Genomic DNA, 288,358 nt, shown 5'->3' on the forward strand with positions numbered 1-288,358 from the left:
GCCTAAGAAACGGTAGTTACACAGAACAATCACAAAGCTAAAATTCTCTGCCAAATTGGTGATGCTAATTTGTTAGATATGGGATGCAGTGCTCAATATTTACTCTGGTACAATTAAAGAGATATCACCAATTTATTTTAATGTCTGCCTTATTTATGAGGAAGCATATAACTTACTATTTGGAAAGGGAAATACCAAGTTCCTGATGTAATACACATTTTAAGTACTTGGCTCTAGTTGATAGCTCCATAATGAGGTTGGAATGCATTTATCTGTAAGTATTGTGAAAAGTCTAGGTGTAGCTATGAGGGTACTGGGATTTGCCTTAGAAAGCAGACTCCTGGACCATGTTAGACCAGGCTGAATGCTGAGTCATTTCTGCCTTCTCTCCGACTGGCTGTGAGGAACTCAGTAGGGCAGCCAGGTGACCTCCTTTCTAACGAACAGCTGGATCTGCACTGCAGGAAAACATCTTTAGTGTTGAGTTAGTGGAAATAAGCCATGAGGCCTGTACATGTCCTTATAGGAAAGATTTCCTAACATGATTATGCAAATTCAGACACCCCAGGTATGTTCTGAGTTAGGATGCACATATAGGTTTCAGACATGAGCTGTAACAAAGGATATTGGGGGAAGGAGTTTGGGTACTGAGCATATCAGAAGAGTGGTTTTGAAACGGAAGCCAATTTCCATAGTATCTCCGTGGGGGCGGGCTCTAAGAAGACACGACAAGCTTTTCGGTTTCAAGAAGTAGTAGACAAGCTGTAATTCCTGTAGTTTTCCCAGAACTGTACATATTTTTTAAAAAAAATATTATTTTTTTGGCTGAGTTGGGTCTTTCTTGCTGCTTGCGGGCTCTCTCTAGCTGCGGCGAGTGGGGACTACTCTTCGTTGCGGTGTGTGGGCATCTCACTGCAGTGGCTTCTCTTGTTGCGGAGCACAGGCTCTAGGTGTGTGGGCTTCAGTAGTTGTGGCACGTGGGCTCAGTTGTTGTGGCGCACGGGCTTAGTTCCTCCTTGGCATGTGGGATTTTCCCGGACCAGGGCTCGAACCCATGTCCCCTGCATTGGCAGGCGGATTCTTAACCACTGCACCACCAGGGAAGTCCAGAACTGTACATATTTTAACCAAAAAAATAAACACCCTACATATGCGTGCATGTCAGTGAGTTGAGGGAGATACCCTTTATTACATTTTCTGTGTAAATACAACTCGAGAGTTCTGAGGGGCGGGGTCTCTGTGTGTTAGAGGTGTGCTCTAAGGCGCATCCAGCATTCAGGGGAAATTTGCTTCTGATACAACCATAAAAGCGAAGCTTTGGGAATTGCGGTGTCTGTCTCATGTACTGGGTCTTGGGAGAGGTCTTTGGGCTCTTATTCACAGCTCACAAATGCTGCTGAATTCCAGAGCTGGGATCTAGGTCAAGTCCTTTTTCTGACCTCCAAATTTGTCTTCACTTCTAGTTCTCTAGTGTTTTTATGGTATAGACTGATGGGTAGTAAATCCAGAATTCTTAGCATTGAAAAGGAGAGGAAATTGGAGATATAAAATGATAGGGTCAGGAACTTGAGGTGATACGATAGAGTAATTTAGGGGGGGAGGAGGGGCCTGAAAATTAGACACATCAGGAAAAGATGGGGCTGCAGAGGAAGGTGACAGGCAATCAGGTGGCATCTAAGCAAGGTGACAGGATTTAGGAGATGCACCTGGGGTGGGAGTAGGTGTCAGAGCAAGAAGGGACCTGAGAAGAGGCTGCAGGTGGAGATTCAGGCAGACATCTGGCATCACAGAGGCTGGTTTTGGAACAGCAGATTTATGACCATGGTTGACCGCTCCAAAATCAGACGGCAACTGTGGGGATGACAAGAGCAAGGTAGGGGCTGGGAAAGCCCGTCTTGCCCATTTGCCATCTAGGCTGAGACGTGGCTTTATCTGAAGAGTCTCCGTTCAGTATGAATTTTTATTCTTGTTCATTCACAGCCCCTAATTGCTTTCAAGTGTCCCTGTCTTGTCTTGTATGGATATCTCAGGCAGGTCTACTTGCTTCCCCAACTAATTTTAGTTGGTAAAAGTCCAGTCCTGCCTGTTTAGAACTTGACTTTTCCTTTAGTAGAGGGTAGGGCTTAGGAACATAGACTCCTGGGGCAGAGCTAGAAACTGTTTTTGTTCTTTGCCAGTAGCTGTGTGTAGACTAAACTCTCTGCCCTCAATTTCGTGTTCTTTACATAAGAGCACTTGCATCTACCTCATAGTCGTTGAGGATGAAAGTAAGACACGTAAGGTATTTCAGACAGTACCTGGAATATAATTGCTCTGTGTGCTTGCGAAGGTTCCTGTTGTACCTGATTTCAATCTCGTTTCCTCTGCTGCCCTCACCTGGTGGGGGACCTCGAGTGGGGTGGCAACACGATCTGTTGCATTTCTCCTCCAATTTTGGCATCTTGCGGTTGGGAGGTGGGTATTGCCTGGTTAGAGACATATTTTGCTTCTAGTTAAATGTCCTGTGTGTGTGGGGGGGTGGATGTGGATGTGAAATTGGGAGACAGAGACCATCTCGTGTAACTGGTCGCCGGCACTGCCTTTCTGGGTAACTTGCTAGCCATGGAGGGCCTCTGTGAGGTTGCTGTCCAACTGAGGGGTGTCTGTGAATTCCTCTGAAGGTCGTATAAGCCTCCCAACTGCATGCTCCACTCACATGGGAGACCTCTTCCATCTCCCCAGATTTGGCCCCAAATACCCGCATCCCCTTGCTGCTTATGACCGATGGTCTTTCTTCTTAAGCATCTTTCCTGCCTCATTCCCATCAACTAACAGTCTTAGTGTTTGGAATCTTAAAAATACAACCTTCAGAAAGTCTGTCTGCACAAAAGTCTGAGAGTTCTGTTTTGGAATATGAAGACCACACTAATTGGAAATACGCAGATCCGCTCCTCTGCGATGCCACTCTTACATGGTGAAGATGTTGGCCTAGGGCCATTTTGAAAAGGATGCTGTCTGAGAGGACTGTCTCTGAGGGGTAAGTGATGTCACCTTGCCCCACGTGAGCACCTGGCCAGAGGGACGTAACTTGTATTAATGGAAAAGCTGGTGTGAGAATCCTTGTGATGAGAAGGTCTCCAAAGAATTGACAGTATGTTCTAAGAGAGAATGTCAGATTTAGGTACCATCTAAGCCCAGAAGCTGCTTCCAGATCATGATGGTACCAGGCAGGAACTACGCTGTGCCCCCAACTCACCCCTCTCCCTCCTGTATGCTAACCTTAGAGGGTCAGAAGCCACAGTTGGCTCTAAATTGTGAAGGAGAAGAAGCCCAAGCCCTGGAATTGAAGACACTACCTTGCCCGTCCCTTTGCCATCATTGGCTTCTGGCTCAAAGTGGACAGAGCCAGGCAGGTTTGGGATGAAATTTATTTTTATTTTTTATTAAAAAATTTTTAATTTTATTTATGTATTTGAGCCATATTAATGATTTCCTATCCAACAATTAAGAATTTAAAAATTCAATATATAGCAAGAAATATATTTTTAAATGAAGTTTGCTGTTACATGAGCCTAGAAAATGTAAATACTGAGCTGGGAATGTCCTTGGGATTAGATGTAACTTCTTGTTATTCAGGAGTAACCCAGACAGTTTTGGGTTTCGCTTGAGATTTCACTCAGCCTCAGGGAGAAAGGAATAGTTGTGGGAAAGGGTACAGTTGCTAGGCGATGACACCCTTCCGTGTTTACTTGCTCACTGTAATGGTTATGTGCCCCTAGTTTTTTAAGAATGATGAATGTGTCACTGATATTTTTTTTTTTTTTTTTTTGCTGTACGCGGGCCTCTCACTGTTGTGGCCTCTCCCGTTGCGGAGCACAGGCTCCGGATGCACAGGCTCAGCGGCCATGGCTCACGGGCCCAGCTGCTCCGCGGCATATGGGATCCTCCCAGTCCGGGGCACGAACCCGTATCCCCTGCATCGGCAGGCGGACTCTCAACCACTGCGCCACCAGGGAGGCCCGTGTCACTGATATTTTTATTGTTATTGCTGATATTTGTGATGAATCTTAAACATGAATTTGAGTTGGATGATTAAGTGACCCATAATTTAAAAGATGTAGGTACGCTAATTTATCATCATTTGATAACACTATTTTGTTTGATTTTTAAGAGACAGTAAGAAGAAAACGTCTTTAGACCTGTGATGTTTTTCTGGGTAGTTGACCTAATTCTTCTGGGCTCTCCTTAAGCAGTTCTGCGCCATTTTTGCTCCTTTCTATGCTAGCCCTTGTATTTCAGAAAACTGTATCCGGGTAGTCTTGCCAGCAGGGTTCTGTTTTGGTTCTGCCAGTGAGAGAATTCTTCTCAAGAGATCTGGTGGATGGGATGGAAGAAGAATCCATCATGCTGGCAGTGACAGCTGGTGTGTGCGTTGGCAAATGTTTAAATGTAGGGTTGCTTCAGACTCACAGACCTACAAAACAAGCATACAGTTACCAAAGAGGAAAGGGGATGGTGGTGGGATAAATTAGGAGTTTGGGATTGGCAGATACAAATTACTGTATAAAATAGATAAACAACAAGGTCCTGCTGTAGAGCACAGGGAACTGTATTCAATATCCTGCAATAAACCATCATGGAAAAGACTATGAAAAAGAATATATATGTGAATAACTGAATCACTTTGCTGTACACCAGAAAATGACACGATATTGTATATCAACTATACTTCAATAAAAAGAAATGTAGCGTTTCTCATGGTAAGCCGTCTTGCTGGTGTGACTCCAGGTTTTGGCAAGCTTACACCATTTTGGGAATCTTCTTTAAGAACACAAATGTATTTTTTCAGTGCTACTTGTAAAATGGGGTGCTTATTTAGAATAGGCAAAAGAAATCACAGCAAATACGGCTAGGTATAAAATTCTTGATTCATACCTCCATGCTTCAGGAATTTGTGTGAACAGTCCCAGTGTCTTCCAAGGTTGAATATATCTGGAGAGGATGGAGGCCAGCCTGATTTTATTATCCTCTTAGAACTTGACCTTTTCTTCTTGGCTGCACACGTGATTCATTATCTTTAAAGTACACAAACTTTCGTAGACTATTTCTGATGTTTGCTCTTCTGGGTTAGTTTGTCTTGGGACATGATGTACCCTTTCAGTATACCTTCATGTTTTTCATTCAGGAATTAAAATAAAATTTATTTTATATTGGAGCATAGTTGATTAACTATGTTGTTTGTTTCAGGTGCCCAGAACAGTGATTCAGTTATACATATACACGTATATTCTTTTTCAAATTCTTTTCTGATTTAGGTCATTACAGAGTATTGAGCAGAGTTCCCTGTGCTGTGCAGTAGGTCCTTGTTATCTATTTTAAATACAGCAGTGTGTACATGTCAATCCCAAACTCCCAATCTATCCTCCCTCCCCCCCCCATCCTTTCCCCTGGTTACCATAAGTTCATGCTCTAGGTCTGTGAGTCTGTTTCTGTTTTGTAAATAAGTTCATTTCTGTCATTTTATTTTTTTAGATTCCGCATATAAGTGATAGCACATGATTTTGTCTTTGTCTGCCTTACTTCACTTAGTATGGTAATCTCTAGGTCCATCCATGTTGCTGCAAATGGCATTATTTCATTCTTTTTTATGGCTGAGTAGTATTCCATGGTATATATATACCACATGTTCGTACCACATCTTTGTTATCCATTCACCTGTTGATGCACATTCTTAAGTTATGGCTCTAAGTGCTCAGCTCTACCTTGTACTTCCCCGCTTTGAGTAGCAAGTTATGCTTGTGCCATCCCATAGTAACTGTTGTTTTATTTCTAATTCTTTTAAAACATTTACTTGCATTTCATTTTTTTTAGTTTCTCATTTCTACTCTTTATATCTTTCTGTATTTTCAACTGTGTCCATTCTCCTTATGATTCTTCCAATCTTGCTTCAGCTTCTCTCATGGTGCTAATACCACCCCAGACCCTCTCCTCTCATTCTCTAACTCTGCTAGTCATGTTTCCTCTCCCCCTAATATTTCCTCCATCTCTACATGAGTCTTTCATCTCTGCACTGTGCCCTTGTTTCTTAGAGGCAGTTGCTTTTCTAAGATTTAAAAATTCATGGCAAAAGTTTTGCTGGCAATTTTCATCTGCTTCATGGCCAAAGGTTTCTAGTGAGAGCTGTTTCTTGTTTTTCTTGTTCCTTTTTTCTTACGACACCTTTCAGTAGATCCTGATTTGCTTTCTAATTATTCTATTTGAAAGAGGTGACCGTTTTCTGGAACGGAGGTTGCAGGATGATTAAACTGGGGAGAGGTCAAGGCCCTGTTAAGATTAGATGGCATTTTTTTCATCCAGCATTTTTGTGTGTGTATGTGTGTGTTTGCTTAAACTTTACTGTTTGCCAGTCAGCATAAATAGGTGGTTAGTGAACCTCCTTCCCTTTTCAAAGTTTCTCTTTCCCTCCTGGCAGCCAGTACTGCTTGCAGATCTCGCTCATCTAAGGGGCTCTATCCTCTTTCGTCTTAGAGCCATATCCAGTCCCGTAAACTCCTGGCACTTACCTTTACATCCTGCTCTTCCTTTTCAAAAAAAGGGACTTAGATGGGAATTTCCTGGCGGTCCAGTGGTTAAGACTGCGCTTCCGCTGCAGGTAGCCTGGGTTCCATCCTTGGCTGGGAAACTAAGATCCCACATGCCCTGCGGTGCGGCCAAAAACAAACAAAACAAAAACAAAAGAAAGGGACTTAGATTTTGCACCTCAGTACGTGTCCCTCAGCTTTCGGAAGTAGACTGCGATGGCGCTCTCTGAGCTGTGCCCCTGCTCTCCACTTCGCTTCCTCAGACTTAGTGCTTTGATTTTCACTGCTGGCGGCAGCTCTTCCATATGTGTGCCAAATCTGGGGTTTTATCTGGTTTTCTAGTTTCTGAGAGTCGAGTTTGTGGTTTTTTTTTTCCTTTTTCTCCTTTATTGAAGTGTTTCTCAAAGTACAGTTTTCAGACCCTGTGCGTTGTAATTACTTGCAGTGCTTATTAAAAATTCAGATTCCCAGGGTCCTTTCCAAGGCTTTCTAAGTCACAGCCTCTGAGGCTGGCTTCCTAGATTCAAAATCTTTAATAACCACCCATTGCCATTATGATTTTTATGTACATAGAAGTTGACAGCCACTCTTTCAGTGATGAACGAATGATTACAGTTTGAGTGTTCCCTTTCTCCATCATATTGTTTGCAAAATTTTTCCCTAACACATTTCATGGGATTTCTACACCATTGTTTTTATATTCCTCTCTACTGTATATAACTAAGGTCCATGGGATTATTTTCTTATATATTTTCCAGGTCTACAAAAATCCACAGGGGCTTCAATTTACTCTGGGGCTATCAGTCCGTATAACATGCAAACTCTTTATCCTACCCACTGTCTGCAGTTCAAAAAGTCTTGTCTTATCTTGATTTTTCTCAATCCCTGGTGAGTGATGACTTCAGATATAAATATTGGCAGCTGTTAGGGCTAAATAACATATCCAGGTTTCTCGAGCATCCCTTAAAGAACTTGTAAGATTTACTCACTGCATATAGCAGGTCTTAATTCTCCTGAGCGAAACCTCGGTTGGCCGGCTTACTGGGGCTGTGAAAATGGAGAGCCTTTCTTGAGAGTGGAAGGGGAGTTTGTAAGTGTCCTTCATCTCCTTCCGCTTCCCATTCTACTTATGACAGTAAGAACTGGGAATTTCAAAAGTCAAGAAGGTGGCATTTTGTGTTTCAGATGCCTTGATTTTTGTCATGCTCAGTTTTCTGTGAGCTGATCACTTTCATGCTGTCTGGAGGTTGACATAAAAAGGGCAACTAATTAAAAGCAGAAAATTTGATATAGTTTGAACATGAGTACTTCTTCAGGGATGAGAGTGGAAGATGTCCTAGATTTATTTTAAAGTAATTTACTTTTAACTTTTTGGCCAAATTGAGCATCCTATGGGTTGCTAGTAAATAAAGCTCACAGATATTTTTCTATAAGGCTATATATTTTCTTTTTGGATCTGTCAATCAAAGAGTCTTCATCCTCAGGGTGTTTTCCCATGGAGGAATATTGGTCTAAATATTAACTCATAAAACATCTAGAGGTCTCTGGAAGGGTATGTACAGGTTAAAATCTTAGATACCAAAACTCAATGCTACATAAGCTATAGCATAATAAAAAGCCTCTAATTAAAAAAAAAAGTTTTCCTCCAAATGATTGTCAGCTCTTTTTTTCCGTCTGTCAAGGCTATCTTGACTCTCAGTGAATAAAGCCAGTATGCAGCAGAGTTTATCTGACTTAGCCAAAGTGTCTGCTAATGGGGAAGGGTGCAAGGCAGGATGCAAACACTGCAGATGGAGCAGTTTCTCCTAAAGCAGCTGTTTAAGTGACATTGTGTTGAAGGTAAATTCTGCTGCCCACTGCCAGCCACTCTTGAGAACAGCAGTACAATCCTGACTTACGTATCACATTTAAGTTAAAACATAGAATTTTATATGGAAAGATTCACGGCAACCATGCCTTGGGCCAAGAAAAGCAATATATCAGGCAATATAGATGGTTCTTTTTCGCTAACGGCAGTGAGGGTTAGCCTTCAAAGAAAGTTATATTTGGAAATTTTCTCTATGCACAAATCATAAAAGGTGGGTGAGAGAAGGGTGCTCCCATTTAGAATCCAGCTGTGTCCCAGGCACCAAATTAGGAGCTTTTCATCAATTGCCCTTTTTGTTATCGCTGTCACATTTCAGTTGTGTCAAAACTGAGACTCAGGAGTTAAGTTGCCAAAGGTCACTTAGGTTGTAAGTGGCAGAGCTGGAGCTTGAATCCAGGTAGGACTGGTGACCGGACACCACACAGTACTACACTGTCCATTTGGACAAATTTGAAAATGGGTCAAAATCCACTGAACTTTATGCAGCCTTCTGCCAGTGGGTCATCTTGGTTTATTTCTTTGGCAAGAATCATATTGGAATCTACATAATCAGTACATGTACATTTGTAGGAAATAAAGTTTGGCATATTTCTTAGGCTGTGGGTAGTGGAATGACTCTGGTTTTCGTATTCAAAGAGACCTGGGAAGTGTGCCCTTGGGCAAGTTACTTTCCGAATCTGTTTTCTTGTCTGTAAAGTGGTGATAATAAGAGCAACCTTTTGAGATTGTAGGATGAGTCAGAAATAATATATGTGAGTGCCCACTACAGTGCCTGGCATGCAGTAGGAGTTAAAAGTTGGGAGCAGGTATTACCACTGACATGCATGAGAGCACATTTGTTGAACAGTAAGCTTTTATGCTCATTATGGACAATGGTTGTTGAACTTCTGAAGGTCTGTATCCACTCCTGTGGTCACACTGTTAAATATTCTCAGATCAGCACATCAATTGAATACGGTAATGGCCATTCACGTCTTCTTTACTTGTATGGTATGTTGGTCAGAATTTCAGTAAAACAACCTAGGTGGCTCTATATGTTATTGAAGAGTTCAGATAATTTCATAATATTGGTGAATTCTCAGTTTTGTGAAGAAATTGATTTCATTAAACTCGTTTGAACATTTCAAACAAACATAACTTTAGTATAGAGAACAACACCTAGCTATCAGCCAGATCTGTCTGATCATCGAGACTTTGCCACATTTATCTACCTTTTTGTTTTTATTTTCCTTTTTTTAAAATCTTTTAAGTATGTTAAAGAAAAATCTCAGACATCATGTTATTCATACCTATGTCTTTAAAAATGAATCAAAGGACATTTTCTTTTTTCTTTCTTTCTTTCTTTTTTTTTGGCCTGTGTCGTGTGGCTTGTGGAATCTCAGTTCCCCAACCAGGGATTGAACCCGGGTCGCTGGGCCATGGCAGTGAAAGTCTGGAATCCTAACCACTAGGCCACCAAGGAACTCCCAGGACATTTTCTTTTCTTTTTTTTTTTTTTTTTTTTTTTTGGCGGTATGCGGGCCTCTCACTGTTGTGGCCTCTCCCGTTGTGGAGCACAGGCTCCGGACACGCAGGCTCAGCGGCCATGGCTCACGGGCCCAGCCGCTCTGCGGCATGTGGGATCTTCCCAGACCGGGGCACGAACCCGTGTCTCCTGCATCGGCAGGTGGACTCTCAACCACTGTGCCACCAGGAAAGCCCCCAGGACATTTTCTTACATGCCATGTTATATAGTATGTAGTATACATAACAAAACTGGCAGTAACTCCTTGGTATTATCTAATACCCAGTCCATAATCAAATTATTCCAGTGGTCCCAAAGCCTGGGGAAATAGTGTCTCAATATAAATTCTGCAGGTTGCATTTAGTTAAATCCCTTAAGCCTTTCTGTTTTTTTTAAAAATCTATAGCAGACCCTTCTCCTCCTCAAGCCCCTTCTTTCTCAGCCATCGATTTGTGCAGAAATCGGGTTACTTGCCTTACAGAATGTTCCACACTCTGGATTTGTCTTTTTGCTTTCTTGTTTCATTTAACTTGTTCCTCCATTTCTCGTTCGTAAAAGTGGAAGTTAGCTCTAGACTATTTAGGTTCAAATTTTTGGCCAAGAATATTCCAAGGTGTTCCTGGGTGTTTCACAAAGAGGTCAGTGTCCTACCTTGAGTGACGCTGAGATGGAGTCGTCCCAGGTGCTGACAGCCTTCCACTGATGATGATGGCCTGATGTCATTTCATTTAGGGTTAGAAAATGGTACGTTTCTATCCACCATTCCTTTTCTTTTAAATCACTTTATTGAGGTATAATTGACATGCAATAAATTGCACACATTTAAAGTGTACAATTTGGGAAGTTTTTTTTTTTTTTTTTTTTTTTGCGGTATGCGGGCCTCTCACTGTTGTGGCCTCTCCCGTTGCGGAGCACAGGCTCCGGATGCGCAGGCTCAGCGGCCATGGCTCACGGGCCCAGCCGCTCCGCGGCATGTGGGATCCTCCCGGACCGGGGCACGAACCCGTGTCCCCTGCATCGGCAGGCGGACTCTCAACCACTGCGCCACCAGGGAAGCCCCTGGGAAGTTTTAATGTAGGTACATCCGGGAAAGCATTATCACAGCCAAGAAAATGAACATGTCCATCACTCTGGAGTTTCCTTGTGCCACACTGTAATCCTTCCCCCTGCCTCTCTGTCCTGCCCCCATTCCCAGACAGCTACTGATCTACTTTCTGTTGGAATAGATTAATTTGTACCTCACCTGGTTTTCTATAATACTCATCCTCATGCAATGAAAGATTAATTGTTTACAAACAGGAATAATCCTAGAAAAGTTGTTTGTCAATCAGCATAATTCTAAAAGTTAGATTTTCTACTCAGTCACATGTGAAAAACACATTGAGCCTTCTGTTAACTGGGCAAAGTGTGATTGACACAGCAAGCATCGGAGGAATTAAATGGCTCCAGAACTGCCCAGCACTTCTGGGGCATTAACATTTCCTTCTAAAGTTATTTGACGAACATTCCTCTTCCCCCAGACAACTTTTACAGATCCGTAGGATCTGAAAGATGATAACAGGACGGGGATTTATTCGTTTCCCTTTATTGCCTTAACTACCCAGGCTTGGCTGCCGGCATTACCGTAAAATATACAGGTTAATTGCTGGCATCTACACAAAGCATTTCTCCTCTTTATGGAAACTATAACCAGAGTAAACTGTTCTTGCCCTTGTAGTTCTTGGATTTCACTTCCTTTTTAGCTGACTACCTTCTGAAGAGCAGAGCTCGATGTGTCCTTACTTGGCAAGCGCGTGAACTGCGGAGTAAAGACAGCACATTGAATAGGACCAGTGACTTCTCAGGGCGTCCCCGTCACGCCTCAGCCCAGGGAGTACATTCTAATCACGGGTACAGCTCGTGTAGATTGGGATGCTACCTTTGTGTGCTACAAGACAGACACTTGGTGAAGGGCAAATAACATGCTACAAACTATTGGGAAAGATGATTTGACAGTGAGGTAGGAAACCAGTAATTTCAAAATGAATATAATTTCAACATGAAGATGATGACAACTTAATTTTAAAACTTTCCCCACACTCCTCTTACAAACCAAAGTGACTAATAAAGACGAGAAATGAAAAACCCCATGGCTGTATTAACAAATTGGTAAGGGATTCCTCCCAAACCTCAGAGTACGTGTATGGCTAAACTGCCGACCTCAGTGGGACAAGATGGATAGCTTTGCTGTGGTGAGAAGGCAGAAGTGGCAACACGCTCCTATAGTTTTCATAATTATATGGCGCCTGTCTAGCCCTGGTAGTGTTTTTTGTCCTAAAATCTATTTTGTCTGATACTAGTATCACCTAACAACTTTCTTTTCTTTGATGTTTATCAAGTGCCTCTTCTTCCACTTCTCAGTTCTCAACACTTACGTGTCTGTATGTTTTAGATGTGACTTATGAAAAGAGCATCTAGCTGGACTCAGGGCTCTCTGGTCAGTATGATCCCAGTGGGCATACTGGTTATGACTGGCATAGTTCTCATTGGTTGGCAGATCTATTCTGATTGGTCAATACCTATAATAATTGTTTTTATTTTTTTGGTTATTTAAGTATAGTTGATATACAACATCATACAAGTTACAGGTGTACAATACAGTGATTCACAATTTTTAAAGGTTATATTCCATTTATAGTTATTATAAAATATTCACTGTATTCTCCATGTTGTACAATATATCCTTGTAGCTTATTTTACACCTAATAGTTTGTACTTCTTAATTCCCCCACCCCTATATTGCCCCTCCCTCCTTCCCTCTCCCCACTGGTAACCACTAGTTTGTTCTCTATATCTGTGAGTCTGCTTTTTTTTTTTTTTGTTATATTTACTAGTTTGTTTGTTGTGTTTTTTAGATTCCACATATAAGTGATACCACACAGTGTCTGTCTTTGTCTGTCTGGCTTACTTCACTTAGTATGATAATCTCTAGGTCCATCCATGTTGCTGCAAATTGCATTATGCCATTTTTTATGGCTGAGTAATATTCCATTGTGTGTGTGTGTGTGTGTATGTGTGTGTATATATATATATATACACACACACACACCACATCTTCTTTATCCATTCATGTGTTGATGGACACTTAGGTTGCTTCCATATCTTGGCAATTGCAAATTGAATGCAATCCCTAATAAAATACCAATGGTATTTTTCACAGAACTAGAACAAAAAATTTTTAAATTTGTGTGGAAGCAGAAAAGACCCCGAATAGCCAAAGCAATCTTGAGAAAGAAACACGAAACTGGAGGAATCAGGCACCCTGACTTCAGACTGTACTACAAAGCTATGGTAATCAAAACAGTATGGTACTGGCACAGAAACAGTCACATAAGTCAGTGGAACAGGATAGAAATAAACCCATGCACTATGGTCAGAAATAAACCCATGCACTATGGTCAATTAATCTGTGATTAAGGAGGCAAGACTACAGTGGAGGAAAGAAAGTCTCTTCAATAAGTGGTGTTGGGAAAACTGGATAGCCACATGTAAATGAAATTAGAATATCCTCTATCACCATATACAAAAATAAAATGGGTTAAAGACTTAAATGTAAAACCAGGTACTATAATAAAACTCCTGGAGAAAAACATTGGCAGAACACTCTTTGACATAAATTGTGTAATATTTTTTTGGAACCGTCTCCTAAAGCAAAGGAAATAAAAGCAAAAATAAACAAATGGAACCTAATTAAATTAAAAGCTTTGCATGGTGAAGGAAACCATCAAAATGCAAAGAAAACCTACTGAATGGAAGGAAATATTTGCAAATGATATGACCAATAAGAGATTAATATCCAATAGATATAAGCAGCTCATACAACTCAACATGAAGAAAACAAACAACCTGATTAAAAATGGGCAGAAGAACTGAATAGACATTTTTTCAAAGAGGAAACGCGGGCCTCCCTGGTGGCGCAGTGGTTGAGAGTCCGCCTGCCGATGCAGGGGATGCGGGTTCGTGCCCCGGTCTGGGAGGATCCCATGTGCCGCGGAGCGGCTGGGCCTGTGGGCCATGGCCGCTGGGCCTGCGCGTCCGGAGCCTGTGCTCCGCAACGGGAGAGGCCACAACAGTGAGAGGCCCGCATATCGCAAAAAGAAAAAAAAAAAAAAAAAAAAAAAAAAAAAAAAAGAGGAAACGCAGGTGGCCAACACAAAAAAATGCTCAACATGGCTAATCATCAGGGAAATGCAAGTCAAAACCACAATGAGATATCACCTCATGTGTCAATGAAATATCATCAAAAAGAACACAAAGAACAAATGTTGGTGAGGATCTGGAGAAAAGAGAACCCTAATACACTGTTGATGAGAATGTAAATTGATGTAACCACTGTGGGAAACAGTATTGAGGTTTCTCAGAAAACTGAAAATAGAGTTACCATATGACCCAGCAATTGCACTCTTGGGTTATATATGCAAAAAAATAAAAACACTAGTTCAAAAAGATACATGCACCCTAATGTTCATAGCAGCATTCCTCCTTATACTTAAACTGTTCTATCTGGTCTCATATTGCTTCTTCATGAAGTATATCCTTTAGGAGTTCTTTCAGTAAGGATCCATTGGTGATAAATAGTTTTTATTTATCGATATCTGAAAATGTCTTTATTTTGGCTATTATTTTTGAAGATTAGTTTCATTGCTTATGGAATTTTAGGTTGACACTGATCTTAGCACATTAAGATAAAATCTTACAGCTCTCTGACTTATTTTGGAGAAATCAAGCCATCAGTCAAATGGCCATTATTTGGAAGATGGTCTTTTTTTTTTTTCTCTCTCTGACTGCTTTTTAGATCTTTTCTTTTTCTGTAATGCTCTTCAGTTCACTGTTGTGTATCTAGGTATAGATTTATTTTTAATTCTTTTGGTATTATTATATTTTAAAATTATTTATTTGGCTGCACCGGGTCTTAGTTGCGGCATGTGGGATCGTTTAGTTGCAGCATGCGGGATCGTTTAGTTGCGGCATGTGGGATCTTTTAGTTGTGGCATGCGGGATCTTTTAGTTGCAGCATGCGGGATCTAGTTCCCTGACCAGGGATCAAACCTGGGCCCCCCTGCATTGGGGGCACAGAGTCTTAACTACTGGACCACCAGGGAAGTCCCTTGGCATTTATTATTAACATGAGGATTTATTTCTATCACAAGACCTAGGAAATTCTCAGCCAACATCTTTGTGTATTCTTTTTTCTATTCTATTTACTCTTAAATTCCAGCTAAATGAATTTTAGAACTTCCTAGTTTGTTCATCCTGTCTCTTAATCACTTTTGTACTTTTTTTTTTTTTTTTTTTTTTTTGTTGCGTATGCAGGCCTCTCACTGTAGTGGCCTCTCCCGTTGCGGAGCACAGGCTCCAGACGCGCAGGCTCAGCGGCCATGGCTCACGGGCCCAGCCGTTCCGTGGCATGTGGGATCTTCCCGGACCGGGGCACAAACCCGTGTCCCCTGCATCGGCAGGCGGACTCTCGACCACTGCGCCACCAGGGAAGCCCCACTTTTGTACTTTTTGTGTCTTGTCTTTGAGCTGCCTTCTGTGTAATATTTTCAGATTTCTAGTTCACTGTTTTTTTCAATTATGTCTAATTTGCTGTTTAATCCATCCTCTGAGTTTTAAATTTTAATTGTATTTTTTATTTCTAAAGTTCTTCAAGGATCTGCTTGAGTATTCTTCATGGTTCTTTATTCCTTTTTCATAATTATATGATTTTTTTGTATTTTTAACAAATTAAATATTTAACATACTAAATGTGGTTTTATATTTTGAGATTTTTCTGGTCTGATTTTTGCTAGATGTTGTTTCTGTAGACTTTTTCTGACTCTTCATTTCCTTTATATTGTGACTTGTCTGTGAGCTGCTCAGATGTTTGCCAGACTAATGCTTTTGAGGCATGGGGTGAGGTTCCGTGCTCCAGAGAGGATGTGCATTTGCTAATTCCAGTCAGTTGTAGCCACTACCTACCTGTGACCACTTTCAAATAACCTCTCTGAAATATTTTGGACTACATCAATAGCATAAATTCAAGCCGCATGCCATTGAGAAGAAGAATAAACCTCAAAGGAGATTTATTTTCCTTTAACTCAAACAATGACAAACTTCCCCTTGGATACCTTGTGGTAGGCTAGATAATACCCCCCAAATGTCCATGTCTTCATCCCAGGGAATTATGAATGTTACCTTATATGGCAGAAGAGGCTTTGCAGATGTGATCTTGTTAAGGATATTGGGATGGGAGATTATCCTGGATTATTATGGTGGTATGATAAAACAAGAGTCTTTATAAGAGAGACACAGGTGGAGTCAGCTAGAAAGTAGGAGATGTGGAGTTGGAAGCAGGAGGTCAGAGTGAAGGAGCTAAGAAATATAGTTGGTCCCTAGAAGTTGGAAAAGGCAAGGAAACAAGTTCTCTCTTGAAAACTTCAGTTGGAATTCATCCCTGGCAATACCTTGCTTTTAGATTTCTGACCTCCAGATTTCTAAAATAGTAATTTTGTGTTGGAAGCAACTAAGCTTGTGGTAGCTTTTTAGAGTAGCAATAGGAAACTAGTATTACACCTCTTTTTATATTTTTTTTGTGACCTTACAATGAGGGATGAGTGAGCCTTGAGATGGCACCTTCTCCAGAGGAACGAGGTAGCCTTCCGTGAAGTCACCCATCTTGGAAGAGTCCCGGGCTTGAGTGTCCCTCGTGGAGCCCTGTGCCACCGCTGGGAAGCGCTAGGTCCCCAGCTGGGCGGAGACTTGGTGGTGGAGAGTTGCTTTAACTCTCACTCACCACTGAGTTACATTTTATTGTTGGCACTTCAAGAGTCTCTCCCTTTCTGCCAGTTCAGCAACACTTGTTACAAAGCATGTTTTAAATGTTTTATCCAGTGTTTTAGCTCTTTCAATCAGGTGGGTTTTTCAGGGTATGCAGTCTGTCATAATGCTGGACATGGAAATCGAGGGAGCCTTTCACAGTTACTTGGAAAGAATATCTCCCCCCCGGCCCCCACCCTCGAAGGCAGGGTGCACAGGATTCATCACTTCAGATCTTCTCCACTGGCCCTCTGGAGCCTGCGAGTTCTAATGTCAGAATTTCTCAGGCAGCCTCTTATCTAGGAAGAGGGAGACCCTAAATACTCATGACTTACATCATGGGCTTGTTAGAGACAGGTTTTCCAAACAATTCATTCTTTGCTATTCATAAAGTATTTCCTGGAAGGGAAGAATTTGGCAGCCACGTTGCACTTGAGTGAATGGCTGTTGAAATGGACCCTGTTTACACACTTGTATCATGATTATCTGGTGGATAGGTCTAAAAGCTTCTAGCAGTCTTCTTCCTTTTATCTTCCAAATGCAGGAGAGTCTGGAGTAGAGTTGTACCTGCTGCCGTAATATCTCAGCCTTTCTGTTCTCTTTTTTAACGTGTGGATTCTTAGCTCATTTATGACTTCTCTGTGTCTAAATCTGTCAGAAAAAACCCGGGTCGTCATTGAGGGAAATGATGAGGGGCAACAGGTAAATTAGCTAGATGGTGGTTTTTCTGATGCTACCTTAAATTATCCCCGTTAATAAGGCTAACTTGGTTTCTTTTAGCATACCTTAAAGCCAAGCACAGTATTGCTAAGGGTTGCATTTTAAACACTTTATCTTTTTGCCCATAATAGTATTGGTTTGGTAATGGCTTTAATAAGGAAGTCAGTGGGGTTGAGTCACAGATAATACATTTTTTCAGAGTGCATTTTCTATAAGCATGTCAAGACAAGCCACTAAAATGCTTGAGAAATAGAAAGAAGCTAAAATCTATTAAAACTTGAGTGGAGTCAGAATGTTCCCATTTTTAATACAAGTGGCAAAAGCCAAATAAATAATGTGTGGCTTACTAGATTTGCAGAAAGAGTTGAGTGACATAAACTGGGAACACGAAGACAATGTAAATGAATATACTTACATTATTTTGGTGAACTCTAAGGGAATTTGCCTGGGAATCAAGGTAATTAGAACGTATGCTGTGGTTAAAATGTGTATATGTCCGTGAAAACTGGGAGACACCAAATTGGGGTTACAGGTTAGTCACTTTTCTGATGATCATGAAGCATAGATTCTCCATTGTATATTGGTGAAGCATTTTGAAAACTTGTTGCTGTAGCAACTGTAGGTCTTTAAAAACACTGTGTGGTATAACAACTGGCTTTTAATCGTGTTCGACAGTGAATATAAAATACTACTTGTATAAAAATTTTTGTTTTTAAAGACTATTTTACAATTTTAAGTCCACTGAGAGAGGACCCTTATTAACTGGGAGAAATTTTCTGGATTTTTTCTTGCACCATTTACTATTTTCTATGAGTCTACCTTGTCTCTTTAGATGGATTTTTATTTCTCAACTGTTTTTACTTCTCAACTAAGTAGCCTATTATTTCTAGTATTTTATAATGCTGAGCCCAAAAATAACACATCAGTTTTACTACCTGTCTGGAAAAAGGTTTTGTCATGTCCTTTATGATTTGAGGTTATCAAAGCTGAAGGCACTATTCGGGAAAATAGATGATTTCAGTATAATGTTTTTTACTGTTGTTCCATTCTTAATACAATTGAAATTTCATTTATCCTTAAAATGCTTTTGCACCCTGTGCAAATGTCTTTGCCTGGAGCTGGTACGGCTAATTCAGGACCATAAGTTGAATTATAGTTAAATTGTTCCTTCCAAAGTACATTATTATATATTTCTAGTTGGTGAATTTCAGATAGAACTTCATGAAGATAGGGCTGATTTCCAGTCTCATCATCTCAGTGAACTGGAATAATTGTGTTACAACGGGAGCACCTTAACCAAACTTTGCTTACCTGGTCCTCTGGCCTTCCCAGGGTCTCCGTCGTTCAGTAGGACATGGTTTGATGCCTTCAGGTGATAAACCCCAATGGCTACAGAAGTGTATACCAGTATATGCCCTTCTACTCTCACCCATGTGTTTATACTTAACAAAAGAGTCCATTTGTTCTAAGTAAAATTTCTGAATTCTAAGAAAAAGATTACAATCCTTTCAAGAGAAAACAGTCAGTAGATACATTCACAGGTAAACAAGATAAAAGCAGATAATATAGCATAATTATATAGCAATTGAGAAGCGGGAGTAGATTCCTTAGAATGGGTGATCAGGGAATGCCTCTTTAAAGGCAGTGACTTCTAAACTGAGACTTGAATGATAAGGAAAGTTGAAGACGCTGAGAAAAGGATGATCCTCACTTGGTTCGGATGCCCTTATCTGCCAACCATAAACCTCGTACCTATGTGAAGCCGGATGGCAGCTGTGACCTGTGGGCAGCTGGGTTCAGGTGTGAGTTGCACTCTCAGAGAATACTTGTGCCGAGTTTTCCTTTGGGAGGATTAGGCTTATTCCTGGAGTTGGAAAACCATGGTGCACGGAGAATTCTGTAATTCCATGGTTTCCCTGACCATTAAGAGGCCAAGGAGGATTATGGATGGGCTGAGACTTTCCTGCCTCTGAGACTTGAGAATAGGGGATCAGGGAGCATGAAAGATTCTTCAGCAGAGGTCTTGAGCCTGCTTTTATACTGTGGGTTCCGGGGCTGGAGGTGCGGGAGAGATTCTTTCACCCTCTTCTGCTTGCAGCTTTCCTGCTTTTTAGGATACTTCAAAAAAAAGGAAAAAATTGTCAGTGTGCCATTGAAGAAATGTAATATGTAATGCATCTAAGGGAGGTTCAGAAACGAGAGGAAAAAAGCGGAACAAGCACATGGCCAGTGTAATAGAGCTACTGGAGGAGATGATTAACACTTGAGTTAATAACACTTAAGGAGATTTAAATGCAGTGGAGACAAAAACTTATTGGATCTAAAGCTGTAGTTTTTTCATCTATATAATTAGAAGACTGGTATGTAGAGATTCCAATTAATGACCTGGAAGATAAATTTCAAGGAACACATCAAAGCACAGTGCAGAAATACGGAGTGAGGACCATGAGGGAAGGGATAAATGACATAGGAAAGAAATGTAGGAGCCCTAACATGGATTAAGCATTCTAGAAGATAAAAATAGAACAAATAGAGAAGAGGCAATAATTAAAACAACTGAAAACAAAACGTTCTCAGACATACAGAACAGATATATTACCAAGAACCAGACTGAGACCAAACTTCTATGTTTAATCACAGAAGTCACAAAAGAATGGAATAACATTTACAAATGACAAAGTAAAGGATTGTATCAACAAACTTATACCCAGCCTAGGAATCATTCTCCTGTTAAGGAAAAGGAGAACTACTGGAGGCTATGAAAGATTTCAGAGTAATATGACAATCAGGACAATTGGGCTATGCTGTATTAAAAATCTCCAGATCTTCCTAGCTTAACACAAAGAAAGCTTATTTCATATTCTTGCTATACATTTCACATGGGTTAGTGTGAGCCTGTGCTCAGGAACCCTGGTTAATGGAAGATATATTTTAATGCTTTCATGACCACTGTACTAGTGGGAAGGGAATGAGCCTAGAAGTAACACATCACCACCATTTGCATTTCATTGGCCAAAGCAAGTCATGTGGCCATGACTCAGTTTAAAGGGAGCAGGGTGGTATAACTCTGTGATGTGTCTGGGAGGAAGAGAACCTGAATATTTATGAAAGAGCCTTAATGGCTACCATATTACCCATGTATAGGGTCTAAGGAAAATAACTGACAAGATTTTAATCAATCAGGAGATGTACCCATAGACCTCAAGTTGAGGAAGTGAGCAGTACATTCTGTTTTGTGTGTGTCTCCGTGCATGTGTGTCCACTTGTGTTAATAAATTAAATATAAATGAATGAAGAAAAGTAAGTGTTCAGGAATAATACTGAAAGTAGAAAGATACTCTAAGGGAAATTTTAATAAGTATAAATGATCTCTGCAAAACCTACTGTGTGAATGAAATAAAAGAATTTCAAAATGCTTAGGAGAAGGGAAAGATAAGAGAGAGAGCCTTTACTTTATTAAAGTGGGGAAGGAAGGAGAGGAAAAGTAGACATTTGTGGGACACAGTTTAGGATACATTGCATCATGGTGGAGAAGAGAGTTGGTATCTTATTTCAAGGAATTTTGGAGTTACATGTATTTGATTACGCATGCAGGCAGTCAACAATTAGTAAAATCAAGTTTGTCAGGATTTCCAGAGAAAGAGGAAAGGATTGAATGATGAACAGTTTGACCAAACCAGGAAAAAAATGAAGGGAAGGAAAAAGATGAAATTATAACTTTAAAAATCAGTATAAAAATAGAACATAAATATTTCATATGTGGCAATACATGTGAATAGACTAAATTTTCCAGTGTGAGCATTTAAATTGCAGGACATAACTCAAATCTACGGTGTTTACAAAAAACACAGAATTATTAGAGTGTAACAATAAAGGAAAAGAATGCCAGGCATTTTCAAACCAAAAGAAATCAGGATTCATAACGTTAATAGTAGCGTAAATTTTATGGTTAAAAGTATTGAACAGAATGACATAGAATATAAAAGGCAAAATATAGAAAGAAGTTTTATGTATTTATATACACAACACTGGTAGAAAAGTAAGAAATTCTGAAAGGCCATAAATTGCGAGAAAGCAAGAACTGGGGGCGGGGGGGGGAGCTGCATTGTTCCAAGGATATCTGCTGATTCTTGATAGTTTAGAAATTACATTTTAATATGTTAAATATAGGAGACAGGAAGCAAATGTGGGGTTTGTACAAGTTTGAAGTCCATTAAGATAAAGGTGGAATCTGCAAAAGGTGACATTTTCTGTTAGCTAGGAATAAAAATATCTGACCCACAGAGGGAGAGACAGTAAAGGAATTTTTTTCTCAGCTCTGGTTCTGGGTGGAAAAAAAAAAAAAAACTCTTCTGCAGATTCCTAACCATAAACTAACCCTTACAAGAGTGTGGAGTCAAAGTTCACCCTATTTCTGTTATTCAAAAAACCCTAAACCTTGAAGTTTAGCTTAAAGTGGTCCTGGGCTATATTAAGTTTGAAATTGTGAAGGGTCTGAGATTCTACCTTACTTGCAAGTAGGTAAGTTAGACTGCCATAGAATTTTATAGATATTCTGATAGGAAACGTGAGGATTCTGGACCAGTGAATAGATTATTATTCACGAAGCATCTTACCACTGGTTTCCTAAGGCAAGATCCCCATAGGGTGACACATGGGGTGAGTTTGCATCACTGGAGGGGAGCCCCAAAATGATGAGACTTGGAGCTTGTGTGGGATGTCTGGCATGTTGGCCCATCCTCGCCTGTGGGTGGGAGGGGGACCTTTACTCTGAAATGTCAACAGATGGCTGTGGAGAAGACAAGTCTTCAGATCTCTCTGGAGCAATATACTATCTGTAGCTTCTCAAGAATTCACTATTCTATTATCCTTTAATAGGGCTTACCAGTGTTCTTATTTCAAAAAGCCTGACTGTGCAGGAATGTGAGAACATTCATGGAGAATTGTCTCCCAGATACCTAGAGAAAACTACAGCCAAACACTTCTTGAGGAATACACGTTAAACCCAGACCTCAAAAATATTCAGTGATAACTTTCCAAATAAAATGAGCTTATAATCAATTACAAAACTAAGGAAGAGAGACACACTGTCAAGACTGGGTGAAAACAGCAAACTATGAATGAGGATAACAAAGTTTGAAAAGAATAGAATTCATATTCATACAGTATAAACATGAATGTCTAATATGTTTAAAGGACAAAGGTATATCTAAGATTACAGAATAGGAGCTATTAAAAAATGACCAATCAGACAATAAAAGAGCCATATAAACTTGATGCAGGAAAAACTCCAATAATAGAAATGAAAAATTTACTGGATAGTTAAAACAGAAGTATAGACATAGCTGAAGAAAGAATTAATCACAAATAGAGTTAATGACAATGAGAAATATAATTTTTTAAAAAGGTTAATAGATGTTTATTAATAGAATTTCAGAAGGAAAGAATAAGGAGAATGGGAGAAACAAAAGATAGGTTAATGGCTGGGAATTTTCTAGAATTGTTGGAAGATATCTTTTCTCAGATTCAGGAAATCTACCCTGAGAAGAAATAAATAAGTAGCCATGTAAACCTAGCCATTATGTAGAAAAACTACAGAGTAGCCAAAGGGAGAAACCAAAGATGATGCACTGGTTATAGACTTTGTAAAAGCAATAGAAATCACAGCAGAATACAAAAATACCTTCAAAGGGCTAAGAGAAGGGGAAAAAGAGGGGGATATACCAGGAAGTGAAATTACTTTTCAAGAATAAGGGCAAGATATATTTTTTAGAGACATAAAATTGGATGTGTATACCAACTTTAAGCATATCTAAAACTTGTCCTTCAGTAAGAAATATTATTACAGAAACAAGCATCAGAAATGCAAGCCAGGAATGGCTAGGAAAGAAATTTATAAATAAATGGTAATTATAAACAAACACTGATTATATAAAGTAAAAATAATGCCTGGTCTGTGTGTTTTAAAAACAGAATAGAACCAGAATATGGACAGAAGTATATTGGGAAGGAGGTAGATGAGAACTAAATGTTAAAGCATTTACAGGTTGTCATACCATGTAGGAGAGGATAAAAATATTGATTCTAAATTTATAAGAGTTATATATGCTTATTGAACTAGGACAGCTCTGAGAGAATAGGGATAGAATAAAAATTCATAGAAAAAAAAGGAAGGGTAGACCTCAAACTAAAAGATGACACATGAGAAAAATACAGCGTACAAGCAGAGCAAATAAAAAGCATAATGTTAGAAATGAACGTGTACATTAGTAATAACCCTAAGTATACATATTCTCCATTTAAGGGACAAAAATTATTAGACTAGGTTGTTTAAAAAAAAAACAAAAACCCCACCCAGAATAGCTCTTGTTTACAAAAGACACAAAACATTGGGACACAGCTATTCCAATATAACAAAATGCAATCTTTAAAACAAACAGAAATGTTAGGGGATCACTCTGTACTGATGAAGGATTCAAATTCCTAGAAGATAGAACAAGTCTAAACTTACACACACCTAATAGTAGCTTCAAAAATGGAAAGCAAAAATAGAAGCACAAAGACGACGATGACTCTCACTATGATAGTGTGAGACTCTAATACAACTGTCTCTGTAATTGTTAAATCAAGCAGACAGTATGTCAAAATATAAAAGATATGAACAGTAAAGTTAGCAATATGGATCTAGTAGACACACATGGAACACTGTGCACAACAGTTGAACACATAACGCTTCTCAAACACGGCAAACATTTACATAAACGGGCCGTTTAGGAGGCCGTGTGCCATCAATATTTCAAGTGATTGAGATTTTACAGACCACACTCTTATCACAATGTAATTAAATTAAAATGGCTAACATAAAGATAACAAAACTCAGAGGCAGAGAATGCTAATTACCCCCTGTATCCATTCCCCCTTCTTCCTTTAGGACTGGAACTCTCTAAGGTTTAGCTAGGAACATGGTGGTTCTGCTGCCCTTGCACCTGGGTCTGGAGATTGTTTTGGGGTGGACGTACTTGGTAAAACTTCCTGGTGACTTGGCTTTTTAAACAAACTATTTATTTGGCTGCATCGGGTCTTAAGTTGTGGCATGAGGGATCTTCAGTTGCAGTGTGTGGGCTCTTCGTTGCAGCACATGGGCTTCTCTCTAGTGGCGTGCGGGCTCAGTAGTTGTGGCATGTGGGCTTAGTTGCACTGTGGCGTGTGGGATCTTAGTTACCTGACCAGCGATTGAACCTGTGTTCCCTGCATTGGAAGGCGGACTCTTAGCCACTGGACCACCAGGGAAGTCCCTGAAATGGCTTTTAATACATTTTTCTCTCTGCCCTGCCTGTGGGCTGGGAGGCAGATGAAGTGTTGGTGAGGCAGCTTCCCCTTCAAAGGAGGGCAACACCCTAGGGGTTGGGAGAGCAGCAAAATGGACACACACTGGTGGATGAGAGCAGTCCCTGCATCTGGCTTGCCCTCCTCCCTCTGAAAGGGAAATAAACTTCATCCTTTTATTTGAGCCACTTTATTTTTAGGTGGTTATGTTTTAGCAGCTTAGCCTGTGTCATAATTAATTCAGGTTTCCACATACAGAAAAATTAAAAGCACACATTTCTAAATAATTCACAAGAATCATAATGGAAACTAGACTACAAATAGAACCAAAAAATCAGGAAAAATATATACCTTTGTGTGTGTGTGTGTGTGTGTGTGTATATATATATATATATATATACATATATTGTGTGATGCCAATGAAGCAGTATTTAGATGGGAATTTATAGTCTCAGGTGCTTGTCTAAAAGAAAAGAAGAAAGGCTGAAATTTAATCTCCTACTCAGATCACCTCTTCACTCTGCTCAGTGTCTGACACCTTGTGCTGGCATCTCGGCTTTGTGGATGCCCTTGTCACCCCACTGGGACTCTGACATCCTGCTTTGAGCTGCCATGGGGTGCTTTCCTTGCTCTAGCCCACCTAATGGCCCCACCTAAGCTGAATTGTTGAGACCAGTAAGGGGGAGGAAAAGGAAGGAATGGGAAAAGGAAGAGGAGTAAACCCAACTCCTCCTCGTAGCTCAGTAAGATCTTAGCAAAATCTGACAAATATATTAGAAAACAGGAAAACTACAGGCCAGTCCCTCATAAACATAGATGCAAAAATCCTAGGTGAAATATTAGAACTTGAATCAAAATGCTTTTTTAATAGGACATGTAAGTCGAGCATGACCAAGTTGGATTTATTTCAGGTGACATTAGAAATGGAATCAATATGATGCATCATGTTCAAGGAACAAATGAGAAAAATCATGTAATCTCAATAGATAAAGCAGTAGCATTTGTCATAGTTCAGTATCCGTTCAGAGTCGAAAGTTTGCAAACTTAGTAATAGAAGTGAACTTAATCTGATAAAAGAGTACCTCAAAAATCCTACAGAAGACACGATAGGTGGAAGTATGATGTTGAATACGTTTTCTCAGAAATCAAGAGTGAGACCAGAAGGCTTGCTCTCACCACCTGGATGCATCGTTGTATGCATTGTATGCGTCAGTGACATGAACAAGAAAAGTCAAAACGGTAGGCAGGGGCCAGAACATATTTTCTAAGGACCTGCTATTTTAAAATGTTTAAAATATTTCTGTCAGTTTTTTAAAAAAATGTAGGTTATCTCCAGTCCTTTAGAGGAACAAGGTAGGTGTGGGAAATTAAAGATGGCTACAGATTCTTTGATTTTACTCCAAGTTGAATTCCTCTCTCCATGAATCTGTGCTGGGCTTAGTGAATACTGCGGTAGTGATGCGCTGGTACTTCCGAGGTTAGATGGTTAAAAAAACAAAAACAAAAACAAAAAACCCTTAAGAGTTTTCCTTGGACCTCTTGGAACACTGTCTCTGGGAGCCCTGAGCTATAACGTAAGAAGGCCCCTGAGACCTTCTGTATTGGACAGATGTGTAGGTGCTCAGGTTAACCGTCCAAACTGAGCCCAGTCTTGTATCTGTATCAAGGTGCCAGACATGTGAGCAAGGCCAGCTCACCTGGTCAGTCCCAACACCTAGCTGAATCCCACTGAGAGCCTCTGTCAATTCCTCATGGAACAGAGAATTGCTGGATTGAGCTCTGCAGGAATTCTTGACCCACAGGACAGTGAGATAAAAGATGAAGTCGCTAAGTTTTGTAATAATTTATTTCACAACAAAAAATAACCAGCATATAGGTGTAACCAGTAGTTAAGTGAAAAAAATGTATCTTCTAAATAGATACATGGATACTTTCTCTTTAAATTTTATTATGCCTGTTCTCTCTTCTTAGTTACCTCTTTGTGGATTCCTATACTATTTTTTTTTTAAATTCAAGTTTACTCAGCTGGACTAAATTTTATTGTATCACTGTGGCAGGCTTAAAATAATTCATCCAGAATGACAGAGTGTGTGTTTCTATTCAAATATTTTCCCTGAAAAAAGGCTTCAACCTAGAATTTTAATAAGTGTTCCTTGATTAAACTCACTAACTGTTCATTTCCTGAAATGCAGGGTTAGACTGAGCAGAAAGAAGACATAAGCCTGATAATGATTTCTCATGTTAAAAATGATTTAAATTAGTTCACCTGTAGGATCCAGTAAGGCTGGGCTTGTTGAGATAAATGTATTTCTAAATTACATGTTTAGAGTCCTAGGTGGGGTGTTTTGACCTCTCTGTCAAGACGATTTAGCTGAGTACATTATTCAGACATTTCCTTTCAAATATGGAGTGCCCAAGTCAAGAAGTAATGCATGAAGGACTTTGAAGCTTGGGGAAATAAACAGTATTTATTTAATTCTTTAAAATCTTCAGCTAAAATAGAATAGCTGAAACATAAACAAACAAAAACAAAAAAACTTCCTATGACAATTCTGAGCCTTATAATCAGATGGAAATACTCAGACAGTTGTTGCTGGAATCAGGTCTGGTTTAATTATTACAGCTATAGATGGCTTTGGGGGAAAGCTCCTTAGAGGTTTTGTATGCACAATCTGACACAGCAAAAATTGTCTGAGTCTGAAGGTCCAGGTGCAGCTTGGGCTTTAGTCCTTTACCCATATTAGTTGGCTTTAGGAAAATCCTTTCCCCATCTGAGCTTCTGTTTGCTCATCAAGTGAGGAGGTTGGGTTACCATTAGGGGAAAAAGAAACAAAGGGGCCTGGAAGGAAGCCGAGAAGCGATCTACTTGAACTTCTTCATTGTACACATGAGAAAATACCCACTCACTATACATAGGGTAACTGTATAATTACTAACCAAACTGAGATACTTTGAGAGTGAAATGGGGCCCTAAAGTAGTTAAAATCATGTAATTTAAATATTTAATTTATTGATTAAAAATTGTATTGGTGGACCTAAAATACAGTTCTATTCAGAAACCATTTTTAAAAGTAAGATTCTTTCTAAAAAGTATATTTGTGTACATCAAAACAAAAGACCCGGGCTTCCCTGGTGGTGCAGTGGTTAAGAATCTGCCTGCCAATGCAGGGGACACGGGTTCGAGCTCTGGTCTGGGAAGATCGCACATGCCGTGGAACAACTAAGCCCGTGCGTCACAACTACTGAGCCTGCACTCTAGAGCCCTCGAGCCACAACTACTGAGCACGTGTGCCACAGCTACTGAAGCCTGCATGCCTAGAGTCCGTGCTCTGCAACAAGGGAAGCCACCGCAATGAGAAGCCCGTGCACTGCAACAAAGAGCAGCCCCCGCTCACCTCAACTAGAGAAAAGCCTGTGCGCAGCAACAAAGACCCAACACAGCCAAAAAAAAAAAGACCCTTCAAAGACATAATCGAAATATTAAACGAACATAAGCAGGATAATTATTCTCGGTTTATGTATGTTTAATCAGTTTCTTTGAATCTGTCTCTACTGTATCAATGGTACAATTTCTAAAAAATGTATTTTTTTCCTCAAGTTGTCTTATTTTTAATTTTCTCATAAAATTGAGTTGCATTTTAAGGTTAATACATTTTAGATTGTTGACACCTTCAGTTGTCCCTTCTCAGTAGATCTTTTCAATTGTCCCTGCTTAGTAGATCTTATTTTCAATTGAGTAAGTTCTCTCTCTATAGGTGTTGGGTAACCTCAGAATAAATTCTGCTAAATGATGACATTCTCAGTTAGCCTTTTTTTTTTTTTTTTTTTTTTGCGGTACATGGGCCTCTCACTGTTGTGGCCTCTCCCGTTGTGGAGCACAGGCTTTGGAGGCGTAGGCTCAGTGGCCGTGGCGCACGGGCCCAGCCGCTCCACAGCATGTGGGATCTTACTGGACCGGGGCACGAACCCGTGTCCCCTGCATCGACAGGCAGACTCTCAACCACTGCACCACCAGGGAAGCCCTCAGTTAGCCTTTTATATTAAAATGTATAATTATTTTAGCCAAAATATTTTTACTGGTAATGTCTTTTGGCTCTGAAATATTTATATATTTCCTTGCAAATATTTTAATTTTATTTATTTTTATTGGAATATAGTTGATGTACAATATTATATAAGTTCTGGGCATACAGTATAGTGATTCACAATCACAATTTTAAAGATTATACTTTAGTTATTATGAAATATTGACTATATTCCCCATGTTCTACAGTGTATGCTTGTAGCTTATTTTACACATAATAGTTTGTACCCATTAAATAATCCTCTACCCCTGTAATGCCCCTCCCCCTCCCTCTCCCAGCTGGGAACCAGTAGTTCTCTATATCTGTGAGTCTACTTGTTTTTTGTTATATTCACTAGTTTGTTATATTTTCTAGATTCCTCATATAAGTGATATCATACAGTATTTGTCTTTGTCTGACTTACTTCACTTAGCATTACACCTTCCAAGTCCATCCATGTTGCCACAAATGGCAAAATTTTATTCTTTTTTATGGCTGAGTAGTATTCCATTGTGTATATGTGAGTATATATATCTATATATCATATGTTATTTATCCATTCATCTGTTGATGGACACCTAGGTTGTTTCCATATCTTAGAAATTATGAATAATGCTGCCATGAACATTGGGGTGCATATATCCTTTTGAATTATCATTTTTAAAGATGTATACCCAGGAGAGGAATTGCAGGTCATATGGTAGTTCAATTTTTAGTTTTTTGAGGAAACTCCATACTGTTTTCCCCAGTGGCTGCACCAATTTATATTCCCACCACCAGTGTAGGAGGGTTCCCTTTTCTCCACAACCTCACCAACATTTGTTTGTGATCTTTTTGATGATAGCCATTCTGACAGGTGTCAGGTAATATCTCATAGTGGTTTTGATTTGCATTTCCCTGATGCTTAGCAATGTTGAACATCTTTTCATGTGCCTATTGGCCATCTGCATTTCCTCTTTGGAAAAATGTCTATTCAGTTCTTCCCATTTTTTTTTTTTTTTGACATTGTATGAGCTGTTTATAAATGTTGGATATTAACACCTTATTGGTCACATCATTCGCAAGTACTTTCTTCCATTAAGTAGGTTGTCTTTTCATTTTGTTGATGGTTTCCTTTGCTGTGCAAAAGCTTTTAAGTTTAATTAGATTCCATTTGTTTATTTTTGCCTTTATTTCCTTTGCTTTAGGAGACGGAGCCAAAAAAAATTGTTACGGGGCCTCCCTGGTGGCGCAGTGGTTGGGAGTCCGCCTGCCGATGCAGGGGATACGGGTTCGTGCCCCGGTCTGGGAGGATCCCATATGCCGCAGAGCGGCTGGGCCCGTGAGCCGTGGCCGCTGAGCCTGTGCGTCCGGAGCCTGTGCTCCGCGGCGGAAGAGGCCGCAGCAGTGAAAGGCCCGCGTACAGCAAAAAAAAAAAAAAAAAAAAAAAAAAATTGTTACGATTTATGTCGGAGTGTTCTGCCTGTGTTTTCCTCTAGGAGTTTTATGGTTTCTGGTCTTGTATTTAGGTCTTTAATCCTCTTTGCAAATATTTTTAAAAGACAGATCTCATTTAAAAAGTTATCTCTATGATTAAACAAGTTTTTTCCCCAAATTTAGATAAATGTTTGAAATTTTAAGTCTAATATCTTTCTGAAGGTTTGGAAATAAAAATTTTAAAATTAAAAGTAGGATGTCTCTCAAAAGAGTCCTCCTGCAGTGTGAGATAACCTTAAAGCACTATTTTTAAATTTCTAAATTAAATCTTGCCCACTCTGAGTTCTTCTCATTCAATTTTTTTTCAGTCCTTGATTGCCTAGGGCCAATTTAAATCCTTACTGTCTGTAAGATTTGTTTTCAATAATTACAATTAACTAAAAACTTCAAAAGCTGAGATTTCTTGAAGCTCCATTTTGACTAAAGATTTCCAACTGATTTTAAAGAAGATGTAACTAGCATTTAAATGAGTAATTTTTTTTTTTTTTTTGGCTGTATGCGGGCCTCTCACTGCTGTGGCCTCTCCCACTGCGGAGCACAGGCTCCGGATGAGCAGGCTCAGCGGCCGTGGCTCATGGGCCCAGCCGCTCCGTGGCATGTGGGATCTTCCCCGACCGGGGCACGAACCCGTGTCCCCTGTATCAGCAGGTGGACTCTCAACCACTGCGCCACCAGGGAAGCCCTAAATGAGTAATTTTTTTTTTTTAACTTATTATGCACCCTGCTTCCCCCACCCTCAGAGCCCCAGGCAAAGCATGACTTCATGCTTCTGGCTGGCCTGGAGACTCTGTGCTGTCACTTTGCACCCCCTCAGGCCCCTGTGCACTAGATGACTGATTTATATTAAAAAGTCACTGTTGGACATCTAATTTGATACACAAATTAGTTTTCCAAGGGTACAATTATTACTAAAATCCGGTTGATGATGGTCAGCAAAAAGAGAAAGCATGTACTACCCCCTGAAAACTATTTTTGTATTCAACATCAGCTTTATTGAAAGTATGTTGTGCGTTTCAGTTATTCTCCCTTAGGAGTCAGCAGACTTGTTTTTTTTTGTTTGTAAAGAGCCAAATAGTAAGTATTTTAGACTTAGTGGGCCATATAGTCTCTGTTGCAACTACTCATCTTTGTCACTGTAGCATGAAAGCAGCCATGGACAACAGTAATCAAGTGGGAGAGGTTGCATGTATAAGTTCCCTCGGGCTGCTGTAACAAAGTAGTACCACGAACTGGCTGGCTTAAAACAGCAGAAATTTATTCTCTTACATGTTTGGAGGCTGGGCATCCTAAATCAAGATGTTGGCAAGGTTGGTTCCTTCCAGGGATTCTGAGGGAGAATCTGTTCCATGAGTCTTTCCCAGCTTCTGGTGGTTGTTGGCAATATTTGACGTTTCTTGATTTGTGGCAGCACAATTACTCCAGTCTCTGCCTATGTTGTCATATGGTGTTTTCCCTGTGTGTCTGTCTCTGCATCTCTGGGTCTGTGTCTGGGTAGAAGAATACCAGTCATTAGATTAGAGCCCACCCTAATCCAAAATGACCTCATCTTAGCTTGATTATATCTGCAATGATCTCATTTGCAAATAAGGTCACATTCATAGATACTTGGGGTTATAACTTGACCATATATTTTTGGGGGACACAATTCTATCTGCTACACTGTGTTCCAGTAAAAATTTAATTACAGTTAGTGTGGAGAGCAGTTTTGGCTGGTGTGTTGTAGTTTGCCCTGCTCTAACAACTCTGGAGGTATTAAAATATTTGTAAATTTTTACCACTACAGATTTTGTCTTGATTGGTAGAATATTTTAGCCTATTAGGTGCAGTTATAAATTACATAAGCTGTATAACCAATGCCAAGTACATGTCTGCTCGTAAATTTCTTAATTTAGTAAGAATGTTGTTTTACCATAATGCTATGTCCACTAAAATTTATATTCGAGTCATTATGACAAATACTTTGTATTAACTTTTAACTGAATTTCAGTAGCACTTATGATAATTTCAAAAGTTGTTTTATCTTTTATAGAATTAATCTCTGAAAGCTTTACCTTGATTTCTTGAATTGGATGAAGACCTTGAACCATGATTAGAATTAACCGATTTAAAAAAAAAAATATTTATTTATTTATTTATTTAGGGCTGCATTGGGTCTTTGCTGCGCCCGGGCTTTCTCTAGTTGTGGCGAGCGGGAGCCCCTCCTCATTGCAGTGCGCGGACCTCTCATTGCGGTGGCCTCTCTTGTTGCGGAGCATGGGCTCTAGGCGCGCTGGTTTCAGCAGCTGTGGCTCGGGGCCTCTAGAGCGCAGGCTCAGTAGCTCTGGCGGACGGGCTTAGTTGCTCCGTAGCATGTGGGATCCTCCCTGATCAGAGATTGAACCCGTGTCCCCTGCATTGGCAGGCGGATTCCTAATCACTGTGCCACCAGGGAAGTCCGAATTAACTGATTTTTAAAATAATCTTTTGTATTACAAATCTTACAACTGATGTACAAGTATTGGTACATTGTTAACTAAAGTATAGTTGACATTAAGGTTCACTCTGTGAGTTGTCCTGTTTTATGCATTTTTACAAATTCATGATGAGATGTTCCCACCACTACAATTTCATACAGCATAGTTTCACCTCACTAAAAATCTCTTCTTCACCTAGTTTCCCCTCCCTCCCCTTGTTAAATGATTTTAAAAACCATCTAATGGGGCTTCCCTGGTGGCGCAGTGGTTGAGAGTCCGCCTGCCGATGCAGGGGACACGGGTTCGTGCCCCGATCCCGGAAGATCCCACATGCCGCGGAGCGGCTGGGCCCGCGAGCCATGGCCGCGGAGCCTGTGTGTCCGGAGCCTGTGCTCCGCAACGGGAGAGGCCACAGCAGTGAGAGGCCCGCGTACAGCAAAAAAAAAAAAAAAAAAAAAAACCATCTAATGATACAGATATAATAAGATGGGCATGATTCAGTTATTTACAACGTTATTCTTTTACTCATGGAACTAACATATTAATAGCTATTGCTTCAGTTTTCTTTTTGAACAAGAAAACTTGGAATTGAAAAGAAGCAAAAACTTAGAATCATTTGATCTAAATGAAAAGTCATGCTTCCCAGAGTGATCCATAAACTCATCTGTGCCACTGAATGTGTTAAATCGTTAATACCGGGCACAAATTTATGTAATAGTTAATGTCTTTTGAAGCTGATGTTGTTTCTTCTGCAGAATTATGTCTTCCGATTTTCCTATGGTTGATGATAATATCACTGTAGATCCTTGTGGTGGGTGGTAAATGCTGATATTTTGTGAAAGGTATACTTTATCATTTAATCTCCTTGCCAAATAGAAATCTGAGTAAATTTTAATTAATAATGTGCTTTTAAAAAATGATTGATGCTGAAGAGATTTATTAAAAAAGCTACAAACCAAAAAATTAAAGTCACAAATTTACACCATACAGTAAGTGATAAAATCGCGTAGCAAGAGCATTCAGATTGCATTTTCTTTTTTTCTTAAACATCTTTATTGGAGTATAACTGCTTTACATTGTTGTGTTAGTTTCTGCTGTATAACAAAGTGAATCAGCTATATGTATACATATATCCCCATATCTCCTCCCTCTTGCGTCTCCCTCCCACCCTCCCTATCCCACCCCAGATTGCATTTTCTGCACTCTGTAGTAGGACTGCTTAGCCGCTCTTTCTCACACACTTTCTATGCGTTTCTGGCCTGTGATATTTTCCCACTGACCTTATCAGTGGACAGCAGCCTGGTTTCCTGCCTCCTGTACACATGGACTGTGGTGTGAAGCACCTCTCACCAGGTGCAGGCGGCTGACGGGCAGCAGCACCAAACCCTCTCCCTTCAACCACCATGACCAGAGGAAGGTAGCTGAGTTCCTAGCCTCTCCTGTCTGATCACATTTGGTTTAATTAGCAAGTGCCCTACATGCAGTCCTGGAATTGGAAAGGTTATGATGCATCTGAAAAGGGCCAAGAAGAGAGATGGGTTACCTGTTTCTTTCAGATTTTATAAAACTGTATTGAAGTGCAAGCACCATTCACAATATGTGCATCTTACACCCTGTCAGATGAGATCGTGGCAGAAGCTGTGTGTACAAAGCAGAATTGTACCAAACTGGAAGTAATACTACTTCACTTGAAAATCCTAAAGGAATGCTAAGTGTCCAGTACACAGGACAACAGGTGTCAACTGTGTCTGTCTGGGTAACTGGGATGATTATCCTTAGTATAATGTCCTGTAGGAAAGAATTTTAGAATCTTGAGCCTAACAGGTGACTTATTTTCATAAAAGTGTACTTTGGGCTTCACTTCTGCATGTTATCTCCTGTGATATTTAATTTTTCCTACATTAATTTTACCTAAAAAAATTCCCTAAAGTAATTTTTTCCTCCCTCAGAATATATTTGGCTTGAAGAGGGCTAAAGAAAACAGCTCTCGTCTGGAGAACACTGCATACTTAGTCCCTAGAGAAATGGAGAAGATCTTTTCTTGACCTAGTGGCTCTTAAGCCCTAGTTTGTATAAGACTCACCTAGTGTGCTTATTAAAACTGTAAATTCCTGGGCTTCTCTGGTGACAGAAATTAAAAGTTCAATTACATTTGGGACATTTTAAAGGCTATTGACTTGCTGACTACTTATCCCCTTTTTACTTTCAAAATGTGTTTCTTTTCCTTTCCTCCATGTAACAAATACTTAGTGAGTTTTATTTTGTATCAAGCTGTATCTGGGCATTCCTGATAAATAAGTAAGTTCCTAGCTCAAAAAGGCAGGGGTCTCAGATTAAAAATAGGCAATGGTGAATGTTAAGTGTATCACCAAGAAGAAATCTAGATATTATAAAGGCACAATTGTAGGAAAACTTAGCCTACCTTGAATTGTCTTGTAACCTGGAGGAAGTGATGTATTTTTTTAATTTTAAAATTTGTTTCAAGCACCTGGATGTGATTAAGGCAAGGACTTGAGGACACTGTCATGGAAATAATAATAGGCAGAGAGAATAGTTTAGATGTGTTAAAATGTCCAGGGCTGGGCTTCCCTGGTGGCGCAGTGGTTGGGAGTCCGCCTGCCGATGCAGGGGACACGGGTTCATGCCCCGGTCTGGGAGGATCCCACGTGCCGCGGAGCGGCTGGGCCTGTGAGCCATGGCCGCTGAGCCTGCGCGTCCGGAGCCTGTGCTCTGCAAGGGGAGAGGCCACAACAGTGAGAGGCCCACATACCGCAAAAAAAAAAAAAAAAAATGTCTAGGGCTAACCTTTCTGATCTTTAAGTGTATATTTCAAAATATCAGGAATTTATTTTTTTCAGAGCTCACTTTTTCCTAACAGTATGTTGATTTTCTTAAAATGATATTTTTTTTATTCTTTAGAAGATTTAATTACACCTTTCATAGCAATTACACACTGACAGCAAACCTAGCTAGTAACATATGATTCAGTAAACTTGAAAAATAAACTTTTCAAGTAACTGAGGATACTCTATTGATAAAAAGTTGATGAAAATAAATGATTTTTTTTTGTCAGTGAAGATTTGACTAAAATGGATGTCAGTTTACTTCCAGTAAAATGTAATGGAAATGTACCTATGCCATTATTTAATATGCACTGTAAATCTATACAGTGATCCACCTTAGTACCACTTCTAGCTGCATTTATTTTTTGAAAAATGAAAACCCCTTTTTGTTGCAATTCTCTTTTCCATAGAAGTTAGTCTGATGGCACAGCTCATCACCATGAGTTAGTTAACTGTACGCTGCTAATGAAGCAAAGACCAGTGTTAGGCAGTTTGTGACTGCAGTTTACTTGTGACTGCTAACCTAGACAGTGGCCTGGCACTCATCACAGGAGTAACATCTGTTTGAAAGTGTGGAGGGAGCAGTTCAAATTCATGCTCACTCCTGAAAATAGCCTGAGTTTTATGTCTTTCTGTTGATAAGTCAGCATTTTTTTTTATCACTGGTAGAATAAAGGGAGAATAATTTCATTCTAGGGATTTGATTTGTATTTTGAATTCTTACTCTCTTAAAAAATATGAGTGGGACTTGAGAATTATTTAGACACCAGGTTGAAAGCTGCAAGGAAAAGAGATGAGAGCAGGAAATGCCAACAGTTGAAAGATCTCAACCCAATGGTCTACTGGATGCAGCAAGGGTTTGCTGATATATTAACCAAATACCCACATTCGGTGGCCCAGCCGAGCCTGGTTGGGAGGTCAGTTTTGGAAGAGTGATAAAGCATACTCTCTACATGTGACTCCCTGTGCCAGCTGGTGTACTTGGTAGAGGCGGATCTACATGGGAGGTGGGGAACTGTCCGTGGTTGGGGAGGTCTTGAGTGGCGAGAATGGAAGTGACACAAAGGGTAAGTAGGAATTGCATTCTTCCCGTCAGGGCACCAACTCAGGCCCTTTGGGAGACAGTCGGCCCTGGTCTCATGTCCGCCAGTGCAGCTGGCCACAGGGGAAGCACACTTAGCAGTGCACAGCATTCCTTTTGCACCAGAGGTGTGACACGATGTTATCCCCCCTTGGTTCCTTCTCGTCATCCCATGACACTTCCTTCACTAGGACGACTTGACAGTAAGCGCTTCACTGTGTCAGAGAAAGAGTTCTACTCTGGAAAGCAGAGAGGAGGCTCCATGGCCTCCAGTCTAGATTCTAGGGACACTTATAGCCAAGGACAGAAAATGACCCAGAGGGGCTTCCCTGGTGGTGCAGTGGTTAAGAATCCACCTGCCAGTGCAGGAGACATGGGTTCGAGCCCTGGTCCGGGAAGATCCCACATGCCGCGGAGCAACTAAGCGTGTGCGCCACAACTACTGAGCCTGTGCTCTAGAGCCCGTGCTCCACAACTGCTGAGCCCACGTGCCACAACTACTGAAGCCCGTGTGCCTAGTGTCCGTGCTCTGCAAGAAGAGAAGCCACCGCAGTGAGAGGCCCCCACAATGAGAAGCCCGCGCGCAGCAACGAAGACCCAACATGGCCAAAAAAAAACCAAGAGCAAGGACTTCATGCCTCTGAGACCAAGTAAATATTTTCCTGTTTGGGGTCTGGAGAAGCGAATAGGAGGTGATGTGAGGAGACCTTAAACTCTGGCAGTTCTCTGGAAAGGGTCTTGATGATAATTCTGTGGCTTGGTAAGAGGAGATGATGGAAGCCTGGAAGAGCACTGGGGACTTAGGCTCCTGTTCCCCCAGGGAGAGCTCAAGGAGGCATAAAGAACCAAGGCCATTTGCTCAGCATGAGTTGGGGACAGAAGAAGGACCTCCCGTGACTGAGCTTGGAGTGGAGGGAGCAGTGAGAGTCCCCACACAGACTGAGAGGGCTCTTGGGAGCAGACACCAAAGACAAAGCCAGAACAGGAATGTCTCTGGGAACGTAGCAAGGACAGATGACGCTTAACGACAGAATTCCCACGCCCCTCACCAGGGACTTGGAATTAGATGTAACTTCAGGGAAAACTTTGTACTTGTGGGAAAGCCATGAATTGACAGAGATTAAATAAGGGGCTCAGTGTAGAAATACAAGTGAGCCATTGGTCACCTGAGATTGTGGATTGTTTGTTTCTGCTACAGATATTTAATTTCTTGATAGCAGAAACCCTTTCCCGTCTTCCTGCCACGCAGTACGTTTGTGCCTGCTAAGTGCTGAGGAAATCAGAGTTAGCTCTTGCCCTCCAGGAAACTCCCTGTTTGACAGCACAATGTATGAGACATACACATGGGCAAGTAATTGCAATATGGTGTGATAAGTGCCACAGTAGAAATGTGCTCAAGGAGTAGTGGTGGCACAAAAGAGGTGGTGATTTACTCTCTGAGTGGAAGAGAAGGCAGGGAGTACTTCAGAGGGGACAGCCTTTAAGCATCTTCTAAGGGTGAACAGGAGCTTGTCAAATAGTCCAGCAGAGAAAAGGTTTTTCAGGAACGGGAAACTTTGATAAAGGCACATGGTCAGAATAGAGCTGGTTTTTGTTTGTTTGTTTTTGTTTTGTAAAGAGAACGGAAGCAAAATTTACTTTTTTTTTTCCTTTGCGGTACGCGGGCCTCTCACTGTTGTGGCCTCTCCCACTGCGGAGCACAGGCTCCGGACGCGCAGGCTCAGCGGCCATGGCTCACAGGCCCAGCTGCTCCGCGGCACGTGGGATGTGGGATCTTCCCGGACCGGGGCACGAGCCCGTGTCCCCTGCATCGGCAGGTGGGCTCTCAGCCACTGTGCCACCAGGGAAGCCCCCAAAATTACTATTTTTTTGAGCGTAGATTACAGTACTTCCTATTTGACCTGAAAGTGTGGGATAGGGGTGCGACTCAAAATAATGTTTGAAAAACTTTTCAGAAACCACACAAATATAAGGTTGTGGTATTACTATTTAATAAAACACTTCCTAAATAAAGATTAGTAATCTGACTTGTCCATTACATCTTTGTGCTTTGTTATTCCCCCTCCCCCGACTTACATCTTTATTTAAAACAAAAAAAAAGCTCCTTTGGAGTCTTAAATTTTCCTACTTGTTCTGCCCCTGAAATGAAAATTTCTTGTCATTGGCAAAATTTTTAAGTTTCCAAGGTTGATATAAAGGAAAACAATCTTTGATTTCTGTGCTAATAGCCGATATGCATAAAATCATTTTCCTAGAGTTTTTAAAATGGGTTCTGGAGAATTTCAAATTGCATACAGTTAATTATATTGTTTGCCCGTTTTAACACGGGAAAACCAGAAGCAGTCAGGACATTAACTTTGAACACTGGAATAAACCTGTAATGGCAAAGTCAATAGCAGTACTTGACCAAACAGAGGACTGAAGAGGATGCCCGTTAATATCACTTGTAGAAGAATGAGTATTAATGCATCATTTTAAAAGAGGAATTTAGTCTATGTTTCAAAACTAACTTAAAACAGTTAAAAGACTTACTGCTTTCTTTGGCATGTCATCTTATCGACATTTGGTTTCTAGAAGACTTACAACTGATTGCCTACTTGCTATCATACCACATAAGTTTTTGTTTCTGCTTGATCACATTTGTCTAAATTGATAAAACAAAAAAAATAACATAGGAGAGGGATTATAAAGACTAAAAATTTAAGGTTAACATGAAGAAGCTTACCTTTTTGATTTTTTTAATTAGATTTTCAGAAGTAGAGCTCAGGCATCACACTTCAGAACTAGAGACCTTCAAAATCCTTGTTTTCAGTGAATAAGGATAAAAACAGAATGGACTGCCTATAGAATTTAGGAAAATCTAGAATGATTTACACAATCCAAAGTTTGGTAGCAAATATGTATCTTTTTTTATACAATCCCAAGGAAGAATGTCAAGTATTTACAGATGTACTAGAAATATATCATAAAAACAGTTTTGCTGATATAAACTTTAACATTTGACATTTCTAATTTTATTAGAAACCTTTAAAATATACTGGGTTCTTCCCACAAAGAAACTGGCAGATTCATAATCTTCAGATATATTTAGTATTTGGCTCTTTTGACTGTTGATGATTTCCTTACTCCTGGGGAACATTAATTTATATTTGGTATATCACTGGGAACGAAGGTAGATTTTGCTTATTTATTTATCCACTCATTAATTCTTTCAGTATTGAACATGGAGGCTTCATGTAAGGATTTGTAACTCATTACCAATGGCAGTAATTCAGAGAATGGGCTTGGAGGGAGATGGATACGTTTCTGCAGGTTTAGCTCTACTAGTTCTGTATGACCCAGTAAGTGGTACTAATGTCTTTAAGCTGCTTTTTTCTTCATCTGTAAATACGGGAGGATAGTAGTATCTGCCTTCTGTGGTTGTACAGATGAAATGAGAACCCTGACTTGTATTCAGAAAGCTGGAGTTTGACCCTCACTGAGGTCAGTGTGTATTATCAATTGTGTGTATTATCAATTTTTTTATTAGGAAAATAGATTAATGCTCCTGTCTTATCTAGCTCATTGTTGTAAAGACAAAAGTTAAAATATACTAACTCCCTTTGTGAATCCTACCACACCAGAGTGAGAGGCCCCATTATGTCCACAGTCTAGATCGCTGATGTTGTACAGACCTGGGCTGGATAACGTGATCAGTAAAGATTTGTTGAGTGAGTAATATATTCACTCATTGATGAACAGGATCTACTTTCTCAGAAGGTTGTTGCCAGAATTAAATAAAAATGCATTTAAAGTGTTTGCACCGTGCTGGATACTTGTCAAAATATTCAATATATGGGAACTGTTGCTATATTATGGCTGTTGTACCATATAAATGTAGAATAACAGTAATGTAGACAAGAATTCTTTTCATCTTAAAAAGGCCCCCAAAATGCAATAACATATGGAAGCATTTTAGCTTTAGGATTGGAGAGCACACTGTACCCCTGTAGCACGATCACATCCTGCCTTACGTTTTCCTTGTGTGCGTGTGACATTCCCTTCCCCTCCCCCAGCCTCCAGTTTTAAGCTTTTTGAAGTTTTACTGCATCCATGCTGATGCTTAGAGGCCTCAGTGTCACTGTCTGCAGCCTCTGTTTTCATTCTCAGGAAGCTCGGTTAAGATTCGATACTTCCTCTGCATAACGACTCGGTTTCAATAAACGCCAAACCACCCAACTTTTCTCTAGAAGTTCCCAGCCGGCACTGAATGGGCATATGAACAGTCACATTCAGGTCAAAATTCTCCCTTAACCCTCGGTTTGTTTAGTATAGCAAGTGTGTGTCCGTATGAGCACCTCCTCCAGTATTTTAATGGGAAAATAAATGTAAGCTTTGCAGCAGGATAGAAGCTCTACAAGGGCAAGAGGATGGGTCTTATGTGAACTATTCACTCTTGTCTGGCAGGAAAGAAGGAAGGTCAAGAATTACTGTCATGGTGTCATGTAGACCTAGAACGCTGAGTACATTTATTTAATTCTTGTTCTTTTTTTTTTTTTTTTGCGGTATGCGGGCCTCTCGCTGTTGTGGCCTCTCCCGTTGCAGAGCACAGGCTCCGGACACGCAGGCTCAGGGGCCATGGCTCACGGGCCCCGCCGCTCCGCGGAATGTGGGATCTTCCCAGACTGGGGCACGAACCCATGTCCCCTGCATCAGCAGGTGGACTCTCAACCACTGCGCCACCAGGGAAGCCCTCCTGTTCATTTTTAATGGCATCTTTCACGGTCATTGTTCAGAAACTTTTATGTCCTTAAGTTTCCAATGCTATTCTTGTATCTCTCACTTCCAGAACAGAAGAGTGGACTGAAAAATTAAGTTCTAGACTACAAGAGCTTTGCCCCCTGAATCAGAGTAGCACATGAACTCTTTCTTTAATGCCACTGGGTACCATTTTTAGCTTCTGACCTTGGTAGCATAATCCATTGTTTTCACATTCCTCAGTAATTTAAGAACTAGGAGAACGGTTGGAGGTAAGTCATTTTGTGCAGGTAATGTGTTGAGACCAACTAATGAAGGAGATCCATGCATTAGAGGATGCCTTCAGGTTTTCAGAGTTCATCTAATTCCAAGTCAGTTGACTAAACTCTTTTTTTTAAAAAAATTATTTATTTATTTTTATTTTTGGCTGTGTCCGGTCTTAGTTGCGGCATGTGGGATCTTTCATTGTGGCACGTGGGCTCTTAGTTGCAGTGCTCCAGCTCCTCTCTAGTTGTAGTGCATGGGCTCTGTAGTTGCAGCACGTGGGCTTAGTTGCCCTGGCATGTGGGATTGTAGTTCCCTGAACAGGGATCAGACTCGTGTCCCCTGCATTGGAAGGCGGGTTCTTTACCATTGGACCGCCAGGGATGTCCCGACTAAATGTTTTTAAAGTTCCTACTTGTCAGGCTGACACGGCTCTATCATTCAGGAGTCTGTGGTGTAAGGGCAGAGGCATATGAACAACATCTATGTGAAGGTCCAGAGAAGGAAGATGTAGAGATGAAGAGAATCATGTGGTTTACACGGGCCACGATCTTTGAAGATAACTTGGTGAAGGAAGGGACCACAGGGCTTGAGTTTTAGGAGACTTCCTTAGTAAATGTGTGGGATAAAGGAACGTTACCAGCAAAGATTCAGAGAAATAATAGAATGATTGGACAGATACATAGTGTCGTGTAAGTTAAAGGCAAATGTTTGAAGAAGGGTGTGGTGAAAATAGCATATATAACAGATGGCAATTGGGTTTGGTTTGAAAAGAGTGTGACATTAGAAAGAAAGCATTTTGTGGAAGTGGATAATGAAGGCTTTAGACGCAGGGCTTAAAAGCAGTGAGGAAATGGATGCAGCAAAGGGAGACCTAATGCTGAAAAGAATTTAACCAAGAAAAGAGGAGTGAAATAGACCAGTAGTTGAGAAAGGTAAAAGGCTCAAATGAAGTTTTTTTAGTGTGTAGTCATTTCAGACTTAATGATCGTTTACTCTAAGTTTTGGAAGAGCTAAACCAGGCACTTTAACTTCCTGCAATTACTTAACTATGTTTGCTGGCAGCTTGTTATTCGCCAACACACTGTTAATTATAGTTTTCATTGGTAAAAGTAGTTATTTAATATAGTTAATGAGTAGCCTGTTAGAGGTGAATGGGGCTCGTTGGCCTTTGCCTTTGGATGCAGCCATCAAACAAGTCACTATCACTGATGACTAATTTCTTAGAAATTGCTCCTTGTTTTAGAGCATCGGGGTGGTTACTCCCTGGATCTTCAGTGGGTAAACAGTAAAGAGAACAAGTTACTAAATGTAAGAACTGGGGTTGTACATTTGGGTCCTTCTACAATACTGAATAAGATTTTGGAAGGAGCAGTTAAACCCATGGAAAGGTTGATGTAAAGTCACCACTAGGACGCACTGTCTCTCATGGCTAAAATCATCATTTGTAAAGAAAAGACTACACAGAGTCAGAGCCAGTGGTGTCAGAAAGTATCTTTAGACAGCTGAGTGGTGGCATTATCTACTGTTTATCCAGTAAGAGGTGAAAAATTCTTCTCAAATAGAATCTCAGGCTGTGCTGAATTTTTACAACTCAGAAATAAGGCTGTTGCCATCTCAAGAGGACCTCTTATTTTTGAGGCAATGGCAGTTAAAGGCAGGGACCGGATGATTCTTCAGGTTGAGGGTTGTTTTGTTTTGATTTAGTTTCTGAGGAGGCTTTGAGTATTTCCTTCCTTCATTGTTGCTTTAAAAAAGAAGCACCAGTTCCAAACATCTAGGTTTTTCAAGTACCCAAGGAACTCTAGGACATACCAGGGCATCCTCACAGTCTCCTCAGTATCCATCCATCTGGTGGAAATCAGACATTTTCCCTTGATTATGCTGCACACCTCAGTGAAACAACACTGGTTTTTGTTGTTGGGGGGTGGTTTTTGTTTTTTTCTTTTGTCTGGGACGTCATTGTTAATCCCTTGTTAATCAGAGCTCTGGTGGTTAAACTTAGTTTGTTAAAATATAACTAAATGAATGTTTACTTAATAAATGGATTTATAAGGAAATATTTTAAAACATGGAATTTATAAGGAGTTCACAAAAATATACTTAATGAAAGAGTTGGGAGGCCAGAGTTTCTTTACTAATGTCATAGTCTCCTGTCTCTACCGGAAATCAGTGATTTTTCTGAATTCAAACACTTGTATAAAAACCTAGTCAAGTTACTTCACAACACGCCAAGCAGCCTGATGTATAGAACTGTCTAAGTTGCCAGAGTGTATTTTGTAGAGACATGATGGGGCGTGGGAAGCCAGCCTTTCCCGGGGCATTTTGGGAAGCTGCCCCACCCAGTGTTACCTGCAGCCTTGCTATGTGAACTCATGCTGCAGATGCTGGGGGAGGATCGGTGTCCCCAGGGAGATGCACTTTAAACAGTGTGAATAACTGGGGTTTTATTTCCCGCTGAGGAATAAACACATGCTGGCATTTTTATTTCTATTCAGGGACTCATATGCATCATTTTCCATGATTGCTGTTGCCCAGCCGGGTTGCTACTTGGGCAATCTGGCAGAGAGAGAAAATGTTATCTCCTTGCAGATTCACTTTTTAATTATCAGAGATTTGGAATTCCAATCCAAGAGATTAAAGTTGTGAAAATAAATTGCAAAAGAAAAAAAACCAAAAAAACACAACACAAATAACATCCCCCAAAGTCAGTTCCTTGTTTTATTTTTAAAAGAGTTTTCAAAATCCAGGTCACTTCAAGGTCATTTCTCTAATACAGCAGTGATAATATTTTATCATATCATGGAAAAATCTATGGGCTTGGTTTAATTTTTCCTTTAAAAAAATTCTGAGGTTATTAAGATGAAAATGTTAATTTGCTTTTGCTTTATAATTATCACTGAAACCAGAAAAATCTAGGGACACGAATGCCCAGTAGCACTTTTCCCAGGGGTGTTCAGATTTTTCACATCTTGCTAATTATCAGAGAGGTAAAAATGCATACCACATTTGCTGAGAAGACCACGTACTACATCTCTTTAAAAATACAACCCTTCATTAACCCTTTGAGATTTCACATAATTTTTGCCATATGGAATGGCAGAAAATTGAAGTGGAAATGACCTAATTATGAAAGTTATGTGTTACTCATAATAGCTCTAGGTCAAACTTTCTCTATATAGTTTAAAATACTGGTAAATATTGAGTTTTAAAATACTAATTAGAATCTTTTTCATTTTTGCTCTGTAGCCAGTCCCTCTTTCCCTTTATTAATTATATCAAAAAAGGACTCAACAGAAGTTTCAGTCTTGCTGACTTTCAAAGCTTAATACCTCTCCAGGTACATATCAGCAAAAATCAAGTATTTTTGGAGACGTAGAATGGTTAAAAATTAGGAAAAAAGGGCCTCCCTGGTGGCGCAGTGGTTGAGAGTCCGCCTGCCGATGCAGGGGATACGGGTTCGTGCCCCGGTCTGGGAGGATCCCATATGCCGCGGAGCGGTTGGGCCCGTGAGCCATGGCCGCTGGGCCTGCGCGTCCGGAGCCTGTGCTCCACAACGGGAGAGGCCACAACGGTGAGAGGCCCGCGTACCGCAAAAAAAAAAAAAAAAAAAAAAAAAAAAAAAAAAAAAAAAAAAAAAATTAGGAAAAAATATTGGCATCATGATATCCTGCATTTGGTGTTAAAATACTTGTATTCCATTCCTGGGTTTTATTTATTTTCAGTGATGTGAGCTTAGTTATGTCATATAACTGCCCAGAACCTCAGTTTCTCCAGATCCAAAATGAGGGGATTGGACTATATTGTATACAGGATTCTTTTCAGAGCTACCTGTGTGTGATTTTATTTTTCTGCAGTTGTTCACTGGAAGAAGGGTGGGCTGTTTTAAGTTGTGTTACAATTTGCCTGTTATATTTGTGAGAAATGGTTAAACGTGTGCCTGTGTTTGAAGCTTGCCTCTGCCATGTAGTAGCTATTTAATTTGGGGGCAAATTTTTAATCTCTTTGTTCTTCAGTTTTTTTCCTTAAAAAACAAAGATAATAGTAGGATCTGCCTTACAGGATTGTTAGAAGATTAAATGTATCAGTGTACACAAAGACGTAGAACGATGCTTGGTACATAGTCATGCTCCAGAGGTAGTACTTTTTGTTGTTATTCTTAAATGTATGTATATCCATTAGATTTCAATACAGGGTCTAGGAACCACACTAGGAACTGCAGACAGAAAGGGGTTTAATACAGGAGATTTGGTACTCATGAAACGGGGAAGGGTTGGAGGAGTGAGGGTCAGGACTGGAACACTGGTTCAGGACACACAGTCACAGCCGCAACTGGATGAGGAGGAGCTGCCTTGCTGTCACCACCGAGGCTGCCTCTCCACACAGAGTGCTGAGTTTGGAACGACTCCATGGCCACGCGTCCAGCACAGGCAGCGGCAGGAGGACCATCTCTGACTCACTTAGGCATTCAGAACTTCCTAGTGTATCACGTTGGTGGAGTTTAATTTGTATCCAGAATTCTGGCTGCAGAAGTCCTGAGGAATGTAGCATTTACTGCTTAGCCCCTGCCGTGTAGGGGTACCACCTATGGAAGACAGGATGGATGCTGAGTGCCAGTCAGCTCTATCCAGGGCCAGCTGCCTAACAGCCTCAACTTCTCCCCAATGGCCCCTTTCCAGATATAGTATCTCATCAACCCTGACAACACCCCTATGAGCTACGTTACTATTCTTATCCCTGATTTCGAGAAGAAGACAGGCTTACATCAGGAAATGACGTCCCCAAGCTGAAACGGTAGAACCTAGGTGATCTGACGGTGGATTCTGGGCTTGTCTACTATGCTGTGTGTTTTATGTTTTAGAGTTGTGCCTTCGTGCCCTCCGAGGTCTTAAAGGAATGAGCCTCGTTTAGTCCAGCTTTACATATTATACCAGATGACTTGGAAACTAGAAATCTTTTTAGTGAAAATGTTAAAGGTCTTCAGGATCTTAATCAAACAAGTTGATCAGAAACCATACTGTTGGATAAGATGGTTCTGGGTGGGTGCAGGGGTATGGAAAACAGCATCAAAAAGGACATAAATAACATTCATATCTAGTACCTGTGGTCAATTAAATCCTTTTGATCTTGTCCCAGATGAGCAAAGGCTGATTATTTGAAGATGTGAACACTAAAAACTAAAAAATGCTCACTCATTACCAGGCATTTTAGTACATTTTTCCATGTGAAACAGATGCTTCTGTTGGATTTTCCCAATGTTCTAACGTAATCCTTCTAGGATTCCAGAAGATAATATAATTTGGTAGTATTTCATGAAATAAAGTGAGCATGGGTTCTTAGAAACATTTTCAGATGTTTCTTCATTAATTTGTTCATTTTTTGAGCACACACTATGTGTTGAGTACTGTTCTATGAGTTGGTATTACATTTAATGAACAAAAAATGCAAGTTCCTGTTAACGATAGTCCCATTCTGTGGGGAGGACAGGCAACACATATGTAAACAATGAACAGACAGCATACTTTGAGGGTTTGAAAACTACTAAGAAGAAAACAAGGTGGAGTTAGTAAAAACTAAAGGGTTACATTAGCAAGGCTGGTGCTTGGAAGGCTTTTCTGAGAAGTGACATTTGAACTGAGATCAGAATGATGAGAGGGAGGTGGGAGAAAGACTGCTACAAGCAGAGGAAAAAGAAAATACAGAGGCCAGAGGTGGGGATGACCCTGGCGTGTCTGAAGGAGAGAAGGAGGCTCTGGCCACCCTTTGTGGTCAGAGGATGGTGAACAAGGTTGGGGTGATAGAGGTTCAAGTTAGTGAGCCAGGTTCACATCATGTAGGACCTTTTCAGCAAGGTGATACATTGGGCTTTGACTTTACTTGCATGGGAAGCTGAGTTAGACTGTGATTAGTAGGGGAATGATATAACCTTCTTTTTGCTTTATAAAGGTCGTTTGGCTGTGGTGTCAGAAACGGACACTTGGTAGGTGAGAGTGGAAACAGCTCACCAGGAGGCTCTTAGTTTAAGTGAGAAATAATGATGTCTTGAATTAAAATTGTAGCAGTGGAGATAGTGAAAAGTGGTCAGGTTCTGGGGTTATATTTGGTGTAAGTGACACAGTGTCCTGATGGACTGGTTCGGGAGTGTGAGGGGGAAAAAAAGAGAAATTACGGTTGATTCTAAGGTCAGAAAATTTCGTCTCCAAGGCTCTGTGTGCATGGTTTGAGGCTACTCCTACGTAGCCTTCCTGCATCTCGATTTAGAGATTCAGGATGAGAGTTTCTATCAGCAAAACTACTGTTATTCAGAAGAACAGTGTAGCAGCCTCAAACTGTTGTACTACCTTATGGTATATTTTGGCTCTTTTGATTAATTGAAAGACATTCTGTTTTTAGCATAATTGAACAATATATCTGGGGCAAGCTCAGGCGAGATCAAGTGGGCACTGAGTGCCCTGGTTTGTAGGTGGCTGATGGAAAATTTGAACAGTTTAGAAAAGTGAAGTCCTTTCCTCAAATATCAAGCAGTTGGTTGAATTATGTTGGCATTCCTGGACACCAGTGCACATATGAGAGAATACGCTCTGTTGTGCATGACACCTGGATCAGGAACAAAAACAGAATGTCAGCAGATACACTAAAGGTTACGATAATGGTTACAGCCAATCTGGCTGACACTGTTGTGTGTTCTTTTGACTGCCTGTGCTGAGCAAGATGATCCTCGAAAAGCAAATAAACACATTAACACAAGATAAGCAAAGTGTTGAGACAGTGCCGACTTGCAAATGTCCTGTGTCAGTTCCTCCCAGGGCTTGTGCATTTGGGGGAGGTATGTTTTGGGGTACATCAGTACATTCACTGAAACGTGGGGCTTTCTTTGCTCTTCCCCACGGAGAGAAGTTGGAAACACTGTTTAAGGTTTAGTAGCTCATGCCAAGATGTGGATGTTGACGTCCTGGTTGTTTCCTGACTCCCCCTCTGTGAGCATATGTTCAGCTTGGCTCGTCCATGTTGTCTGGAGGCGACTTGCAGAGTGGTTCTGGGCAGAGCATGGCACTTGCTGGAGAGCACCTCATCCCACTCCCTTTCCCAGTAGCCTGGCCTGCTGCGCCGGTCACCAGCGGGAAGCTGGCCCGCTTGCGTGTCGGCCCTTTCCATAGAGAGAGGCACCGCAGTTGCTGCATGTCAGAGTTCGTGCTTGTGGATTATTACAGAAGATGTCTCAGCCTGTTGTGCTAATACTTGAGCAACGGGGAGATGCCTTAGATAGTCCATCATCTCAGAGTGAACACTCAGAGTGAACACCAGGATGACTGTCCAAGGTGACATAGTGTGGGACTTCCCTGGTGGTGCAGTGGTTAAGAATCCACCTGCCAATGCAGAACCCCTTGAACACGGGTTCAAGCCCTGGTCCGGGAAGATCCCACATGCCGCGGAGCAACTAAGCCCATGTGCCACAACTACTGAGCCTGCGGTCTAGAGCCTGCAAGCCACAACTACTGAGCCCTCAAGCCACAACTACTGAAGCCCACGTGCCTAGAGCCTGTGCTCCACAGCAAGAGAAGCCACTGCAGTGAGAAGCCCACGCACTGCAACGAAGAGTGGCCCCTGCTCGCCGCAACTGGAGAAAACCTGCACGCAGCAACGAAGACCCAGCGCAGCCAAGATAAATACATACATAAACAGATTTAAAAACGATGACATAGTGCACATGAAAACTGCTTTTCAACTGTCACACCCTAAGGAATTAGTTGTTACTGTGATAAATATTAATGTCTCTCAGTGGATGGGAATATTTACTGTAGAACAGGGATTAAAAGCTCAAATGTTTCAAGTTAAGGAAGAGAACATGAATGTTATTGGACTAGGATCTAACAGAAGTAGTAGGCCCTGCAGAAAATGAGGAATGCACACCCAGCTATAGACATTAAATTAGAGTGGAGGAAAAACATAATAAACTCTCCCCTCGCCCAAAAAAAGACCTTTGTGGGATGGATAGAGCCTGCTAACTGCCAGCTAGTGACATAGGATCATAGAATAAGAAAATCTTCCAGGTGGAAGGGAACTTTGAGATTATTTTTTTAATTCTTCATTTCACCAATAAAAAATTTAGGTCAAGTTTCTTGACCTTTCCTAAAGTCACACAGATTCTTAGAGGCAGAATTGGGAATAGAACTCAGAAGATGGGTGTCTTCAATGTTAAGCTGCGTCAGGTATGTGGGCTCATGAAGCCAAAGACCAAGGGTCTTAAGCAGGTGGTGGTGGCATTTAAACCTTGGTAAAAGGTGTGGTGCTGTAATACGTTTTTCTTCTTTTCGGAAGATAACAATTATTCAGTATAACACCGATTTTGCCTTGACCATAAAACCATTTGAACTAAACAAATTCTGATTTAAATAATGTCACGGGGGAGTATATTCATGGTAGTCCCAACTTGTAAAATCATAGAATATGTGGGAATTGGGAAAACTTGCACATGCAAGAGGGCTATTTATAAATGAAAATTCAAGTCAAACAGTGAAGAAATAAACCAAAATGAATTACTAGTAGTCATACAGCATAGACTCCATGTTGCAGGGAAAATATGACCAATGTTTAGATAACATAATGTTCCTTTAAAAAAATGAGAACTTTTATATTGCTATTTGATGTATCCATTGGTAAAACCATTTTGGAAAATAGTTTTGCATTTCCTAAAAATATTAAGCTAAGTGCACACCTTAAGATGCAGCTCAAAAGCTTGGTGAAACCTACACATGTGTATCAAGAGACCCTTACATCAATGTTTATAGCAGAATATCCTTAAGAACAAAAGAAGTTAAAACAAGCCAAAAGCACATCTACATTTACAATGGATAAACTGTGTTGTATTCGTGGAATGGAATAATACAGTGTGAAAATATATTACAGATGAACTATAGCTACCTATATCAGTGAGCAAAAAAGCAAGCTGCAGAAAAAATATATACAGAGTTTTATTTTTTAAAATTCAAAAAAGTTAAAACTGAGCAACATGCTGTTGACTTAAAAAAATTTATAGGAGTTTAAATTATAAAGAAAATTAAGGAAGTAATTACATAAAAATAAAGGATAGTGACTACCTCTCCAGGGAGTAAGGGGATAAGGGAACATGAGGGCTTCAGAGTTATTGATGGCGTTCTCTTAAGATAGCTGTGGGTTCATCAGTGTTCTTATTCTTTAAAAAATATACTCATCTTTTGTGTAAATTTTAGGAATAAAATTAAGTATAAAAACTAAAAACAATAATTGGTTATAATATTTGAGTAATTGTTTGACCCTCATTCTTGAATGATAGCTAGGTATTTAATCCAGCATTAAAAATCATGTATGTATGTACACAGTTGACCCTTGAACAATACAGGTTTGAACTGCTGGGTCCACTTATACACAGACACTTTTCAATAGTAAATACTACAGTATTACAATGTCTGTGGTTGGTTGAATCTGAGGATTTGTAGGAACCTCAGAAACAGAGGGCCAGCAATAAGTTATACTTGCATGAACCCCGGAGTTGTTCAAGGGTCAACTATATTTATACCTGTATATATGTGTATAAATATATTTGACTTTATTAAAAATTTTTGTTGTAAGAAGTATAACGATGTTTACCAACTTAACCATTGGTTAAGTTTTTGTTTTTTTTGGACTCTTAATTCACTTTCTATTCCAAAACAAATTTCAGATGGAAGAAAAATCAAAACATTAAAAAGGAAAAAAGCAACCCTTAAAACATATGAAATCATGGGAGAAGAAAAATGTTAAGGGTGAATCCTTCATAAACCCAGAAGCCAAAATGTGAAAAAGATAAATGTGACTACATAAGAATGGTTTAAAAGTCTTGCAGAGAAGAAAAGTACAGAAAGAGAAGAAGTGAAAAACCTGGGGACTTATTGGCTACACATGAGAAGCAAAGATATACCCAAGTGTACCATTAAGTGTACACTTCAGTAATATTAAGTATATTCATATTGTTCAATCAGTCTCTTGTAAAACTAAAACTTTTATATCCATTAAACAGCCACTCCCAATTTCCCCCTCCTCAAGCCCCCAGCAACCCCATTCTACTTTCTGTCTCTGAATATGACTACTCTAGGGACCTCATATGAGTAGCATCATGTAGTATTTGTCTTTTTATTTCAGTTAGCATAATAGCCTCAAGGTTTATCCAGTTGTAGCATTTGTCAGAATTTGCTTCTTTTTTAAAGCTGAATCATACTCCCTTGTATGTACTTACCATGTTTTTGATCATCCGTTCATCTGTCAATAGGCACTTGGGTTGCTTCTACCGCCTGGCTATAGTGAATAATGCTGCTATGAACATAGGTGTGCAAATATCTCTCTGAGATCCTGCTTTGATTCTTTTGGATACATAGTTGTCTCTCGGAATCTGCAGAGGATTGGTTCCAGGAGCCCCTGTGGATACGAAAATCTGCAGATGCTCGAATCCCTCGTATAAAATGGTATAGTACTATGAATATAGTTGGCCCTCTGTATTTATGGATCTTGCATCATTGGAGGTTGGTTGAATCTGTGGATGTGGAACCCATGGATACAGAAAGCCGACTGTATACCCAGAAATGGAATTCTTGGGTCGTATAGTGATTCCGTTTTTAATTTTTTTAGGAACTGCCATACTGTTTTCCGTAGCAGCTGCACCATTTGACGTTTGTACCAGCAGTGCCCAAGGTTCCAATTTCTTCTACATCCTTCACATTTCTTTTCTTTTCTTTTTAATAGTAGTCATCCTAATGGGTGTGATGTCTCATTGTGGTCTTTGATTTGCATTCCCCTAATGATTAGTGATGTTGTGTCTTCTCATATGCTTGTTGGCTGGTTGTATGTCATCTTTGGAGAAATGTCTATTCAAGCCCTTTGCCTGTTTTTTAGTTGTTATATGTGTTTTTTTGTTGCTGAGTTGTAGGCATTTTTAATAAATTCTGGATATTAACCACTTATCAGATATGTGATTTTTAAATATTTTCTCCCATTTTATAAGTTGTCTTTTCACTCGGTTGATTGTGTCATTGGCACAGAGTTTTTAGTTTTGCTTTTACTTTTTTGATATCATATCCAGGAGGTCCTTGCCAAGCCCAAGGTCATAAAGCTTTTTCCCTATGTTTCTTCTAAGAGTTTTAGGTCTTACTTTTTAGGCCTTTGATCCATTTTGAGTAAATTTTTTGTGTATGGTATAAAGTAAGGGTCCAACTTCATTCTTTTGCTTGTGGATATCCAGTTTTCCCAGCACCATTAGTTGGAGAGGCTGTCCTTTCCCTGTTGAATGGTCATGGCATCTTGGTCAAAAATCATTTGGATGTTAAGAATCATATGTTGTCAGTACCTTGAAGGTTTTGTTCCGCTGCTTTTGAGTCTCTATTTCAGTTTTTGAGGAGTCAGCGTTCCGTCTCATTGTTCTACTTCTTTTTCTGGTGGCTTTTACGATCTTTTTATTCCCTCAGGTTCACCGTAACCAGTGTAGGTATGGGCTTCTTTGTGTTCACCTGGCCTGAGATGTTTTGGGGATACCTAAATCCGACAATGGGCTTCTTTCCTTAGCTCCCCATCAATATATCTTCAGTCAGTGCTTCTGCTCCATTCATCTTAGAATTGTTTTCTGGAAATCGGACAGATCTAAATACATCTGCTCAGTCTGAACTTCATTTCCTAACTTCCTAAACTCCGTATTTTCCGTATCTTTGTCTCTTTGTGTTACCTTCTGCATTCTGTCTTCAGCTCTATCTTCCATTTCATTAATTTTCTTTTGGCTGTGTCAAATAGGTTATTTAACCCATCCACTGAGTTTCTAATATTTCACTTTTCATTTCTACTTACAGCTTTTCCAATCAGGTTCATATTTTTGGTAGTTTCTTATCCTTAGTCATATTCTTTTACTATCTTTTTTCTTTAAAATGATTGATTATTAACATTTAGACATTCTGTGTCTGTTGATTTAAACACATGTAGCTTTTGTGGCTCTGATTTTTTGTTGTAGAGCCTCACTCATGCAGGATTGTTGTGATTTTGCATTTTTATGAGCTTATGATAACTTAGACTTTTATCTGTGGGAATTCTTGGAGGTCTGGGGTTGAGGTAGTTTCTCCAGAGAGGATTTGTGTATATCTCTGCCTGGCATCTAGGGGCACCCCAATTCGAACTAGTTTAACTTAATTCTCCACTTGAGGTTTTTCAGGCCATGAAAGTGCTGTAAATTCTGATTCTTCATTTGTTATGAAGTTAGGCTTCTTGTTAAGAATTCTCAGGGGAGATTTTATTTCTCTCCACCCATGGCCTGTGACTTTTCAGACAATTTTCCTTATTGTCTTTCTTTGTTGGGTGCTTTTATTTGGATAGTTAATTTCTCTATTGAGGATCGTATTTTGGGAACCAGCCTTTGGAGGGTTGTGATCTGACTTCTCATCTTTTGTATGCCTAAGCTTTGTTTTTCAATTTCATATTCCACAAGTTAAAAGTAAGTGACCTGGAGGTACTTTTTGGAGAGCCACTGGTTTCAGCACTTGGTTCTCCCTCTGGATTTACTTTTTGTCCTTTTTGGCTTTTGAAGATGTTCCCACTCTCTTGCTAAATCAGATGAATTTTAAAAGATTTTAAAGTGTTTAGTTGGAGGATATCTAGCCTGCTATAATGCTGGATATAGAATTACTACTTGGCTTACATTTGAAGCTCATGCAAGTTTAAGTTTCTAGGCATTATAATTAGTATCATTTATAGTTTAATGTGATATATCATATTTATTCAAATAGATTATATCTCCCTGTTCATTTTTTGTATTAAATGGGTAGTTTTAAAAATTTGGTTTCATGGAATGTTTTGTTATATTCATGTTAGCTGCTATAATTGATGAACACTAAACTCTCAGTGTCTTAACACAAGTGAAATTTATTTCTTGCTCACGTAAATTCCCTTGGTGACAATGGAAAGAGGGTGATAATTCTCTTTTATGGAGTAATTCAGGGACACAGGCTGATGGAATCACTGCCAGCTTTAATACAGGACTTTGAGAAGGCAGTGGGGGAGACATGCTTTAGGAGTTTTGGGGGCCAGGTACGGAAGCTTTATAATCACTCCTGCCCCTATCCTATTGCCTTGGTCTTAGTTACAGCACCCACCCCTGAGGGGCTGGAAATGTAGTGCTTGGCTAGGTGTGAACCTAAGAATGGGAGCCCGAGTCCTTGGTGGACAGTCCTCTTCTCTAGCCACCAAGTATCTCTATGCATCTTTCGTCCCATACCAGAACACACTCCTTCCCTAAAGGGGAAACCCTGAAATCCGCTATGCTTCCAACTCCAAGTTTAGGGTCCCTCTGTGATGTTTAGTCTTCTCATGGCTTCCAGTGGTCTGGCAGTCTCTGCAGTAAAATGTTAGTGTTTCTGGGAGTTTCGTAGATGTGAGAGGCTTTACAGGAACCTCGTGAATTAGTCTGCCGGTCATAACCTTGTCTTCTCTGACGACACTTACTTCTCATGGTTCTTTGTAATATCTTCTCACTTCACTTTCCAAAAAAAAAAAAAAGGGAAAACCCTGCTGTTTTACCCCAGTCACTTTTGCTCTTAACTCTTTTGGTGCCAGGAATACTCAGCAGTTTCTTTGAAATGAGATAAACACTGATTTCCTCTGTGTCATGGGGAAATGACCACCTCAGCTTCAGGATTTGCATCCCTGAAGGGTTTGCATTTGGTGGGACGACTCTCTCTGCTTCAAGTCTTTTTTCTTTACCTTGGTGCCCAGCCCAGGGACCAGGCTTCCCATCCACCTGCCACTCTGTGCCTGGAAATCCCGTTCTCTGCCTCTAGCCGTGCTGCCCACTCTGGGTTGTGATTTCAGAGTCCTTATTTATTTCTCAGTTCTCTCTCTGATGTGGCTTATGTCTCAGAGCATCCACCCTCTGCCCCAGTACTTCAAATATATCTGAAACCTAATCAGATACATGCTTAAATCTTGCATTTACCTAGTCCCCCACTTCCTCTCTGTGTAAAGCAGTTTGTATGAAAGCAAAGCAGAACAAAACAAAACACTCAGTTCCTTTTGGGAAGAAGTCTTACCTAGTTCCAGTTACCAGAATACTTGAGTTTCAGCTCTTACCCAAACAGGATAACCTAATACTTAGTGCTTTGCTATGTTTTATGGTGACAATATGAAGTACAATTGTACAGTTAAGCCAAAATGTCCCAAATGCATATTTGTGCAGCACTAAGAAAGAAGGAAAATGAGAATGGTGTTTGGGGAAAAAACCCCTCTATCAAACCATCAGTTAATTTTCCCCTCTGCTTAGACCTGTCTTTCCTTAATGTAACCAATACCGGGCATATAGCATGTGGAGCTGGTAGACCAGCACCTCTGATAACTTGCCTGAAAGCATGACTTTGAAGTCAAAGGACTGTTTTGCATAAGATGAAAAACTGGGCCCTACATGGAACCAAACCTTAACTTGGGAAAATAAAAACCAGATCATTTGGGATTCAGAGACTGTGTCTTGTTCTGTTCTCTGCACCCTGTGTTTAAGATTCTCCTGGATCAGTTAGAAACTTCAGCCTCTCTCCGGCTTTTGTAAGGTCAGAAGCATGCTGAGAATTTTATGATACCAGGAATGCCACCTGGAGCTTTTGTATTCCAGGAAAATGTCACAAGGAAAAGAGCCAGTCTCAGTGATTACTTTTATTTTTGGATCCACGTCTTTCTTGTCATCTCTGCCCTCTCTTCTTCCACCCATAATACTGTAAAGATGGCAGATAGGTAAGAGGCATAGCTAAGTTTGCAGGAAAAAAAAAGGCTAATCTTTACTCAGCTGAAGGGAACTGCTAGGCAATCAGAAGTTAGCTAATGAGTACAAATAGACCATCTATTCTTGAAGTTGCAATGAAGAAAAACGTCTAAAATAAACTCTGGGGGAGGAGAAGAGAAGTAAAAGATTCACACGTTCCCATATTCTTCATTTCCAAAATGTTGAGAGAAAAGTGAGGGATTACTTGAAAAATGAGGAGGTTAAAGCTTGAATAAATTATTTTGACAAAGGGAAGCTGTTGATTAAAATATAGAAGAGTTTCAGGAAGACAAGGGAGAGAATGAGCTTTATATGTGTTCTAATCATCAAAAACTTACAACTGGGGTGCCATTTTAAAAGTTATAAAGGAAAAGTTGTTTAGAAGAAAATTCTAAAATGCTAAGTAAGCCAAAAAAGAAAATTATTTATCTCATAACAATCAGTGTGAAACCTGATTTATAATCTTCCAAACATATTTAATAATTCAACTGATAAGTATGAAGTGAAATCTTAATTTTTGAAACTATCAATGTTTGGGGGATTACTGCACTGTTAGCAACCATTTATCAAAATCTTTTATTTAAAAATCTTACCTCTTCTCCAGCTATCCAAAACACTTAGGGGGAAGAATCCCTACTGGCTGGTCAGAGCTCCTAGGCTTTCTCTCATTCTAAAGAATTTGGATCATAAGTGGAATAAAGAGAAAATTATGGGGCTGAATCCATCTAGATCAGTAACATGGCAAAGGGGTCCAGATCTCTCTAGGGCCAGAGTAGGGGGGAGAGATTTGAACAGACACAATAACCTTAGCATATGCAAAGAGGAGAGGAGAGAAAGGAGAATTTCAGGCCTGTGACTGAGTTTAAAGTTAGGTTTTTCTTTCAAGTGCTTGGAGGTGCGTAAGTATTGGAATCCATTTTCCATATACTTTGGGGCGTTCCTTGAATGCAGAGGGATGGCCATTGTGCCACGTGGAACCCCTCCCACCTGTAGGTTGGAGTCAAGCAATGAGCCCTGCGATGGGATCCTTTAGTCCTGAGGATCTTGGATAGCTATGTCATAACTTTTGTAAAAATTCATCACTGAATTACTTAAATGCTCTGAATGTTCGATAATTTGAAAATGATTAGTTTTCTCTCCTGGTCCTCCTGGCTGTAAACATAGTTAAGTGAGGTTAAATGAATTGGCTTTTGTAATTATCTGTTGGACAAGGAGTAGAGGGTAGGAGATGATGATTTTCATATGTTCCTTAGCATCTTCCTAGAACACGTCTATAATGAATTACATTACATAGCTGATTTGGGTATTTGTTAAGCATGAAATGGGTAAAGTAGGGAATAGGACTGTTATGATTCTGATAAAGTATTTTTATGTTTCTTGAGACCTCTGGGCTCTGTATTTCTTAGGCACTGAAAATTACACTACTTGAGCAAGTCTTTGGGAATGCCTGGGCATCAGTCCAGGCACCTGCAGGGCTGGCTCATGCGAAACAGAGAAATACAGGAGATTTATCTCTGGCATATCCCTGTTTGATGTTCCTCGTTTCTTGCTGTGCCTCAACCATATATCCTTCCACTAGTGCCCATTAGGGGTAAATGAATGTGACCCTGTAGGGATAAGTTTTTTGGATAGGGGACCCGACAGGACCAAAAAAGCCTTTACCAAGACACACCATTCGTTCTTCCGTCTATCCATTCAATTCTTGTATAATGACCAGGCAGTAATAATAATGAGTTCACTTGCTCTGAGCACTGAGCACATCCCAGGAACTGTTCTAGGCACTTCACTTGTGTTATAAACTCATTTCACCTTCACCTCACTTTTATGAGTCCCTGTTTTACACCTGACACACTATTTCAAAGTCATTTTTGGGGTAGGGAGGCCAGAAGTCAAAAATGATTAGATACATCTCCAGGTGAAAGTAAGGAAGCTCTTTCCAGGGGCTGCTTTGTGCAGAACTAAAATACTTCATTTATAATCCTTGCTTTATTATCTGCTTTTAAGCTTTTCAAAAAATTTTTAGTGACACATGTGCCCGATGCAAAGTTTAATGTTCAGAGTTGTGTCCATATACATTTTTTAAATACCTAGTTTTGAACTCTCCGCAAACCTTCTGAAATCAGTATTTCTCAAATGTTTATGAAGCAAATAATTATTACAGTTGCTGTAATCAGGCCAAATATCCATGAGATCAAGGTTCAGATGCACTCAAAGTGTATTCCGGTGTTGAACCTTTTTGTCTCAGGCAACTGTTTTCCAGAAAATACTTGCAGATGATTTTGCAAGACTTTGTGGAGGCTCTTCGATTTCACATTCTTGCCCAAGGAAGACATTGGTATGATGCAACTGGTTGACAGCAGTATTTCTCAGCTCTGGCTGCATATTTCAGTCACCTGAAGAATTAAACAAATAATAATAATGCTTTTGCCTGGGGCCATCCACAGAATTTCTGATTATATTGGTCTGGGATCGCGTCCTCACATCAGAAATTTTTACAAACACAGCGGGGAATATGAATATGCTTAATGGCTATACTCTTAGGTTTTCATTAATTAATGTATCGTTCTATTTTTTTAAAAAGAGCAAGAAATGAAGCCCAGATAGAAATGATTTGTAAGTGATCGATAATTTTATACTTGGCTCATTTTTAATATTCAAAGCAGAGCTAAATGGTATCATTAGAATAAAAATCAAATTATAATACAGCTGTGTTAATTATGAAAACAGATTAAAGCTTTAGTCCTCCTCATTTGGGTTCCTTATTTTGAGTCAGGCTTTTGTGTTTCTTTTCTCTTCCACTCCCTACTCCCACCCCCTCCCTCACACTGCCTCTCCTCTCTCTCTGTTTAGCATTTTATTGGTATCCAGACACTTGACATTATTGAGGCTTCCTCAAGGTTTTTCACAGGTGCCAGGAGACACACTTTGCATTCCTTATCTGCAGTAAGGCAAAGTGTGAAGAGTTAGGAAGATTAAAAACAAACTTTAATGATACATATCCTCACTTTTAGATTTAATCTGTGCCTGAAGATACTGTGACCTAAATTACAAAATGTATTATAATTTCAGAAAAGGCAGCTGCTCAGGTTCACTCTTAGCAAGTTCAAATTGAACTCCATGGAATATGAAACAGCGGAAATTATTTGTAATCTATTCAGTTGCCAGCCCTTCCTTTGGGCTGAAAAGAATATACATTTGTATTCCTGTTATATTCTGTTGTGTTCTTCCATCTTTCACCATCCCTTAGGACAGGGAGAGCGTTGGAAGGAAGGAAAGAGATGCTTGCTAAGCTTCCAGGGGCAAGGCAGAATGAATAATGTGAATCAAATGCAAGTTTAGCTCAGCGGTCCTCCTTAAGTGGTGCATAAATAAATAGCATACAATAACAGATTTTGTATGGTGCAATTATTTTTATTCAGAAGTGTAGCTACATGGATATACAATATCTAAAAATGCAGGAAATTCCTTTTCTTTCAGAAAACCATACTAGCACTTAAGAACAACAGGACTCAAAAAACATTGATGTGGAGGCCAAGAATATGACTTGAAACTATAACAATTTTCTTTGTTATTACTATGAGCTGTTAAAAAGAAAGCAGGTTTAGTGGCTAGTCATATCATGAACATTTTCATCTGACTGACCACGTAAAGCTGCCTCCATAAAGAAAGAGAAAGTAGAAAACTAGTAACTTGCTCTGAAAAATATCAGGATCCTTAAATTTTTCAGCCTTGTTTTAAAAATAGAAACATACACATGAAGGTCTTTTTACCTTTCCTTTTTAATGTTTAATAATGAGAGTATTGATCTATTTCATAATATCCTTTGCTGCTGATACATTTCGCAATTGGTGTCCCATTACAACACTAGAATATCATGTTTCTGTAAGTGGTTATGATACTCTACAGCTAATGTTTACAGTTAAAATAACAACTGGCAATTTCTTTGGTCATGAACCGGTGCATTGCATAGTTAATTTCGAGTGGAGTCAATAATACTGCAAACTGGGTACCATTTTGGTGGAAAAGTTTTGCCTTTGGAAGTGATATTTTCAACCTGCCTTAAAAATTTGCCACCCAAACCATTATTCCTCACCTAATGAGAGGCTTTCCTGGACTTTTAATGAATCGGGCCATTCCCCAGCACAGTGTTTAGCATTGACTTGTGGACTGTTCTATTGCAGACCCGAATTGAAATTCATCAATGGCTGTCTTATTGGTAAAATCATTAGGAAGCAATGCATTGTTAAAGAGTTTTTCAGACACATAGGGCTTGGAATTGTTATTGATAAAAATGTTGCTAATGTTTCCCTGTAAAGTAGTCTTAGTGAAAAGCCGTGGATCTAAAGCTTCAGGCAGTTTGAGAGCGTGGAGAGGAATATGGTAGCTACTTGTGGTGGGAACAGACTTTGAGTGGTGGCTACTTTGCCCATTACCTAGAAACACGTGGGAGCTGAACCACAATGACGGCACCTCCAGAAAAAATATGATAACACTGAGTTTCTTTCCCACAAAGAACTTGGTAGTGTTAAAGGCTTTTCATTCAGATCAGCTATTCTCCTGTCGTTATTGAAGAGCACTAGGTCCCGAGGTCTGTGGTTCAATAGAGCCCTTCAGTGGCTGAGTTTGAAGTCTGCTGATTTTATGAGCACCTGGTAAGGAAAAGCAACATAGCTATAAAAAAGCTCAAACAGGGCTTTCCTGGTGGCGCAGTGGTTGAGAGTCCGCCTGCCGGTTCAGGAGACACGGGTTCGTGCCCCGGTCGGGGAAGATCCCACATGCCGCGGAGCGGCTGGGCCCGTGAGCCATGGCCGCTGAGCCTGTGCGTCCGGAGCCTGTGCTCCGCAACGGGAGAGGCCACAACAGTGAGAGGCCCGCGTACCGCCCAAAAAAAAAAAGAAAAAAAAAAGCTCAAACAACTTTCAATATCATGTTGTATCTTCCAGGATGTATAATGACTCTAATCCTTTTCCTGTCTTTGGCTTTTACATGTTTGACCTGACCTTTTCAAAGCTCTGTTTTGGTAGTCAACATTTCCATTGTTGTAGATTTTAAAAATTTATTTTTATATTTGCATGGGGCGTTCTACTGTGATGGTGAGGGATTTTATCCAATTGCTTAGCTGTATTCCGCACTGTTAGTTACCGTTTAAATGGCTTTTACCATACCCCAGACACGCCTAAGCTGAAAATGACTACCAGTTAGTTGACCTGGGAGGTGCCAACCACAGAACAGACGCTCAAATAAAACTTTTGCTTATTAATTACTCAGTTCCCTCTGAGTCATTTTAGACCTCATTTATAATTAGAAGGGGCTGTAGCAAATGGAATGCTTGCTTGCAGGGGTCTCACGGAAGGATGTATTGCATTCCTAGGCCATGTCAGGAGCTGCACCTAGAAAGCTAGAGGTATGGAGAAAGAATCTGGGGGCATAGCAGCACTTTGTAGAATACTCAAGCTTTTCCATGACTCAGATATCTTAAATGTTGTCTTTCTCACACACTCAGAAGTATTGGGCTGGCCAAAAAGTTCGTCCGGGTTTTTCCATAAGATGTCCCAGAAAAACCCGAACGAACTTTTGGGCCAACCCAATAGAATTTTCAGTAACTGATATTATTTTTAGCACATGTGCCAGGCTCTATCTAAGCACACACACATATACATGTAATATAAACTAACTTAATTCTTTTTAATTAAAAAATTTAAAAAATTGAACTATAGTTGATTTACAATATCATGTTAATTTCAGGTGTACAGCACCGTGATTCAGGTATACATGTAGCTATTCTTTTTCGGATTCTTTTCCCTTACAGGTTATTACAAATATTGAGTATAGTTCCCTATGCTATACAGTAGGTCCTTGTTGGTTATCTTTATATGTAGTAGAGTGTATATTGTAACTAATTTAATTCTTATAACAGCCCTATGAGGGTAGGAACGCTGCTTACCCTCTTTTATAGAAGGAGATTGTTCTGTTTTGTCTTTATACACATTGCTTTCCATGGAGAAGCAAGTGGGGCACCATGGGGCAAGATTTTAACCATGTCCACTGTTAGATTTAAGATACGCAGTGGACATTTGAACAATATGGATTTGAACCGTGTGGGTCCACTTATCCATGGATGATTTTCATAAGTATGTACTCCAGTACTACACAGTTTGTTGTTGGTTGAATTCGCAGATGCAGAGACATGGATCTGGAGGGCTGACTGTAAAGTTACATGTGGATTTTTGGCTGCACAGAGGTTCAGTATCTGTAAGCGCTGAGTTGTTCAAGGGTCAACTGTATTTGAAGGAGGGTAGGAAACTTGTCAGGATTTGAGATCATGCAGTTGAGTTCCAGAGCCCTCCCTCTTAGGCCTGTGCTCTGCAGTGGTCCCCTACTGGGGTTCTAAAGATGGGAAGGGCAGAAGAAATTCCATACACAAGTCTTCCCTTCTCCGAGGTTTCACTTTTAGAGGTTTCAGTTACCCCGGATCAGCTGTGGTCTAAAAATGTTACATGGAAAATTCCAGAAATAAGCAATCCATACCTTTTTTTTTTTTTTTATAAAGATGTTGGGGGTAGGAGTTTATTAATTAATTTATTTATTTTGGCTGTGTGGGTCTTTGTTTCTGTGCGAGGGCTTTCTCTAGTTGTGGCGAGCGGGGACCACTCTTCATCGTGGTGCGCGGGCCTCTCAGTATCGCGGCCTCTCTTGTTGCGGAGCACAGGCTCCAGATGCGCAGACTCAGTAGTTGTGGCTCACGGGCCTAGTTGCTCCGCGGCATGTGGGATCCTCCCAGACTAGGGCTCGAACCCATGTCCCCTGCATTAGCAGGCAGATTCTCAACCACTGCGCCACCAGGGGAGCCCCAATCCATACATTTTAAGTTGAATGCCGTTCTGAGTAGCGGGATGAAGTCTTGAGCCGTCCTGCTCTGTCTTGCCCAGAATCCCCAAGCGTCGTCGTCATCTGCTCCCAACATCAAACCATCATGATCACCTGAAGCAGATAATCCTCCTTCTGACTTACCCTTAGAAGGGCTATAGCCTAACGCATTGTCACAAAGCCTATGTCCTTCACCTCACTTCATCTCATCACATAGGCATTTTATCATGTCACATCATCACAGGAAGAAGGATGAATACAGTACAGTAAGGTATTTTGAGAGAGGCCACATTCACATAAATTTTATAGCAGTATATCGTTAGAATTGTTCTGTTTTGTTAGTTGTTGATCTTTTACTGTATCTAGTCTATACATAAAACTTTATCATACATGTGTATGTATAGGAAAAATCATAGTATGGATAGGGTTGGTCTTATCCGTGGTTTCAGGCATCCACTGGGGCTCTTGGAACGTATCCCCTGAGGATAAGGGGGATGCTGTACAAATGAGGAAACTCATGTGTGAACTTGTAATGTAAAGGAATTATGTAAATAACCAGTGTGTGGCCAAAGAGAGACCAGGATTCAGATCTTCTAGCACTTCAGGCAGTATATGGGTGAAGGCGGAGCTGGGAGCATGACCCTCCTGTGCCTCTTCTGTGGCTGTATTGATGTAAAGCCTGTTGGGGGTGAAAGACCTCGGTGCCATGCCTGCCTCTGCCACTGTCTGGTTTGGCAAGCTAGGTGGGCTTAGTCTCCCTGGAACTTTATTACTTTGTCCTTGGACAAAGAGTCAAAATAATCCCTTAAATTCTTGTCTTTTAAAAAGACTTAATAATTTAATATTTTAGAGCTGTTTTAAGTTCACAGCAAAACTGGGGGGACGGTACAGAAATTTCCCATATATCCTCTTCCTCCACACCTGCCTCTCTCAGCCTTTTCACTTCTAAAGTTCTATGAAACAAATTTAGTTGTTCTTCTCTTTAGGATCTCTTCCCTTAAGTTCTCACCTGTCATGCTCCAGCCATTTATGTAAAAGAGAACATTAAAGTTTTCTACTGGTGGATAATTTTATCTGAGAAATAGTCATTCAACATTGCATAGAAATTTGGACCGTAAAGGTTTTTCCTCAGTTAATGCACAGCATCAAAGTTTGGTTTAGCAAAGGCAAATTACAGATCATAAATAGAAAAAAAGCATTAATTAATTTTTGAAACTTCTCCTTTTAAAAGTGAGATTTTAAACCTTAAAGCATTTGTTCAATATAGCAAGCACCTATACATTAATGTAAACATTTTCTTTCCCCTTATCCTGTATTTATTCTTTTTTTAATAGCACCTCCCAGTACCTAAAAATGTGTTATGTATTTCTTTTTTTTTTTGCGGTACGCGGGCCTCTCACTGTTGTGGCCTCTCCCATTGCGGAGCACAGGCTCCGGACGCGCAGGCTCAGCAGCCATGGCTCACGGGCCCAGCCACTCTGCGGCATGTGGGATCCTCCCGGACCGGGGCACGAGCCCGTGTCCCCTGCATCGGCAGGTGGACTCTCAACCACTGCGCCACCAGGGAAGCCCAGTGTTATGTATTTTTATGTATACCTGTTCATTGTCTGCTCCCCACTAGAATGAGTTCCGTGAAAGTGGTGACTTGTTGTGCTCATATGGGATGTCTTATCATCAGGAGCACAAGTCAACACACTGTTTCTTTAGAGGGCCACATGATAAATACTTTAGGCTTGGTGGACCATATGGTCCCTGCTGCCCCTGCTCAGCTCTGATATTGTAGCATGAGAACAGACAGAGAATACCCAAGGATTTAAGTGTGGCTGTGTTTCAATAAAGCTTTATTTACAAACAGAGGTGGTGGCCAGCCAGTCATAGTTTGCTAATATCTGCTCTAAAGCAGGTCTTGCCCTATAGTTGAAGCTATTTATTCATTAAATCAATGAGCTAAAACAGTAAACATTCATATTATAATTTTAAAAAATGTTAAGAGTTCTAATGCTTCTCTGTGTATCCTTATCACCCTCTGGGCTAAAGCTCCCACCTTGGAAGACATATTTCTCTTCAAAACGTTCTTTTCTGCAAAACTTCATTTATGTAACATTTGGACTTGTGGACACCTGGTAGGGTCAGATGAGCTTCCTGTTTGCCTTCAATAAGTGTCCTTCCTCTTGTTTTCCTGTCCTATCTTAAGCCTCTTTTTATGAACAGTCTTTTATTGATTTTTTTTCTCTGACATTTCCACCTTCTAAGCTTGTACTGTTGCCCCAAGAATCATGTTCCTGGCTTAAATGATTTCTTGAGCATAGAATCTTGAACTTTGGAACTATTGTATATACCCCCGTGATTCAAATAATTCAGAGAAAAGTTCTTCAGGATTATGATTTAGGCTTTATTTTGCTTTTAAAAGGCTTGTTAAAGTTTTAATTTTCTGTTGAGGAAATAGAAAAAAGAAAGGGTGTGGTTTAAGATTGGTAGAGGTCCTTTAGGATCTTTAAACTTTTTTTTTTTTTAATTAAAAAGTTGAGCAGGGAATGAAAGCAGATATAGAAATGTAAGGATTTTCCATGTTGCTTTTCATTCCAGATTTTCCATTTTTTAAATAAATTTTACTTGGCTAGAAACTTAAAATTAAAAATTAATTGTCATAGATATTGGGTCTGTGATGTGATATTCCCCTACTTAAAGTTAATCAGTTAGTCTGTTACTATTTCATGGATGCTGGCAGAAAATAGAATACTACCAGGTCAGAGGCAAGGACTTCATTGCTCTTGGTACAGCCAGCAGCAAGAACCTCAGCATATTTGTGTTGGGTCACCTTGACCCCAGATGCTGTGGAAGTGACACAGTACAGCTCTGATAGGTACTAAGCACACAGTAGGTCTGCATCACGCCTGAGGAACACTGAGTTTGGGGAATCTGTTGCTTTTATAGCAAGCAGTAAATACAACCTGCCCTTTGTCCAGGGATGCAGGTTGTCTCCATTGTCAAGGTTACTCATTGCAGGCACAACCCTGAGAAGTGGACTGGGTAAAAAGCGATCAGGACCTTGCATTCTGATACACCCAGCATGACATTTAGGAGAACAACAGCCCTGTCTTCCCTAACAATACAGAGGATCATTGGAAGCGAGAAATCACATGAGAACAATTTGGAGCAGCACAAGCTGACTCTGGTCAATTCCTAGAGTAGAAATAAGGATGAGGAGAGGTAGGTCTGTTAAGCTGTGTAATATCTTAGAGGCTCACTGGAGTCCGTGTGGTTATTTCCTGGAGACTATCCCCACCAGAGAATGAATATTGGCCTATTTCACCTGATTGTTGACACCATAGTTTAAACTACTCATACCTAATTAAAGGGATGATTTCTGATTAAATAAGAATTTATTTAGCAAGTGAACACTTGAACTTTCATAGTTAGGCTCTCTACAGTTCTTAATTTCACAGCTATTTAATCTCTGAATCCTAAACCTTGCTTACCAAAAATAAAATAAAATAAAAAAATAAAACAACAACAAAAAACTTTTCTTTTTGTTGGAGTGTTGTCAATATGAAACTCCCATAAAACTTCGTCATAGAAGTAAAGGGAGCCTGTACCACTCGTAATTATTACAGAGTTTTTAAACCTTAGGGGCGCAGAAATTGGTATGGAGCTAGAAAACTGGATTTTCTTAGTATCACTAATACTATCCTATGTCCATTGCCATTGCTTAGTCTGAAACTTAGCTTGGTTTACTAGATGAAGAATGAGGGAAAGCTCTTTGTGCTTTTGGTTCTTCCTCAGACATTAAAATATGAGCATAAAAACATATGAAAAAGGGCAATGAAAACTTCTCTCTTACATTCTCTTTTTAAAAAAGAAGGAAGAAAACAACTCTGAATAACATAAAAAGTAAGATAAAACTATTTGGAAATCTGCACATAAGAGCTATGACCAGGCAAGAGTTATTTTGAACAAAAACATTTATTATTATTTTTCATGTTGTTTGAATAGAAATGGTACAACTAGTGAGGAAAACATAATTAAAGTATGCTTGAATTTTGAAATGCTGAGTATGCATCAAGAGGAAAAATTCATTTCTGATTATTTAATTTAAAACTTTGGATGATTAACAGAACTCAGTACTCTCTCTCTCTCTCTCTCTCTCTCTCTATATATATATATATATATATATATATATATATATATTCTCTAATACTATTAAGCAGTGTTTAGATATCCTTTTCCATATAAATCTGAGTTTGGTATAAAGTTGGTCCTCAGAATACTAACGATAGATTTATAGAGTTAGTCTAATGGAATACATTGGGTTCCATTTCATGCTGGCCATGGCAATCTTTCATCTGATTTTTTTAACAGATGTTATTGGGCCCTTACAATATGGAATGTATGGCTTTCTCTATCAGGAGTTTACAACCAAGGGTGAGAATATACATATGTATAATAGAAGGCAAATACAAACTATAAGTTAAGATAAGAAAGAGCTGTAGGAATTCAGAAGTTCAGGAAATTGATGTGATCCACTGTATTGATAGACAAAAAGAGAAATATTATTTTGATAAATGCAAAACAAAACAAAAACTGTGATAAAGATCAATACCATTTGGTGAAAGGCTCCTTAAACCTCAAAGTGGTAGGGCACACTGTGGTTAATTTGATACTTAAGGTTTTCTGTAAAGTTTACCATGTACACAATTACTGGGAAGCTGACAGAATGGGGAAGACATCTGCAAAGCCTATGCTAATAAGGAGTTTACTGTCTAGACCATAACAAACTCTCGCCTATCAACAACAGAAAAGAAAGAAATCCAAAAGGGTACCAACAGGTAAGTCACAAAAGAGGAAAATCGAAGGGCCAATGGGCATATGTAGGGTTGCTTAAATTTAAGTAATCAGAGAAATTAATCTTAAAACAATAATGAAATGCGACTTCTTAGGGGTCATGAAACTTTTTCTTAAAGGGTCAATAGTAAACATTTTAGGCTAGGCAGACCATACCACCTCTGCCACAGTTACTCAGCTCTGTCATTATAGCATGAAAGCAAACATAGACAATACATAAATGAACGGGCATGGCTGTGTTCCAGTAAAATTTTATTTATAAAAACAAGCTGCTCGTCCAAAGGCCATAGTTTGCCAACCCTTTCATTGCCAACAATTAGAAGTATGGACAATGTCAAGTTTTTCAGGGATGGAGAAATATTGAAACCTTTGTTATGGTGCAGATAGGAAGATATATTGATATGGCAACCAGGCTCTACCTTGCCATATTAAATATTAAGTACCCTACAACCCAATCTTCTTCTGGACAACTATTCCACATTCATTTACAGATTCACGGGAGACACGTCTGTGCTGTTTGTGATGGTGAGAACTAGAAGCTGTCAGTTACAGAGGCTGGATGGCTATAATGTAGTGGATGTACTTCATGGGGAAGTGCAGAAGCTCTGTACCACGGGCTAGATGAACAAACAGTTATAGGCATAGAGCTTAAATACAGTTCTGAGTTGAAAAGGTAAAATTGGAAGGAAATACAAAGCAAAGCTCCATTTATGTAAATGAAAATTTATGTACACAGTACAAAAACAAAATACAGAATTTCAGAACACATACAAACAAAAGTATGCATTTAAATGCATCAGAATGGCTCCTAATGGAAAAGGAAAGTGGGGAATGAGGACCAAAGGAAATGGAACATATGAGAGAGGTTTAGACCAATAATGATAGGGTGCCAGGAACTCCGGAGAATAATAAACTCAACTCTGTAATGGAGAGAGAAAGGATGGGAAGCAATTGAAGAGGCATCATTTCTTTTCCAGGATCTTCTCTGTTTGAACTGATGCCATTGGAAACCTTCCCTGGCTCTGCTTCTGGTTCATGAGCCCAATCCCCGCCCTTACCAACTGGCTCCTTTATGCTAATCCAGGTTCAAGGGCCTTTTGAGGACCTCTTCTTGGCACCCTGCCTGTGTCACCTTTGTATGTGACATCTGTCTTCACCTGGAGTGCTGTGTTTAGTTCCTGCTCCCTCTATTCCACAGCTGCAGGTCAGCCTCAGTCAATCCCACTCCAACTGTGGTGCCTCAAACTAGACTCACGAGAGGGTAGATAGGGTTTTAAAAACCAAAAAATTTCCTTTTATTAATGCAAGCTGCAAAGAGATGTCCCAGGCTTCCCCTCCATGCCAGTCCATGAGTGGCCACGTACATAAAATACATGAATGAATAAAGGACGCAAGGTCAAAGATCCTTAGAAATTTTACTTTAAAATTTAAGTCCTTATGCAAACTTTTCCAAGTAAAAAGTTGACATTTGTGTGTGTGTATGTAAAATTCAGTGTTGTTTTGGAGTCAAAATAGTCTCATCCTTGTCAATCCATGCACTTTCTATCTGGTGTTTCAAAAAAGGTATATATATTTATATATTTTAAAATATATGTATGTATAAATAATGAGGTAAAATGCTTCCTAATCTTTTTGGAGGCTATTACAAGTAGAAAAGAAAACCGGATTTCTGAAATGTTTTAAGTATTACCTTGTTTGAAAGCCGATAATACTTGGAGACTTTCTTCATCTACCTGCTTGAGAATTATGTATCCTGAAGCAAGATAGCCTAATATTTGACAGTACAGATTGATATATATAGAAGATGTATGCTACTTTCTTTAATGTAGGATCTTCATTTTTAAAAAAGGCCTTAGCATAATATTTTAAAAAAACAATAATTTCTTACAAGAATCTGCTTTTGTTAAATTATGTTCAATTTCATATATACACACACATATATATTATAAATTAGGTAACCATTTTTCTCAAATGCATCCTAAACAAGATACACTTTGTAGGCATGTACAAATGCTTCTTCATCTTAAAGAGTGTTTCTTCTTGAGACTGCTCACTGTTGGAATGACTCATTGAGTAACCTCAGCTTATGTTCACATTTCCTGTTGGTTGTAGTAAAATAAATGGCCTGTTCAATAAGAAAGCGAAGGCCATAAGGAGATGACTTTTTCGTGGTCTTATAGAAATGGTTTAGTTATAGTTTATCTAATTCTTTTCAACCACTAGAGCCATTAACTATAGTTCATTCTCCCAGATCCCAGCCTTAAAATCTCCTCCTGCCCTAATGTTTGTCAGTATCACGGGGCATCCGGACCAGCTGGTGGTCAGATGTCACAGCCAGAATTTACACAGATTTGTCCGCATCGCACAATCTTTGTTTAGCAATCTTATCCTGACCTTGGTATTATGATCAGCAGACTTCTTCTCTCTCAGTGACAATCCATGATCAGTGTCAAAGCTTGAGTTCCTTGCTTTTTGTGGGTCTTCTCTGCAGAAATCTCTCCTTCATTACTGGTTGATTTTTAGCCTCCTGATTGTGTCGGCAATTATTGACTTTTTGGTGAGTGGGAGGAAAAGTTTGATTTCTCTGGATAGAGTAGCTGGATGCTGATTCCTTTTTATTTTTTCCTTTCTCTTATAAAAGTAACCATTTCTCCTTGTGACAAAAGTGATCTGACTGCCTGCAATTGTCAGTTTATTACTCAAGCTGTGCAGATGGATGAAAGGATGCAAAAGCATGATTGTGTTGGGAACGGTTCTGGTTCTGCAATCAGTGTGCTTTCAAATGGCTTTAAAAATTAATTTACCATTTTTATCAGAAGAAAATGTACTTGACACCTGGGTCTCTAGGAAAATATGTTTTATAAATATAAATAAACATATATCCTAAGTAACATAAACCAGCTTGACTCTAGTATTTAAGAAAAAATACTGACTATTGGATTTATGATATCCTAGGAGGATTTCTTAAAAAAAGATTTTTCCCATTCCAATCTTTCAGAAACATAATCCTGTAGATTTAAAGGATTCACTGCTGTTTCAAGGAGGGTCTGAGCTATTAAAGGTCTCTTGGGCAGCCAGAATGCTGAAGCTTCTGAGTGGGTATGTGAATCAGGAAGATGCTAATTTTTCCTTTTAGTTTCAATGCTATGGGTAAAAGCTTTGCTTACAGGAGTCCAAGGGAGGTCCGAAGTTGGAGATGAACCCTGTTTTAGTCAAAAAACTAATTAAGGACAAGAGCTGTTAGCTTGTTTCCTTACCGTGTAAGGCAAGAACCAAGTACAGTGCTAGGTGAGTACCCTTAAGGCACTTAAATGTTTGATGACTGACTAAAAATACCAGAGAACTTTGCTACCGCTAGAAAGAAGAGCGAAACTATTGTCACTCACTTTGGGAGGCTGGTATCTTTTGATGGGAGAGACTTACAACGCCAACTGTTCAGCTTGTGTAGCTATGTAACTTTAGCAGGATCACCCATCGCGAAACTCCTGCTATAACTCAGATACGCAGAAAAAATGTCCTTTGTTTTGTCTGTAGACAATCTGATTTAAAGGTTAGTGTAACCTAATGATTGAAGCAGTCCTTTTGGATAGTGTCCAGTCTTTCTTGGATAAGAATGTTTACTCTCTTGGAGAATTCCAGTATGCATCTGTGGGGGAAGGGATATGGATATACTGTATGCGGAGACAGAGGACTTGGAGCCCATGGGTAAATCTTTGGTCTCCTTTGGTGTTTGGGGCAATATCTCTATTTACTTGGGTTCTTTTCCCTGTAGGCAGTTGTAGATGAAATGTGAGGCTGATAGAACCACTAATCTGCTCTCTTTCCCATTGGCTTCCACTAACTACAGGTCTGATTGTCTGACATGTCCTACAGCCCCACTGGTCCTCCCTTCTCTTAACCATCCCAGACTCTGCAGGGGACCCTTTTGCTGGGCTCTCTCAGTCAACTCCAAATCCAGCACATAGAGAGAAGGCAGCTGGAGAAAGCAGTCCTCCGTGTTTCTAGCTCTCTGAGCACATAGCCCGGCCATGGTTACTGTGATGGGTCTTGCTCAAGGTGAAGTGGCAGCTCTGCCCACCACATTATCCTCCTTTTATTATGGGGAGCTGTGACTACTCTACTTTTGTCCCTCCTGTTCCTCTTTCCTTCCTCATAATGCTCAGGAACAGAATTAGAGTGATCAACCATCCCCGTTTGCTTGGGACTGAGGGGCTTCCTCAGATGTAGGACTTTTAGTGTTAAGAGCTGGAAAGTCCCAGGCAAACTGGGTTGACTTGGTCACCCTGCTTTTCAACTCCAATCTATTGAGTAATTCTTACTGTTAAATAGGGATATTTTCTCTGCACAGAAAAATCTATGATCCAAATTCTTTATACCTTGTTAATGATATTCTGGTGAGGGAGATAAAGGAACATAGCAAATCCTTTTTTCAAGACTTGGTTCAAAATCCTATTTATAAATGTTTGACACTCAGTACATAATCTCACTCTTGTAGAATTTTCGGTCCCCGTCCCAGAAGCAGGATATCTGGAGCCAACTCTAGTGAAGATCACACTTTTAGAAAAATTAGAGAAGAGCATGAAAACTACTACCAACGTTATATGACAACTCTTTAGATCAGAATTAGCTTATCCCATTTAATTGAAGTAGTGGCTTTCAAAGCAAAATTATAGGATAAAGTTTTAGTGGAGCTTTCTCAGGGGTTTTGTTCAGCATTCACTAAGCAATGTGTGTATACATATTTATATATATGTATAGATGTTTATATGTACGTGCATGTATTTACATATACATGTGAAGAAGAGACTATTAAAAGTCAACACACATTCTCAAAATATTCCTTAAAATACTACCAAATGGCACAAAGTAGGCTTTCCAGAATAATTCATTTCCTGATAGGTATTTTATGCATTTTAACTTCTCTTGCCAGAACTTGAAACAAATCTGTCATCTCCTTCATAGATCTTTACATTTTAAGTCACTGTATGTGAAGAGAGACTGTTTCTTTCTGGTTTATTTTTTAATCTCCAGTGCATAGTATGGTTCTCTGTCCATGGGCAATAGTCAATAAATACTTTTTGAATGAGTGACTAAATTCTGAAGTCATTAGTAGCCTCAGCAATGAGAATCAAGGTCTTTTCTGTACCATGCACACAAAGCAAAACATAGAAATAAATGGAAAAATAAGCCTGATACTAAAATTGGAAGAAGTCTATAATGGCTCCTTGAAGAAACATTTCTATTTTGTTAGCTTTTTTATTCCCAGTACATAGAATAGTTTCCATTACTTAGTAAGGTATCAATATATATTTGTTAAGTTAGTGAAACAAATGTCCATTGATTGTAAATATTTATAGGCATCTCTGGTAGATAGGATAGTGGTTCCCCAAAGATGTTCACCTCCTAAATCCTGGAGCTGAGGATGTTACCTTACATGATAAAACAGAGTTAAAGTGCCAGATGGAATTAATGTTGCTCACTAATCATCAGACCTTAAAGTAGGGAGATGTTCCTGGATTATCCAGGTGGGCCCAGTGTAATCAGGAGTGTCCTTAAATGTAAAAGAAGCAAAAGTATGAGTCTGAGAGTGAGTGCTGTGAGAAAGGAAGAAGAAAGCTATTTGCTGAGTTGTAAGATGGAAAAGGGGCCACAAGCCTCTGAACAAGGCAGTCTCTGGAAGCTGGAAAAGGCAAGAAAATGGATTCTCCCTTGGAACCTCCAGAAGGATTGCAGCCCTGCTGACACCTTGACTTGAGCCCAGTGAGACCCATTTTGGACTTGTGACCTTCAGAACTGTAGTATAATGAACCTGTGTTGCTTTCGGCCACTAAGTTTGTGGTAATTTGTTACTGCCACAATGAGAAAGTAATATATCATCAAAGCAGTAACTATCAATTGTTCTCATTGTCGTTATAATAAACAGTATAAGGTAGAACTGATAAAAAGCACGTACACTAGTAAAATGGCATTAATTATTTTGTGCCTCACATTAGATTTTGTTTAATAAAGGGGTTCTACTTTTTTTTTAGGTTAAAAGTATAATTTTTTTACAAAAAAGGCTCAATAGAACTAGCGTTTGAAGACATTGTTTTATTTAGCCTTATAAGGAACTTGGGTATTTAAAAAATAACTTATAAAATCCTTTTCTCATTAGAAGGCTAGCTACCAGGGTAATGTTCAATGTTGAATATCTTGTCAAGCAAAAAGAAAGCTTTCTGCAGCTACAAAATCTCTCCTGTCTAAATATAGCCACTGTTCATATTTTTGTATATACCCATCTAACTGTTTTGAAATGTCTACCTACAGTGTTTTATTGTAAAAAATCTCTAGCATATGTGTGATTTTACCTGATTTTTTTCTTCAGCACTTCATATTTTTTTCCATAGTATTAAACATTTCTCTATGATACACATTTAATGCCTGCATAGTATTTCATTATGTAGAAATAGCATAACCTTATCTTGAAATATTTAGGTTTTTTGGTGAATTTTTTTTGTCTTACGTGCTTGTTATACACGAATTCAGATAAATAAAGAGTAGGTATAATGTCAGATGTCAAACCAGATATATACTATTTTATATTCACCAAACTTTTAAGTGGGTGAATACACACATACATGTGTTTATGTGTATGTGTGTATGTCTATATTATTTAGATCTACTTAATCTCAATATATATTTTCTGGCATCAAATATTTTTCTACAACATAATTTTGATGGCTCCTCAATATACTTTTTATTAATGAATTGTAATTTAATTATCAAAATACTGTTGCTAGTGATTGCTAGTGATTGACATTTTTTAATTTTTAGAAATAATTTATTACACAAATCTTATTCACATTTTAATTGTTTTATTATAAATTTAGAAAAGTGAAATTTATATCTAAAAAGGATATCTGCAGTTCATGCCCTTGGATTCATACTTAGGAAATGCTCCTCAGAAACTGGAACTGATTGGCACTGATTATTTAGGAATGAACATACAGATTCATTTTCATCTACTTGATGAGTTTCAGTGTAATTGTTTTAATTTGCTTTACTGTAAATAGTATTAAGGTTTGATCTTTCTATTTCTTTCGTAAATTATCCATTTTACATTGGGATAGTTGGCAGCTTATTGATTCACTATAACTCTTTACATACTGTGTATATGAACACTTTTCTTACTTTTATGTCTGTGGCTTACCTTTAAATTTTGATTTTTTAATTGAAGTATATTATAGTTGACTTTTTGATTTTTTTTTTTTTGAATGAAGCTTTCAGACGTTATATAGCCAAATATATCAATCTTGATTTTAAAGGTCCTTCCTTGGTAATTTTAGGCAGAAAGAGACTTCTTATCCAATGTAAATATTCACCAATTTTTATTACTGGTGTTTTATGTTTAATTTTTTATTCATAACTCATTAATCACTTGTTTTCATTGTATGTGGACTTAACAGATCTAGTTTATTTTTCTCACATAATTAAGTAATTGTGCATTTGTTAATTTATCTGTTCAGGTTTGCAATGCCACTTTTATACCATAATGTCATATAATAATTTCTTTTATATTTGTACTAGGATCTTATTCTTATTAAGCTCTTTATTCTGTTTCACTGGTGTATCTTTTCTTGAGCTAGTATTTTTATTGTACTCAAATATTACTTTAAAAATGTTTATAGGCCCTTAAAAAGAAGTATAGTCGGTGCTTGTAGGCCTCAAAATTAGACCTCTTAAAGGTTAGTGTCTATTAAATTATCCTTATTAGTTGTAGTTTTCTAATTCTTTGCGTCCTGATTTTTTCTGACCACTTGGTCTTTGCCCAAGGATGGCATGTCATATATTATTGTGCTTTTGTCAGCTATTTAAAAACATTTGCTTTATATACTTTAATGTTATGGTATCTGATATATAGCTATTCGAGGGCATATTTTTATAGATTTCATTTTTATTAATACAGAACAAACCTCTTTATGACATATGATACTGCTGCCTTGGATTTGACTTTCTGATATAGATATTGTCATAGTCTTTATTGTTCTACTTGATATATCTTTGACCTTCCTCTCACTTTTCATTTTCGGTGTATTTTTGTCTTAAATTGTTACTTGTGAGTGGCATTGCTTATTTTTTACACAATCATCATATTTGTCTTAAAAAAGAGTCTACTTCTGTGTGTGTATATTCCAAAGTAACATATCTATCTTTTCTACTTTGTTCTTAAAATAATTTTTAGCACCTCTTTTGTTAATAAGTAGGCTGCACTTTCTTACCAGTCAGCACAGTGGTGTATTACACGAACCTAGCAAATAAACAAGAACACTTCCAAGTTAGGTCATAGTATGTTCTGGGCAGAACCCTCATTGATGAGCTCAATCTGGACCTTTGACAACCCAACATTTAGGTGTTAATGCAAGTCCTTTTTTCATATCTCTACCTTGGGAGCAGTAGACACACCTCTACCATGTCTTTTCCTGATACTTACCAATTCACTACACCGAAAGCTACCATTTACAGTATATATTTCAACCTGTGTTCTTTTTCTTGCTACATTAGAAACACTTCATCCCAGGATGCATCAGACCACTGTTAGTGCTTTATACTTCCAGACTTACTGATTTCATGAAGGTATACCTGTGAATTTTAAGTGACATGAATAGTACTGGTTTAGAGCTCCTTTCTCTGGTTCTCTGAAAAATCAGTATATGTGGGTACACAGAACTAGTATCGAACACAGGTGTGAGGTTGGAGTGTGTGTCTGCGTGTGTGGTGTGTGTGTGCTTGTAATAACATTTTTCTTATTGCAGAACGTGCATTGGAGTCGGTTACCGACTGCGAGTCTCATCACAGCTTTCAAGGTCTTATAATTAGTAAATAAACTTCAAAGGTGCCAGCAACAGTCTTCTTTTTTTTTTTAAAAAAATAGTGCATTAACAAAGTCTTCTTCTGAATCTGAATAGTTCCTACTCAAGCTTCATTTTAAACTGGGACTTGGCCCTTCTTACTTAATCACTATTCCTGGATGACGGGAAGAGACATCTCTCCATATTTCCTTCTCTTCCCAGTCTAGTCTGCCTTACACACGGCTGACAACTTAATGTTCTTCACGTTTCTCCTGGTTTCTATTCAGTGCATCCACCTGTTTATCACAGGAGGCTGCCGCCATTTGGTTTCAACCTTTTTCACATGGTGCTCTGATCCATCTGTCCTACTTCCTGTATTCTAAATATTCCTGTTCTTCTACCTCTGTGTCTTCATTCATGTCCTCTCTCTGCCTGGAGAGTAGTTCTTCCTTTTCCCTTCTATTGCCAACTGTAAAAATGCCTTTCCGCTCTTAGAGGCTAGTTTTAGCAGAACCTCCTCCCCGGGGAAGGTCCTGGCATCTCTGTCGAGCATTCTCACCTTCACTGTTTTGCAGCCCTCTGTTCTTGTGTGATTCTTGCTTTTCAGTGCCTTGTGTTATCATCCCGTTTGGTCATCTGTTCTCACTCAGTGTCTCTATTATTCCCATTAGCTTCCAGTACTGTTTTACAAAGAAGTCACTTGTTGAATTGAAATTGGGACGCTGGAAAAGTTTGACCGGCTGTGATCATTTGTTGCCATATGGTTTTAGTGGTCATTTAGCCCCTCTGTGCTTCTGTGTGGTGCCATGGAAAGTGGGAGTGAATATTCCACAAGGGCATGATTTTTGCTTTTTGGCTGACTTTCATCAAAATGTTAAAATGAAGTCTCTGCTTTCTACTTTATTAGCCTGTCTGGTAACTTTTCTACTTCTTAGAGTAGATTTTCTAGAATTACTCTATTTCTTACTGTTTCACTTTTTTTTTTTCCTGTTCTGAATTAGTAGCTTCAGTGCAACATCAGAACGTGTAAATCTCTTGGGATTTTGATCTAGTAAAGCTCATGGGTTCATTATGATCTTACCCCAAACATGGGAGGAATGAATAGTCATTCAATTTGAAACTTGGCTTTTATGTGAAAAGTCAAAGTATTTCCATAAGTGATAGCGTTAGAAATAATCTTTCCCTGATTTGATGTAAGTGGAAGCCCTGGAACTGAGGTATTACCCAAGGTTATCTCCACACCCAGGAAGATAACCTGGTGCTCATGGGATGCCCTCTTCCATCCCTGTGGCTCATGATAAAGTCACCTCCACACTTCACAGCATTCGAGTCATTTCACACTTTCTCCGTTACACTCCCTTCATGCAGCCTCTGAGGAGACTATTTATTCACAACTTTTTCATTTTTGGAAACTTCTGCATGCTTTTTACCTTCCCAAAGTGTCAGATTATTTCCCTTTTTTCTTTTTAGGTGCAGCCAAAGACTGTTTTCACAGCATCTTAGAAATTCTCAATTCCAGTTTTCTGATGAAAAAAATGATAGAGCAAAAGCTTTGATGTGTAAACCCTGCTGTTTTCCCTTTGGTACTATTCCAACCCTTCTGTGGGTTTTAGAGTCTCAGTTCCTCTTAAGATTTGGGGGTTGGCTATGTGTGTTTTATCAAAACTCAAACTGGTATCTGTTCAATCTCCAAGTGGTAAATCTGTAGTAATAAACAATGGTAATAACAGTCATATTTCTCATGTTATTGGTGGAGGACTCATTTCAATGTGCATGACTTTGATAAATTACATTTTCTAATTAAATAGCCTCTCTTCCATGAATTCATTTCCCCCGAAGGGAAGTAAAGATTGAGGGAGAACGGTAACATTTGCTGTGACTGGTGAGTTTTAAGTGCTTCCTACGTGTTATCTTAGTTCATGCCATATGGCATTTTTAAGATAAGAAGATGGAAGGAGTCAGAACATTCTTTTTATAACTACTTCTGGCTGGAGAGAGTTTTATGAAAATGTAAAAGGGTAAATCTACAGTGGGCCTGTGTATTGTGTCAAGTAACGATTATTTTTCTCACTCTAGATTGTAACCTGTAGAGGTAGGCAAGACAGTTCTTTCAGAAACTCCTTTGACCTTGTTTCCTAACTATTTCACTTTGTTCATCAATATTGCCTAATAATTTGAGGTCAGGGAAGTGAAATTCTACTCACTTGATCTAGCAGTTGTTGGCCCTTCTGTTTATGTAAAGTTGTGAGGGCAGAAATCTGGACCACAAGCCTGTCTGCCTCCAGGCTCAATCCTCCAGGTTGTGTGGAGACAACTCCCTTTAGAATCACCTGGGGGTGTTGGTTGCATCTATTTCTGGGCCACCCCTGAGGTAGACTGGACCAGTGTCTCTGGGGCGGTGGTCAGGAGTCTGCAGATTGTTAAAACAGAAGTGTTATGAGTTCAGCTTCATCTTAAAAAGTGGACCTTTATCATCTCTTTTCCTTTAGAACTAAGGGCAGAGGAGGAATTCAGTTTAGACATGTCTTGAAATCGTGATAGGAGTATATATTCAAACAGTTTCTGTGGATGGGAAAATTAGCTTCTGTACTGCACTGTCCACCTTAAAAGGGAAGGGAGATGAGAACTAGTATTAGTTGAATGACTTCCATGTGCCAGGCTCTGTGGCAGAGCAGTGGACGACCCTGGACAAGCAGCTCTGTGATGACAGTCCTGAGAGCAGAGATGTGTAGGTCCTTGTGTCTTCCCTTGTCTGCTGTAGCCTTTGCCTGACTGTAGTTTCAGGACACTGTATAACGTCAAGAAGCTGGGGTTGCCCAGTTTTCTCACAATTTTATACATTCATGCTTCTTATGTTTTGTGGCTACGCTGATAGACACACAGGGACTGTGTGATAGACACACAGGGACTGTGTGATAGATACATGTATCTCTTTTTCCATCCCTTCACTTTGAAATTTTTTGACTTATTTTTTTATATGTAGTGTATGAATAGATAGCTTATTACCTATTCAGAACATCAGCGTCATTCCAATGGAAATTTAATCTATTTAAATTTAGCGTGTTTACAGATTTCTTTCTCTGTTTCATCGTATAATCTCTACCAGGCTTTTTTTCTTTGCTGTGCTTTTTATTCTTTCAAAAAATCCTTTCCTGCTTTCCAGTGGAGTAACTAGGTTTTCCATATGCTTTCTTTACCTATTCTACTGTTTCAGTAGTTTGGGAGTTATTGATTTCTTTTGGTGTTTCTCCTTGAACTTTAAACCTGCGTCCTCTACTTAAGAAAGTGTACCTTACATCCCCATCCCCATGCTCATCTCAGCAGTTCAAGGACTTTTAGAACACTTACACTGCAAACTTCCTCCCCATCTTCCATGCTATTTTTACTGAGTATTTTAATTCTACCTTATTTTAAAATCTGAAATAGTTTCTCATTTTTTATACAGTTATGCAGCTTTATCAGCAGGCTTACCATTTCCTAGTGCTCCATGGTTTTCTGCATCCCACTTCCTTCTTCCAGGTTCAGTTTCCTTCTTACGAAAGCACAACTTTTATTGTTTCTTTCAGAATGTATCTGTGGCTGGGAAACTCTCAATCTTTTCCTAATCATTCTTTATTATAATCTCATTCTTTAAAAAAATTTTTTATTGGAGTATAGTTGATTTACAATGTTATGTTAGTTTCAGGTGTACAGCAAAGTGAATCATATACATATATCCACTCTTTTTTAGTTTCTTTTCCCATAAAGGTCATTACAGAGTATTGAGTAGAGTTCCCTGTGCTATACAGAAGGTCCTTATTAGTTATCTATTTTATATATAGTAGTGTATATATGTCAATGCCAATCTCCCAATTTATCCCTCCCCACCCCTTTCCCCCCTGGTAACCATAAGTTTGTTTTCTACATCTGTGACTCTTTCTGTTTTGTAAATAAGTTCATTGGTACCATTTTTTAGATTCCACATATAAGCGCTATCATATATTTATCTTTCTCTGTCTGACTTACCTCACTCAGTATGACAATCTGTAGGTCCATCCATGTTGCTGCAAATGGCATTATTTCATTCTTTTTTATGGCTGAGTAATATTCCGTTGTATATGTGTACCACATCTTCTTTATTCACTCCTCTGTCGATGGACATTTAGGTTGCTTCCATGTCTTGGCTATTATAAATAGTGCTGCAATGAACATTGGGGTGCATGTACCTTTTTGAGTTATGGTTTTCTTCAGATATATATCCAGGAGTGGGACTGCTGGATCATATGGTGGTTCTATATTTAGATTTTTAAGGAAACTCCATACTGTTCTCCATAGTGGCTGCACCAATTTACATTCCCACCAACAGTGTAGGAGGGTTCCCTTTTCTTCACATTGTCTCCAGCATTTATTGTTTGTAGAATTTTTTGATGACGGCCATTCTGACCAGTGTGAGGTGATACCTCCTTGTAGTTGTGATTTGCATTTCTCTAATAAAAAAGGTGCTCAATATCACTAATTATCTCGTTCTTGAATTATAATTTAGCTGGGTATAGAAATCTAAACAGGCATTTGTTGATGTTATTCCACTGTCTTCTGTAAAACTATGTTGTTGATGAGAAATCTGCTTTCAACTATCACCCTTTTATAGAGAAATGACTTTGTTTTCTGGATCTATTCCTAGGTGAATAGAAAGCTTTCTCCCTGCCTCATTGGCCCAGGGTTCTTTGTCCTTACTTCACGAGCAGGGCTACCCTTTAATTTCTTGGCTTTATAGGGTGTATTTGTTCTAGGTCCTCTAACTTTGTGTAAACTGAAGCCACTTCTATCCTTACATGGATTTTAAAGTCCCAGCTTCCCATTCCAGAGGTCTATTTAGTGGTCCAGCCTCCCTTTGGAACCTTGCAATATCTGCTCTGACTTTCTATTTTGTTTTTTTCGCCACCGGATAATTTCCCTGCCTTTCTTTGTTGATGAGTTATTTTATATTAGTGTAATATTTTAATTTGTATCACTAGGTGCTTATAGCAGGAAGGAAGCTCATATTAGTCAGTTTAGTCCATCATTATGTCACAGCCCAAATACATTTTTTAATTCATTTTTTCCTAATCATACATTATATCTCATATTAACTACATGCCATAAATATCTACGCTAAAATATTCCCTTAAAACCTCTACTCTTTGGGATATATTTTTTCAGTTATGGAATTTAATTCAGAATAAGACAGTTCCTGGACATTCTGAGCCCCAAGTAGACTTTTAGTCCTAGGGGAGAGGAAGGCTCATGTGAAAGAAAAGTTAGTGTTAAAACACTTTGTCATTCACAGTATTGTAGGAAACAGATGGTTCACTTAAGTGGAAAAACTAAGCAAATTTAATGAAAGTACTAAATGAAATGTTAGAAACAGAAAAATAAAGTCACAGTAGAGCAGTCTGGGCTAGCAGAGCAGCGGGTATTTCCACCCCAGGCTTGGAGGGAATCTGGAATCCTTCTGGAGAAAGCTGTAACCATAGCTCCAACTGCAGGAGGTGATGAGCAGATAGATAGCACCTGAGGTCACAGAAGAGAGGGGTGGCCAAAGCAGCCAGTGCCTGGCAGACAGGGAAAAAGACAGTGGTGGTGGTGGAGATAAGAGGTACGGTGACCTCTCTCCTCCCTTCTCATCTCCTGATGGTTAGTTACTGTTTCTAGGAGTATGTGCATTTTATCTACATTTATATATATTTAAATTTATTGGCAGAATATCATTTATATTATAATGTAAATTTTTATTGTTTAACCTTTCAGCATCTTTCTAATGTCCTGCTTTTACTTCTAATATTATTTGTACCTTCTCTTTTTTATTTCTGAAAGATTCTGTGATCTTGTTCTCAATTCTCAATATGAATGCTTAGCTCACTACTTCAGCCTTTTAAGTAGGATATAAACATTTAGGATTATTAATTCCCCTGACCATTGCCTTTGCGGCATCCCAAATATTTCAATATGTAGAATTTTATCATTCTGTTCTAAATGTTTTCTAAATATCTTTGTTTGCTCGGGCTGCCATAACGGAATATCATAGACTGAGTGGGTTAAACAGAACTTTCTTGACAGAAATTTATTTTGTCATAGTTGGAGGCTAGAAGTCTGAGATAGGGGTGTCAGCGTGGTCAGTTTCTGGTGAGGACACTCTTTCGACCTGCCACCTAAGAGGTGTCTTCTCACCTGGCAGAGCGAGAACGAGCAAGCTCTCTTCTTACAAGGGCACTAATTCCGTCATGAGGGCCACACCTTTGACCTCATCTAAACTTAGTTCCCTTCCAGAGGCCCCTGTCTCCAAACAGCACCACCCTGGGGGTTAGGGCTTCAACATACAAATTCTAGGGGCATACATTTCAGTCCATAGCACTATCCTTATAAAGTTTCCTTTGAACCATGAGTTAGAAGTGAATGTCTCAGTTTGTAAACATATATATATATATATATTTTTTTTTTCTTTTAATTGGAGTAGAATTGCTTTACAGTGTTGTTAGTTTCTGCCGTACAATGAAGTGAATCAGCTATATGTATACATACATCCCCTCTCTCTTGGACCTCCCTCCCACCCCATCCCACCCAACTCAGGTCACCACAGAGCACCGAGCTGAGCTCCCTGTGCTATACAGCAGTTCCCACTAGCTATCTATTTTACACATGGTAGTGTGTTTATATCAAACCTAATCTCCCATTTCATCCCACCCTCCCCTTCCCACACCCCCCGTCCACACGTCCGTTCTCCACATCTGTGTTTCTATTCCTGTCCTGCAACTAGGTTCATCTGTACCATTTTTCTAGATTCCACATGTATGCCTTAATATATATTTGTTTTTCTCTTTCTGACTTACTTCACTCTGTATGACAGACTCTAGATCCATCCTCATCTCTACAAATGACCCAATTTCATTTCTTCTTATGGCTGAGTAATATTCCATTATATATATGTACCACACACATCTTCTTTATACACTCATCTGTCGCTGGACATCTGTATTTTATTAGTTTTTTGTTATTGACTTATCACAAAATTGCCTTGATGTCAGAGAATGTGATCTGATTGATATTACTTTAAAAATTGTTGACTCCCTTATTGAATGTTTCAACTATTTTTGGCAATATTTCAACTCTTTTTGGCAATATTTTATGTATATGTGCTTAAAATATATTTTATTGAAAAATAGTCTTATTTTGTATTGCACTGATACATAAATATATAGGGTATATATATTATATATATATATATCCTCACATTATAAAGGATATTGTATTGTTTGTTGTGGTTCTGTCAACTTTGGCTTTCTATACTTCATAATGTGTTATTAGGTTTACATATAAGTCAAATTGTATTTTCCTGATTATTTGAACAGTTATCATCATGCATGTATCTTTTACATCTAGTAATGATTATTTATTTTAAGTATATTTGTCTGTATATAAGTTAGCTTTATTGGTTAACATTTCAAGTCTTTTTACATTCCAAAATAGAATACTTTATTTGTCCTTCATTTACCAATTTTTTCTCTCTCTTTTTTTTTTGCCATGTAAAGATAGACTATTTTTTGCGCATTCTGTTTCTCCCCAGTTAGAAGCATTAATTTATCTACTGTTTTCCTATCCTTACAATATTTACCTTAGAAATCACACAGTTTCTTAAAGTCAGACTTGAATTGATATGTTTAACTTTACACCCCTACCCCCCCCGCTAAAAGGCCTATGTAGCACTTTAAGTCAGATCTCTCTGCTCCTGATGTATATTCTGTTTTGGTCTATTTTAAACTTCCATTTTGTTTTTCTTTTAACCCCACTCATCAGGGGTTGTTACTGTTGTATTATCCAGACAATTTTGTTGTGTAGATTTATTCATACATTTACCAATTCCTTTTCTCTTCTCTTGTATTACATCTCAGATCCCATTTACAAGGTATATGTTCCATGTCTTCCTTCTGCCTGTGAGATGTCTTTTAGGGACAGTCTACTGGTAATGAACCTTTCAGGGTAGTGTGCTGAAGTCTGCTGCTTCTCCTTAGATCCTTGGTGGCCTCCTCCTTTCTGATAGGATTTTGTGTTTTCTTGGTTAATTAAACTGAAACTTTGGTTCTAAATTTTTAGTGTGTGTGCTCACTTGTGTGGGTATTTTCTTTTTGTCAAACAACGTCTCAAATTTTCTATAATGCAGTTTCCCTAAATGAACAATAGAGATGAGTTGACATTGACTTAAAAAAAATTCCTTTACATTAAATATTTCTCAATCTAAAGTTTGTCACCATTGCACTTTTTTCTTGATTTCGTGAACGCATTTTTGCTTATGATATAATTATAAAGTCTGTGCCTAGGTAATATCTGAAGTGGTTTGATAACCTGTCATAGCATGTATGAAGATATTAAGTAACTTCAAAGTAGGTAGATTAAAAGAATTTATATTTAGATAGAAGTTATTTTGGCTTCTTGATACCTTTGAGAGAGAAACTTTCAAAATAAAGTGCTTTGAATGTGTTTTTGTGCCCTGTTAAAAATAATTTAACGGTTAAACCCAAGTCATTAACTAAAAGCTAACAACAACCAGTAATGAACAAGAATAAGTGCTTGTAATTGAGATGTTTTTGTACTGTTTTTATACTCCACTATTGTACTGTTCCTTATTCTTCAGACTCTTGTCAGAGGACTGTTGCGATCTGTAGGACACTTGGGCAGGTATGATGCTTGTTTAGCCAGGGTTCTGCAGTGTGTTGTAACCGAGGCAGATAGGGTGACAGTGAGAACACTCACCTGGGTTTGCCTCTTTGGTTTTCAGAAATCTTGCAGTTTTGTTTTGGAGTTCATTGTATTCCTGTATCTAGATATACCAATATGAAAATAAGTTATTTTATATCTGTGCAAAGACAACAAAGATGACAAAATATGACTTAAGATTATGAAATCATTTACTTTATACTTAATTAAAGCATGGACACACACACGTGAAATAAGCAGACTTGAAATGACATGCGACAAGATGTTTCTGGTATTACTATCCAGTATTTCTTCATCATGGAACTGGTGACACTTGTGACAGATAGGTCTCAGGGAGATGTTCTTACGATGGTCCAGTTTGTATTCTGTTTCAACCTCATTTTATATCCGCTTCTGCTCCAGTTCTGAGTGTGGCTGTTGAATATTAGCAGACAATTCCCAGTTCTCCACTACGTTTGCTGAAACCAAATTCTAAGACTGGTGTGGCCTTTGTTTTCAAGTAGTGTGCTGCAGAACGAAGGCTCTGTGTTTTCCCCGGGTGGCTTTACTCTCTCTGGGTGGTGGTGATTTCTCTTTGCACTGAGTGCTCAGATCTGCCTCTAGAACTCTCTTCTCCGCCCCACCAAGTGTGTGTGGTGCCCAGTGAGTCCCCACGACATGAATCTGGAAGTTCTTTTTCCTCCTCCCCACCAAGTCAGTGGTGATAACCTGCTAATTTTATATGCTAAATGCTCTTTAGTTATTTTTATCTTTATTCAGGTACAGTTGACTTACAGTATCTCAATGCTTTTTAATTTATCCACTCTGGTTTGGTTTCACTGTCATTGTTCTCATTATCTGTCAATGCTATTCTTCCCAGAACCCAGATAAAAGGGAATGATCATTTCAGGGTGAGCTATTCAGAATGCAGTTCTGACCTTATCATTCCCAGGATTGCCCTTAGAGCCACCTCCTTAGAAAGAGATACATAACAAACATAAACCCACCCTGACTCGACCTCTGTTTATTTCTCTCGTCTTTTTTCTTCTCTTCCCATTCTCACCAACGTTTGCATTTCATGCTTCTAAAATGGTTTTCACCACCTACAAGCTGCCTTTAATCACACAATTTTTTTCTGCTTGGAAAGTGCTTTCTGTCCTTTTTCATCTAATTCCTATTCATCCCTTAAATCTCAGTTTAAGTATCTTTATCCCCAGGAAAACTTTACCTGGGGGCTCCAGACCTCACATCGAGCTAAGTGGCCTCCAGTGTTCCCGGAGTGCTCAGCACGTATGCATAATGTTGAGATGATGTCTCTCCCTCCAGACAACAAGCTATTCTGGCACAGGAACTCTCTATTATTCATTTTTATGTATCCAGCCTTTCACATTGTATATGCCCCAAAATAGAGAAATATGTAATTTCTTACATAGGTCTAAATTGGATCTTATAAAAGACCCCAAATATTTTTATCCAACAGGATCTCCAAATTTATTCACAGAACAACTTCAAAAGATGAAAATTTGCGCCCACCAAGGAAGATATTAAATAGAATATGTTGTATACTTTGAATGCAGTGCCGAAGGGCGATTTTAAAGAATTTTGAATACTGCCTGCATTGTTAAAATAAACCGAGTATCTTCCCCAGATGACCAATTCAAAGAAGTAAACAACCATTTGGATGTAAGTTGGTTAAAAAATGTAATTTTGTGTTAGCATTCATCTTTTTTTAAAAAAATAATTGTACCAACATTCAAGTCTAAAGATGTGTGATTTGGAGTCTGTGACAATACAGGGCTTCAATGGAATGAGGCCAAACAGGGAGAAAAGAGTAAATTAAAAAAAAAATCTATGAATTATGATCATAATAAAAACCATGTTTCCCTGAGGTTGTCATCAGTCTCACATCCATTCTAAAGCCTCTTCCTTTTCTTCCGCTGTGTGTGTGTGTGTGTGTGTGTGTGTATGTATGTGTATATATATATATAATATCTTCTCCTCCTAGACGTACTGTGTCTTCCCAGTTTGAGCAGGTATGACACCCCCTACAGCATCTAGGAAGACAGGGTTGGGTTTAAGAGGACAGGCACAGCTGCAGCATGTTATTAAATGAATACTAAAAACTATTAAGAATGTAAATCATCCAACAAATTGTGCATCCTTAATTCTCAATGCCAGTTTGAGGTAGGAGAATAAAAATCTTTATCTCCTACCAAGTGCGCTGTAAAATTTCTCAAATTTATTTTGATAAATCTATGTTTCAGTAAATCACACAGGACCCAACACTTATAAATTAAGCAGAAGCATCACGGAGAACGGACTTAATGATAGAGGGAAGCATACTCAGCTTTCTTTTACATTTTACTGTAGTACATAAATTTGCTGGTAGGAAACACGGTTCTCAATTATCTAAAGAAAGAAAACAGAAAGGATGAAATACTTGGCAAACGTAAAGTTCTTAAACTTATTTTCACTGACTTGTAGCAAACCCTCACTGATAAGAAAAGATTCTGGTTGCTGACAGAAGATTTGTAGGCTTCCAGGGCCCTTCTGCAGCTGAGCATTCAGTGGGAGAACTGCCCCCATAAACGCATCAGTCCCTTGAGATAAAATGATATGCTCTTTGACGTTGAGTTCCAAAGACATAGGAGTGTTTGGGGTGTGTTTGCAAACTTCAGTTAATTTTTAAGGGGACTCATGAGCTTTCTGAAGCTATTGCTATATGACAGTAAGTGATTGGTAATGGGGAAAAAATCATGTAACTGGTTATTTTCTATAGACCAAACAATTCTGATGTTTTGTTCCTGACCTTAAAACTTTTATCTAGTTGCAGTGATTAGAGTTGATCACTGAAGTTCTTGTAAAAGACACACATTGTATATCAGGGTGTGTATAGAATCATGAGTGGCAACTAATGGGCCTCCTTAGTATAAAGGCTCGGTATAAAGACGAAGCCCTGGGTGGGTTTTAGTACGACGTATAACTTCTGATGGGCTTCAAGGCTGTAGGGGAAGTACTGGTGTCTCCGGTTCCTTAAATGCAAACTGTATAGCTTGAAGTTTCAGAGGATTCTTAATATGAATGGAGTTCAATTCAGGGTCTCTAATAAGAACTCTTCTCAAGTGAGAAAGACTGATATAAAAACAAACCAATTATTTTCCAAATTTCATCCTGAAATAAAAGGAAAGCACATATCCGTGAAGGCAAAGTCTATCTTCTCTTGGTCCCAGTTGATGTTGCCTAACAAAAGTGGAAGAGGCCACAGTGGCAACTGATGAACAAAATCATCTGTTGTTTCAACTGTAGGGTGGTAATGAAACACATTGTACCCTATGTGGATGACATTTTCCCCTGCAGAACAACCTTGATCTACAGCAGTGTCTTGAGGAGTTTATTTTGGGGATTAAGTGCAAATAGCAATGCAAATCTGCAACCATAGTTGAATGCCCAAAGAGACCGAATTTTGTGTTGAAATAATACACGATAGGGTAATAAAGCTGAGTGAGTGGGAGGAAATCCTTCTTTTAGAAAAGTAATCTTTAAGGTATTAAAGTTTTGGGGCTCCTAGGTTTTTGATGAGCTTATTTAAAATCTTTGGCGGGGGGAAATTAGCAGCTTAAAATGCTGACAGCTTTAAAAAAAAAAAAGTAGCAAGAAATACTTGATTCTTCAAGGAACTCCGTCTTCCACTCCCCCAAATAGTCTGATTTTCCTATTTATCTCCTTTGTCTTTTGATAAAAGAGAACACTTTGAGAGGACAATTTTGAGGTCTTAATCCATACTTCTTTCCAGTTTATCTTTTACATTCAAAACAAACACCTTTAAAAGAATCCTTTTTGGTACTAGAAAGCCAAATGTTAAGCTTAGGTATCAGCAGCTAATTAGCTTCACATCTAGGGGGGGATTGTCAGTGAACTCCTGAATATTTATTAAAGGATTTGTAAAGAATAAGCTATTTTCAGAATATTGGCGCCTGTGGAATCTTCTTGCCTGCGGTCAGTTGAGTGGGAGGAGTGGGGTGTATTGGCCCATCTCAACCCTGCTTTACCAGAGATTCAAACAGTAAAACCCAGTGTCTGCATTGTAAGGGGTGTGTGCCTTATTGATCTCATGAGAAACGCTGCTTTTCATCTCAACGTCTTAACTGACTCCTACTTTTGAAGAAACTTCACTATGTGCCCTGGAAATCCTGTGCCAGTTCTGATGGTCTTGACTCTCAGCATGGCTTTGGGCATTTTGTTTGCTGTTCCTGTGTGCAGTTTGGGCTAGGAAGGTGTGCCGCCGGTATGTAAGGGACCCCCGAGGGCGGGTGATTTGCTACGTGGAAGAATCTGTCATTCTGGGTTTGGGGGGATGACGTGTTCTATTACGGGCTTTGTTACTGCACAGAGTTCCATCGTACTGCTGTCTGCATCATCACCTCTGCCTTTGCCAAGGTCATTGCCCGTGTCTTCATAGCCTCCTGCACATTTCACGCTGCTGCTTTGCCAGCACGATGCCACGTGTGCCAGCACTGCCTCTTCCACCAGGGCTGCCGTGGCAGCGTCTTCCAGTGCTGGCACCTTCCCCGCCACCCTGCCAGCTGCCTGCGCGAGGGCTGTGGCCAGTGCTGTCATCAGGATCAATGCCACTGATGCTGTTCTTTCCTCAGAGGGGCCTCTCTTTTATCTTGACTTCAGCAGAAAGACACAAATCAAAATAGAAATAAAAAATAAACCAGAACAAAATTTCCTCCCCCGGGGTTCATGTAGCCCTCTTTACACTCTCCTGTTCCTGATCTGGGAGCTGAAAATTCAGAGGATCTCAGATTTTCCATAATCCTCTTAGTGGGCTTCAGCTGTGCTCTCTCACCAGTCTGGAGAAAATTGAGGAGGGTAAGTACAGAGAGGAGAGACTCAGAAGAACAACCTTATCCTCAACTGAATTCAGTGCATCCTAAGTGAGCTGGCGTTGCAAGTTGACTGATGAGGAAAACAGGGTCTTTGATATTCCTCCCACCCATAAGGATGCAGGAAAAGAAGCACAGAAGGTAGATAGCATCATTTTGTCTAGCAGCACACTGGGGAAAATATACTCAGGCAAAAGCAGTAATGCTTGGTGATCATTTTTTTGGCAGAGGGGTGGGAAATTTGTGAAGTTGACAGAGACATCAACAGCACTAGGGAATCCAGAAAGATGAGCAAGTTAACCGGTTTAAACTCACTTATACCCTGTTAGGTTTGTTATTAATGGGGTGTGAGGGTAAATCTGTCTAGGAGGAAGCAGGTCATTCTAGGTGAAACTCCGCTGATGATAAAGATTTGGGAAAAATAGAGATGATAGCTATAACTGAGAGTGGACAAGACTATCAGTTTAGGGAGGAAAAAGTGAGAAAATAAAACCTGAGGAGAGAAATAGGGGCTTAAATTTATGTGGAAGAAGGAAGAAAACAAGGGCAGAAAAGGGGAAGGATGATAGAAGTAAAATTGAGATAGTAATACCATGGAAATGATTAGAGGAGGGGAGAGTATTAAGAAGGAAGGAATGACCATTAGCAACTCGTGTGTAGACATTAAGAATGATTAAAACTAGGATGAAAACTTTTTGGTAATTAAAATGCCATAATTCATTTTGAGAGAGTAATTCCATTAAAGCAGTAGTGACTAACCTCCTATTACAGACAGTTGAAGAGACGTTGATAGCAAGGCAAATACTCCACCCACACATATTCTTTCAAAATGTATCCTAGGATTCTTCTTGGATATACTCTAAGGTTATCATCACACAAGTGTACAAAGATGCAGGCAAAAGTCATTACTGCTGCATTGTTTATAATAGGAAAATTAGATACCAAACAAATAACCAATACCAGAGATTTGGTTAAATACTCCATTCAATCAAATAAAATATAATCATTTTAATGATGATGAGATTTACTTTTATTGCCATGGGAAGTCATTTGTCAAAAATATTGGTCAATGAAACATTATATGATGAATTTTTATTAAATATGTTTCCTTATGTATTTGTGAATACCTTTAAATAATGACACTGCTTATAACTGTGTAGCAATCTGATTTTTTTTTAGTATACTTTGTAATTTTGCAGTAAAAAACGGTTACTACTTTTGTAATAAAAAATGGGAATCAGTATGAGAAAAGAACCTGAAGAGAGAGGAAAGAGTCACTTCAAGTGTGTTCAAGGTCAAGGAAAGGATTTGGGTCTGGGGAATCAGGCATGAATCTTGTCTAGAAGAAAAAGAAATGAAAATAAAACAAAAACAAATGGGACCTAATTAAACTTAAAAGCTTTTGCACAGCAAAGGAAACTATAAACAAAACCAAAGGCAACCCTCAGAATAGGAGAAAATATTTGCAAACGAAGCAGCTGACAAGGGACTAATTTCCGAAATAAACAAACAGCTCATGCAGCTCAAAATGAAAAACCAAACAACCCAATGAAAAAATGGGAGGAAGACCTAAATAGACATTTCTCCAAAGGCGGCATACAGATGGCCAACAGAGACATAAAAAGATGCTCAACATCACTAATTAATAGAGAAATGCAAATCAAAACTACAATGAGGTATCACCTCACACTGGTCAGAATGGCCATCATCAAAAAGTCTACAAACAATAAATGCTGGAGAGGGTGTGGAGAAAAGGGAGCCCTCATGCACTGTTGGTGGGAATGTAAATTAGTACAGCCACTACGAGAACAGTATGGAGGTTCCTCAAGAAAATAAAAATAGAACTACCATATGACCTGGCAGTTCCACTCCTGGGCATATACCCAGAAAAAAACATAATTCAAAAGGATGATACATGCACCCCAATGTTCACTGCAGCACTCTTTGCAATAGCCAGGACATGGAAGCAACCTAAATGTCCATCAAAAGAGGAATGGATAAAGAATGTGGTACATATATGCAATAAAATATTACTTAGCCATAAAAAGGAATGAAATAGTGCCATTTGCACAGACATGGATAGACCTAGAGACTGTCATACAGAGTGAAGTAAGTCAGAAAGAGAAAAACAAATATCATATAACATGGCTTATATGTGGAATCTAGAAAAATAGTACAGATGAACTTATTTGCAAAGGAGAAATAGAGACACAGATGTAGAGAACAAACTTATGGATACCAAGGGGGGAAGGAGGGTGGGATGAACTGAGAGATTGGGATTTGCATACATACACTACTGTGTATAAAATAGATAACTGAGAACCTGCTGGATAGCACAGGGAGCTCTACTCAGTGCTCTGTGGTGACCTAAATGGGCTGGAAATCTAAAAAAGAGGGGATGTATGTATATGTAAAACTGTTTCACTTTGCTGTACAGTAGAAACTAACACAATATTGTAAAGCAACTGTATTCCAATAAAAATTAAAAAAAAAAGAAGAGTGAGGAAGAAATTTAAAAATCAGGCGAGGGGAGACCTGCAAGATGGCAGAGGAGTAAGATGTGGAGATCACCTTCCTCCCCACAAATACATGAAAAATACAGCTACACGTGGAACAACTCCTACAAAACACATACTGAACGCTGGCAGGAGACCTCAGACTTACCAAAGGCAAGAAACTCCCCACGTACCTGGCCAGGTGGCTGACAGACTGTTGGTGCTCCAGCCGGGTGTCAGGCCTGAGCCTCTGAGGTGGGAGAGCCGAGTTCAGGACACTGGACCACCAGAGCCCTCCTAGCCCCACATAATATCAATAGGAAAGAGCTCTCCCAGAGATCTCTGTCTCAATGCTAAGACCCAGCTACACTCAGTGACCAGCAAGCTCCAGTGCTGGATACCGCATGCAAAACAACTAGTAAGACAGGAACACAATCCCACCCATTAGCAGAGAGGCTGGCTAAAATCATACTAAATTCACAGACACCCTAAAACGCCACCAGACTTGGTCCTGCCCACCAGAGAGACAAGATCCAGCCTCATCCACCAGAACACAGGCACTAGTCCCCTCCACCAGGAAGTCTACACAGCCCACTGAACCAACCTTAGCTACTGGGGGCAGACACCAAAAACAAGGGGAATATGAACCTGCAGCCTGTGAAAAGGAGACCCCGAACACATTAAGTTAAGCAAAATGAGAAGACAGAGAAATACACAGCAGATGAAGGAGCAAGGTAAAAACCCACCAGACCAAACAACTGAAGAGGAAATAGGCAGTCTACATGAAAAAGAATTCAGAGTAATGATACTAAAGATGATCCAAAATCTTGGAAATAGAATGGAGGAAATACAAGAAATGTTTAACAAGGACCTAGAAGAACTAAAGAGCAAACAAACAATGATGAACAACACAATAAGTGAAATTAAAACTTCTTTAGAAGGAATCAGCAGAATAACTTAGGCAGAAGAACAGATAAGTGACCTGGAAGATAAAATAGTGGAAGTAACTACTACAGAGTAGAGTAAACAAAAAAGAATGAAAAGAATTGAGGACAGTCTCAGAGAACTCTGGGACAACATTAAATGCACCAACATTCGAATTATGGGGGTCCCAGAAGAAGAAGAGAAAAACAGATAAAGAAAATATTTGAAGAGATTATAGTTGAAAACTTCCCTAATATGGGAAAGGAAACAGTCAAGTCCAAGAAGGACAGAGAGTCCCATACAGGATAAGTCCAAGGAGAAACATGCGAAGACACATAGTAATCAAACTGTCAAAAATTAAATACAAAGGAAAAATAATAAAAGCAGTAAGGGAAAAGCAACAAATAACATACAAGGGAATCCCCATAAGGTTAACAGCTGACTTTTCAGCAGAAACTCTGCAAGCCAGAAGGGAGTGGCAGGACATATTTAAAATGATGAAAGGGAAAAACCTACAACCAAGATTACTCTACCCAGCAAGGATCTCATTCATATTTGACAGAGAAATTAAAATTTTACAGACAAGTAAAAGCTAAGAGAATTCAGCACCACCAAACCAGCTTTATAACAAATGCTAAAGGAACTTCTCTAGGCAGGAAACATGAGAGAAAGAAAAGGCTTACAATAACAAACCCAAACAATTAAGAAAATGATAATAGGAACATACATATCGATAATTACCTTCAATGTAAATGGATTAAATGCTCCAACCAAGAGATATAGACTGGCTGAGTGGATACAAAAACAAGACGTGTATATATGCTCTCTATAGAGGCCCACTTCAGACCTAGGGACACATACAGACTGAAAGTGAGGGGATAGAAAAAGATATTCTATGCAAATGGAAATGAACAGAAAGCTGGAGTAGCAATTCTCATATCAGACAAAATAGACGTTAAAGACTATTACAGGAGACAGAGAAGGACACTACCTGATGATCAAGGGATCAATCCAAGAAGAAGATATAACAATTGTAAATATTTATGCACCCAACATAGGAGCACCTCAGTACATAAGGCAAATGCTAACAGCCACAAAAGGGGAAACTGACAGTAACACAATAATAGTAGGGGACTTTATTTATTTTATTTATTTATTTATTTATTTATTTTTTTGCAGTACGCGGGCCTCTGACCGTTGTGGCCTCTCCCGTTGCGGAGCACAGGCTCCGGATGCGCAGGCTCAACAGTCATGGCTCACGGGCCCAGCCACTCCGCAGCATGTGGGATCTTCCCGGGCCGGGGCACGAACCCGTGTCTCCTGCATCGGCAGGTGGACTCTCAACCACTGTGCCACCAGGGAAGCCCTAGTAGGGGACTTTAAAACCCCACTTTCACCAATGGAAAGATCATCCAAAATGAAAATAAAAAAGGAAACACAAGTTTTAAATGACACATTAAACAAGATGGACTTAACTGATATTTACAGGATATTCCATCCAAAAACAACAGAAAACACTTTCTTCTCAAGTGCTCATGGAACATTCTCCAGGATAGATCATATCTTGGGTCACAGATCAAACCTTGGTCAATTTAAGAAAATTGAAATCGTATCAAGTATCTTTTCCGACCATAACGCTATGAGAGTAGATATAAATTACAGGCAAAAAACTGTAAAACAAACAAACAAACAAAAAAACACATGGAGGCTAAACAATACAGTACTAAATTACCAAGAGATCACTAAAGAAATCAAAGAGGAAGTCAAAAAATACCTAGAAACAAATGACAATGAAAACACAATGGCCCAAAACCTGTGGGATGCAGCCAAAGCAATTCTAAGAGGGAAGTTTATAGCAATGCAATCCTACCTCAAGAAACAGGAAGAATCTCAAACAACCTAACCTTACACCTAAAGCAATTAGAGAAAGAAGAACAGAAAAACACTAGAGTTAACAGAAGGAAAAAATCATAAAGGTCAGATCAGAAATAAATGAAAAAGAAATGAAACGATCACAAAGATCAATAAAAGTAAAAGCTGGTTCTGTGAGAAGATAAACAAAATTGATAAACCATTAGCCAGACTCATCAAAAAAAAAGGGAAGAAGACTCAAATCAACAGAAATGAAAAAGGAGAAGTAACAAATGACTCTGCAGAAATACAAAGGATCATGAGAGATTACTACAAGCAAGTATATGCCAATAAAATGGAGAAGATGGAAGAAATGGATAAATTCTTAGAAAATCACAACCTTGTGAGACTGAACCAGGAAGAAATAGAAAATGTAAACAGACCAATCACAAGCAGTGAAATTGAGACTGTGATTAAAAATCTTCCAACAAACAAAAGCCCAGGACCAGATGGCTTCACAGGAGAATTCTATCAAACATTTAGAGAAGAGCTAACACCTATCCTTCTCAAACTCTTCCAGAATATAGCAGAGGGAGGAACACTCCCAAACTCATTCTACGAGGCCACCATCACCCTGATACCAAACCCAGACAAAGATGTCACAAAGAAAGAAACCTACAGGCCAATATCACTGATGAACATAGAGGCTAAAATCCTCAACAAAATACTGGCAAACAGAATCCAACAGCACATTAAAAGGATCATACACCATGATCAAGTGGGGTTTATTCCAGGAATGCAAGGATTCTTCTATATACCCACATCAATCAATGTGATATACAGATTGAAGGAGAAAAACCATATGATCATCTAAATAGTTGCAGAAAAAGCTTTCGACAAAATTCAACACCCATTTATGATAAAAACCCTCCAGAAAGTATGCATAGAGGGAACTTACCTCAACATAATAAAGGCCATATACTACAAACCAACAGCCAACATCATCCTCAATGGTGAAAAACTGAAACCATTTCCACTAAGATCAAGAACAAGACAAGGTTGCCCACTCTCACCACTATTATGCAACATAGTTTTGGAAGTTTTAGCCCCATCATTCAGAGACGAAAAAGAAATAAAAGGAATCCAAATCAGAAAAGAAGAAGTAAAGCTGTCACTGTTTGTAGATGACATGATACTATACATAGAGAATCCTAAAGATGCTACCAGAAAACTACTAGAGCTAATCAGTGAATTTGGTAAAGTAGCAGGATACAAAATTAGTGCACAGAAATCTCTTGCATTCCTATACACTAATGATGAAAAATCTGTAAGAGAAATTAGGAAACACTCCCATTTACCATTGCAACAAAAAGAATAAAATACCCAGGAATAAACCTACCAAACGAGAGAAAAGACCTGTATGCAGAAAACTATAAGACACTAATGAGAGAAATTAAAGATGATTCAAACAGATGGAGAGAGATACCATGTTCTTGGATTGGAAGAATCAACATTATGAAAATGACTATACTATCCAAAGCAATCTTCAGATTCAATGCAATCCCTATCAAACTACCAATGGCATTTTTCACAGAACTAGAACAAAAAGTTTCACAATTTGTATGGAAACACAAAAGACCCCGAATAGCCAAAGCAATCTTGAGAAAGAAAAACAGAGCTGGAGGAATCAGGCTCCCTGACTTCAGACTATGCTACAAAGCTACAGCAATCAAGATAGTATGGTATGGGCACAAAAAAGAAATATAGATCAACAGAACAGGATAGAAAGCCCAGAGATAAACCCATGCATATATGGTCACCTTATGTTTGATAAAGGAGGCAAGAATATACAATGGAGAGAAGACAGTCTCTTCAGTCAGTGGTTCTGGGAAAACTGGATAGCTACATGTAAAAGAATGAAATTAGAACACTCCCTAATACCATACACAAAAATGAACTTAAAATGGATTAAAGACCTAAACTTAAGGCCAGATACTATAAAACTCTTAGAGGAAAACATAGGCAGAACACTCTATGACATAAATCACAGCAAGATCCTTTTTGACCCACTTTCTAGAGAAATAGAAATAAAACCAAAAATAAACAAATGGGACCTAATGAAACTTAAAAGATTTTGCACAGCAAAGGAAACCATAAACAGATGAAAAGACAACCCTCAGAATGTGAGAAAATATTTGCAATCGAAGCAACTGACAAAGGATTAAACTCCAAAATATACAAGCACCTCATGCAGCTCAATATGAGAAAAACAAACTACCCAATCGAAAAATGGGCAGAAGACCTAAACAGACGTTTCTCCAAAGAAGATACACAGATCGCCAACAAACACATGAAAGGATGCTCAACATCACTAATCATTAGAGAAATGCATATCAAAACTACGATGAGGTATCACCTCACACCAGTCAATGGCCATCATCAAAAAGTCTACAAACAAATGCTGGAGAGGGTGTGGAGAAAAGGGGACCCTCTTGCACTGTTGGTGGGAATGTAAACTGATACAGCCACTATGGAGAACAGTATGGAGGTTCCTTAAAAAACTAAAAATAGAACTACTATACGACCCAGCAATCCCACTACTGGGCATATACCCTGAGAAAAGAATAATTCAAAAAGAGTCATGTACCACAGTGTTCACTGCAGCTCTATTTACAATAGCCAAGACATGGAACAACCCAAGTTTCCATCGACAGATAAATGGATAAAGAAGAAGTGGCACATATACACAGTGGAATATTACTCAGCCATAAAAAGATATGAAATTGAGTTATTTGTAGTGAGGTGGATGGACCTAGAGACTGTCATACAGAGTGAAGTAAGTCAGAAAGAGAAAGACAAATATCGTATGCTAACACATATATATGGAATTTAAGAAAAAAAAATGTCATGAAGAACCTAGGGGTAAGACAGGAATAAAGACACAGACCTACTAGAGAATGGACTTGAGGATATGGGGAGGGGGTAGGGTAAGCTGGGATGAAGTGAGAGAGTGGCATGGACATATACACTACCAAATGTAAAATAGATAGCTAGTGGGAAGCAGCCGCACAGCTCAGGGAGATCAGCTCGCTGCTTTGTGACCACCTAGAGGGGTGGGATCGGGAGGTGGGAGGGGGATGCAAGAGGGACGTGTTAGGGGGATATATGTATGCATATAGCGGATTCCTTTCTTATACAGCAGCAACTAACACAACACTGTAAAGCAATTATACTCTAATAAAGGTGTTACAAAAAAAAATCAGGTGAGTAGAAGTACTTGAAGGGGCAAGATTCTGAGAAATGTGCAAAGGGCAAGTATCAGGCTGGGTTTAGTTCCAGAAAGGGAAATCTGAAGTAGAGGGAAAAAAATAGGATGACTACATATATAGAAAAGTTTTTACATGGATAGATGAAAAATTGAGACAGCTCAGGCCAGATGGACTATTTACTTAAAATTTATTATGAAGTGATGTGCTAAAGGTAAGAGGATATATGTGAGGCCTTGAAAGCAGTGGAGACATTTTGGACAAATGCAGTGGACAGGTAGGGAGGGAACATTCAACTTGGGTCAGGAGGCCAGCTGTAAATGGACAGCCTGGATTTGCCATGTACAGTTTTGTTGTAATCCTTTACGTATTAATAGGATTAAAGTCAACCTTTTCGTGTACATCAGCTTTCAAGTCCAGGAAACTGAAAGAACACTTCTGTACTCATCATGAACGATATTGAGCTGCTATTGATCCAGGCGGTGTTCCGGAATAAAATAATTCCTTGACAAAGCTATGTGAAAGCACAGATACCGTTGAGTCAAGTACAGAAACTCTCTGTGTCGTCCCAAATTCATTTTCAAGGACATAACTGTATCAGTCCTGATGGCAGATATTTTATTAGGACACTAAGTTCCTCAAATTCTTTTCAGCTTTAAAAAAGCAAACTTGCTAGACTGAGTTTTCCAGTCTTCTGGCTTCCTCCATTTTATTAGCTTGAATTAGAGGTGGCTTTACCTTATGAATTTGAAAGAATTGATTGGAAAGTGTTTCTCCTTCTTCAAGGGATTCCCGTTAGGAGCATCACTTGAGGGCATTTTCACTATATCTGAATTCTGTGGGAAAAATTAAGCTGATCTAAATATATTGGTAGGCAGTTAATCAGCTGGTGGTATGCTTTTTCATTTCTTCTCCGTTTAAAATGCGCCGAATTGCCTTGGAAGAAGTACTGCGTTTTAGAAGGGCTAAGACTTCCTAGTCCGAAGTACATTCTGTGTGGTAAATGGAAAGGGGCAGAGAAGGAAGCATGAAGATTAAAGAGAAGATGGAATGACTTTTTTCATCCTGTTAAATGACTGGTTATATTGGGCTTGTAGGTTCAGCGTGAAAGTTCTTCAAATCAGAGGAGCCATTTAATATATAATAGTGAACCGTACAGGCAATTCATTTATAAAAATGAAAACCTGTCATATCTGCTTTTTCCCAGAACACGTTTCTCACTTCTGAGACATGGCTGTTTTTTGCTCAGATCAGGGAAATGTGAAGTAGTGGAGCCTCACATCCAATAAATTAAAGATGTTAGAATGTGTCTGTTTAGTTTGTTCTAATGTGTACATTTTGTTACACCCAGGAAAGTAAAAATGCATTTATTTGTATCTATGATAGTCCTTGATCTCTGATATTATCCAAGAGATTATACACTGAGCAAAACTCTGATGACTTTAAATCAGAAGTAATTCTAGTCCCTAGCAACCATTTTGGTCTAAAAGAAAAATTTGTACACACGTGCTCCATTATTTTATTAATGAGTCAGACTCATTAATAGCGATGTTGCAGTAAGAATTCCTGTTTTAATTTGGGTCGGGTGATGCCCAGAGTAAGTTGACCTTCTCAAGGTAACGACTGAATTTGAGTGACTAAACTAAGCAGAGCCTTTGAGGGTGGCGGCAGGACCATCATCACATCCTCTGATATTTCTTGCGAGCTCTGCATTGCATAGGACGTAGCCTGTCTCAGGATAATAGTGAAAGAGAAAGGAACAGGAGGCGGTAGGTGCTGCCCCACGGAAAGATGTTAATATTCCGTGGGTTGTGAGAGGGCCCAGGTTCAGGCTCTGCTTCAGCAAGAAGTATTCAGCAAGTATTCAGTTTCTCTGAGGGTCAGTTTTTTTTTTCTCTGTAAAATAGGGTAATAGACAAGAACAACTTCCTGTCAAGACTTTTGTTACTTCATTTCCTTCTCCCTCTCGCCAGCCCTCTCCTCCTCTCATACGGACACATGCAAATACACACAAACCTTTACAGGAAGTTATTAGGAACATTAGTTTGTGTAATTGTACAACAGCTGTGCTTAGATGGGGACGTCTTTGGTTGAGGGTCATGTTAAGGCATTGAGTGAATTTACTCCTCCTTTAACATCAAGACCACCAGAAAGCTTTCCTCCCCATTAGAAAAGCCCCTTTGGTGGTGACTATGGCTTATGCAATAGCATTGAAGATGCGCGCTAAACGTTTTTCCAACTTAGTTTTTAAGTTTACTTAGTTGGAGTAGGAAAATGAGTTTTTTGGTTTATTTATCTATTTACAGTGATCTATACCAACCCTATTCATTTATGCTTGAAAAACATTCACATTTTTCCCGTAAAGAAAGGGTATCAAATATTTTTATAAATTAATTCAGTCATTCATTCTGTATAAATCTGTAGGACACACAGTTCTCCAGCAGGTACTGTGTTGGACAGATATTTAAGGTTAAAATGGAAGGTCAGATGGTAATAGCCAAAATATACCTGGAAAAGGGCTGTTAAAACTCAAGAGTGTAGTGAGTGATTCTGTCTGAGGGGTTGGAGCAGGACTCATGGGTGAGTTGAGGTTTAGCTGGGGATTAGAGAATAAGTAAATAGTCAGAAGTGTAGGAATAGTTTCTGAAACAGTATGGCTTTTAAAAAGAGTATGATATATCAGAAATGCCAAATAATTCTTTGTGATACATACATAGGATGAAATGATTGAAATGGCCGGGGGTGGTAGGGATGTGGTTGTAAATTCTACTTCATGAAAATTAATTGATTAACTAGCAATTGATAAGCTAGCATATATTTTAGGTTTAGGATCTTGACTCCCCTGAAACCAGTAGAATTCATTGTTTTTGGTCTTTGATCTTGGACCTTACAGAAATAAGAATCTGTTGACTGGTGAGTACTAGGGATAATTAGTTTTATTTTGCTTGTTCTTAGTTTGCAATTTCAGGGGTAGGATTTACCTAATAGAAGATATTGGTGTGAAGACTTATTAATTAGTAGGGTATATTCAATGCTCTGACTCAGTTGGATAAATCAGGCCACTAGAATGGGAATCTAGGCTCTGCCACTTATTTTGTGACCAATAGGCTAGCTACTCAGCATCTCTGAGAGGTGGATTGAATCAAGCAATCATGCTTAGTTTGTTATTTTGACTTGCGATGTTCTTCACTGAATCCATCCAGTGGAGAGTGATGGCTCTTGTGGGCTTCTGAGTTGATGATGAGCATCTTTGCTCAACTGCATGTTTAGTGATGTTACATTGGGAACTGGAAACTGGGCACAGTGGGAATACTTACACCAAGAAAACATGAAATGCTACAGATCAGAGTTTTTTTTCCCTTCCTACACAGTAAGCTGGTTTATGTTCCCATGATTAGGTCTGTCTTGCATTATCTGATCCACTAATCAGTGTTTAACTCTTACAAATGATAAAAGAAACAAGACAAAAAAAGATTGACTCAAAAGTATCTTACTCTGTTCATGGTGTTGCTGTAGCTTACAAGTACCAATGTGGATATAACTTGAATTTTTCTTGATGTGCCATTGATTTTTCAAAAAATAGTTTCATTAAGGCAGAAGTTTACTTTCCTAAAATGCAAGGATTTATGTGGGCATATGCTGTTTTGACCAGGGATTGTTTGTTTGCATGCAAGAGAAATTCACTCCATCTAGATTAAATGAAAAAAAAAATCTGTTATAAAAAAAGGAAAGTTTAAGAAAATCAAGTATATCTGTGTCCCAAAATGCACAGGGATATGAGCTAATGGGGAAATGGGTATAAATTATACTTGTGGGTATGATGTGGGTGTAATTCAGACCCCACATCCTTAGATCTGGAGACTAGGAAGCTATTTCCCTCTTGCTCTTTGCTTGAAAGGGTGTGTTTTCCAGTCTCTGCTTTTCTGTGGATATCTGTACCATTCTTCCACATCTCTCTGTTGGTTGGCTTTCTCTGCTTATTCATCAAAGCCACCTGACCCAAAATAGATCATTCCAGTCTTCAGCTATTCTTGTATCCACCGTAAGCATCCCCTGTCTCTTCGTATGTCTTAAATGTGTTTAAATTCACATGAGAGAACTAATTGACTCGGTTCAGCTTGTGCCTATGACTTCCTCGAGTCTGAGGCCTACACCTGGTCTAATCTGTTGTGACCACAAGAACAGGGACCCTGTAATACAGATTTGAAGATCCAAGCTCACACTTTAGTGGGGCCTGTAGTGGGGGGGTGGAGCAGTTTCTAGAGTAGGGGCCATGGTTTAGGCAGACACCCCCTGAATGTGTTTACCATAAATTTTAGCTAAATGATGATATGCTTTCTTATTGGAAAAATTGAAATCCTAATTTCTTTTCAGAGCACGTTAACGGATCAGTGTGTTACATTTCTTTCTTTCTATATTTAGTAAGCTATCCAACTATGAAAAGTAGCTTATGGTAACACTTGGCATTCCTTCCAGCAGATCAAATAATTAAATGATTTACTAGATTGTCATCACACATAGGAAATGTTTTCCAAAAATGCCTTTTATAGCCTAGTATTACAAAGTGACCTAATTAACTGAAAAACTATATAATGAGCTCCTTGAAAATCCATAAAGAAAAACATAATAAGCCTAGTAACCTAGGAAATAATAAAGTGTACATTAATAATACAGAGCAGTGGGAAACATATCTAATAAACATTATTAGTTCAGAAATAGAAATTTCACGTTCCCGGTACTAACACCTAATTTTTCAAATATTACTTCTTTCTTGCTGATCGAGATCTAGTTGGGATTTATTTCTGAGTTGAAGTAAATGTGAAAAACTGCCAACGTTGTCTAAATTTTCTCGCTTGGGTTTTCATCACTGATGCTGTAAAAATATCCTTTTCTGCTCGTAACGGAGCTGTGGAGGGAACACACCCCAATGCAGTTCCTCCCAGAAGACCACGCTTGAGAAGTTTGGCCACAGGAGATGTTGGAATGGAGAGGCAAATATATCAATACAGAGGTTTCTTTCATTGTCTGTCTGTGTTAGTCTCATCGGTGCTTTGCTTCAGACTAAATGCCTTTTCAGTCCTTGGGTTTTTAAAATAAAGAAACAAACCCTGCACTGTTGGAAGTGGTGTCGTTTCTGGAGAAGGGAGCTCTCAGAGGTGGCCGTCTGCCCGGGCACTGGGCCAGGCCCAGCAGTGGGGAGCTCCAGGGGCCCCACTAGTGCCAGGAGCGTGAACGTGGACCCGAGGCACAGCAGTGCGAGCACAGGGCTTCTCTTCCAGTCTCTGCAGGGAACGCAGAGTGATGGTGCTGGCATTTGACTTGCATCCTTTCCCTCCGAGAGGGAAGATTTCTGAGCGTGGCTTTTTGGGAGAGAGGGGAGGGCAAAGTAGGGTAAGATATGCCAGAAAGAGCAGTGAAGCGGGTCTAATATTTCTCTGAGGGAACGAGCTGTGTGCTTTTCCGGAGGTGGATTTTCACTTGGGTGACATAGATGGCTGCCTGGAGCCCTGGGCTCTCTCCTCCTGCCACTGTCCAGGGCTGCTGAGCTTCAGGTGCTGATGCAGAGCCTCTTCATTTGGCTCCGGGGGGCTCACAAGGGGATGGAGTGTTCCACACCCAGCAACTGCTGAGGCCAGTGGGTATGAATTTGAGCCCAAGAGACATGCGTTTCATATTTGTTTCTTATTACCAACTTCTAAGGAGTTATCGATCCTGTGTATAAAAATCTTTGCTCGGGGCCCAGAATTGCTTCCTCTGTGAGGAAACAGGGAAAGTGGAACTGGAGAGGTGAGGGTGGGGTGGGAAGAGGAAGATGCTCATAATCACATTTTAATTTCTCCTTTTGGCTTTTTCCAAAAAAAGGCAACAAATTAGATGTGGTTTTCAATGTTTTTCTTCACTCAGAAGTGTTGGAAAAAAATAAAAATTTGTCAGAGACTGGCATGTAATTACTGTTCTTGGTTTCAAGTTACATGCGTGCTTGTAAGACACGAGGATAAAGAAGGGGCACATAGTAAAGGAACTTATCTGTCAAAGGTCGAATTAGCCCAATAATGTAAGTGGAGTTTGCTGGAGTTTGTGGAAGTGGAGGGCGCAACCACAGCACTTGGTGGCTGGTCTGTAACCTCGTGCTGTCAGGGAAAGCCTCCCGAGGAAGTGGGGCCTCACCCGAGTGTAGAGGGGCGCCTTCTTAGGTGAAGAGGAGAGAGTCCCTGTTGGAGGGAACAGGGTGAAGTTTGGGAGCCGGGGGACGGCGCTCTCAGAATCGTGGTCGTTCCGCCCACTCAGGAAATAGCGGGAGAGGTGATAGAAGCTGGCTGCGGTCCCACTGAGAGGTTTGGATTTTATCCCCAGATCACTTCTGAAGGGCTTCAGTCGGGGGTGTGACGTGCCTGAATTTTAATGTTGAATATCGTTCTGGCTGCTGTATAGCGACTGGCCTGGAGTGAGTCTGAGAGGCCGAGAAAGCACAGCACGGGGCAGGTCTGTCCCTGGTGTCTGTCCCTGGTGTCTGTGATAGAAATGAGGAAGCAACCAGAGATTTATAGGCGGAATTCACAGTATTTGCTGCAACAGAAGGTGAGGAAGAGGGAGACTTCTACCAGATTGGCTGGCCGGCCCCAAACCTGCAGAGAGCAAACAAGGGGGTTTGCAGCCTTGTTCTTTGTGTTGCCTCTTCCCGGGAACTTTAGACCATCCGACACGTGTCTGTATCTTTACCGGAAGTTATAATGAATGATGTAACAACAGCCTGATGCTCTACCAGGGATTGAACCCATGCCCTTGGCAGTGAAAGCGCAGAGTCCTAACCGCTGGACTACCAGGGAATTCCTGAGGGAAATCTTAAGTCACTTGCTCAAGGTCATTTCAGGGTCATTTAACACGTCGGTGCTAGAGTTGGAGAAGTCAGGGCTACTTGACGGTAAAGTTTTTGCTCTTTTCACCACAAGAAGCCCATTCACCTTTTAAAGGACCCACACTTGATAGAATTTCTGACAAGCATTTCTATGCATCATGTCATTTGGCTCTCACCTTCACTCCATGAGGTGGGTATCGCCATGCTTCCCAATTTACAGATGAGGCAAGACCAGCTCAAGGAATGTAAAATTCTTGCTCCAGTTTCTATAGCGTAAGGAAACCCTGGAGGTGGTGTACCTAGACTCCAGAATTCAGTCTCTTATCAAGGACATGAACTACCACCAGTAAGAGATGTAATGATGGCGAGTCACATCTTATAGCCGGTTAGAGCTGTGATGCTTGTCCGCTCGTTTCTATACCTATATGATCCAGCCTAGTGCACCTTAAACATGGGGAAGACAGTATGAGTGTGATTTTGTCTATAGGTGACATGGAGGGCTGTGTGTGTGTGTGTGCACGTGCTTGTGTAAGAGTGCACATTCTAGAGACATCTGAGTGAAATGGGAAAGTTTCACTTGCAGGGGGCAATCTTTTCTTCATTTTGTGCTTGATCTTGATAACCCCTGCATACTGATGACATTTAATGTGAATGTTTAGAAGGAATCTACTGATAAAACCAAAACGGAGGTACTTGAAGAAAAGGAAACTCGAGCGTATGTAACTTAAAAGGTAATAGAACATTTCATGGGATGAACATGAAATTATACTATGAGCACAGCTTGTTTGAGTCAGTGAGCCCGTCACTACCTGACAGGGGGTGGCTGGTGTCACAGCTGCAGGAGGGGGTCGGAGGTGTTTCTCCAAGCCCCACGCCCCTCAGGAACTCTGGTGAGGCTCGGACTCTGCTTATTCCCCACCAGCTCCTTCCTCAAAATCTGGTTTCCAGAAGGGGGAGCGGTCAGAGGAAATGAGGTGGGAAGGTTTGTATTTGTGTCCAGTCTCCCTCTCACATTTACTCACCCACTTTTCTCTCACCTTCTCACCACCTCTTTGATTTTTATGGAATGATCTCTTTAGCCTTTGGTTCTGGCCAAGAGACTTGCAACAGTTCCAGTAAATAACTTTCTAAGGTGCATCACCCTTCCTGATCAACGACAAGAGTGGTTTACCAGCTGGCACCTTGCTGCCTCATCTTTCAGAATACCTGGTTTATGGCGAGAAGGTTCAGGATCAGAGATTTTCCACGGATGATGTCCTGACCCTGCTTCGTTTCAACTTCATAGCTGGTGAATATAATCATGTCATATGTAGCTTATTGTCAGCGAAGTGAGATATGGGTGGAGGTCACTGAAATCACAAGACAGACTGTACAGTGGAACAGTACAGTCTGTGAGAAGTCACGGCAGAGACGTACGTGAAAGGATTAAAACCCGTGGCCCCGAACCAGCGGAGTCGGGGTGGTCAGAGGTTTACGGGGAGTGATTTTGAAAGATGAGATTTTTTCTTTGCTGCCTGCATTTTGTTCGCATCAATATCACGGGACAGTATATACCACCCTTATGTAGGATAGACATGCATGGAAAGATAACTTATTACTCTTTGACAAATAAGCTCTTGTGATGGTATAATGGGATGATTGGAACTTGGTGAAGTTTTGAAGTTTGAGCTACTGGGATCCCAACTGCAGGGTTTCTTGCCTACATAACCTAAAAGAGACAGTTTGCAAAAAGATACTGTGTTGCAGTTCCCTGAGAATTAGGGCACAGGAAGAAATGGATGGGTTAGGCCTTAAGCAGACGGTTGTTACATGACTTTGTTTCTAGAATTCTAAAAAGCAGTTTACATAGTAGAACAGGCTAATGTGTCATTTCAGCACAGGCTTAGACCACAACATGATTTGAAAAAAACACCATGGCTTGGGCCTAAACTATGAATTTTTCCTATAAACACACTCTCAAATCTCACACACACACACACACACACACACACACACACACACTTCTGACTCATTAATGCTTGCAGTGCATCTGTACACACTATTCTTCCTTCATTTGGCTGCAGAATTTAAAAATGTGCACTAAAGTAGAAGATTAAAAACTTACCTCGCTATTACATTCAGATGATTGTCTTTATTTTCAAATCTTATCACAGGATCTACTTCTTATAGGTTTTTCTCTTATTCACATACCTGGATCCTTTCCATAAGTATCTTTTATTTTTCTGTCTGTATTTCCTTCAATATCTCATCTATAGGTCTCTGTCTGTCATCATAATCTTCCCTTACGTCTCTCTCTCTCCTGTCATATATCCATAATGCGCTATATATGGTGCACACACACACACACACACACAAATGGCCGCCACACGGCTGCTAGAGGTTCTGGTAATAGAATATGCTGTGTTTACATAGGACGATAAATGACTAAATTCTGGCCTTAACTGTAACAGACAAAAATCAGCCCTGACTCCTCTGCCTTGTCTGGTCAGTTTTCCCCTCCCTTCCCTGGTCATCATTTTATTTTTTCTTATTCCCGTGTTAGGCAGATTGTCAACTCCATAATAAGCCCATTGGAGGAATGAGGTAGGAACTAGAACTAGGAATGTCTTCAGTGTCTCTTTCATCTTAGCACAAATGAAAGGAATGTAGGATGAACGTTTGAAAGAAAGAACATTTAAATGTCAATATATTTTCCATCTCGTCTCCTTTTAATTATCCCTCTTCTTTCTCCTTCTCCATCTGTCTTTAACACATCAACAGGCATGATCATTTAAAGTGTTATTTCACTCTAGGAGGTACTTTTCAGGAATATGGAAAATTGCTGAAGGAAGAGAAAAGCATTAGCAAACTTACAGTTTGATTAATGTTGCAAGCAATGTGAGTTACTCACCTTTTGAAAGCGGAAGTGAGAATGTTTAGTGTGAACGAAACTTAGACACTCATGATCCACTTAATTCCTTCTCTTTTAGGGAGAGAATAGCAGAGAAGAAAAAGGGAAAATTATGTAAGTAAACAGTAGCATGTAGAATCCATACCTGCCAGATACTCAAACCTTACTATTCATCACCTTAATCTTAATGACTTGTGAATCATAAACGAAGCAGTAAAACTTAGTCTGAATATGTGCAAAGTGTGTTAACCCAACTTTGTAAATATAAGAACATACTTTTCATATATGCACATATATATGAGTTTATTGTCACTGTTTGAGGTTATTAACTGATAATGAGAAAAATTTTAAATGCTCTAAATGCAGAGACTTGTTTTATTGCTGTCAGCCTTCACAGCCTAACACACTGTGTGTACATTTGAAAAGAATTGAACAAGAGGCATATTCTAATACATTGACTTATGCTGTTTGTTGTAGAAGAACATATAATGGGAGCATTTTCAAGGTTGCATTTAATTTATTCTCAGTGGAGTCTTCATTAATTTATCAACACAGCTTGCCAATTTGAGTTTGGACTTAAATGTAGGAAAGAAATGCTCTAGTTTTTTCAAGTGTTGCAGGAATCATTTTCTGAGGCACATGATAATTATGATTTGTTAGTTACTTACTAAAGCTAAACAAGAGTTGCCTTTGTTAACAGAAAATTTAGCCCAAATCTTCAGTCCTATCATCATCACAGCTACAATTCTTTTTTGTTTTTATGGAAAATTTTGACTTTTATCTTGTTATTTTGCTGAGCTGGGCTTTCTGAATACAGGGATTATATATACACCAGGAAGAAAAATCAAATTTCCTACTTGCCCTGAATATGCAGTAAGAATCAACCACAGAGAGAAAAAAGATGAATTAAGCCTTAGGACCTTAAACTGTACCTAATAGGCATTTATTCAATGGGCCTTATGAATGAGAGTCGTGCCCCATTTAAAATCTAACTGGAATGATTGCACATTTCATTAGTGAAGATAATTACCGATTTGTTCCTTCCCCCAAAATCATGTATGTATGAAAAACACTGTTAGAAGGTAAACAGTCTTACCTTCAGAATACAGAATAAAGATAGCCGATTTAAATAGGGTTAGTACAGTAACAGGTTTTTTCACTTTTCAAGGATTGAGACTTCAGAAAAATAATTCCCAAATTTATCTCACAACTTGTAAAATAATTATTTATCAACTTTTCCAATGCATTCAATATCCATTTCTTTATTAGAAACAAACTCATAAATACTCAAATGACATATAAATATGAGTATTCAATATCTTCATTTACCCAGAAACATGTCTTCCATCCCTAAACATCCGCTTAGGTAGTGAGGAGAAGGACTAGTGTTTTCATTCTAGTTTTGCAACTAACTAGGTCTGCCCTTGGACAAATAACTGAACCCATTTGGATTTCAGGGACTTCTTCTGTAAACTGAGTGTCCAAATAGATGATTTCTGGAATCTCTTTCATCTTAAAACAATCTCATTGTCTTGTTTTAAAAAAATAACCACTAGTTTTACACTCATGCACCTAGCAGGTGTATTCACTGCTCAGTACTTTCTTTCTATATCTATTTCCAGAATAGATGACACCTGCAAAACATTTTTTTTTTTTTTTGGTGGTAGTAAGGGCATTTCCATTAATCTGCATGTAATTCCATTTGGCTGCTTGATAGCTAAATGGTGTTATCTCCTTACCCAGAGTGGAAGAATGAACTAATGTTTGAGTGCCTATTACATGCCAGGCATAAGTCTATGGACTAAGGTATGGTGCTGAAAAATACTGTGAACTTTGCTTCACAGTGCTCATACCCTAGTGAAGGGATAGGTGTTAATCAAGTGTAACCCTGTCATTAAGCCTTATGGTGGCTGGAAAAACTTGTCAGTTTTAGTCTGTCACCAGAAACCTCAAAGCCAAAAACTTACAATTCATAATTAAAAAATTTTTTTTTCTTGTATATGATCAGAAATGCTCTCAGAGTCCAAAGAATGATGCAAACATTTCCCTACTGTTGGCTTTTTTGTCTGGTGGTTAGTTTTCCTTACTCCTCCTCTTTCTTCTCTCCCTAATTCCTATGGCTTTGTCCTGATAAAGCAGGAAGTGCAGTTTTGGTTCAACCAAGTTCCAAGTCCCCTTTCCTGCCTCTCTTTCTCTAATCTGTAAGATATAGCACCGTTTTGTTGGGAATCCTCAGATTTTTCTGCATGTGGGGTTTCCCTAAACCAGCCAACACTTCTCAGTGTGAATGACTTCTATAGCGTATCTTGAATGCATTTTTATTCAAAAAGACAGTATTCTCTCTGGGGATGGGTAATAGGGACAAGACAGGTGTCTGGGCATGGCAGGGGTGGGGTGGGGAGCCTTCAGCTCACTAGAATAACCATAACAATAAATATGCAATTATAATCCAAAATGTTAAATATGCTGATTTTTTTTTTTTTTTAATAACCTTCAGGAAAGACTCACCTTAGGAAGTGACATAAATCATGGGGGAATCAGAAACTGGTCTGGCATGTAAAAGAAGAGAGGTTGGTGGGGGAGAGACAGGCAGACAGACACATGGGAAAATTTTCCCTAGAAAAATACAAAGCAATAAATAAGGTTACTATTTACTCCCACAAAAGACAATTTTTGTAATTTTGATATAATGAACACAGGTACTAGAGCAGATGAATTTACTCTTTGTTGTAAGCTTTATATACACAGAAATGGGTGGGAGAATACATGCAGGGAGGGGTATACATGAGTCCACTACTGCATTATATGTCACAATCCTAAATCTGAAGCTATTGCCAAAAAGTCAAAAGATTTAACAGTAAAGGAAAAGGCCAATTTCCCTTTTAGTTACTTATTGAAGCTTCAGTTTTAAAAATGTGCTGACTTTTTACATGTATTTTTAATTCTAATATTTCACATTAAAAATATTGACAATGCTTTTAGTCCTATCCAGTTTAAAAATTTGTAGGAAATTATGACTTCTCATAGCAAGTTTCCTAGTCCTGTGTTGTCTTATTTTCCGTCTCTAATTCTGTTTTCACCTCTCCCATGCTTGGGACTAGTGTTCTCCACAATCAGTGAGATGTCCAGAATGGCAAGGGGAAAGAGTATTAAATTTATATTGGATGTTCAATTACGATCTACCCAGTTAATTTTTCATTGCTACAATTCTAAATGTTTCTTTTTCTTTTTTAAATTGAGGTATAGGTGATTTTCAATATTACATAAGCTTCAGGTGTACAACATAGTGATTCAATATTTTTAAGATTATACTCCATTTATCGTTATTATAAAATATCGGCTATATTCCCTATGCAATATAATATATCCTTGTACCCTATTTATTTTATACATAGTTGTCTGTACCCCTTAAGCCCTGCACTTATATTCATCCCCCCTTCCCTCTCCCCACTGGTAACCACTAGATTGTTTTCTATATCTGTGATTCTGTTTCTTTTTTATTATATTTACTAGTTTGTTTTATTTTTTAGATCCCATATGTATGTGATATCATATAGTATTTGTCTTATTTCATTAAGCATAATACCCTCCAGGTCCATCCATGTTGTTGCAAATGGCAAAATTTCATTCTTTCTTATGACTGAATGGTATTCCATTGTGTGTGTGTGTGTGTGTATATATATATATATATATATATATATATTTTTATAACACATCTTTTTCATCTATTCTCCTGTTCCTGGACACTTAGGTTGCTTCCATGTCTTGGCAGTTGTAAATAATGCTACTGTAAACATTGGGGTGCATGTATCTTTTTGAATTAGTATTTTTGTTTTTTCAGATATATAGCCAGGAGTGAAATTGCTGGGTCATATGGTGGTTCTATTTTTAGTTTTTTGAGGAACCTCCATACTCTTCTACCATGGCTGCACCAATTTACATTCCCACCAACAGTACAAGGCATCCCTTTATATCCTCTCCAACATTTGTTATTTGCAGTCTTTTTGGTAATGGCCCTTCTGACAAATGTCAGGTGATACCTCATTGTGATTTTGATTTGCATCTCTCTGATCATTAGTGATGTTGAGCAGCTTTCCATGTCCCTATTGGCCATCTATATGTCTTCTGTGGAAAAATGTCTATCCAGCTCCTCTGCCCAATTTTTAATCAGGTTGTTTTTGATATTGAGTTGTATGAGCTGTTTCTATATTTTGGACATTAAACCCCTTTTCGGTCATATCATTTGCAAATATTTCCTTCCATTCTGTAGGTTTTCTTTTCATTTTGTTGATGGTTTCCTTTGCTGTGAAACACTTTCAATTGTAATTAGGTCCCATTTGTTTATTTTTGCTGTTGTTTCCTTTGCCTTAGGAGACAGATCCAAAGTAATATTGCTGTAATTTATGCCAAAGAATATTGTGCTTATGTTTTCTCTAGGAATTTTATGGTTTTGGGCCTTACATTTAAGTCTTTAATCCATTTTGAATTTGTTTTGTTCATGGTGTCCCATGTCCCCCTCCTCTCCATGTCTACACGTTTGTTCTCTACATCTGCGTCTCTATTCCTGCCCTGCAGATAGGTTCATCTGTATCATTTTTCCAGATTCCACATATATGCATTAATATATGATATGTTTTTCTCTTTCTGACTTATCAATACTTCACTCTGTATGACAGACTCTAGGTCCATCCACATCTCTAAAAATGGCCCAGTTTTGTTCCTTTTTATGGCTGAGTAATACTCCATTGTATATATTACCATGTCTTCTTTATCCATTCATCTTTCAATGGACATTTAGGTTGCTTCCATGTCCTGACTATTGTAAATAATGCTGCAATGAACACTGGGGTGCATGTGTCTTTTTGATTTATGGTTTTCTCAGGGTATATGCCCAGCAGTAGGATTGCTGGGTCATATTTTTAGTTTTTTAGAGAACCTCTATACTGTTCTCCATATTGGCTGTATCAATTTACATTCCTACCAACAGTGCAAGAGGGTTCCCTTTTTTCCACACCCTCTGCAGCATTTATTGTTTGTAGATTTTTTGATGGTGGCCATTCTGAGTGGTGTGAGGTGATACCTCATTGCAGTTTTGATTTGTATTGCCGCTTTTAATAATCTCTTTATCTTTAATGTTTGCCATTTTAATTATAATGTATCTTGGTGTGGTCCTCTTTGAATTGATGCTGGTTCAGACTCTCTGTGCTCCCTGGACTTGATATCTGTTTCCTTTCTCATGTAGGGGAAATTTTCAGCTATTATGTCTTCAAATATGTTCTCTGCCCCTTTCTCTCTCTCTTCCCCTCCTGGGACCTCTATAATGTGAAGGTTAGTATTCTTGATGTTGTCTCAGAGGTCTCTTAAGCTGTCATTATTTCTTTTTGTTCTTTTTCTCTTTTTTTTTGTTCAGAATCAGTGATTTCCATTCCTCTGTCTTCCAGCTTGCTGATCCATTCCTCTGTATCAGTCTACTGTTGATTCCTTCTGGTGTATTTTTCATTTCTGTTATTGTAGTCTTCATCTGTGTTTGGCTGTTCTTTTTATTTCCTAACTCTTTGTTAGAAACATCTAACCTCTCACACTGTTCATCCATTCTTCTCCCAAGTTCTTTGATCATCTCTACAGTCATTACCCTGAACTCTTTCTTGGATAGATGGTCTATCTCCACTTCACTTAATTCTCCTGGGGTTTTATCTTGTTCCTTTTTGGGACATGTTTCTCTGTCACATCATTTTGCCTAACTTGCTGTTTTTATTTCTGTGTATCTGGTAGGTTGATTACATTTCCCAGGCTTGAAGAAGTGGCCTTTTATAGGAGACATCCTATGTGTCTCCCCTCCAGTCACCAGAGTTAAAATGCTATAGAGGTGCCCCCTATGTAAGCTAATTGAGTCCTTCACTTGTGGTGGGCTGACTACTGTGGGTCGTCTGGAAAGCCCAGCGGGCCTCCTGTCCAGTTGGTTGCCAGGCCCTGCCTTGTGTGGAGGCTTCTGGCCATTGGTTGGTAAAGCTGGGTCACAAGGCAGTTGAATGTGGACCCCTGGGAGGGCTGTGGAACTAGTGCTGGTCTCTGGTGGGTGGAATACGGGTTCAGGAAATCCCAGAGCTGGTGCCCACCCACTGGTGGGTGAATCAAATTCCTGGGGCTAGTGCTGACTCAGGATGGGTAGAGCCATGTCTTGGGGTTTGCTGCAGTGCCCAGGGGTCCCAGAGCTGGTGTCAGATCACTGGTGGTTGTGGCTCATTCATCACATATTGGCTATAGGGCCCACTGCTTTCTGAAGCTTGTCTTGGTCTTCTGTGGGCAGGGCCTGGTGCTCGTCTGCTGCTGTGTGGCTTGGGTTCTGCCCCTGGAGGCTGAGGTTGTTCTGGGGCTGGTGTCCACCTGCTGGTGGATGAGACTGGTCCTGAGGCTAGAGCAGGCTTGCTGGTGGTCAGGTCCAGGGCCTAGGGGTTCTGGGGCAGTTGCCTGCCTACTGGTGTTTGGAGCTGGTTCCTGGTGTCTCTGGCTACAGGGCCCTGGGGTCCCATGTCTAGTGCCTGTGCACTGATGTGTGGGACTGGGTCCTGGGCCTTCTGATGGACAGGGTCATGTCCAGGGGTGGCTTTTGTCTCAGGGGATCTTAAGGCAACCTGTCTGCTGGTGGGTGGTGACCCTGCCTAGTTGGTTGCTTGACCTGAGGTTTCCCAGCACTGGTGTCTATAGGCTGGTGGTCAGGGGCATGGCTGGATCTTCAGGCTAATAAGCCAGAGGGAGGATTGCAAATTGATGCTTGCTGGCACCAGTGTCCATGTGGTTGAACAAGCTCCCCAAAATGATCTCCATCAGTGTTTTGTCCCCAGCTCCAGTTGCCTCCTTCTTCTCCGAGAGTGTCTCCAAGGTCAGTAGTTAGGTCTGACCCAGGCTTTCTCAAATTACTGCATCCTCCCTGGGTCCTGGAACATGTAAGATTTTGTGTGCACCCTTTAAAGGTAGAGTGTCTATTGCCCACAGCCCTTTGGGTCTCCCAAAAGTAAGCCCCACTGGCCTACAAAGCCAAAGATTCTGGGAACTCATCTTCCCAGCACAAGACCCCCAGGCTGGGGAGCCCAGTGTGGGGGCTCAGACCCCTTGTTCCTTGGAAAGAACCTCTGGTAGTTGTAATTATGCTTCCACTGTGGGTCACGCACCTGTGGATATGGGTCTTGACTGTACTGTGATTCCACCCCTACTACCCATCTTGTTGTGGTTCCTTCTTCATATCTTTAGTTGTAGAAGATCTTTCCTGGTAGGTTCTGGTTTTCCTCATCAACAGTTGTTCTGTAAATACTTGTAATTTTGGTATTCCTGTGAGAATTCATGTCTACAATTCTAAATGTTTGTTTTTACAATTTCTTATTTTGAGACCATCATATCTGAGTAAAAAAAAACCTAGTTCTTATGTTTCTTTTGTATAATTGCCTTTAAAGCTTTAAACTAATTTTGAGTGCCTGTTCTATCGAGCTTTGCATCCATAATCATGAGTAGATGCAATCAATGAACACCGCTTGATGGTGCTGGTTTCTTTAGTAGTGTATTCAGTCTTGTTTCTTAACTTTAACTTCTCTGATCAGACCTTTCACATGAAAGAGAATCATCCAGCCACTTTCTGGATATAACATGGTGGTCTGGGAGAGGTTCTCTGAGAACATAGGGAAACATGTTGCTGATAGTTTTAATATATTGATAAATCGCAATAGGCTCTGAAAACACCTGAAGATGATTATAAGAAGAAAAGTAATTTGGAACAGGTGAATTTAGAGCAGCACTTTGGACCCAACTGGAGCCCAGGAACAGGGAAGACTTGGAACACTTTAGCAAAAGTAGTAAAATGAAAAAAATTAAAGTTATGGCAAATTAGTCAGATGGCTTAGCTCAGTAAGGTTTAGTTACTATGATATAATATCTTTCTGAAGAATTCCATCATGATTGAAGAATTAGCATTAAATGTTTGGATAAATTATTTAGTAAAAATAATAACTATGGCCTTAACTCAAAATGTTCTCTAATCTTACATATTATCTTGAGAAAGTAGCATAAGTAGCAAATCCTTAATTTCTGTATTTTCATATTCTGGACTTGTGGAAACTAAAGCAGGGAGATGATGTGCCTTCCATAAAGTCAACAAGGGAATCATTTTAAAATTCAGAAACATTTCAGAATCAATACCCCTGACCAGTTTCTAAAAGTGAACGTTGTCTTTCTACCTAGAAAACCCAAGATAGGAGGCATAATACCTTGGGAAATGTGTTCATAAATGGCCCAGCTACAAAGGAAAACCAGACAGAAGAATTAAATTGCTTATATGGCAAATGCTTGTGGAATCTAATGTTTTTCCAGTTGATTCAGTACCTGTAAGAAATTGTGCAAGCCAACTCCCATTATAAATCAGGAGGGATGCATGCCATAGTGCTAGCATCTAATTCCTAAAATAGTGTCTGGCACATAGAAAGTATTCAATAAATATATGTTGAATAAATGAAAGTTACACTAAGTTCTCTGTCTTATTCTCTCTCGCTTTCTGCTTTTTAAAATTGTGGTTGTGCATGTGTTGTGTATGAGAATTCCAATGTGATTTCGGATATTTGTCAAATTGTACACACTTAGATTTTCTGTTTCAGAGCATTTAATGGATTTTCTATGTGAAGATAAAGTAGGAGGTAAAATACTCACTTTTATTTGCTGAAACACAACTGAGTGATTTTAATGGAGACACTGCTAAATGCTGGGGCTTCCTACATGTGGGGAACAAGGAACCCATCCTCTTGGAGCTCCAAGAATATGGACAATGAATGAACAGTGACATGTGAAATAAGAGTTATGACAGTGCTTTGCAAACCAGTGATGAAGAGACTTGAAAGTATAACTTAGAAATCTATTGATTTATTAGTCTTCCTTTAGATATTATTTAAAGCGAGTGGTTTTCAAACATTTGTTAAATAACCTATTTCCTGAAAGTAATTTGAAAAACTATATGCCCCTCATTCCTTTACTAGTGGACATTTCAACTTTTCCATCATAAATGTAAATAGTTGCAAAGGGTGTAATTTTCAGTATACTGTCCATATTGACATTTAAAATTGTTATATTACTCCTTTACATAAGCACTGTTACCTAATGATTTGATTCCCATGTCAATCCATTAAAAGTGAACAAGCTCTTCTTTAAAAGAGATAAATTTTACTTATTTCCTTTTCTACTTTGAGTTTGTAAACTTCGTCATATTCATCTTATATATTATTGTATATGTTTATTTTTATTCTTTATTTTTTAACATTTAAAATTAAAGTATAGTTGACATACGATACTATACTAGTTTCAGGTGTACAACACAGTGATTTGATATTTATATACATTACAAATTGATCACTTCGATCACTTTGATAATCTGTCATTGTACAAAGTATTGCAGTATTATTGAGTACATTCTCTATGGTGTATATTACATCCCTGTGACTTATTTTATAACTGGAAGTTTGTACTTCTTAATCCCTTTCACCTATTTGACTGTTCACCCATCCCCCACCCCCTTCCCTTTGGTTACTGCCACTTTGTTCTCTGCGTCTATGAATCTGTTTCTTTTTTGTTTTGTTTGTTTGCTTTGCTTTTTGGAGTTCACATACAAGTGAAATCATATGGTATTTGTCTTTCTCTGACTTATTTCACTTAGCATGATACCCTTTAGCTCCCATTTATGTTGTCTCCAGTGGGAAGATTTCATTCTTCTTATGGCTTGCTAAAATTCCATTGTATATATGTATACCACATCTTCTTAGATATATCATCTATGTCTCCTGGTCTTGAAAGAGTAGCCTTATATAGACTATGGTCTGTTGGGTCCAATGATGCAGTCTCCCCTGGTCACCATATCCAGGTTCTCCACGGGTGTCCCCTTGTGAACTGTGTGTGCTCTCCTGTTGTGGTTGGACTGTGATTGCTGTGGGATGGCTGGTGGGCGGTGTTGACCCCTGGTGCTGGGTGCCATGCTGGGCTGTAACTGCAGAGCTAGTCCCCAGTGCAGCTGGCTTTGAGGCCCAACCATGACTGTTGCAGGTGTGCTGGTATGTGGGCTGGCCCTCTGGAGTGGGAAGTGATTGGGATGGGCACCGTTGGTGGCTGGAGCAGCCTGCTGGGTGAGGCAGGTCGGGAGCCACTTTGGAGAGGCCCCGTGGGTCAGGCTGGTTGTGCAGAGCTGGTCCTCAGGGGAAGCCTGGAGTAGGGTTTTAGCTAGGTTGACGGAGATTGACGGAAGTGGTGCCCACCTGTGCTGGTCTAGCTGGGTGGATGAAAAGTAAAACAAACAAAAGAATGGTGCCTGCCAGTGCTTTTTGTCCCTGGAGAAGGTTCGACCAGATTCCTGCTCTTTTAACACATTTCCTAACATTAGTCGATAAATCTTATGCAGCCTAGGTGCCTTTCAAGCTGCTGCCTCTGCACTGGGGCTTGGAACAAACAAGTTTGTGCCTACGTGCTTCAAAAGCAGCGTCTCAGTTTCCCGCAGCCCTCAGGCTCTCCTGGACGTAAGCCCCCCTGGTTTTCAGAGCCCAGCATTATGGGGGCTGGTCTCCCTGGTGCAGGTTCCAGGACTGGGGAGCCCCGTGTGGGGCTCGAATACCTCATCCCTCATGGGGATCTCTGTGGCTGTGATAGCCCTCCTGCTGCTGGGTTGTCACACTGGGGGTGTGGGTTCTAACTGGACTGTGTCTCTTCCTCTCCTGCTTGTCTCAAAGTGGCCTTTTATTTATATCTTTAGTGGTAGAAAGTCTTTTCTTCTCGTCTTCAGGTCATTCTCAGAGATAGTTGTTCTCTGTGTAGTTGTAGTTTGGGTGTGTTCTTGGACGAGGCGCACTTGGGATTTTCCTAGTCCGCCGTCTTGATCCCAAGTCCTCTTATTATGTTTAAAAATGTTTTATCATCACCCCAAATTTTATTAGAAAAGTCCTTTGATGTAGCTGCTAAAACTTTAAGTTCTTTTAAGAACTTGTCATTAGTACACAATTGATTAGAAGCACACAGATATAAATTTGGATGAACTACTAAATGTGAAAATAAAAATATTATTTAAGTGCATGTTTTAATGAAATGAACAGATCTAAAATTCTCACTCAGTTCATAAATCTTCAGTTGAGCATTAGTTATTGCTAGGTTGTGGGAGGGCTCAGAATTCTGGTTTTCGTTTTTAAGGATATACGTACTGTATAGGAACTGTGGAAATGGAAGATTTCTGACAGCAATGTCACTCACTGCTTTGCGTCTTCTCAAGATGCATATTTAATTATCAGCTGCCAGCACTGATTGGATGCTCTTCCAGTTTTCTTAAAAGCAAAACATTTGGATACACCTGCCTTGTAAGAAGATGTTGCCAGTCATTAAAGCTACTCAATTTGCCCAAAATTCAACACCCACATTTCAATATTGCCTCTTGTTTGGTGTCTCAGAAGTTTTTACACACCAGGATGATATTATTTTCTTTTGTAAAATAGGAAAACTGAGATTATAAAAGAGTAAATAAAGAAAATTGATTCTGAATGATGCCTTTACCTCAGGGAGTGTGCAGGCAAATCAATTTTGGGAAAGAGTACATGTGTTTAGGCAGGTTTGGAAATTGATTTCCTTAAAACCGACCATTTCCACATACTACTTGGAATGTCCTCATATGCCCCAAGGGCATTTGTACCCCAGTTTAAAGGTAACTGCATTAAGGTACCAAGTAAAAGGACCACTGTATTCTATTATAGACAACTAGTAATAAAATATCAGGTGTTGGTTTAGTCTTTTATTTGTATCACCAATCCATTATATACAGTGTTAGAACTTGAGGTATAAGGCACATTTCACTTTCTTTATGAATGTCCCCTTGTGCCTCTTGTAAGAAGCAAGATATTTTCAATGGATCAATAGAATACATGATAAATATAATACATATCCAAAGGCATTATAGTTATAAATTGAATAAATGTGCTGTGAACACACTGGGATCATCCTCTGGCTCTAAATTAAACGTTCCATTTATAAGACGAAGGTTGCTATAAAACTGTATTTCCTATAGGAAAAGCATTATAAGATTCTGTGAGTTCTGATTTGAAAGCTGGAATAAAATGGAATATGCTTTTACCACTTTAGAGGTCTCATGGATATTACAGCATCTTGCAGAGAGAAGGAAATATCTTTTAGATATTGAAATCATTTCATATTGAAGGATAAAGAGTGATTAAACACAGTTAATCTACACCAGTATTTCTAATAATGATCTAGTATTCTTGTTTCCTATAAAGAAGAGAATCGGTAATGAATTTCATCCTCGGCACTTTGTATTTTGCCTTGACACAATTCTTAGTAATAATCTTGGAATATACATATGTTCACGTTTTCTCTTAGCGTCTCAGTTTCCTCTTACGTCAAATGAGACAGTTAGATGCTTTTGTAACCTTCGTAGTAGCTTGAATTATACTATCAGTCTGATATTATGAAACTTTGTACTTCAAATGAAGTGAAAGTTATGTTTGATTTCTTATATCTCTGGATTTTAATGTCATTCAGACCCAAACTCCTCACTATATATAGGCCACTTTAGGAAAGACCCAACTGAGACCAAAGCTCTGTTCTCTTGACTTTGTTAAATATTTGATGACAGCTAGCTTCTCACCTGTTTATAGTTAGTTTTAATTTATAAGTATGATCAAAAGCTTTATAATTAGTTTGTCTTAAATGCAAAGACAGAACGTATCCGTAATGTCAGGATTTGATAAAGGTGTGGGAGTGGATACTTGGAGAGAGAGAGAGAGAGAGAGAGAGAGAGAGAGAGAGAGAGAGAGAGTGTGTGTGTGTGTGTGTGTGTGTGTGTGTCTCTCTCTCTCTCTCTCTCTCTCTCTCTCTCTCAGATGAAAGAATACTGGTTGCATGTCCAGACCTCTCCCTTCCCAGTTTGGGCATGTCTCAAGGTTATATTACCTTAAGGGGATCTTACCTTAAGGCTTTGAGGAGCTTTCTCATTCTAAGGGAATAGATAGACATACATGGGTCCTCTGCTATCACACTTCTTTGGGTTCATAACAAAGTCCACTGGAGAGGGTCTTCAAAGAGTGAGTAAAATCTAGATGGGCTGTGTGATTTGAAGCACCTTCCACTGCTTTGGTGGAAAAATAGCATTGATGCTGGAAACCACAGAAGAAGGTGTCTGGTTTTGGCTGCATCATGACCTTCTTGATGACCTATCGTCATTATGGTGGAATTGACACATTCAAGGCACTCTTAGGGTGAATATAATCACCTTTGACGTGGCTTCAGCAACAGCCTTCATGGTGGGTAAGAAAAGAAGGAATGGCTACTTGAGATTAGCCCGAGACCCACACAGACACACCTGACATATAACATGGATACTCCAGAGATTTGTGAGGAGACATTGAGGGACCTGTATCTTCCACAAACTGTCAAGCCAGAGAGGTGTTGTTTGTATTGATGTTTTTCGGATTAAATGATTATCCTTGCCCTGGTATGGCCCAGACTGCTATAAAATAGTTACTCAGGGTACAGTTGTGTAGTGATTGACAGAAAACTATAAGGACACAGCCAGAGGTTACAAGTCGTCTTATTGTAGGTGAAGGATACGACTTAATTCACAGAGGTAACACCACTCTCAGCCGATCGGCAAGTTTTATAAGCATTAAATCTTCTCCAAAGTGGTCAGTTGACCTCTTGATAAGGATATGAATCCTAACAGGGACATGGAGAAGCTCTTTGTGCCCTCTGCTTAGGGACCTTAAACCCTTTTGGCCCCTCCAAATTGTTTTGGTGACTTTGGCGATGTACCTGATTGCCCACCGGCTGCAAGGAATTTGTAATAATCCAGGCTCTTTCCTGAGTGCCTCTTGAGGGGCTCAGATGTCACTTTCCTGATGCGATATTTCTTACCAGGTGGAGGTGTCAAACCTACTGGAAATATATTCTCACAGTCTCGTTCAGCTTCTATTTTCCTTAATGCTATTTAAAGACAGAGTTCTGTGTTCCTAGCATTTGATTTTCTAGGAGGTGTTAATATATTTTATCTGACCCAAGACCCTAACCAGAGAAGTTTTGTCAGTGAAAACCAACCTTTCCTGTTCATTTAACTTTACCCTCATTTGCTATAGGCCCTAAGATTTTTGGTCTTGGAGAAGTTGTCAAATCAGTTTGATATTTACCCTATTAGTTGATTAAGGCTAAAGTGGAATATTTGGGGGAAAAATTCCATTCCCTTTTCCTTCTATTTACTTTAAGTTTACTTTGGGCTATAATTTAGATTGACTTCTCATCTTTTACCTCTGTTAACACTGTTGGTTGATCCATTCTAGTTTGATTTTGGGTTTATTGATTCTTGAACTGACATTCCTGCCATGGAATTGAATTAATAATTCAACTAATATATGGAACATTTTTACTAATATACTAATATGATTTATTGAGTACTTGCTATGTGCTAGACATTGTGCTTCATTGTTGTAAACCTTTAAGTTTGGCACTTTACTCTTCTCATTTTACTGATTAGACACTTGAAGCTTACAGCAGTTAGGTTTTGCAACTAGGCAATCTTTCTTCAAAGCCCACCCTTTTTAGTTCACACTGTACTATAGTGCTTACTTTGCTTTCTAGCTAGAAAAGGAAAGTTTTTTACTTTGCATTTTACTTTAGCTGTCCTATTTTGGAAGCTAAACTGAGTGAAGGTGAGAACTAAAGACCTTGCTGGTTTCAGCTATGACATATAAAGAGCTTGGAAGTCATCATTTCTGTCCTTACAACAAAAAAAAGTTGGACAAACTGAAAATCAATGAGATCTCTTAGACCTGTCAGAACAGTGAGGTTGCAAAGCAAACCACTGCCCTGAAATCTGGAGAGACAGGTGAGGCTGGAGAGTCACAGCAGAGATCTGCTTATCTGGAGTAGTTCTGGAGTAACAAACTGGTAGGAACTCATAAATGGTAAAGTTGGCAAATTGCTAGAGGCTGAGGCTGAGTCTGGACTAGCATGAGCATGAGAAAAATCCTGGGGCTACAGGCTTAGAGGAGTCTCCTGGAGTGCTAAGGGCTTTATTTCCCAGAACTCCACCAGGTTCTCATGGTGAAAGATCTGATCTTGGCTCTTGCAGGGGGAGGGGAAGAGTAATCGTCAATGAAGTACACCAAAAGCCGTGTCCATAACCAAGGCCTACTCTAAGGAAATTTCCTCTACACTCCAGTCTCCTCCAGACCTTCCAGACTCGCTTAAAGGGAGAAAGCAAGGTCAATAGGGGTTAGGGTTTCAAGGAAATAGATTGAAAATGCTGCAGCCAGTGAAAGGAATAGAGGTTGAAGGATGGGAGGAGGTACAAGAAGGGACCCTTGTATCACTAGAGCTGTTAAAAACAAAAGTATGCAATTTCACAGCCCAGAGATAGGCCCACTAAAAGACTATGACTTATCAGCTACTCCAGAATTCTCCCTTTCCCCTGCACCTTCCCATCACACCAACAAGGTTCTAGTGTAATAACAGTGGGTCACAGTAAAAGAGCTGCAAGACACAGACTGTCTCAGAGGAGTACTTAGGAAAGCTCAAAGTTAAGAGAAAAATAAGAACAGTCTGGCATCTATTTCTATAGAAAACAAAAACCACAGACCAAGTCTTAGCAGATTAACATAATCCACACACTCAAGGCCTGTTTGCCTCAGTTCCTATTGCCTGATACATACATGGCTTTCAACAAGGTGACAAAAGGAAAAAATACCCAGTCTGAGCAACTCAGATATGACAGAGTTGTTGGAACTATACTTTAAAATAACTATGATTAACATGTTAAGGCCTCTTATGGGAAAAGTAGACAAAATGCAAGAACAGACGGGTAATATAAGTAGAGAGGTAAAAATCAAAGAGTCAAAAGGAAATATGGGAAACAAAAATACAACACTAAGAGAAACAAAGAGTGCTTTTGATGGGCCACTGGTAGACTTGACATGGCCAAGGAAAAAAATCAGTGAGTTTGAAGACAGAAGAAAAACCCAGAATGTTCAAGAACTGTGGTACAATATAAAATGGTATAGCAGATGTATAATTAAAATAACAAAAAGAATAGAGAAGAATCATTTGAAGTAATAGCCAAGAACTTTCCAAAATTAATAACAGATACAAAGTCACAAATCTAGGAAACTCATAGAATACGCAGCAGGAAAAATACCAAAAATACACATATAGGCTATACCGTAATTCAAACTGCAAAAAAGCAAAGATAGAGAAAAACTTGAAAAAAGCTACAGGTGGTGAAAACACTTTATCTGAGAGGAAACAAGAATGAAAATTACAGTGGACTTCTCACTAGATACAGATAAGCAGGAAATGAGTTGGGTGAAATATTGCAAATGTTGAAAGAAAAATCCCACCAACTTAAATTTCTATATCCAATAAGATTATTCTTCAAAAGTGAAGGAGAAATAAAGTCTTCCTCAAACAAAAACTGAGGCATTTCTTTAACAGGAAATCTGCTCTACAAGATGAGAGTTTATTCAGTTAACTACCAAAGTGTCAAGTGATCTTAACACACAGACACACACACAGAGACACACACTCCTGTATGATCCAGCAATCCCACTTCTGAATATATATCTGAAGGAAAGGAAACAAGATATTGAAGAGATTGGCACTCTCATATTAATTACGGCATTATTTACAATAGCCAAGACATGGAAACAACCTAAGTCCATGGATAAAGAAAATGTGGTGTATGTATACAGTGCAGTATTAATCAGCCATGAGAAAGAAGAAAATCCTACCATTTGTGACAACATGGATGAACTTGGAGGGCATTATGCTAAATAAAATTAACCAGATACAGAAAGACAAATACTGCATGAAATCATTTATATGTAGGATCTAAAATAGTCAAACTCATAGAAGCAGAGTGTAGAATGGTGGTTGCCAGGGACTGGAGGGAAATGTGGAGATGTTGGTAAAAGGTACAAAATTTGTTACGCAAGATGAATAAGTTTTGGAGATCTAATGTAGAGTAATGAAAAAATGGTCAACAATACTTTATCTTATACTTGAAATTTACTAAGAGGGTAGATCTAAGTGTTAATACACACACAAGAAAAAGTTACTGTGAAGTGATGAGTATGTCAATTAGCTTGATTGTGGCAATTATTTTTGTAAACATCAAGTTGTATACAACATTGTAAATCAACTATATTTCAACAGAAAAATCAAGTTGTACCTCTTAAATATGTAAATTTTTATTTGTCAATTATACCTCAGTAAAGATGAAAAGAATCAGTATTAGTTGATTGATAAAGAAAAAAATCAAGTTGATATAATTGACTTTTATAGAATATTCTATATAAATATATATAAATTCTATTTTATAGAACACTGTAACAACAGCTGTCCAACCTCCTATGCATCATCTACCTTCACCAAGATAGACTCCATTCTGGGCTTATTAATAAAACACACCTTAGTAAACTAAAGTAATAAAAATTATACATATGTGTTTTCAGACAAAAATGAAATTAAAGTAGAAATCAATAACAAGAAGATAGTTGGAAAATCCCCAAGTATTTGAAAATTAAAATGTTTGTAAATAAACCATGAGTAAAGGAGAAGTCTTAAGAGAAATTAAAAACATTTTGAGCTAAATTGCAAGTTATCAGAATTGGTGGGATGCAGTGAAAGCAGTGCTTAGAGGAAAATATGTATCATTCAATGTATATATTAAAAAGAAAGTTCAAAAATCAATAATCCGAGCTCCCACCTTGGGAAATTAGAGAAAGGTGAGCAAATTAGCCCTATGGCAAGCAGAAGAGGAGAAATAATAATTACAGCAGAAGTCAATAAAATTGAAAACAGAAACAGAGAAAATAAATCAAAAGGTGGTTATATGAAATTTCAATAAAAATAAATCTATAGCCAGGCTAGCCAATGAAAAAATAGAGAAGACACAAATTACCAGTGTCATAAATGAGAGGTCATTACTACTGAGCCCATGGGCATTAAAGGATAATAAAGGAATGATATGAACAGCCTCTATGCTGACAAATTTGATGAAATGGAACAATTCCTAGAAAAATACACACTACCAAAATTCATACAAGTAGAAAGGGCTAACTTGAATAGCCTTATGTTTATTAATGAGATTCAATCAATAACTTTCCAAGAAATAAACTACCATGCTTAGTTTTATTGATAAATTCTATTAAACATTTTAGAAATAACAGCAATTTTCCATAATCTTTTTCAGGACATAGAAGCAGACGAGTACCTCTTAACTCATTCTCTGAGGGTAGCAGTACCCTTGTACAAAAATCATATAAAAATATTATAAGAAAAGCAAGCTATGGACCAATGTCTTTCACAAATACAGACACAACATCCTTAAATATCCCACGTTGAATCCAGCAGTGTATAAAAAGAATTGTATACCATGACCAAGGGGATTTATTCCAGATATGCGCGGCTAGTTCAGAATTCAAAAATCCATCAATATAGGTCTTGAAGAAAAATCATGATTATGCCAATTCATGCAGAAAAGGAATTTGACAAAATCCAAACCCAGTCATGATAAAAACTCTCAAGGCACGTATGTCCTCTGTTGCTTCTCGTACTGGTAATTGTAGTTCATGCAATGAGACCACAGAAGGAACAATATGTAGACATATTGGAAAGGAAGCCATAAAACGGACTCTATTTGCAGATGGCGTGGTTGCTAATATAGATAACCCCAAAGAATCTGCCAAATAAAAACATGGAACTATTGCATATAGTAAGGTTGCAGGATACAAGGTCAGTGTACAAAAGTCAATGGCATTCCTATTTATAAGCAAAGAACAATTGGAACTTATAATTAAAAAACACTAACATTTTCAGTAGAACCAAAATTTTGAAATTTTTAGATACAAATCTAACAACATGTTCTTAGGATCTATATGTGGGAAACTGCAAAACACTGATGAAGGAAATAAAATAGATCTGGATAAATGAGTTGTCGCTTGTTCATGGATTAGAAGATTCAATATTGTTAAGATTTCATTTCTTCCTAACTTGATGTATTGCTTCAACACAATACTAATCAAAATCCCAGCAAGTTATTTTATAGATATTGATAAGCTGATTTTAAAATTTGTATGGCAAGGAAAAAGATGGAGAAAAGCCAGCACACTACTGAAAAAAAGGAAAATTGTTGGAAGACACAAATTACCCAATTTCAAATGCTACTATAAAGGTATAGGAATCAAGACAGTATGATATCGGTGAAAGAAAAGACATATAGATCAATAAGAATAGAGAGCCCAAAATAGATCCATACAAATACAGTTAATTGATCTTTGAAAAAGTGGTAAAGACAATTCAGTGGAGGAAAATGAGAACTTTTATTACAAATGATGCTGGAACAATTGAATGTCCATATGGGAAAAACCAAACCAAGACATAGACCTTACATGTTATACAAAAATTAACTCAAAATGGAGCATAAACCTCAATGTAATTTGCAAAAATAAAACACTTCTAGGAGAAAGCATAGGAGAAAATCTAGGTGGCGTTGCATTTGTTTAGATTTTTAGATAGACTACAACTCAATCCATGGAAGAAAATTGACAATTTGGACTTTAAATTTAAAATTTCTGCTCTTTGATAGATACTGTCAAAAGGATCAAAAGACAGGCCACAGACTGGGAGAAAATATTGACAAAACACACATTTGATAAAAGACTTGTATCTAAAATACACAAAGAATCTTTAAAATTCAAAATAAGAAAACAATGCAATTAAATAACGGGTCAGATATCTCAACAAAGATCTCTAGGAAGCTGGCAAATAAGTATATCAAAAGTTGCTCATCATCTTTTGTTTTTGGGAAATGCAAACTAAAACAATGATGAGATATCACTGTGTCCTCGTTAGAATGGCTAAAATCTAAAAGAACTAAGAAGAGCAGTTGCTGGTGAGAATGCAGAGCAAGCTGAACTCTCATTCATCGCTGGGAATGCGAAATGCTATAGCTATTTTGTGAGAGAGTTTTGTAGTGTCTTACAAAGCTAAGCATAGTTTTTCCGTATGACTGAGCAATTGCACTCCTAGATATTTATCCACCTGATCTGAAAATTTATGTCCAAACAAAAACCTGTACACAATTATTGATAGCAGCTTTATTCATAATTGCCAAAATACGGAAGCAACTAACATGTCTTCCAATAGGTAAATGGATGAATATACTGTGATATATCTTACAGTGGAATACCATTCAACAGTAAAAAGGAATGAGCCATTAAGCCAAGCAAAGACATGGATGAGTACATATTGCTAAGAGAAAGTGCCTATTGCTAAGTGAAAGCCAGCATTTAAAGACTATACACTCCGGTTCTATTTATATGACATTCTGAGAAAAGTAAAACTGCAGAGATGATAAACAGGTAAGTGGTTGTCAGGTATTTGGCAGTAGTTGAGGGAAAGTTGAACAGGTAAAACTCAGTGGATTTTTTTTTTTTTTTTTTAGGACAGTGAAATTTTTCAGTATTACACTGAAATGGAGAATACATAACATTGTACATTTGTTAAAACCCATACAACTTAAAAACATCAAGAGTAAACTTTATACAAATTTAAAAAATCATTTACAAAGTTGGGGGACTCCCGGTTAGAACATAGCAAAACAATCAAACTGTATTACATATTACATGTGCATGAAACAATTTCACTGAAGTGTATGGGGGGAAAGATGTTGACCCTAAGTAACTTTGCAAATGATTTAAGTAACTTCAGTGTGTAAGACAAAGGCAAAAGGAACTTACATGAGCACTATAATTGATAGTTTTTTCCAGTGGGTGTGTGGGTGAGCTATTCTGATACTGGTGTACATGTACATGGGAGTTGGGTGATTGACTAAATATATGGCAGGTGGTGGGGCCTGGGTTTGTCACTGCTGTAGTGGGAGGTTCCAGATAAGGGAAAGTGGATGATGTATTAATGGATGGGACTTGGGGACATTAGTATGCATCTGTGTTTAGCTTCATGTATATACAGGTGGTTGCATACCGATGCATTTACAGATGCTTGTATAGACAAGGGGTAGTATACATTATATTTCCTCGTTTTGTCAACTAAGAGGGCCTGGGAGCAGTGACACATTCCAGTGGCAACCAGCATACCTAGTGTTCAGATCTTGGTTTCCAGTATTGAGGCAGGAGATAGATGGGCCCCTGGGCTGGACAGCTGGGGTTTGTCAAGTGGAGTAACACTGAAGCTTTGTTCTCACCCGGACACTTCCAAGGACAAAGCTAGTGGCAGAAGCTGAGCTCTGTTGAAGTAAAGAGATAAGATGCCTGCTCCTGAGGTCAAGGAAAACTTCCCTGACTGCATGTGCACAGGAGGGCTCCTTGGGGGGTCAAAAAGGGAGGGGGCGCCACCCCATAATACGTGTGGACATGTACCCACAGCCTCTGCGTTGGGATCCATCTAAGCAGAAAGTTGCGCGCACATCTTGGGGAGGGTCCTAGGACCAGTCAGGTGTGAGAAAAGAAACAAGATAACTGGCCCATATAAACAAATACCCAGAAGGACTGCCCCGTATAAGAGATTTAAATCCCCTCTTTACTGCACTCCTCATTCAGGACGCGCCCCCTCCTCTCTGGGTGTGTATTTCTGCCCTGCTTCTGATTTAAATAAACTGTTTCTCTGTGTGCCCTCCCATATGCTGTGTCTCTAATAATAAGCTTTGTACCTGTTGTGCAGTTTTTGCCTCCTTGAAACATGTTTGCTTCCCAGCGGGGTAAGAATCAGGGAAGTTTGCTTCCAGCCTCTGGCCCCTGGTGGACTGGTGGCTAGGTTCAGTCCCCGGACGGTGAAATAAGATCCTGCTTCAAGACTCCTGTCACCCCAAGAACAGTATCAGTGTCTGTTAAATGAAACCAGGGCTCCTGGGATGGCTGTCTAATTCCAAGACTGAGGCAAGAAATATATGAGATGATCCCGAAGCATCTTCTAGTGTCAGAGAGTAAGGATGTTCTTAAGAAAACCCCACAACAATGGCGATATGTCAGACATACACAGGTGACAACTGAAAGAGCTCCCAGTGGCCAAAGCTGAAAAAAGGGCAGCAACAAAGTAAAGTACTATTGGACTATAACGCAAAGTATAAAATATTCATGAGTCTATATTGACATAAATAAATGAGTACATACATGGAGGATAAGGGACAAGGCAGAAGAATTCCAAATAATTTATGTAGATACTATACTCTTGAGGTGGAATGTAACTCCCAGTGCCTTAAGTGTGGGCTGCAGGAAATAACTTCTGAAGAATGCAGTATGTAGAAGAGGGGTAAAAAGAATAACTCTGTAGGCAAAGAACCTAACACCACTTCCTCATCCAGATGAACAAGGTTAAAAACAACAATAATAAGTGATACCAAGCATTCACCCTTGATATGTTGTGATGAGAATAGCACTATACCTCTGTGGGCTTCCTCCTCAACACCTATAACTTCTCAGTCTAATTATGAGAAAAGTATCAGGCCCCAGTAGATGGACATTCTACAGGATATCTGACTACGACTCTACACTTTCAAAGTCATCCAAGATAAGGATGACACTGCTACAGCCTCGAGAAACCTAAGAAGTCCTGACAGCTAAATGTAATACCCTACATGGGATCCTGGGACAGAAAAAAGGCATTAGGATAAAACTAAGGAAATGTGACTAGTGTATGGACTTCAGTTAATAATGATGTATCAATATCAGTTTATTAATTTTGGCAAATGCCATATGAATGTAAGATGTTAGTAATAATAGAAATTGGTGGGGGGGTATATGAGACTGTACTGTCTTTCTAACGTTTTATAAAGTGTAAAACAATCCTTAAAAAGTTAATTAAAATGAAAGAAAAATCACCTGCAAGTTTCTTGGTCTCTGGAAATACAAGCTTTATTTGTATTAAAAGCCAAAAATAGTCATCAGCCATCTTAATCGTTACAATTATGAAGGCAATCAGATATCCTCAAGTGAGTTAAATAAAGGAGGCTTGCTACTTTATCAAAACATGTTGTTTTTGTTCCTAATCCATTTGGAGAGCATATAAATTTATTACGGGCACATTGTGTTACAGATAAGTGCTATGCAGTTAACTGCCTTAAGGATAATAGAGATGGCAGACACTTACAATAGAGTATATGGATGCCTATTGTCTAGTTGTCACCAAGTTAATCTTGCAGGAGCTCTAGTGTATAACAGGCACACGGCAAGCAAAGGGGATTAAAGATTTCAGGAGATGGGCCTCCCTGGTGGCGCAGTGGTTGAGAGTCCGCCTGCCGATGCAGGGGATACGGGTTCGTGCCCCGGTCTGGGAGGATCCCATATGCTGCGGAGCAGCTGGGCCCGTGAGCCATGGCCGCTGGGCCTGCGCGTCCGGAGCCTGTGCTCCGCAACGGGAGAGGCCACGACAGTGAGAGGCCCGCGTACCGCAAAAAAAAAAAAAAAAAAAAATAAGATTTCAGGAGATGACTTTGAATGCCTATTCTGACTAGATTCCCTCTACCAAAGGTTCTGACAGAGCTCTCAAGAGGAAACTTAAAGGAAAAGGTGAGGTGAAAGCAATTTTTGCTTCACCCAGAACAGTTTCCCTTTCATTTGTTTTATTACTTCAAATATGTCCTCTGTTCCTTTCTTTCTTCTCTTTCCAGTATTTCCATTACACGTGTGTTACAGCTTTTGTCATTGTCCCACAGCTCTTGGATATTCTGTTTTTTCATTCTTTGCATTTCAGTTTTGGAAGTTTCTATTGACATATCTGTAAGCTCACTGATTCTTTCCTTGGCCAGGCCCAGTCTATTCGTGAGGCCATCAAAGACATTCTTCATTTCTGTTAGTGTTTTGTTTTTTTTTTTTTTTGCGGTACGCGGGCCTCTCACTGTTGTGGCCTCTCCCGTTGCGGAGCACAGGCTCCGGACGCACCGGCTCAGCGGCCATGGCTCACGGGCCCAGCCGCTCTGCAGCATGTGGGATCTTCCCGGACCGGGGCACGAACCCGTGTCCCCTGCATTGGCAGGCTGACTCGCAACCACTGCGCCACCAGGAAAGCCCTGTTAGTGTTTTTGAATTCGGCTGTCTTCTTTTGAATCTGAGAGCTTTCCTCTCTCTGTTTACATGACCCAGCTGTTCTTGCACGTTGTGCACTTTTTCCATGAGACCACTTAATGTATTAATCATAGTTAGTGGAATTGCCAGTCTGATAATTCCAAACTCTGTATATCTGAGTCCGGTTCTGATGTTTGTTTTGTCTTCCCAGACTATGTTTTTGCCTTCAAATTTTTTGTTGAAAACCAGACATGAAGTATTAGGTAAAAGCAACTCCTGTGGATAGGCCTTTAGTGTGAGGCTTTGTGTCTGTCTGGCTAGGAATTAGGCTGTGTTTGTTGGTTGCTGTATAGCTGTGGTGTCAGAGACTAAAATTTCATTAAATGTCCTCATTTTTGTTTTCTCTGTTGTCTTTGGGTTTTCCTAGAGACTATTTAAATAGGATCTGAGGCTTGTTCTTTTTAGTTTTAATCCTCTGTGATCCTACCAAAGCCTTATTTATGTGGCTTGATGGGGGAGGAGGGGCCATTTTATATGATGAGGTCTCATCGTTTTATAGGATTAGTCTCTTTGTGAGCTGGAGTTGGCTATTTCCCTTTTCCCACATTTAAGACCATGATGAGCTTGAGATACAGATTTTCTTTCTCCCCTGTGGGAGGCTAGAAGGAAGCTGGAGTTGGATATTTTCCTTCCCCAAGCTCAGTCAGGTTCTGGTATAAAAAGCTTCCCACGGGCTTCCCTGGTGGCGCAGTGGTTGAGAGTCCGCCTGCCGATGCAGGGGACACGGGTTCGTGCCCCGATCCCGGAAGATCCCACATGCTGCAGAGCGGCTGGGCCCGCGAGCCATGGCCGCGGAGCCTGTGTGTCCGGAGCCTGTGCTCCGCAACGGGAGAGGCCACAGCAGTGAGAGGCCCGCGTACAGCAAAAAAAAAAAAAAAAAAAAAGCTTCCCACGAGGACAGGCTTGCTAAGGAGAATAGATTGCTCTGAGTATACTTCACAATGGTAATTTTCCTCCTTCCCCTTTGGGGAGCAAGAGGGGATTTTTCTCTAGTCTTCCCAGTGAGAACCTCATGAAACTGTGTGGACCCCTCACAGGGTCTCCTCAAAATGCTAGTCTCCAGCTAGTCTGCACTGAGCCTCGAGCAACCATCCACCATAGTTTAAAGTGTTCCCACAGATATTGGCTCCAGCTGTGGGCTTCTGATCCTGGCCTCCTGTTCCCAGTGAGCTGGGGTTCTCTGTCTGTCTGTTGTTCCAGTGTTGGGGGCGGCAGTTTGCCCTGTGACCTCGGTTCTCTCATAGATCTAAGAAGAGCTGTTGATTTTCAGAGTTGTTTTTTTTTGTCTTGTGAGGATGGAACTGACAGCTTCCAAGTTCTCAACATGCTAGATCAGAGAAAGGAAGTCTCATTTGTTTTACATCTTTAGGGGTTCCCATGTCATTCGAATGGATGTTCTCTGTTTTCATGACGGTAGCTATAATTTCAGTGTGTGGTGAAATCACTCCTCATTTAAGAAGGAAGGTTATTTACCAGAGATAAATTTTTGGCTTTTTAATAGGCTTTAACTATTAAATGAATCCCTGCGTGTGTAGTGGCAGTACCTGAACAACGTCTAAAATAATTATCATGTTATCGAGAAAGTGAATTTGCAGTTGTTTAATGTATTCAGCCACAAAATTAATACAAGAGTAGTTATCAGATAATTCGAGCAGTGACTTCACAGGGGTACTTTTAATTTACATCCAGTAATGCAGGCAATTCTCATCCAGCTATTTGCATTTGACTGATGAGAACTGGGAGATAGCATAGAAAGTATCCAATGGATTTTCTTATAGTAGTAGACAAAAATGAATAATAAGAAACCCCCAAAGAAACAAGACAATGGACTAAGAGTTTTATACAGTATATGTGCCATGTGAGAGTTAACCAATTGAGCACTCGCTATCGTTTAAAAATACAGTGATAAAATTTTTACTTGTCTCCTATATAATTGTAGCAAATTATTTTGTCCCCGATGAGGGAATTGTGAGGTGTTCTTGTGCCTTAGACTCCCCTGTATCTCCTTAGTCGGTGACGCAGATGCTGTCTTGAAACATCTCTTTTTCAGATGTTTTTCTATTCAGGGCACAATTATTTCTCTCTTGAAATAGAATTATCTTTTAATGAACTCCATTTACATTTCTTTTCCCTATTTTTATGCTCATCTCATTGAATGACATGATCTCAAGAAAGTTTAACTTGTATTAATCCACAGTGGCGTCTCCAAAACTATCTTAATATAATCTCTCTGTATTTATTCTGCTGTTCATTGGTTTGCACTCTTCTTGCTCAGGTCCTCATATGCAAGTGTAATGAAAAAGCTCTGTTTACCCTCTTTTCCAGGTCATTAATGAAATGCTGAGACCTGGCTGAACACCAGTCCCTGGGCGCGACACTAGATTCCTTCCTCATTACGTGGCTGTCTGTTAATGATCACTCATGCCCAGTCCTTGCAGGAGTCATCCTTTCAAAGTCAATTTGAGTGAAGTTTTAAATTGAGGTTTCAGGAGGTACCATATCAAATGTTTTGCTGAAATCTAACACCTTTGATATCCATTTTGTAACCCATAGTCATTAATTTAAAAAAAGTTAACCAGTCACATCTGCCTAGAATGACTAACATACCCTGTTTTGTTTTCCTTTTTTTTTTCCTGACTGTTGGTAGGAGGTGACACTCAGGGATATCATTTTAGTGTCATGTTTATCGTAGATGACTCTGTAAGGTAACTAAGTTGGTTCATGGGGCACCTCCCAGGTGATTAGTTCTAGAAAAGTTATCGTAAACGCATGAGAGAATCCCTAAAAATCCTCTGTGCTCTGCCCACCTCTATACCCTTCTCAAACCCCAGGAACCACACTGACCAATTAAAAAAATTTTTTTTTATGTGATCAGAACATAGGTGTTGAATTTTTACTCAGGTATTATCTAGAAAGATGATTTATTTATTTATTTATGGCTTTGTTGGGTCTCTGTTGCTGCGCGCAGGCTTTCTCTGGTTGCGGCTAGCGGGGGCTACCCTTCGTTTCGATGCGTGGGTTTCTCATTGCGGTGGCTTCTCTTGTTGCAGAGCACGGGCTCCAGGTGTGCGGGTTTCAGTAGTTGTGGCTCGTGGGCTCTAGAGCGCAGGCTCAGTAGTTGTGGCACATGGGCTTAGTTGCTCCACGGCATGTGGGATCTTCCAGGACCAGGACTCGAACCCGTGTCCCCTGTATTGGCAGGCGGATTCTTAACCACTGCACCACCAGGGAAGTCCACATTTATCAGTTTTTAAATAAACAGTTTAGATCAGAGTTTGGCAGACGGCAGCCACAGACCAGTTCTAGCCATGCCCGTTCATGGGCCAGTTGTCTCTGGCTGCCTTCTTCCTGTGACGGCAGCGTCCGTCAGGTGTGTCAGAGACCCTCAGGCCCTCAGAGCCTGAGATGTTTATTATCTGGCTCATTACAGGAAAAAAGTGACTGAGGTTAAGACTAATATTAATGCTTATTATAAATTGTCACCAACAAAAACAGGATCTGGGACACATAATCGAAGAACACATTGCCTCGGCTGCTGTGGGGTGCATGCTTTGATAGGGTTATATTTATGAGGTCAAATAACTGTACTGAACCCTGGCATCCGTGACAAGGAAGTGGATTCAAATTTAGTAACACTGTCTAATTCTGGAATGAATCTCTGAAGTCCAACTCATAAAACAGTAAAAATAGAATGTCATTCCTATCAGATGAAGTGATGCATGTTAGGTTACATGTCATAAATAAGAAGTGGAAGACATAGGTATGGTTTGACATCCAGTGTATATGTAGGACGGATAGAGAAACTCTCATACATTCAGTCATTTGACAAATATTAAATGTCTGTTAAGTTCCAGCCATTGTTTTTCTGTCTAAGGATAAAGTATGTACTTTTGTGGAACTTCTACATTACTGGAGAAGGGAGACTGGCCATACAAACATAAGAATATGTAATCTATTGAGGGGTAATACATGTTATAAAGAAGCATAAATCATGGTAGGCTGATAGAAGAATTACAGTGGGCGTGCACTATTTTATACAAGTTGTTCAGAAAAAGCAGAGACCTGAAGAGAGGAGGGAACAGGCCAAGCAGGTGTCTTTGTAAAGAGCATTACAGTTAGGGGAACAGCAAGTGCAAATGTCCTGAGGTGGGTCGTGGGTTGGGTGTGTCAGAGGAACAGTAGGAAGCCAGTGCGTGATTGGAAGAATGACTAACATGGTGGTCGGTGATGAGGTTCTTGTCGGCTACTGTAAAGAATCCAGAATTTTCTCTGAGTGGGAAAGAAACCATGAGAGCGTTTGAAGTTGAGGAGTGAGCTGATAGACTTAGTTTGAGCACGGGGACTCCAGCTGCTGCGTGGAGAAGGACCACAGGGGCGATTATGGACGTAGGGGATCCAGTCAGGAGGTAGTTACAACAGTCCAGAGCCCTCCCCTCCCCGACTACCGTATGTGACTTGTTGGAAAGTGGCAAAGGCAGTGGTGGGAAGTGAGAGTTCTGAATGTATTTTTAAGGTGCAAGTCTTCTAGAATTTCTGATGGATTAGATAAATGGGGTGTGACAGAAAGCGGAGTCTGGGATCTTGCCAAGGTTTCTGGCCTGAGCCCCGAGTTGAAGGAATTGGCATTTTCCGAGGCATCAGAGATGGTGGAGGAGCAGGGCAAGGGACAATATCAAGAATTTATTTTGTTTCGTTTTTAAAACACTGGTATATAAGCTGTATTAAAAGGACAGTTTCCTTGGTGAGTGGTGTGGTTCCGTAGGTACCTATCTGACCTCGGATTCAACATGCTATCCACCATTTGCAAAGTCTGAATCATACCATCAGGATACCGTGAGGATTATTAAGTGTTTTTCTAATGTGCAAAGATCAGACTATCTTAAAAACAAAATGGTGGTACATAAATAATCTGTCAAAATACAGCTTTTCCCAGGGCTGCATTATTATTGAAATCTTTGTCTTGGGGACTTCCCTGGTGGTCCAGTGGTGAAGACTCTGCGCTTCTAACGCGGGGGGCACAGGTTTGATCCCTCGTTGGGGAACTAAGATCCCACATGCCACAAGGTGCAGCTGAGGCGGGGTGGGGGGGAAGAAATCTTTGTCTTTATCCAAAAAAGATTTCTTTTGTGTGTGTGAGTGTTTTCGGTAAAACTTACACATTTACACAGTTACATTTACACAACTTTGCATGTTAACTACAATTTCAGAAACAGAGACCTGGTTGACATAAAGAAGAATTTATCTGGGGTTTGTTGGGACTGTAGCTCAGGGGAGACAGATCCAAGAAGCACTTGAAGTGTGCTCCGCTGGACCGCAAAATGGGGGAAGCTTATAAAAGGCAAAACCTGCAAGGTTACATAAATTGTCAAGAATTAGGATTGGAGCTGACAAGAAGAAAGGGTGCTTGTTACGCAAGGATTGATTGAGGTGCAAAATGATTACATAGTTGTGAAGCTGGGCTCGAGGGACTTCGAAACTAGGAGGTTGCAGCTAGCAGCTGCTAGCAGATATTGTTTCGAAAGCTGGTGTTATCCTTGAACTTGATACAGTTGAGAAAGTTCAGGATCTCAGTGATGTAGGAACTAGTCTGAAACCACACCCACAGTGGCCACCTGGCTCCATGTTAGCTGCCCAAACCGTAGTTTCTCCTTTTCAGTTTTTAAATGACTTTAAATATATCAAGTGTAATAATGATTGTATATTTGGTGAATTCATTTAGCTCCTTTTAAACATTGACAATTGGCATGATGGTGGGTCCAAGTCCATTTCAGTCTCTTGTCCCCTGGGATCTGCAATCAGGAAGGAAATAGTAGATGTGGTTCCTTTGCTTTTGGTGAGTCCCTCTTTCTTCTTCCTTCAGTCAAACTAGGAATTGTCTCTTCTTGTCCCCTCTCAGCTTAATGGGATCCAAAAAAAGAGCATGCAAGTTGCTGTGGACTGTCCCCCATCCCCAAATATTATTTTTCATAGGTTGAATTATGATGGCGGATGCACACTGTATTAGTATTATTTTAACAGCTTTATCGAGGTACAATTTACATACCATGAATTGCACATATTTAATGTATATGATTTGATGAGTTTGGACATATGCAAACACCTGTGATACTATCACCACAATCACGGTAATAGACACGTGCAACATCGCCCAAAGTTTCCTTGTCCCCCCCGTTTTGTTACAAGAATACTTAACATGAATTTTACCCTTTTAACAAAGGTGAAGTATGCAATGCTGTATTGTTAACTCTGTGCTCTATGTTTTACAACAGATCTCTGGAATGTATTCATTTAGCATAACTGAAGCTTTATTGAAGGTTACCTTTTTGACCTTGAAGTCCCTGGACACACCTTGATATAAGTAAAGCATAATACGACTAAGTGCTTTCATATAAGGACGCACTTGTCAATCTTGTTTTAATCAAACAGTAGTATATCTTTTTGGCACATAAAGAATTGGTTTTAGGAGAGAGGCACCATCTTGTTGTATATACTGTCTTTGATCCAGACAAAATGCAGTGTTGGTTGAGGGCTGTCTGAGCAGCAGACAGGAGCAGTGACCGGGGGTCAAGGCAACCAGATCAATGTTAGCTCTGCTGTTAAGTTGCTGTGTCGTGTTTGGGAAGTCGTTTTGCCTCTCTGAACCTCAGTTTCCTCACCATTGCCTCGGAAACTAATTGGGTTTTCATAAGTAGTCAGATTATATGACCTGTAATATACTATGCTTCATTCCTAAAGTGCTGCTATTTCATGTTGAGGCTTTGACCCAGGAGGAAACTGTGCTGACAGACGGCAGGCATCCCTAAGTCCCAGTGCAGGTCCTTCATCTCAGAGGATTCCCCAGGAGAAATGGTTTTCCACAAGAAGGACAAACCAAATTCGAAAACTGAGTAGCCACCTTTCCCTGATGGTGGATCAGAGTGTCATATACATGTGCACAGGGTAGCACATATAGATAATGACTTCCCAGGAGGACTTCTGTTTACTTGCTTGTTTTTTTAATTCAAAGATGATTGAGAATTTCCTTTCCCTGTCTTACGACTCAATATGTGTTTCACTCTGAAATTTGTAATCTTTCTGTATGAAAGAGGTAGTGAATAGATGTTCTGGGGGATTTAATGATTATCTGGTTTACTGAGAGTAAGGCTATATTTCTTGCCTAAATTTAGAAATGAGAATACAAATTTAGCATGAAGAGGTTTGGACTGAACCTGTCTCTTGGTGAAGCTGGTGTAGATGAATATGAGGGCGTGGCCTAGCCCTGTCCACCTATAGATACTTCCTCCCTGCCTCCCCAGTTGGATGATTTGAAATTCTCATAGCTTGATGAGATTACAAAGCAGGAGCGTTGCCATGAGAAAGACTCCATGTAAACATATTTGCATTTCCTGAGCCTTGAAGGGCTACGTCGGCTCCTGTTCTGGACTTCTCTTCACAGCATATTAACATGGGATGAGTTTGGGAAATAAGCTAGCTCTCACCTCATACACTTTATAGAGGAGAAGGGGATGAGATTTGGAGGAGTGTCAGTGGAAGGAGAATAGCATAGGGTAGTACAGAAAAATATAATACTGGGAGCATCTGGGGAGGTCAGGATCCTCAGATAAGGTATGCTACAAAGTGGAGAGAGACTGAGAAAAGTGTGTATGTGTGGGCATGCTGAGAACTTCGCCTGCTTCCCAGCTTTGTCTATGACATTCCTGATAATGGTCTTTGAATTGTAGTTCCCCTAAGAGTATTATTCATTCATTCTCCTTGAGGAGAACAAGGATACCACACTTTTCACATCCAGATGTGTCTGACATGAGGAAAGTATATCAAGCATATCAGTGACACTGAGAAAAAAAATTCTAGTCTTAAAAGGAATTTAGAAATGGATAGAAATATAAACATACATAACATACTATCAAGGGGCCAATTCTCCCTGAACTAATTTATATTTTTATACAAATCAAAATACCAAAGGGATTTTTTTTTTTTTTGCGGGGGGAGAAACTAGCCAAGCTAATTACATTGTTCATATGAGAATATAAGCGTGTGATAGGACAGTTCTTCACGCAGGTTCGGTGCGGTATTAGGAGGGTGCAGAGTGAAGTCCTTGCCTGAGCACTGCTGCAGGGCAGTCAGTCCGGTGCTTGGACGTGTGAGCTTGGGAGGGAGGTGGCCTAGGTGCATGTCCTGCCTTTGCCCCTTATTGGATGTGGGATGTTAGGGAAATGATTTTGTGTTTCTGGGTTTTGTCCTACTTTTTCATCTGGGTATTACGGTAGTGTTTATCTCAAAGAATTAGTGTGGCGATTAAATGAGTTAACACATGCAGAATGCTCCAAGCAGCATGAGTTAGCAGCAGCCTCAGTCCCTCCATCAGCGCCCACTAGTGGAACAGAAGGGAAAGTCAGAAGTAGACCCAGATACCCCTGGGGATGTAGTATATATTACAGGTGTGCTGAAAGTCAAGGAAATCATTATTCCGTAAATAGTATTCAGAACACTGACTAGCTATCTGGAAACAAATGATAGACACGCTTTCCTTAAACTAAAAATAATTTCTGAGGGGTCAATTATTTAAATAATAAAAATGAAGACATATTTTTCCTTACGAAGTTAAACATACATTTACATTTGACTAAAGAATCCAAATCTTAGGTTTTTATGCATCTTGGGTAGATACTTATGTCTGCACTAGGGCTTGTGCACACATGTTCATTGAAGCTTATTCCTGATAGTCCAAACAGAAAACCACACAAACGTCTAACAACAGGTGGATGGATGAACTAGTTATGGTCTATCCATACAATGCAATACTTCCCAATGCGAAAAGGAACAGTCTGCTGACCACACAGCAACATGGATGAATCTCAAAAGCACTGTGCGAGCTAAGTGAGATAAAACAGGCACAGTGATGAGTACCTGCTGTATTATTTCATTTATATGAAAATCTAGAAAAGGCAGAGTAAAGACAATGAAAGTAGGTCAGTGATTGGAGCTGGGGTTGGGAGGAGGAGAGTGAATGCAAAAAGGGAACTTTGGGGGGTAATAGAAATATTTTATATCTTGATTGTTGTGGTTATTCAACTGTATGCAATTGTCAAAATTCATCCAATTGTATACGGGTGAACTGTATGCAAATTACATTGCCATCAAACAGAAGTTATGGCAGTTTTATCACATGCCCCCAATATTCTTTTACACTCCTCCCATCAGAAGATGTAGTCAGTATTCTTCTCCTTGCATCTGGGCTCTGTGATTGCTTGACCCATAGCATGTGACCTTAAGAAACTGGCAGCTCATCCTGTCTCTCTTTTGAGACCCTTGCGTTTTGGGAACTCTCCCTCCAAGCTGACATGGAGAAGTCTCATCCAGCAGGTAGAATCCACTGTCAGATGTGTGAGTGCAGAAGCTTTTGAGATGAGTCTGGTTCCTGGCACCGTCTGACTGCAGCCATATGAGAGGTCCTCGGTGAGATTCATCAGACGAGGCCAATCTCTAGAACCATGAGAGACGATAATAAAATGATGGTGGTGGTTTTAAGCTATTACGTTTTGGGGTGATTTATTATGTAGCATCAGGTAACTGGAACAAAAGATCTGAAAGAAAACATAGGAAATTAAAATAAATAACTCATGAGGGGAGAAGCTTTTTTTTTTTTTTTTTTTGCTGTACGCGGGCCTCTCACCGCTGCGGCCTCTCCCGTTGCGGAGCACAGGCTCCGGACGCGCAGGCTCAGCAGCCATGGCTCACGGGCCCAGCCGCTCCGCGGCATATGGGATCCTCCCAGACCGGGGCACGAACCCGCATCCCCTGCATCGGCAGGCGGACTCCCAACCACTGCGCCACCAGGGAGGCCCGGGAGAAGCTTTTTATGCATGGTACAAAGTGGTTAAGCCATGGGAGAAAAGATTGATAGGTGCATCAATACAAATTATAAATTTTTCTACCATAAAGAAAGTATCAAAGGACAAACTGGGAAAAGTGCCTCATATGCAACATATAGTGTTTGTTTTACTATGCCATGACCATTTACAAATCTATAAGAAAAACTAGCAACATTGTAGAAAATGGGCATAGCACATAAATAAAAAAAGGATAAATCAATACAGCTTACACAAAGGTGGTCATCCTTATTTATAAGAAATACAAATCGCTGTTACAAAACAATACCATTTTACCCACAACATTGGTGAAGGTTAAAAGATTACTCAAATTATTAAAATTGTGAAGTAGTTCTCCAGTATATTCTCCTTGGGTGTGTAAATGGACTCAGTCCCCTTGGAGGACAATTTAATTTTATCTATTAAAATTTAAAGGAGAACTTTTGTGTTAGGTAGATAATACTGGTTTCACTAAACAGAGGTTTAATTTTTAGTCAGTGCATCAGGTTTGGGTTGGAGATTGTGTGCCACACAGTCATTAAAGGATCCAGGCTTTCTCCTTCTAGAGTCTTTGTAATACTGTAGGATTTCAAGGACTTCACTGGATGGTCCACATCTGGCTGTTAGAAGATGGAAGAGAGAAGGATTGTGGGTAGAGAGTTTGTGGCTAGACTTAGAAGTGGCATATATATTTGTGTGTGTGACTGTGTGTGTGTGTGTGTGTGTGTGCACGCACGCACACGCACTGAATTGCCTAAATTATGCTGGTGAGATGCTGGTGGTTTGGTGCTTTTTAGGAGGATTCACTGAAAATGATCAAGTAAAGTGCATTTGGGAATTGGATTTAGAGATTGAACATTATACAGAGTTTTTTATTCCTTTCAACCAACCCTGTCAGGTCTTCTTTCTGAATTTCTTTTACATTACTGGGCAACTTTTAAAAGATGTCCTGAGTCTCAGAAATCTGCTTCAACTATTTCTGCAATTTGGAAGCTTTGAATTTTTAAATAAAAAGGCACAGTAAAATATTACGCTCATTTGTGTTAGGAGAAATGAGGGAAAAATCACAAATGATTTAAGAATAAGTATTAATATTTCAGGCCAACATATTTCAGGCCAACATCTTTCATGGAATAAAAACTGCTTGTAAATTTCTGGTTCTTCATGGTTCTCAATAAATGTGTGGAAAAGTACATTTAGATTTCATTTGTTTCCATAACTGATTTTTTGGAGCATTGTTAGTAAAACATATTTTGATATCTGTCTCCTAAGAATCCTCTTAATAAGAGACCCAAGGGTCATATCGTTAAGTTTTTGTCTGTATTTATTTGAATCAAAAGCTAAAATTGGTAACAAGACAGGTTTAACAAAATTACATCTTCCCAATTATATTAAAGAACGCAATCAGGAAAAGTAGATCTGAAGCATCCTTAGTCAAACATAATTAGGTGCGCTGGTATAAAATATTTCTCGCTGTTCTCTTCAGTAATACCTGTGTTCCACTTAAACAGATTTTTACCCACTTTTCATGCTGCCACATGCGCTCTCATCTTCGTGGCTGTGAATGTGAATGTTTTTCCTCATATTTTGCACCAGAAAAATAGAACTGCTACTCATTAGCCAACGGCCAGGTCAACTGTTATTCCCTCTATAAAATCATTGCTATTCCATCATACCGATTGTTTTCAGAAATTAAAAAAAAATACAAGAGGCTTTTACTAATGAGAGCATCATACAAATTTTCAAAATAAATACTATTATTTTTCTCCTGCTCAAGTAGAACCTGCATTTGTCACCTTACTTTAGATCTTGTGACTCCTATGATACTCACCCCTTTTAAATAGCCTGAACCTGCATAGGGTTGGATTAGTCTCTTTTCCCTCCTGGTCTACCATTAGCATCCCAGGTTGCCTTAATGCTCCCAGCATGTGGGTTATGGTGAAAGTATGCAACTCGACAGAAAAGTTTTCTTTTATCCTTGAAATATTAATAAGAAATCAATTCTACTCAGTACAAAAAACTAGAAAATAGTGATTCCCAACTAAGGCAGTTAATAATTGCAGTCTGCTATACCAGGACATGTGTCCTGAGTTGTCAGGTACCAAGGTAAGAACCAGGATGGAGGAAGCAGAGAAATTTGGGCAAGAAGTCACAATAGAGAAGACTATGCTGATGCGCAGAGCGAGGTGTAAACTTTAATGTCTGTCCATGAGGTTGACAGCTGAGACGGTTGGCAGAGTAATAGGACCGTGCAGTGTGACGATATAATTTATCAGTAAAGCCAGGACACTTGAGAATGAAGAGGAGTGCTGTTAATAAATACACCAGGATTATAGGCATCAATTAGGACCTTCTGAGGCAAACCAGTCCCAGACGAGTGTAAGGTCATCATAAATTAGGTAGAAGGTGGAAGAACTAGACAACAGGTAGAATCCATTTTACCTCAAGCCAAAGTTCATGGGAAAATTTTCAGAGCTAAGTGGGGAAGAGAAACCGGGAAGCAAGGACAGTCAGTTATAAAACAGAGCTTGATGAAGCCAGCATAGTCTGTAAGTGGAGTTCAGTCCCCGGAGAAAAGTTTGTAAAATGGAACACAACGTATGCACCAGAATTACCCTGCCTGTGAGGTGAGGGAGTGGGTATTTTGACACCAATTCTTCAGAGTCATTGAGGGCTGCTTCTTGAGGTGCATTCTTTGGTGTCTGTTGGCAGCTTTCTGAGGATCTGAGGAGAAAAGCTTGCGGGAATAGAGGTGCAGGTACTGGCAGCTGGACGTCTATGGGAGGGTTAAGGGCAAGTCCTCCATGTCAATCAACTACATGTGGCTATGGTCCTGGTCTAAAATTAAGTGGCCATGATGGCTAGTTTTAGTTTGGGAAAGATAAGCTAAGCTAGGCCTTCTCTTCTAATCATTTCTGATTATTCAGTATCTCTGTGAGGAAGCAATTTGTGCTGAATGGTGCTTGTTGGATAGTTTTATCCCAGATCGAGGAGAGTTTAAAATAGACTGTAAATATTTTAAAATATTTCAGAGGTTTTAAATTCAAATCTCATTCTCTAATTGAATATGAGGCAGTTTTCTCAGGTGGTTCTTTACAGTGTTAAAAAAAATACTATTTTTATGTAGAACCAATGGGTGAGAATCATTGGAAGAAAATATAACAACTGTCTCAAAATTCCCACACTTTGAGGGGAATATGTAGGTGGTTGTTTGAGAAGCTAGTCTTTTACATTTCCAAACTGATAACCTGTTTAATTCTGAGACTACTGTAGTGATCATATATGTATACATTTGTCCAGACTCAGAAAATTGTATACATTAAATATGTGCAGTTTTTTTGTATATTAATTATACTTCAATAAAGCTGTAAAGAAAAGAATTTAGACATTTTCTTTACTGTAGAGAAAGGTTTTGAGCAAAATTCTTTAGATGGTCACTTCCAGTATGGTGTATTTAATGTTGTTATAATTCGTGAGGCTAGTTTTTTCCTGTGTAATTTTTAAATTAAAATATTCCACTGAGTGGAATAAGTAAAGTTAGAAATCGCTGTGTACTTTTTATGTTTGCTGATTTTCAAACCTGTTCCTTTAGCACCACGGCAGTGGTGTGGGGCTTAGAAGGGTGTAGGACGGATCTGATTAGGGAGATCTGGGGTCAGGGACCCAGGGCAGTGAGAACTTCGCTTTTGGAACTGAGAATCCAGACATGTGGGTGGAGCCTGAGCTCCAAGGACCATGGGGAGGGGGTAATACAGAATATGTGACTGGACAGACAGAAGTCAGTACCAGGTATATGCAGCAAACGTGGAATATATAATGTGTGGAGGTCCGGGTTTGTGTTTGACAGTAGGTAGGATTCCAGCCTCAGAGCTAGGATTCAGAGTCAGTCTCTTGGCCAAGGCACAGAGTTGGGAAGAAAGTAAAAGCAACTCATAAACCCATTTCTGTAAAGAGCAGTTCTCTGGAGCTGGGTATGAGACATCATGATGGGAAACCATCCTTAAAGCTGGATGTTGGCTCAGGAGCCTGGCAGAGACCCAGTGACCAGGATGGGAGCCCTCAGAAATGTCAGGAAGACATTCTGACAAAGATGAGTGGATGTTGACTCATTTTAGACCTCTCAGTATCCAGAGCTAAGGGTAGAGTTAAGTCTGCCTTTGTGGATTATGTTCCAGCTGAGTGTGGAAGAGAAATACAGCAGCAGGGAGGCAGACACATCAGTAGGTTTGGTTTTAAAATAATTGCTTGAAACAGTGTTTCCCGAGGATGTTTCATGAATCACTATTTCTGTGAGTTTCTCTCTGAAATGAGAGCTTCATTCCTACAGTCAGGCTGGGAAACGCTAATTACCTTTACCCTTTCTTGAAGAATCACGATGGACGTTAACAGGCTAAAAACTCTGAGAATTCCCGTAGTCAAGATTTTTCCATCTGGCACCTATGACTGTCCCATGGAACCAAACTTCTGTGTAATGCACATTGAGAGTGGCTGGATAGAGGACTCTCTCTGAGTCAGCAGTCAATAAAGGCGGGAAGTAGCTTTGTAAAGTTTTGGGAAGACTTCCATGGGTAAAAGCTAGAAACACTCTTTCAATTGCATCTTGAAGACATAGAGAATTTGGTAAGAGTCTTTTGAGAGAGGAAAACAGATTTTGGTTCAGACTAGCTTCTGAGTGTGTCATTAAGATAAAGGCTGTTGAGAGGCGAAGGGTATCCTTGCTTTATTCATTTGTGAACAGCAATCAGGAAAGAGAAGATACCAGCTTGATTGCGTCGGTGTGGCTCTAACTAGGAGAGGAACAGGAGTGGAGGAAGGCAGGTGTTTCTGGTGCTTCTGTTTCAGCACTTCATCTCTTATCCCTAGTGAGAACCAATCTTCATAGGGACTGGGCTGAACACCTGAAGGAGACAGTAACCAAAAGGGAGCCTGTGCTGGCGGTGGGAGTTGCGGCAGCTGCAGGCCCAGATCAGACAGCGTTCTCCGTGAGTGGCTTTTAGAAGACACAGCCAAGCCTTTAACATTGGCTATCACATACTCAGCTAATATTTTCTAGCAGTAACCTAATGTTAAATATTAATGTATAGGTTGTTGCTGTTCAAATATTATTTAAAATCCATGTTTCTTAGAAGCATACAGCTAAAAGAATTGTTTCTGATTCATGGTATCCCTGGTGTGCCATGTGAGACATAAAATTTTTGCTTTGACTGAATTTGTTATTTTTTTTGTATGACGTAAGTTGTACTGTTTTGAAGATTCATTCTGCTTCAATTTTTCTGGCTCTCATCAAGAAATATAAAAATATGCATCTTCAAAATTTCATATTTGATCAGGAAGCTACCGTACAAGTATATATCGTGAGTTTGTGTATGTGTCTATTAACTAGATATTTATATTGACAGCAATCACTCCATCTGTCTGTTGATTTACAAAATGAGAGGTTATGTTAAAATTTATTTTGACTAGGGGAAATCTCTCTATTTGTATTTTTATACCATAAAAATGATTTTGCTCTATATTTATACAAGTATTTATAAATGGTCTGTTATATTATTTATATCTTGGCCTGATTTTAATAAAGGCATTTGTAATTATACATATGTGGACCTTAGGTATACCGGGTATAGGTTAAGGTATGTATTTAAACTCTATTAGGTAATTTACAGGTTTTATAATGTTAGAAAAGAAGCATCTGATTCACCTCATTTATTTTGATAAACAGCATATTTTGTGCATATTTAAAATTAAATGAACCATTAAATAGTTCCAGTGAGAAGCTGCTCCTTTTATTTAGTAAGGTTTCAAAAATCTTCGTGAGAGAAAAGTAGTTGACTTTTGTGCCAGTGTCTGAGCTATAATTCAAGGAGATTGTTCCGTAACTCAGAAGTCATTCCTGCTTTAAACACAGTTCCAAAATACATATTAAAATGACTGTCCTTAAGATCTAATGACTAAATGCGACCAAGGTTTGCAGGATTTGTAGTGTCTTTTATGTACTTCTATTCTTCACGTCCTTTCATTTTTCAGTGCAAACAGACAAACTGGACCACTCTGCTATTACAGAATAAAATAAAGGGGTCTAGAACCATAAAATATCTTTAGCTGAGACCTTTAAACCTTTCAGCAAATGTTAATTAACTGTACCTCCTACCAACCCTGTGAGTAGTCACAGTAACTATATTAGAATACCGATTTATGGGGAATAAAACTGAATAAACAATTGAAAGAAAAAAAAATCCAGTTCATAGCTTCTCTGGCTGTAAATATTTTCAGATACGTGAAATACAATTGTACTTATTTAAGGCACTGAATTCCAAGTCTATGCTGCTCTTTGCATAAAGTGCTTTTATAATAGTTTATATTCAAAAAGTTACATTTTATTAAAAAGTGTTGTGGAATCCCTATTACAGGTAAAACGATCTATTTGATCATGTGGAAGCTTTAGCCTTCAGTCAGCTCTGCTTTCAAATGGTTTACAGTCTGGAAGCAGAGGGTGGAAGTGGTTTTGAGCAAGCTTGAAACATGGGACAAGGAAAGCACAAGGCAGTATTTTTCTGCACCTAATGTAGATTGGAATGCATTTTTAAGGTTAACTTAATATATGTCCTACAAACAGACTGTACCGTCTTTATTTTTTATTCCCCTGTGCTATACAGTAGTTTCTCATTAGTTATCTATTTTGTACATAGTAGTGTATATATGTCAATCCCAATCTCCCAATCCATCCACGCCCGCCCCCCCACCCCGTATCCTTATGTTTGTTCTCTATGTCTGTGTCTCCATTTCTGCTTTGCACATAGGTTCATTTGTACCATTTTTCCAGATTCCACTTATGTGTGTTAATATATGATGTTTGTTTTTCTCTTTTTGACTTATTTCACTCTGTATGACAGACAAATACTGGTTGATTCCACTCATACGAGGTACCTAGAATAGTCAAATTCGTAGAGTCAGAATGTACGTTGGTCAATGCCAGGGACTGGGGGTGGGGGGCAGTGGGGAGGGGGAAGTGGGAATTAGTGTTTTATGGGGACAGAGTTTCAGTTTAGGAAGGTGAAAAATTGGGGAGATGCATGATGGTGAGAGTTGCAGAACAATGTGAATGCACTTAGTGCCGCTGAACTGTACAGTTAAAGATGGTTAAAATAGTATGTTTTATATTATGTGACTTTTACCACATTAAAAAAACAGAAACACAAGGCAGAAGGTGGGTTGCATTGAGGTAGAAAATATCTTCATCAGGCAGTAGGGCATGAAATATGCATCTTAGAGAAGTTGGGCAACTGGTGCAGTTCAAACGTCAGACGCGGCGATCTCTGAAAAGGGACAGATGAAAGCAGCACAGTGTGGAAAAAGAGGAAGCAACAGAGGGTGCTCAGAGGTTTAAAGAACAAAAGCTAGACGGAGAGCTGAAGGGACTTAGCGATGACAGGGGAGCAGAGAGAGAGAGAGACAAAAGGAGAGAAGGAGCCCGCGTGCCTAGAGCCCTTGCTCCACAAGAGAAGCCACCGCAGTGAGAAGCCTGTGCACCGCAACGCCAGAACCAAAGCAGCCAAAAGTAAAATACAAGAAAGAAATTAAGAAAAGAAAAAGAAGAGACGCAGTAAAGAAAGATCAGTTCCCTTGCCTTCTGTTGTTGTTGGGTTGGAGGGTGTTTGATTTATGTTTTTTTTTTTTTTTTTTTATGACGCTGTCTGGGCTGAGACAGGCCAGGCCTTTAATGAGACGCACTGTGAGCACTTTATGAGTTTGTAAACCCAGAAAGCCAAAGAAGCTTTTGATGAAGTTTTAGGCTGGAAATCAGGTTTTCCTTCAGCCTCCAAAGCCTCCCCATGCTGGAAGAAGTAGGAGGACTTCTGAAATGGGAGGGGGAGAGGATGAAAGTCATGCTTAAGTGGTTCAGGGTTTTTTGCCTGTTCCGCTGGGGAGGGGACCACAACTGTGAGTCAGTTAATGAAACATTAGAGCACCTGATGGGTGTCTCGTTCTACAGGAGATGAGACAGTCTTGTGGAGAGTATAATATAGGCAGAAACGTGGGGAAAAAAAGAGTTTTCATCAGAATATTCCACTGAAATGTAACAGAGGAAGGAAAGTCTCAGAATTGGAAAAATGCCAGAAAGTTAGTGAAAGTCTCCAATGTCCATCACTTAGGAGTTCTGTGACCTCAAAGACACAGAGAGCTTTCATTATGTGCCAGCATGCCTGATGGTCCAAGAAATCGTATAGGGCAACATAGAGCGTTATTGAGAATTTGGTGAGGGTTAAGGGTAGAATTAAAAGGCAAGGGATAGCAGTGTGACAAACATTTACTGTGGACAGGGGTAGGCATGTTTCTCCTCCCCTACTTTAGGACTCCTGGGGTTCAGCTTTGGATTGCATCAATGGCTGTTGACTGAATATAGGAAATAGAAAGAAAGAGAGAGAGAGAGAGAGAGAGAGAGAGAGAGATAACAGTACCACCATTTAGAAAGCATGGAATACAAGAACAGGAACAGCTTTGTTGAGGAGTGATGATTTTTTTATATTGAATAGGTTGCTTTTGAAATTCTGGTTGACCTTCAAGGGGGATCTCTCCAGCAAGTAGAATTTGGAAATCAATGAAAAAAAGTTAAAGCTAGACATTTCATAAATGAAATATTTAGCTAATATAGGGTAAGATCAACACAGCAGGGACTGAAGGACCCACGTAGAGGAGATGTAATGTTAAAACCTTGGGAAGAGCTGCCTTATGAAGGGGGGCAGAGGAGGGGCTGCTGCTGAGAAGAGTGGTTCAGAGATGAGAGGAAAGCAGGGCGAGGTCAGTGGCCAATAAAGAAGAGAATATTGAGGAATATGGAACAATCACCAGTGTTACACACACCCTCTCCCCAAGGGAAAGAACTCCTAGGAAGCCTGTCTAATTACTGCATGGAGATCAGAGTTGAGAGTCTCTTGGAGAAGTGTTCAGCTCCTTCAGGTCCACGTGTTCCTCCTTCCAGTCCGGCCACCTACGAATGCACAACCAAGCTGTCGATCTCCCTCACCCCCATCTGGTGGTAGAGCAGAGACAGACTCCCATACTAAACACTCCCATTTGGAAGGAAGAGAGTGGAAGACACATAGCATTCACTTAGCCATCACAGTGATGAAATCCTACCGGGCAGGTATTATGAGATCCCCCTCTGCTGGCTGGGGAAGGAATCCAATAAGATCATGATTCTGCTTTCTTGAAGTTCAGAAGTTTAGAGGTAAAGAAATAAAATCTTCATTATTCACAGGTGATGCGGTGGCATGTATAGAAAGTTTGAAAGAATCTATAAAGTCATGGGAATAACAGATGGATTTAGCAAAATTGGTAGAAATTAGATTAATAACATAAAATTAATTCTACTTCCATGTCAGTAAAAAAAATGACAAATGAAAAGGTTTTTTAAAGAGATATCGTTTACAGTTAACACAAATAATTCAAATACCTAGAAACAAAACTATTGAAAATGAAGCTACAAAACATGAGAAAAACTAAAGGAGAGTTAGGCAGATTGCAAGAAATGCTGTATTCGTAGATTGTAAGACTAAGTATTGTAAATGTGTCAGTTCTCCACGAATTGATCTATAAATTATGCCATCATAGTAAAAATCCCTATAGGACTTGTGTGTGTTTGTGTGAACACTTAATAAGCTAATTTTACAATTGTATGAAAATTCAGAGCACAAGAATAGACAAGGCAATCTTCAAAAGAAGAATGGAGCTGGAGTATTGACCGGGTATTGAGACATTGTAAAGCTATAGTAATTAGGATAGTATAGTATTGTTAAAGATACGTAAATGAATGTAGCAGAGTAGAAAATTTAGAAACAGACCCCGAAGAAGGTGGATTTGATTAATGAAAAGATGGCACTGGTGTGTGGTGAGGGAAAGGTTGGTCTTCTCAACAAATGGTGCTACATCATCCCAATATCCACATGAAACAGTGTTTTAACCAGACATGAAAATCACTTCCAGATAGATTGCGAATCTAAATGTGAAAGGTAAAACAAGAGAGCTGTAAGGAGAAGACATCGGTAAATATCTTCACGATCTTGTCATTAGCAAACATTCTTAACTAGCATGCAAGAAAAAAGACCTATGAAGAAAAAATAAATTGGACTACATTAAAATTTAACACTTACTTTCAACAAAAGACACTTTTAAAAGAGTGTTGCAGGGGGGAAGCCACAGAGTAGGAGGAGGTGTTTGTAACACATATAACTGACAAAGGATTCTTACTGAGAATATATAAAATACTCCTAGAAATCAATAAGAAAAATGCCGTAAGCTCAAGAGAAAAATGGGCAAAAATCTTCAACCACTGTAAAAAAAAAAAAAAAAAAAAAAAAGAGGATAACCAAATGGCCAACAAATACATGAAAGGGCACACAACTTCGTTAGTCATTAGGAAAGTGCAGATTAAAACGGCATGGAGATAATACTCCACATTCGGTAGAATGGGGAAGAAAGAATATACCAAGTCTTAGCAAGGATGGGGAAGAATCATCATACACTGTTGTAAATTGCTCTAATCACACTGGAAAACTGTCTGGCACCCTCTCCTACAGCTGAACATATGCATACCCTGTGACCAGTGATTTTCCTTATAATTGTGTACTTAAGAGAAGTGTGTGTGTGTTCACCAAAAGCCAGGCATTATAATGTTTCTAGCAGCACTGTTCAAACTGGAAATTACCCAGATGCCTATGAACATTAAAATGGATCAATCATTTTTCATATATTCATACAATGAACCCTTCAGCGCTGACAATGAACAACTACTGCGGCACACGACCACGTCACTGTATCTCAGAAATGTAATATTGAGGGTACCAAAAAGTAAATACTATAGGATGCCTTTTAATCAAATGCACAAATTGGCAAAATTAGTTAGTGGCGTTGGACTTGGGGATACAAGGTACTCTTGAGAGGAAGAGTGAGAAGGAGTGTGGGAGCTGGAAGGGTGGAGGTGTGGAGTGGGTCCTTTTGTGCTGCTATTTTATGTCATTGATCTGTGCTCTGGTTCCGTGAGTGGGTTTGGTTGGTGAAAATCCATTAATCTCTGTACTTACGACGGGTATAATTTTCTCTATTTAGGTTTTACTTCAACAAAAAGTTATTATGTGATTCCCAGCAAGATAAGTGTAGCAGAAGTAGGAAACTGCACATAGAAAGAAAATCCTGATTACCTTCTAAAATAGTGGTAGGAAACACATATTCATATTCATGCCTTCATTGCCTAATAAAAACAAACACATTGAATGTGATTAAGATTCTTTCCCTCCCCCTCTGGGATTGTTTAGTAACATTTACATGCAAATATCTGGACACAAAAGCAGGGGTGGGAGCATTCAAAAATGTGACTCAAAAGTTATTTTTGTTTTTTAGGCTAAGGTTGACATATACATTCATTGTGGACTGAATGCGTCCCCCCCCAATTCATATGTTGAAGCTCTAACCCCCAATTTGGTGGTATTAGGAGATGGGCTTTGGGGAGATAATTAGGGTTAGATTAGGTCGTGGCAGTGAGGCCCTGGTGAGGGGATTAGCAGCCTCATAAGAAGGGGGAGATGTCTCATTCTCTCCCTTCTGTGTGAAGACACAGCAAGAAGGTGGCCTTCCACAAGTCAAGAAGAGAGCTCTCGCCAGAACCTGACTGACACTGGCTCCCTGATCTCAGACGTCAGCCTCTAGAACCATGAGAAATAAATATTTATTGTTTGAGCCCCTCCCAGTCCATGGGACTTTGTTATGGCAGCCTGAGCTGACTAGGACACATTTTACTAAAGGCTTTAATGAAAATACTAGTTCATGGACTAGTTAATGATTAGAGATGGAGGATTAAAATGTGAATTAAAATTTTCTATGGGCAGTGAATGGAGTTAACTGAAAAATTTGCCTCAAATTTACAAACTTTAAGTGGTAGCACTGATTCAATACATTAGCCCTGTGTAGACACAGTCAGTCATTAGATGTTGCCATGTTTCCCAAACCCATAATTGCTAACATTACTTAGTCATCCTGTGATATTCTTGGTGGATAACTATTCATCTTCAGGACCTGTGGGTTTCCTAGGTTTCTGCCTAGAAACTCAATTTACTTAGGTCCTGGGCTTTCCCCACTGGGGCAGAGGTGGTACTTGTGGGCAAGCATTTGGGGGTATCACTAAATGGCCTGGTGCCTGAATTCAGATCACACCAGGAAGGATGGCCATGTTTCGTCTACAGCATTGTGTCTTCTTGAGGAGATCTGTTTTCCAGAACCATAGGAAACTTAGTGTACTAGGTTCCTTCTTCAAATCGAAAAAGATGGCTTGGCAAGTAATGAAAACATGAGCTTACTGCTTTAATGAAATGCTAGAAGTGGTGAGCAACTTCTTTAAAAGAGCTTTTCCTTGATGGATGCATTAGTTATTGTCTTAAAAATCTTCAGCAGAAACTTAACCATAAATTGCTCTCTAGAGATGCAAATTGCCTGGGGTGTTCAACTGTCAGTTGGGTTTGAAACCATTTGAAGCTGCAAGGGAGCATGAAGACACCAAGTAAATCGGATCATCTATGCTTCCACTGAACACTGTCCAGGATGCTGTGATGCCCACAGGTCCCCCAAGGAGCAGATAACGCAGTGTTCATCTACAGACCCACTTTTGTCTGATGACCTCCGAGTCTCTCAGCTGTCCTGTCATTTTATTAGAAGGGTTGGGAATTGGCCATCTTGACCTATTTAACACCCAGGGGCTGGGAAGAGCTTATTACTCTTTCATTATACCTCTCTCTGAAGAGGGGAATCAACATTCTCAGAAGAAAACCTTATTGTCTTGGGAGCTCATGACTGATTTATAATTTTTTTTTTTTTTTTTTCCGTACGCGGGCCTCTCACTGTTGTGGCCTCTCCCGTTGCGGAGCACAGGCTCCGGACGCGCAGGCTCAGCGGCCATGGCTCACGGGCCCAGCCGCTCCGCGGCATATGGGATCCTCCCAGACCGGGGCACGAACCCGCATCCCCTGCATCGGCAGGCGGACTCTCAACCACTGCGCCACCAGGGAGGCCCTGATTTATAATTATTAATGCAATAATACCTAACAGTGGGCACTGTACGTCAGACACTATGGGTTTTAAATCTTATATAATTCTCCTCTAAATCCTAAAGGTTAGTTAGTATTATTATCTCAGTTTTACAGATGAAAGGATGGAAACAGAGGGGTTAGGAAGCATATAGTGTGGTGCAGCTAATAAGTGGGATTTCTGTCCAAGAGACCTGTCCCTCCCCCTGCCCCCGCTGTGATCCATGTCCTATGTGGTGCCTTTATTTATTTATTTATTTATTTTTTAACATCTTTATTGGAGTATAATTGCTTTACAGTGGTGTGTTAGTTTCTGCTTTATATCAAAGTGAATCAGCTATGTGTATACATATATGCCCGTATCTCCTCCCTCTTGCATCTCCCTCCCACCCTCCCTATCCCACCCATCTCGGTGGTCACAAAGCACCGAGCTGATCTCCCTGTGCCATGTGGCTGCTTCCCACCAGCTATCGGTTTTACATTTGATAGTGTATATATGTCTATGCCACTCTCTCCTATGTGGTGCCTTTAGATGGTGCCCTGGCCTTCAGTTTCCTGGGTCCCCACATTTGATCCTAAACGCAGAAGATAGCATCACAGACACATTTCTGCTTTTACGATACAAGTCAGGTTATACATGTTCTAAAAATCCAGAATGATGTTTAGAAAGAGGAAGGCCCAGTTCAACATGTGGGCAGTGTCTTCTATGGAAAAGGCTCAGATTGTTCTTGGATTTCATGTCCGCCTTTGATAACCCTTGAATCACAAGCCTACACAACTGTGTAAGCTCTAATTTTTAAAATTGGCCTAAATTCAGCGAGAATTACTGTCTAAATTAACCTTTTTTGCTTCTCTTACGGCTTGGATTTTTAACACACTGCAAAAAACTAATTAATTCAATTAATTAATTAAATCAAGCAGCTCCCATTCCCTATTTGCTATCCTTCTCTAAGGAAATCATCTTTTCTCTCTAGGTGCAAAAGATAACTTTCTCTTTTTCTCTTAAGAAAGAAACTAGTTCAGTTTCCTCCTCATTTGCAGCTTTGCTCTTAGGGAAGCCTTGTTTGGTTAGTTACGTCCTCCTGCTGAATCGTTTCCATGTGTCTGTGCCTTGGTTAGCTCCCAGACCTGACAGCCTCATTAGCTGCTGATGGTCTGCTCTCTTGAACGTGGCTACCATCAGCTCCCTATTGGGATTCAGATCACTTTTAGCCATAAAAGCCTGTGTAGTATATACAGACCCTCCTGCAGGGCTCTGAGTGTTCAGAAACTGATTTCATAGCCTGTGGGAGCGGCACACGCAACAGTGAACACGACCCCAAATGAACCTTCAGCTGGGCTTTCCCTTCCTTGTCTCTTGCCTTGTTTCCCTCATTTTTGGCCCCCTCCCCTCCACCTTCCCTCCTTCCATCTCTCCTTTCCCCTTTCCTTCTCCCCCCTTTCCTTCTCTCCCCCTCTTTTTTCCTCTCTCTTTCATTGTAATAACCATAGTTATCGATGTGTTCAATAGGTCAATTAATATTAACTTAATATTTGCTATTTTGAGGCAACCTAGCCACAGCACGTCCTGCTGATTTTTCTCCCCATCACCAATTCACTCTTCTTTTCTACCTCTTTCTTAACAGAGCCCGGATTTTGTTCATGTATTTCCCCTTCTCCACACACTTAGAGGAAGTTTGCTCAGTCCTCACCCCTGAGAGTGTTGGCTACTTTGGGGCTTACGACAATCAAGATTGACCCCATTTTTCTTGCAGTTCTTTACGGCATTGGCCAATGAAACAGTAGTGGAAGGCTGCTGGGGAATTTCTGGGGAAGGCTTTTTCACTGCTGAGAAGTCCATGTTTTTTTGAATGTTACTGTGTCTGGAGCTTGGGTTGGGTATATTTATGGGTATATTTGATTTATGGGAGGATGTAGCCTGAGAACTAAGCTAACCCACTGAGAAAGGCAGAGTAGAAAGATGGCAGTACCTCATCTTGGGTGGCATCACTGAGCCCCAGAATTAACCAGTCCTGGAGCCATCACACTTCTGAACTCTTTGTTACTTGAAGTAGTAAAGTCCCTTTTTATTTAAACTCCTTTGAGTTGTGTCTGTCGCTTGATGGGGAAAGCCATCTGGTGTGATACTCCACTGTTCCTTCTGGTGTGGACAGTCACGTACTCTTTTAGACCTGTGCTTCCCTCATCTGTGTTTCCTTAAAGTTTGTTGGAAGGATTAAATAACAAAGTAATAATAATAAACGTGTATTGAGCCCTTACTGTACACAGAACTGTGCTGGACGCTTTATATGTTTGAATATTTCATGGGCCTGCAAAGGCCTAGAACTGTGTCTAGCATCTATTCCATGAAGGAAAGTAGTTTTCCCTTCTTTTTTTGCCATTCATTAATGTATTTGGTGCCCTGAAGGGAATAAATGTGTGACGTCTTGTTTTTGAGAACTAATAATGTAGATAGAAGGAAGCTGGTTTGGAGTTTATTTAGTTTACATGAAATCACAGCAAGTAATATTAGAAAACATATACCTATGATATGATAAACTAAACTATGATTTGGGGTGGATCAGGAATTAAGGCTGGGAAGCTGGGGACTCAATCTTGGAAGGTCTTGAAAACTAAACAAAGTAGATAGGGCCTGTTATAAACTGGGGAACCACTGGAAGTTTTGGACTCAGAAGATAACATGATAAAAGTATTTAAAGAAGGTAAGTCAGAGTGAAGAGAAAGACTGAAGTTGGGTAAATTGATTAGGAAGCTGTTGCAATATCATCTGGATAGAAAGTGATAAGGTCTGGATTATATTTCAGTCAACTCCTATTTGTTCAGATCTCAAAAAGCAGAAAGCCCCAATTAAAATAATACACTGCATATTTTAGTGTAAGGACTATTAATGTTCATAATAATTACCTGAGAGAATTCAGGATACTTGAATGACTTAATGATCACAGGGACAGATCAACTGATGTTCAGTCCTGTTTTGAAATTATGTTTTAAAAAATAGTCCTATTAATATAAAACTTTTAACCCATTTAGTATTTATAACAATTTTATACATGTATAAATATATATAAATAAAAAGCAGATCATTAAAACAGGAGTGTCCCATTCCCTGCCATTGTGGACAAATTGGGTGTAATTTCACTGTACTTAGAAACAGTCTCTCCATTTACTAATTTAGAAAACCTACTGGTAATTTACAGAACATTTTCATACTTTTCTTTTTTAGGTAAAGATATTTTTCTGAATTTGATTTAGTGGATCGGGCTGTACCTATTCTTATTTTCCATATCAGAGGAGAAAACATGCCCGTGTGTTTCAGGTGACACATTCCCCGGTTGGTGGGAAGTAGCATTGTGGAGAGAAAATACCTAGGAAAAAAGCTATCTGTCAGATAACAACTGACTGGTTTAAAAGAACAAGCCCTAGCAAATCATAGACTGAAACAACAGAAGAGAAACAAGAAAGAGATAATGACATGCCACAGAAGAGACCAAGACCAAGGCTGGGCAACTCACCTCAAATGAATACAAGGTCAAAAACAGAATTGGCACTTAGGACCTCAATTTCAGGAAACAAATCATATGTGGCCTAGACGTTGTCATGAAAGGTTGTTTCTTGCCCTCTTATCAGATTTTTTATTGTATTTTGTAATTGATTGTCCTGGATGTATAAAACCACAATAGGAAACCAGGCCAAATTACTGCCCATGTATTTAAATATGATATGAGTATGACTTCAGCATTTCGAACACTGTTAACCAGAAAGTAAAGACTTGTAAAAACAGCACAGTTTCCCCTACACACATGCCGTTATTACCAGAGCTTAAAAAATGTGGCAGAATTTTTAAAAATCGCATATTAATAGAAAACCAGGCACATCATCTTTTTTTTCCTTTCTTCCTTTCTTAGGTCTTTTATAAGCTCTTTTGATTCCCAGATTTTTAGAGTGAGCTCTTCAAATTGCCAAGATGCAGTTGAACGTAGTAACCATTTCCAAACAACTTTATTATTTTGGAACTCTCTTTTGTAATTCATTAACCCTAAGTTTAAATGGCATGGCTTAACATTCACGTTTTAAGCATTTTTTTGAATTTACTATCCCATCGACTACCTAACTTTTAATACATTCTGTAAATTTTTTTTTTTTGCGGTACGTGGGCCTCTCACTGTTGCGGCCCCTCCCGTTTGCGGAGCACAGGCTCCGGACGCGCAGGCTCAGCGGCCATGGCTCACGGGCCCAGCCGCTCCGCAGCATGTGGGATCTTCCCGGATCGGGGCACGAACCCGTGTTCCCTGCATCGGCAGGCAGACTCTCAACCACTGCGCCACCAGGGAAGCCCTGATGTAAAGTTTTTGGCACCTTGCAACATTGAAGGCAACGTTTGAAACAAGTGGAACATAAAGTCATTCTGTTTTAATAGAGGATGAAGAGTTAGACGTAGTGGGGGGATGTGTGCAATTAGTGAACCTCGGTGGAGCTCTTGAGGACCACTGGGCAGGGGATAACCCAGGGATGGGCGGTGGGGAGGGCACTCAGTAAGTCAAAAGACTACGTGAGGGGGTCAGAAAAGTATAATACCTTATCCATAGCTAACCCTGTTTACTGTTGTTGGGAGATTTAAAAAGTAGTTCGACCTTATGATAGAACAATGATAAGAGGTGTGTGAAAGTGCAATACCTTCTTTGGCTTTCAGTTACATAAATGGAATCATTACTGAAGATTTGCATGAGATTTGTCACAATTATTAAATTTATTTAAAATCATAGGCTCCATGCTAGAATGTAAACTGATGTTTTTCTGGCACATCTGCTTATTGAAACAATGTTGGATAGTGTAGTTCCATGTGTGGGGTTGGACTTAGATGGGCCATAAGGCTTTGTTGAGCAGTAGGCATCTTAAAGACAGTATATTGGTAGGAATGGGATGCTAGTCTGATGTCAGCTGGGCTTTCTGTTGGACTCTGGGTGATGTACGAAGTACGGTTCTTTTAGTGGTTGCAGATACCAGAAAATTCAACTCGAACTGGCTTAAATAAGAAAGGAAATTTATTGACAGTCATATCACTGTCAACACTGGAGCCAGGTCAGGCTTCAGACATGGTTTAATACAGGATTTGCGTCAGTTTCCCTGTGATTGTCTCTGCCTTTTGTCGCGTGTCTGCTTTACTGTCAGACTGGTCTCCCTCATGCTGGCGGTATGTCTGCCAGCAATAATCAGGGCTATGTGCTTCCTCATTCATATTCGGGGGGGGAGAAGGCGATTGCTCCCCACACTTACCTAACAAAGTTCTTGATCTTTAGTCTGATTGTTCCAACCTGAGCCTGTCACTGGGTCCAGGGGAAACCCACCTTTTTCAATTGGCTTTTGCTCATTTCTTCAGCAAACACCGTGATAAAATGAACGAAATTGTATTCCTTGACTTATGTCATCCATACTACATGGCTGCTACATGATGAGGAAAGGGTTGTTTCTCAAAGAAACATTCTTGGGAAGAGGGCAGAGGGGGATGGGTTCTGGGCAAACAGATGAATGTCCTATACAGTGACATGGGCTCTATTACCGACTAAAACTTCCAGGCGTGTGGAGGGAAGTGAAACAACTCAGAGCTTCAGTGTCAGATGGATGTGCTTTTTGTCCTCATGTATGTCACATACTAGCATGTGAACTTACGGCGCCCGTGAACCTCAGTTTTCCTCTGTATGTAAAAGAAATAATCTGTGTTCTCTTGACTCCTGGACTTCAATGTTCTCTAGAATCACCATTGACTAATGAACAGTGCAGAAAAATAGACACTGTATTAAATGTACTCAGCAATTGTAAGATGCATCCCAACTTCAGAACATGCAAAGTTTTTTTTTGTTTTTAAACAAAGATGAGTCTCAGATCTGAGGATATGGTAACACTTGGCATTGAGGTTTGTTCTAAAGATTAGAGAATATGGCATATGATAGGCAAGAAAATACTTCCTTATTATCTGTTTACTTGGGCTTGGTTAGTTGTTTTCGTGAAGGGTTATTTTGGTTTTAGTCTTAATTTTTTCTCAAACTAGACATGAGTCTTTGGGCAAATGCTTCTGTGTTTTCACTTAGAAAACGAGCTGTGTGAATTAGAGAATCTCTGATGTCTCTTGCCCCAATTTTATAGCTGTGTAGGCTGGCAGTGACCCACGTTCCTAGAAGTAACATGAAATTTAAGCAGCCTCTGAGCTTTAGGGGGCAAATGGCTGAGTGACTGGGTGAATGGCCTTTTCCTTATAAATTATGCTCACTGTTGGCCCACAGATCTGTGAAAGCCAAATCAGCTCTGTCTGATTTTTGCAATATTGCTGGCATGAAGCGACTCACCTTTTAACAAACCAGTGTGGAAATCTTCCAGTGCATCTGTCACTCTGATTTATACTTCAGGGTGTAAGGCTGACCGGAAAGGCCATGGAAATGACTAATTTGATTCCCGTTTATTCAATTATAGTGTCTCTTTCAGAAAAATACATTTGTTGTTAAAGATTCTGAGTATTCACCCTCTTTCCTGGAAGAGATACATGTTGGCCATAAAACTAGCAAAATGAAAGTACTTAATGCTTTGAAAACATCCATAAATTATCCTCTAAACAATTTTTCTGAAAAAATATAAGTATAAAAATCTGTGTGTCAAAGATTGCTCTAAGGAGTCTGACTTTCCAAAAGTGAAGTGGTTTGAGGGGACACTTGTGCACTTTTTTCTGATCCTTTCGTTATCCCATTCCTGTTAAGATGAATGGCTCTTTCTACTAAACATGAGATAACTCACTTTAATTCCCCTTTCTCTTCTTCCCTCCTTCCTTCCTCTTCTCTTTCCATATTGAACCCTATTGTCCAACCATGTAAACTTAGAGTAAATTAGGGACTTTGGGAAATGGAATTAATACTTGCGGGCCAATAATCTCTTAATAAGTAAAATCAAGCAGAAATTGATTAAGGATTATATATGATACAGCTTCATAAGTGACCATCCCTGAAGAGTTAATTCTTTTGGAAATGGAGAGGGGAAGAAAATCTCTGCTCAGAATGACTGTGTCAGGCCCTGTGCTAGGAGTTGTCATATACATTAATGTATTTCATAACAGTACTGTAAGATAGGTGGGATGATCCCCGATTCTGTCTGAAGAAATGAAGTGTCAGATGAGATTATGAAACTTATGGCCAAATAAATCAAAACCCATAATTATCAATACGCATATTTGGCTACAAAGCTGATTGTCTTTCTTCTTAATGCACTTTGATAATCTGGATTTTCGTCTTACAGAGTTCTGTGTTGATTCTTAAAATAACATTTATTGCATATTTACTCTGTGTCAGGCATTATACTTTACATGCATTATTGTGTTGAATTCTCCTAACAGACTCTTCATATTATTATCTTTATTTTGGAGATGAAGAAACAGAGCTGTCAAGGATCACATTTTCTATTCACAGTCTCTGCACATTGTAGCCACAGTTTTCTTTTAAAACCAGAGTGAAAATCTGATCATGTCACTCTCTTGAATAAAACCCTTCAGGGGCTTCCTCTCCTCACAGGCATCGCGTGGCCTGGTCCCCACTGACTTTCTGACCCCGTCCTGCCTTATCACCAACCCCCCACCCCTTCTGCGGCCACCCTGTCTCACACTGGGCTCCCCCCGCCATGCCCCATGTACCCTCCTCACCAGGTTGGCTAATACTCATCCTTCAGTTCTCCTAACGCTGTTACACAAATCTTCTAGATCCAAATGGGATTAGGATCATCTACCTTTACTTCATAGCATTATTACCGTCCTTAACAGTGTCTATACTTTTGTGATTTTCTTGAGTTACTGTCAGATTCACGAAGACCAGGTGCTAGACTTGTTTTATTATCATCCCCAGGGCCAAGTGCATTTTTGGGCACTTAGTAGGCATGGAATACTGTGTTGAATGGATGAATGAGTGACGACTGGGACTGAAAATACTTTTCATCTGACTCCACAGCTCTTTTTTTTTTTTTTTTTTTTTTTTGATGTGGACCATTTTAAAAGTCTTTATTGAATTTGTAAAATCTTGCTTCTGTTTTATGTTTTAGTTTTTTGGCTGTGAGGCACGTGGGATCTTAGCTTCCCAACCAGGGATCTAACCTGTACCCCCTGCATTGGAGGGCGAAGTCTTAAGCACTGGACCACCAGGGAAGTCTCCACAGCTCTTATCATTAAGACATATTGATAGAAAAACATCTGTGTAGCAGGATGATATATATAGTATTAAATATATACTTTTTCTTTTCCTAAATCCATGATTCTCCTCCATTTGAGCAACCAGGATTAAAGCCATCGATGTCCCAATTGCGTGGAGGGGAAGGTTCTTTGGAGAAACTACAGAACTTGATGTTACTACATTGGCTGTTCACTTCTAAAGCCTATGACCAGGTGTAAGAAAAGAAATACGTGGGAAGAAGGAGATATTAGCTAAGTGAGATAAGAGCCTCTAAATTAATGGTAAAGTGAGGGAAGCTTGGCTACTAAATAAGTGAGTTGGATGCTAATATGAGTTGCTCTAGATTTACCTCCATACCCTTGGGAGAAGGTGATTACCCTCTTCAGGTCATGGGGATTGAGAAGAGGAGCGTGTTAACTTACATTATGCATGGTTGCCTAGGAAAACGTGAGTATGGCAGAAGACTCCTTGTGCCATTACAGGAGGAGAGGGCGGAGTAGAGATGATTGCGTGGAGTAACTAGGCAGATGGGCCTGGCTGCAGCCTTAGAGAGAACACCCCAGTGGGGGAAATAGAGCACATAAATATTTTCCCACGTGGCTCAGGTAGGCAGGGGTCTGATGCTGAGAGCTGATGGTCTGAAGAAGGCTCACAGGCATGGCACAGGGATGCACGCCCAGATGGAAGCAGGGCTGGTGCAAGCTGGAGCCTGAGAGTGGACAGACCAGCCTTGGTGGACTCCCGCACGGCCCCGAACGGCCCGCGTGGAGATGAGCACAGCACGGATGGGTGATGGTATGATCACACATCTCAGGGCTGACAGGCCAGGACACAGCGAAACTCAGATGTGGATCCACCCCACTGACTGCACACCACTCCGGGAAGGACAGGAGAAGGAAGATCTCAGGCTTGGCTGAGCATAAACCTTAGGTAGTAAAGCAGCCAAGTTTATCTGGATGAGACTAGAGGAAGTTTCCTTTTCTCCGGGGAAGTGAAGGCTGAGGCAGAAATTAAGTTCAATTATAAGAAAAAGGAAATATGTATATAATTAATTCTCTCCACCTCAGTTTGTGAGGAATTGTACCTCCTGAAACTCTGTGTTACTCTTCTCTTTCAAATATATTTTACAATAATTAAATGGCCCTGCATTTTAGGTTCTGTGAAATCAATATGGCTAAACACACTCTGCCCTTCTCCAGATCCCAAAGGAAATATCCTTTGCCTTTCGTTCCCAGGATCCGTCAATCCTCTGGTGGTGAATGCTTTCCTCCGTTACGCCAGTAAGACAATGGGAACTGCATAATTCATGTGAAGTGAGTTATTCAGCCTCCAAAAGTAAATTGCCCAAAGAGAAGGGGAAACACTGCTTTTTATTATTTTTTTCCATATAACCTGGTATTATTGCATTGAAGATAAACTGCCTCAAATTCCAATTTACCAAGCCAGAATACTCTAATAAAAGCAAGCTCTGTCAGGTGGCCAGATTTAATCTTTTCATTACTTTGAATCGCTGGCAAATACAAAAATTTTCTAATATAGTAATATTTTCATTTCACATTCTGTACCAAACTGGAGAAAAGTATAAGACCTCTAGATCCAATTTTGTCATTTGGAATGTTGTCCATTTGTTGTTTATCAGTGTTTTTTTTTTTTTTTTTTTTTTTTTTTAATGTTTCCTTAAGACATAAATGACCTTCTAAGAGCATAGGCTGGATTTCTGGTATTTTGTTGAATGCTGTTTGAACATCTCTACTTCTTTAAGGAATAAGATGTTTTCTGAGGTTGTTTTGGAAAATAGGCACATTATTCTTCATGTCAGTTAATAATTGCTTGATTTTGTTTCATTTAACTATCAACTTTGTATCAGAAGCACATATTATTAAAATAAGATAATTCTGTCATTTTTTCCCCTCCTTCCCCATGAAGAGTTAACCTCATTTGCACTTTAGGATGATTCAGGATTATTTCTTCTGTTGTTCTGCTTTCCAGGAGGGAGAGGGATTGTATAAAGTAGTTTTAGTCAACAGTAGAGCACTTGTTCTTTATTTTATTTTAGTACAGATAGGGTAGGTTTCCCCCTACAACCGGCAGTGAGGAAACATTGTTACCATTAATAAATAATAAAGGAACTTTGAGTTCAAAATCTAGTAAATATTCTTTAAACAGTGCCACCTTTGAGCCTGAGTTATTTGTTCTGAGAGTCTCAATCGATCAAGTTAACGGGATAATTTCCAAATAGTTATTGTGCAGACGTGCTGCCAGATTGGAGACATTGACTCTTAAAGATTGATCCAGATTTTTATTTCATGTAAATAACTGAGGAGACCCACTGCAGTGAGATCAAACCACTCATACTGTTACGTTTTGTCTGGTTTTGGCTCCGGATGAAAGAGATCTGGAGTCAAGACCAGCTGAGATACACTTAGAGGATTTTTGAAAATGTTTCATTGTGGTTGGTAGAAAATGTTTATTTTCTGTTTAAAAATGCTTGGTTAAAGCAATTTGATAGACTAAATACTAATTCTAGTATTTCCCTTATTTAATTTGGTAATTACTACATTGATTAAGATGGATTTTATAAGCAGTACAAGGTGTAAGGGAGTAGCATCTTTTGTGAGATTATAAACCGATGTCGGTTAAAGCTGAAAGGTAGATATAATCGAAATTATCTCTGAAAATCCTTTATATCTCAGATTTCTCTCAGTCTAGACATGTTTCCGGTGTTCCAGTTTCATAGGGCCTTTGCTTGCATGTCCACTTAGAAATATAACGGACGACTCAATCTTAAGCGTGTCTCACACTAAACCCCTGATTCCCCCTCCCCAGATCTGATCCACCCGAGCCTTCCCAAAGTGAGTGGCGGCAGCTCCACTTCTTGTTCTCAGTTGCTCAGATCAAGAGGCTTGGGCGTCCTTGATTACTGTATTTCTCTCAGGCTGCATTTACTTCATATAATTAGTCACAAGATCTTGGTGGCTTCATCTTCAGAATAGCCCCAGAATCGGAGCTCTCTTCTGCACCTGCACCGTAACCACCCTGGTGGCATCATCTCTCATCGGAGTTACTGCAACAGTCTTGTGGTTTTCCTGCTGTCGCTGATTCACCCTTTCACTCTATTCTCAACATTGTAGTTGGAGTGATCCTTTGAAAACAAGTGAGGTCATGTCATTCCTGTGTCCAGATGTGCCCAGTGCCTCCCTGATTCACTCAAACAGCTTTACAATGAGCTATAAGATCCTTCATGACTTAGAAAGTTAGAGGGGTAGCAGTGGGGGAAAAGAAGGATGCCTTCCGGGACATCAGCTCCTGAGAAATATGGGATGTGAGAAAGGGAAACAGTTATCAATAAAGGGAGAGGGAGATGCAGGGGCGAACCAGGCTTCAGCTAGGGCAAGAACTTGAAAGAAACTGGACACATGTCCTGCCATGGAGTAGCAACTCGTGTCAATGTGACGGAGTGTCACCCCTGAAAGAAGGTGCTGCTGCTTCTGTTCAAATGAAAACGTTTAATTGGGCTTGAATTTAACTGTGGGAGGATTCGTGGTTTATTCTGGTATGTTGACCATAGATCATGGAGTAAGCCAGAGGATTAAAATTCTTTAGAGGCGACAGCTCACTCCATTTGAAGTCCACACAGAGCGTGACATTTCACCAAATAATGGTCTTCTATTCAGGTTGTAGAAGATATCTTTAGGAGCTGTATAAAGCCTATTTAATTTCTGTCTCTTTTATCATCCACATATTCAACTAGACCACCATGCAGGGCATACGCCTGCATTATACAAAATCACTTTACAATCTCAGTATTTTGGAAGATGCCACCTTACTGGTTGATGTCATTAGTTCAAAGGGATATTTTTATACTGAGACTTTTGAGGGAAAACACATTCAAGAAATGTTTAGAAATAAAATTATATTCTAGCTGTAAGTAGGCTAAATAGACTACAATGAACACGTACATTAGTACATTGATACTTTGGAAAAGTGGTCTTTTTCTTTCTTTCCATGTTCAAATGATTTTGTACACTAAAAAAAATTTCTTCTTTTCATTTTCTCATCAGAAACCTGTTTTGTATGGAAACTAATCAGCCTAAGAATTTTCCATAAAGTATGGCACCAGGTTATTTAAAAATTTATTGAATCCATAATGTCCACTAGCCACAGGTCATTTTACATTAAAATCAGTTAAATGTTTTGATTAATAATGATCCAGTGTACTTTACAAATTGCATGTTGGCATTTCATGTATACCAGTAAATCAAAAAAAAATATTCGATACTTGTACTCTCAATGGCTAATCTAAGTAACTATACAGGAAAAGTTTGTTGGTATGTTGTTTCATATATGCACATGCACATAAAATGACTGTTTATATATATATAACAGTTATATATCTATGTATATATATGCATACATAAATATATAACTGTGGTGAAGAAGTGAGGTGGTTTTAAAATCTGAAATATATTAATCTCAAAACTTCTTTGAGAAAAATTTTCTTTGGTCTTAAGTGTCTAAAAAATTATATATTATAATAAAATTATATTTAATGAGCCAGGCACTTATAAACATAGATATCCAATTTTACAAATGTATTTCAGAAAGGAAAATCTTATTTTTAGGGTAATTTTTCTGCTATGAAAAATAGCCCAAGCTGTGAGCAAAGTAATGAATGATTAATGAAAGGCTCTGGAGTGAATATTTTGGGTCTTTAAGGCAGAGATTGATGATAAAATAATTAGAACAGTGGTTCTGAGTGTCCCGGTAAACACAAATTACTCACAGTACAGCATGTACTTTAAGCTGTTGGCAATGACATTGGGAGATTTGTAGTGATACGGCCAGGCTCTGCCATTGTTATCAGATGCTGGGTATGGATTAGATTGGCTGGGCTTAGAGGTGCAGCATCTGACAGTCTTGGCTCATATAGTGACTAAATTGGAACCTTGGTCCTCTTAACAAAATATTCTAATCATAGATAATTTCACAATCAGCAAAATGTATGTTTTATTTTATATATATATATATATTTTTTTTTTTTTTTCCCAAATAATATGCCTGTTTCTGTTTTTGGAATTGTGGTACCAGGTTAGCTAGAGATGAAATTATCATACTAATTGCTCTAAGTAAAATCAATTCATCTCCAGCTTTTTAATTATGGGTCATGAAACACATGTTGAATCCCTCCTCTGGTCTTACATAGCCATCACTAACTTATCAATGCAGTGTTGCTGAATTGTTTAAAGTGTCCAGTCACTCACATGTCCCTGCCCACTGGAGTGAGGTGGGGCTATTTGACTCATTCTGGCCATTAGACTGTAGACGGAAGTGATGTCTATCACTTAGCTGCCAAAGCTGAGAAGAGCAGTATCCAGACCATCACTCCTCTCCCTCTCCCTCTCCCTCCCTCCCTCCCTCTTTCTCTCTCTCCCTCCCTCCCTCCCTCTCTCTCTCTCTCTCTCTCTCTCTCTCTCTCTCTCTCTCTCTCTCTCTCTCTCTCTCTCTCCCCCTCCCTCCCTCCCTCCCTCCCTCCCTCTCACTCTCGCTCTTGATGTCTAATCTGGGTGGGGCAGCTAAGGCTTGCATCTATCAGCCTGGGTCCTATCTCATCTGACCCTTTCCACCTGTGCTCGGATATTAGGATCTATCCTGGCTAAAGTAAATCCAATTTACAATAAAAATAAATGCTGGTAAGTGTTAACTTGTGAAAATACATATTTATATTCAAAATTACTTTGGAAACTTAGATCACCAATCCATAGGGATCAGTTTATGCAAAGGCATGGAGCCCTGAAGTGGCCTGAGTGCTAGGGAACTGCCCCTCCACTGGGCTGCCAAGAGCACACACGCTGTGGGGAAAGGTGAGGTGGTGGCAAGGTCACAGGGGTGACCCCACATCCTGCTGCACTTAGAGCTTTGGACCCTGTCATGTAATATTTGGGAAGTCACTGAGAGGTATTAACGTGAGTTAATGGTTACTTGGCTGGACTGTAGATGCTTATATTTGCAACAAAGTCAAGAGAACTTACATCATCCAAACTCTTACTTAAAAGGAACTAGGTAAGACCCTCAAAATGTTAATCACTCATATGTCATGATCATGGTCCATAAGTACTATTCAGCCAGCTTTCTACATTAACTCTGACCCCTAAGTATAATAGCTAATGATTCCTTAGGGTATAAGGTCATATGTCCACGTAACTACTCCTTTAAAAGCAATAGTTCTCAACCTGGACCAGTCATGAGAAATGCCCAGAGGGGATAAAACATCCAGGGTGCCCCAGCCCCATCCAGGACTAATTAAATCAGAATCTCTGAGCGAGGATCTAGATACTTGTATTTTGGTTTTTTTAAACATTTTTAAAATTATTTTTTCAATTAATTTTTATTGGAGTATGGTTGCTTTACAATGTTGTGCTAGCCTCCACTGTACAAGATGAATCAGCCATACACATACAGATATCCCCTCCTTTTTGGACTTCCTTCCCATTTAGGTTACCACAGTGCGTTTAGGTAAAGTTAGCTGTGCTACGCAGTATGTTCCCATCAGTTGTTAGACACTTGTAAAGATACAGATACAAAAATCTGTATCTTTGGTCTACATAAAAATTTACTTTATTTCCATGTTAGTAATAACTTCTTACTGGTTTATGGGATATGTAACACATTGTCATTTCAAATGACCGTTGCCTTGTATGATTTAACTGTCTTTTTACTATGAGTGTTATTTGAAAAGAAGAATGTGATACCTCTGGGGAAACCTTAGTTCCCCTAAATGTTTCAAGGGCTGGATTAGCATTTTACCAGGTTTTGATCCATTAATTTATTTCCTCAAGGCCTTAGCTAGACAAGAACAGTGCCATGTGGGAGCTGACATTCAGATAAAATCACTACATGTGTTTGTTTGAAGGTAATTATTTTTTTAAATTTTTTTTGATTTTTTTATTTTTTGCATTACGTGGGCTTCTCACTGCTGTGGCCTCTCCCATTGCGGAGCACAGGCTCCAGACACGCAGGCCCAGCAGCCACGGCTCACGGGCCCAGCCGCTCCACGGCATGCGGGATCCTCCCGGACCGGGGCACGAACCCGCGTCCCCTGCATCGGCAGGCGGACTCCCAACCGCTGCGCCACCAGGGAAGCCCCTGAAGGTAATTATTGAAGTAAACACAGTTGACATTATTTTAGTGTGCCAGATGCAGGATATATGTATGTACAAATGTGTGTGTCTTGGGAACAGCAGTATGTCCTTGGTGTATTAAAAAGTTTGTAAAGAAAAATACTTGATATTTATATACTGGAAGAAGAATTTTTAAAAAGCGTTTGCATCTTTTTGAAGTTCTTGCAAAGCCCTGAATTTGTAGGCACGAGTGAATTCCATCAGTTTCTCTGAAAGAACAACTGACTTCCTCTTTATATTTGGGAAGATACGGGTGAAATAAATTCACATACAGGTATACATATGAATATGTATTTATATCTGTGTACTAGCCTGTCAGGCTGTGCACATGATAATAAATTTTCTGCAGTAATCAATTTCATGAACTACTTGCTGTGTGATAATTTCTTATTTCTAAACAGTCCCTAAACGGGGAGTATTTTCAGTGGTTAAACCATGGGCTTTGCTGCCAGACAGGTTGGGTTTGAATCCCAGTTGTACCACTCACTATTTGGATGATTTGGGGAAATTTACTAAATATCCTTGTTTCTCAGTTCCTTCATCCATAAAGTTGAGGATGACCGTCATGGTATTTACTTTACAGGATTATCGTGAGTCATAAATGATGTAATATCTTTAAAGTGCTTAGAAGAGGGCCCAGCACATAGGTAATGCTAAAAAATATTTGCTGTTGTTCTGAAACCATCTAAAATACAGGACAAGACGTCATGTCCTGAATGTACATACACAGCTTTTAGCTAAAAGAGATTGAGGAAACCACATAGAGACAGAGAGAATGCATCGCTGACTTCTGTCCTCAGAATGCATTTGCTCTATGCGCACGTCGATCCTGGAGCGTCACACAGCTGTATGATTTTTGCCTCAGGGTTTTCGCGCTATTGGAAACCTCACTGAATATTCCGTTCTCTCGTGCTCCATGGAACAGTTGCTCTCCTGCTTTGTCAGCTTCTCAACTACTACTGCTCCGTGGTTGTCTCCAGCTGAGAATTAATGGCATTGTCTGTTGACCGTGGTTGTGTTATCTCCTTATTCTTTACTGGGGTTACATGTCTGTTTCCCCCACTGCCGATACTGCAGGGAGAGTAGAGGGTATGCTTGTTCATTTCACCAGAGGAACATATTCTTTTCATTCTTCATGGTCTCCAAGTACTGAGGTCTTGACTGTGTGTTCCTGCAGATATATCTACATAGATAGTGGACAGAAAGAAGAAGGTATCTACTGTATATCAGCTTTCTCTTGCCTTTCCCTAAAAATATACCCCTTTTCAAAATGTACACACCTCATTCTTTTCAGGGACAATCTGGTGACTAAGTATACAAAGAGAAGGTGCCTTGAAATAAGACCTTAGATACCCCAAATCAGAATTCAATGAAATGAACCTCTAACAAAACCCACGGCAGATGGATGAAGTCATCTGAGGCTAAGGAATGTAAGGTACCATTGTCAAGCTCTCCTGGTCACCTCTACTAAAACTCTGCCACTTCAGGGAAGAAGACTGTTTTGCTTTAAGGTTTTGTTCACATTTTAGAACATCTAAGGTAATGAGCAGAACTTTAAAATTATGTTTTTAGGAATTATTAAGAAAATATATTTATTAGAAATTAAACTAACAAAAGAAGAGGCACAATGTGCCAGTGGGGATAGTTCTGTAAAACAATCCAACTGGGAGACTAGGTTTTTTCTTTTTCTTCTTTTATCATAGCCACTTCATTTTATAGCCATCAGTTGTAAACAGTCATCTACTAATCTTGTCATTTGATACTGAGAATTAGGGTAATGCCGGCAGCTTTAACAGTGTTATACATAGGCCACCTTTCTGCTAATGGATATTTTATATCAGCATTGCATTTAGAATTTTAGTCAATTCGAGCTTCTTTTGTTACTTGCTCATAGAAAATAAAAGGAACGTATCAAATATGAGATTAATTATGGCTGACCCAAGTTTGTTTCATTCAAATTCAATGAGAATTTCTTCTGATATAGAAGTGTAGTACAGCAAGTTAAGGCAGTCCCTCAGTGAGACGCTTTAGAAACAGTCAGCCTAGTAAAGAGAAATCACAGCTGTTTTTAGCTGGAAAATTCTGTCATTTAAAACTTTTTTTTTAGTTCTCTGGTTTAAAAGAGGAATGTCAAACGGGGGCATGAAAAAAATGCTGATGCCATGGCATCTAAAAGCTGGTATTTTAATTTCGCTTGTTTCATCAGTATCTTATAATCAATTTCCATGAACATTCTCACAAGAATAGAGTCCTCAGATTACTTGTCATTTTATTATACAGTTACTAACCAGAAAAGGTTTGCCTGTTCATCAGTTGCATATGGAGGCTTGAAGGGCTGCAGAATGGTTCAAGATCCATGACATTTTTTGCTCCCACCTCTGTTTGCTTATTACATTTCATTACTGTCAGCAAATAGAAGGGGATTATGAAACAAGTAATATATCATCTCTGTGTGCCTCTCACATTCCTCCATGCTTTGAGAAGCGCTGAATGCCTTTGTTCTGGACTATGTTTTGAGTATTTGTATAGTTAACCACCTTGGAAATGTTTCCCTTTAGAATAAGAGGCAGGTGTGATCACCGTCTAATATAAGAAAATGAAGCAAAGGATGGGCATTCGTATTGCCCGTTATGTGTGGTTCACTAACCTCAATGTCCTGGAAACTACCCACCACATGTGCAGATGTCACCTGTGCCCCTTTGTATTGCTGTGTGGGAATGTGAACTTGGGGAACCAGTGCAAATGCTGACCTTTGTCTCTGATCAGCTATTGCAGTGATCAACTGTCCTTTGTCTCTGACCCAGGGGTCTCATATCCTACCAGCAACCCTGGCACTATGGCAGGCCTACTCGTTAGCTTGGAAGTAGAATAAAACCGCAGACCCTTCACAGGTCCTGACCATTCCAAACCCTCTGCTTGGCTCTTCTAATATTATTCAGTTAATGTTATTATTTTAGATCTCTCCTCCATATTCCTTAGTTTAGGATTTGGGTTTTGCCAGCAATGTCCACTGAGCCTCATTTATTCATCTGCAGAATGAACACATTTATAGCTATCTTATGGCCTATTTGGAGAATTAAATGAAATAATATATGTAAGAAAACATTTTGTAAAGCAGTGTACCGCTTTCAGTCATTTCAGTTATTCATTCTGTACCTCACATTGAGTTTTCTGTTGTAATGTGCTAGTGATCGTTAAGATAAAAATAATTATAATAGGGCTTCCCTGGTGGCGCAGTGGTTGAGAGTCCGCCTGCCGATGCAAGGGAAACGGGTTCGTGCCCCGGTCCGGGAAGATCCCACATGCCGCGGAGCGGCTGGGCCCATGAGCCATGGCCGCTGAGCCTGCGCATCCAGAGCCTGTTCTCCGCAACGGGAGAGGCCACAACAGTGAGAGGCACGCATACTACCGAAAAAAAAAATTATAATAATCTGTCATCAGGAGACTCTAAAGCATCCTTGTGGAGGTAGTTAGAAAATAGGGGCAGAACTTTCTGTCTTTTTGTTTCTATTGGAAAATGAAGACAAAGAAATAAGCTTATTTTTTCCCATAGTTTCACTGGTTTTAGGACTCAGATACTCAGGAAGCAGTCACAATTAATGCATGGAAATCCACGGATGTCTGTATCCATGGAGCATTATTTCCAGAATCTCCTTTTCCTAAATTTGGTCTTTGAATTATAGCTCTTAAAATTTTTCTAAAAACAGCAACAACAAAACTAATATTGCTGGACACTTTTACATAGGAATATCTTCTTTTTGACATCTTCACAGAGTACTAAATTTAAAATATCTGTAAATATTGAAAATAGCAAGCTGGACTGGATGGATATATATTATAGTCCATAATCTAGTGTCAAACGTAGACTAAAACCCAGTTAACTAACACCCCTGTGGAGTTCAGTCTTACCTAACCTTACCTCTGTCGCGGTGTGCTGTCTATTTTCAAAGGTTTAGGGATGGGTGATGGAAGATAGGACAGTGGGTCCTGACAGAAAGCCAAAGTCTGGGACTCTAGTTCATGTGACTTTCTCCATGGACTCATTTCTCATGAATCCATTCATGCTGGGTTTATTTTCTGTAAGCAGTTCCTAACCATGGACATCCTGTTAATAGATAAGATCCCTTCTCATAGCAAATAACATTCTTTTATCTGCTCCAAGGTCCAGTTACCCTCTCGACAAAGAGATTAGATCAGGTCACTTGCTTTCTCCCTCAGGGACTTCTAATGGTAAACGCAGTGCACCATCTCAAACCAGGTGCGTTAACTCTTTTCTCTCCGAATACTAAAAAAAAAAAGTGAAAAAGTCACTTTTGGGCAACTTAAACCTTATATTTGGAACTCATCCTGATGTTGTAGTTGAAACTTTGCTAAACATTTTCTATGTGTTAGCTCATTTCATCATAGAAGTAACCCGGCAAGACTGGGGGTACTATTCAACGTTTACAAATGAGGAAATTGAGCTTTAAAGGAAGTAAATTTTTTCCCCAAATTCACGAAGGTGTAACTGTCAGAATCAATAGTTGAATCCAGATCTCTCCTAACATACAGTCCAAGCACTTTCCGTGTATCACACTGATTCTTCTCAAACCGCAGTAACTTTGCCTCAAGGATGTGTTATCTGTGTATTGATCTTCTGTGGTCTGTCTTGGAGTGGTTTGGTTTCTCCCAAAACAGTGACTGCCTTGGCAGAAACCTTCAACTAGTTTGGGGGAGCAGGTGCTGAACCTCTGCAGTTTACCACAGAGAACTTTTTTGGTTGACCCTGGAATGTACTGACAGTGAGTCTACCATTAAAGAAATACTTTCAATTCTGTCCACAAAGCCTTATTTCACATACCTTTGTACTCACTTGAACTAACTAAAATGGCAGTTACCAAAATAGGGAACTTTCAGATCCTTGCAATCAAGAGGATGGAGAAGAGAATGGGGAGAGTACTCAGCTCTAACAATAGAACCCCACGAGTGTATTTGGACTAAGAGCTCCATTCACGTAGCAGACTGAGGTTGAATGAGATTCTCTTGGGGCCCAAGTACCTTCCTTGGGTGGATGTCAAGGGCCTCTTTGTCTTCAAGAATGCCTCTGTGCTTATTTTCCCTTTTTTTTCTCACCCAAGCACACACACATCCACGAAAAAACCTTTTATTGGTTTTGTATTATGTGTTGAACACTTTAGCTATTATATCTTCTACAGCTTCATCTTTCCAGAAACTGTGGGCCTCTCTTTTCTCTGCCTTTTTGGAGGGTAGCAAAATAGTTGAGAAGGAAGGTGGTAGGTGTGTGTGTCTTTGTGTAAATCTGTATGTAGGGGATTGTGGGTGGAGGATATACAGCAGTTTACAGACTTTGAAAATCTGTGTTATAGTTGTTAAAGTATTTGAAAATATAATTTGAGGGTTCTTAAAAGTAGGTACTTATTTTGCCGGTGGGTTAGAAGTGGTCCTACATAGCATACTAGGAATTTATTATTCAATTTTCTTTTTGTAAATCACATATAATAAATCATTTATGAAAGGTAAATAATATGTTTTTAAACACAACATTTATACATTTAGTAGTTGCTTTATAGTGTGTTCCCCACACATTATATGTAATTGAACAAAGTTGTTTATTATTTAAGATGCATGTTATTTCTTGTTATACCATTGCCCATTTAACAGTCATTAATACAAAGCAAATAGAGTTAATCAGATGGCAGAAATAGGATGTCGTAAAACCAAGAATTGAAAGTTATTCTGCTACTTGTTTATGTATTATTGGTTGTTCAACAGAAAGTTCCACAATTTATTTGTAGAAAGATTCAACCTTTGAATATTGTTACGCAAGGGGTTGAGATAAACAGCTTTGAGTCATTCAACTTCGCTTCTTAATCTTCTGGAAAGTCACATGTGGAAAAGTAACATGAATTTTATGGTAGGAAGGTGTTTTCTTATTGAGAATTGACAGGAGAAGAGCCCTGGCTTGGCTGCCATGAGTCATCATTCCTACCTCCTCTTTGATGGGTACACTGGTGGGTGCCTTTGGCTAAATCATTTAATGTCTCAGAGCTTCGTGTTCTTAACTGGGAAACGCGTTCCTTTCTCTGAAGTGCTCACTTTGTTGGGCCACATGGAGGAATGCATAAGGTGATGCCTGGAATGCTGTTCCCCAGCACTGCCCACGCTGGATCCTTTGCACCCATCTAATCTCAACTAAAAGGCAACTTGTTAGAAAGGCTTGCCCCTCCTGTTCTCCACTGCCCTGCATCTCACCGGATCTTCCCAGTCATGGGCTCTCAGGGCTTATTACTTTTTCGCAGCACTTATTATTATCTGAAATTAGCTTGCTTGTATATTTGTCTACTTGTTTGTTTCCTTTTGCTCCTATAAAATGTAAATTTTGTAAGGTTAAGGAACTTTATGTTTCCTTCTGTCTCCCCTAGGACAGTAGCTAAGACAATGTCTGGCACATAGTAAGCATTGAGCAAACGTATAGAGGCAGAAAATGGACATGAAAAAGGTAAAAAGTGTAAAGCACATGCACGTTGGCTACTTTGATTTCATATTAAAGGCACTTATGTTTTATTCAGATGTGTGTATTGTTAGAGCAGTTTTTCCCCTAGAGGCTTTGAGGGTGTCAGAGGGGTTTTTTTTTTTTTTTTTCTCTCTTTTTAAAAAGGATCTGTGGAGAGTATTGGCTGAGTGAACTATGGTGAAGACACAATAAGCGTAGCTATTAATGCAGGAGCCAAGGATGCAGTTTGTGAAAGGAAATAACATAGGAATGACCCTGTTTTGACCAGGGCCTGGTATGGAAACCGTCTAATTACTAATGGGACTGAACGGGAGGAGATGAAGAGATAAAGCTCTGGTCAAAGAGACTTCATCTCTTGGGTTGTAATGAGAAACCTTGAATATCCAGTTGTACCTGCTGTGACCTAAACCAATTAAAGGTGGTCTTTCATGGATGCCAGCTATTTTTGTGAAAGCTCAGATTTACCTGAGGAAACTTTACTGTTAATAAATTTATTCAGTACAACCACATGGGGAATATCATTTTGATGGGAGAGATAATCCTCAGCAACTTAACCAGCTAAAAACAGAAATGCCTCAATTCCCAGATCAAAATGTGCATACATTAAAGGACAGAGGAAAATAATCTTTTTGCTTTGCTTTGAAAGGCTGGTTGCTTGACTGCCTGGGCCAGTGGAGCAGTAGGTCCTGTTGGCTCATAATGTCAGCTCTAGAATTAAAGTAACCAGGTCCCAATCATGGCCAATCTTTAACTCTATGATTTAATTCCATAAGATGCTATTTCCTCAACTCTAAGATGAAGAGAGTGATGACAGCAACCTTGTAGGGTTGTTCTGAGCGTTAAGTGAGCATTAAGTGGATATATATACATCCATACTAAAAGCAGTATCTGACACATGGGAAGTCCATCACCATGGTTAGCTATTATTGTAGTCTTCCTCTCTTATGTGTCACCCAAAAAGGGGAATAGAGATCTAACTGCTTCTTCAGTGGCTCTGTGGTTTTGCAGATCTAGTTCTTTGCAGTAAAATGTTGCTCCTGTTGTTTCGGAGCTCTGGAGGAGTAGGAATTATCCTAGGTCTTTGACACAGTGGGTAATAAATCAAGTGAAGGGAGAGTCATAGTGGAAGGGAGCAGGGGTTACTGCAGTTGTCCTGTGAGCCTATAGCTTTCCATGGAGATGATTAAATATTGCTAGTTTCCTGTGCTGCTTTTTCAGAAGAAAACTAGTGTTTTTGAAATAAGTCCTTTTCACGAAAGACTCACATTAAAAAAATCTTATCTTTTGGGACATTCATATGAACAGAATATGAGAAAAGTAATTTATGTCTCTTGGTTCTTAAAGGCTTCTGTTTTTATTGGAAATAGAGCTTATTTTTTTACTTCAAAGTATTAAATTAGCAGTATCATTTTTATATAAGGAATTTGAAATGGCTCAGGTTTATTAAACACTCTAAAACTCAGATGAGGAAATGTGTATATGTGTGTGTATCTACATCTATATACACATATATGTAATCTCCATTCTTTTTTTATTGCTTTATTTATGTTTATTGGAGTATACCTGCTTTACAATGTTGTGTTAGTTTCTGCTGTGCAGCAAAGTGAATCAGCCCAACATATACATACATCCCCTCTTTTTTGGATTTCCTTCCCAATTAGGTCACCACAGAGCACTGAGTAGAGTTCCCTGTGCTATACAGTATGTTCTCATTAGTTATCTATTTTATACAGAGTATCGATAGTGTATATATGTCAATCCCAGTCTCCCAATTCATCCCACTCCCCCCTTTCCCCCTTGGCATCCATATGTTTGTTCTCTATGTCTGTGTCTCTATTTCTGCTTTGTAAATAAGATCATCTATACCATTTTTCTAGACTCTACATATATGCATTAATAAACACTACTTGTTTTTCTCTTTCTGATTTACTTCACTCTGTATGACGGTCTCTAGGTCCATCCACGTCTCTACAAATGACCCAATTTCGTTCCTTTTTATGGCTAATATTCCATCGTATAAATGCACCACATCTTCTTTATCCATTCCTTTGTTGATAGACATTTAGGTTGTTTCCATGTCTTGGCTATTGTAAATAGTGCTGCAATGAATATTGGGGTGCATGTGTCTTTTTGCATTATGATTTTCTCTGGGTATATGCCCAGTAGGGGCATTGCTGGATCATATGGTAGTTCTATTTTTAGTTTTTTTAAGGAACCTCCATACTGTTCTCCATAGTGGCTGTATCAATTTACATTCCCACCAACAGTTCAAGAGGGTTCCCTTTTCTCCACACCCTCTCCGGCATTTGTTGTTTGTAGGTTTTTTGATGATGGCCATTCTGACCAGTGTAAGGTGATACGTCCTTGTAGTTTTGATTTGCATTTCTCTAATGATTAGTGATGTTGAGCATCCTTTCATGTGTTTGTTGGCAGTATGTATATCTTCTTTGGAGAAATGTCTGTTTAGGTCTTCTGCTCACTTTTGGATTGGGTTGTTTGTTTTTTTGATACTGAGCTGCATGAGCTGTTTGTATATTTTGGAGATTAATCCTCTGTCAGTTGCTTCATTTGCAAATATTTTCTCCCATCCTGAGGGTTGTCTTTATGTTTTGTTTACGGCTTCCTTTGCTGTGCAAAATCTTTTAAATTTAATTAGGTCCCATTTGTTTAATTTTGTTTTTATTTTCATTTCCTCCAGGAGATGGGTCAAAAAAGACCTTGTTGCATAATCTCCTATCTTTTTAAGTAGTTGTTAAGAGGGGAAAACACAGCTTGCTTTTAAGATTGGTCCTGATTGATAAAGTCCTCTGATATTTGCCCAGGTATCCCTGTTGCATGAAGATCTAGACTTTGTTTCTTTTATTAATTTGTTGGCTTCAATCACAAAATGTGGTGATGTCTCTGCATCAACCAATCCTATAAGCTATCATCAGTACACTCCCTGAGATGTGTGAAGCCATTAGTCCAAAAAAGAAAGTTTTCATATTTAAAAAATAAGTAACAACAATCTTCCAGAAAAATAATTCAGAATAATGATAGTGAAGATGATCCAGGACCTTGGAAAAAGAATGGAGGCAAAGATCGAGACGATGCAAGAAATGTTTAACAAAGACCTAGAAGAATTAGAGAAAAAACACCTAGAAAAATTAAAGAACAAAGAAACAGAGATGAACAATACAATAACTGAAATGAAAAATACACTAGATGGAATCAATAGCAGAATAACTGAGGCAGAAGAACGGATAAGTGACCTGGAAGACAGGATGGTGAAAATATCTGCTGCAGAACAGAATAAAGAAAAAAGAATGAAAAGAAATGAAGACTGCCTAAGAGACCTCTGGAACAACATTAAGCACACCAACATTCGCATTATATGGGTCCCGAAAAGAGAAGAGAGAGAGAAAGGACCCGAGAAAATATTTGAAGAGGTTATAGTCGAAAACTTCCCTCACATGGGAGAGGAAATAGCCACCGAAGTCCAGGGAACGCAGAGAGTCCCAAGCAGGATAAACCCAAGGAGAAACACGCCAAGACACATAGTAATCAAATTGACAAAAATTAAAGACAAAGAAAAATTATTGAAAACAGCAAGGGAAAAATGACAAATAGCATACAAGGGAACTCCCATAAGGTTAACAGCTGATTTCTTAGCAGAAACTCTACAAGCCAGAAGAGTGTGGCACGATATATTTAAAGTGATGAAAGGGAAGGACCTACAACCAAGATTACTCTACCTGGCAAGGATCTCATTCAGATTTGATGGAGAAATCAAAAGCTTCACAGACAAGCAAAAGCTAAGACAATTCACACCACCAAATCACCTCTATGACAAATGCTAAAGGAACTTCTCTAAATGGGGAACACAAGAGAAGGAAAGGAACTACAAAAACAAACCCAAACAGTTAAGAAAATGGTAATAGCAACATACGTATTGATAATCACTTTAAATGTGAATGGATTAAATGTTCCCACCAAAAGACACAGGCTTGCTGAATGATTACAACAAGACCCATATATATGTTGTCTACAAGAGACCCACATCAGACCGAGGGACACATACAGACTGAAAGTGAGGGGATGGAAAAAGATATTCCATGCAAATGGAAATCTAAAGAAAGCTGGAGTAGCAATGCTCATATCAGATAAAATAGACTTTAAAATAAAGTATGTTACAAGAGACAAGGAAGGGCACTACATAACAATAAAGGGATCAATCAAAGAAGCAAATATAACATTTATAGATATGTATGCACCCAACATAGGAGCACCTAAATACGTAAGGTAAATGCTAATAGCTATAAAGAGGAAATTGACAGTAACACAGTAATAGTGGGGGACTTTAACATGTCCCTTAACACCAATGGACAGATAATCCAGACAGAAAATTAACAAGGAAATACAAGCTTTAAATGACATAATAGACCAGAGAGATTAAATTGATATTTATAAGACATTCCATCCGAAAACAGCAGATTACACTTTCTTCTCAAGTGCGCACAGGACATTCTCCAGGATAGGTCACATCTTGGGTTACAGATCAAGCCTTGGTAAATTTAAGGAAGTTGAAATGATATCAAGCATCTTTTCCAACCACAATGCTATGAGATTAGACATAAATTACAGGGAAAAAATGTAAAAAACACAAACACATGGAGGCTAAACAATACGTTATTAAATAACTAAGGGATCACTGAAGAAAAAAAAATATCTAGAAACAAATGGCAACGAAAACACGATGATTCAAAAACTATGGGATGCAATAAAAGCAATTCTAAGAGGGAAGTTTATAACAATACAATCCTACCTCAAGAAACAAGAAAAATCTCAAACAATCTAACCGTACAAGTAAAGGAACTAGAAAAAGAAGAATAAACAAAACCCAAAGTTAGTAGGAGGAAAGAAATCATAAAGATCCGAGCAGAAATAAATGAAATAAAAACAAAACAATAGAAAAGATCAATAAAACTAAAAGCTGGTTCTTTGAGAAGGTAAACAATGATAAACCTTTAGCCAGACTCATCAAGAAAAAAAGGGAGAAGATTCAAATGAACAGAATTAGAAATGAATAAGGAGAAGTAAAAACTGACACTGCAGAAATACAAAGGATCATAAAAGACTACTACAAGCAACTCTATGCCAATAAAATGGACAACCTGGAAGAAATGGACAAATTCGCAGAAAGGTATAACCTTCCATGACTAAACCAGGAAGAAATAGAAAATGTGAACAGACCAATCACTAATTGATGAAATTGAAACTGTAATTTAAAATCTTCCAGCAAACAAAAGTCTAGGACCAGATGGCTTCACAGGTGAATTCTATCAAACATTGAGAGAAGAGCTAACACCCATCCTTCTCAAACTCTTCCAAAAAATTGCAGAGGAAGGAACACTCGCAAACTCATTCTATGAGGCCACCATCACCCTGATTCCAAAACCAAAGAAACTACAAAAAAAGAAAATTACAGACCAATATCACTGATGAATATAGATGCAAAAAACCTCAACAAAATAATAGCAAACAGAATCCAACAGCACATTAAAGGGATCATACACTGTGATCAAGTGGGATTTATCCCAGGAATGCAAGGATTCTTCAATATATGTGAATCTATCAATGTGATACACCATATTAACAAATTGAAGAAGAAAAACCATATGATCATCTCAATAGATGCAGAAAAAGCTTTTGACAAAATTCAACACCCATTTATGGTAAAAACTCCCCAGAAAGTGGTCATAGAGGGAATCTACCTCAACATAATAAAGGCCATAAATGACAAACCCACAACAAACATCATTCTCAATGGTGAAAAACTGAAAGCATTTTCTGTAAGATCAGGAAGAAGACCTGGATGTCCACTCTCACCACTATTATTCAGCATAGTTTTGGAAGTCCTAGCCATGGCAATCAGAGAAGAAAAAGAAATAAAACGAATACAAATTGGAAAAGAAGAAGTAAAATAGTCACTGTTTGCTGATGACATGATACTATACATACAAAATCCTAAAGATGTCACCAGAAATCTACTAGAGCTAATCAGTGAATTTGGTTCAGTTGCAAGATACAAAATTAATGCACAGAAATCTCTTGCATTCCTATACACTAACAATGAAAGATTATTAAGAGAAATTAAGGAAACAATCCCATTCACCATTGCAACAAAAAGAATAAAGTACCTAGGAATAAACATACAGGTAAAAGACCTGTACTCAGAAAATGATAAGACACTGATGAAAGATATCAAAGATGACACAAACAGGTGGAGGGATATACCATGTTCTTGGATTGGAAGAATCAATATTGTGAAAATGACTATGGTACCCAAAGCAATCTCCAGATTCAATGCAGGTTCAGTGCAATCCCAATCCAATTACCAATGGCATTTTTTACAGAACTTGAACAAAAAATCTTAAAATTTGTATGGAGACACAAAAGACCCCAAATAGCCCAAGCAATCTTGAGGGAAAAAAAAGGAGCTGGAGGAATCAGACTCCCTGACTTCAGACTATACTACAAAGCTACAGTAATCAAGACAATATGGTACTGGCACGAAACAAATATAGATCAATGGAACAGGATAGAAAACCCAGAGATAAACCCACGCACCTGTGGTCAACTAATCTGTGACAAAGAAGGCAAGGATATACAATGGAGAAAAGACAGTCTCTTCAATAAGTGGTGTTGGGAAAACTGGACAGCTACATGTAAAGGAACAAAATTAGAACACTCCCTAACACCATAAACAAAAATAAACTCAAAGTTGGTTAAAGACCTGAACGTAAGACCAGACACTATAAAACTCTTAGAGGAAAACATAGGAAGAACACTCTTTGATATAAATCACAGAGAGATCCTTTTTGACCCACCTCCTAGAGTAATGGAAATAAAAACAAAACTTAAAAGCTTTTGCATAGCAAAGGAAACTATAAACAGGACCAAAAGACAACCCTCAGAATGGGAGAAAATATTCTCAATGAATCAATGGACAAAGGATTAATCTCCAAAATATATAAACATCTCATTCAGCTCAATATTAAAACAAACAAACAACCTAATCCAAAAATGGACAGAAGACCTAAATAGACATTTCTCCAAAGAAGAGATACAGATGGCCAAGAGGCCCATGAAAAGATGCTCAACATCACTAATTACCAGAGAAATGCAAATCAGAACAATGAGTTATCCCTCATGCTGGTTAGAATAGGCATCATCAGAAAATCTACAACAGCAAATACTGGAGAAAAGGGAACCCTCTTGCACTGTTGGTGGGAATGTAGATTGATTCAACCACTATGGAGAACAGTATGGAGGTTCCTTAAAAAACTAAAAATAGAATTACCATATGACCCAGCAATCCCACTACTGGGCATATACTCAGAGAAAACCATAATTCACAAAGACACATGCACCCCAATGTTCATTGCAGCACTATTTACAATAGCCAGGTCATGGAAGCAACTGAAATGCCCACTGACAGACAAATGGATAAAGAGGTTGTGGTACATATGTACAGTGGAATATTCCTCAGCCATGAAAAGGAACGAAATGGGGTCATTTGTAGAGACGTGGATGGACCTAGAGACTTTATCATAAAGAGTGAAGCAAGTCAGAAAGAGAAAAACAAATATTGTATATTATCGCATATATGTGGAATCTAGAAAAGTGGTATGGATGAACCGGTTTGCAAGGAAGAAACAGAGACAGATGTAGAGAACAAACGTATGGACACCAAGGGGTGAAAGCAGGGTGGGTGGTGGTGGTGTGATGAATTGGGAGATTGGGATTGACATATATACTAATATGTATAAAATAGGTAACTAGTAAGAACCTGCTGTATAAAAAAATAAAATTCAAATAAAAAGTAAAATGTAGTTAAAAAAAAAAAAGATTTGTGAGGGAAGTACTGAGAACCATGGTTACGGCTCTCATTGTCTCCAACCATGCACCAGAGTGTCTCCTGGGATAGAGATCCAAGGATACATAAACAAGGTACTTGCCCCTAAGGGAACTCAAAGTTTGGAGATGGAGGGGAGAGGGAAAAACTGGGAAACAGAAGTACCATGGAATATCTCAAGTAATTCTCATTATTATGGTCCCTGTGTGTAACCCGGTTTATCCAGGAGGTAGCCGTGTGATTCCCTAGACAAATAAATACTTCTGGGATCTTGTCTGCCAAAGCCATTTCCAGCAATATGTACAGCTCTGAATTTTGCTTTAAAATTATATATCTACATCGACATATCTATATATATCCATTGTTTTCCTTTGAGGCTTTGTTCTGTCACATCTTGAGTCATTATTGGGTTTATGCTTACAGGATGTTCTGGTCCAAGTTGCTCCCAGGTGTCTGGAGGTGACCTGTTCTCAGAAAGCTGGTTGGGAGCTTTTCTTGCCTTCTAGCCGCAACTTCGCTGTTTCAGCTAAGCCTTTAATGGATTTTGCTTTAGATCAGCTGCAAACAGTGAATGTCTGTCCTGAAGTGATATATTTGGTGGAGACTCTATTGATGTAGCAAAATGTATTGATAAACACATCTTTCTTCCCAAACTGTTTGAATTGTTACATTTACCAAATACAAATTACTTAGCTCTATGTCTCTTTTTGTTCTTTCTATTCTCTTCAATTAAGTAAGTATTTATTAATGATCCTGTTGTGCAGCCGTGTTATTCTTGACTTAGCCTTATGAGTTTAACTACCGTGGAATTGCAACATATTTTACTATGTAAGACAGCAATTCTTTTCTCATCAGTCATACTTTTTAAAAAAAAATTGTAAAGAAATCCTTGCCCTTTCATTTTCTCAGGTTAATTTTGTCAATGAAAAATTACTATGTCTGTTAGAATTTCATTAAATTTAGAAATCAATTTGAAGATGCCTGCATCTTAACACTATTTATTCCTCAAATTCCTGGAAGTCATTTATGTGTCTCAACAAAGTTTTATAGTTCAGGAATTTTGAAGCTACTGGGAACAAACTGGAAAATTAACTGGAATTATGAAGTCTGTGAATTCAGAGGATCCACCTTGCCATCTCAGCTGAATGTTAATCATGATAATAAAATTAGATTTTGGAAAGTAGTTTCATAGCAACCATCTTATTTTATCCTCTCGTTTATTGTAAATAGTATAATTCCTAAAATCCCCAATTTTACACATTCCCTCTGCCCAAGTTGCTCTTTTATCCCCATAAATGTATCTTTAAATCATGTATTTCCTTCAAAGTCAGCTAGAAAATTAGTCTTCTGCAGAGCATTTCTTTTTTTCTCTCAGTTTTATTGAGAAATGGTTGATATATAACATGATATTAGTTTAAAGTGTGCAACGTAATAATTTGATAGATGTATATGTTGCAAAGTGATCACCATAATAAACTTAGTTATCCCAGGGCATTCCCTGATCTCCCCAACTCACTCAAAGAAGTACTCTTCTCTCTTAAATGCCTTTGTCTCTGTCTGTCATAGGAAATATATAATTTGCATTTAATTATGTGTTTGCAAGTCTCTGGGTCGCTATAGCACCCAGCACAGGGCCTGTTAATAGTGGGGCACCCAAGTGGCCATATTGTTAATGGTTGCCTGGCTTCCTGGCCACATGGCCGTGAGGATGGAGAAGCTGCTGTGCATGTCGGTTTCCATGTGCACCCAGACCACCAAGGAGCAGCATTCACCTATAGTTATGAAACCCACATTTTAAGCTTAGGATACCTGTCACCATTACCAGCTTTATCTCATGTTTTGTGTCACAACCTTACTATGTAAAAAATTATGACAGTAATGAGTCCTCTGAGAGAATATTGGAAATGTCATAGATGCAAAATAATCCTTAATCAGATCTACCCTTCCTCTTCTTTCTCTTTTCCTTCTCTCTTTTCTTGCTACTGTTCTAGGTATTTTTATACTTTTATAGGAGTGCTTTGTGAAACCCAGATCTGTTTATATATAGCTACATTTTTATCACCTTAAGATGATTAGAAGAGGTATAATATGTTTCATTAAAAAGGCAGTAATATAATGTGTTGTGTTTCATTAAAAAGGCAGTAATATAATGTCTTGTATCGTTAAGTCCATGTAGCACCTTAAACACACAACAGGATGCAAATACATCTGCGAGTGTACCTATATATAAGCTTACAAGGATATATATTTACACACACACACACACACACACACACATATATTCCCATAAAACAGTCCTTCAAATGAACACTCAAAGACTTTGATGGAGTGGACAGATAGGTGTGATATAGCCCTGTTTGTATGTTACGATAAACAGAGGATGCCCTGATTCTTTAGGGTTTTTATTGGTCAAAATAAACCATGTTGTATATTAAAGACAGGAAGAACCATGATCAAGCATTGAAATAGTTATTATATTAGCATTCCCAGCTTCCATGCCACTTGCAAAGAAAGGAGCATTTCTCATCTCATTCTTAAAGAAATATAAAGGGAAATTCACTGTAGTTTGCTTTTGTAAGCATAATGAAATACAAATAGTAAACACGGAGTCCTGACTGGTGGGGGAAATCCATGTCACTATTTTGTGTCCCAGTTTATTTTTTATTCTGCTATAACCTTTGATCAACACCAGTTCCTTTCCTTTCTCTCCAAACAGAAAGAGGTCAACATAAACATGCCTGTCAAGGATCTGACAGATTTATTGTGCAAGTTAGATTTTGTTGGAGTGTTCTCCCCTTACATTTTGCCTCAGGAGCTGGATATTTTTTTTCCTTTCTTGAAATATATATGTTTTCATCTCCTGAAAGAATGCAAACATAAAACACATAGGTTATTCCAGGAACTTTGAAATATGGTATACTAGCTAAAAAAAAAGTTATGAGAATATTCTTCATTGCTTGGAGATCTATGATGATAATGAATGAAATGAAATGATAATGAAAAATGATAATGAAAAAATAATATGTGAACAGTGAGACATCTGAGAGCTTAATGGATATATTCAAAAATAAGACTTGCATATTCCTTATGTGAGCTTTTTAATTTTTATTTTTTTCAAATGGAGCTCAGTCTATGCATCAGAAGTCACACGAAAATGGAGGCATTTTAACATACGGGTCAGGAGAAAATATCACTGTCTCTGCCCCACATCCTTTTTTTTAAAAAAAAAAAATTATCACCTAGATAATTCAGGTTAATTATCTTTCTGACCTAAATCTTCTGGGAAATGACTTTAATTATCCAGTTAACCTTGTATGTGTACAAAGTTTAAGTAAGGCACAGGCCCAGAAGACTATGTCTTTTAAAGTGTAAATTCAGTTAACCTGTTTATTGACATCATGTGATTAAAAATATGAAGAAAAATGATTTTTCAGTTTAACTGGAATGAACTTAGGCCCTTTGCTGAGCTCAGAGACCAGGTACAACATCATCCAATGACCAGGAGGTCATGGGAGAGCTGATCAAGTATGTCCTGGTTTGGAACAGCCCTCCTACCCTAGGCTGACTTTGAGCCCAGTTGAGTGCTGTTAGCAGTTTCCTAGGGCTGCTAGGAAACATACCACACACTGCTTGGCTTAAAGCAACAACAGAAATAACTTCTCTCACAGTTTTGGAGCCTGAAATTCCAAAATCATGGTGTTAGCAGGGCCGTGTTGCCCTGAAGACTCGGTAAAAATCCTTCCTTGATTCTTCCCAGCCTCTGGTGGTGGCCATTAATCCTTGGTGTTCCCTGCCTTGCAGCCATGCCACTCCAGTCTCTGCCTCTGTCATCCTTATGGTGTTCTCCTATGTGTCCATTAGGCTGTCTGTTTTTTTTTTTAATTGAAGTATAGTTGATTTACAATGTTGTGCTAGTTTCAGGTGTACAGCAAAGTGATTCAGAGATATATATATATATATATATATATATATATATATATATATATATTTGTTTGTTTTGTTTTGTTTTACAGATTTTTTTCCCCTTATATGTTATTACAAAATATTGAGTATAGTTCCCTGTGCTATACAGTAGGTCCTTGTTGGTTATCTATTTTGTATGTAGTAGTGTGTGTCTGTTAATCCCAAACTCCTAATTTATTCCACCCCCCCACTTTCCTCTTTGTTAACCGTAAGTTTTTTTTGTTATTGTTTTTTTCTGTGGGTCTATTTCTGTTTTGTAAATAAGTTAATTTGTATCTTTTTCTTTTAAGATTTCACATATAAGGGATATCATATGGTATTTGTCTTTCTCTTTCTGACTTACTACACTTAGTATAACAATCTCTAGGTCTGTCCATGTTGCTGCAAATGGCATTATTTCGTTATATTATTTTTGTGGCTGAGAAATATTCCAGTGTGTATGTATATATACCACATCTTCTTTATCCATTCCTCTGTCGATGGACATTTAGGTTGCTTCCATGTCTTGGCTATTGTAAATAGTGCTGCTATGAGCATTGGGGTACTTGTATCTTTTCAAATTATAGATTTCTCCAGGTATACGCCCAGGAGTGGGATTGCAGGGATTGTGGTGTTTTATAAGGACACTTGGATTAGGGATTACTCTAGTCTAGTATGAACTCATCTTAACTAACTATACCAACAACCTTATTTCTAGGTCAGATCACATTCTGAGGTGCTGGGGGTTAGGGGACACAAATTCAACCCATAACACATGTCCAGTTGTATCATCAGGATGCTGGTCTGCCCTCCATTGCCGAACTCCACAAAGGCCTCCACAATGACCTACCTAATGAGCATTTTTATGTTTCAGCAATACCCAACCTCCGGATGGTATTGCCACTGCTGATTACTCCTGCCAACCTGAATTCTCCCCTCCCTTGGCTACTTGGCAATGTTACCGAACCAGACTTGGGTCCGCTTGCCATGTGTAGCAAAGCCAATCTACTGACACCAGGTTGTGTTGAAGGAAAGGACAATGTTTATTGCAGGGCACCAAGCAAGGAGAACAGGCAGCTCATGCTCAAAAGACCTGAACTCTCCAGAGTTCCTTTTAGGGAAGGAGTTTTAAAGGCAGTGTGAGGGAGGGGACTGCAGGGGGCGTGATCAGCTCCTGCACAATTCTTGGATTGGTTGGCGTCAAGGTGAAGCTTCAAGCATCGTCAACCTTCTGGATTCAACCAGTCTAGGGTCTGTGTACTTGTGGTCAGCGGTTTTCATCCGGAGGGGTCTGCTTCCTGTAAAAACAACTTAGGAATGTGTGTCAAGCCTTTATCTGTATCCTTCAGGGAACTGAGAGTTATGTGGCGCTGCTGTGTGGTGGATTTATAGTCTAGATTGTTACCAGTTTCCCGGCCCAGCAGCTCTCCTTTGTTTCTACGTCTTCCTGTTTCTCAATCTTTAACTCTTGAGTCAGCCTTTTGAGACCCAAGGGAGGCCTGGGAGACTAAAGCAGAAGCCTTTCACTTCAAAGGACAGGGACACAGGGCCTTGCATACCGTTTCAGTCCTTCCTTTTCTTTGATACTCCTCAGTCTGGAGGGGAACAGCTTCAGGAAAAGACAGGAAGTAAAGTTTTGGATAGAGAGGTTGATCATAAACTCAGCAGCAGAGGAACTCAGTTTTAGGGGGAGTCCCTGCTACGTAGAACTGGTGATTATCTGAATGATCGGAAATTTTTGGCTGCCATCTCCTACTACTCTAGTTGCGCCAAGGCTTGTCTGCTGAACCAAACCCATATCACTTCTGACTTCCCCATTTTGGTGTTCTGTGGCCTTGTCTGTGTTCTCCAGGGTCCTAACGTTTAATTTTTCTTTTCTGGTAGGCTTTGCCCAGGTGACATCATCCACCCGTCTGCCTTCAACTACCACTTGTATGCTGATAATTACCTCGTTCATACGTCAGTCCAAGATCTTACCTCTCAACTGCCTCCTGAAACTGTCCCTGTGGAACTAAGCCAGGTAACTTAAACTTTTAATACCTCAAACTGAGCATGCGTCTCCCTCAGAGGCAGAAGTTTAGGTATCATCATTCTAGAATCCTACTTCTCTTTAAACTACCCAAAGTCACTTGATAATTAAGTCTCATCTATTCAACTTTTTAAACAAGTCTTGTTTGAACCTTCCTAACCACTCCCCAGTTACTGCCTAAGTTCAAGCCCTAAGTTTTTTTTTCATGGACTAGGGCAATCCCTTTCCTATAGGTCCCTCTGTTTGCAGACATATCCCACTTTAATCAATTCTCTGCATGATATCTAGGGTGATTTTAAAACAGCATTTCTGAACACATCTCTTTCTTGCTTAAAACCACCACCAGCATAGTTTAATGATGCATTTTCAACCTCTTAATTCAGTTTTGGAGCCCTTTCTATCTCTCTTGCCATGTCTCCTGCATGGCTCCCATGCTGAGCTATGTGCTGTTCCCTGGATGAAGTATGCTGTTCCATGCTCTTATACCTATGCTCCTGAAATTTGCTGTGCTAGGAGTAGACTCCCACTATATCTCATCCTGCTAACCTCTGAGCCATTTAAAGTCTTTTAAAGTACAGCTTAAGGAAATTTTTATAACTGACAGAGAACCTAGACTACGATCGAACACTTGTTTGGAGATCTGGATTGTTTGAATCCGATTTAAGTTTGATTTTTATCAGTCAACACAAAGATGAAGGGTCTCCTTCCGGCCATTGCAGCATGAATTGGAAAACTGAGGTGCACTAATAGAGTTCTTCTGTCCGCTGTTATTGCTCAATTACTTTGAAACCAAAGCACATGTGGAGGTGGGTTAAAGCAGTCCTAGGATTAAGCTGGAGTGATGACTCTCTAGCTGGCAGTTCCACTGAGTGGCTATTAAAGCTACTTGGGCTCAAAAATGAGTACCTATTGTGAGAGAGTTTCACTTCGAATGGAAAAGTAATGTACTGCATGGTCAGCAATGCGGTTGAGGTAGGCTGTCTTGGAACTGAACTGAAAATCACTTCATCAATCACGAATTTTTGGCTGTCATAATGACTGAATTACCTGGGTGAACTCTAGTGCGATGAAAAAGAACCTAGTTATGTGGACGGTCTGACCTCTCTGTCATCAGTTGTACAGCAATCTGCTTGATGACTCTGTGACTGGCCTCAACTATCTGGAAAATGATCAATTTTCTGTCATGTCTAATCCTGTCTGTATTTTAATGCAGGCTGCTGCTAAAACTGCATTGTACTCAATTCTCCGTCACTGGTGAACAAGGTCACTGTAATTGGTAATAAATGAAGTCTTTTCTCATCATGTGAATGGGGGATTCAGATTTAAACAGTGCCTTAAAAATGAATCATTTAATTTAATCAGACTGTCTGCAGTTAAGTGGTAGTACTTCCCTCAAGTATGCCTTGAAAAACCTTGTGTTGTTATTTCAGAATTTCCACTGCTGACTTTTATCATGATTTTGAAAATATCAGATGTTTTGACACCTGCGTCAATTTGACTCTTTCTTCTATTTTATTCTCATGTTACATTCTTGAGGGTGTGTTAATGACAAAATAAATAAAATTGCTCCAACTAGACAGTGGGTGATACAATAAGAGTCACTTGTGATTTGCAAGCTGCAGAATCTCTACAAATAGCCATTGGTCTACTGATAATGGAGAGAGTGACTATAAATACTTAGGATAAAAAAAAGCCTCAGGTTTTTGATTTCTTTAAATACACACTTGCATACTTGTTTTAACAGTGGGAACCCTAACATTGGACACAGGCTAAGAAAAAGGCTAATAATATTTACGTGCTTTAGTTGCCAGATCACTAAACCTAATTTACTCTCATGGATAGTGAATGAAATGTTGGGATTAAGTGAAATTTAATTTACATAATCCTGAAGTAAGGATTTCTTGCAGACTATGTTAATAGCAGCAGTTCCTTTCAGAAACTCTTTTTGGTTGGCATTTATAATGATTAAGGCATACAGGTATTTTATCTGCCATAATCAGTCTTCAGTTTACTATTCCATTCATCAATTGTACTATCAGTACACTTTAAAAGAGCTCTTACAGAGATAGATTTAAGAATGATTCTAATTACTCTACTTAAAAAAAAAGCTTAGAGAGTAAAGTATAATTTTCCTTTAAAACTTATATGTAGAAACCAGAAGTTCAAGAAATTTATACCAAGTGATAGATATGGTCAAAATAAAGTTCACTTGAGTTATAAAAATTAAAGAGGCAGTTCTGAAAAATTCAGAATTCATGAATTCAAGAATACATTTAGAATGTAAATTAACAAAAGGAATAAAAGCCCTCACATGTAGTAAACTTTCTTAAAATAGATTACCTTCATGATCCAGCATGTTTAGTCTTTGATGTATGCCCCCAAAAATGCATGCACACGTGCATCAAAAAAGATTTGCATAGGAATGAACAGAGTTTCATTTTTCATGTTAACCCTAAATGGACCATGACCTAAATTCCCTCCAAAATAAAATGGATCAATAAATTGTGATGGGTTCATACAATGGAATTCTCTACACAATGAAGATAAGTAAGTTAAAGCTACAGCAACAACATGATGATCTCATGCGTATACTTTGGAGCAAAAGAAGCCTGACAACAAAATACAGGACGCATACTTCCATTTATATAAAGTCCCAATTACACTAAGTGTTATAAGTCACCACAGGTCCTTTCAAGGAGGAGGAAGGAGGTATTAATTGGGAGGGAACACGAAGAAGGCTACTGGGGGCATTCTTTCTTGATCTGGGTGGTTGTTACATAGATTTATTCACTTTGTGATAATTCCGCGGTGATTTGTAAACTTTTCTCTATCCATATTATACTTCAGTAAAGCAGTTTTTGAAATTAGATTTTTAAAAAGATCCTTGAAAACTTCTCTAATATACAGGAAAAGCAGTATTTTTTTTACAAGTCAAGCAGTGCATCAGTTTTAAGTTGCTTCTTGATTTTTTAAAAATTATTAACTATAGTTGCCATGCTGTACATTATATCTGCATTACTTATTTATTTTATAACTGGAAGTTTGTACCTTTTGGAATCTTTCACCCATTTCCTGTTATTATATAATAAAGATGCTGAGAGAAAAACTATGAACAATAGAGAAATAGATAATGCAGAATGGTGTGGTGGAAACAACTAGTGATTTTCAGTCAAATGATTTGAGTTTTATTAGCTGCTATGATAGTGATCTTTAATTTTCATGTCCATCAGCTGATATATAATTAATCTTATATATATAAAATGTGACAATGTAGATAAAAACACTTTGAAATGCTAACCAAAAATATCGCTTTAAATCAATACTACTGATATTTGACATAGAGATTTCGATATGTGTCTCCAGGAAGCCTGGACAACTGACTGGAAAGAACCTGAAAGACACCTAATCAAATGATGTATTAAAATCCAAACAATCAATAGCATCATCTATTCTTTAATGTGCCAGTCATATAATTTTTAAAAGAAGGAGTTCATTTGATGTGATTTGTTTCTGGTTCAGACTATAATATTTTGGAAATGGAAGCAGTCAGATATTATCTTTGAATGTTGGAATGTGTTCCCATTTGGCCAGTTGAATTAATTTTAATTAATTAATTCAATTGAATTAATTTAATTGAATCAATTCGATTAATTAAATCAAATCAATTCTAATTAAATTTAATTAATTTTAATTAAATTGAATTAATTTTAATTAATTAAATTGGACACTGGTGTCCTAAGGTACTGCAGAATTGTAAATAACACAGACACCTTGCCCTTAAGTAGTCACAGCTTTAAGCAGTGAAACTTTTGAGAACCTACTGGGGGTGTGGCAGGTCAGAGATGGAGCTGGTCACTGGTAAGAAAAACAATTAGTAGCTGCTAATATTGTGGAAATTGGGGGCAAAGCTCAAAGGAGGAAGAGAGGCAAAATCAGGAATGAAAAAACAAATCTGAGTTTCTGAAAGTTTCCTGAGGGACATAGAGGCAGAAATCAAACCCTCCCTAAACAAACAAAACAAAACATCGCTGCAATATTGGGAAGGTCCACCAAGCATTTGTGACCTCAGAGTCCAAGATTCAGTCCGGGAATCATAATGGGGTGAATGTCTTCAGGAAGTCCCATTAGCTGGCTAAGAAAGATCAAAGACACTGTTACTATTTTTTTGAGAAAGCTGTCTCTGGGTAACGAGACATCATGTGCAGTGTTTACTGAATAACAAAAATATCCTTTCCCTAACTCCCTACCCCTACCTTGTACCTAGGAACTAATTTAAATTGTTTCATAGAACTTCCAAAATACTTAAAAATAAAATGATTCAAAATTCTAAAGCTTTCACTTATAGCCTGATCAAGTCCATCTAGCATTATCTTTTAGATAAAATATATAACCTGGTTAGGTTACATCTTTATTTTTCTCTTCTCTGGCATATATTTTTAAACTTGAGAGCTCTTATTTAGTGATGAGTGGCCATGATGATAGTGCTTTGTTAGCCAAATTAAGGGTGTTGCTTTCAACAAAAGTTTATTGAAATTACTACTTGCTAGGTACTTTTCCGAACGCTTTATAACTATGTGAATTTTTCAGTTTAGGCAACAGTAGGCTTTGTTGATTCATCTAGGAAATTCAGTCTTTAAGTTGAACATTTGAAGTATGTAGAATCCTTAAAAATTCATTTGTGTCTGTAATTGTTTGAAATCTGTACTGATGCAGCACAAAATATTTCCATTGAAACTTTCCAAAAGAACTAACTGCATTCTGTGATTGAATAGTTTGTGAAATTTTGGGAGGAAAAAATATGGTACCCTTTTTTTCAGAGCAATATTAATTAATCGGTGTTTCATTTAACAAGTATTTCCTGAGTACCTGCCGTGTCTGGTGCATTATGTTATGCTCTGAGTATGCAAAGCTTAATAAGACATCTTATCTTGACTCACAAGTAGTTTGTATGGTGATTTGCAGTTTGATATGCAAGACTCCTCAACCAAAACTAGGAAGTAATGATGTCTTGCATTCAGCCCATAAAAACATTAAAAAATTGCCAGTTGATTGTCACCTCCATAGTGACAGCCATTGGGTACACAACCTTTGTCCCAGAGATGTGAAATTCAATAAGACTCTGTGTATATATGAATGTATGTCTGTATGAGTGACAGGGAGTAGGTGAGAAGTGAGAGAGTTGTTTTAAACTTTATTAATAACGAGGAAGTGGGGGGAGGAACCAAGATGGCAGAGTAGAAGGACGTGCTGTCACTCCCTCTTGTCAGAACACCAGAATCACAACTAGCTGCTGGACAGGCATCGACAGGAAGACACTGGAACTAACCAAAAACCATACCTCACATCCAGACACAAAGGAGAAGCCACAATGAGATGGTAGGAGGGGCTCAATCACAGTAAAATCAAATCCCATAACTGCTGGGTGGGTGACTCACAGACTGGAGACCACTTATACCACAGAAGTCCACCCACTGGAGTGAAGGTTCTGAGCCACACGTCAGGCTTCCCAAGCTGGGTTCTGGCAATGGGAGGAGGAATTCCTAGAGAATCAGACTTTGAAGTCCAGTGGGAATTGATTGCAGGACTTCAACAGGACTGGGGGAAACAGAGACTCCACTCTTGGAGGGCACACACAAAGTAGTGTGTGCATCGGGACCCAGGGTAGGGAGCAGTGACCCCAGGGGAGATTGAAGCAGACCTACCTGCTAGTGTTGGAGGGTTTCCAGCAGAGGCAGGGGGTGGCTGTGGCTCACTGTGGGGACAAGGACACTGGCAGCAGAAGTCCTGGGAAGTACTCGTTGGTGTGAGCCCTCCCAGAGCCTGTCATTAGCCCCATCAAAGAACCCAGGTAAGCTCCAGTGTTGGTTGGCCTCAGGCAAAACAACCAACAGGGAGGGAACCCAGCCCCACCCATCAACAGTAAAGTGGATTAAAGTTTTACTGAGCTCTGCCCACCAGAGCAACAGTCAGCTCTACCCACCACCAGTCCCTCCCATCAGGAAACTTGCACAAGCCTCTTAGATAGCCTCATCCACCAGAGGGCAGACAGCAGAAGCAAGACGAACTACAGTGCTGCAGCCTGTGGAACAAAAGCTACATTCACAGAAAGATAGACAAGATGAAAAGGCAGAGGGCTATGTACCAGATGAAGGAACAAGATAAAACCCCAGAAAAACAACTAAATGAAGTGGAGATAGGCAGCCTTCCAGAAAAATAATTCAGAATAATGATAGTGAAGGTGATCCAGGACCTCGGAAAAAGAATGGAGGCAAAGATCGAGAAGATGCAAGAAATGTTTAACAAAGACGTAGAAGAATTAAAGAACAAACAGAGATGAACAATACAATAACTGAAATGAAAACTACACTAGAAGGAATCAACAGCAGAATAACTAAGGCAGAAGAACGGATAAGTGACCTGGAAGACAGAATGGTGGAATTCACTGCTGTGGAACAGAATAAAGAAAAAAGAATGAAAAGAAATGAAGACAGCTTAAGAGACCTTTGGGACAACATTAAACGCAACAGCATTCGCATTATGGGGGTCCCAGAAGGAGAAGAGAGAGAGAAAGGACCAGAGAAAATATTTGAAGAGATTATAGTGGAAAACTTCCCTAACATGGGAAAGGAAATAGCCATCCAAATCCAGGAAGTGCAGCGAGTCCCATACAGGATAAACCCAAGGAGAAACATGCTGAGACACATAGTAATCAAATTGGCAAAAATTAAAGACAAAGAAAAATTATTGAAAGCAGCAAGGGAAAAATGACAGATAACATACAAGGGAATTCCCATAAGGTTAACAGCTGATTTCTCAGCAGAAACTCTACAAGCCAAAAGGGAGTGACATGATAAAGTGATGAAAGTGAAGAAATTACAACCAAGATTACAACCTGGCAAGGATCTCATTCATATTCGATGGAGAAATCAAAAGCTTTACAGACAAGCAAAAGCTAAGAGAATTCAGCACCACCAAACCAGCTCTACAACAAATGCTAAAGGGACTTCTGTAAGTGGGAAACACAAGAGAAGAAAAGGATCTACAAAAACAAACCCAAAACAATTAAGAAAATGGTCATAGGAACATACATATCAATTACCTTAAACGTGAATCAATTAAATGCTCCAACCAAAAGACACAGGCTTGCTGAATGGATACAAAAAGAAGACCCCATATATATGCTGTTTACAAGAGACCCACATCAGACCGAGGGGCACATACAGACTGAAAGTGAGGGGATGGAAAAAGATATTCCATGCAAATGGAAATCAAAAGAAAGCTGGAGTAGCAATACTCATATCAGATAAAATAGATTTTAAAATAAAGAATGTTACAAGAGACAAGAAAGGACACTACATAATGATCAAGGGATCAGTCCTAGAAGATTTAACAATTATATATATATATGCACCCAACATAAGAGCACCTCAATACATAAGGTAACTGCTAACAGCTATAAAAGAGGAAATCGACAGTAACACAATATGAGTGGAGGACTTTAACACTTACACCAACGGACAGATCATCCAAAATAAAAATAAATAAGGACATAGAAGGTTTAAATGCCACAATAGACCAGATAGACTTAATTGATATTTATAGGACATTCTATCCAAAAACTGCAGATTACACTTTCTTCTCAAGTGCGCATGGAATATTCTCCAGGATAGATCACATCTTGGGTCACAAATCAAGCCTCAGTAAATGTAAGAAAATTGAAATATCTTTTCTGACCACAATCCTATGAGACTAGAAATGAATTACATGGAAAAAAACGTAAAAAACACAAACACATGGAGGCTAAACAATACGTTATTAAATAACTAAGGGATCACTGAAGAAATCAAAGGGGAAATAAAAAATTACCTAGAGACAAATGACAATGAAAACACGACGATCCAAAACCTATGGGATGCAGCAAAAGCAGTTCTAAGAGGGAAGTTTATGACAATACAATCCTACCTCAAGAAACAAGAAAAATCACAAACAATCTAACCTTACACCTAAAGGAACTAGAGAAAAAAGAACAAACAAAACCCAAACTTAGCAGAAGGAAAGCAATCATCAAGATCAGGACAGAAATAAATGAAGTAGAAACAAAGAAAACAATAGCAAAGATCAATAAAACTAAAAACTGGTTCTTTGAGAAGATAAACAAAATTGATAAACCATTAGCCAGACTCATCAAGAAAGAGGGAGAGGACTCAAATCAGTAAAATCAGAAATGAAAAAGGAGAAGTTACAAGAGACACCGCAGAAATACAAAGCATCCTAAGAGACTACTACAAGCAACTCTATGCCAATAAAATGGACCACCTGGAAGAAATGGACAAATTCTTAGGTATAACCTTCCAAGACTGAACCAGGAAGAAACAGAAAATATGAACAAACCAATCACAAGTAATGAAATTGAAACTGTGATTAAAAAACTTCCAACAAACAAAAGTCCAGCACCAGATGGCTTCACAGGTGAATTCTATCAAACATTTAGAGAAGAGCTAACACCTATCCTTCTCAAACTCTTCCAAAAAATTGCAGAGGAGGGAACACACCCAAACTCATTCTATGAGGCCACCATCACCCTGATACCAAAACCACACAAAGATAATACAAAAAAGGAAAATTGCAGACCAGTATCAGTGGTGAATATAGGTGCAAAAATCCTCAACAAAATACTAACAACAGAATCCAACAACACATTGAAAGCATCATACCCCATGATCAAGTGGGATTTATCCCAGGGACGCAAGGATTCTTAAATATAGGCAAATCAATCAATGTGATACACCATATTAACAAATTGAAGAAGAAAAACCATATGATCATCTTAATATATGCAGAAAAAGCTTTTGACAAAATTTAACACCCATTTATGATAATAAAACTCTCCAGAAAGTGGACATAGAGGGAACCTACCTCAACATAATAAAGGACATATATGACAAACCAACAGCAAACATCATTCTCAGTGGCAAAAGACTGAAAGCATTTCCTCTAAGATCAGGAACGGGACAAGGATGTCCACTCTCACCACTATTATTCAACGTAGTTTTGGAAGTCCTAGCCATGGAAATCAGAGAGGAAAAGGAAGTAAAAGGAATACAAATTGGAAAAGAAGTAAAACTGTCACTGTTTGCAGATGACATGATACTATACATAGAGAATCCTAAAAATGCCACCAGAAAACTACGAGAGCTAATGAATGAATTTGGTCAAATTGCAGGATACAAAATTATTGCACAGAAATCTCTTGCATTCCTATACACTAATGATGAAAAATCTGAAAGAGAAGTTATGGTAACACTCCCATTTACCATTGCAACAAAAAGAATAAAATACCTAGGAATAAACTTACCTAGGGAAACAAAAGACCTGTATGCAGAAAACCAGAAGACACTGATGAAAGAAATTAAAGATGATACCAACCAATGGAGAGATATACCATGTTCTTAGATTGGAAGAATCAATATTGTGAAAATGACTATACTACCCAAAGCAATCTACAGATTCAATGCAATCCCTATCAAATTACCAATGGCATTTTTTACGGAACTAGAACAAACCATCTTAAAATTTGTATGGAGACACAAAAGACCCCGAATAGCGAAAGCAGTCTTGAGGGGAAAAAAACGGAGCTGGAGGAATCAGACTCCCTGACTTCAGACTGTACTACAAAGCTACAGTAATCAAGACAACATGGTACTGGCAAAAAAAAGAAACATAGATCAGTGGAACAAGATAGAAAGCCCAGAGGGAAACCCACGCACCTATGGTCAACTAATCTATGACAAAGGAGGCAAAGATATACAATCGAGAAAAGACAGTCTCTTCAGTAAGTGGTGCTGGGAAAACTGGACAGCTACATGTAAAAGAATGTAATTAGAACACTCCTGAACACCATACACAAAAATAAACTCAAAATTGATTAAAGACCTAAATGTAAGACAGGACACTATAAAACTCTTAGAGGAAAACATAGGAAGAATACTCTTTGTGATAAATCACAGCAAGTTCTTTTTTGATCCACCTCCTAGAGTAATGGAAATAAAGCCCAAAATAAACAAATGGAACCTGATGAAACTTCAAAGCTTTTGCACAGCAAAGGAAACCATAAACAAGATCAAACGACAGCCCTCAGAATGGGAGAAAATATTTGCAAACGGATCAATGGACAAAGGATTAATCTCCAAAATATATAAATATCCCATGCAGCTCAGTATTAAAGAAACAAGCAGCCAAATCCAAAAATGGGCAGAAGACCTAAATAGACATTTCTCCAAAGAAGACATACAGATGGCCAAGAAGCACATGAAAAGATGCTCAACATCACTATTATTAGAGAAATGCAAATCAAAACTACAATGAGGTATCACCTCACACCAGTTAGAATGGGCATCATCAGAAAATCTACAAACAGTAAATGCTGGAGAGGGTGTGGAGAAAAGGGAACCCTCCTGCACTGTTGGTGGGAATGTAAATTGATACAGCCACTTTGGAGAACAGTATGGAGGTTCCTTAAAAAACTAAAAATAGAATTACCGTAGGATCCAGCAATCCCACTACTGGGCATATACCCAGAGAAAACCATAATTCACAAAGACACATGCACCCCAATGTTCATTGCAGCACTATTTACAATAGCCAGGTCATGGAAGCAACCTAAATGCCCATCGACAGGCAAATGGATAAAGAAGATGTGGTACATGTATACAATGGAATATTACTCAGCCATAAAAAGAAAGGAAATTGAGCTATTTGTAATGAGGTGGATGGACCCAGAGACTGTCATACAGAGTGAAGTAAGCCAGAAAGAGAAAAACAAATATCGTATATTAGCATGCATGTGGAGCCTAGAAAAATGGTACAGATGAACCAGTTTTCAGGGCAGAAGTTGAGACACAGATGTAGAGAACAAACGTATGGGCACCAAGGGGGGAAAACCGCGGTGGGGTGGGCATGGTGGTGTGCTGAATTGGGCGATTGGGATTGATATGTATACACTGATGTGTATAAAATTGATGACTAATAAGAACCTGCAGTATAAAACAAATAAACAAAAAACAACTAATACTAAACTTTCTTTGGGTTATTTGTATGGAAATATGTTAATATAAATGTTTCAGACATTACATGAAATTTCTAAAAATCTTATGTGTACTGGTATAATGTTATAAGTCATAATTCTAGTTATTACTTTAAAATGTATATCTCAGAAATAACTAAATTTCCTTGTCAATTGCATTGTTATGAACTTTCATCAAATCTTTAACCGTGGTCATTTTTAAGTCTTTTGTCATTTACAGACAGTTCTGGGTGTACTCTGTTGCTTTTGCAAAAATGTTTCTGTAAAAGGGTTTCATCTTCAAGGAATTCATGGAAAAGACTCTGACAAGTACAGGTTTCTGGTAACTGACTATACTGCTTAACTGAATGAATAAGCATTTTCAGAGCTCTAATGGAAAACTGATGAATTCTTAAAAGTGCTAACAAAAGATCAAGCTGAAAAAAAAATTAATTACATGGGACTGAGTGAACTGATGAGGATGATTATAATTTTTGTGCCTTTCTGTTTGAATTAAAAAAGAAAAATAATGAAGAAGTTTCTCTCTCATAAAAAATAAAAGCAGCGCAGTTGTATCTTATGCAGAATATAGACTCACAGCAGTGATGTGCTAGAGCTGGCTTGTTCCAGCTCATGAAAGTTGGCTTGTACCAGCTGGTGGGAGATGATTGTGAAGTTTTCAGGAATTTTGTGGTGGTTAAGCAGAGCTATTTTAAAAATTAATTATACACTTTAAAAAATTTTATTGAAGTATAGTTGATTTACAATGTGTTAATTCCTGCTGTACAGAAAAATGACACAGTTTATATATATGTATGTGTGTGTGTATATATATGTACATAAATATATACATATATATATATTCTTTTTCGTTTTCTATTATGGTTTATCACAGGATATTGAATATAGTTCCCTGTGCTACATGGTAGGACCTTGTTGTTCTAAACAATAAATTTAGAACTAAATAAATTATATTAAAAGCAAAAGTAAGCAATGTTAAAAATCTATCACCGGGCTTCCCTGGTGGCACAGTGGTTGAGAGTCCACCTGCCGATGCAGGGGACATGGGTTTGTGCCCCGGTCCAGGAAGATCCCACATGCCGCGGAGCAGCTGGGCCCATGAGCCATGGCCACTGAGCCTGCATGTCCGGAGCCTGTGCTCCGCAACGGGAGAGGCCACAACAGTGAGAGGCTCGCGTACTGTAAAAAAACAAAAAAAATCAACAAAAAAATCTATCACCTCCTAATTATTTTACTACATTTTATTATTCTCGTTGCTCTTAAATTCATTTACCTGTAACATTGTATCTTATGGAGGAGAAACTATAAAATAGTGTTCTACTGTGCGTCTTTTCCCAACTCTGTGTTCAGTGACATCAGGTGGATAGCTTGAAATCGTCTTTGGGAGGATTTACACTTCAAAAATAGGCAAACACTGCAAATCAGGTTTCCCCCTCCAAGCTTCGAGGCCGTGGTTAAACATTCACCAGCACACTGGTGACTGTGGTGCAAGGCTCACCACTCCTTTCTTTCTGTTTCAAAGGGTGGAATCACAACCTCATTAACATTCTTTCTCTCTTAGTCCAAATTTGTCATTTCTAACCTTGTAGGACTTGAATGAAGTAGGTGGCAAATCTGAGAACTAATTAATCACTGTTCTCGCAGTTGTATTTTGAGTTTAAGGGAGTTAAACTGTGGGGCACATATGAAACTACCACTTCCCAAGTCAGGCCACAAACATGCAGACTTTACCTTGTGTGAAGTCAAGGGTGTGGAGAAAGCAAATGAACCCGGAATGAAAATGGGCATGAAAAGCTTATTTATTGTCCTGTCAATTGTGAAGCTCCTTGCAAAGACATGGATTAAATGGTTATTCGTCACAGATAAATACTTATTCAGTGATTGTCCTTGGGGCTTTGTCACTGAGAATAAGTAATCAATAAGTGGCCATTTAGGGGCAAATATGTATCTCTAATAATTCACTGAATATACAGTATAGTAGGTCTAAACAGCAGTATATGAAAACAAAATGGTGGGTATATCATATATATATTGTAAGATATTTTTAGGTATATTACAGCTGTCATATATTATTATTCTTTATTTGACATATCCTAAACTCTTTGTAATTATTACTTCACACTTACAGGGTCCAGATGATTTTCTTATTGAGGAAACCGAGAAGAGAAGGCTAAGTGAGCTTAGAATCTTCACAGCAAACCTCATATAAAATATGAAAAAGGAATAAAATGATATTTTAGAAGAAAAGCAGCTTTGTGATGTTGTAATCAGCTGAGAAAAATCTCTTACAGAGTTAATATTTAGTTCTGCATAGAAGGACAATCTGTAAAGCTTCTGTGTTTATGTATCCATACAGATCAGAGGCTAACAAAGTTTTTCCATAGAAGGCCAGATAGTAAATGTTTTAGGCTTTACAGGGTGTAGAGTTTCTGTCATAGTGGTTTACCTTTGCTGCTGTTGTCGTGCTGAGTCAACCAGAGACAAAGTGTAAATGAATGGGAGTGGTGCTTTTCCATAAACTCTTCTGGGGACAGGAGTTGGCTCCTGGGGCTGTACCTTGTAAGGCCTTGATCTATGGCAATAGGGATTTGGTAATCACGCTAGCCAGCTGAAAGTTCTCTAGGACCTGAATCACTTGAATTAGGAGTTCTGTTCTAATCACAGTAACTGGGGAACTCTGAAATGTCACTGTTTTGCGTTATGAAGACTGATATGGCAGGGAAGTAAGATGGTACTTTCACTGTAAGGCACAGACTGAGACTGTTATCTACCTGTCTTATACTACAAAATATTTCCTCAATTATCTGCATGCACTCTGAGAATACTGTAGAATATCTGGATAATCCCAACCTTTTAATGTACTTTTCATGTTTACAGCCGCAATATGAAATTTGCTAGCCATAAGACAACCATGAAATCTCAGGCATAGGACAGATGACTGCACTGATTTTAGGACCTTTGTTTTTAAACATGAGATTCTAAGAGTAAGATAAAAGTTTGGAAACTGAAACCAGCATAATTAAACAATATAGGGACCGGACATACTTTGTGCTAAAAATAAGCAAATGTAATTTAGCTGCTGGTTCCTGGAAAATAACAATGTGAACCAACTGAAATAGCATACCTATTGAGTGTGATGGTTCATGTTACATGTCACCTTGACTGGGCCCTGAGGTGCCCCAACATTTGGTCCATTATTCTGGTGTTTCTGTGAGGGTGTTTTGGGGTGAGATTAACATTTCAATTGGTAAACTGAGTAAAGCAGATTGCCCTGCATAAGGTGGGTGGGCCTCATCAAATCAGTTGAAGACTTGAACAAAAGGTTGATTTTCCCCTGAGTGAGAGAGAATTGTTCCTGCCTGATGGGCTTCACACTGGGACCTTGGCTTTTTTCCTGTCTTTGGATTTAACTGAAACATTGGCTCTTCCTGAGTCTCCAGCTTGCTGGCCTTCAGACTGGAACTACACCGCTGGTTCTGCTTCTCAGGCCTTTGGACTCAGGCTGGAACTAGACCATCAGCTTTCTTGGGTCTCTAACTTGCTGGGACTCACCCTGCAGACCCTGGGACTTGTCAGCTTCCATAATCCTATGAGGTAATTCCTTATAATAAATCTCTTTCCACATATATTGTTTCTCTGGAGACCCTGACTAATTAAGATGAACAGTTTCCTCATCTAGACTTTTTTTTCAAGAAGGTTGCCACACTGCACCTACCAATCCAAAACTACTATGTCATTCATTCTGCCCAACTCTAGCCAGGTCCCTTCCTTGTAAGACTCACCTTAATATCACCTATCCCAGGCCATGACACTCTTAAGTACTGTAAATACGGTCCTCTGACTGTCCCCTTCTGGACACTACTGTAAGTCCATCATGGTAACATTCTTCTTTAATGTTGTAGATGTAACAATCATAGCTTTGCTCAAAGCTGGTTTTCTGAGGATCCTAAAGGGTTGACAGTTGCAATTTACTGGACAGTAATTTGAATTAATCATACATTCATCATTCAACAAATATTTACCATAGGGCAGGACTTGTACTCATTGGCTGGGAGTGTTCTGGTCAACAAGACAAACACAGGCCTCATGTTCATGTCCTAACGGAACTTAGATCCTGTGACATTCCCTCCACTCTAAAGATTCTAGTGGCATGAAACCAAATTTGTTTCTCCCCTAGCCCTGACTTTCTTTGCACTGGTAGTTGACAGTTTCTCTTGAATATTTTTCTGTAGGCACTTGTAAGTGAACAGTGATGTCCTCACACATAATAGCGCCTGCTTGTCATACATCAAGGATGTGCTAACACCATTTGAGTTCAATTCTGTTAGGCCATTCTTCCTAATCTGTTTTTGAGCTTTCTGTCCACCCATCTTTACCCCACACTTACAAAAGGCAACGGGGATTTGCTTCACTCATACACAGACCTGGTGACTTGTGATTTTGAAGAGACCCACTGGCTTTCACTTGGGCCACAAGTAAGATACAAAGTGCAACCCTCGAGTTTAGCCAGATGCGAAGTGAATCCTCCCTTGGTTCCAGTACATCACGATTCACTGGCACTTAATTTCTGTGAATGTAATTAAGATACTAAAAGTCTCCCATTAAATCAATGGCATGCTCTTGTTGCTATTAGGGTAAAGCAAAAAAAAATCCTGTATGAAAAATAAGAATCTGATTTCATAGAGTTACGTCTTATTGAAAAGAAAGCTGACATTTGTAATGATGGGAGTAGCTGTTTCCAGAGAAATATCTTTCCCACTTTGTTCACCAGAAGATCCTCAGCAAGCAGGGTGGATCTTGTCACTCATTTATAGAGAATGCAGAAGATTATGGAAAGCAGCAGGTGTCAGGATGGAGAAAGCAACTACTCGGCATACCTGCTTAATTTATTAAGGAAATTTAAGTTATTAAAATAGATGTAGCTGTGTTTGAAGTGAGACACAAATTGTTGAGAGCTAGCTGTTCAAAGCACCTACTGTTTTTACACACGTGCCTCCAAATCCACAAGTATAGGACTGCTCAAGGGCAGCTAATTGTGCCTGTATTTGGTCCTACAGCAAGGCATGTGGCCAACTACATACCTAGTCCATTCCTCAAGACAGCAATTATTTCAATATACAGTTTTTTGCTGGGAAGCTCTTTCTGCAACATAGTTTTTGGGAGATCTCTTGAGGTAAGACCAGTTCTTCTCAGCTAAAGTTTGGCCTTGCTTCTGGAACAGTCATGCACAGCAGCCTGGAGCATCAATGCTGAAAACTAGTGGAAGGCAGTCCTCTTTACATACTTCACAGCTCAAACATAACCAAGCGTATCTGGCTTCATTCTGTCATAAAATGGGAGTAACTAATTAGAATAGCAAAAATGTTACATTTTATTGCAAGACTGTGTTAATTCAGTTGCTTTTGTTTGCCATTATTCCTTAATAAGATACAATAAAATCACCATAATGCATGTAAACAACTATCCTCTCTGGGATAAAACTGGATTAATGACATATTTTGTGTTTATAGAAACAAACACCATTTAGAAGCCATTCCTCCCCAGAGATTTTTCTTAACCAGCAACCAGGTACTTATTTTAGACCTGAAAGGAAAACATAGTTAATAATATTGAAAGGTTATTAGTGCAGTAGGATACTTACCATCCTCGTGCAATGGAGAAAGCAGGTTCATTTAGAAGAATCATAAAGAGAATTTGCATATTTATATAGAACGTGGGACTGTTGGCTTTCTATCTCTCAAGGCTTAGAGTTATTTTTAATTATGAATTCCCTTGCTGATTAGGATCTGACAAAGGAGAAAAGAAAGTAGTCATTTCTAAATTGAAAATCTGAAGTGTTCTTGGTTAAACCACATTTTGAACAGCAAGATAGGAAACATTCAGATGGTGAGATGGCATTTTCAGCTTAATTAACTTTGACTTAAAAGTCATAGATGTATAGATTCTCCCTTAATATGAGCCACGCCTCCCCCATGCATAGTTAATCTGCATTATACATCGGATTGGCTCATGTAGTATCCTTTAAGATGGACAGAGTAGAAACTGTCACATACTTCTCTGTGTTTTTTGCTCACACTCTTCTCATTTTAAGTAAACATGACTTCTTTTAATTGAAAGTGAATTTAGAAATTAAGAAGTAATATTTAGCCCCAGGTACTAGTTTCCCATTGCTGCTCTAAGAAACTACCACAGATTTATCTTGTAGTTCTGGAAGGTAGAAGTCTGAAATGGAGTTCACTGGGCTAAAATCAGGGTGTTGGCAGGATTGTGTTCCTTTTGGAGGCTCTAGTGGAGAATTTATTTCCTTGCTTTCCCCAGTGTCTTAAGGTTGCCTGCATTCCTTGGCTTGTGGGCCCCTTTCTCCATCTTCAGTGCTAGCAATTTTATCACTCATACCCCTGCTTTGATTGTCATGTTTTCTTCCCTGATTCTGACACTCATACCAAGCTATTATAGGGATCCTTATGATTACATTGTATCCACCTGGATAATTCAGGCTAATCTTCCCATCTCAAGATCTTTAGCTTAGAAAATTAGCTTAATAATTCATTTTTTCTATGCAGGTAATATATTCATATATTTCTGGGATTAGGACATGGACATCTTTGGGAAGCTACTATTCTGACTACTATACCAGTCATTGCTTTATTTACTTAGTTCCTAGTTGCTCACTTTACACTGTTTTATAGTGCTTTTGTCAGAATGTGACATTTGTCTTATGTAGGTTCTTAGTGCTTTTCTGGTTAATGTATCATTTCCAGCGGATAAACAGTATTGTGATCAGTTTTCTGCCTCTTAATTTTTATTATTCATTCGTGAAACTGATATTTATTTACTGCCTTTTTGGTGCAAGATGCTGGGTAAAAGGAAATGAATCAGTGACGACTCACATCAGATTCCTTAGGTGCAGACTGGTCCCATTTTCTTCCTTTTAAATTATTGAAAATTAGTTCTGAGATACAGAATATACATTGACTAGGCATTACTCCTTCCTAGTTATTTTGCTTTGTGGAGTTACTGGTTAAAATGATAAAGGAGAGATAACCTAAGTAGATGTTAAAACTATATTTTTTTACAAAAGAAACTAATGGTTTATTAACAAACCTAAAACCACATTTAATATCTGCAGTATGTTACTTTTTCAGCACCATCGTTAATTTAAAATTCATTTTTAAAAAACTGGGTTTTTCATGGCCAAGTCAAAGAAAATAATCCAATGGGAGGTAAACCTGAGACTTTCTAACACCAAATACGTCCAATGAAATGGGAGAAAAAAATAGCAGTGCTACATGGAAAGAGGAAGGGGGTATATTTTGTGAATAGCTAAATACCAGACAGACAGTTATTTTAACATCTTACAAGCTCTGGTTTTATGTTTCCCTCTTACAGTGATAATTTTTAATATGCTTTGGTATGTCGTACAATGCAGTAGTGTTTCCTGAAGGACTTAATGCATTTTTCAATGTTTTATATGCATTGAATTTAATAAAGAGGAATTTATGAGAAATTTTGAATCTTCAAGGGACTGTTCAGTGGTTCTGTAGGCATTCTTTGAGTTTCAATCAAATGTAAACTCATTGAAGCACCTTCTCTGATACAACTGTGAAGCTCGGCACTTTCTGTTCCTTTCAGGCATGTAGCTTTGTCTTCCAGTTACTCCACTAAAAGCTTCCAGTTCAATGGATGCACTTCTTTTACTTCACTAAGAAAAGGTCAAATTCTTTTTCCTCCTCCAGTCACCTCTCACCACGTACAAGCGCTGCGATGCAGGGTGAGTTATTGAAAATCGCATTTTATCTTGAGATGCTGCACTTGGTGCCTTCAAGGCTTCCAATCAGAGTTGGCCCTTTCCTGTCCCTGCTGATTCTTTTACTGCTGAAATAATTTCCTCTTTATATTCTAGGTGTTTAAAGCAGCCTCAGAAAGACCTTTCCTCTGACTCTTCCTGTATATTTACATGTTACTATCTGGGCGTATATTTCAATGGACTGATTTGAGGATTGCTGCTATTTGGTGAAATGGTAAAAATGTGAAATAACTTACTAGAAAGCAGCATAAGGGAATGTAGTCAAAGATACACTCAGCACTTAGTGGACTTAGAGAAAAAAAGCAGTTTGGATAATGTTTTTAAATAGTTTCTGCATGAAAGATTTTGCACACAGTTAACGTGAATTCATTTTCTAATTTACAAAGTGCTACATGTATGGAAAGTATTATTAGCTAAGATATACACAACATTGTGTGTGTATGTGTGTGCGTGAATAAATGCAATGGTTGCAAATTGTTTGCATTTCAAAATAGCTTCATTTAGGGATTAGACCAGGAGGAACGTGAAATGGTGCTGAATGAGATGGTGTTTATGACTCAAATTTTGATTTAAAATTTACCTTTTTTTTGGTAATGTAGGCAATTGTGACATTGATGATGCTAATTTAGGGGTTTTCTGTGTTTAACTTAAGATACTTATTTCCAAGAAGTCCTTACTATTCAAAATAATTAGCATACAGTTAAGTATATTTCAACCAATTGGTAGTGATGCTTTAACTTCAGCTGTGATCATTGAACAGCCTCATGTTTGCTGTAAGGAGATAATCATATTTTTTAGCATAAAAAACTCACAACTCTTTATAAATGGGCTAAAGATTAGCATTAAGGATTTAACAGGCGATCCATATAGAGGAAGATTTAAAGCAGTAACATTTAGCTAAATTCAACCCTAAAAATATAAAATTGTTCTTCTAAACAATTCATTTCTAAACCCATTAGATTCAATGAATCGAAACCCATTCATTTCTCCAGACTTTATCAGAAAGATCTTTCTATAACGCACTGCAAATGCTTATCATGGAACTGTGGCTTTTCTGGGACATGGGAGTAACCCTGCCGGTGTTAGCTGGGATCCAGTTTCCGCCGTGTCAATCACAGGGCAGGTGGAGCCTCCATTTCTGTTGTCCTGCTCTCACTTTGTCTAGTCTCCTAAACACATTGCAGAAACAAAGCAGGAATGAATTTCTGAGAGTAAGTAAGACATGTAAAAACTGTTGATACATGGCCTTGTGTAGACATTCTTTGGATGACTGCCTGGGATCTGTCCTTAACTGTTAAGAATGGTCAGTAAATTTACCTAGTATCTTAATACTGGATTTATTATGACAAAAACTTCCAGTCATGATTTATGTAAGCTTCCCGGTGACAAGGTTCTTATAAATGTATTGCTGTTATTCCAGTGTAATCTCATGGCAGTGATGTTATGTTATGGAGAAATCCTGGCACACCAGACTTCAAAGAGATGCTAAAATCTACTCTTTTCTATGGAAGTGTAATGAGCCCAGGCTTCTGAGGAGACTCAATTATTCAGATGAAAACTAGGGTTAGGTAATCAATTGCCAGGATATTTAATTAATAATGTAGTTTTAGGAGGTATTTCATAGTATCAAAGAAGGAGTGGAATTAACATCTAAGGATTTCAATTTTAGTTTTGTTCTGACATAAGTAAGCTCATGTCATCATGGGACTTGTTTGAAGCTTCATCATTTCTGAATCAAGGAATTGTTTCTAGTGATATCAAAACATTCTCCCAGCCTTTAGCGTATTTATAATTTTTGGATGATTCTGGTCTGTGTTACCACATACTTGGCAGTAATTAATCATCAGCTGCCCTGCTCCTAGGTTTTCCTCCAATGCATCCTACATGCTGCCTTCAGAACAAGCATTGCAGAAGATTTTATCTTTCTTTTTCCTTCTGAAGCTGTTAGCGATTCCTTGATGACGCTAGAAGGAACTCACCACAGACTCATTCTTATCTGCCTTTTTAAACCTTTGTTACTGAGTTCTCTCATACATATTTTTTCTGCTTCAGTCTGTTTACTGAAAGGAAACCAAAGCAAACAAACCACCAACCAACTGGCCAACTCAACAACACAAAAATAGCATTTGTGCTTTACCCCTTGGATCAGAATGACTTTTTTCTTTCTTCCTGCATAACTAATCTTATTTCTGCTTTAAGGCCTCACTTGGCATTTTGACCTACAAGAAAATTTTCCAAATCTTTCTAGAATGAAGCCAAGTACTTCTTTTTTTAAAATATTTTTGTTTATTTTTTTGGCTGCGTTGTGTCTTCGCTGCTGCGTGCGGGCTTTCTCTAGTTGCTGCGAGCGGGGGCTATTCATCCTTGCGGTGCGCGGGCTTCTCACTGTGGTGGCTTCTCTTGTTGCAGAGCATGGGCTCTAGAGCGCGGGCTTTAGTAGTTGTGGCACACGGGCTTAGTTGCTCTGCAGCATGTGGGATATTCCCGGACCAGGGCTAGAACCCACGTCCCCTGCATTGGCAGGCGGATTCTTAACCACTGCACCACCAAAGCCAGTACTTCCTTGAGTGCAGTACACTTTTGGTTTGTACTGTTCTCTTGACATCTCTTATGAAGAGTCTTCTATTCATGGCTTAAATTTGAATCTGACACTTACATATTGATTGTTTACTTGCTCATATGCTTATTCCTTTTATTTCCAACTAGGATATAGGCATTTTGAGGAAAGAATACATGTATTTCTTTGTACTGTGCTTGGTACATAGTGTGTATTAGTGAAAAAGCACTCAATAAATATTTGTCAAAAGAACCTATAATTTGGAAAACTTTTGTTTCCATACAATTAAAACACATTTTTTTCTGATGCAAAAAATAAAGTAGGATGAAACAACTAAAATTTTGTTTTTTTCTAACAAGGTGCTATGAAGTAAAATTATGTGGCTAAGAAAATGCTGGTAGTATTTATGTATCAGACCCTAAGATGAATAATTAAATACTGTTCCATCATCAACTTCTTATTATTTGAGATGCTGTCCATCAGATTCTTATTTACTATAAGTACAAATATTTACTATATTTACACTGTGTTTAGCTTGGTGAAATCCAACTAAATCTGGGACCTCTGGCTTTTGCTTTAAGGCCATTCAGCCTAGTGTCATATACAATAGAAACACAGACATTTATACAAAGCACTGAAAAATAATGTTTGCTTATCCCAAAGCTCTCTTGAAGATACTGAGAAGTGTCTTCAAGGTACATAGCAATAAGATACCTACCAATCTTCCTAAAATTGTGTCCTAAAATATGTTTCTTAACAAAACTTCCTAAAATTTCTCTTTAGATATCTGGATATTCTTATTCTCCAGGAGTTATTTGGTGTTTTTATTCTCTCTCTCATCTTTTTCCAATACTCCATTTTTATGCATTATTTTATTCAGGACCACAGGTTCCTTGGAGCAGATCAACACAAAGAATTCTGCTGAGCAGCCTGGGGAGGGAGGCTGTGAATACTTCTACTTTAATATTGTCACCTTTGTTATATATTCTTCATCAGCCCTGTGTTAGAGGTTCTCTTTCCTCGTGTTAGGGACTCAGGCAAGTGAAGGTTAGAGAGAACACAGAACTAACCCAAGGTTACTGTTTCATTTAATATTGCTGCATAAATCCCCCCAGAGCTTAGTGGTACACAATAACCATTGTAGTAGTCGTACAGACTCCATGGGTCAGGAATTTGGACAGTGCACAGCAGGGCTGTGATATCTGGGGCCTCAGCTGGGAAGGCGTGAATTCTGGGGATGATGGATCTCGGCTGTAAACTTGTGGAGATGCCTTCATTCACGTGTGCAGTCACTGATGTTGTGTTGACTGGGCTGAACTCTCAGCTGGCCTGTTGACTGGAACATTTACCATGGCCTCTCCAGGTGCTCTCTTTACATGCACTAGTTCAGGCTTCCTCAGAGCATGGGGGCTGGGTTCCAAGAACAAGCACTCCAAGAAAACAAAGCAGAGGTGTGCGCCATTTTTATGGTCAGATCATGAAACTTCAGGTGTCACTTCCACAGTACTCTGTTGGTTGAGGCAGTCATAAAGGTACGCCCACCTTCAAGGGGGAGGGATCCTTACCACTAAGTGGAAGAATGTCAAGGTACATTGCATGAAAAACATGGAGGATGGGAGATATTGTTGCAGTTGTCTTTGGAAAGTACAGTCTTCCTGAATCTTCCAGAATCACAGATAAGAGATATTGTTGCAGCCATCTTTGGAAGATACAATCTTCCAGAATCACAGAGTAGCTGAGTGGGGATTTGAACCAAGTTTTTTCTAACTCCAGTTCCTATCATTTTAAATCACTATTCTAAAATTCATTCTTCAATGTAAGTAAAAATTCCGTCACAATGCAGAATTGTATTCATTACATTTTAGATATCAGTAAATAATTCAAAAGGAAATGCATTGCAAAAATGTTGGATTATACAAGAAAAATTTGTCAAAAAGCCATTTTTAAATGTACTCTTTTCCAAATAATAATGGGGAAGACTCTATTTTCTTTCAAAACCACATCTTTCTAAAGTGAGTGTAGGGGTTTGGCTTACATTGAGTTACTCTGATATTTTTAAATGAGATGTCAAATATAATTTAATGCTTGAAACTTGAAGCAAGCCTGACTACATTTAGAGTTTGACAGCGTGCAGTGTTTCTATTAAGCTATCTATCCATGGGGATCAAATATTATGTTTAATGTAGAAGCCTATTCGGTGATACCTGTGGCTCTATGTATATACGGATTATCGATTAATAATAATGAGTGTTTATTGAGTGCTTTCTGCGTGCCATGTTCCTTTCATAGTTTATCATTTTCTTTTTCTTAGCATGCGTTTTTTTTATACAGCAGGTTTTTTATTAGTTATCTATTTTATACATATTAGTGTATATGTGTCAATCCCAGTCTCCCAATTCATCCCAACCTCCTTCCCCTGGCCCCCCACTTTCCCCCCTTGGTGTCCATACATATGTTCTTTACATCTGTGTCTCTATTTCTGCTTGCACAGTGGTTCATCTGTACCATTTTTCTAGATTCCACATATATGCATTAATATACGATATTTTTCTCTTTCTGACTTACTTCACGCTGTATGACAGACTCTAGGTCCATCCACCTCACTACAAATAACTCCATTTCGTTCCTTTTTATGGCTGAGTAATTTTCCGTTGTATATATGTACTGCATCTTCTTTACCCATTCGTCTGTCGATGGGCATTTAGGTTGCTTCCATGACCTGGCAGTTTATCATTTTAAATGCCTTCAATAAATGTGTGGGGAAGACGCTATCAGTTCATTTTGACGGATGGAGAAGCTTAGAAGTGTTTCTTGATACTTTGTCTAAGGTCACACAGCTGGTCCGAGCAGCATTTTTAAGCTCTATTTTATCCTGTTTCCATCATGTATGAAATGTAACCGTCTCATTCACCCTTTGAATATCTAAACTCCAGCTGTTCCCAAGGTGACACTTTGATAGGATCCACCCTGGCCGGTTGTGCCTTGAGGAGCAAGGTGGTGCCACATTGGTAAATGTATGATGTTCATGCACATCTCCGTGAAGTCACTACAGTTTAGGAACTGCATGGGAAGTGCAATTTCTTTTGTTACTCATAAAGATCTGTGGTTTATCATTCTCCACATTTCATAGATGAGGGGTGGCTTCAGAGCTACAATGGAATGTAGTTTGTCACTTTGATTTCACTATAGGGAATCATGCCTTTAAGTCCATTAGTGCTTCTTCCTGTAATACAAGCACATAGATACACACACACACAGTGTGAAAGGTGAGAATTAGGTGGATGAAATGATGGGACTAATTGTTTCCTTTAACAGTGCTTTTCAGACTTACAAAATTTATGTTCATGGAAGATTGAAATACATGCAGCTAATGCTTTACTCTGGGTTAATATGACCGCTAACCTCTTACACGTAGAGTGCAGCATCTGATGAATCGTGAGCATTAATATAAGGGTGAACGGAACCATTCCTTCCTTAATTTAAAATTTCTGAGAATAAATATAGACCCAGTTATGTAAGTGACGTTCAGGGTGAGGAAGTGGCCTGTAGAATAGGACTCGTGAAATGTCAAAAAGGAGCAGGATTTTCTCTTCTTCTCTGTAGTTTAATGGAAAGCTTCCTCTACATCTCCTTTTCGTTAATAAACCCCTTTCTTCTCCTGTGGGTACTCTTCATTGATTCTGAAATCTGTTTCCAGTGGTCTAACCATAGAAGTCTTTCCTTGGACCACCAATGATTTAATTGACGTTCGGGCCTTGTTTTCAGAACATTTTGACTATTAACATTTAGGTTAACTTCACAGATTGTCCTGACAGCCCACCACTCATTGCTTGCAGATGATACTCTGATTTTAACAGTTTGGAGGTTTTAATTCAAGATAATCATCTTGTGGTGCTCCCTGGAATGGTGCATGCAGTTTTGGTGTAAGGACATACCAAGAGGATCAGAACTTAAGTTTGGGCATAAAAGTAATAAAAAGTACGATGAACAGAGGGATACGGTTGAAGTCTAGAAGTGAACAGGTAAATCGAATCCATGTGAGGTTTCTATATCAGGTAGTTAACACAGATACAGAGTGAAAATGGAAATTAGTTAACGTTTTTAAAGTAAAATCAAGACTATTCATAAGAAGTTGTTAAGAGGAAGCCAGTTGCATTCAGGGCATATTTCTAACTTTTGGAGGGTGACATCATGGTGGATGACCATTCTGTTCCATCTCAGATCATCTCTTAGTGCCAGAGGTGGAAATCTGGGTGAGTTGCCCCAGCATGACATTGCTTATGTACTTAGCTGCCTTGTCTTCTCCTTTGTTCTGTATGTGGGAATATTTATAGACTGTCTATAGTCATTTATTATCTTTGATTCCTTTCTCTTAGCAGTTCTCATAGAGAAATGCATGAGATTTTATTCTTGACACAAAGACCAGTATTATTATTTTTTTAAATCTCATGAAAATGATTATAGGCAAGCTCTATTTTTAAATTTAAATCAGTCTAGCATATTTAATCTATGTCTGTCTATACCCAATTCTATAGCTATATCTGTAATTTATTAACCATATTGCTTTGAGACCTATTTCTTTGGCTTGTCAAGTAAGTTTTCTACTTTACCCTAAAGCCTTATATTCTGAGCTGATTTTTCTGCATTCTTCCTTCTACTGACTCTGGCTCACTGAATGCCTAGGGTGTACGTGCGTGTCAAGAGACTGCAGTTTGGGGACATTTGACATAAGAAGCTGCTGAATGTGCCAGTAAGGAGCTAATGATGCAGCAGAAGGGCCGTGAGTGATGAAGCAAGACCTGCCAGTTACTGTGCTTCCCTTTGTCTGTTGACCTTGAGGAAGTTCAGAGTGCTGAATAGGTCGTTGAGCGCTTACCCAATCAGTTCCAAGCGCCCACCTTCCATGACCTCATGTGCCTAAGGCACGTGTGGCAAGTTCTTGGCATTAGTTTGGCACTTAAGGAAGATCAAGCTGTCATCTTGAGAAGAGCAAAGATATTAGAGCCGTGGAACAGATTTCCGACTCTAATACACAGAAACCATGCTAGTGTGATCTGGAAGACCAGTTTTATAGACAAAACAAATAATACATATGGAATGAAACAAATACTGAATACAAATAAGTTCCATTGATTTAGTCAAAAACTTCCTGGTAAGTGTCAGGGAAGAGAGTCACATGTTGCCAATTGGGGATGAAAGCTGGGACACAGCAGAAAATTATGCACGAATCTTAGGACAGGATATTACATTTGCTTCACTTGCTCCTTATGTCTGAGACATAAGTGAATGCTCCTTAATATGTCTTTCTTCCCCCAAGCAAGTGTGCCCTGACCCAGTTACAGAATATTTGTGGCAATTTTAGATGAAGGGTTGAGGGGAGAGTGTTATGAGTCTGAGATAGTAACAGAAAATTTAATTTACTTTGTAGATCTCCATGCCTGTTTGAAGTCTTCTGGCATAGTAGTGATGGAGTTTTGCTTAGCCCAGGTTTTTATTTTAGCTTGAAAAATATTATTTGTTAAAATAACAAGTTCATTGGGCTGATATTCGGTGAAGGCTTTTATTTGAGAATAAGGATTAATCCAATCATACTTAATTTGTAAAGTGCTCCAAAATAAACTACAGTTGCACATTGCATCTATTGTTTAATTTAATACAAGTATACAGATTTTATTGGGTTGCAACTTCATGTGAGACCCCTTGAGAAGTGCTTCGGAGGATGAAATACCTCCAATACAAAAGTAAAGAAACAAACAAAAAAACCCAGAACCATTTAACTTTCTGTTAAAACTATAACCTTTGTCTCCCATTTTTTTTTGCAATTAAAATTGTCTGAAGACATTAGTATCCATCTCTAATCTCCAAATAGCTAGATGTACATAAGATCTTAACATGACAAATAGAATATAGCCTTCACATTTTCTTGGACTTGGAAGGAATTAAACCATGCATATCCACTCCCTAAAAAAATTCACACCTCAGCCTGAGAAAGCCTCAGAATTGTGCTGAAAAGTGAAAACTAGCACTCAGATTGGCAGGGGAGGGGGGAAGGAAATTCACTGAAGTTATTTGTTTTTTAGGGAAGCAGGTTAGTGTGCGATAGTGCGTTTCAAATTGTAATATGCTTTACATGGGAAATACGTGATTCACAGGGGATTTTGCTCAAATGCAGATTTTAATTCAGTGGGTCTGAGATGAGACCAGAATCTGTTTCTAATAAGCTCCCGGGTGAGGCCAAGGCAGCTCATCTGAGGATCATACTCTGAGTAAAAAGGAGCTACAGAGGAAGCCACCTATGCAAGCACTAGGGTTAAATCCCAGTTCTGTTTACTAGCTGATCTTAATCTCTCTGAGCTCCAGCTTGCTTCCCTGCCCCATCGAACCTATTTAATAGGAACATTGTAAACACAATAATGTTGATAAAGCATTGTTTTGCATTTACCACTCTACGCCATGTCAATAACTATAAACATAGACTATTCGGAATTAAATAAAAGCTCTTAGAGCATTATTATTATTATTTATTCTTTTTGATGGGATGTAACCATTTTTTGATGATAATTTTTGCATTGTTGCAGATATAGGAAGAAATAGAAGTAAGTACTGAGTAAGTTGGACGGGAACAACGGAGAGGGTCCCAATAATCATACAGATCTATCTAGAGCTGTTCTCAGAGCCTGGTCCTGCCCAGCAGCATGGCCTCAGCTGGGAACTTGTAAGAAATGCCAATTCTCAGACCCCATCCCAGACTTACTGAATCCGGGACTGCCTGGCCTCCCAGGATCCAACAAGCCCTCCAGGTGATTCGGACGCATGTTAAAGAGTGAGGCCCACTGAGGAAGAGCAGGAAGCCACCCATCCGGGAGGGTTGTAGGTTTAATAAACCACTCCTGGCTGTGCTCTGCCAAGTGACCCCATTCCGTTCTCCGAGTCCATCTCCTCACATGAATAAATAGTTCCGCTTAGAAGGTATTAAATATGTGTTACTAAGGAAATAGCAAGATGTTAAATGATCAGGAGCCCAAGAAAGAGGTACTGATGGGGATGGATACAAAGGCAGAGACTAATAAAAAAAAAAAAAGAATAGGAAAATTTGGTGGGGTCTGGGGGTCAAGAAAAACTGATCTGAGTAGAGTCAGATTAATGACAAGCAACCAAAACGTTTAAAAAAAAAAAACAGGCACAATATACCCTATGCCTTTGGATTTCTCTATTTTATATTCAGCAGTGAACTAGAAATTGTAACTGTGGCAAAGGAAGCTTTAAAGAAAGCACCACAATTTTCAACCTATGTTAGAGTATAGAGAATGATACAATCTAAAACATCCATAAATTCAGGAGCCTTCTGTGAAACAGGAGAAAAAAAAAAAGCTTCAAATTCTGTAGATGAGTACAGTCACTAGAAGGTTTAACTATGGGTGCACCTGTAAATTCGAATCTGCAATGTCTGCATTTTCATCTCTCTCAGGTTCTTTAAATCTGAGTTTGTCGCACATGCTTTCACTAAGGCATCATCCCTCTGTCTCCACCCACAAGGTATGACATTGTACATTTCTTAAAATAGAAAAAGAAAACCGGCTTTATGGAAGTTGAGGTAACGTCTCTTGGTTTCCGAACAAGATGTTTTGCATTTCAACAAGATCTAAGAAATCAGAGTGTCACTGTGTACAGGCAGTGATTTGAGATAAGCTATGTAACCAAACATTTTAAAGTTCTCATATTTGGTTTGTGTCAGGTCAGGGGAGAGGAGAGGAAGAGGGAGGGAGTGGGAGATGACATATACTGTTTTATGTATATATATACAGATGTATATATATATATATATATATATACACACACACAGATGTATATATATATATATATATACACACACAGATGTATACTGTTTTACATTCATTCATTGATTTAGAAAATAATACTGTGTGTATCTTAGTTCAGTGAGCATTATAAAAAACCAGAGCCCTGTTTGCTTGTGGCCCTGTGTGAGCAGGCAGGGTGAGTGACCTGTTCAGGCCACGGAGATGCACCTCAAACCTGCTGTCTGCAGGCAGGGTGCACCTCAGTGCTGCAGGACTGTTTCTAAGAAGCACTCACCGACAGTGCTCTTGATGCCAGCAAGAAGCCAGGGCTGTATGCCTGCTGCCCTCAGCTGCATTTCCCCCAGAGTGTGTTCTTGTCACTTTCCTTAGTGATGTGTTCCCTTGGTGATAGGTTTCCCTTTTCCTAAAGGGAAAAAGGGAAGGATGAAGGAGCAGAAGCCTAACTGTGGAACCTCTCTGTCCCTAAACTCCTCCCTGAATCTTGCTCTAAGGATGAGGGGTATTTTTCTGGCTTTATGAAAGGGAGTCCTTTCTTCCTTGGTCAACATGCATGAGAATATCGCACTTACCATGAATGAGGCATCTTTTTGGCCTAGGGTGTCTAAAATCTTGTTGTTTTTATACTGTAGAAAACAAGTCCAGTTTTACTTACATACTTTATTAGTTTATGAGTTTCATCTCACTGGATCAATTATGTTAATTTTATACGCTATCAGACAGTGAGGTCCGAAATCGGTGTCTTCATTTTCATCTTTATATCTGTTTCCAGTATGTTGACTGGCACTCAATATTAGTTGAATAAATAAACAAATCAATGAATAAGTATTTAGTGTTTCTTAAAATGACATTGTAGTGTTAGTGGATGATGGGTCTATTTTTAAATAGTAATTGGGGTGAACTTTGAGAAATTGAAAATCACATTATTTGGAGTTGGAATGAATATTATAATAAATACTTGTTGAAGGAATGTGATTAAACTGATTCTGTCTGTTGTTTGACCAATGAGGAGACAAAGAGGTTAACTGATTTTCTAATTGTTTTATATCTAGTTAGTCACAGAACTGGTACTAAAATACATTTTTGGAATTTTTTTTTTTTTTTTTTTTTTTTTTTTTTTTTTTTTTTTTTTTTTTTGCTGTACGCGGGCCTCTCACTGCTGTGGCCTCTCCCGTTGCGGAGCACAGGCTCCGGACACACAGGCTCCGCGGCCATGGCTCGCGGGCCCAGCCGCTCCGCGGCATGTGGGATCTTCCGGGATCGGGGCACGAACCCGTGTCCCCTGCATCGGCAGGCGGACTCTCAACCACTGCGCCACCAGGGAAGCCCCTGGAATATTTTTATTATAGAAAATTGCAAGCCTTTATGAAAGTAGAGGAGATAGTATAATAAATGTCTTGTTTCCATCAGTACCTTCAAGCATATTCTATTCATTTATTCAGTATTGTTTTTAATCAATGCCCATCTTTACCCTCTGCTGTTCCCAGATTATTTTTATGCAAATCCCAGAAATCGTATCATTTCATTTGTAAACATTTTAGTATTTAGTCAGTTAGAGACAAAATATCCACAGTACCGGGCTTCCCTGGTGGCGCAGTGGTTGAGAATCTGCCTGCTAATGCAGGGGACACGGGTTTGAGCCCTAGTCTGGGAAGATCCCACATGCCACGGCACAACTAGGCCATTGAGCCACAGCTACTGAGCCTGCGCGTCTGGAGCCTGTGCTCCGCGACAAGAGAGGCCGCGATAGTGAGAGGCCCGCGCACCGCGATGAAGAGTGGCCCCTGCTTGCCACAACTAGAGAAAGCCCTCGCACAGAAACAAAGACCCAACACAGCCAAAAATAAATAAATAAATAAATAAATAAGAGCCAAGCATTTGAAGCCCTTTAAAAAAAAAAAAGAATATATTACATTAAAAAAATATCCACAGTACCATTAATTCATTAAATAATAATTCCTTATTATCATTAAAAAGTTTTTCTATTTTATATTGGAGCATAGTTGATTATCAATGTTCTGTTAGTTTCAGGTGTACAGCAAAGTGATTCAGTTATACATATACATGTATCTATTCTTTTTCAAATTCTTCTCCCATTTAGGTTATTACAGAATACTGAGCAGAGTTCCCTGTGCTATACAGTAGGTCCTTGTTGGTTATCTATTTTAAATATAGTAGTGTGTACATGTCAATGCCAAGCTCCCAGTTTATCCCTCCCTCTCACCTTTCCCCTTTGATAACCATAAGTTTGTTTTCTAAGTCTGTGAGTTTGTTTCTGTTCGTAAATAAGTTCATTTGTATCATTTCTTTTGTTTTTTAGATTTCACATATAAGTGATATCATATGATATTTGTCTTTCTCTGTCTGACCTGATTATCATTTAATATCCAGTCAGTGTTCACATTTACTTGTTTGTCTGGTACATTTTTTTACACTTCATTTGTTTGGACTGGAATTCACATAAAGTCCATACATTGTGATAAGTTTTCTCTCTTCAGGCCGTTTTAATACCATGTTCTCCCTCCCCAACCCCCTGCTCCCCTTCCCCCTAAATCTCCTTTTGTTTTTTCAGTTGTTGTTCATGAATCTAGGTCATTTTTCCTGTTTTCCGAAGTTTGAATTTTGCTGGTTGCCTAGAATACAATTTTCTAACATAAAAATTGTCATTTAGACCTATTAAAGAAAAAGAAAACTTGGGGTGAAAGATACAGATATATTGAAAAATGTGTCCATAATGTATACTCTTAAAATTTGAAAAGTTGTGCCATCATATTTATTTCTATTTGAAAAAGAAAAAATTCAAAAATAACATCTCAAGAAAGGGATTCCTTAAATGACCTTATTAATTTTCTGAAGTGTTTGTTTCTCTTTGATACTTGGATTAAAACCAACTTTTAATTAATGCAGAAAAATACAAATCAGAACTGTGACAGGAACTTTCATAATGCTTAAATGTTTTTGTTTTGTTTTGTTTTTATTGATTAGAGCAAATCCAAAGCAGTTATATTATTTTTTTATAATTATTCAGTTTATTAGCCATTCAGAATATGAACCAAATGGACATGAAAATCCCTAGTCTTCTAAGAACATATAATAAAACTCTCAGTAATGCTAGTTGGTGATATTTCTGGGTATAGGAGTGTCGTCATTTGCCCTTTCTGGTTTATATAATGCACAGGGCTTCAGGTTTTATCTCTGTAGGCATTTGAGAAAGCTCCTAGAGATTTGTAATGGTAAACTGGAGTCAACTCATGAATTTTTACTTTATTGCATAAACAAAGGGACTAAAATATATATTAAAGAAGTGTGGAATGTGAACTTCTAATCACACTTAGGTAGAATTAGCTAATCCATCTAAATTCATAATATTATTCATCTAAATGAATAATATCTGAACAATTGGTGCTACATTGAAAATTCCTCTAAAAACAAAGTCATCTCCCTCATTAGAGATTTCTGTTCTCCTTTTGCTCCTTTGCTGACCTGACTTTCCTCTGGGCACTTTAATTTCTGCAGCTGTGAAAGCACTGGCATCTTAAACAGAGCTTCCAGGGAGCCGTGGAGGAAGCCCACATGTGATTCCTTTTCATTTGAAACACTTAGGAGGGGAGGCTGGGTGAAGGGTATATGAGGACTCTCTTAACTATACAATATTTTCAGTTTTTCTTTAAATTTAAAACTATTCCAAAAGAAAAATATTTTAAAAATTTGAGTTTTATTAATTTCACTATATATTACTGAAATTTCATTAAGTAGGAAATACATATTCACCCATGCTTTCTTCAGCCTACCCCAATTTAATATTTTAAAAATAAAATCAGAAAGGAGGAATAATGTAAAGGCTTATATTTGGCATTTTAATGGAACAAAAATGGTTATTTTGTCTATTTTAAGGTTTACACCATTTACTGAATATTTTCTTCTCAAAAGAGATGTCTGTTTAATGGCCACCTTATATTTTCACAAAAATAAAATTATAGAATGAGAAATATCAGTTATTACAAGATGAGTTATTTTATTTATGAAAAAGATAAAAATTAATAAATTCTATGATTCCAACAATTATTGTTTCATGACATTGGAACTAACCAGAGCACTTGGAGATGAATTCTTAGTAGTCAAGGGTTCTGGATGGTTGAGAAGTTACACTTGAAGTGTGGAAGTTTTAACTATTACTGTAACAATTTTGAATATTATATTCCTCTCTGAAATTATTGTTTAATGCTTTCCTGATGACTTTGCATCCTGAGTCTTATTCTGTCTTGTCTTAAATTTCTCAATTCCATTTTTCATAAGACTTCCAGAGACATCTTACTAAATGTAAAAAAAAATTTGAACTTCCTGCAGTGACTTTCTTCAGCCTTCAGGATAAAGTCCCAAGTCCATCCTGTGACAGATGATGCTCTTATGCCCGGTCCTTGTGGACCCCTCCATCTGTTCCTTTCACCAACTTCCTCTGCCCTGGGTTCTTGTCATACAGACCCAGTTTTCACTCACTTTTTCTGTCACACAAAGTGTGAACATTGCCTGAATACCTTCTTCTACTACTGGCCTTGGTTAAAGCTTAATCATCTTTTAAATAGAAAAGATTTAAACAGACAATCCTCTTCCTCTTCTCCCTTCCTTCAGGCTACCACAGACACTGATGACCTCTATCACATTGCCTATGAAGCTGTATTGTAATTGACTACTTGTTTGTCATCATATAAGATGGAAAATATTATGGACACAGATCATTTGTCATTGTTTTTCCAGCATTTATCATGGTATCCTGCATATAAGAACCAATCACTAAATGGTGGTGGCTGTTGAATAATTATGACATTATAATTATTGGAGTTTACTGAAAAATATAGGGTTATATCATATTACATCAAATGTTGTGCCTTTTTAAAAACTGTTGAGTTTTTATAGTATAGTTGTTCTGGACATTCCTTCTCTGGTTGTCATTGGCCAATGCTTGATCCTCCAGTGTGATCTGTCCTTGGTAGCTGTATCTTTTTCTGATTTGATAATTTTCATATATTTTTGTCTTCATCTCAAGTGAGAATGTGAGATTATTCTATTTGTGGCTAGAACTATTTGCTTCTAAGTGCATTAATTAATTCTGTTCAAGAGCTGATTAGTTAAATGCTGTGACTAATTTTATAGTACTGTTGGTTTGATATGTGTTCCTTAAATTCTTGATTATTTCAATCTAATCAACCATTGTTTTTATATTATTCAATAATAGCTTCTATTTTTTCTGGAACAAGCAAACTGCTATCACGTGCTATAAACATGAGCTTGCTGAAATAAGTTTAACCAGGTCTATTTCAATGTTAAAAGCAAAACAAAGCCAACAAAAACTTTTAACTTAAAATTCACAAGGGTAAATAAAAAAATATTTATAAACAACCTCTAATTCTGTTTATGGAAAGATGGATACATCATGTTATGTTATCTCAAATGATTAGAAAACTTTTTACAGTAAGAGTTGGAATGATGCTTATTTTTCAAGTTGATAACAACCAATTTTCTAAGTGAAACCATGTGAGGATTGACTCTTTTCCTTCTAGCTTATAGATGAGAAAATCGGTATACAGGAAACTAAAGAGTTATATTGACCCCTCAATCTTGGCCATTTTTAGTGGTAATACTACCTCTTTTCATTAACCCTGTTTCAAAGGCAGTGATCATTTAACTCCCCTCTCTCCCATAACCTGTTTTTTATTAAAATATCATGTTATGTGCTTTGTCACACAGTAGATTTAGGTGTCTCTTTCCTTGGGCGTCTTGTATCCTTGCTGAGACTATAGGACTTAAATTCATCTTCTCAAACAGTTAAATGTTCTCAGCAACGTGCCCAGGATTGACAAACTGAAGTGCAAGTTGGGCATTTCGACGTGAGCAGAAGTGTGGAGAGAGCTCCCTATAAACTTGTTCTACTCAACCTTGAAGACAGGTTAAGTGTTAATTCCCTGCTTCCAATAAAGTACATCAAGTGTATATGCAGTGTTCCTGAGAGCTTCCTAATGAACTGAAAAGCAAACAACTTGAGGTGGGAAGAAAGATATTTCATCAGCCTCCTGCGCAACGATGATTCCCCTCAGCTTGTCCTACATACTTGATTCTGATTAGGATAAGGCAAAGGAGCTATTTTAACCTTTCTTGATAAAGAAATTGCACTTGTCATTAATAGAATCTCAGATCCCACAACATTGGGATCGTATACGTTGATTGTTAACATGTAGGCTAGCAAGGCACCACGGGACAGTTAAGTCGAGGAATGTGTTTTAGAGGCCATTTCTGGATAGAGAATTCATCGTTTTTAAATGACCCAAATGACAAAGGTGACGGGATTGATGTGATGACCTGGCAAAGGAGGCTTTCAAAGCTTGTGATTCAAGTAAACTCCTCCTCAAATTGTTCTCCTCCTTTTTGACATTTCTTATAGTTGGGTTCATAAACCTCACGATGGTGGCTGAATGTTTAAAGAAAGAAGAAACGATGTCTTTGTGGAAAAACAGACTCAATGCAGAGATTTCTGAATTAAGATTCTTGTGCTACAAAAACACAGAAGAAGGACAGCAAGACCAAAATGTAAGGGTAGACCCCAGGCCCTCCTTACGTTGCTGTTCCCACCACAGGTCTGAGTAGAAGAGGGCCACCTTGAGGCTTGTTGATGTACTGCAGGGTGCCTGTTAACATGCTAGCTTCCCAGCTTCTGAAGTCAGATGGCCTCTACTAGGAACAATGAAGCTTTTGAGAAGTGATCTACATAATTTTGACCAAAACCCAACTCTGCCTAACTAGTAATACATCGAGATGATTTCATAGTTAGCATGATGCTTTATGTTTCATAGAGCAAGTTCAACATGTAATCTCAAGCATTGTTCACAAGGACTTTGGAGGCTCCATCATCACTTACTGACGAGGTTCACAGAGATTAAGTTACGTACTTTCTGAATAACAAGAACATGAAACTGGATTTTCTGATTTCAAATCCAGAGCGATTCTACCATTTTGCTGTCTGGATTTTTTTGCTGTCTGAATGTTACAGTGGAAGTCATCTTGACAAAGAACATCTTTCAGTGGTCAGGCATTGATATCTACTCCCATATCTGTTACTGGTTCTTGCAACTAACTTGTTACAGAGTGTGGCTTTTTCTCTTCACGCACCCTGCATTTCAAAGTTTGCATCGTAAAACATGATACAAAGATAGAATATGACTCTTCGGTTCTACCTAACATATTTTTATGTGATGTACTGTTGTCTTCTATAATGCTACTGTCTAATTTCATGTTAGGATTGTTTTGTGTGTGAGATCAAGTAATTCACTACCCTTTGGGATCTTCTGGTTATGAAAATGTTGGTTTCTGGTTATAGAATTTGGGGATGTTTAAGACCCTGCTAAAGAAAGGCTCTTAATGATCATATATTTTTATCTGAAGAAGCCAAAATATTTTTTCATTGGAATATTATTATTATAGTCAATGTTTGTTTATTGAAATACACACATATACCTTCACCCCGATTTTCAGGATGGCTGCAAGGAATTCTACATTATTTGAAAATGACATATAATATGTATATGGAACATTTTAATAACCCGCCCCCCTCTTACACATAGCCTCTGTTTCGTTCTCAGGAGTTTATTCAATTTATAATTAGTACCTCAATCATGAGGCAGAATATTTAATATTATGAAGGTGTATATTGTCCCTAAAGTAATAAAGTCTGTAATATCAATATGATGTCAGTAGCATTTCCAGATAGATTTTTTTGAAACTGAGAAAAAGTAAATTTCAATTGGAAATTTATTTGTAAATATAGCAGGAACATTCTGAAAAAGAAGAGTAATGCAGGAAGAGAATGGTTTTTTAATCAAATATTGCATTGTGTTTTAAAGCTACAGTACATTTAGCGCTAGCAGGGGTAGTATAGAACAGTGTGGTGTCCAGGAACAGGCCCCTATGAATATTTGTGTATATGAAGGTGGCATTTCAATTCAGTCGGGAGAAAGTGGTTCACTCAATAAGGAGTATTGGGAGAATAGTGGTTCATGTGGAAAAATAAAGATGGATCTCAACCCTTGCAACAAGTGAGACTTCCCCTTTTCACTAGTACTATCTTATCCTATTTCACATTTGTACTCTGTTCAAATTTTATTTTTATAATAAAAGTAGCTTATTTTTTAAAAAAGCTAATGACTTCATACTCTGACTCCCTTATGTTGTGTTAATACCAATTTATTCTGTTGTTACCATAAAAATGAGGGATTTGTTATTCTCATGTTTCGTATTTTACTCTATGTAAACATTGAATATGTATTTTTAAATGTGGACTTTTAAGTTGATAGCAACAACAAAGTACCTTGCTTAGAAAATGAATTGTCAAGCAGATACTTTTAATAGTTTTAGTTGCCCAATTTCCTTATGGTGCTTCTTGTTGATGGCTTTTGATTCTCCTTTAAGTCTTTGATTTTATAAAACTCAGCTTTCTCTTATGATGCAGTGCCTGTGACCTTCCTTATAGGCAATGATGATTTCTGTTCACCATTTAACCTATGAGTTCCTGTTTTGAGCTGAGCTTCTTACAGCCATGACTCAGTTGTCAGCATGGCACAGCTTCGACCTCAATAAAATCTAGATGCCTATGGCAGCACCTTGGAAACACGATGTCTTCATCTAATAATAATTTGAGATGAACTTGCATCCTTGAGATTGTTATATGATCTCAGAACACAGGAATCCTAAATGGTGGGAAACACTTCCAAGCAATGTAATAATTTTTGCCTCTCTCTTTTGGTGATATATTTAAAGGGGTGCTTTATAATACCTCTAATTTATCCTATAGATAAATAGATATAGTTTTCTGTGGGGTGGGATATATACATATATATGAGTGTATGTGTATGTCTGTGTGTGTTTATTGCCTAAAATAGTGTTTTACATTATAAAGGATGGTTAATAAATATTCATTATAAGAATATTTGAAATACAAAGTAGACTAGTCGCTTATAGTAGGATTCAGACAACCACTCACTTTTCCCTAAGCTGGGAATTTACATTGTTTTATTTAACTCTTAACTCTCATATTTACTCCTTCCTGATAATTCTTTCTTCCTTCTTTCACCTAACCTGCCACCTCAATGTACCTTTTCAGTTACATGAAAGATATACAAGAAGACATACATGCTGAAACCTTAACCTGTTTTTGTAAGGCTTCTGGATGGTGTGAACTTTTCATGGAGAATAGTTAATAAAAGGCAAACATTTCAGACTGGATTGAGGATAAGGTCAGATCTACTGCTTCAAATAGATGTCAGCTCCACATGGACTTACCTACTAGAGAAAAGAAAATGTACTTCCTAAATCCATACCATATATATTTTTTACATATATGTGTGTGTGTGTATTTAAAAATTAAGACTTTTTAAAAGATCACTTTAAGGTTCACAGCAGAATTGAGGGAAGGTACAGAGATTTCCCCGGCCCCTCATGCACTGCCTCCCCCAGTATCAACATATCCCTGAGTTTACATTTGTTACAATTGATGAACCTACACGGACACATCGTAATCATCCATGGTCCATCGTTCACCTTAAGGTTCCATCTTGGTGTTCTACATTCTATGGGTTTTTACAAATATATAATGATATGTACCTACCATTATGGTATCATTTTATAGAGTATTTTTACCGCCATAAAAATCCTCTGTGCTTTGTCTCTTCATTCCCCTACTCCTCCAACCCATGACAACCACTGATCTTTTTACCATCTCCATAGTTCTGCCTTTTCCAGAATGTCACATAGTTGAAATTATATAATCTTTTCAGATTGGCTTTGTCACTTAGTAGTAAGCGTTTAAGTTTCCTCTGTGTGTTTCCATGGCTTGATAGCTGATTTCCTTTTTCGTGCCGAATAATACAGGCATACCTTGGAGATATCGTGGGTTTGGTTCCGGACCACTGAAAGAAAGCAAATAATGCAATAAGTGAGTCACATGATTTTTTTGATTTCCCAGTACATATAAAAGTTATGTTTACATTCTACTGTAGTCTATGAAGTGTACAATAGCATTGTGTCTAAAAAACAATGTATATACCTTAATTTAAAATACTTTACTGCAAAGAAATGCTAGCTACCATCTGAGCCTTCAGCAAGTCATAATCTTTTTGCTGGAGGAGGGACTTGCCTCAATGTTGATGGCTGCTGACTGGTCAGGGTAGTGTTTGCTGAATGTTGGGGTGGCCGTGCCAGTATCTCAATATAAGACAACAGCGAAGGGCTTCCCTGGTGGTGCAGTGGTTAAGAATCCACCTGCCAATGCAGGGGACATGGGTTCGAGCCCTGGTCCAGGAAGATTCCACATGCCATGGAGCAACTAAGCCCGTGCGCCACAACTACCTGAGCCTAAGCTCTAGAGCCCGTGAGCCACAACTACGGAGCCCACACGCCACAACTACTGAGCCCATGCACCTAGAGCACTTGCTCCGCAACAGGAGAAGCCACTGCAATGAGAAGCCCACACACCACAAGGAAGAGTAGCCCCCGCTCGCCGCAACCAGAGAAAGCCCGCGTGCAGCAACGAAGACCCAATGCAGCCAAAGAAAAAAAAAAGCAGTGACGTTTACTGCATTAATTGATTTATTCTTCCTTTCACAAACAGTTTCTTTGAAGCATACTATCTTCAAGAAAGAGTTTGATAGCCTTATAAGGCTATAAGTTTGATAGCCTTTTACTCACAGTAGAACTTCTTTCAAAATTGGAGTAAATCATCTGAAACCTGCCCTGATACCTAATCAAACTTGGGTCCACTCACCCAATGCACAGCAAAGCCAGTCTACAGACGCCACTTTCTTTGTTCGTCCATAAGAAGTAAATAAAATAAAATTGTTATTTCTTCTCTGTGACTTAAAACATTTTATCATTATCATTTTATGATGATTATTCTTGTATAATAAAAACATTTTATCATTTATCTTTAAAAACTATCTTAATTTCTAATGCTTTTTGCTTTAAAATTAATTTTTAGTATTAAAATAAAGATGTCATGCCATTCCGTAAGAAGTAACTCCTCATTCATTAAAGTTTTATCATGAGATTGCAGCAATTCAGTCACATCTTCAGGCCCCACATCTGATTCTGTTTCTGTTGCTGTTTCCATCACATCTGCATTTACTTCCTCCACTGAAATTTTGAGCCCTTCAAAGCCATCCAGAAGGGTTGGAATCAACCTTTTCCAAACTCCTGTCAATGTTGATATTTTGACCTCTTCCCATGAATTATGGATGTTCTTGATGGAATCTAGAATAGTGAATCCTTTCCAGAACATTTTCAATTTACCTTTGCCTGGATATGGCAGAGGAATCACTATCTGTGGCGGCTAAAGTTTTACAAAATGTATTTCGTTTTTTTGTTCGTTTGTTTGTTTGTGGTACGCGGGCCTCTCACTGTTGTGGCCTCTCCCGTTGCGGAGCACAGGCTCCGGACGTGCAGGCTCAGCGGCCATGGCTCACGGGCCCAGCCGCTCCGTGGCATGTGGGATCTTCCCAGACCGGGGCATGAACCCATGTCCCCTGCATCGGCAGGCGGACCCTCAACCACTGTGCCACCAGGGAAACCCCAAAGGATGTTTTAAAACCTGTTGAATCACAGCAGTACTTCTTCTCCTCAGGGACAGAGGGTTGCACAGTGGACAGAGAATGGGTGGAGAGTCATGAGCTTTCCTTTGAACTGTGGTCCTCATTCGTTTTTTCTATCCCAACACACAAGAGCAGTATTATACTAGACCATCAGTAAAAATAGATCTCAGTGACAGTGAAGGAAAGAAATCATTCTCCCTCAGGGAAGGGAATCAGACTATGAGGGAAGGAGGGATATGAGGTTGGAAGAAGTCCCTTCCTGTGCAGGGGATTCTGATGCACCGTGCCTCCTTCTGATTCATTAGGAATCTTGCCTTAAAATTTTATCCACAGGAAAACACAATGTAGGGAGGGTGGTGAACATGAAAGAAAGAAAATCTCTATACTTATATTCTGGTTTGTGCTAGATACTGAAACTAAGAGGACTGTATGAAAAAAATAAGTGATAATGCAAGATAGAGGTAAAACATCACTAAAATGGAAAGATAAGTAGCCCTGAATATATTTGGCCTAAAAAATGCACTGATCTTGCGAACAGTAATGGACTGTGGAAGTTGGCATTCATCAGTAATCAGTGGATGGATCACTGAACAAGTCAGTGTGATTTCTGTCATGTGTGACAGATCGATCAAGGAGACTCTGCAAGAAATTTGACGATTCTGTGAAGTCTGAGTAAAGATTTTTAGATATATTGTGTGGCACCGTTGAATTATTTAAAATATTCTCAATATTTTTTATTTAAATTATTTTTAACCTATAAAGTAGTTTATCTATTTTTGTTTTATTTATTCATTTATTTCTTAAATTGAAGTATAGTTGGTTTACAATATCGTGTGTGTTTCAGGTAGTCAGCAAAGTGATTCAGTTATACATATATACATATATATATATTCTTTTTCAGATTCTTTTCCATTATAAGTTACTACAAGATACTGAATATACTTCCCTGTGCAGTACAGTAGGTCCTTGTTGTTTATCTATTTTATATATAGTGCTATGCATCTGTTAATCCCAAACTCCTGATTTATTCCCCCTCTTTCCCCTTTGGTAACTATAAATTTGTTTTCAATATTTGCCTGTTTTGATCATCAAAATATTTTACAAAGACATTTCCCCCTTTTAAAATGAGGAAATTGCCAATAAAAGTCACACACACACACACATATATGATTATAATTCAGTGGTTTATACAAGTTCTCATTCCACAATAAAGTGGTGATATGCAGATATTATAGAACTGCCTCTGGGAAATGTTAGTAATACAGGGAGATTTCCTGTGCTCATTTGGATTTTACCCAGTGGTATAAAATTGAACCATTGCTAAATATCAGACAATTCGTGGAATGATTTCATCTTAGTATAATATTCCTCACCAGAGCATTTCACCCATTTCTTGGCTGAGGTTATTATTTCAGTGACTTTTGAGAAGGGAAATGAAGCACATTCCTTTCTGTGTGTTTATGGACCAGAAAAGACAGGTCTCTGGGCAAAACAGGATGATCTTAAAACACAGCTTACCTTGGAGATTGCTCTTCAGGTCTAAATCATGTAAACCTCTACATGGTAACTGATTGGTAATTACAATGTAGAAAACTTTCATTCATGTAGCTTTTTATTTTGCTTTTTCATCAATTCACAGCACAGTCTGGTATTCAGCAGTTTTATATCCTTAAGATATAATGATGAATGATGTTTACAGAAATATCTCGGAGGTACCATAAAAATCATTCAGTTCTCTGTGTCATCAAAGAGGCATAAAACTATGTTCAAAATAATTGTGTGAAATACGTTTATTATGTTGATTTTTTTATTTTGGAAGTTATTATTATAAGGTACTCAACTGGAATTTTCCACTGCTCAGTCATATCATATAATACAATTTACTGTGCTGACTCGGTTTACTGTATTTATATAGTATTATAAGTTATTTTATAGTCCAAAATTGTTTTGTTCTTGTATATTGCTAACAAAACAAAATGCAAGGCTTTCCACTTTGAAGAAAGAAAATAGAGGCTAGTAAGACCAGCACAGATCTTATAATAAAATGAAAAAATATAAAGTACTAAAAGAGTTATATTGAATGATTCTAAAAGTGTTTATATATGTAACTAAAAGGAATTTAAATATATCCCATGGTGATTTTTTTGTGTCCTATTGGGTATCTCTATATAGACCTCCTTTAATCATTTCAGGAACAAGATATGGTTTAAACGTAATCGTATACCATCGACATTGAAGATTAGCAACAAACCTAGAAAAAGTAAATCTTGTTTAAACACACTTGTAAGGGGACTGTTAAATAGGTCCCTCACCCAGTCCCCACTCCACCTACTGAAATCTAATTAGCAGTAATCAGGTATGGTTTATTTGGCATTACCTGGAGGATAAAAAAAATGCTTCATAAAAATAACTGAAGGACTGGTACAGAATGCATGAATTCACAATGTAGGATGAAAACTATAGGCAATTTCTCATACAATTAAACACAGTTATACACAAGTACATACCGATTATACTCAGTGAAGCTTTGGCATTCTCTCAGTCAATTTAGGCTAAGTTATGCTTTGGAAACAGGCAACCCGAAACTCTCAGTTGCTCATATCACCAGAGTTTATTTAGTTCTTGTCTTCTGTGTAACAGTGTTTGGCCTTTTCTCTGCTCTGTGTCATCTTTACTCCAGAATCAGGCTGACTGAATGATTTTGTTAGAATATTGCTGGGCTCAAGGCAGAAGGAGAAAATGGCAAACCATGAGCTTTAAGGTTTAAGGTTCGGCTCAGAAGTAACATACATTTCTTTTTCATGTATTTCATATTTCACATCTGCGTTCAATAGCACGGAGGTGAATAATTCCTGCCCTAGGGAGGTGAGCGTGCAGGAGAGGAGCAGCGAATATTTGGAGCAATAATCCATTCTCATGTAGACTTAAACTTCTAGTTTCTTCTCATTAAGGAGCTGATAGAAATCCTTGGACCAGGTATGGTTAAATATGGTGCAAATAATATTAATAAGTGATTTCGTTTTGTGATTCCCATGCTTTTACTGACTAGCTTGTCTTTAATGAATTTCTAAAATCATTTTTTCTTATTATTGCAGAAAACTCTCATACCCTATACTTGTGGCTACTCCAACTTTATTTTATTCATCAAATGCTTAATAAGTGCTCTTATGTATTCATGAATATGGTAGAATTCTTACCCCCTAGAAGCTCAGCGTTTAGTTGAGGATATAAATAATTATGTTGAATATTTTGAGGATAATAAAATGAAAATATAGGTTTACTACTCTGTTCAACATTATTTTAAAAACTATGAAATGTGCTGTATGTAGATTTTCTCATTTAATACAACTATGCTACCAGGTAGAGGTCATTATTTTTTTCATAGTCACATGCTTAGGGTGGTTAAGTGACATGCCTGAGTCACATAGCTATGTTCAACTCAAACCAGGTCATCTGTTCTAGAGCCTAAACTCTTTCATGGCACTATACTGTTAGCTCCTGTTTTTATTTCTCTGAAAAGATCTTACTTTCAGTCTATGTGATCCTGAAGTTATTGTCTACTTTGTGTCCTGCATCTGGCATATTGGCAGTGTTGAGGGTTGTTTTCTCTCACATTTGATAGGATGAGTGTCTTCTGCTTCAAGGTCAAAGCTGAATGTATGTCTCATTGGGCAAGACATGGAAGATACATCATCTTCTGTACATCTTTATTCAGCTTCCCCAGTAGTAAAGTTTAAGACTATTTCACCATTTATCTACTTCAGAGTGGATCTATTTATGTTCAATATGCTTACTCTAAAACTAAAATGAATTTAAAACTTTATGATGTGGTAAATAGATTTAGATACCCTCACTTAAATTACTAAGCCTCAACTGCATGGAAAATAAATTTATCCAAAATATTTCTATTGTTGAATAGGGTGCAGTCTACTTATTAATTAATATAGCCATTATACACTTTTTTGATAATCTTTGTCAAGCTCCCATGCTCTGAAAAGACTGATCAAAATTGTGAAAACTTCAAAACCACTTTTGTGAATTCTGAAGATTTGAGGACCATAAGAATTGTCTTAATTTATTTTTTAAAAGATGGAGGAATTTATTTATTTGTAAGTCAGAAGTAACTACAAGGATTCAGATTTTACCTGAATATAAGGAAGATTTTTTTTTTTTTTTTTTTTAACGTTAGAGCTTTTCTCCAAAAACTTGAATGCTTTTGGAGATGGAGAATTTTTAAAATCATTGTAGAATACAGGTAGAAACTAGATGTTTACTTTGCAGAGATGTGATGGAGGGGCTGTGGTGTCAGCTGGAACCCAACAGATATTAGCAGTCTTTGCTTGCAATCTCAGTTTTTAACTCTTGAAGCAGGATTCATATATCTTATGCCCTTGACATCCTAATGTAAATTTATTTCCCCAATTCAGATTAGCAATGGACACTTCAGTGAAGATTTCTTGGTGTTACAAAGGAGAAAATGTGTCACTGATCACACAGCAAAGAACTTTATGAAATCTTATTCAGATGTTTTGTTCTTCCAGAAACATCCATCAGCCTTTATCTGCCAGGGTATCTCCTGCTCTCTACCATCCAGTCTTGCCCACTCAGGCTTCTAAATTTTCCTAGATATGGTTCCTTTTCTCAATCCACTGCTAATTGATAAGTCTCTTCAAATTTCTATCTCCTCCTTTTTAAAATCAGAGCAATTTGGCTCTTTCTTATTTCTCTAATATGTATCCCTGTTCTCTTCACCTTGCTGTGCTAATAAAGCACCCTCTGGCTAGCAATCTCTACTCTTCCTTGAATGCAGTGGAGATTATCAAGAACAAATATAATTTTGCTGTGATATACATACATACATGCAAATATGTAACCTTGAGATCAGATAGTCTCAAAAAAATGGTGAAGATGCCATTGGGATTGAGGAAGAAAATTGCAGGTACAAAAGTATGATTTCTGAAGTCAATAAGCTTAAATTTTTGCACTTAGATACTATTTTTGGTGATTGAAATAACTCGTGCATAGAAGGAAACCAGAAGACTTGACACTAACATTCTATTCTTATGTTGTTGCAAATATAACATGATACTTAAAAAAAATAAAATAATTAGTTAATATGTACTTTACTCTTTATTTATGTGCAGTGTATCCAGAGTTCCTGGAAATCACAAGAGGAATGTAGAGAGGAAAGACTGCATTTTTTTTTTTCTTACTTCTATTTAACACCGGCTGTCATGACTGACTACAGTCTATCCTTTGTGGTATCTTAGTAGCTGTCAAAGCTGCTGCTTTTTCCCTCTTCTTCTCTTCTTCCAAAGTCCTTACTGAAGGACAACCTGAAAGGCCACAGAAAAATGAATCTGTAGATTATTGATGCTCCAAGAATTCTGACCCGCAGAGCAGAGTTTGTGAGACATCTTTGGGAAAGGAAAAAAAAAAAAACTTTCAGGAATTAAGAGAAAATGAGATGTTTAGAGGAGAAGGGTATGTGAGTTGGGTTCTAAGGGAAAAAGTAAATATGAAAGCTTCTGCCTTCCCTCTTGGCTCTTTGAAGTTCTTTTGAGGATACATTAAAAATTCCTGGATTTACCTTATGATATTGAGTGAAATAGAAGCACATTTTTATTAACATAATTTTCTTTGAAATGCAGTGTCACTTAAAATTCAAAACATCTTATCTTTATATGAACTATTGAACGTACACTGCAGTTTCTTTTAAATCTTGGACTTCTACCAACCTGATGTTCTTCTTTCTCAAGATTCATGAGGTAATGTACAAGAAAAGTACAATAACATAGTTTTATTAAAGTAAAAAAGTATTCTGAAATTGGCAGAGTGATAGAAATAAGAAATAATAACTTGGCTCCCTTCTTTCTTTCATATTTTGTGAAATTAGAATACTCAGAACTGTCATGGGATGATCCATCTCTTGAAAACTATCCTACAACTTTAATATAATAGATGCATAATCACAATTGTTTAATTGTTTAGTTTTTACCCAATTATATATTTTTTGCTGTCTTAAATTTAGATTCATCTTCCATGTAAGAACTTACCTTCTCAGCCGTTAAAACATTTTGAGAACATATGGTTTCATTAAACTCTCCTTATTGAGAATCTGTCCAGAGTAATCAATATTTTAAAATAACTTGTTACCTTATCTCAGGACATTTCCATTTTCTTTCCCTTATGAGCTGGTAAGCTGTTTGAAATAAAAATTAAGCAGCATTCTAACATTTTAGTTTTTTTCTTAACAGGGATGAGCTATTAAATAAATGATTAATTTGGGAGGTATGAACAATTTCAGTAAACTTCAAAAAACTAGATGGTTGAGGTTGATGGTAAATAACGGTCTTAAGCAATCTTAATTTTGGAAAATTTAAGGAAATAAGGTGGACTCTTTTATTCTTTAGTAATGTCTATTACTGCAGCATTGTTTTCCATAAGTTAAGGAATCCCAGGACAGATTCTTGGAACATTTTAAAAATTAGAGAAGAGATTGTTTTTGCAATAAAGCGCCTGTCATGTTATTATTTTATGGTATTTTTATATAATATGTTCACTAATTATAGTGTTCTGTATATGCAGTGAAAATATGAAGAGTTAAATGCAGATTTCATGGTTAATTTCCTCACTAAAACATTAGTGTTCAGAACCTACAAGGATTGAAATGTTCTGGATAAAGTTATTTTCCATGAAGTTAGGGTTTAGTATTTAAATGAGGCTATCTAAAATGACCATGTATTAAGGTTTTTTTAATACATCATAAGATTTTAAATTATTTTGCATTTCGGGGTTTACTGAACATAGTTGATATTGAGTCTGAAAGATGTTATGAACATCCCACTTCAATATGCTTCTTTGGGAGCTTTCCAATGTAGCTGTAGATTCGATTGGGCTTCATGCATTGACAACGTCTTGATGTCAGCTCTGGCTTTAAATCTTTCCAAGTGATTCTTTTTTTTTTTTTTTCTTTTTGCGGTATGCGGGCCTCTCACTGCTGTGGCCTCTCCCGCTGCGGAGCACAGGCTCCGGACGCGCAGGCCCAGTGGCCATGGCCCACGGGCCCAGCCGCTCCGCGGCACATGGGATCCCCCCAGACCGGGGCACGAACCCGCATCCCCCGCATCGGCAGGCGGACTCTCAACCACTGCGCCACCAGGGAGGCCCCCAAGTGATTCTTTAACATAAAAATTAATGAAGTATTGTTTTATTGATTGACGATGCTAGGTAAAATTATTGAACATCATCAGATGTGAACCAGTTTTATCTAAATTATAAAGATATTCCTTTGTAGACTAAAAGAGTGCCTGACCCATGGTATGTGTTCAAATCAAGATGTATTGAATGAGTGAGTGGATGAATGCATACATGACATAAACCTATCCTGTAGAAATACTTCAACCATTTTTCTTCTGTGCCATTTTCAGGTCATGTGTAGATAGCCATCTCGTTGTGGTGATTGCTGCAATTTTCTTATACATGTGTTTTGCCTTTTAGTCAAAGTATGAGTTGCTCTGTTATGTTTCTGTTTATATACTGCAGTTCAGGGTGTGGAACTACTGTAGAATTTTATAGTTTATTTTGTCTTTCATTTATTCACTCTGGAAGCATGTATTAATTATTTTCTATGTGCCTGATCCTTTGCTAGGAGGAGAAGCTACAAACAAAAGACCTACTCTCAAGAAATGAGAGAAATAGAAACGTTCACATTTAATTATAAATCAGTCTATAACATACGTGCTCAGTAAAACACAGGCACAGTGTACTTAGGGATACTAGAGAAAGGGTGAGTTACGGTCACCTTGTGCCAAGTAAGCCCAAACATGGAATAAGCAGAAAAGTGGGAGTGAAGGAAACTATAAAGGATCAGTTTTAAGTCTGAAGGAGGGACTTTGGATTTAAGAGGCTAGAAGGGGATGAAGAAGCACAGGCTCCCAAGAGGATCCTGCAGACAGGAACTAAGTAGAGAATGGTCTCTTTCTATCGATAACTGACCAAGGGTGTTCAGGAGATTTTGCCTGGGACATAGCCTGGGAGAAGGAAGTAAAACGTCCTGTAGGGCACTGGATAGCTTCTGTTCTTCATGTTTTATTATATTTCTATTCCTTCTAACCAGTTAACAAACTTTAATGAAATTTTAATTTTTTAAATATAAATACATTCTAAAGAGGGCCCTCCCCAACACTTCCTTCTTTCCCATATAGGTTGACATTCCTTTCAGTCTTAGAATGAATCCAAATTCTGGTGTGCATCCGAGTTGGCCAGTGTGAGAAGCCGGGAGCTTCAGGTGTGTAGATGGGATGGGGGGAGGGGCTGCTTCTTACCTGTTAATTACCTGTTAACTTGCTTTTGCCTAAGCGAGTTGCAGGGCACTTAACAACACTGAGATTTCTCAGCACAGTCTCACCCTGTGCATTGCTCCCTGCTGGAAACGTAGTGCTTAGTATTTATCCTTTTGTAATGTATCTCTTCTTCTTCATCTGATTGTGAGCTTCATCAAGGCAAAGATCTTGTGCTTGAAACATAATAAAATCTCAAGAAATGCTAAAAATTGCTTATTACATTAGTGAATACATGGATGAACACATGAATGGTGTTTCTTATCCAGGTCCTGGAAAATTTTAGACTAGAACCTAGGCTTCTAATTCTCAATCCACTTTTATTCTCACCCTCTGTCTCGTTTGCCTACCAACTATTCCATGTGAAATTCTTGCTTATTTATATATCTCCTAATGAATGAAGGTAGGTTTTTTTTTTTTTTTTTTTTTTTTTCTTTTTTGCAGTACGCGGGCCTCTCACTGCCCTGGCCTCTCCCGTTGCGGAGCACAGGCTCTGGATGCGCAGGCCCAGCGGCCATGGCTCACGGGCCCAGCCGCTCCGCGGCATGTGGGATCTTCCCGGACCGGGACACGAACCCGTGTCCCCTGCATCGGCAGGCGGACTCTCAACCACTGCGCCACCAGGGAAGCCCCGAAGCTAGGTATTTTTAAATGCTTTAAAAGCATTTATGTTTCTTTTCCCTCTGTTAACTGTTTATTCATGTCTTTTTTTTTTTTTTTTTTTTTTTTTTTTTTTCCGTACGCGGGCCTCTCACTGTTGTGGCCTCTCCCGTTGCGGAGCACAGGCTCCGGATGCGCAGGCTCAGCGGCCATGGCTCACGGGCCCAGCCGCTCCGCGGCATATGGGATCCTCCCAGACCGGGGCACGAACCCGTATCCCCTGCATCGGCAGGCGGACTCTCAACCACTGCGCCACCAGGGAGGCCCTATTCATGTCTTTTATACATTCTTTTAATTCTTCTGTTGGAATTTTTTTTTTTGGCTTCTTCTCACCTTATGGCTTACTTATATACTATACTTACTTATATACTTACTTATATATTAGGTGACTTCACCCTTTGCCATAAAGTTTCCCATTTCATGGTTAGTATTTTGGCTTTTCTCATGCTGTTTTGCCAAATGGAAGTTTTCATTCACTTTTAAAAAAAATTTATTTATTTTATTTATTTATTTTTAGCTGCATTGGGTCTTTGTTGCTGTGCAGGGGCTACTCTTCGTTGCAGTGCGTGGGCTTCTCATTGCCCTGTCTTCTCTTTATTGTGGAGCCCAGGCTCTAGGCGCGTGGGCTTCAGTAGTTGTGGCATGTGAGCTCAGTAGTTGTGGCTCACGGGCTCTAGAGCGCAGGCTCAGTAATTGCGGTGCACGGGCTTAGTTGCTCCGTGGCATGTGGGATCTTCTGGGAACAGGGATCAAACCCGTGTTCCCTGCATTGGCAGGCAGATTCTTAACCACTGAACTGGCAGGGAAGTCCCTCATTCACTTTTATGGAATTGACTTTGTCAATCTTTCCTTTGTGGCTTCTGGACTTGGAGGCATGGCTATGTCAAATGTGGACTCCTCAAAAGACAAGTATAAAAAAAAAAATCTGTTAATCAAGTAAAGTTAAGCTAATTAGTTCAGTTAATTAACGCAATAGGGGAGAACACCAGCTTGACAAAGTAAAATAGTATCTTGACAGAGAGGAAATTAGGGCAAGGATTTATAGGGTTTCAGGGCCTCAAGGGATGAATGTAAGGCAAGTCTTAGAAGAGTTGGCTGAGGTTTTGCAAAATATATGACAAAATTGCTTTGGGCTGCTGAGAATAATGAAATGAGGATCTTGAAGACAGCCTTGGTAAACAATCTGTTAATCTTGATAAGTTAATTCTTAGTCTTATCTTTTAGGAGCTGTTATTCCCTGGAGAAAGCAGCTAAGATATTGTTACCTGGTCCTCATATTGTTTAGTACAAAAACAGTAAATTGTATCCATTCTGTATCGTTCAACACAAGCGTAGGGCATGATGTTAGATTTACTTCTCAATTATGAATAAATTTTACCTTTTTCTGTCATTTTACCTTTTACTACTTGTATAACTTAGTCTTACACTTCACTCTTGTTGTTAATGTTAATGTACTTTATTCTGATGGACTGTATGGATTCTGATCCAGCTTTGATTCACAAAATGGCTACTTGGTTATCTCGGTACTATTTGTTAACTAATTGAATGTTCCTCCAGTGATTTGAGAGGTTATCTTTATTATATACAAGTCTTCATCCATATTTGGTTCTCTTTCTGCACTTTTTCTTCCGTTTCATTGATGTGTCTGCCTTTGTATTGCTGTCACATTATATGAATTACGGGGTCTGGGCATGTTTGGAAGTTTGGTAGTGGTCATTCTCCCTCATTTTGCTTCCGTTTAAGAGATATTTCTGGCTATTCCTATTTGCTGATTTTTCCACAGGAACTTTAGAATCAGCTTTTTTTTTTTCTTAACTGATATTTTCTAAAAAATTTGAGAATAGAATTAGAATGTTTTCTAATAAAATATTAGCTTATATTTCTGTGGGAAATACAAAAATTGAGTTAGTTTAGAAATGAATTTGAAACAACTTGACTAATTTTTCTCAAAGTAGAGTATACTCCTCTAGACCATGGATACCCTTCAGGGTGTTTTGATATATTTTTGCAATTCTTGCATCATTCTTCAGACCTTTTATTTTAGCTTGACTGTCTTTTCAACCTGACATTATAAATGAGAGCTTACCCTCTAGCTGTATCTATATATTCAAATTTATGATTGATTTCATTATTTAAAGCTATTAAATTTTATGTCACTTATTTACCCTACCATGTTACTGAATTCTCTCATTGCTTATGTAGTTTTTAGGTTTATGCTTTTGACTTTCAAGATGTACAATTATTTCATCAGCAAATAGTGTTAGTTTTACATATCCTTTTCAATTTATAATTTTCTTGCCTAATTGAACTAACTAGTATCAATACCTTCAATACAGTGATAAATAACAACGCTGATTGTGAGCTCTGCCTTGTTCTTGACTTCTGTGGGAATGCCTCTGGGTACTGCCCATTAAGCATAACCCTGCCTTTAAGCAGAATATCAGTGTTTTATAATGTTAAGAATCTTTCTATTTCTGTTTCAATGCCCAGTAACTTTACTAGGTTGTGTCTTCAAGTAGAAAGTTTTAGGTCCGTTTCCTCTGCTATTAGGATGGCTGGATTCAAGTGTTCTTTCATGGGACTATTTTTGAATTATAAATTATATATTTTTTCTTCTCTTTATTTTTGGTTTTCTTTTCAAATATATTTATATATTGAATCTGCTTTGAATATTTTTTATTTATCTATGTCTTTATTTTTCCTACTTCTTTCAATTATTTATTTTTCATTTGCTTAATTTTTTCACAATTACAACCATTTTGTGCTCCCTGCAGTATTCATTCTTCTTTATGCAAACTCCAATTATTATGTTTATTACTGTGAATTTCTGTGTGCTTTGTCCAAGTCCTTTCCTATCAGTTCATGTCTCTCCTCCTGTTTTATTCATTATCTCCATGCTGAGTTCTTGCACGCTAGTTTTGTGGTCTCCTTTTATTGGCAGTTGGTATTTTTTTTAATGGTGGAATGTACATTTACAAATTTTATCTGTTCTCTAATAACACTTCTTTTCTCTTCCATGTTTTTCCACTGTAGATGAGTTAGCTACTATTTTCTATAGTTTTCTTATAGTGTCTTTGCATTGAATTTGTACCATGGTATTGTTATCGATTTCCCCTTCATAGCTTTTGAAAGAGGTTCCTTTGGGGATGGGGGGTAGCTTTCTAGTCTCTACAACCCAAACCTTCCTCCTTCCCGCAATCATGTGACACAGGGACAGAGTGATTCCTGCATATAGGGTTCTACTGTGTGTGTGTGTGTGTGTGTGTGTGTGTGTGTGTGTGTGTGTGTAGGTAAAGCTCTACCTCTTCTGCTTCTCTGGTAGACCAGCTATAGGAAGGCATCTATGACTTCCTTAACTTTTTTTCTTCCTTCTTTAAAGACTGTAGCCCTTACTTCCCAAGGTAAACTCATCTTCAAAAAGTGTATTTTTGTTGTCACATTTTGATCCTCTCAACACTCCCCTGAATCTCTTTCCTCATGGATTCTGACCATTCTGAGATGTGTTATGCAATCCTTCCTATATTTTGAAGTCTGAGGTTTAAATGCCAGAAACTGGTGTTTGTGAAACTTTAACAGTTCACCTTGTAGCTTTATACAATTTTCAGAAGAAGCAAAAGTTTTGAATTATGATATGTTTAGGTCAGGAATCTGAATGGCCTTTTACTTAATTCTAAGAGAGAAGGAGCTAGAAAATTGGGTACTCATTACTAAAAGATGCTATCAATATAGGATGGGTTAGGAGATATTACTTGTAACCTGGTTACAAGTTGCTTTTCAAATTTTTATATTTTACGCTCTTAATATTTGTGTAGATTGCATAAAATGGCACTTATGACACTTTTCCTCCTATCTCTCTATACATGCCCTTTAGCCAAGTCCTTTGACTCTCTTCCCATCAAGAAATGGAATCTGTTTATCTACCCTCATCAATCCTGGCTGATCTTGTAACTTGGTTTGGCCAATAGATTAGAGCAGAAGTGATATTATGTGTAGGAGTGCTAAGCCCAGGTCTCTCCTCATTCTTGTGGAGCTCTGTCAGCCCCGTGTGCAGACACCAGGCTAGCCTCTTTGAAAGTGAGAGAGCATGAGAGAGAGGCCCAGCCTAACTTCAGAACTAATTCCTAGATAAGTGTTTGAAGCTATTTAGGCCGCTCAGCTGCAATTGCACTGTACGGACGACCCCAAGTGAGACCAGCAGAACATCTGTCCAGTTGAGCCTCACCCAAACTGCTGATCCACTGAATTATGAACCAATAAAATGGTGGTGATTTTCAGTCTATACATTTTGGGGGGCTTGCTATAGAGTGATAGAAAATTGATGTGATAGTTCAGTATATTTAATAAATAATTCACTATATGCTATCCGTCATCAGACATAATATGAAAAAAGCTCATGCATTATTACTATTTTTAAATAGTAGAGTACACTGCATTATAGAATAAGGTTTTAGTGATGTGCTGAAAATAAGCTCTTTGATGCTATATAAAATGAGACTTGTTAATGTATTCAGAATTGCTTTATCTTAAATCAGAGATTCAGCATTCTAAATTATTGCTCTCACTCCAGTCATTTGGTTGGAACTCTGTGGCAATATATGTAAATGTGTCAAAAATTTAATAATTTATCTAATTTTATAAATGACTAAAAAATATTCTAAGATTATGGAATAAATTTTATATTTACTTGTTGGAATATATAGTATATCGCTTTTTAACTTGTCTCTAGAAGGTTTTCCGTCATTCCAAATAGCAAGGTCTTAAATTGATATCTAGACAGAATTTCTTTGAAGATGTACAGAATCCATGGTGAATAAATACTCAAAGAAAATTTTGAGTTTCAAGGCAAAGATCAGCAAGTTCTGAAAAAGGAAGCCAACCTCCTCTCTAAAATCTCTCCTCCACTGATGAATTTGTTTTTAAATTAGGTTGTTCCTTTTTTTTTGTTGAGATAGATTCATTTTTAAAATGTCAATTGTTTCAGGTATAATGTACATAAGGTAAACTGCATTCATTTTTAGTGTAGATTTTGATGATTTTTGACAGAGGTGTTTTGATGAGTTTTTGACACCATGTAATCATTTATTCAGTCAGGATCTAGAACATTTCAATTACCTTAAAAGATCTACTGTGGGGCTTCCCTGGTGGCGCAGTGGTTGAGAGTCCGCCTGCCAATGCAGGGGACACGGGTTCGTGCTCTGGTCTGGGAAGATCACACATGCCGCAGAGCAGCTAGGCCCGTGAGCCATGGCTGCTGAGTCTGTGCGTCCGGAGCCTGTGCTCCGCAGCGGGAGAGGCCACAGCAGTGAGAGGCCCACCTACCGCAAAAAAAAAAAAGAAAAAAAAAGGTCTCCTGTGTCCCTTCCCAGTTAATCTCCATCCCTAATCCTTGGCCTTAACCAATCACGAATCTATATTATATCACAGTTGATTATACTATTGCCTTTCTTAGGATTCCATAGAAATGGAATCACACACTAGTGTTTACTCTGTGTCTGACTTCTTTCACTTAGTGTCGTGTTTTAGAGTATTGCTCCTGTTGTTGTGTGTATCAGTAGTCTGTTCCTTTTTATTGCTGAGCGATAGTCTATCGTATGGATATACCACAGGTTATTTTTCCATTCACCAGTCGATGGGTGTTTGAATTGCTTCCGATTTTTGACCACTGTCAGTTAAAATTTGTGTGAACATTTGTGTTCAAGGCTGTATGGAGATAGTTTTTCATTTCTTTGGAGTAAAAGCCTAAGAACTGGAATGGCTGGTGGAAGAGTAAGCACATATTTAACTTTGTAAGACAGTACCAAGCTTTTTTCCAAAGTGATTTTCCTGTTTTCCATTGTCGTCATCAAGGTATGAAAGTTCTAGTTGCTATCCATCCTCACTAACACTTGATATTTGTCAGGCTTTTAAATTTTAGCCTAGTGAGTGTGTAGTGTTACTCATTGTGGTTTAACTCGTAGTTCTCTGATGACTAATAGTTTTGAACATCTTTTTATATTGTTTTGGTTACTTTATCTTATTTTCAAGGTGTCTGCTGAAATATTTTGCTCTTTTTTACTTGGTTGCCTTCCTCTTTCTGATTTATAAGAATTTTTTAAAATTAAATTTGAAAGATTTCTGGATGCAAATCTTTTGATATCTATAGAATATGTTTTCTCCCTGTCAGCGGCTTATCTTTTATTTTCTCAGCAGTATATAAAGAAGAGCTGAAGTTTTAAATTTTGATAAAGTCCAACATCAATGTTTTTCTTTTATGGTTTATACTTTCTGTGTCACATCTAAAATATCTTTGGTTCCCCTAAGGTTGCAGAAATTTTCTCTTAGGTTCTAGTTTTTTATAATCTTAACTTTTCATTTAGATCTGTGATCCATTTTAAGACAATTTTTGTGTATTGTGTGTGGTATTGTGTGTGGTCAAGATGCATTTATTTTTTTCCATCTGGTTATGCAGTTGCTCAAGCACCTGAAAGCTCTGAAAGCTCTCTTTCTGCATTGAATTACCTTGTCCACTTTGTTGCAATTGAATATATGTGTATAGATCTATTTCTGCACTCACTATGGGCACAGGGTATTTTTTAAAGTAATTATCATCTTTATTTTACTTGTATTCTGATGACCTCTTAACACATAACTATAGTTTAGTCACAATGCAGGACTGACTAGCTAGGGGAATGAGAACTGGAAAGGAGGTATTGTAAAGACTGAAAGATGGCAGTGGGATAACCCCAGCCAGGAATGAAGGTGTGGAACAACATGCATGCATTGAACACTGGCCAGTGGGAGAAGGATATTACATGAGAAAGGTTCTCAACAAATACGTATTTTAATTAATGAATGAATGAATTGATAGATGAATAAGTGGGGAAGTGCAGTAGCAAATACATTTTCCCTCCTTATAAATTACTACTGTTGATTCCTAATTTTTTAAAGACTTGCAATGGATTTCATTCTAAGACCCATTTTGAATAGTGTCAATAACTAGAATAAATTTAGATGCCATCTGGTAAAAGTTTCTCACTTTACATGTTAAGAAAACATTCCACTTACCAGGGAGAAAGATAATGTTCAAGGCACATAGTAAATGGTCAAAGTAGAATCTCGATTCAGATCTTTGGACTTTTGTGCAGGGTTTGGGTTCCTTCAACTATTCTAAAAGTTTTGTTTCAAATACCCAAAATGGTGCTTTTAAATAAATAATTGAATCCACGTTGGTAGGCTAAAAAAAGATTTAAAAATCTCTAAAGGAAACTTTTTAGAAGAAAATGTCCAGGAAGTGAATGTTTTACTAATTGTTACATCTAATGCTTTCCTCCATCCAAGATCAGTTTGGGTCTAAATAATGTTTCAAGACTTTGTAATACTGTATCAGGATATAATGCCTAATTGTCTAGTGCTCAAATCAAACAAGAGATCCATGCATAGTCCCTTCTGTATTTTTTTTTTAACAGGGCTACTCGTGCAGAAACCAAACATCTGTGGTAGTGATAAGAAGGTAAGAAGTTGTGAAAAGTTTGTTGTTTCTTTCTGTCTTGTGACTGGGTACAAACTGTTATATTTACTGAAAAAGAGATTCCTCTCAAAAATGTGGAATTAAGACTGCTTTCTGCAAGCTAAATTACATAATTAACACAGAATAAAGATATTCAACATTAGCTTTAGGGAGCAGAATGGCTATCACAGTCAAAGCTAGACCTGAGACTAAACTAATTTGAAGGCAGTAATCTGTTAAAAGAATGAAGGTGTCATTCAGGAGAAGGGTTAGTCAGTAGTGGAAAGATAGGCAAGAAAAGTTAGGGATGCAGATGCATACAAAGAAGTCCCAGTGGTGCTGAGAGAAGAGAATGTTCTCTTTTTAACCGTTTATTTTTTGGGTGAGAACATGTAAGTTCTACTTTCTTAGCAAATTTGTTATACAATACAGTGTTATCAACTACAATCACCATATTATTACAGTTAGACCCTCAGAACTTATTCACCTTATAACTGAAAGTTTGCACCCTTTTACCAACTTCTCCCTCCCCCCACCTCCACCCCCCCAGCTCCTGGGAACCACTTTCTGCTGTTTCTATGACTTCAGTTTTTTGAGATTCCACATTTAAGCTATACCATGTGGTATTTGTCTTTCTCTGCCTGGCTTATTTCACTTAGCATAAATGTTCTCCAAGTTCATCCATGTTGCAAATTACAGGATTTTCTTCTTCTTCTTTTTTTTTTTTTGTGGTACGTCGGCCTCTCACTGTTGTGGCCTCTCCCGTTGCGGAGCACAGGCTCTGGACGCGCAGGCCCAGCGGCCATGGCTCACGGGCCCAGCCGCTCCGCAGCATGTGGGATCTTCCCAGAGCGGGGCACAAACCCGTGTCCCCTGCATCGGCAGGCGGACTCCCAACCACTGCGCCACCAGGGAAGCCCCGATTTTCTTCTTTTTTAAGGGGGACTAATATTCCATTGTATACATGTACCACATTTTCTTTATCCATTCATCCTTTGATGGACACTTCAGTTGTTTCCATACCTTGGCTATTGTAATAATGCTGCAGTGAACATGGGAATGCAGATGTCTCTTTGAGATGATGCCTTCATTTCCTTTGGGTATATACCTAGAGATAAAATTGCTGGATCATATGGTAGTTCTGTTTTTAATTTCTGGGGGAACCTCTGTATTCTTTTCCATAGTGACTATACCAGTTTACATTCCCACCACCAGTATACAAGGGTTCCCTTTTCTCCATATCCTCACTAGTATTTGGTGTCTCTTGACTTTTTAATAGTAGACCTTTCAGTATCTCATTGTGGTTTTGATTTGCCTTTCCCTGATGATTAGTCATGTTGAATACCTTTCCATGTACCTGTTGGCCATGTATATATCTTCTTTGGAAAAATGTCTATTTAGGTACTTTGCCCCTTTTAAATTAGATGATGATGATTTGCTATTGGGTTATGTAAGTTTCTTGTATATTTTGGATGTTAACTCCTCATCAGATATGTATTAATATTTACAAATGTTTTCTCCCATTCCATGGGTTGACCTTTCATTTTGTTGATGATTTCCTTTGCTGTATGGAAGCTTCTTAGTTTGACGCAATCCCATTTTAAAATTTTTGCTTTTGTTGCCTTTGCTTTTGGTGTCAGATCCTTGTCAGATGTCAAGGAGTTTCCACCTATGTTTTCTTATAGAAGTTTTAGGAATTCAGGTCTTATGTTCAAGTCTTTAATTCATTTTTAGTTGATTTTTGTGTATGATATAGGATAATGGTCCAGTTTTACTCTTTGGCATGTGGCTATTTCCCCCAGTACCATTTACTGAAGAGATTATCCTTTTCTCATTGTATATTCTTAACTTCTTTATCAAAAATTAATCGACAATTTATGTGTGGTTTTATTTCTGGGCTCTCTGTTCCATTGATCTGTTTGTTTTCTGCCAATACCATACCATATTGATCACAATAGTTTTGTAATATAGTTTGAAATCCAGAAGTGTGATCCTCCAGCTTTGTCCTTCTTTCCCAAGATTGCTTTGGCTATTTAGGGTCTTTTATTATTCCATACAAATTTTAGGCTTGTTTGTTCAATTTCAGTGAGGAAAAATGCCATTGGAATTTTGATAGGGATTACATTGAATATGTGGATCACTCTGGGTAATAAGGATATTTTAACAATATTAATTCTTCCAATCCATGAATATAGAATATCTCTCCATTTATTTGTGCCTTCTTCACTTTCTTTCATTAATGTCTTGTAGTTTTCAGTGTATAAATATTTCACCTCCTTTGTTAAATTTATTCCTAAGTATTTTTAAAAATTCTATTTTACATGAGATTGCTTTCTTCTCTTTTTGATTGTTTGTTGGTATATAGAAATGCTATTGATTATTTATATTGATTTTGTATCTTATAATTTTACTGAATTCTTTGATTAGTTCAACAGGTTTTTTTTGGATGAAGTCTTTAGAGTTTACTGTATATAATATCATATTATCTGCAAATAGAGACAGTTTTACTTCTTTTTCCCCAATTTGGATTCTACTTATTTATTTATTTCTATTGCCTAATTGCTCTGTCTAGGATTTCCAGTAGTATGTTGACTAAAATTAGTGAGAATGGGCATCCTTGTCTTTTTCCTTGTCTTAGAGGAGAACTTTCAGTGTTTAGCCATTGAGGATGATGTTAGCTGTGGGCTTGTCATATATGGCCATTATTATGTTGAGGTATTATTATGTTTCTTCTATACCCAGTTTGTTGAGAATTTCTATCATGAAAGGATATTGAATTTGTCAAATACTTCTTCTGCATCTATTGAGTGATCAGATAATTCTTATCCTTCATTTTTTAATGTTGTGTATTACATTAATTGATTTGTGGATATTGAACTATCCTTGTGTTCCTGGAAAAATATCGCTTTGTCATGTATGTATTGTTCTATATTGTTGGATTTGGTTTGCTAATATTTTGTTGATGAATTTTGCCTCTATGTTCGTCAGAGATACTGGCCTATGATTTTCTCTCTTTTTTTTTTTTTTTTTGTAGTGGCCTTGTCTGGCATTGATATTAAGGTAATACTGGTCTCTTAAAATGAGTTTGGAAGTATTCCCTCCTCCTCTATTTTTTAGAAAAGTATGAGAAAGATTAGTGTTAATTCTTTATAAATATTTGGTGGAATTAACCAGTGGAGCCATCTGGTCCCAGACTTTTTTGTATTGAAAGGTTTTGGTTAGTGATTCAGTCTCCTTACTTGTTATTGGCCTGTTCATATTTTCTACTTCTTCCTGATTTGTATTGGTTGGTTACATGTTTCTAGAAATTGATTGGCTTTTCTGGGTTATCCAGTTTGTTGGCATGTAACTGTTTATAGTAGTCGCATTGATTTTATGTATTTCTGCAGTATCAGTTGTAATGTATCCTGTTTAATTTCAGATTTTATTTATTTGAATCCTTTCTTTTTTTCTTAGTCTTGCAGAAGGTTTGTCAATTTTATTTATATTTTAAGAAAACCAGTTCTTAGTTTTGTTGATCTTTTCTATTATTTTTCTGGTCTCTATTTCTTTTCACAGATCCACTCTGAACTTTGTTATTTATTTTCATCTGCTAACTTTGGACTTAGTTTGTTCTTTTTCTAGTTCCTCAATGTATAAAGTTAGTTTTTGCTTTAATATGAGATCTTTCTTGTTTCTTAATGTAGATGTTTATAGCTATAAACTTATGTCTTAGAACTGCTTTTGTTCTATCTTTGCTGTGTACTTATATCAGACAAAATAGACTTTAAACCAAAGACTGTAACAAAAGACCAAAAAGTAATTATATAATGATGAAGGGGTATATAACAATTGTATATACAACATACAAAGGATATAACAATTGTAAATACTTACGCACCCAATGTATGAGGATCTAAATATATAAAGCAAATAGTGACAGTTCTGAGGGGAGACATAGTCAGTGATACAGTAAGAGCAGGGGATTTCAGTACTGCATTTTCAGCAATAGATAGATTATTCAGATAGAAAATCAGTATGGAAACATTGAACTTAAACTACACATTCAAAGTGATAGACCTAACAGACGTACATAATAACATTCCATCCAACAACAGCAGAATATGCATTTTTCTCAATTGCACATGGAATATTCTCTGGAATAGATCACATGTTAGGCCACAAAACAAGTCAATGATTTTAAGAAGATAGAAATCATATCAAGCATCCTTTCTTAACACAATTGTATGAAAGTAGAAATAAATTACAAGAAGAAAACTAGAAAATTCACAAATATGTGGGGATTAAACAAAATGCTCCTGAACAACCAATAGGTCAATAAACAAATCAAAAGAAAACATTTAAAAAATTCTTGTGATAAATAAAAATGAAAATACAATATGCCAAAACTTATGGAAGAATGTTCTGATGTGCAGGCATGGTGTGTCTTATTTGGGTGTCAAATATAATCCTACTTTAAGGAAGAATGGTTTAGGTTGCCTGATGTCATTAAACATTTGAATTTTATGTCCCATTTCCTGTGCTCTAATTTGTGGCCGTCAAGTCATCTTCAATTTATATTTTGACTTCCCAGAAGCACACTCATGTTGACAGCATAATGGCCAGAAGATATTAGTTTCTGGTTCTGTTAGTCATTAGTATTATGAAAGTTACTGAATAAAGTGCCATTTTGATTTCATATCTCAAACTCCATCATATCTGGGTACAGACTCTGCATCCATGAATCTGATAAGCAGCTGAGGAGATGAACATCTGTGAGTCTCCAAGGGAGACATGGTAGAAAGAACCTTTTTCTTGTGAGAGATAAATCATGGCATCATGTCAGATGTTACTGAGGCAACCAATGGGGGTTTCATCTGTGGAGGGACTCTGAGATCAGGAGTATTTGAAATTCAGGTTTAAATTTTTCTTCTCTGTGTTATAATTCACTTACATGATCTTCTCATTTTCAATATGGAATCTTATGAGGATGCATTGGAAAGAAAGGAACATATTTTGTACACCTTTGTGTCAAAATTAAACTCAGCTGCAGAAGAGCAATAAATTAGTTATGAATGCAAGAAGGAGCCAAGAGAGTAGCCTGGAGCTCTGCAGTAGCCCCAAATCATTAGATGTGTATTTGCCTAGTAACAAAGGAAAAGCGTGAGTGTGCTTTTATCATCAATAAGATTATTCACTGCAAAGATGTATTGGATATATTGTTTTCATTATTTCTGTTTGTGCAGCAGTTGTCTTCCAGGGACTAAGTTGAATAGAGAGTCCCATAGAATTATTTTTTTTAATCTCAGGTAACATTTATATATATATATATTTTAAATTGCAGTTTCTTATAAGAAAAACATGCTTATATGGTTAAAATAGAATCACAGATGACCTTTTTTCCTCAAGGGTGTCATTTGATGTGTGGAAAAAATATTAGGCTGACATTGGTGATAGTCCTTTGTTACCACCTGGCTCAAATTGGTATGTTTTAAACTTAGATTTTGGAACAAGAAAGACATAGCTTGAAAAATGATATCATTTTCACTAGGATAATCTCCAGTGACTTTTGATAATGACAGAGTCTGACAAAGTATTTCCATCTAAACACTCTTTTAGTGAAGTAATGCAGTATAGAATCTCACTATCATCCTCCCACTAAGCAAGATTTAAGGTTCTGGTGAGTGTTTCCCTTGGACTGTATTAAAAGTTACATATTTGTAGTCAAATGAGGTACCTTCTTCTTTACTCAGTTAAAAAAAAGAGTGTATATACCTCTTTCTGTTTGCTCACTGCAGGTGAAATCTGGAGTTCTACTATCCCCTTAGTAGTGTATAGAGAGGACTATGTCATAGACTGTGAGAAGGGGTTTGGTAAATTAATGGAAGCATAAGCTTTAGCACTACTTCTGTGAACATTAACTGTGGAATTCAATAGAGTGTGTCTAAACTAAACAGAGCACTAAATTAGATTTGTATTCCTTCACTTTGGTTTAAGAAAATGAAGGAATTACTGATAGAGCCTAGAATGTGGATTATTCATAAGACTGGGGGAAATTATTAGTTTTAGATAGAAGACATTCATATTTGAGAGAATGCTTGTATATTTAACATAAGCCATAATTTGTGAGCTTAAACGTATCGCAGGATACGTTTATCCTGCGATAAACGTATTTATGTTAAGGTTGAAAGCTTGGAAATTGTAAGTTTATTACTTACTTGGAGGAGGAAAAGTCTACAAAAAAGTGGAACTAGAGAGCAGAGATTCTATATGGAAAACATAGATCAATGACCGGAGAAGAGATCTAAGGGGAAAACGATTGCACCTCACACAAAGCTCTTAAATACTGAAGGAGAAGAGGCTGCTGAGGGATTTACCTGTGTGGGACCGCCCTTCACGCGATCAACACCTAGAAAACTGAAGACAATATATGAAACATCTGCTTGATATATAGAACAACAGGCAGTGCATAATTTTCATGCGTGAGAGAAGAGAAGTAAACATGGCGAACCCTGTACGCCATGGCTTTCTGCCCAAAGGCAGTGTCTGGAATGTAGTACAGGGAGGAGTAGCCACCCAGACGGGCAGTGTTGCTGAGCTGAGGAGACACAGATCGTAGCTCAGGGAGGTCTTAGCGGGTGGGATCTGTGGGGCAGAGCAAAAGAGAATTGGGATTTACATAGAGAGAGAGAGCTCCGAAACCCAGTGAAGTGGACCTGTCAAGTCTGCATGTGGGAAAAACATCCCACGAGGTCAAGCCAAGAACAGTGGTGCAAAAGCCATAACTCACAGGTGCCCGGGAGACACCTGCATGCAGACTAGTCAGAATCAACATGTGACAGAGAACCCATCGAGGTTTCACACCTTCATAGAGGGGCTAAACTTGCTCTGGAGTAAAGGTTACTCTAGAACCACACTAACAAAGCTTAAAAAGCAAGCCTTGAAAGGATTAAGCTGATTTGCAAGAAACTTCGTGTCAAGAACTCTGAAGGGCCTGTATGAGATTTCACCCTACTTGTATGTTCACATGTTAGCCTGCTGTAGTTTCATGGAAGCTGGCAAGAGACACAGTCTACTGGATTTGAGACAAAAGACAGTTTGTTATTTGCAGCAGTAACGGTAACCAGAGTGTATGTATTTTTATGTTGGTTTCCTGAATCTCAGTTCCCACAGGCAATGCAAAGAATTGTGTGTAACAGTGGGGTGTCTTAACAGGAGAGGAATCCAGATCTTAAGGGATCTGAATCTTTTATAATGGAAAGGAAGCATGCCTATCCCTTGCTTCTGAGGGAGACATTATCTTTATTATAGTGGACAGTGAGGATACCTGATATTTGTTCCAAAAGGAGACAATGTCTCTGTCTTCAAAGGTTTGGTATTAAAATATCCTTGAAAAAATAATACAAAACCAGGGGCAGTTCATGACTTGCTCATAAGATCTGCAGAAACGCATGGAAAATTGTGTCTCAACAGTATCTACCATCGTTTCTACGCCATTTTGTCTTCTGGTAAATTTTCCCTTGAGTAAGCCACTGTCTTGGCCACTCTGATTAATGTAACTGGTAGTGTCTGGGCCCAAATCCATTCTGTTCATCTCATGGAGCATTTGATGAAGGCCAATATCAATAGGACTTCACACAGCAGGATGAGGCCAACCTGACGTTTTGACCTCAACCATGCCTCCAACTAAACAAATCCCCATAACCCATTAAAGTCAACTTTAGGAAGCAACCTTTATGTTGAACAACCTATAGCTCAAAGAAAATGTCAAGTGATACATCAGAAAATATTTGGAATTGAATGATAATGAAACACAACATAAAGCTGTGGAATGCAGATAAGGCAGTGTCTGGACAGAGATTTATAGTTTTAAATGCTTATGTTGGAAGATAATTAAGATCTAAAATCAGTGATTTAACCATTCACCATAAAAAGTTGGAAAAAGAACAAATTAAACCCAAAATATGTTGAAGAAAGGAAAAAAAATAAAAAGGGAAATCAACAAAAAAGACCACAAACAATAGAGAAGAAGCAACAAAACTAAAACCTGGTTCTTGTAAAGATAATTAAAGTTGATAGTCCCGTAGCCAAACTGGTAAGGCAAAAAGAGAGATGACACAAATCATAAACGTCAGGAATGAAAGAAGTGATTTTCCGTAGATTACAGAGAAATTAAGTGGAAAATAAGAGAACGTTATCAATATGTTGCAACATGCAATATTGCATATAAAATAGATGCATAAATATATGCAATAAAATAGACAACTCAGATGGAATAGACAAACTCTTGAAGCAAATGACCAAGTTGTCACAGGAAGAAACAGGAAATCTTAATAGGTCTATGTATTAGTTTTCTAGGGCTGCCATAACAAAGTACCACAGATTGAGTGGCTTAAACAACAGAAATTTATTTTCTTACAGTTCTGGAAGCTGGAAGTCTGAGATCAGGGTGTAGGCAGTGTTGATTTCTTCTGAAGACTTTGTTCTTGGCTTGTCCCACTCTTTCTTTACATGGTCTTTCCTCTCTGTATCTGTCCTAATCTCCTTTTTATATAAGGACACCAGTAATATTAGATGAGGTCTATGGATCTCATTTTAACTTAATGACCTTTTTAAAGGTTCCATCTCCAAATGCCAATACATTCTGAGGAACTGGTGGTTACAGCTTTAACATATGAATTTTGGGGAAATACAGTTTAGCCCATAACCTCCTTTATATTAAAGAAATCAAATTGGTAACACAACGCCTCCACAAAAAAGTCTAGGTCCAGATGGCTTCACTCATGATTTTTATTACACATTAAAGAAAGAAATAGTACCAATCCTACACAAGCATTTGCAGAAAAATAGAAAAGAGAATGTCTCCTATCTTGTTTTATAAGGCTATCATAATTCTAATACAAAGCACAAAGACATTACAAGAAAAGAATAGTTACAAATATCCTCTAAAAACGACAAATTGAATCCAGCAATATATAAGAATGAAAATACATTATGACTAAGTGGCATTTATTCCAGTAAAGCAAGGTTGGTTATGCATTTGAAAAATCAATGTAACTCACCTATTAATGGAATGAAGAGAAAAAACATATAATCACATCAGTCTTTCCAGAAAAATTAAAAAAAATATATCCACAAATTCATGATTTTAAAAATTCTTACAGACTCAGAATAGGAGGAACTTCTTCATACTGATAGAGGAAATCTTCAAATATCTTAAGCTAGGGACTTCCCTGGTGGTACAGTGGTTAAGAATCCGCCTGCCAATGCAGGGGACACAGTTTCGATCCCTGGCCCAGGGAGATCCCACATGCCATGGAGCAACTAAGCCTGCACACCACAACTACTGAAGCCCGTGTGCCCTAGAGCCTGCGTTCTGCGACTACTGAGCCCATGTGGTGCAACTACTGAAGCCCGTGATCTCTAGGGCCCGTGTACCACAACTGCTGAGCCCGTGTGCTGCAACTACTGAAGCCCCCATGCCTAGAGCCTGTACTCCACAAGAAGAGAAACCACCTCAATGAGAAGCCCATGCACTGCAATGAGGAGTTGCCCCCACTCGCTGCAACTAGAGAAAGCCCGTGCACAGCAACAAAGACCCAAAGCAGCCAAAAATAAATAAAATTTAAAAACTTTGACTGGTCCCCAATAAAAAACTAAGTTTCCTTTAAAAAATATTTTAAGCTAACATCATACTTACAGGTGAAAATTTGAACCCTTTTCCTTCTTCAAAATCAAAGTATGTCCACACTCACCACTTCTGTTCAACACAGGAGGTTCTGGCCAGTGTAGTAAGGCAACAGATATAAAGGCACACAAATTTTAAATGAGGAGGTATAATTGTATTTGTAGACAGCATGATCACGTCTATAGAAAAATCTACATGATCTGTAAGAAGCCTATTATAACAAATAGTGAACTTCACAAAGTTGAAGGGTATAAGGACAACATGAAGAAATCAATTCTATTTCTATTTACTAGCAGCAAACAACCAAGAATTGAGATTAAAAAATCATTTATGAAAGAGTCAAACATATGAAATACACAAGAATAAATATAACAAAATACATAGGTGGCATTTACACTGAAAACTATAAAATGTTACCAAGAGAAATTAACAAAGACCTAAAAATGACGAAGACTGATACAGTGTTCATGAATTGTAAGACTCAATATTGCTGAAATATAAATTCCACCAAAATTGATTTATAGAGTCAATACAATCTTTGTGGACTTTAATTTTGTTGAAACTGATAAGTGAATTCTAAAATTCATATGTAAATTAAAAAGACCTTTATATAGTTGCTAAAATAATTTTGAATAAAGTTGGAAGACGTATATTGCATGATTTCAAGACTTACTATAAAGCCACAGTAATAACGACAATGTAATTTTGGAACAATTTTATGTGTGTGTATGTGTGTATCTATATATAGCCAAATAAACCAGAAGAGAGTCCAGAAATAGACTCATACATGTAAAGCCAACTGAGATATTACAGAGCTCTTAAGGTAATTTAAAGGAAATATGATTATCTTTACTACAAATGGTACTTGAATAACTGGATATCTTAAATCTTGAATTTACTACTTCAATACACAAAATTGAACCATAGACCTTAGCATAAAAGCTAAACTTATACAACTCTTGAGAAGAACAAAAATGGAGACTTTTTTCATGAACTTGGGATAGGCAAAAATATTTTAGATACAAAACCAAAATCAAAACCATAAAGAAAATAATTGACAAATTGAATTTCATCAAAATAAGCAAAATCTGCTCTTTGAGTGATATCAAAAGTATAGATACATGTATAACTGAATCAGTCTGCTGTATACCTGAAACTAACACATTGTTAATCAGCTGTACCCCAATATAAAATAAATTTTTTAAAAAAAATGTTAAGGGCTTCCCTGGTGGCTCAGTGGTTGAGAGTCCGCCTGCCGATGCAGGGGACACAGGTTCATGCCCTGGTCCGGGAAGATCCCACATGCCGTGGAGCGGCTGGGCCCGTGAGCCATGGCCACTGAGCCTGCGCATCCGGAGCCTGTGCTCCGCAACGGGAGAGGCCACAACAGTGAGAGGCCCGCATACTGCAAAAAAAAAAAAAAAAAAAAAAGTTAAGAGAAAAAGAACAGCGATGGTTCCTGGCCCCGAACAGCAACAACAAAAAAAAGTGAAAAGGCAAGCCACAGACTGAAAGAAGATATTTTTTTTTTTTTTTTTTTTTTCTTTTTGCGGTATGCGGGCCTCTCACTGTTGTGGCCTCCCCCGTTGCGGAGCACAGGCTCCGGATGCGCAGGCCCAGCGGCCATGGCTCACGGGCCCAGCCGCTCCGCAGCATATGGGATCCTCCCAGACCGGGGCACGAACCCGTATCCCCTGCATCGGCAGGCGGACTGAAAGAAGATATTTGTAACTGATTTGTATTTATCTTAGGATTTGCATCCAAAATATATTAAGAACTTTTTAAACTCAATAATAAGACAGCTAAGAACAAAGTAAGTAAAAGATTTGGGCAGTTTCCCAAAGATGACATAAAAATGTCCCCAAAGCATGTGCAAACTGCTAAACATCACAATTTTCAAGACGATTCTAATTAAAATCACAATGAGCTATTACTACATAGTTACAAGAATATTTGGTGAGAATGTGGAACAACTGGAACTCTCATATTTTATAGGTGGAAATAAAAAATAACAATCACTTTGCAATTCTAAATTCCAAAAGGAATGAAACTAATGTCTACACAGATACATATATCTGAATATTCATAGCAACTTTATACATAATTTTAAAAACTGGACCAACCTAAACGTTTATCAACAAGTGAATACCTAAACATATTTTGGTGTATCCATATAATGGAATAGTACTCGTCATGGTGTATCCATATAATGGAATACTACTCGTCAATAAAAAATAAATGAACTACTGAAATACGTAATGACACGGGAGAGTCTAAAAACCATTATGCTAGTCAAGGAAGCCAAATCAAAAGACTACATTCTGTGTAATACATGTTAAACTCTAAAAGAGGGAAATCTGTGATGATAGAATGCAGATCAGGATTTGCTTGGAGTCAAAGCTGGGGATAGGAGAGTTATGGCAAAGGAACCCTAGGCACTTTTGGGGTGATGGAATTGTTCTTTGTTGTGGTGGTAGATCTATACACACATATATATATACTTATATATATAAACTTTATATATACTTTATATATACTTACATATATAAACTTTACATATATTTATAAAGTATATATATATATATATATATATATACACTTTTCAGAAACATGGAATTGCATACTTCGAATTGGTGCCTTTTAATTGTATATAAATTATACCTCTATATAGTTGACTTTAAAAACTATATAAAGAGTAAAAGAAGATGTTTGGGGTTAAAACAATTGGCTTTCCTTGAACTATTAAAAACTGTTTAAGTAGAATTGAACTTTTCACTCATTTGAATTTAGAGTTGGCCAAGATTTTATTTAGTTAAGGAAATACTTGAGTAGGTCATGTGTCACCCTCAGTCAGAAAATTAAAACCCATGAAGTGCTTCCCCAAGCTCTCTTCCCTCTGACAGTATTTGGGACGGTGGTGTCTTCATTAGCACAGATTTCTGAGTGACAGGGTAAGCAGAGTATTAATGCAGGATAGATATGTAATAAAACTCGGTGGTTTTAAGCTACTGAGATTTTGGGGGGTTTGTTTGTTTGGTTTTATAGGTTAAAAATAACCTACCTGGACTGACACAAATATTTTCCCTTTTATAAATGTGCCTGGCTTAATTATAGTCTTACTGTGTGTATGAGCCCATAATTTCCTTAGGGAGTACAGTCTCTTTATACAGCTTTGACCATGATTTCTATTCTTAAATGTGCCTGTTGGCGTCTGTCTGTGCTAATACTACACCCTGTAACTCTTAGATTCATTGGGGTAGACAAGAAAATGTTGTGAGAGCACACTGTGAAGTGAGCCAGAGGTGTCGTCATAGCAACCAAGCCCTTCTGATCGCCAGCTGATGTAAAGTCATAGAAACCAATTCAATTCTCAGTACCAAATATATGTGAGTTCTTATAATGGAAACTTTTATAATATATTATAAATGGATATATTCAAACAATATTTTGGCTACTTAGAAATTTTTCTGAAATGTTATTTTTGAAAAGTTAGGTTTTTGAAATATAATTTACATACAGTAAAATCCACTCTTTTTAGGTTTATAGTCTTGACAAAACTGTTTAGAGTTTTGACAAAAGATACAGTCATACAGCCACTTCTGCAATCAAGATCTAGATTATTTCCATCACCTCCCAAATTTTCCTTGTTTTCCTTTGTTATCAATCTCCTCCGTCCACCCCTAGCCCCTTGCAACCTAAGTTTTGATTTCTGTCCCTGTAGCATTGCCTTTTCAAGCATGTCCTATAAATAGAATCATATAGCATGTAGCCTTTTGTGTTTCAATCCTTTCACTTACCATGATGCTTTTGAGTTGTATGCCTGTTGAATGTATTATTAGTGCCTTTCTTTTTATTCCAGAGTAATGTTCTGTTGTATGTATATGCCACTGTTTATCCATTCTGTAATTGATGAACAGAATTTTTAAAATTATCTGTTTAACATTTTAAGGGACATGCATTTTTAAAATTATTCATAGATTCATTAGGACGATCGTCTGATGATGTCAGACCTAGAAAAAGGAAAAAACAGTAAGAATTACAGACTTTTTGTTAAACGGCCGGAAAACACAGCAGTTGAGAGCATGGTCCCCCAAGGCAGGCTCCTTCAGTTCAAATCCCAGTTCTGCTACTAACTCATTACTTAACCTTTTTAAGTTGATTAACCACCCTTTCCCTCAATTTTTTCAAGCTTAAAATAGACATAAAAATGCTCTCTATGGGCCTCCCTGCTGGCGCAGTGGTTGAGAGTCCGCCTGCCGATGCAGGGGATACGGGTTCGTGCCCCGGTCTGGGAGGATCCCATATGCTGCGGAGCGGCTGGGCCCGTGAGCCATGGCCGCTGGGCCTGCGCATCCGGAGCCTGTGCTCCGCAACGGGGGAGGCCACAACAGTGAGAGGCCCGCATACCGCAAAAAAAAAAAAAAAAAAAAAAAAATGCTCTCTACATCGTATTGGTGCTTTGATGAATTGAATGACTTAACCCTTGTAGAGAAATTAAAACAATGCCTACTATCAGCTATTATTTTTGTTCTCTTACATTCCTGCAAATATACATTTCAAACCAGCACCCCTCTGCTCAAGCTCGCTTCCTCAGCACTGTGCACAGTTGCTTGGGGCTACTGTTCATCAACTGGTCGGCCCATCAGTAAAGAATAGCCTCGGTCATTGCAAATTTGTTTGCCTTTAGAACTCTGCTGATGAGGTTCTATCTGAATGGATGTGGAGTTAATTTATACCCTTTAAAAGATCACTCTTTTATGTATTCTAAACTAGAGACTGATTAATTTATTGAATATTCCATACACACAAAAAATAGCAGTTTCAGATCTGATGACATGTAAATCTATTTTCAATCTTTTCTGTAAAAAGCAAGTTTGTGGTAAGGTTGTACACTGGAGAGCACTGTTATTTCCTTTATAAAACATAGGGACAAACTACCAGGAAAAACAGATTTTACTTTTTTTTTTTTGGCTGTAGGCGGGCCTCTCACTGTTGTGGCCTCTCCCGTTGCGGAGCACAGGCTCCAGACGCGCAGGCTCAGCGGCCATGGCTCACGGGCACAGCCGCTCTGCGGCATGTGGGATCTTCCCAGACCGGGGCACGAACCCGTGTCCCCTGCATCGGCAGGTGGACTCTCAACCACTGCACCACCAGGGAAGCCCCAGGTTTTACTTTTATTAACTTTTGCTCAGTCTTTGATTCTGGGGGGGGAGGAATTGTTATGGGCTAAGTTTAATTGGCTGAACATAAACTAAACCCTTGACAATCGATGTTCTCGTGGAAGCTGAATTGTAATAGTTACCTGAGAGTCAGGCTGTACCTCTGTCTGCTTATCAGTTAGTGATTTCCAGTGACACAAAATAAGGATATTTTCTCTTTCCCTTAAAAACATTTTCCTTAATAAGTCAATACCATTTTTTAGTTAATCAGACATTGTTACAGTGAACGGAAAGAGATGAATTCTCTTATACCTGACAACACTGAGGAAGAACCTTGGAAATATGACTGAGGCACAAATAAAGAAAATCTGGGGAAATTTATTCATTGCACAAAGCTTTATTCATTGCACAAAGCTGCTTCTTGTAGAACAGAGAAAAAAATTTTCTTATTCTAGCTCAGAGGACTTCCCTAAAAAATTTACTTTACTACTGGTAATGAATAAGTTTCTGGTGAAAGTTTACCTCCAAGTTATGTGATCATTCTAACAGATGTGCTGTCTTCTTTTAGTCAGAGACAGTGATATGAAATAGAGATGATTGCATATTATTATAGGGGTGTTCTTTAAGATTTCAGTGATATGTAGTGAAGCCTGTAATTGCCTTATAGAAGTTGTCTTATTGGCCCACCTCAGCGATGCCGCTATCATTAAAAGGGGACACAGTGCTTTGAGTGTTACAGCAATAAAGCCTTTTCTTATCTTCTAATTCCCAGCATGAACTGGTCATTTCCTCTTTCAAAACTCTCCACTGGGCTGAAATTTTGGATGTTACAGCCAGAACCAACTTTCTCTTATGTTTCTGAAAAGAAATTTCTTTCTAAAATATTCTCTGTTTCAGACCTGAGTGAGGAACTCTCCTCTGAACTAGCACGTGGCCCATTCCGCATCACATTGTGTATATTTGATTTTCTCAATTTGTTAGTCCTTTTTGTTTGAAAGAAAGGATCAGGCAACCTGAGTCCAGAAAAGGCCTCACGATTGAGTTGGGGTATCCGTGGTTATAAGTGGGGAGACTTCTATAACCCTATTGAAGTGAGAAATGGGCTGAACATTGAGGAAAATGGGCAGTCTCAAGAGACTCAGTTACAACTTTTAAAATACGACCCTTACGTATGTGAGTTAGTGAAAACTTTAAAAAACAAACAGAATTTTACACTTGAAATAGTCAAGAATTCCTGCTTCTCCCTACTGTCTTGGTATGTAGTTACCTTGTGAGGCTTAATTATTCAGCCCCAATGATTAATATGTACCAGACATTCTTAGATTGAAACGTAAAACTAAATTCTTCTAGAACTGTTTTCATACTGCAACATTGTTAACACTCTGTTTTCTACATTATCTTTTTTATTGAAGTATAGTTGATGTATGATATTATGTAAGTTACAGGTGTACAGTATAATGATTCAGAATTTTTCAAGGTTCTACTCCATTTGTAGTTATTATAAACTATTGGCTATATTCCTTGTGTTGTACAGTATATCCTTGTAGCCTGTTTTTGAACATAAATTCATAGAATTTGTTCATTAAGTTTCTAAACAATGGCTTGTGTTTTAACTATTCACACAGTTGAGCCTGTGGCACGTTTCTCTGCCTCTTGGTTGTTCTGAGGCTCCTGTATCTTCTCTAGGGCTGGACTTTTAAGAAGAGACTGTATAACGGGGTCAAGTCCCTGGAAAATAAGGTGGACAAATTGTGTACCCAGGTTCACAGTGCACTGAACTGTTTGTAGCCTTTCTGTCATAGCCACTTGTTTAATCCACAAACTTCACTTACTCTATCTTACTCACAAGTCAAAGAAGTAAACATGGAACATGATCGTAAAACCTGTAAAATCTGTTCAGTAAAATACTAATATAAAATATCTGGTTGATATAATAAATAAAACCATTTCATAGTTAGTGCCTCATGTGTATGTCTGCCTTCCTGAAGACAACTCTAGAAAGGGTGTTGGCAATGAGTTCTGAATTCCCGTTAGTACCCTCCTCCGAGACTTTTACTAAATTTAATTCAACTTCCTAAAATTCCATTTAGAATAGAAGTACATGCGTTCTAGAGATATGAAAGCCCCTCATTTACAGGACCAGTTCTATTTTCATCACTATGACCATTCTTAATAAGAATGTTCCATAGGAAAATAATAATAATTCTGTTATAATAATGGCAGTAGTGCTGCTAACTAGCGTGAGTTCCCCAGCATCTCTCTCCAGCATCACGATTGTGTCAAGACTGCACAAGAACTGCTCTGTCTGCACAGAAACCCCTCTTGTTTGTTTTGTTTTTTAAAGCTGAGATTAAAGTTTCCTCTGGAATATGAGTCATTTGTAACTGATTTCACTAAACTACAGACCCAGTGTGCCCCCGACGACTGAAAGTGTTTAAAATGAGAGTGTATTGGTTTCCTAGGGATGCCTGAAAAATTACCACAAACTGTTTGCTTAAAACAATAGACATTTATTCTCTCATGGTGCAGGAAGCTTGGAGTCTTAAATCGAGATATTGGCGTGACTGGTTCCTTCTGGAGGAGAAACCATTCTTTGCCTCTTGCTTAGCTTCTGGGGGCTCCTGGCAATCCTTGGTGTTCCTTGGATTGTAGCTGCATCACTGCAGTCTCTTCCTTTATCATTACATGGTCTTTGTCTGTGAGTATGTCATCTGTGTCTCTGTGTCCAAATCTCCAACTCCTTTCTCTTACAATGACACCAGTCATTGGATTTGGGGCTCACCTTGATCCAGTATGACCTCAACTTAACTTGAGTTACATCTGCAAAGATCTTATTTCCAAATAAGATTACATTCACAAGGATAGGGGTAAGGAGATGTACCTATCTTTTGGGGGTATATAATGCAATACATTATAGATAACGTATAGATAAAAATATGGCAAAGAATTGAATGGAGGTGCAAGACAAACTACTGCAGTAATTCCTTGTTAATGGGACAGACATAAACATTTTGGTTCGTTTAATTGGCTAAAATTTAAATATTTTATAAGCAGTTTGTAGTTATATTATCAGTTATATTTTGTTGGTATCATTATGGTTAGTTAAAATTTTTTTAGACACAGATGGCTCAAACTTGAAGAAAAGAAAACATATCACTTTGTTGTACAGCAGAAACTAACAAAACACTGTAAAGCAATTATACTCCAATAAAGATGGTTAAAAAAAAAAGAACAAAAGTGAACTTATCATTTTTAATAAGATTCAAACTTTAGGAGCAAAATTAATTTGGGTGTGAGGAATTACAAGTTTTACAATTACAGTTAAAAGCTTGTTTTTTTCCCCTCAACTACATACAAGCTTTTTCTTAAAGACAGCTTCAGAAAAATGCTATTACTCTGAAATAGTCAAGATTTTCAATTTGCTCTATGATACTAGTTTCAGTAGAGTAATTTATTAGGATAGTTATTGCCAATCTGATCTAGGTCAGACTTTTTTAGGGTCCCGATATACAACTTACCTTTATCACATAATTGCTGTATTATCTCAATCTAGGAATTGCTTTCACAGAGAGCTAGACCCAGTATTTACTTATTATTTGCTATAAAGGTTAAAAATAACTAAAGAAGATAGTTTAGTATTTTAGGGAACACAATTACATCTTAAACTAATTTATGGAAAGTAATGATACATCAGGTCTCCTTATTCAGCTACCTTTTTTTTTTTTTTCCCCTCAAAGAGACTTTCTTGGAAGATTTAGTAGGAAGTAGCACTGTATAAAGCTGGGTATTCTATGAATGCTTCACAGAGATTTATTTTTATGGCAGTTAGACATTGGGTTGCTCTTTTCAAACTTTTTCAAGCTAAAATTAATTTCTAAATAGTGATCTCTATGTTATAAATTTGTGCAAACAATGTTTTGCTTTTTCTAAGAGGCTTTATATCCCTATGCAGATACTCCCTTAATTTAACATTGAAGAAAGTTCTAATATCCTAATTTCAAGTACTTGTTCTTTTTGGTTTCCTTAATTCTCAAACAGCAGTGTTACTTCTATTTCTGAGTTCTTGAATTTAACTGGTAAATAAATTCACTTCATAACAAGTTGTGTAAGGTTGATCATGTTCTGATCTGAGCTCACCTGCTTTGCTTCGTTTCTCACCTCTACCCTGTATGTAACTTATATCTGGTGATTCTGAAATATTTTGCCTTGTTGGTAGGGCACATTGGCTTTTTAAATATTATTGTTGCTTGTCTGAAACTTGTTTCTTGTAGCAGCTGCCACATGACTGCTCTCATCCTTCCAAAATCATCTGTCCAGCTAACTTCTCATATTCTCTTATCTGTGTCAGCACTTCATCCAGGACTTTCTGTTTCCTCCTTCCGCCTGGTCTAGATTAAATGTATGTGGTCAGATAAATTGTCATCCCTAACAGGACACTTTGAGAGTCAAATGGGGTGCTGATTAGATGAGGCACAAGGGAGACAAGACATACATTTTCCTAGGTATCTTGAGAGTTGTGGTCATGCTATAGCATATTTATTCTGGGGCAGTATTATTATTTTTTCCATGATACTGCTAGCTTCCTGTGGGTAATGATTATGTCTTTTAATTCTGGGACCCAGTTCCCGGCATTTCATGAATGCTTGTTGAAATGAAATAAAAATAAAATGAAATGAGTGAATGTATACATATGAAAAGCAGGGGCTGGAATAGATAAAATTAAGGCTCTTTTACATTGTAAAGGAATTTAACAGTCATGGTGACTGTGAAATTACCATTCAGCTCTCCTGTGGCAGGGAGTAAACTTTCCTGAGTTCCTCCTGGCTTTTGCCCTTCTGGATTCACCTTGACCTTTGCACTGTGCTTCTCATGCTGCTCCCAGCAGTGGGGATGCTAATGCAGGCTCATTCCAGCAAGAAGGTTTTTCATATTTATTCATTCACTCTGTTAACAAGCAACTTTGGCTGAAGGACTCCCCACAGACCTTGCAGATCTTTCTTAGCCCAGCACTGCAATCAGATTCTTTTCACCAATTCCCCCTCCCCCTCCCTTTTTCTTCACAGGCTGAGCTACCTCCATTTTTTTCCTTCCCTTTATCTACCATTGGCATCTCCCCCGATAAATTTGTTGCCTATTATTGTAGGTTGAATAATGCCCCCTGAAGATGTCTATGTCCTAATTCCCCACACCTGTGAATGTGTTACTTTACATGACACAAGGGACTTTACAGATGTGATTACATTAAGAACTGGGGAATGGAAGATTATCCTGGATTATCAGGGTGGCCCCAGTGTAGTCATTAGGTTCCTTATAAGAGGAAGGCAGAAGGGATGGAGAAAGAGGAAAGGCGATGTGACAGCAAAATCAGGAGAGAAGGAGAGTTGAGAATGGAAGCAGAGGCTGGGATGAGGCAGCCAGGAGCCCAGGCATTTGGGAGCCTCTAGAAACTGAAAAGGCAAGAAATGGATTCTCCCACAGAGGCTCCAGAAGAAACACAGCCTTTCTGATTTTAGCCAGTAGGATCTGCTCCAGAGTTCTGACCTTGAGAATTATAACATAATACATTGTGTTGTTTTAAGCCCTGAAATTTGTGGCTATCTGTTATAGCAGCCCTAGGAAACTGACATCCACCCACCCCCCCACATCTAGTTCTATTTTTTTTTTTTTTTTTGGTGCACTGCATGGCATGCAGCATCATCTTGCAGGATCTTAGTTCCCCGATCAGGAATCGAACCCATGCCCCATGCCATGGAAACATGGAGTCTTAACCACTGGACTAGCAAGGGAGTCCCTATTTTGACGTCTTCTTCTTGGGGATCTAAACTTATCACAACTGTGATTGTTTAAAGTTTCACTATCTGATGAAAAAATATATATAAATAATGACTTAAGGGATTATTCATAAAGTTATTTGATTGCGTTGTCACTTTTGAAAGTCTTTAATTTTTAAAGAAATAAAAGTTCTGTGATGGCATGAAGTTCCAGAAAGAAGATACTCTCAAACTTCAAATGGCAGCCTACTCATTTAGAAATATTATACCTAATATCTGTGCTTAAGGAAAGATATTTCACAGACATATACATTGATAAAATACTGAGAAATCATCCTAAATAATGGATGATGCCAGTTAGAGGGAGAAAACAGTAGTCTAAATCTTGTCCTGGGATATATTGCAGAGTTTTGTCTCTGTTTAGTGGACTGAAAAGCCTAAGCAAGTTCTACGAAGGCTTTTATTGTCCAGGAATGTGGACGGACAGTCAGACCCTGCCTGCCAGCCATTTAGCCTCTGTGCTGCCGCGTGCACAGTACAGCATTGAACCCACCAGGCAATGTTTTGTTCAAGTTCATGCTCTGGCTCCATCTGAGAACTTATGCAATATTGAAAACATTGTATTCTTCACAACAATCTTTGTTATTTGCCAAGTCCCTGGTAAGTAAGCCTGTTGGTTACTTTATAGACCAACAGGCTTGAAAACTCTAAGGTTTTCTTAGAAACTTAAAAATCAAATTTTCTGTTAAATCCAAAGAAAAGGCTGTAAAACATGTAGTCTTCATAGCTTTCTTCTTTATGTGAACGTATCATATCTGACCTTGTTATCTGCTCTGCTTAGGTTGCCTGTCCTCTGTTGAATTCTGTGGAGTGTCCTTGTTACCCTGGTAGTCTGAATTGAATTAACTAAGCATTAATGGCTCATATTGTCTGGGAAATTTGAATTCAAATGGATGGGGATTAATAAGATTAGCCTTTCTCTGAAAGAAAGAAACAAATTCCAGGAAAACTAGCATAAGCTCTTATGGTTAGGTCTTTCGTGTGGTTTTTAGCTCAGTTTCTCATAAAACATAATGCTAACATGGCAAGGTTTAATTTTTCAAATAGCATTTTGACACACCTGTAATTTTTAATTAACTGACCACAGTTTACATGTGATGTGGCAGCTACACATTCTGTATCACAAGAACAATTAGGAGAACGGTACGATGGACAGATAGACTAATTCAGATCTATCCTGATATACTATGTATCAATCAACTCACCAATTTATTTGCTGATGCAGTATTCACATTTTTAATACAACTTCTTTGAGAATTTATGTGTTCAGAACATGTATACCAGGCACAGAGAAAAACAGTTGCAACCCAATAGCTGCCTCCAAGCTATTTCACATCCAAGTAAGAGTTGGACAGGGAAGTAAATAAAGTGTGACAACGTGTTATAGAAAACACTATGGTAGCACTATGGGTAGGTGGAAACACGAAGAAGAGTGCTGAAATCTGGACTGGTGCGTGGGTTAGAAAAACCTTCCTGGAAGGGGTGGTGCCTCAGCAGAGAAGAAGGTGAGAGTGAGTGACCCGGGGGAGAAAGGGGAAGGAAGAGTTTGTCCCCACAGTGGGAACGGAATATGTAAGGTGAGAAAAATCACGCTGCCTTTGGGGAAGTGGTTGGCATTGCTATTGCTCTAAGTCAGGATGCTTCTGAGGTGGTGGTAAGAGGTGAGAATGAAGCGCTAGACTTCATGCACTCAGGGCCATACGAAGCTCCTTTCTTTACGTTCTTCCCTAAAAAATCTCTCTCAATGCCTATTATTACCTCCAAATTTCTTTCTCTTCTCCTAATTTTATTTGCTTTTTCTTCCTTTTCTTTTTTTATGGAAGACAATTTAGTTCAGATTCCATTCTTGAGGCGTGGCTTCCCCTTGGGGTATATCTTTTGAAACTATTTTTTCTTTGTTTGAGTCTTGGATTGTGATTTCTGATTTGTTTCTTTCTCCATTGTGCAATGTTGCCCCTACCCACGGCTATATTTTCTCAGATCTGAAAGTTCAACTTGGATGCTTGCTATGAAAGAGAGGTTAGAAAGTAGAGGGAAGCCTGAGAGGCTGGGTGTGCCATGTTTAAGTTTTCTAAAAAACGTGATACGAGATTTAAATTTTAGAAGGATCACCCTGGCAGTACTGTTTGGTAGAGTCAACTGATTGAGCTAGAATAGAGGAAAGGAATTAGGAAGCCAGGACAGAAATTGAATCAAGAAATAATAATGATAGTGGTGGGAAAAGTGAGGAAGGGATGGATTTTAAGGTACAACTAGTAAAATTGCTCACAAATTAAATTTGTGCAATTTTCTAGCTTGGGTGTCTCAGTGGATGCTACCTTAGCTAGAAAACATGGATAGAAAAGCAGGAATAGGAAGAAGGATGGTGCCTTCCTTTTTATTGACAATTTGAATTTGAATTGCTGGAGATATCTAGAATGGAATTGAATATATGGTTCTAGAACTCATGAAGTCAGTTCTAGACTTGTTATATGGATTGGAGTGTCATCAGTCAAGAGATAATAGTGAAAACTGTCAAATAATACACAGAGTTAATACAAACTAACATGTAACAAATACTGTGTACCAGGCACTGTTCTTCTAACTGCTTTACACATGTTAAGTCGTGAAATTATCACAACTCTGTAAGGCAGGTTATATTTTATCATCCCTATTTTATTGATGGGGAAACTTAGACACAGGGGTTAATTAGCTTGTCCAAATTACAGCTAGATGTGGAAGAGCGGACATTCCACTTAGCCTGTTTTCCATTCTCTTGATCATTATACTACCCTCTCAGGAGAAACAGAACAAAAGAGAAGCATTTGAACATCAGATCTCTGAAGAAACACCAGTGTTTTGTAAATTGATGGTGATAGAAGAAGCCACAAAGGAGCCTGAGAAAGAGCAGGGAGTAAGCAGAGGGAAAGAAGGATAAATTGCTTTAGAACAACAAATGGAAGCGAGTGCTACGAGGAAGGAGTGCTCAGTGGTACCAAATATTGGAGGAGAGCAAGTAGGTTGAAGCTGAAAAATTCCCGTTAAAATTAGCATTTAATTCTACGGTCTCTGCCTGTATTGCTCACAGACTTCTTACAGTGATGAAAAATAATTCTGCCAATATGCAGAGAACAGTGACTCCAAATAAATGTACTTTTATTATTGTGGGCGAGGTATTAGACTATTACCAACACTCCGTTTTTTCTCCTTGTGGGCACTAGGTCAAGTTGTACTTCTCTGCTGTCTTTGAAGGTAGGTGAAGCCATATGCCTTTCTTTGGACAATGAAATATAAGTGGAAACAACTTCTGTCACTTCTACATTTAAGCACCTATGCACATTTCACTGGTTCCCTTTTCTGCCTTGGTGAGCCAGGAGCTGCTGTTAGCTTGGGCACTGAGTAGCCCCCAGCCACGTCATCCTGTGCGGGACATGTGATGTGAGGTGCGTGTGCGTTAAGTCATTACGGTTCAGCCCATCCTGATGCACCCGTGGGTTAGTAGCATCTTCACTTTCCTGGGCTTTTTGTTTGCTTGTTTTAATTCTCATGGTCATAATAGATCGGTGTAGGAGAATACATTACAGCAGAGAAAGAGAGTATATATTATTATTATGCTCTTGGGAATTAAATACAAAAATATTTGACTAATAAAAATATCCAAGAAATTAATTAAGCACAATTTAATAATAAAATAGACATAGAAGAGTCAAGGGTTCTTTTTACTCTAAGTTTATAAGATCAGGTATATGGACAATCAGGTATATGGAGTATTCACACATATAGAATAAACCATGGTAGCAAACATACTTAGAAAGCTGATACAACTTAAAAAATTTGTAGTGAGTTTATAATAAATAAGGTTAAAAATCCATGTGGTTATAATTTGACCATCTGTTGATTGATAGGTAAAGACTTTTTACTGTTTAATTCCTACAGTTACATGAAATTCTACTAAATAAATACAGCCTGAAAAATACTTGTTTCCTTCTTAGGATTTATTTAGAGCTTTTAAACTTACAAAGCACTTTTCATGTACATGATTTAAATTAATCAACTGACATTTGAAATCTTTGTTTTTTTAAGAAGTGAGAAAACTGAGGATAGAAATACACATTTTTAAAAAAGATTTGTAATAAATTGTATTATTTTAAATTAATACTAAAATATTTTTGCTCTGAAAAAATTATGTGCTGCCTATAGTGAAACAAACTCACTGTAGCATTACAGCAAAATGAGTATTGTCATCATGGGGAAAAGGCCACATAACATCCTGTCGTATTTGTAATGGAATAGTTGGTGTTTGTAGTTGAGAAACTTAGGCGGGAAGGGCTTTAAAATGTACATATCATTTGGTCCTGTTTTTTAGACAATTACCTACTCTGTATCTCTTTTCTCCCAACTTAGCGTTCTAGAATTTACTTTTAATTAAGCATCTAATAATGAAGTCTGAGGAGCATGAATGTTTATCAGTTGCTTTGTTGAGTCTTTTTTTTCCCCCTCTCTATATAATGTGATCTTGATTTTCCTGGATTCACATTTCTTTTGAAATCTATGGACATTTCTTCTCCTGTGAAAATGTGAAAAACAGAGAGAGAGTTGGTAACTGTGACACGTCTGGTGATGGAAGTGGTCCAGGTGATGGGTTGTGTGGCAGATCTTGAAAAAGAAATATGGAGAAAAAAATCAGTGCAACAATGAAATTTCTTTAAAGAGAACCTTTTTATTCATTAAAGGTAAAGTTAAAGTTAAGGTTTGAGCAACCACAAGGATGGGGCCCAATATCGTGGGTCTATAGATAAAGAGATGATGAAGCACGTATCCACACAGGACCCTCATGTTCCCTGGGGCCAGGGTGGTGGGGAGGAGTGGAGACTGCAGGGTAACAGGAAGAGAGAATAAATGCAAATGAGGATACACATGGGTTTATAATAGAGGGCACTGGGGTCCTTCAGGTGCTGAGATTATTCTCACAAATTTGTCCTCTGTGAGACACATGCCAGGGAAGGAAGAGTCCAGTGATTACTGCCGTATTACGGGGGGGGGGGGACTCCTTGCACTTAGAAACCAAGTCTTACACGTCTGTATATTTCTTATTCTTGGTACCTAAAGGGAGAACATAAATGTTAGGTGATTTGACTATTGTAACGTATCTATTTCAATCAAATGGCAACAGTGATGCCAAAGAAATGGAGGAAAAAGGAAAGTTTTAGTAAAATTTATTGTTATCTAGGTTGGTCATATTTAGCAAAAGGAAAACAAAAATAACAGGATACCTAACTGGGATTTTAAATAAACTTAAATAGTTTTCTAGTATAGACATTTCACAGATATTGTCTCCTTATTTTATCTGGCAAACCTAGTGATATACCTCTCAACACCTCCTTGCCCTATGCCTATTTGAGTTTACTGTTTTCTTTTCTTGAAACATTTCTCAGTTAGAAATGATTAATGGATTATAGCCACAACTTTTAAGTTTGATTCTCGTCAACAAAAATTCCATCCCAATTTTATTATATCTTTTCTCTCTGTAATAATATCAACTATAGTGTTAGCTTGAGGGCTATACCTATAGAAAATGATAAAATCTACACTTCTGAGGACACTGTAAGTTGACATCTTATTGCAATTTTTTATGAAGTCAGACTGTGAGTTCACTGAGTACAAATAGCAACATCAAAATAGCATGAATTATATCTTACATTATTCTACTCAAGCTGACAAAGCAAAGGGATTTATAGCCACAGCTGCCATTCCTCTATTTAGGTATTTATTCATCTCTCTTTTTTCAAATATAAGTACCTACTCTCATTACTTTTATCATTTATCTTGAAAGCTGAGACTGGTAGGACCACATTTTCCTGGACTAGAGTATACAGAGGATTTTCTGAATGGCACTTAGAAATATGCATTCATTGTAGGTTTTATTATTTCTCTAGTTTTTTCCTGTGGGGTGAATTGGTTTATGAAGCTTTAGACTACAGAATAATATGTGGCTTATAGAGCTTTGTTTCTATTTTTGGAATTTTAGTTCTAGAATTCACTCTGAATGTATATTAATGATGAAGGAAATAAAAAACTGATTGTCTTAATACATGTCTAACTCAGACCTTTCTCATTATTCAGCCTTTTACATTTTGACATATTCTAAAAGGGGTTATTTTCCTTAACATGAGCACAGAGATCCATGTAAACAAAGTATATGTGTGATGTGGTCTTTAACTTTAGGCTTTTTACACGTAATGATAAAGTATCTCACGTGTGCTTATTCTTTAAAGTTTTATTATTTATTTTTAAAACTCTGTTTTAATATTGTTTCCATTACAAAATAAAACCCTGTGATTTGGGGCTTCCCTGGTGGTCCAGTGGTAAAGAATCCACCTTACTATGCAGGGGACGTGGTCCCATCCCTGGTGGGGGAACTGAGATCCCACCTGCTGCGGGGCAACTAAGCCCACGTGCCTCAACCACTGAGCTCACGTGCCTCAACTAGAGAGCCTGTGTGCCGCAAACTACAGAGCCCATGTGCCCTGGAGCCTGTGCGCCACGACTAGAGAAGAGAAAAAAACCCACATGCCACAACTAGAGAGAAACCCGCGCGTCGCAATGAAGATCCCGCGTGCTGCAACTAAGACCCGCTGTAGCCAAAAAAAAAAGCTGTGGTTTGGGATGCTATCTAGATGTTAGTATTTCCCAACTTTATTCATTAAGAAAATTGAGCTGTAAGTAACAATAACCAAAATAAACAATGGTTTACATGATTAAGGAAATAACACTAATTATCCAACAGAACCGAAGTGTAGAGTCAGTGGTTCCAGTGTTGGGTCAACAGCTCCGATATCCTAATGCTCCACCATCATTAAAGTATCAGTCTTTTGTTCTCAGTTTTGTTGCTTCTTGGTTGCAAGTTGGCTGCTACAGTTTTATCATCATATCTTCCTATTGTCAAGTTCAGATGCCTGCAGCTATGGGGTCAGAGTAGCTAAACAGCTCTCTTTTCTGTTTTAATCAGGGAGCAAAGTATTTCCCAAATGTTCTCCAGCAGATTTCCCTTCCTCTCTGTAGAATAGATTCATGTGAGTGGGATTCACTTTCCCATTTTGGGGAAGCCCACCCCTCCCGTTTAATAGGCTCCGTTAGGCTGCATGTCCTGTGTCCTGTTAGTGAGGTTTAACTCTTACCTTCCTATTCACAGACTTTGGGAAAATGAGATTGTTATGGAAAATTTGGATTCTAAGTGTTAATAGATGTTTCTTCAGTCCCCGTATCCTGTGTTTGCATTGTTTTAATTTTGAATGAAGTGGAGAATGGTGTTACTGTTATAGGCTGACGTTGATTTATCCTATATCATCTATATTATGCTACTAAATCAAGCCAAATCATATGATTTCAATGAGCTTATGGTATAATCTAATGATATAAAATAGGTTAATAATGAGGACCAATGCCAAGGCCTAATGATCTTTAAAATTTCAAGTGAAAATTTGTACTTTATTTCTGCCATGTTAAATGTGGCTTAATTTTTTTGCTGTGATTTTCAAATGTGGGTTAACTTTTTAAATTTGACTTTAAGACAAAAGGTGTCTTAATGAAACTAGGTATAGAGGAAGAAATTATTTCTGAGAAATGTCTAGTAAGAACCCTTCTTGCTGGGCCTTGGAAAAATAATAGCATTGACATTATACTTATTGAGTGATAGGTCAATGGCCCATTAATATTGTGTACCAGCCTCAAATTCATAGGTGTTAGTAGGGCAGATGATGTCCAGTGGGTACCAGGATAGGAGAACTGGATGGTTACCTCTGTAGGACCTGGTGAAAAGCAAGTAAAAATTTGGACCTGCAAGACAAAGTTAGAACAGGCATGTAAACACAAGTTCTAGACACCATTTTAGGATCTCAGAGACAGTTATATAACAGAAGATAGAAGAGCAGCCAAAGTATATGGGCAGATGAGGAAATGGAGTGATGTCATCTGTTTTCGGAACATCAGTATGATTCTGATGCAAAGACTGTGGGTGGATGAGGAAGTTGAGAGCTACCATTTAGTTCTCTGAGTAGGCACTCAGATTCCTCAGGTTGTAAGGGAAAGGTTTTGTTCTACAAGTATAAACTGAGATGAAATCTTAGAAAACTCAAAAGGAAAAGAAATCATGTCATCAAAGAAAAACAGTGGATGGGGCTTCCTTTTCTTCCCAACTCTTTGCTTCCATCTCCTAATTCTTTTCTGGTTTAAGTAGAAGAAACAAAATGGAGAGGTAAATAAAATTCTGGAGCATCGTTTTCCTTGTTTTGAGAAGACTGAGAAAATACTTTTTCATAGGATGTTTGACAAAGATGTAATTTTATTGATCTCCTAATTAAGTAACTCAAAGTCACAAAATTAAGTAGCACAGATATCCTCTAACAAAATGGAATATTCAATAAGAAGCGTAAGACATATAGAAATATATAACATGGAACTATAAATTAGATTTTCCTATTAAGGAAATATTATCTCTATTTATAAGAATTGGATAGCTGTTCTAGGCCTGATAATTTGTTATGGGCTTGGTGAAATAAACGAAGATCTGATGGCTTCTGTTCAGAGGAAGCTTACAATTTAGGAGGGGAGATAACATTCAGTTAACAGGTCTGCACTAACCTGTTAAGTTAGGAAGACAAGTCCCAAATCCCAGAAACTCAGTTTCTTCATGTGTAGGCCTTGCTCTGAAAGGTTACTTTCAGATTGTAAATTACATTGTTCTTGAAGACAGGGAAATATGTTATCAAATATATTCATCTCTCAGAAAGCATCTTGGACTTATGTATGATGATCAATAACAATGAGCAGAAAGGCAAAAGTGACATTATCTGAACATTTCTGTTGCTAGAGGGAAGAGTGCAGGCTAGAATCATGGCTGCAGATTTTAAGAAGGTAGATTTTTATCTGCTCATCCATTGACAGGCACTTAGACTGTTCCCATATCTTGACTATTACGAATAACGCTGCAGTGAACATGGCTGGGTGTATATCTCTTTGATATCCTGTTTTCATTTCCTTTGGGTATATACCCAGAGGTGGAATTGTTGGATCATATGCTAGAAGAAACATTCATGGCTGCACCAATTTACATTCCCACTAACAAGGTATAAGAGTTCCCTTTCTCAGCGTCCTCACCAACATTTATCTCTTCTTGGTGAAAGGCATTCTAATGTATGTTATACGTAGACAGTGGAATTTTACTCAGGTGTGAGAAAGAAGAAAATCTTGCCATATGCAACAACATGGGTGGAACTTGAGGACATATGCTTAGTAGATAAATCAGACAGCGAAAGATAAATACTCTATGGCATCACTTATATGTGGAATTAAAAACAAAACAACTAAGCTTGTAAAAACAGAAAGTAAAATGGTAGTTACCAGGGGCTGGAGGATGGAGGGATAGAAGAGAGATTGTTTAAGGGTCCAAACTTGCAATGAGTAATAAATAAGTCCTAGAGATCTGATGTGCTGTGTAGTAAGTATAGACAACACTATTGTATTATTGTAATCATCACACTTGCCAAGAGACTAGATCTTAATTACTCAAACCACAAAAAATTATAATTATGTGATGTGACAGAGGTGCTAACTATTGCTACAATGACAATCATATTACAATATATACACGTGTTAAATCAACATGCTGCATACCTTAAATTTACATGATGTTGTATGTCAAATATATTTCAATAAAAGTAAATTTTGATAGTGATAGAAAATCTTATCTTTAGTAAGGACTAAAGATAAGTCCTCAAAAATGAAATTTTGATAAACAAATCACAAGCTAATTAGATGAGAAAGAAAAGGAAGAGACATTTGATGAAAGTGATCTAGCTGAATAAATAATTTCTTTGAGGAATGCCGACAATGGTGTGGGCATAATTTAAATGGAGAGGGAGCGTATAGATGGATGGCCTTGTGCTCTAATATATATGCTGAGAATGACATCATTAAGATAAGGACTCCATGGGAAGAAACTTGCATAATGTTAGAAACAATAAAACAAAAATTTAAAAAATTTCCACCAAGCGAAGGGAAGAATAAAGATGAACGAGGCCTGTGTGTCGAGATCAATCACATAATATGAGCAATTGATGATGAAAAGCATCACTATTCAACTCTTGTGTTGCCCAGTTCTCTCTGTTGTGGAGACTGATTGTCAAATTTTTACGGCCAGGAGTACCATTGGTAAGATGATTACAAAGCCCAAAATAGTTGAGAAGAAGCAGAGAACTCATTGTTGCTTTGTGTGGGTTCATTTCTTCTAACGGTCCCGTTTTATCCCCAAGCACACAGGAAATGCATGAAATTGGTGAACTGCTATCAGTTATTTTGGTGGAATAGAGGCAAACAAAAGGAGTTCCACGTTAGAGATGGACCAAAACTTTTATTGGATCAAATATATGTGTAAACGTTCCATAGAGATTGGGCGAAATATAGAATTACTAAAGATCATTTGTGAGTTTTCAAAAAAGAAGTCTAGATTTCCCATTTAAAATGGCAGTTTTAAGTACTCTAAACTATACATTTCCTTCGCTTTAAAATTCTTAGTAAAATAATTAGAGGAATATGTTAAGAGACCTGATACTCCATGTGGATAACATGCTGGACCCTAATGTAGCATGTTATCCACATGTGAGAGACTTTGAAATTCTTTATTATGTGGTGCAAGAAAGTTCAGATTGGGAGAAAGATCGAACATAAATAATTTATTGATACAATGTGTGAAAGAAAAGTTCTCCTATAAAAACACCCTAGAATAAACCTAACAGTTTTTCCCTGGGTGAGAGAGCAGATATGAGGGAAGGTCGCGGAGCAGATAATTGGGCAATTTCCCCTCCTACTAAGATTTTTGGATACGTAACAGGTAAAGCGGGGACACTCAAAAACTGGCTCAAAAGGTAAACTTCTGTATTATGGCCACCTACAGCTTTAGCTCTTTTCCCAGACCAGCGCATCTGCAAATAGGTTAGTTTAAACTGCAGTAATCTATACTTTCCCTTATCCTTTCATTTGGGCCTGCAGTATTGGATCAGAGACCACACAGTCCCAGAAAGTACACATTTCTTTGTTTTTTTTTGGTATGAGACAAAACCACAAAACCCTTAGTTCGTAAGATGAGCAGTGAAGAAAAAAATGCTAAATGTACAAAAATATTGAACATCTCAACCTTTGGGGAAATATTAAGAAATACATTTGCTCTTTATGAGAGTGAAGAGGAAGTAGTAACAGGTTTGATTGTGGGCTGTGGGGAGTACTTTTTCCTCTTTCCTATGATAAGCAATTAAGTTCTGGGTAATTCACAAGTGGATTGGAAAGGGGGAGTGGCCAAAGCTAAAACCGTTTTTTTCCTTTACTTGGTACCAGCTAGTGTCCATGTGGTCTTTAATGAAACTAAGCTCTTGTACTGGAAACACAGTTTTCAAGAGATAAGTGCTGTAGAGATGGCATGTTGCCTAAACTTTTGGTTTGCTGGGTCAGCGCTGTCACCCTTAAGGTCACATTGAACTATTCAGTTACAGAATAGTTACTGAATAGTTGCTGAATAGTTACTGAAATTTCCTTAAAGGAACCACACGCATTCCGGTGAAAGGCAGCCCGGGATGCAGCACTGAAAACCCCCAGTCCTACCTGGCATCCAGAGCCCCACCAAGAGCAGATAGAAAGAAAATATTGAGGAGCATAAGTTTGGGGCTTTGTTTAAATTTCATTTCTCCTGTTCCTGTATCATCATTGCCTGTTAGGTTTATGGGCAGCAGGGAACTTGTTTGGTTCACAGGTCTTTGATTTGGGAGGAGCCAAACTCCAGGATACAGTTAAGTCTCTTACATACGAACGAGTTCCATTCCAAGAGTGCATTCGTAAGTCCAGTTTGTTTGTGAGTCCAACAAATTTAGCCTAGGTACCCAACTAACACAATAAGCTATATAGTACTATACTGTAATAGGTTTATGAAACTTTTCACACAAACAATAACATAAAAAACAAACCCCCCAAATAAAGAACACATTTTTAATCTTACAGTGCGGTACCTTGAAAAGTACAGCAGTACCAGCTCCATCACCGCTGCCTTTACTCTTGCTTCCAGACCTCCTGGGCTTGAAATAAAGATGCCGCCCCTGTACCCTGTACAGTGCTGTACAGTAAAGTACAACCACTTGTAGAGGATGCACACATGTGACAGTGTACGTCAGACACGTGAACTAACTTATGCGATTGGACAGTTCTCAGCTTGAAGATTCTTATCTAGGGGGACTTACTGTACAAGGCAGAAACCTCATCTATGTCTGGTCCTGATTTGGAGAATGAGATCTAGGACCACAAGGCTGAACCTGATGCTGGGGCTCTTGGGAGCAGATAAACATGTTTTGCAAGTGTTACCAAATGAAACTTGGGTCCGCTTGCATGTGTGCAGTAAAGCCAATCTACTGACAGTGGGTTGTGGTGAAGGGAAGTCCACATTTATTGCAGGCACCAAGCAAGGAGTCCAGGTAGCTAGTGCTCAAAAAGCCTGAACTCCCTGAAGGCCTTCAGGGAAAGGTTTGTAAAGACAGGGTGAGGGAGGGGGAGTGTGGGGTGTGTGATCAGCTCGTGGACATTCTTCTGATAGGCTGGTGGTGAGGTCATCAGGAGTCAGCATCATCAACCTTTTCCTTCCAGCTGGTCTGGGGTCTCTGTGCTTGTGGGCAGCATACACTTAACTTCTCCCATCTGGTGGGGGTTTCAGTATCTGCAAAACAGCTCAAAGGACATGGCTCAGAATATTATCTATAGCCCTTGAGGAGGAACTAAAGGTCCTTGACTTTGTTTAATGGCTAAAGTATTATTATTTTGTCTTGCTTGACTGTTTTCCTTTTTTTCTGCATTTTTCTCACTCTGATTAAATTTATTCTTTGATTAAAGTTTTTCTACAGACACAAGGCAGGCAGAGGACATGGGTTGGGGAGGGTCTATTCTGGGAGGGCCTCATAGCCTCCTGCTCGGTTACACAAGTAGGGGGAATGCAGTTTGTGGCCAAGGAGCAGACTATTGCAGATTAAAGATAACTGGACATCCTGTGGTATTCCTCTCATTAAAATACGATGTCTGTGTCCCCTCTGCTTGATCTGGGCTGGGCTGGGCTGGTGTTACCAGTAATCTACGGTAGAAGTGATACTCTGTTGGTTCCAGGCCAGGCTTTGAGAGGACTGGAAGTTTCTACTTTCTTCCTCCTGGGGCCCTGAGCAGCCATGTAAGAAATCTGACTCTTCTGCTGGAGGGACCATGTGGAGAGGCCCTGAGACCACATGGAGAGGAAGAGCCTAGCTGAGTCCCACCTTCCGGCTGTCTTTGCCCAAACAATACTGCAGTCCTGGAAGGATGCACATGAAGATGGGAGTGGAATGAGGCTGCCATGGACTGAATATGTGTGTCCTCCCCAAATTCATGTGTTGGAACTGTAATCTTCAATGTGATGATATTAGGACGTGGGACCTTTGAGAGGTTATTAGGCAATAAGGGTGGAGCCCTCATGAAAGGGAGTAGTGTCTTATAAGAAGGGACATGGGACTGATGATGTAAGGATACAGTAAAAAGGAATTCTGCACATCAGGAAGAGGGCCTTCACCAGACAGAACCAGCCGCCACGATAATCGTCGTCTTCCCAGCTTCCAGAACTATGAGAAATACATTTTTATTTAAACCATCCAGTCTGTGGTATTTCACTGCAGCAGCCCAAACTGACTAAGACAAAGGCTCTACAAGATTTCTCGCTTTAACTCCATCATAGCCATGGCCCTGTTGGAGCACAAACATAATGGTTAAACCTATGTGTTCAGAAAATAAACTGGAGGAACATTGGTGGTATTCCTATTCTGATTTTTCTGAGGCAAGGTTTTCCTTGAAATCCCTTAGGTTTTCTTAACCTCACACTCGAACTGGAAATGTCGGGGGCAGGGGAGGACTAGATTTGCATGTTTCAGCCCCTTGTGTGCTCTTCATTTTGTATGACAGCTGGCTATAGGATGCATACAATTTGGTGTGATTCTCTGTGCCTTAAGTGGGGAGGTCTGAGTTTGTGTCTCTGGTTGAGAATTCTAATTCTGGGCTCTGGGCTGAAACCTGTTGCTGATACGTAAATGAGCCACACCCTCACTTTCAGTTTTCATTGGTAACAAAACTGATATTTTGATCTTTAAATGCTTTTTCTATGTGTGTCTCTCAATTGGTTGCAAACTCTTGATGAGAGAAACGGTGTTACTTACTGGTTCCTTGAAACCCAAGTATCTAGATGCTTTTGTTAGGGCCCACCTCGTAACTCTTCAAGTGTAGATAAACAAGAGCACTCCATGAGAAACATGGGGTTGAGAAAAAGATGTAGATGTTTCATTTCATCTCAGTCATGTTCCCTGAGCAATGCTGATGCAATTGTAGCCTATTGGTAGAAGTATGTGATCTAGAAAATGATTTTTGTGCCCGTCAGTTCACTGTAGACCTATTTTTGCTAAACTCTTCAGTGATAAACTCAAGAGATGATTGGTTAAACTAAAACTGGTTTGAAAGAAAGTGACTTGGATAATGACAAGGTAAAACCTTTGGCTGTTGAAAATATATTTGAAGAAGTTAGAGATGCTTGGCTTTGAGAAGGGTAGATTTATGGGAATTTGAGAATTTTCGTCTGATCCTGTGCATTCATCACACGGAAGAAAAATGGGCCTTGTGTGAGCAGCTCCTGACTATTTTGCATTTTCAAGGAAGCAGATCTGGCTCCAATTTATTGTTTTCCATCACATGAGAAGGGTATCCTTGGGAGATGGTGAAAAACCTCCAGAGGTTTTTAAGCAGTGATTGAGAAAATGTTTGTAAGTGATATTTTAGAGGATATTCAAGTACCAGATAGCAACTAGGATATCTCTAAAATTTCTTCCAACCTTGACTTTTTAATCTCTTAGTTCTGTGATTTAGATTATGGGATACAATCTAGAGTGCTGTGGAAAGGTGGGCATAGTACATAAAAGATAGTGGGCATTGCTAACTGAAGTCACCCGAAATATCCCAAACAGAGGCCTCATAGTCCAGTATGATCTTTGGCATCCACCCCCATATAAGCCTCAGCTCTGCATAGCACAAAGATGATTTTATCATTCTGCCAGTGTTGATCAGACTCAGGAAAGTGTGCACACTCTAATGAAGTTGACTTGAGGCTGCTGTATGAAACCAGAATGCCAATTTATTCATTTACAATGAGAAATAAACCTGCTAATGGAATATATATTCAGTTCCTCTGGCTAACACTTCTCTTTGTATGAACATTATATTGGAAGCCAAATTAAAATCAGACTGTTGCTTGATGAGCATGGGATCAGAACAACCTGGGAAAGCTCTAGGAATTTGATGTTTGATGATGTCAAGCCATCAGAGCTTGATGCATCCTTCTCTGCAGTAAGGGTGTACACTGCCACCTGGATATAGCAGGTCTTCTTGTGTTATTATGCTTTCCTTTGGTTTGCATTTACTGGAACTGTCTGTGCTTCTCATTCAGCTATAAGTTTTCCTAGGCTTCCTGGAATGAGCCGTTAACTTTTCTTAGTGGTTAAGAATACAGGCCGTGTGAGTTCTAATTTAGGTTCTAACGCCACTGAAGTTTCTTGGGCAACTTGCTTAACCTCTTCACGGATGTTGCCACATCTATAAAAAGCATAATAATAGTGCCTACCTCTCAGTATTGTTATAATGATTTAGTGAGTGAATATGTCTAAACAAGCTTTGAATAATGCCTGGCAGACATTAAGAACTCAAATATTAGTTATTATTTTTGCTAAAATAGCCACAGTTAAGTGACTTTGTTCTGTGAGACACTGGTTTTATTTAGGTTTCTTTGGATAAAAATATTTCGTGTTTTTGGTTGATATTTTGATTTCATTTCACATGATAAAGTTACTGGCTTTATGTCAGTGTTCTTGGAGGGTATTTCACTATTTCCCTGCCCACCCACACCTATACCAACACCAAGTATGCAGGTAGAAAAAAGAAAAAAAATGGAACTCTAGGCTATGATTAGTCCAGGGAAAGTTCAAGATCAAATAAGTGTTGGGGGTGGGATCATGATGGCCAAGTAGGAAGATCCTGAGCTGACCTACTCCCATGAACACACCAGAACTACAATTGCACAGAGCATAACTCTCTCTGAGAATGACCTGGAGACTAGCAGAATGGCTCTTATACAACTAAGGATATAAAGAAAACACCACATTGAAACAGGTAGGAGGAGCAGAGACACAGACTAGTTAGGACCCTTGGTGCAGAGACACACAAGCAGGAGGGGGTATCACATATGTGGGAGGTCTTCCCTAAGGACAGAGGGATTTGAGCCCCACATCAGGAACCCCAGGCCTGGGGACCTGCTCTGGAAAGGTGATCCCCCATAATGTCTGGCTTTTTAAACAAGGGGGGCTTCTGTCCAGGAGCACTGGAGGGCAGTAGGAAACTGAAACTCTGCTCTGAAAGGGCGCTTGCACTAGCTCGCTTGCTCTGTGTCCCAGTGTAGAGGCAATAGCTTGAAAAGCTATATGTGAAGGAGATTCATTGTCTAGGGTGAATACCAAAGGGGCAGGGGTCTGTTGGAACTTTCTTAAGGCACTGAAGCACTAGTGGGCACCATTTAAAAAAAATTTCCTTCCACCCAGCTCTCTGGGAGCAGGCAGATGCCATTTCTAATATTTGTCATCTCCTTGCAAGCACGGTTTGCCCTGCCCTGGCATTTGCTGCAGACCTGCCCAACCCAACACACTTGCCTTGGCTGGCCCTTCTCCAAAGTGGCTCCTGTCCCACCACACCCAATGGGTGGCCTCAGTTTGGACTGGCACCTCCACAAAGTGTCTTCTGCACTGGACCCCACATGTCCACCAGGGCGCCTGCAGCAGTCATAGCTGCGCCTCACAGAGAGCTGGACCAGGGGCCAGCCCCATCTGCCAGTAGGCCCACAGCAACCACAGCACCGCCACGAGAGGAGGGCATATGCGGTCCACACAGGGGATACCTCTGGAGTTCCTGGCTCTGGTAACAAGGGGGAGATTGCTCTTCTGAGCCCCACAGAAGATCTACAAAAGGCCACAACAAACACAGAGAATTAGAAAAATGAGAAGACAAAGGGACAAGTTCCAAACAAGAACAAGATGAAACCTCAGTAAAAGTCCTAAACCAACAGAGATAAGTCATCAGTCCCATAAAGAGTTCAAAGTAAAGGTCCTAAAGATGCTCACTGAACTAGGTAGAAAAATGGATAAACACAGTGAGATCTTGAACAAGGAGGTAGAAAACATTAAAAAAAACCAGTCAGAGCTGAAGAATACAATAACTGAAATAAAAGTACACTAGGTAGAATCAACAGCAGCTTAGATGATGCAGAAAAATGGATCTGCAATCTGGAAGACAGGGTAGTGGGGAAATCACCCAATCAGAACAGCAAAAAGAAAAAAGAATTTAAAAAAATGAGGTTAGTTTAAGGACCCTTTGGGACAACATCAATCATACTAATATTTGTGTTACAAGAGTTCCAGAATGAGAAGAGAGAAAAGGGCAGAAAACTTATTTGAAGAAATAATGCCTGAAAACTTCCTTAATCTGATGAAGGAAACAGACATCCAAATCCAGGAAGCATGGAGAGTCTCAAACAAGATGAACCAAAGAGACCCACACCAAGACACATTATAATTAAAATGTCAAAACTTAAAGACAGAATCTTAAAGGCAGCAAGAGGAAAACAACTAGTTATGAATCAGCTGATTTTTTAGCAGGAACTTTACAGGCCAGAAGGGAGTGGCACATAAATTCAAAGTGCTGAAAGGAAAAACTTCCAACCAAGAATACTCCACCTGGTAAGGTTATCATTCAAAATTGAAGGAGGGATAGGTTTTCCCAGACAAGCAAAAGCTAAAGGAATTAATAGCCACTAAAATGGCCTTACAGGAAATGTTAAACAGACTTTAAAATATCTACACTAACCAAACCTATATACAGATTCTATGCAATCCCTATCAAAATACCCACAGCATTTTAAACAGAACTGGAACAAATAATCCCCAAATTTGTATTGAACAACAAAAGGCCTAAGTAGCCAAAGCAATCTTAAGAAGGATGAACACAGCTAACTGTATCACACTTTCTGATTTCAAACTGTATTACAAAGCTATAGTAATGAAAATTGCATGGTCCTGGCACAAAAACAGGCCCATGTATCAATGGAACAGAATAAGAGCCCACACTTATATATCAGTAATTTAGGACAAAGGAGCAGTGGGGAAAAGCAAGTCTCTTCAATAAATGGGATTGGGAAAACTCTGGACAACTATAGGCAAAAAAAATGAAACTGGGCTACTTTCTTACACCCTATACAAAAATAAATTCATAATGGATAGGTTAAAGCCTTAAATGTCAGACCTGAAACTGTAAAACTTCTAGAAGAAAACATAGGCAGTATGCTCTTTGACCTCAGTCTTAGCAATATTTTTCTGGATCTGTTCCCTCATGCAACGGCAACAAAAGCAAAAATAAACAAATGG

The sequence above is a fragment of the Mesoplodon mirus genome (genome assembly GCF_964341445.2).
Source record: "Mesoplodon mirus genome assembly, chromosome: 3".
Classification (NCBI taxonomy): domain Eukaryota; kingdom Metazoa; phylum Chordata; class Mammalia; order Artiodactyla; family Ziphiidae; genus Mesoplodon; species Mesoplodon mirus.